We start from the raw sequence: 279,555 nt of genomic DNA, 5'->3' as shown, positions 1-279,555 counted from the left end.
CGCAGTCAAATCGAATGCCATGACTTATTAGAGTGTAATAATCCAGGTCAGTCAGTCTTTCAGCTACACCATAGGATCAGGCATATATATGCATCGGTCCAAGTTGCCATACCTCGTTAGCACAACAAGATGAACACCGGATTCATAGAAGTAGTTAATTCAATGGTGACAATATATAAGAGAAAGTTACATATAAGGACATAGTACGGGAAGAAAGAATTAGTTCATACAAAGCGAGATATGAAGCGATTTTAATCTCATAGTTTAAGAGAAGAAAGAAAGTGTATACACCTACACCATTGTAATCGATTCTGAGTCATATCACCCAGAGTCTTCAACCATTGATTACGATAGTCACGCGGATCCCAACCAAGTAGTCTGCATCTACCAACATCACACAGACTAGTGTAATAATCCAGAAGGACATTTTGAAAGATATTGAAACTATTATGATCAGGTCTATATATTTGTGAAGAATGATTTGAAGTATTTTTCATCGCTGTCTAATGTCAGTTGGAGAAACACTTGAAAACCTGGAAAGCGGTGGATACATGTTCTGAGGTAATTTGGGATGTTTTTTGGTTGTACATTCCCTCTGTCCTATATGAGGTCTAATTTAAGATCTTCAAGTGATATCTTATCTTGTGTAGAGATAGTATTGCGTTGTTATTTTTACTTGTTTTCATTAAGAGGCTTGAAATTTAAATTTTAGATTTCTTAATAAGTAACTTTCGGTATTCTCAATGTAATGTATTAATTTCTGGACATATGTAATAATAGGAAATCAATAAGAAACATACATCACTTTGACAAATGTTCCACTATTTTGAATTAAATTTCATTAAATGATAAATGAAACATGGACTGCTAGTTTAGTGTATTGTATAAAAAATGTCTAATTTCATAGGGGAATGATTGATTGAACAAATACTATTGAGAGTTTATCCGAGTAATATAGTACACTTTATTGTGTATCGACGTGAATAAAGATGTGCAATTGACGTTTATCCGATTTCTGTAAATGTTAAGTTACTGTAATAGAAAATTCTTTTCCATGTTAATTTTATTCACAAGTTTGTGTCTTTTAAATCATGACTCATATGTGTTACCTGTGACAACGTAAATAAATCATCTGTAAATTACCATTATTATTATTTTATATAATGGTTTATACATAAAGAATATATGTGATGTGTTCAGTTGTAAAATATTCATGTGATCACTGGTGACTGCTTTCAAGATGTAATTCCTGAAGTTCTAATGAGAAGTCGTGATCAGTAGTGGAGTTCAACCATATGGCGTGTGAGACAGTTAATCACCTCGAGCAGTGAACGAGAGTTGAGCAATATCGTAGACTGATTGAAATTAAACATTACCACAGGTGAATGCCGACTTAGTGATCTAGAGGTTAGGCGTCTGAGCGCGTGACTGAAGGCCATGTGTTCGATTCCCAGATAAGTGGTCGTGGATACTCATTAATGAGTGGTCCGGTACTAGGACAAAACGGCCATCGAGTGATTGCACGTTTCCGTTGGTTGCCTAGATAAGATCAGTTTGTGATTTGAACCATAAAAAATTCGTTTACACAAAATTAAGGTCTAGTACTCACATTAAACTTAGTGTTAATGCGTAGAATCGTACGCATTGCATGAGTATTATGTATAGTAGATACAATCCAATTATACTAATTATGGATTATTTTGAAGTTATCCATGTGAATTAATTTCTTCATTTCGAGAAAAAGAATTATAACATTTAAAATGAGGTCTGCAATAGTATAAAGCTTACGTTATTCAGACGAGTACTATTTATTGGTAATTCACTATTTTGTATATTAAAACTGCGCCTTAACATATGGTAGTAGACGATATAATCTTTATAGAAAGCTTTATTATATATATGTATATATGAATAGAACTGTAGTCCTAATTGCGTGGTCATATGATCACTGATAATTAGCGGCTTATTAACTGAGTTCTTATAATTTTCACAGGAAACCATAACTTGTAAAATTAAACATTCAAGTATTAGGTAAGTTACTTGACTGTTACATATTGATGCTTAATCATAAACTGAACTACTACAGTATTGATTTGGTCTAAGTGGGTACTAATTTGAAATCTCACATTAAGATAGATATCTAGTTTCCATTAATATTCAAGTTAATGTATATAAACTGATAAACAATATCTATAAGCAAAGATGGATAGTGGCTAGCAGTGGAATCCAGGACGCACGTTTCGTCCTGTCTGGGACTCGTCAGCTGGACGTACCTGCATCTCAGAGTTGATGTTCACTCTGGGACTCGAACTCAGTACCGTTCGCTTCATCAATGGGAAGATTCAAGTAAAATAATACCAATTGATAAACAAGATCGTATATAAAACATTCAAGGACCATCATATATCATCTATGCTATACTTCTCAAATTAAATTTATTTGAAACTTCAAGATCGATTAATATTATTCTTCACTTCTGCATGTCTTTCTTTTTATTCTTCTTCTTCTTCTTCATCTTTTCATTTCATCATACTTAATGATCCAAAATTCATGTTGATCATTTTACTCGTATTCTACACAAATAGTATTTTAATAATTTTTTAAAAATTCTTTTCACTCTCACTCATCATCATTCACGTGTTTATTATTTTGTGTAATTATTCTAGAAAAAGTAATGTATGTTAACATTTGATGAAAATAAATTGAAAATTTATCAATAATTCACACTTGATCCTGGATCTTGTGATCTCTTCTTTTCAATTCATTCATTAATACTATTGATGACAGACAGTGAATTAGTGAGTATTTCAATTCAATTAAGCATTAAAGTTAATCTTCTTATTTTTTTTTACAATTCAACTGACATCAATAGTGGATTGTTACGTTTCTTTCTTTCTTTGTAGAAAATATGGTTGTTTTTCTTTTCTGGAAAAATGAAAGAAAAAACAACATGATTCCTTTAATGTAATAGATTTTCTGTTGAATAGTTTATTAGAAAACAAACAAATAGGAATTCTGTAATGAGTTGTTGTCTAGGTCAAATTCTTTAAGAAGAATTCCATGGTCGTCTTTGGTGTAAATATGAATGTATCTATCAGGTTATTAGATATTATTATCTTATTGCGTATAATTAGTAGTATCATATAATTAAGAGTAATGAATCTATTCTTGATAGTTCCGGTTCCTTCGTCCGGATGGTTAGTGCTTCAGCTTTGGCGAAAAATACTGACCCTATAAATAGTTGAAAAAGATTGGTTTATACTGGCACTATGACCAGTTTTTACTAAATGGGCCAATATCGAGGTGTTCATTTTCTTCATCAAACCTTTGTTTAGCCACGCTGGTAAGTGTTCAGGAGCAGAAAAATGTAAATTCCTAGAACGTCGATCAATATAACTCGCTTGACAGGAGACGTCGAACTAATAAATACAAAATGAAGTGGTCATTCCAGGTAATTCATCTTTTAGCCTCGGTGTCATCATTGGGCACTTAGAAAACACTATCGCAGTTCTCCGGCGTTAGGAGATTTTTGCATTATCCTGAGTAATCTCTGAGTTAATATTTCACTAGCTGCATCCCCTCGGAACAGTAGGTGCATGAACTGGGATTTCTTCATCACCGTTTGTATTTCGTCTGATTTCACCTTCGTGATCGTATATTTAATCATATATTTATTCTGATCATGGATCTTAAATATTCACCTAACATATATGCAGATTCAAGTCAACATTCTATATGAGTTATACCAACATTATTCTCTTATGTTTGACAATCCTAAATTCACATGCATTGACTTTAAACGATCTACTTTCCCTAAACCTGACCATTTTTCGGATTATTAATTTGGATTTACAATTGTAGAACCTGAACAGAATTTATCGGAAAGAATATTCTTCGTTCAATATATTAGTCTTTTAATATGATGGGGATACTTAAGCGATTAAAACAATTAATAATTAATACACATTCGCTGAAAAATCCCCATTATATTCAAAACATAATTATATGAACGAAGAATATTCTTTCCAATCAATTTCTCATCAGGTTCTACAATTATCTCATATCCAAATCAATAATCTATAAAATTGGCCAGATTTAAGGCAGAGTAGGTCAGTTATAATTGTAATATGTGAATCAACAGTTGTTGTTTGCTATATAAAATCAAATCAAATCGTTCATGTTGGGGTTGACTAATACGAAGTGTTAACTTGAATCAGTTTATAAGTGAAATGAAATTGTGCTGTAAATCATCAGAATAAATATGGTCAACATGGGGTGAGGGAGGAAATAATGGGATAAAAATCAGAAATTACGTAATATGTAGAATAATATGAATTAGGTAAGATATAGTAGATAGGGGTGGATGCTGAATGAATTTCTCAAAAAGGTTGTCAAGTTTAATAATAATAATAACAATGATAAAGATAATAATAAGTTTGGGACATAAAAATGAACATTAATCAAATTAATTCACCGTATTATAAGATTGATTATTAACTAGTTGACCCCGAAGTTGGCCAGGGTAAAAGGAGCGGTTAAACCTGTTTCTTTTGGATGCAAAGCTCAGGCTTTTTGATACAAATAGCAACTGCTTCAGCCGTCTGCAAGATTCTCAATCTGACGGAATCAGGTTGACTACAGTTAGCACGATATATTATTGTGAAAGATTGCTCCATATTGGCTATATGCCTCGTTTGGATTAAATAGCCTTAAACTTGGCCAATTTTATAGATTATTAATTTGAATATGAGATAATTGTAGAACCTGATGAGAGATTCATTGAAAAGAATATTCTTCGTTCATCTAATTCCGTTTTATGACATACATAATATGCATTTAACATGTTGATTTCAAAGTATTTGCTGAAGATAAGAATCAATAGAAATGACTGCTGAATACTTCTTGACCAACACTAATTCTTTAAATAATTTTTCAGCCTTAGAAAGTGTATTAAAATGTTAATAAAAAACTAAGGTGACTTATGTCTAAACATTTTAATTTGTATGTCTATGAGAATGTAAATATGATGTTAAATTTCCCATTTAATTGTGTGTAATTATGTGAGAAGATGCATTCATACTTCTAAGAAGTCCCTAATAGTTATTCATTTCTTTTTGGTTTCTACTGTTTATCTAAGATAAATGCATAATGTATTCCAAAATAAACTTGACAATTCCCACAAATCTCCCATAGTAAAAACAAAAATTGTTTAAATAATAAGACTTAAAAAATGCATGTACAATAGTCTGAGTAATAATTATTAAATTATTTTTCTTGACTTTAATCTTGTTACTTGAAAAGTTCATTAAAAGCTGAAAATATCCTTAAGATTCCTATCGACCAATCAATAGTTTTTGTAAGCTTTACACAAAATTCTAAAATTTAGCTAATAATAATTTTTTTTTCTTCTGATTGGTTAAACAAGAAAATTATTTTTTTTTTTAATTAATTATATTTCCTTGACATCCATGGTCATCAAAAAATACCCATTTCTTGATTTTTATTATTTGTATCCTTAATTAATTATTTGAATTTCTGTCTCCGTAATGAATAATTTCAATAAACTTAATATTTCTGGTATCTATATTAGCTACTTCAGTAAACGACAGTTTCAAAAAAAAACTTTACTTCAATATTAAACTGTATATCTATGTATTGTTATAGGATTCTTTTTTTCTTCTGAATGTTCCAAATATTTAAGCAAAGTATACTTAGTTTTCATTGTTTTGTGTACTATAAAGGGTCTTAAGAAAATAGATTAGCCAAAAACAGTATCTTTAGAGAAAATAATAGTATATGGGAAAGGGTGGAATGTGAAATAGACAGAGGTATGTTTTAAAATTGATACAGTATTCACTATCATCATCAATACATTTTTTGTCGAACTGATTGTGAAAATTCAACGGACGTATATTTTTGGTCGTTCTTTTTTCTCCAACCATGAATGAATCAAAATCTAAAGTTTAAAAAACTTATATCTTACTGACCAATAACTTTAAGTGTTGATTTACTCCTCAGTCAATTGTGATAACAGTAAATATCATGGATACCATCAGATTTTTATAGATTTCATTTATACACATCACTAATAAGTTCAGTTATCAAGAAATATTTTTTAAAAGAGCTCTGTCGCTTAACTCCAGTCTGTTAACAAGAAATTCATAAATTAATTGGAATGAGAAGTACAGAATTCATCGATGAAACCAGGAGTCTATTATGATACGAGGTTTTACACGATATTTGAATTTGCGTCAAAAGTTTACAATCCTTTCGTATTTCTCTGAAGGAGAGGCTGAATAGGACTGAAGTTAGGAGCTTCTATGTCAATTTATATCGCTTTAGGACTGCTAAAATTGCAGAAATGTTTTAAATTCATTCAAAGAGATAGACACTTCGTTTTTGAATCATGGAAAAAACTGTTGAAACCTTTGTTATGACTTTATTTTATATCCTCAGTGGTCTGTGTTTAATATTCAAGGAGAGAGAGATAGTTGTCCTGACCTAGTTTACGGCCTTGACATGATAGGTCACTTAAAACAACCTTGAGAATAATAACATGTCGGTTCGGTTAGGGACTGAACACGCTTGTGGACAGAGACGAATCTATCCTACCAATGACCTGATAGGTCGGCAAGCGGAGAGGGTAGGCGATTAAGCTTGAATTTTATATCTGATTTATTTCCAGATTCAACTAAATTTAAAAAGGTACATAAATAAACAGATGGATAGCAGGACCACAACTTACAAGGAAGGATAGGAATACAATTACATCCAAACCAGAGTATTAGAGTAGAAAAAAATGTAATACAGGGGTCACGTTCAAATTACAATGGTTTTGAAGTAGGAACGAGTATGACAGTAACATGTAGATTGAACGAAAGCCTATAATTCACAGAATAAATCAGATATAAAACTACACGTAAGTACTGTACGGGTTTCGAATTCAACGAGACAATGTCTCGAAAAGTAGGTTACATTGTTTGTCTTTGCTTCTCTATTTCTCTCTTCACATAATCTATCATGTTTACAAACTCAATAATCAATTGATTTTCCTCATTTCAATGATACTTTGCACTATTTTTTTGTAGTTTAACAGCTGTGATGCTACATCACGTTTCTTTGTGTAAGAAACGATCAATCAATCAATTCATTAACTAATCAAACCACTGAAATGAACCGATGTGATCCATCTGATCATACAGTAACAAATTAAAAATAGATTTTTTCTAGCCAATAAACTTTGTGGGAGTTTCGTTCTCTGAGCTGAATGGTTTGGTCGTAGAGCTTTCATCGTTATTCTGAACGACACCATCAGCACAAACGTCAGGTAGAAGTGAAGTGTTCGAAGTTCTCCACATATATACAACATAAAGAACAATCATTTATTTTGAAATTTCTAATTGCTATTTCAAGCTTGTTATTAACAGATTAATAGTTAATATAGTCAACTTAAATGACTTAAAGTGACAAATAGTAGTTACCTTCATTAAGATAGTGATTGTATCAATGCGAAGGTGCTGTTGATAAATTAGCTGGCTGAATTGTACGATAAGGTCAATGGGAGGTTTTTGTCATCTTATTTCACTTATTTTAAATGATTGATTTGATTTGATCAAGATGCATCGAAATAACCTGAGTTATATGCAGTAGACATATACATGCATGAAATAGTAAAAACTAGATGATATAGGGAAAGTATCGAGAAAATCAGCCTGACGTCATTTAATTGTTGAGTTAAAACGTCCAGAGGGTTTTACTGTCATTTATTTTATCTTGCTATACTAGTTTTTTATATACCTTAAAGGAGTTCAGTAACTTCCCATTTGATTTGTTTCAATCCTGACAATGGAAGTATCTTAAACCCTACAGTTAATTACTTTACAGAATATAACCCGTAAATATGACTTCAATTTGAAGTAGATTCTGTTCTATTTGAAGTCAGATTGTTAAAAATAAATGTGGTTAATTGAAGTTCCCGAATAATTTATGTAAATATATGTGTGCTGAAGTACTGTGAAATTTATTTTCGTGTTAAAGTTAGTACCATATTTCTAAAATTGTATTGGTCACTTTAATTGTCTCGTTTCATTTTAAAGCCTAATAATGAGTTTTTATTTGGTACAGAGCAATGAACGTTATTTAAGAAAAATACAGAGAAGTTGGAAATATTTGGTGACACTTTCGTCCTAATATGTGACTCATCAGTAATATGTTCTCTAGATTGCATAATGTGATAAAATACTGAAACTTGTAGTCTCACAATGAGTTTGTTACTATTTGAATTCCTTTGGTTTATGGCTTTAATTAGTTCGCAATTATGGGGGAACATCATCCAGTAACACATTCACTCAGTGCCATATTCATTACAAGTAACATGAAAGACTAAGTGACAAAAAAGATAAACTGATCATTATTCACATAATAAGCTACTCCAACAGCGAAGAATATCGAAGAAACAAAGAGTCTGCTCTTTTCTTCTTTGTCCATATAAATACTAATTGGCTGTCAAGCTCTACAACACATTTATGTTCTTATCGATATCTATGGACACATGCTAGGCTTGGGAAATGTTGGAGTCTTGGACAAAGGCAATAAAAGAAAGACCTGAGAATGTCCAAAAGCTTGTCGCTCAGGGCAACCAGCATACAATAAAATTATGAACATCTATAAGGTCACGAATGAAGCCAAAGGAGACACCGACTATACAAGTGTCAAAAACAAGCAGTCACTTTTAGAGTCAACAGAGAAAGATGATTGTGACTTGTAGGGAAATTCTTATAGCTCAGTTCCATTTGACGTTTGTGCAGATAATTTTTTAAGAAGGCATTTTCAATAAAATTACCCTATTGAGCTACAAATCTTTAGCATCATCTCATATGTACGTTCACTTTGCGTTTAGGTTCTAAACAGTTGATGTTTTCATAAACTGAGTCCTTATTAACTTACAATTTTCTCTATCACTGGAAACTGTTGACGTGTTTGTCGATTAATTTAGCGGATAAATTTAGATTTTCACATCTAAATCATGAAGATAAATTTCAACTGAAACTTGAATGTGTTATGACATTCAGTTTTCCACGTCTACACGAATGAGATGTTAATTTGCTTTAGACGAATATCTACACTAGATTCACTCCCAGTGTCTATTCTACAGGACTTCAGCAGAGCTAAGATCAAGAGCATGTGATTAGCCTGACTAAAACGTAAGTATTTTTCCATACTATAAACCGATAACAATCCGTCAACAATCACAGTAATAATAAGGTGAAGAGGATATATAACTCATCTAGTACCCGTCAAACCATCTACTAATTTGACTTAGCAAACAACCAATGATTATCATCCTCGCCCATACATCAGAATGTAATCAGCCCGGTTATGAAAGAGAATTTGGTAGGTTTCATTCATAAATGTCAAAACTCTTGAACAATCCAAATGCAAGTACAATATGTATGACATGCTTATCTGTGATTCGTTCTCATAAAGATTGATTCTTATCACATTTCCCATTATTGTCAGAGTTGAATAAATTGTTACATGATTTATTATCGAGAGATTTTCTTTCATTGGGTCTAGTGTTGAATTATTCTAGAATTATATTTTGCTTCAAGAGCCAAATCATCTTTTGAAATGTACCATATCCTTTAGATACACAATGAAAATGATATTATAACATCTATATATTTCAGATTATTAGATCTGATGTTGAATTCATTAGACAACTATTACTAAGGAAATACATTAGTAGTTAGTAATTGAATAATTTCATCAAGTCAAAATGTTCAATTTTACTTTTTATTTCATTCTTATAACCAATTGATAACATATTATTACATTTTAACAACATTTTATTGATATCACGAACCGACCGAAATTAGACAACTATAGAAAACCTGGAAATGCTAACCGGTCGTTTCGTCCTAAAATAGAACTCTCGAACAATGTCCTTTCACATCCTCGAAGCCGGGGACCGAACTCAGGACCTTCGGTCTTGTTTGGGAACTCCTAACCTCTAAACCATTAAGATAATGTCTAGCAGTATTCATATCTAGTTTTAATCAATCCGCGATGACGTTTTAATGAAATAAATAAAAACTAAATGAGGATCGAAATTTAGGAAAAGACAAAATTTTATCCGTAATTTCATAATTCACATCACGGACAGTTATTTAAGGTTAGTATGGAATTCCTCAGCAATACGTATCCGTGAAACTACTGGTGATTGGAATTAAGAGTATTAACTATTTGATCCAGACTCATTGATCTAAAGTTTAAGTGCTCACTGCAAGAACTGGTTGTCCTAGTTTCGCTCATCAGCGGGTCAGTGGATGCCTACTGCTGAGGAGTGTTATAGTAGGGCGAAGCAGTTGATTGGTGCTTCTTGATTTTCACTGTGTTTTTTAGAACTATAGAAATCAACAATCCACACAAAGCTCCCAAACTTATGACAATTATATGTTCATAAGTAACTAATTTTGTAAGGCAGTTCTTAGAGTTCTAGTTAGAAGCCATGACTAGGGGAGTTCAACTATGTCAAGTATACTGAAGTTACTCACAACTGCCGTTAGAAGATAGTTTGGCAATCGATTAAAGTTAAACGTATAAATTGGCTTATAGGTTAAACATATTCTGAGACACCTGAAGGTTATGGGTTCAATCCTCAGTGGAGTTTCACATTACTGTATAATAGTCCCAGGTTGAGATGAACTAATTGTCTAGCGCTTGCTAATTTTTCAGTGGTTGCTTAAATAATTCCAATTTACGATGTTAACGATGTCAACTTAACAATCTTCATTAATCTTTCTATAATAATAAAAACAATCAATTTGTAATCTTTTCTGACTACTTTGTAACTTTGTTCATAAAAATGGAAAGTTCAAATTAATACTTCGTAATATCAACAAAGTATACCCATTTCATTTACTCTTTATTTATCATGTGACTTCACTAAAACCTACTATAATAATAATTTGAAATAACTAAAGGTTAATGCAATATACCAGCAATGGTTCTTTGATCGTTTTTCATTAAAACTGTTTTACGATAAAAATTCTCTTTCAGACGACTTATTAGTAGTCACAAGCAGACAGATGTAAAATTTATAGTAATTTATATATTAGTTACAAGAATTGTGTCTTGATAAAAAAATTGACCAACATATTATCATGAGTCAATTGAAGCTAGACCAACATCGAGAAACTGGAAGCACTAGACGGCCGTTTTGTCCTATTATGGGACTCCTCGGCAGTGCGCATCCACCATCCCGTCTCATGAGATTACAACCCAGGATTTGTCGGTGTTGTGCCCCAACGCTTAACGTCTGCACCACTGAGTTGGCATCCAGTGGTGTCAAAGTCTAACTTCAACTAATCCACGAAATCGAGCAACACATCCACCATTGCCTTCAATGAGTTACTATCTCACAAATCCACTGGTCACTACTTCTCACTAATAATTTTAAACATAAAGGATTAAATTTACCTACTTGTAAATAAATCAAAAATTCATTTATAGATTTTATACCTTTTTATTGTGAATTCTTTGTATGTATCAGTACATGTTAATATAAGAGATGGAGAATTTTCAGTCTCAGTTACATACAACATGTTGCATTCTTTCTTGTTATAAATAAGCCTGTTCATCAATGTAACAATTAAACTATTCAGTTCAAAATACTTATCGTTTGTACCTGAGACATAGATTTTCTAGTTTTACATGACTATTTTTTTCCAATATAAATTTCATGGGCACGTCTTAATGTTACCACGCTTCTTATTGGATAATATAAACTTTGTGAAAATCATTGGAAAACATCTTTAAAATCTGGCGTACGTGAACGTCTACTGTTGGGCGTGTAAATACAAGGGAAAGTATGTTAACCATTGTAATGTTCAAGTTACCATTTTACTGTGTTTTTATACGTTGTTTTATTAAAGCATGTACGTAAAGGATACTGTCAATAGATTTTGTTTGTTGGTTAAAACAGATAAGAAAATTTATAACACTATTTGAAAAGTTAGAAAATGTGGTGGCCTAAAAATTTGTACGAGTGTTGCGACGGTGAAAACTAACAGATTTTCTTGTTTAGTATATTTGGGGCCTATGAGATTAAACCGAAAGGCAGAGAGAAGAGCTGTTTTGATGTAGTCGGAGTATTGGTTAGCTCTCTTAGACTGCATATCCAGTAGTAATGACCATCGACTAACGAATGACATGTTAAATGTTAGCTAACGAACGAGATTAACACTAAAGGACTATTGATTCAGAATGCAGCTTTACATTATCGCCGGCCCAATAGTCAGAATAGAGCACAACTAAGGAAGCAGATAGCTTCTAATCATACAGTTCGAATTTGTGAACCACTCATACAAAAATATAGAGAAAAATCCTAAGAAATTGCAATAGAGACACAACCATGTCACTTGACTGTGTGATAATTCCGTAATAAATTAGGAATAATTTAACAAAGGAAAAAGACACAACAATAATTTGTGTGTCAAACAAAAGCTTAAAGGTAGAGAAATACAAGAAAATGGACTTCTGAGTATTCAATAATTTACCAACAATAATATACACCATTCCGAATGATAATTTTTGCTTAATATATTTTTTCGCCACCATCTACATTTAACTCGACATAACAACAAGGCAATCTGCACATTGTGAAAAAGCAGTACCACATGATTCACTCACTTCGGGAGTTCGGTTTAGACCTTTTTATAATAAAAAGGCCGAGTTTTAGAAATATTCATCATCAGTAATGATTTAAATAATTATTGTGATGAACGGCTGATTCTCTCTGTTATAAGACTCCTCAGATCCTGCGACCTGCAAGCGAAGCCAGGAACGTCAGTTTGACGATTAAACAATCAACCTCTAGATAGTAAACTGATGTAGGTCAGACATCAACACCTTTGGATGTTTGTTTGATGATCTAGAAGTCAATTGTTTGTACTCAAAACCGAAATTCTTTGATCCGATTTCCCGTTTCGGGGTTGTGGATTCAGAAGTTCTCATACTAGGGTGAAGATGCTTCCAGGTTCTCCTAAGTTTTAAACGGCTTTCTAGCTAATAACAGTTCAAGATTTAAAAACTATGGAAATTCCATGATCTCCACAAAATCTCATACTGATAATTACTAGAATATTCAGATCATAAAGTATGCCATACGGTTTCGTTTTACAACGTAAACAAATATCCTGGACTTATGTTCACAATTACTGGGACACAGTGAGAGTATTTATGCAAACCAGCTTTTAGCATTTTCCGTATAGGAAACCTAAACGACATTGTTAGAGTCATGATCACCAGGTATGAAAATATCATAGAGCGACATGGACTGGAAAAGAAGAACGACTGCTATGGTAAGTCCATCAGAAGTAGTCAAGTCGGAAGTCAGTAGATGGCAATCGGAAGTGACTTGAACTACGAGTGCATTTCATTGGTTATGAAATTGATTGATTTCATAAGGTGTGGAGTTTTATATATTTAAATGAGTATTTTCGCTTTTTATTCGGTAGCTCAACATAACTTCTCGTTCAAGCAGTCAGGTGGGGGTTAGCGTGTAGGACCTCGTGTATCAGTAACAGGTTCAGGATCCCCAACGCCATCATAACAACGGTTTGCAAAATTGTGTGCACTCAAAAAAATGACTATAGATGGCATTATATTCCTGCGCAAACGCATACACAAAACTGCATGAGTCCCACCGGATCACACTACATGGAGCTAGACCAATCATATTAGCATTCAGAAGGTCAGTGGAAGACATGAGAATTAGGAGAGGAGCTGAAATAACATCAGATCACCACCCGGTGGTGGCCAAGATAAAATTGAAGCTAAAGAAGCACTAGGCAACTAGAGAAACCGGAACAAAAAATTTAGTACGGCTTTTATTTGAGTTACTAACAAACCCAACGAATTCAAGATAACTCTCAACAACAGGTTCAAAGGCCTACAAGATCTACACAAGGGAGAAAAAACCACTATGAAGAACAATTGGAAAGGGAGCAAAGAAGTACTCACTTCAACATGTCAGGTGCTAAGTCGCAAGAAGCATCATCATAAGGAGTGGGTCTCTATCGAAACGCTGGACAGGATTGAAGATTCTTTATATGACAGCATTATATTTTCTATTCAGCATCTGAAGTGTAAACACTTTACTATGAAAAAGAGATGAACAAAAGACAAAATTCTTTAACATTTGTTTTCTCAAATGTTAAAAATCATTTGTGTAACGTAATAGGTAAAGTAAACTCAATGTGTTGTTTTACATTTGTCGACTTCATTCACATTTTTTAGAGATTCTGTTCCTTTAACTGATTAAGATGGCAGTCATGGTTCATCACGAAAAAAACCATCTATCAAGATAAGCTACTTTTTAAAGAAAAAGGAAGTAAATGAGAGTTTTTATCAGCTATATACTAGATACTCGAACGTGGAGAGTTAATTGTTATAAATAACTGATGTCGAAATCAACTCTTTTCATCCTTATTTTTTTAAAACGTTTGTTGCTTCAATGAGACAGTACACCAATTAAAGTTAAATAATTGGATCAGCCTAAGTAAATAGTAAAGCTACGAATGATATAGCGTAATATACTGTAATTTCTTGAGCGATCTGTTTACATTCAAGTGAATACTACAAATCAAAGTATTATAGAGTTATGTATGTACTATTTGACTTGTGAGAAATACAAACTGATCAACAACGTTTTCAACGACATCAAGTTTACAATGGAACAGGAGTCAAACAACCAACTAGCATTCTTGGATATATTGATCACTAGAACCGATACAGGAAAACTGGAGACTCAAGTATATAGGAAACCGACCCATACAGATCAAATCCTCAATTACAACAGCAACAACCCAAGAGCTCACAAAATCAACTGCGTACACACATTGTTCAAGAGGGCGAGGACACACTTCAGCACACTGGCAGCACGAAGAAATGAAGAGAAATACCTAAAGGATGTATTTCAGAAGAACGGCTACCCCATCAACTTCATCAAAAAATACCAACCGCACGCAGCATTAGAACCCAAGTCAAGCACAAAAATCAACAAAAGGATCACCCTACCATATATACAAGGAATATCAGAAACCGCGACGAGACTGCTGAAAACCTTCGGAATAGGTGTGGCACACAAACCGACAAAATCACTACAATCAATCTTATGCAAACCAAAAGATGAAATAACAAAGCAAAACAAATCAAACATCATCTACAAGATAAATTGTGCCAACTGCGAAAAACACTACATCGGACAAAGTGGACGCCCCCTTCACCTTCGCCTACATGAACATCAATTAGCAGTCAAACGCCTTGATATCTCTTCACATATATCAATACACGTGGATAACCACGGACATTCATTCGATTGGGAAAATGTAGAAATCTTAGACAGAGGAAACTCCAAAAACACCAGAGAATGTTTAGAAGCTTGGCACTCGGGTCAATCAGCAATCAACAAACATATTGAAATCAATCCAATTTATCAACCAATCAGGAAAATCATGCATAAATATAGGAACAAAAATCAAACCAATGGGAGACACAACCAAAACAAAGAAGTAAACAATGATAAATTTAAGGTCAACAAGAATCAATCAACATCGAGGTGCACAGAACAAGCTGTGAAACACATGTGGAGAAATTCGAACACTTCACTTCTATCTGAAGTTTGTGCTGATGATGTCGTTCAGAAGAACGATGAAAGCTCCACGACCAAACCATCCAGCTCAGAGAACAAAACTCCACCAAAATACGTTATATCTTTCATTACTCTTCTATGTCTTGTTTTATACTGCTTATTACTAGGGTTAGTAGTTTGAAAATACTAGACATTTTCTACGTGTTGTTTCTTCGTTAAAATTGACTTCTGATTATACCCATTAATCTTCCGATTTATTTATACGTATTCATTTTATTAGTTAATGTTGGTTTCTATATTCTTTGCATTCTCGCCTATTTTATTAGTGTACCTTATTGTCTGAAACATTTATTTTGGTTCTTTCAAATCGATATGTGGTATCAACTGAAATTTTCATGAATTACCGATATTCACTCTTAACATAATCATTTTTTGTTGTTTGACTTATAGACATACTTTACTGTTGTATTTTTAACCTTCAACTCGATAACTAATCCATAATGATTCTGGATTTTTCAGTTGTTAACATTCATATCTCTACCCTGAAAAGTAAATTATTTTTGGATAGACCTTACCTGTCATTTTGGTTTTGAGATTTTTTGTGTATAACTATATTACTAAGATAGAGACTTGTCAATAATTGTATGAAGCTGAGTGTAAGTTATTTATCAAATAATCTATGAAATTTTCCCACACTCTATTAATTTATGATGTTTATAATATCCTTTTCAATTTCCATTTTAGTACTGTTAACTGAAAATGTCTTTCACAACTTGTAAGTGAATACCTATGTGTGACTAATATCTTGAACTGCGAATATATTATATACGGACTATCATGCACTGTTAGATGTGGTACCAGTCCGTAAAATGATCAATTGTATGACTGAGTCATTCTGATAGGTGTAGATTAATCGGTTGGAGTCAGCTTGATTGTCATAATCAGTGCCTTGGTTGACATGACTCAGAATAGGTTACTATGGTTCAGATGAACTGAATATTTGTCTCAAAACACTTATAACTCTTATTTAGCGGAACAATTACTTCTTCTTTCCAAATCATATTATCTATAACTAATATTTTCTATTACTCTTGACCTTACATTTAATTCTACTAATATTTGTCTGATTAATTTTATCTCGCTGTGCTGATATGGTGTGACAAACTGCCCAAACCTGCCTGTTGAATCCCAATCATCACTCTCAGCCCCCACGATATGAATCATATATTTCAAACATACTGGGTTTATATACAAACTAAACAGATCACATCGTACCATAAAATAGAAAATAACATTCGTACAAGATCCAGCCAAAAGTGTCTGTGAACGTGGAAGACTGTAATTAATTGACTGGGCATAACTTGAGAATGGTAAATCGTATAATAATAATCTATGAGTCAAAATAAAGCTTATAATAAGATAAACATGAATATGCATAGTTTAGTTGCTTAACAATTATACAATAAAAATATATGTATTGTATTGGTCCATAAATAGTTCTCAACAGTTACCATTCATAATTCTCGTCGGGATATAACAGTTCTGTAAATTATTTTAGATAAAAATGGATATTATTTCCTGATTAGCTAGTTGTCCATTAGGAAAAATGGCTAATTGCATCAATAATTCAGTTTATATAATCAATTGTCATTTAACCACATTATTCATATCAATTGAGGTGATAAGTTGCACAATGTATATTATTCATAAAATAGCACTTCTATTATGGTATACACAACATTTTATTGCCATGTTATAACAAATATTTTCATGTTACGGCATTGATGCGTCAGTATTTACGCTTTTATATAGTTGATTTCGTCTATACGATAAATCATTTTAATCTGTGTTATCCACGGTTTTAATGAATGAAATAATAATATAGAGACCACTAAATTTGTAGTTTCACATCACAGACTGATTATCGTTAGACAGTTACCAAATGCCAAGAGATATTTAGCATCTGATTCATTCTAGTACAGGACTCTGGAGTAATACACATTTACTTGGTCAAGACTCCTCAGTTATTCATACATCTTGACCTTACATATTGTCAGATGAGAACTGAAACATACATTTATCGAGTGACCATCTGTTAGCTAACTATAATTCCATGGTTGAATATCATGAAACTTTACAAATAATAATAGCTATTTTGACAATAACTGCTTTTGTGTGTTCTATATTGACAGTTAGATATACTTTTTGTAAAAAAGATCAATTGTATTGTTTGACAATCTGATTTTAGTGATTCATTGATGATCATCTCTTATTTGTTTCTTATACAAAAGATCATATCTTGTACATAATGAATTGCAACACTTCTTTCCATATCAAGATTTTTCCAAGATAAAATTGGCGACATATCCTATTCATATAGAGTTTGATAAGTTAATAATTATGAGCGTTGATGATAATTGGTTTCAATTATTACCTCTTTTGGTACTAATCAACATATGCTCACTAGTGACTGGCTTGAAAAGGTATTTCCTGGAGTTCTAGTGAGAAGCAGCGACCAGGGGATTTGTGAGATAGTAACTCATTGAAGGCAATGGTGGATGTGTTGCTCGATTTCGTAGATTAGTTGAAGTTAGACATTGACACCGTTGGATGCTGACTCAATGGTGTAGAGATCAAGTATTTGCACGCGAGACCGACAAATCCTGGGTTGTAATCTCATGAGACGGGATGGCGGATGCGCACTGCCGAGGAGTCCCGCAATCGGACAAAACGGCCGTCTAGTGCTTCCGGTTTTTCGATGTTGGTCTAGCTTCATTTGACACATGATCTCAACTATTAAAATTATTATAATATCCATTAAAACCCCTTCTGTTATTACCGATATGACTACTCCCTATCTCTAATTCAGCCTTTCTATGAGAGTAAATTCAATTATAAACTAAAAAGTTACAACAAATATTTTCATGTTTATTAATATTTGCCAGAATGAAACAAAAATTAGAAATTTTATTCTTTGTAAATCATGTAGAAAATAACGTGTTTTTGTTTTTGTTGTTGTTGTTGCCATTCCATCTTATTTCTACATCAAATTATTTCTCATATAATTAACATTTATTAATGAGTTTACAAAATTAAATTCTATACACCAATCAAACATACGCATTTATGTACTGCACTATGTAAAGGGGGTATTTATTACACACATAGAATAGAGAAAAGATAGAGTAATTTATAATCATTAATTTCTTTATTTTTTTCTTAATGCACAGAACAAAAACAAATGATGGCAGTAAATTGAGTTTATATATTGTTGGTAGGAAGTGACATGAACTAGAACTAATGATGAGTAACAGAAAAGAAATAGGTATTATTTTATAAGGAAACAATTTTTCCTGGTTTATATTGAAGTATTTTGTTAATATGGAGATTAATTACACGTAAGTTAACTTTGATATTCATTCTCTTTTGTAATCAACAATATGGTAATAAAAAATATCAACACCTTTTTTAGTTTGGATCAAATGTAGTTTAAAAATAATTCAATTTGAAATTTCATCAGTCTTAGTTGGTATTTGTGCATCCTGTGCGGAATACTATTGAAAATATTATAATACTGACCAAATAGAATTGGTGAAACTAATTTTCTTCATTGGCTAACACAAACGCGAAGAGCCATTGAAAATTAGATAACAATGGATAACTAAAAAATTTGATTTAATAACCCCTTCCCATATCTTACCTACAATCGAACACACTATCATGATGTTATGGTTTGATTGACATATCTCTAGACATTCGAGTTGTACGACAAATTATTAACGATTGGAAGGTATCTTTCTGATACGAGACCTCAACAGCTGATTGCCAAAACACTTCAACACTATTTATCTTCGAAAGGATTGTAGAAAGGAGACAGGAATTCAGAAACACTTTGATATTCCAAAAAATCGAGGCTTTAATACAACAACTGTGACCCTGGAACATAATATAAATACCAACCTCAAAGTGAAAGGGACCAATCAGATAAAAATCAATAGGGTAATATTGATTGGATAAAAGATTACTAAGAGTTTTTGATTCATTAAAATTACTAATTGCTAAAATACTGGAAGAGAACACTAGATAATTTGAGATCTTCATAGGAAATGGTCTCAAATTATAGCTGACACAATCAATAAAAATAGTTTGTAATTGAATTTTAGTGAATTTAGTGGAACACAAGATTGATTCATAGTTTTGATGCTTTCATTTTTAACTAATAACAAATTTACGCTTAATTTTATTTAAGTAGATTTTTGAGATTTTTTAAAAATTTAAATACAATCTGAAGTGTACAAAACATTAGATCCTGGGTTTGGATCTCGCCAAACGGGATCGTGGATACGTACTGCTGAGGAGTCTCATACTATAATGAAACAGTCGTCCAGTGCTTACATGGTCGCCTAGCTTGGATTGACTAACGAATTCAATTATTAAATTACAACAGTAACCAATGGTTTAAGTTTAATCATTACATATCTGTATCAAGTCGGTACAGTCAACATATTTGAAATATAATTGAAAAATTATTAATGCACTTATTCCATATTGAACTGACGATCGATACGAACTCATGGTACTAAAGTTGTTATGTATTATATATTGTATGTTAAATAAGAACTGAAATATACTAACTAATGAAATTCACCTCAATCATATAACGTCACAGTTATAAACAAATGAATCGTAACTGTCATCACGTGCAATACCGTTACGTAATAAAGGTGTACAGTACAACAGTGTAGATTTCCAGATTAGTAGTAAATCGGTTTTTGTTTCTAAGTATATTTCATAGTTTTAAATTTCACCTCATTAAATTCATTGAAGGTTATAAATATGAATTGGTCTACCCCTTCGAAATACAGTAATGAACAAAATCAGTCAGATTTATTTATTGAAAATAATACAGATTACTTTCCTTGCTATACTTTATCAAATATGAAGTTTCTTGAAAAAATAGTTTACCCGTTTCAAAGTGAAGTTGTTCAGAATGAATCAAAAATGTTTTTACATAATCAAAAACAACATAATATAAATTCAACAAGTCAAGAGTATGAAATGCTGGATCAATTATGCAGTGTTGAAAACTATCAGGACTACTACATTGAGAAATATCCTCATTATTATTCATTAACATCTACATCTCTATCGGAATCAATAAATTCTCAATCAATAAACAAAGGACGCGTATCATTTGCAGATAAGCTCTATGGCTCTTGTTCTTTATGTATTATTAATAATAATAATAGTAATCTTGGTAATGAAAATAATAATTACACAAAACTTCAGGATGATTATACAGATCTAAAAGCTATACCTACTTGTTTGAAATACTATCACTCTACTTCAAATTACCAACAATATTCTATACAAAATTATCTCTGTGATCAAACCACTAATGAAATGTATAAATATAAGCAAATTCCAGATTATTTCAATTCTGACAAATGTGATAATTCTAAAGATGTAAAACAGATAAGTATGGAGTTAAATGAGGAAGGAATTAGTGTGGTTGGAACAAAGACTTTAATATGTCAATGGAAATCATGTCGCTTGGTAAGCGATTATGTGATTCGATTAATTTTCGCTAGGTTTCTTATAGGAATTTATTTTTGTCTAGTGATTTTGTTCAACACTGAAATTTAAACGTTTATTGAATCAGATTTCTTCAAGAAAATTCGTGGCAATTACTGCTTTTCGAGAGACAACCACTGAAAACCAGGAATATTTGAATAAAATTTTCATCCTTGTATGAGACTCAACAGCAGTCCTCACCCATAACCCTATCTGTAACTGGAACTGTAATATTCAGTTCGGTGATAGATTCGTGTCACTGAAGTCGTTGAGTAATTTCCAACCGATATCACGAAATGACTCAAATTAAAACCATAAGATACCAACTAAATGGTATAAATAAAAAAAGAAACTGTTGTAAAAAGATATTGGCACTGTGTTAGATCATTTGTTAGGGTCGTTGATAGGTCACGTTAAAATATCTTTTTTTGAATGTAATAGTTGTCTAGTTCTCGCTTATTTACAGTTTAATCCAATCAGTGATGTCAGAGATCTTAAAAGTCGACCAGTTTCCATGGAAACCCTTATGATAGCAAGGATTTGTTCTTATCTATAAGTGGACTGATGCTTGTCCAATTAACCGGTTAGATAGTGCTCCGAAAGCTAAAAGCGATGTGGAATACATTTTTGTTCAAATCAAATTATGTAGTGATTCAAATCTTTTACTGTTTTCTGGATTTAATGATGTATTATTGACTGATTTATGAATTATGAAAGTTAGGCTAATTAACTCAGCTTAGCGAAATGATTGATCTCAGTTGGTATATTGGCTCCTTAAATGAGTACTGTAATACAACCTATATTTTTATTAATTTTATAGTTGAGTTCATGAGTCAATTAAAGCTAGACCACCATGGAAAACCTGGAAGCGTTGGAAGGCCGTATGAGACTCCACGATCCAGACCGAGGAATCCGAACCTAAAACCTACCGGTCTCGCACGCGAACGCTTACACTCTAGACCACTGAGCCGGCATCCAATGGTGTTAATGTCTAAGTTCAACCAATCCACAAAATTGCGCCACTGGAATCGTGGATGAGCACGGCTGAGGAGTCCCATACTAAAACGAAATGGCCGTCCAGTGCTTACAGGTTTTTCATGGTTGTCTAGCTTTAAGTGACTCATGAACTCAACTATAAAATCACTAAAGTCTCCACAAAACTGACTCCTGATATTATTATATTTTTATTATAAGTACGAAAATCTATATGCTTTCAAAATGTACTGTTAAAACTCAACTCTCTTCGTTTTTTCACGCTATTTTAATCAAATATATCAACTCTATCGAATAGACATTTACCGATCATAAATCATTTGTAAATCATATTGAATCATCACACGTTACTTCACATATATCGAATAAAGAATATTACTGTTATTGGGAAGGTTGTCGACGTCAATTGAAACCATTCAATGCGCGTTACAAATTAATTGTTCATCTACGTATTCATAGCGGTGATCGACCAAATAAGTGCACGGTAAGTCAGATTACTATATTTCATCTGATTATTATTCTACCTAATAATATAACTTACGTTTACAGATGCAGGTCTTTTTATACAACATGATTGTTTTAAGTGATATTCTGATGTTTCCAGAACTGAGTATTTTAATTATTTATATTGCAACCAAATATTTGACATCATCTTGCAGTAGAGTTTAGGAGCATATTATGTTCTATGTGAAGCTCTAAACCGTATATATCTGTGTTTCACTGTTTTGACATTCAGATTTAGACAGCATTCTATTATATGTCTCTTCAAACATTACAGTTATCAGTATGGGGCTGTGAAGATTTTCGAATTTCATTTAAATCCCGAAACGATTTATGTTAGCAGCCACTGAGAACCTAGAAGCATTGAATGGATGTTTCGTCCTAATATGGAACTCCTAAGTAGTGCACAAAGTTATGGATGCGCTCTGTTGAAAAGCTCCACCATAATATTGTTTGTATAACAATTTTCAGTCATTCAAAACTGATATGATCATACTCTATGAGCTTTTTAAGTTAATTATTGGCTGTCTAGATTAAGACCAGATTATCACGTTTAACTGTTATCCACTAAATCAATAATAACATTTATTCAAAACAATATTTATCCATAAATAATTGATATTCATTATGAGATTGAAACTCAATACCGATTGCTTGTAGTTCAAGCCTAAGCATGAACATAGAGATGAAGGTGCATCAAGCTGATGAGTTTAAAAAATGAAGTGAAACACTAGACCTAAGTTCCACTGCAAAAAAATAAATAAGATAATAAAAACGTGTGACTAAAGACAATATTGAAGCCTCTGCTCAGGGGTCACATATTCAGGTCAGAGACTAATAGAAAGCAGCATTAACATTTGATAGCTCAAAAATACAAATCCATATAAAGAATATCTTTGTCTAAATTTTATAAATTTGATTTGATTTATTATATTTTTATCTACCTTTAAAGTACCCTGGTTGTGTCAAAGCGTTTTCTCGTCTGGAAAATTTAAAAATTCATATACGTTCACATACTGGTGAAAGACCATTTATTTGTCAACAAGACGGTTGTGATCGTACATTTTCAAATAGTTCCGATAGAGCGAAACATCAACGTACACATATACACACTGTAAGTTTATATTTATAAATTCTCTAATGAGAAATGTTAATTTTATTAGTAATGTCAAGCACCAATTAAATGAGTTATCCGGTCATATACAGCGCAAAACTTCAAAAAAACAATTATTGGTTAGTATTGCAACATTATATTGCTACAGTACGAAGAAATGATCAAGGAAAATGTTAGATTTTCAAAAGTAGTAACCGTATGGGTAGTAGTCGTAGTAGTAGATATTTTATTACAGTAAACACAAGAATGATATCTTATTAATGAAAGAGTTCTAAGAAAACATTATTCTTGTCTATTTAAACCGTACGCCTTAGTACTCAAGCTTATTTCTAGCGTAGGATGTTTGGTGAAGATAGTCAAATTTCATGGTTTATTTCAATGATTGACTGTAGCCAAACAATCATTGAAAACCATAAAATACTGAACATTTGTTTCATCCTGGTGTAAAACTCTATGGTTGCGTGCACTAACGAATCCCTTCATGGATAGAACTCGGGGTCTTTAGATACTGACTTGGGGTCATATTCACCAGATTACTGAATGGTTTGAGTAATTTAACAATATTGTGTGACTATCATTCAATCCCATCTTTGGGTTGCTTATATATTCCTGACATTTTCGAAATTCACTAGTCGCGGCTTTCCATTAGAGCATCAGGAATGAGGCACTTATTGATCACTGACTTAAGATAATAAGTGCACTATATCATGACATAACTGAAATTGGACGGTAACTGAAAGTTTTAAAAGTAACAAGCTTGTCAGGAGGCCTGTTGCTCTATGGTTCGATACTAGGTAATGTTATGTATGCTCATTGTTGGCACATCCTATACTGAAATAAAATTTCTTTTCAACGCCTATTTTCTTCCAATGATTGTCTAGCCATAATCAATTGATGACGTAAATTATAAAATACTTTTGAGTGATACTAATAAGATTGCCTAAATAAACTATAGTTTATAGAAATAAATCATTGCAAAGCAATACAATTGGTGAATATTTAAAAGAACAATGAGTCTTAGTATTTTTATAGTTTACTTTTTCCTATTGAAAAAAAGCTGAAATAAATAAAGCTTTAAATGTTAATTATGTAAGTCAATCCATTCAACTTATATTAACATAGAATGAGAAGATAACTAGCCGTAGACAAATCATCACAAGTGAGAATGTTTGTTATAAGTTATATTGTGATTAATTTATTCCTATTAATGTACACCTTATGTCAAATACTTTTTCTTTTCTCTCTATCCATTCACATATAATGGTATTTTGTTTTATTTTGTGAAAAAAAGTTGACGCCGCTTTTGATTGTTTCATTAACAAAGAAAAAAAACAGAAAATATTAATAATAATAATAATAATAGTAATAATCATTATAATTATACATGATTTCATTTGTATCATTAATCATAATTGACTCTATTTAATGATGAACACATGTTCAGGTTGATTTATTTGTTTATATTATTATTATTACTATTATTATTATTATTAATCAAAAGGAATATAATAAATAATGACATTTTTAATTAAAACATTAATTACAAAATATGATTGTTATATTATAGTTGTATAGGATACAAATAGAAGATATTTTGAATGATTTTCTAGAGAATACACCTTCATTCAGTGATGGGACTTGTTAAAATAACTTGTCTAAATAGCAGCAATACTGTCCACAATCGAACTCGAACTTAGTAACCGTCTACAATAATTATTTGAAACATAATATATAACATCCAAATTCACTTGGTATTGTTTTACTTGTATCTTCCCATCGGTGTCTAGGACTGCAATTGATTAGTCCCAAATAAGACGGAATGCGCGTCAAACTGGATTCCACTGCTAGCCACTATCCATCTTTGAGTAATATATAACGATAGAAATTGATAAATTCAATCTTGATTCACAATTTAAATATTTATTTCTACAAAGTCAGTTAATTCTATTGTGAAAATAAAGTTTCATTTTACATTCTTAATAATAAGATAAAACTGTTTATATTTTAGAGTAACAACGACAGTTTTCTTCTTTTTACTGAGAAATCATTGAAACAAAATTCTTTTTACAGGAAATATTATACTTTTCTTTCATCATTTCCATTCATTTCTGAAAGAATCCTCAACATACTGCACAGGTGTGCATTTCTTGTCTAATAACCGGTCTAAATTATTAATTGGTATCTACATATATCAAAAGGGTTTTTTGTGTGGATATTATAGTAATTTTAATAGTTGAGACCATGAGATCGTGGATGCCGGCTCAGTGATCTAGTGGTTAAGCGCTCGCGTGTGAGATTGTTAGGTCCTGGGTTGGAATCTCGCGAGGTGGGATCGTGGATGCGCACTGCTGAGGAGTCCCATACTAGGATGAAACGGCCGTTCAGTACTTCCATGGTGGTCCAGCTTTAATTGACTCATGATCTCAACTATTGAAATCTACATATATTATTATTATTATTATTAATACAAATGATCTTTATATTCAATTACCCGACCGCATTTTGTCATTTCTACTTGTTTATTGTTCACTAGAGAAGTGGTCTTGAGAATTAAGAAGTTAATCAAGCTATTAATGTATCTGATTACAGTTTCAACTAATTAGGAAGCGTTAAAGAGAGTGAAATCAGTGTTTTATTCTAATACTTATTTAACAAGTGAATAATATGTTATCTTCTCACTAATCAGGTACAATATTTAAATATGAATTCAAATAATTCCTTACATTAACACGAACTTATATCAGCAGGAATAACATCAAATATCAGGTACGAATGTGTTTTGAAATTGTTTGACAGTATTTGCTGATAATTCTACGATATGGTCAAAATTTAAACTTTCAGTCTTCATAGCAATTGCATTATCTTTAAAGTATTGCATTCTTATCCAGTGGTATATTTTTCTTACTTATACTTATTATCTATATAGCATAACCATCAATTAGTACCGTTGGCGATAACCATCCTATATTTGACTTAGTTGAACTCTACCAGTCATGACTAGTTAACAATAATTAAGTACATGAGTGTCATAAATCCACAAAAGGTTACTTTCATTAAAAAAGCTGGTTTATCAAGTAACTATGATGATAATCAAACGTTTTGTATTATTATTATTATTACTATTACGCAGAGTTTTCACAGTACACGGCTTTGATTTTAATTTTTACAAACTTTATTTTTCAACTGTATTAAGTAAAATTTGACATTCTTACCATTTCTTTTCGACCTAAGACTTTTGTAGTAAGTATATGTATAAGTTGAAAAGTAAGCGTGCGCGAGAGGGTGGACAAGTGGCGTAATAATAGGATGTTGATAAACTTCTCAGGCACACTCTGGGATTATCTATTGAAGAAATGTGTGTCTGACAAGTTTATTAACGTCCTAAAAGCTCTATATTCAAACACTTCAGGTAGAGTGAGGGCATACAACCACCTCTCTTCATTGTTCCATTTCAAGCAGTGGGGTTAGATAGGGTCACCCAATTTCATCGTTCTTCTTCGACTTTGCCATCGATAACATTCTGGAAACAGTTCTGACGGATGTAAATAATGGCAGTGTGGATCTGCTTCCTGGAGAAAGACTTCTCGACCTTGAGTATGCGGACGATAATGTCTTACTGTGCGATAATGCCCAAGGCATGCAATCCGCACTTAATCAGTTGGCAATCAGTGTCCGTAGGTATGGTATGTGCTTTGCACCTTCGAAGTGCAAAGTACTTCTACAGGACTGGCAGGATTCCAATCCTGTACTCACCCTGGATGGTGAGCAGATAGAAGTAGTCGAGAAGTTCGTGTATCTAGGTAGCTGCATAAGTGCTGGTGGTGGCGTGAGTGATGAGATCAATGCACGTATAGTGAAAACCAGAGCAATTCATGCAAATCCGGTACATTTTTGGCGCCTCCATGGTGCTAGTCTGACTGTAAAAGTTCGGATCTACAATGCGTCGGTGAGAGCAGTTTTGCTCTATGCTTGTGAAACCTGGCCTCTCCGAGTTGAGGATGTTAGACGACTCTCTGTGTTTGATCATCGTTGTATCCGAAGGATTGCTGAAATCCAGTGGTAGCACCATGTTGGTAATGCAGAGGTTCGGCATCGTGTGTTCGGGCCCAGTGACAATAATCCGATTGGTGTCACCATCTTGAAACACTGACTTCAGTGGCTTGGACATGTTCTACGAATGTCGTCCCAGAGAATTCCTCGTTGTGCATTATTTGCCGACTCTGGGACTGGTTGTAAAAGGCGGAGAAGTGGTCAGTGTATTACATGGTGTCGTGATATGAAAGAAAGCTGGAAAGGGCTGGCTTCTGTTGGTCCTTCTTGATTCTCTGGTTGAGGTCCGAGAGATGATGTAACACAGTGGCTATAGATGTTATCAGATATGGCTCAGAATAGAAGCTAGTGGTGATCCTGCTGTAACTTTCTTTTACCTTCTTCATAAAAAGTGGTTGTATCTTCCTTAACCGAAAGATTTCTTCGGGTTGTATTTTTCCGTTTCCCCATTATTCTTACCATTATTATTACACTACCATACACTAATCTGTGGTCGTTATTGTTAACATTTTTTCCTTATACGCACCTCAAATTCTTTTTCTCGTCCCATTCTCATTGTTATTGTGTGGCGCATATATATCTGGTTCCCCCTTGTGCCAATATTTATGTGTTCAAATAAATAAATAGTAAGTATATGTAATTTCTCACTTATGTATAAATATTCAAAACTGGAATCAATTAATCACGTTAGCCATATTTGATATAGCCTTAAGTCACACACTAGCATATCTGGTATATAGTTTGCAGTGGAATCCATGATGTGCCTTTCGTCCCGCTTGGGACTCATCAACCAGGTGTGTCCGAAATTGCAAACCCTTACTGACTTTCTAGACTCGGTAGTTCTGTGGGTAACGCGTTGGGCATTTGAAGAAAGTGGTAGTGTTCGAGTCCTACTCTCATCATATCAACAATAAGAAACAGTCAAACCCGACCGACGAGTCTCGATAAGGTCCTGGATGTTATTACTATTCAGTTATCTAATAAATCATAACTTTAAGCTATTTATGGTTGATGAAGAAATATTTAATAAAATGGTAATGAATTATGTTTCATTCGAAATTTTCTAGCATAATTATATATACAAAGAACTTAATATTTTGTTAGATTGGGCTACTTAGTTAAAGAAAATATAGAAGTATTTCTAGGATATCATAACTTTTTATTATTTCCGATTGTTAATTAAGCAGAATATGTTTATTTAAAAGTAGATTTTATATGATAACAATATGAGGCGATTTACCTAGTTCTTCACAACCAAATATATTTCCTAGTGTCAATACTTTATTTACATTTGATTGATCACTGGGTGATAATCGATGTCATGTATGTCAAGTCCTGTTAACTACCTCCAATCACCATCTTATTTCAATACTTTATATTTAAATATTATAGTAGAGAAAAATGAAAAGAGATAATATTATCAAACAACAGTACTTGTTAGAAGAAATCAACTTTAGCACTTGACTAGTAAACTTTACAAGTTGAACGATGACAGGACTGTGATCAATAAAATTCTGTAAGCTCTCAAGAATTTAAGCAAGATCCATGGAATGGTCTGAAAGCTCGCTTGACAATATTGATTAACACTTAATTGATTTAATGAAAATTTATTTAAAGACTAGAATAGTTTGAGATAATCAATAACTTTTTTCTACGAAAAAAATGTTACTCCTTAATTTTACGATTCAAATTAAATTAAAATCATAAAAGTATTGATATAACCCCTTGATCCTAAAGGTACTATAGACTGCTGAGAGACAGAAAAACATTTCTGGACATTTGTATCCCCTAGAGAAAACAATAATTTTCACAACAACAGAATTATCAATAAACGAGTATTCTAAGTATCTACAATAAGGAAATGCATAAGAGAAATTATACAAATGAAGTAATAAAGTCTTTTATGTATAATTTGACTAATTTATTATACATTTTTCTTGAGACATTAATTGTAAAGCTATGATCGGAGGCAGTCGACAGAAAACTCTAAAACTATGTCCTATGCTATTTGGCATTTTTCACCAAAGTGCTTCAGTAATCTCGAGGAAACTTATGCTCCTCGGCGGGTTTGATCCCTTGTCTCTCAGTCAGAGATGTAACCACTGAGCTATTGAAGGCATCGATTAACCTCCTGTAAGACGAAGATGTATTTATAGGTCAGATCATGTGATCTCAGTCAGACAACCAACAAAAAGCAGGAGGTACTCGACAACTGTTTATTCCTGGTTTGGGATTCCTCAACAGTACGCACCAAACTCAAGATCTTCAACTGAGTAACTAATCTAACGCCGAATATTAGACATGTTCAACTCCAGTCATTTCGCGATATTGAGTGATCATCTTTTATTGTTTGCGATGGATAACCATCTCAGACCCCACATGATTAAATGTATTGAAGTTGGACATCTTCACTACCGGATTCCGGCCCAATGATCTACAGGTTAAGCGCTCACATTGGGGGCTAAAGGTCCTAAATTCGGTTATAGTGAACGAGAACACAATTGAAGACAATAGAGTGCGTTCTAATGAAACATTACAGTATGTCTTAGTAAAATCTGAGAACCATACAATAAATTCTTCATTTGCAAAATGTCTCAGACTTTATTATCCCTTCATTTCCACACCAATCATTCTGTTCTCGTTCTCTTTTCTTCGATCTTCTTAATATTCTGCCACCACATCTTTCACTTCTGATTGATGATACACACTGCCTATATCTGTCGACATTAGTAACACACACCACACGATCATCAATGGCCGGGTCGTGGATGTGTACTGCTAATTAATCCATACCAGGACGAAGCAGTTGTCAAGTGCTTCCTGGTTCTTAATGTTTAACTAACTAAAATCAATACGCAAAATTCTATAATCACGATTAATAGCCTATAGTAAAAATAATTATTAATTTGACTATTCTGAATTAATTATTACTATGTTAGAGATGAATTATGAAGGACTGGTAGAAACGCAAATGAGTAAATCACAGTTTTGTAATCATCAATTGAACTGTACTAATAGTAGTAATAATACTGTTAAAAGTACTATTGAATTTCACAAGAAAAAATGTGATTATGATGAATATAAATGTTACATTTGTGTACAGTTTTACATAATTTCTATAAATGAAGGAATCATAAATGTCTTCATCATATGTGATGATGGCAATCAATGTAACTAGTAAAAAAACATGCTTATTTTCAATGGTACACAACGGTATTTCTTTCATACCAGCTGACTAATTGTGCCTATATCAATTAGTCACTTGTTACGAATCAATAATGTGTTGACTTTAGTCAACCACATTCCTATATGGTCACTAATCTGATTGATTTGACATAGTTTTGGATCTAGAGATGATGCATTAGATGTAGTTTATCTACTATTCTAACAATATTGACAACTTGATGGAGTTATTTTATCAGTGGACAAACATTTAATTTCTGTCAGAAATCAGTTTAGGACCACAAAGCTCATTAGTGAGGTATCTGATTATGATACCAATTGATAAAGTATCATCTCACACAAGAAGTATACGTTCTGTCAGGATTTTAGATATATCTTGTCGGGTAGTGTTAATTATTATGAAGCCTAGGTTTAAGAATTCGTACTGATCAGTTTTGTACATTTGATTATGTGTGAGCTTGTATCATGATCGAAAAAGGTATTAAGTGTTCGAACACGAAATGAGTTTGCTACTTAAATTTCATTAGAAATAATTCAGAAATAAAGTCGAAACTGCTCTGCTTTACCTAGTTGTCATAACAGTAATAAAGTTCTTATAAATAATATCATGTGGATCCGACTTCGTTATTAATTTTAACCCAGTGATAATAGTTGATGATAATTGTACAAGATCGTGATTTATTTGAACTTGAAAGTAACGACCAGTGGACTTTAACCCACTAGCTTCAAATGACTGAGTTTACCTCAAGAGACTAAGATTATGGTTTTTATCTAGTGTGAATTTGCGGACAAATACTACTGAGAATTATTTATCCTATAAAAGAAAGTAATCCTCAAGTTTACAAATTCTGTACTTGAGATAGATTCATAAAAATTATTGCCCTCATTATAAAAAGAACGTATGTGTATTGGGAGAAATAATCTTTTAATGACAGATAATTTCGTTTATAAGCACTTGCTATCAATGATTTTCATACAGAATAAATCAATCATATATTTGGTTGCTTTCTAATAATTTAACATCTGAATTACATTCGCTATTGTTCAATTTCCAAATAAAATTAGTGTCGTTGTTATAGCTTCTTCCATTGGACTTTTTGAATTGTGATCAACAGTGTAATCCAAGAGGTGTGTGTTGTCCTATTTGGGACTTGTTAATTAGAGGTACCTAAGTTCCAGTAATGTTACCACTAGAACGTGAACCCGGTACGTTTTACTTCTAATCCCAATTCAGTATCCACTAACCCTTTGAGTTTTGGTGGGTATTAACTTACACGACAGGTATGATATCTATTATTCTCAAGGGATGATTATATTCAGGACTGAATTTTAATCAGTCTCTTGGTGACATGTACACTTGGGCTTGACGCTTCGATACTGTTATTATTAAAGAATTTTACTGTATTTTAGTGAATAGGATCAAATCTAGTCTAAATACCAACAAAGAGAAAACGGAAGACTTTACAAATTTACCACATTTGCTTATCGGCTGAATATTTACAGCCAAATGGTCACTGCGTACTTTAATGCTAATCGAATCCTCTTGGTGGATTTGTAATTTAAGTGACTCGATATTGCATAAATTGTGTCTAGATGTAAGGTGGTTATAGGTAGTCTACAGGGAACCCTGCTTGGCCAACGGTTCATGTTCGTTTGTATCCGTCATTATAACACCTCTGGAACCTTATTAGAACTGATAATTTCTGTTGGACCAGAATCTTAATAATTATAGGAACACTTTACTAATAAGTATAAACTAAAACAAAACCTAAGTTTAAGATTTTCCTACCGACTACCTCCAATCACCTAATGACCAAAAGATTATACGGAATAATTAGTTGTATAAAGTGCTTATTAGCAACTTTTGCATTACATATATAAATAGATCTACACTACTTTCTACATTTTTATTGATTTACAGAAACCATATGCATGCAAAGTAATTGGTTGTACCAAACGGTATACAGACCCAAGTTCTTTACGAAAACATTCAAAATCGCATTCGATTTTTGAATTAAGTCAATCATCAAAAAATGATGTTAACACAGAATGTAAATTAAGCAAAAATGTAAAACTGAATTGTCCTAATCAGTTAAATATTCTCACACAAAATCAAAAAACTATCATTTCCCAGGGAGATATAAATTATCCACAAAGGTATTATCCAGAAAACAATACTGTTTCATATAATATTTATGGGTCATTTAATGATACAGTACCTTCTTATTGTATTCAAAATAACTTAAAGTTATCTAACAGGAATTGTACAAATATTCAATCTGATAACATGAGAAAAATAACTAATGATCTACCCTGTTCAAACATTTCATCCCATCAGTCTACTGTAAGTTATTGTTTATTGAATACTTCCTATTGTATTAAAATAAATACTGACATTGGTACACGTAACATTTTAATATTATGTGAACGCAAGAGATTCGAGATTTTTAAATTTCATAGTTTGCATTACGAACTGATTCTTGTTAGTAATCGTTGAAAATGAGGAAAGTACTGGCCAGCTTATTTGTCCTTGTTTGAGACTCCCCAGCAGTATATCACGAGTAAACGACTTTGAGAAGTGACAAACTAGGATAAAACAACTGTCTAAAGATTCAGCTGAATTCAGTTCATGATGCTGACTCTCTTATTTTACGGAGAAACTCATCACTAATTCTTATTACTGATTTAATGACTTCATGAGATCGTTGAGTTGATGTTGAACTGATGACTTAATTGGAGGAAAGGTTTTACTAGCAAAACTACTGAAAGATCATTAAAATAGCATCTAAACATTAGATTGGATAGTACTGTAAAGCGATCGAGGTTGCTAACCTGGGATGTTCCGGTTACAAGGCAGTCGTATCATTAAATTAGTTATGAGTAGCTATATTTAATGCTGTGTTGGATTACAAGATTCAGTTTCACCATTCGCATAATATATGTATGCTCTAATAAGTAAGTAACATCCGAAAACTTTCACGTGAACTCGAATTTGTGTAAATCAGTACTATTTTTTTCAGACTACTACTAGCTACCAAATATCAAAACATACAATTGCGAATAGCTTAAACTAATAGTAATATTTCAATTCGATTGATAGAATTCAGTCAGGATTAACTGCTAGAAAAAAGTGACATTCCTTATCATACCGTTATATATTATTTGTAAATACCTTGATATTACGGGAGGTCAGTCAAAAGACTAATAGGTAGGTTGTAATGTCTCAGACTATGAGGCTGGGTGACAGGTTCAAATTCTGCAATCAGTATCAGCTACCTCAAGATTGTAGGTATACCTTACAGAAGAGTGTCAACTAGTATAAAATTTATATCAGAGGTTTTTTTCCGGCTGCCTCCAACCACCTAATATTTAAATTAAACCTTTGATATTTAAGTTAGCAAATGCGAAAATCATTGAATCTTCTTAATAATCAATTTTCATTATTATTATTTAAACACATAAACATTGATACAAGGAGGCACCATATACATATGCGCTACATAAATCATTCAATTTATATAAGGGCTGGGATACTGCTCGGGTGCCCAAACCGAAGCAGGTAGTTTTCTTAGGGGGCCACAACCCGAACCTTTGACCTAAAGGTCTAACCTACAAGACAGCAAAGCAAAGTAAGAAGATGCAGTCCCATGGTAGCCGGTGATCAACGATTGGTTCATACACTATTTATCCCCTCAGGATCGTGGAGCTCGTGTGCACTATTGGTTTGGAATCAGGGATTTCCAACTCCCCTAGGTGGACTCACCGTGTCCACGAACGCGGTTAAAGAGCTGGACATTCGCTTTTCGTCCTCTAAATTTCATTAACAACACCTCGCCACGAGAAGGCAGTGAGTAGGAATTCATCGACTGCTTACTTAATAAATTCAGCATATAGTTATCTACATAGAACCAATCAACTTTGAATTTTGTGATTTACCATCTGACCGAAAATTCAGCAATGTATTTGAAAAAAAATTTGAAAATTTATGACAGTCGATAGAAGAGGTTGACAGAAATGAAAAGTATGGTAATAATTTCAAACGAATTAGGTAGTTAATAATAATGATGATCGAATATTATCAGGGATACAAAGGTGATAGACTATCAAGTTTCATTTTGGTTGGAAGGCTTACGGCGAACAGTTTTATTTGTTAGTAGTATTACTCAAAGACGTATGTCATTTAGAATATTAATGAAAACCAGGGAGAAGTGGATAGGAAGTAATTCAGAGTACGAGATCCCTCAGAGCTACTGAAGTATACACTCATTAGGAATGAAAATTAAGATCAAGTTTCATGTTGATCAACCTTTTGTTAGACAACTTAGTTGGCACTCAATATTACATATTTCCAAATTCAATCAAATGCTCGAAATAACATAGCAACCATACAACGCTATTGTTACATCTGTTTCACTTACAAGTCTACTGGAATCCAGTAATCATGGCTTCCCACTAAACATTAGATATTCACCTCATAAGTCCTGAACTCGATTCCTGGTAGCATTTCAACTCCTCAGGGTTGAAGAGTATCATAGTACGAAAAAACAGCTATCTTATGTGCCATTGCTATTAATATTAACCCAGCTGACGTCGATTCATGATGAAAATCAACTACAAACTAGCATCACTAATAATGTAAGTATCATTACAAAGGTTCGACTTGATAATTTCAAATAAATTGAGCGTTGGGTTGATTGTTATAAATAAATAATACATTTGTAATATCCCGATGAGTAAAAAAATCAGATAGATATACTCCAAGTAGGATGTTTGGTAAGGCCTTCTTTTCTATTGAGTGCAGTAGGATTAAGCATGATATGGAACGTTTCAGCTACTCTCCTTTCTTTGTAATTAGAAAAGCCTTTTTGTAATATTTTGATATTTTTGAAATCAATTTGATGGTCGTTGAAAATGGCGTGAACTGCTATTGCCGATTTAATTTGATGTCTATCCAGTTCTATGGGATTATTAGGAGGTTTCTTTGTGTACCCAGTATGTTCTTTGGCACGAGTCAAGATTATGAGAGATGACTCTCCAATATAGAAGGCATCACTAATTAAACTTGGACTAATTTTAATTTGGTTACTTATTCTCTGAAGAAGTCGCTTACACTAAGTCGCGAAACGTCAGAATTTTTCTACTCATTGGAATATTACAAATATATTATTTATTTATTACTAACAATGGTTCTTTTTGATAAAAGAATAATCATACATTGGTTATTCCTGACTTTCTCTGTGATATATATAAATGAGAAATGAGTCTGTGTATATGAACATATGTGTTTATTTTGATAACCCTCATATGTTGGTTAGAAAAGCCTCTGCTATCTATGAGCCGATATACAAGAGCATATGAGTACATATAGTGATTAACATGAGAAACGAAACGCACATTAATTATAAAAGATTTATTTTGGCTTTTGTTTTTTTTAAAAAAAGAACACTTTAACTTATTCATGTATGATAACTGACATGGATTTAATAACCTAAATTGTTTCATTGTTTTATTAATGTTATATACTTTGTGCGAATTTCTTTGAATCCATCCATTATTTTTATTCATGTATACCAATCTGTACAAGATTACGCTATTTATCATGAAGATAGTAATCTATATCAATTTAAGGTATACTCACACTTTTTATTTCACTTATCCAACGATAGAATCATTTCATTTCTAGTTAAACAGGTCACATCAACTATGGTTTATAGACGTTTATTTTCAATAATCTTACATGCTCAACTCTGCGTTCTCGCTTTCTAAAAAATAATACTTATTGTAATTTATTGACCACTAAGTAGTGACCAAAATCATGTTTATCTAAGCATTTAGCCTTCCATTCAAATTGCAACTGAACGCCTCAATATCACATACACTGCGCTGGAATGTTAGATAGTTAGAGGTGGGTGGCAGGAAATACTCGACATAGGTTTCATGTTAGTCGTCACTCGTCAGTAAGGTGTACCTCATACTATGAAGCTAAGTGGAGTGGGCTTGAATATTAAAGAGTGGAGATGCAGTTCCTTCAAGATTATAGTTTTGCCTTGTTGACGTTTGCCAACTAGCATGAAGGCTGAGTCAAGTAGGGTTTTGTACTAACTAACTTCTACTACCTAAAAAGTGAATGTATAACTTTACCAAATCACATTTTGTTATTCTTATCATTATTACAGTAAACCTGACATAAAATTTAGCCTATTTTTCGTTATGCACATGAAGTGAGTCTTTATTCATATACTTATGATAACCTTTCAACTTAACACATTTATTATGTGATCAACATTAAATCCATTATCTTCTATATAGAATATTGACGAATTTACTTTAAGTACCTTGTGTTAAGCATAGTTTCGCCTTTAACTATAGAGTCTTGAAATTGACATAATGGACTACGAATGGTAAGTTTAAACATTCATACTACTATTGAACACCTGGAATAAGTAAGAAACATACTTTTCCTTAGTTGATTAAAACACAAATCCGATCCAAATCTTTTTTTTCTACAAACTGATGCCGATTGTGGCAAAGAGGTGATTTGTTTTATATTGATCTTTGCAAACTGGATGATGCTTTAAAAGTCAGAATACCTCCTAGAAAACTTGGGACTATGGAACATGAACGCTATAGTAATTTCATCCTACCAAAGAATCTAAGAGATTTTTCGGCGAGACTAATTTAGCGACGACCTTTGAACGAATCTTAAATGACCTTGACAATTATTAGCCAATCAGAAGACAGTTAGTATAAAGTGAAAATATATTGTAAGTAATGAATTACAGTGGATATTCTTCTTTTACATGATTTAAAAACTTGTTAAGGTTTGATGAAGGTTCAGAGGCTCTGAATTCATAATGCATATTGTATAGAAACTCGTCCATAGGATTAGTGGTTAGGGTTGTAGCCTGTCAATAGACACCTCTTCTCTAAAATCCGATGTAAACCGATCGCATGTTAGCACCCTAATCTTAACCCAACCCTAATCTAACCCTAACCCTTATCTAGCCCTAAACCCTAATCTAACACTGACCCTAAACCCTAACCTTAACCTAACCCTAATCTAACCCCAAACCCTAACCTTAGCCCTAAACCTTAATCTAACCCTAACCCTAACCATAACCTTAAACCCTAACCTTAACCTAACCCTAAACCCTAATCTAACCCAAAACCCTAACCTTAGCCCTAAACCCTAATCTAACCCTAACCTTAAGCTAACCCTTAACCCTAATTTTAACCCCAAACCCTAACCCTATGGACGAGTTTCTATACAATACGCATTATGAATTCAGAACTTCTGAGCCTTTATCAAACCTCAACAAGTTTTTAAATCATGTAAAAGAAGAATATCCACTGTAATTCATTACTTTCTTGTAATATATTTTTACTTTATACTGTCTTCTGCTTGGCTAATAATTGAAATTGCTCAAACGCTTCTCATTGGCTCGTCCCTAAATTAGAGTTTCGCCGTCCCATCTGTTTTAACCTCTCATTAATCACCTCCTCTCTAAAATCCGCTGTGAACCGACCGTATGTTAGCATCGCGTGTTGAACTTGGCTCCGTGACCTTGACATTGCTCAAACGCTTCTGATTGACTTGTCGCTAAATTAGAGTCTCGCCGATTTTTCTTTTGATGCAACGATTGAAATTTTGTCGCAAATCTTTGCTGAGCAGTCATCCTTGTTTAATATTCGCTATCAATGTCTCAAGATGACAAGAGCAGGTGATGATGTCTGGGTTAAGCATGCGGGTTTAGTAAACCGTGAATGTGAGCGCTTCAAACTATCAGCAATGACAGAAGACCAGTTTAAGTGTCTCATGTTTGTGTGCAGCCTACAATCTCCCGAAGACGCCGATATTAGAACCAGAATTTTGAGTAAAATTGAACAATGTCCGAATATGACACTACAAGAAGTAACCACAGAGTGTCAGAGATTGGTAAACCTAAAGCATGACACCTCGATGGTCGAAAATAATGGCCAGTTGCCATACGTTCATGCTTTAAGCGGGAAGAACAGTTCTTGCTCAAGAAAGGTATCGCACACAGACAATCAGCCTTCATCTCCATGTTGGTCTAGTGTGGGTTGGCATTATAAGTTTCTGCCCATATAAGGAACATTGCTGTAGCAATTGTCATCGGAAGGGACATAAAGAAAACTACTGCAGAAAAGGAACCCATAAACGACATTCTTTGAAGCCCTACTCGAAGAAACACAGATATAGTGCTCCAACCAACAAGATATTGGTATCACATAACAGAGCACGAAGTTGCCACCAAAGAAAGTATGTGACCTTGAATATTAATAAACACCGTACCTGCCTTCAGCTGGACACAGCTTCTGATATTACTCTCATCAGCCCAGAAACATGGAGGAACATTGGGAGACCCATAGTCTTCCCAACAACACAGCTGGCACACAGTGCATCGGGGGGAAGTTGAATATTGTTGGAGAAGTGCCATGCACTGTTTCTAAAGGTACGTTAACAACAAATGCAACATTGTATCTTACTAAGAAGCCAGCACTACACTTAATGGGGTTGGACCTTATAGAAACACTTAGACTAGCAGATCAGTCTATCAACAGTATCTGCAGACGTGTAAATACAGACAACACCCCAGAATGGAATCAGAAAAACGCCATGATACATGAACACCAAAACGTGTTTAGAGAAGGATTGGGAGAATGTACGAAAGCCAAAGCACTGTTAACTCTAAAGCCTGCAGCTACTCCCGTTTTTCGACCTAGGAGACCCGTACCATATGCTGCTCTACCAGTGGCTGAACAAGAACTAGAACGACTTCAGAAACTAGGTGTCATTGAACCAGTGAATTTCTCAGAATGGGCCGCACCGATAGTAGTAGTAAAGAAGACTAGTGGTAGCGTTCGTTTATGTGCCGATTACTCAACCGGGTTGAATGAAGCCTTAGAAACTCATCAGTATCCATTACCCTTGCCTGAAGATCTTTTTGCTAAACTGAACGGAGGTAAGCTTTTTGCTAAGTTGGATTTATCAGAAGCTTATTTACAAATCCCTGTTGCTGACGAGTCTAAAAACCTGCTTACCATAAACACACACAAGGGTCTATTCCGGTATAGTCGATTACCCTTTGGAGTCAAGACGGCCCCATTCATATTTCAGCAAATAATGGATACTATGCTACAAGATGTTTCAGGTGCTGCAGCTTACCTAGATGATATAATAATTATGGGAGTAGATAGAGTAGACTTAGAAAAGAAGCTTGACCAGGTGCTGACGCGAATAGCCGAATATGGACTTCGACTTCGTCCAGAGAAATGTGACTTCTGTATGCAAAAAGTACGCTACCTTGGGTTTGTAATCGACAAAGATGGAAGAAGACCAGGTCCGGAAAATACCCAGGCAGTGGAAACTATGCCCAGACCGACGGATGTCCCCACACTACGATCCTTCTTGGGACTAGTTAGCCATTATGGAGCTTTTATTCCAAACCTTCATTAATTACGTGCCCCCCTGAATAACCTGGTGAAGAATGTAAAATGGAGTTGGTCTGCAACTTGCCAAGCCGCTTTCGATGAAATCAAGAAAGTGCTAGTCTCGGATCTGCTGCTCACCCATTACGATCCATCCTTACCCATTGTAGTGGCATCAGACGCATCAAACTACGGCATTGGAGCAGTTATTTCTCACATTATACCAGATAGATCCGAGAAAGCGATATCATATGCGGCTAGATCGTTAACGTCAGAAGAACGTAACTATAGTCAGATCGAGAAGGAAGCATTGTCGATTATCTTCGCTGTCAAGAAATTTCACAAGATGATATTTGGACGTCAGTTCACCCTATTAACTGACCATAAACCATTGCTAGCCATCTTTGGGTCGAAGAAAGGTATACCTGTATACACCGCAAACAGACTGCAACGTTGGGGAAACACACTTCTGGGTTACGACTTCAAGATCAAGTATCAGTCTACTACCGCCTTCGGTCAAGCTGACGCAATCTCAAGATTAATAGGCTCCCAATTGAAAACCCCAGAGGAGACTCTTGTAGCAAATATAAAAGCTGAGGAAGAAGTTCACCACGTATTGGATGATGCAATCGATGGACTCCCAGTAACCTTTGAAACTGTCAAGAAGATCACTGGAAGTGATGAGAAATTGAGCACAGTTCAATGCTATCTCTCGACCTAATGGCCAAACAATCGCCTTGACGGAGAACTTTTGCAATATTTTCGTCGACGGGACTCACTAATGGTTGTTGACTCGTGTATTATGTTCGGTGATCGAATTGTTATTCCGAAGTTATTGCGTCACAATGTTCTCAAGCATTTCCACAGTGGTCATCCGGGAATCGATAAAATGAAATCTTTGGCTCGTAGTTATGCTTATTGGCCGTCAATGGACAAAGATATCGAGAATAAATGCCGTAACTGTTCATCATGCATTCAAGCCGCTAAAAATCCTTTGAAATGCGAACCTCAGTATTGGCCTACGCCTGCAGGACCCTGGGTAAGACTTCACGCAGATTTTGCCGGTCCAATCCAAGGAAAAATGTTTCTAATTATCGTAGATGCATTTACTAAATGGCCGGAAGTATATACCATGCCAAATTGAACAACATCAGAAACAATCCACAAGTTGTCTACCCTGTTTAGCTGTTTCGAAGTACCAGAGACCTTAGTAACGGATAACGGCTCGCAATTCGCCGCAGAATCCTTTAAGCATTTCTGTTGCATAAATGGAATGACATATCTTCGTTCTCCGCCCTATCATCCGCAATCGAACGGACAAGCAGAACGCTTTGTGGACACATTTAAACGAGCGTTACTGAAAGGGGGAGGCAAAGGGACGACTGGGGAGATGTTTTAACATCCCACAGATCCACCTTTGAACCCGAATGGTCCAGACGGCAAGTCTCCTGCGGAAGCCATGTTCGGAAGGCGTATTCGAACCATCTTCAATGCCACGTTGCCATCCAAATTAGTGAATGAGTGCAGTCACGATCCAAGTATCCGGAACTTTAGTGTTGGCGACAAAGCTTACATTAAATCCTACATCGGGAAGAACTGATGGGAGCCGGGAGTTGTACAAAAATTGGGAAGAGTTCTGTACAGAGTTCGAGGAACTTTTGGGACATGTATACGACACACAAATCAAATCCATAAGGATAATAGAACGATGCAGACTCGAAGTAACCGTCCGACCTTCCCGTTAGATTTAATCTTAGATGCACCAATGCCACAAATGCCCAAGAACACTGAAAAGAAGCCTTGGACAGGGAAGACGACAAGAATAATGGGACGCCGCCGCAACCCAGTTGTCAAACTACAAGTAGACCTAAGAAAGAAATCTTATTCGGGGGAGGTGTTGAGTCGGTTTTCGGAGAACTTCAACGGAGCCTCCAGAGGCCCAAAAGGAGCCGAAGGGCCCTAACCAATCAGAGTATGATGGAACGTTCGAGAGTTCCAGCGTGGCGTGCTACCATTGGTCGGTAGCATAATATGACGTTAACGGATTGGCTGAAATATGATGTTGATTTAACAGACGCCAACATCTATAAATACCCTTGATTTTCTGTACTAGAACGAGCCTTGGGATAAAGTGTTTTCTCTCATACTTGTGTCTTTTTTCTGGAGTTCAAGTCGCTGTGTAATTCTAGCCTGCAGGTTACCAGAATAGCTTAGGAATCGTATATAGCGTTCAACCTACACGACTTATCAATAATGAGTTTTCTGAAGCTTTACTTCATACATAAATTGTATAATGTGTATATCTTTCGGTAGATTAACTTTTATCTTATAAAAAAATTCGATGGATTATGTAATCACTACATGTTACAAACTAGATTTTGTATTTTTGCATAGTGCTTTACTCAACCGTTCTGTAGAATTTTTGATTTATGAATGATCTATAAACTTAGCTTTATAAGATGAGGTGAGCGAATTTGTATGCATCGAACTGTCAAAATGAAAATTCTCTGCCCTGATATATTTGTCTTATTTCTTAAACGGGTATACAAAATTTTCCAAACTATGGGCTTATTCACTGATATGTGAAAATATCCAGCACAGTGTAAGCATGAATGAAATTGTAATTTACGCAACCAGTCCATGATAATTTCAATCCAACCGACATTCATCGACCAACATGTGTTAAGTAAATGGTGAAAATTCGGTAAGAAATAGTAAAAAGTATGAAAAATTATTTTAGTTGATTGCCACGAATACTTTACCAATGATCTTCGATGACTCTTAGAGAGACATAATGGAAGTCTAGTCCATTTTCAGCCAATCAGAATGCAAGCGATATAAATGAGTAATTTATTGCTTGGAAAAACCAAAAGTGGTTGTGATGATAATTTAGGGTTAATAGTTTAACTGAATATTAAAGACAAGGGTTAAATTTAAAGTTAAGAAGTATGGTAAGAGATTAGGTTTGGGATTATGTTTTAGAATTACAGTTCAGGTTCATTGTTGGAAGTCCGGGTTATGAGTCAGCGCTAAGATTAGGAATCTCGGTTAAGCGTTTAGGTAAAGAGTAATATTTAGAAATAAAATAGAATGCCATGTAATGATGTTTAAATGATAATGGGATCAGTTCTTTATTTCAAAATATCAAGAATATTCAAGCTACTCTTAAAAGTCCATAAATCCTAGTCCCTATTCTCTCATCTTTCTGTGTTAGTGATTAAACATAGGTTGAGTCTTGTATTTGGCTGTTAAATCAGATTAGTTTGTTAGTCAAGTGTTTTGTTATCCATCTACATAATACAGGACATTTTCTTTTTTTGTTCAATAATCCCATAGAAATACATCTCTATTTTAAAAAAATTCATTTTATATTTATTTATTGTATTATCTATCTATAGGTTGATGTAAATTCTCCATCACAATGGGATTCATATTTTGATCGGCTTAATTCATATAAAATTGATCATACATCTAAACTCAAATATCACTGGAATGACGATTCAACATACACTCACCACCACCACCATCATCATCATCATCACCAACACATTAAACAATACTGAACAAAATATTAATGGTTTCAATCCAAATTATCATTATAATTCATGGATGATCATTCAATTAAGAGAAAGACAAAAAGGAGTGTTTTTTCTTTTTTCAAGAATCAATATTCATAGAAAACAACAAATTTTTATTTATTAGTTTTCTGTAATATTTAATCTTTGAATATTGGATTATTAAATTATTATTATTTTTCAATATAACTGGGGTTTTGTCAATAAGAACGACAAAACAGAACAAGAAATGTCATTGTTTATTTTAATAATTTTATTGTACGTTGATGAGGTTCTTGTTTTATTAACTATTTACTATAATTGAGTTTTTATATTTTAATAAAGGATGCCGGCTCAGTGGTCTAGTGGTTAAGGGTTCGCTCACGAGGCTAATAGGTCCTGGGTTCGAATCTCGCGGGGTGGGATCTTGGATGCGCACTGCTGAGGAGTCCCTTACTAGGACGAAACGGCCGTCTAATGCCTTCAGGTTTTCCGTAATGTGGTCTAGCTTTAATTGACTCATTAATTCAAATATTAAATTATATATATATGTATAAATTTAATACAATGAGTGAAGTGATATATTATGATGAATTAAGGTATTTGACCATTATAATCTGGACGTGTTGCATGTTTACGCTCTGCTTCGCTTGTTTCGGTTTCAATGATTAGTTATTAGAGCTAGCCAGCGTGACTATATCCATTTTACCGACGATTTTAGGAAACTTGAAATAAGACCTTAAAGAGTTTTACCTAATTAATAACCAGTCAGAATGCGAATTCAAATCAGGTTAGTTTGGAGTATCCCGTTGTTAATATTCTGACTGAAATTCGATCAGTCTCGGTCAGGATACATTTATTGTGTGCAGATTTAACGTATATAGTCGTTATAACACACGCTAAGATGGAACAAGTGAGTGGATATCTGGAATCAGTAACTCTGTGGGTAACGAGTTGGTATTTTGAAGAGAAGTGTAGCGGTTTCGAGTCCTACAGTAAACATCAACTCTGGTGTCTAGGTCCATTCAGCTGATGAACTCCAAGCAGGACGAAACGCGCATCCTAGATTTCGTTGCTAGCCACATTCTATCTATTGTGTATCAATCAGAATGTAGGTGATACGATGGGATACGTTTTTATAGAATATATCAACATTTTTTAAATGATTAGTGAAACTATTATGATTTGAAATTGGTTTGTCAATTTTAAAATCACAGTATGTACGGCACAAGAGTTCAATTTTGTGACTAGAGCATTTAAATTATAGATCTATGATAAGGTTGTAGGTAGTCCTTTAGTTATAACCGAATAGCCTCAGCTTTATTAGTGTGAACGCCTGTTGTAGGGTTAACAAAGTAATACTTATGGGGGGGAGGGTAACGCGAGTTTTATAACCTGTAAGCACTCTGATCGTCAGAAAAGATCGACGTTCCCGATTAGATGTACTTTCTGTTGACAGGTATTAAGGTTGGAACCACTTCATTTCAAATGTAATAAAGATACTCATTTATATAGTTCTGTCCAAAATCCTGAAGACTTATTAGATCAGAGTAAATATTCCAATTTATTACTCCTTCCATAATTATACTTTCGATTATTAGCAACAGATTTATCGATTTCTGTAGAACTATCGGAACTTCCAAGTTGTAGACTAAAATTTGGGAACATTCACGAACATCTGTTTCGACAATATCGACACCATTTTAATTCCGATATACGAGTCAGGTTCGTTGAAGGGGTTGAAATAGCTACCAGTGCTACGGCTATTCAGTGGATAGCAAGTATTATATCGTCTCAATTTCGGTTACGAAAAAGCAAGGAAAATTCCATTCGCACTAATTTCTTTTGTTAACGAACATTACATCCCAAAACTGTGTTATCTTGAGAATCCATACATCGTCTTCTCGTCATTTCGTTTACATAATCACAATGTTAGTCCTAAATCATAACATCCTTGTTAAAACTCATAATTAAACGATATAAGATTAAAATATCCATTTTAAACATATCCCGTAACCTCGAAATCGCCACGTGGAATCCGATTTGTTTGTCAGTATAGTAGAGGCAGATTACTCTATACTTCATAAATAAAGTGTCGCTCAAAGTCGTGTATAGGGATTAGGTCTTAGATACTGAATTACATTTATTTTTCACAAAAAGATACTGTGACACTGAGATATGAGCTAGTAACTATGTTAGTTATGTTAAATTAAACGGTCAAAATGTTATATTGGTTTTTTATACATACGATTATGATATATGGCTTATAAGGTCAATTATGTACAGATTTCCACGAATTTCCAATTAGTTTCATTTATATTATTTGAGAAATGATTGAGACTTGATCAATGCATAGAGGTCATACGGACAGGTTATATTCACCAAACAAAGATAGTTCATTTGTAGCGCATATCTAAATATCACTTTGCCTGGCTATCTAAGGACTATAAAAGTCAGTCTAAAGACCAATCCTCGAATATCTAATTAATTCCGGTCACTTAGTTATACCGCAGTCCTCCTTCGAATTCATCCACATGGTCAGAATTGATTCAAAAACACAACTGAAAAACATGCACAACAGAGGCTCTACCTATCCACCAATCAAGTCTAACCAATGTGTATAAAACAGTATATTCAAACCCTCATTCCTTCAAAATCTTAACCTTGTTTACTATCCTCTCTAATCTTTTGTTTTCCCCTTTCCACTGTTTTGCGATTACTCCCTGAAACTACTGATTAGCAATTATTACAACTTGTAACTTTTCTATTCTAAATATTTATCATGGGAACAGTTATTTTCACAATGACGTTTTTCATTATCTGTTGGATTGTTTTATAACTTCATTTTAATACTTAGTTTTTGCAAACAGTTTATGGGACGATATCACTCTATTTTACTACAGACTACTATTTTTGGTGAATAGTTAACTGTGAATGTGATTGTATGGCTATAGTGAATGTAATCGTCTCCGAAATTTCCGACTTACACGGCGCAAATTTTAGGTTACATTTATACTACTAATTTTAAATTTCAATAGGTAAAAACAAAAATACAAAAACAACTCTACGCCAACGGATATATTCACATAAAAAATAAATGACAAAATGATTTAACGCATAATCGTTCGTTGACTTAATCAGAATAAAGATTACCCACTGGAAAGGAAGAAAATAGCCAGCGATAAATTAAAAGGGTGATAAGATTAATTTATTGTTAAGTTGTACTTCACTTGGATGATTCTTTTGGTGTTCCGATTTCCAGAATATAGCAAAACAGGTGTAATTATAATAAAAACAACGACAAAAGAGCAATCAGAAAAGAAGAGTGTAGGCTATTTATTCTTATTAATGGCATAACTGAGAATCATGAGAATTATAATAACAATAATGACAATAATAATAGTAGTGGTTTTATGATCTCTGGTATGTAAATATTTGCACAAATATTTTTAACTGCAATCGAAACGAGAACAGTGCGAACACTAATGAACAGGGAGGATGTGACTGACAATGGTAAAAACATTTAAAGCATTATTTGATGGTGATAAAAATATGAAGGACAGTCGACACGATTTAATCTTTTCATGGATCATGTTTTTTGTTTATTGATTCACATAAACAACAAGCAACAGATAAATACGTCATGTTAGATAAGAAACATTTTAGACAAAAAATTGATTCGTGGAATAAGCAAACAGCAATGATGCAAGCGCAAAAAGGTGTCTCACCGAAGTATATATATATATATATATATATATATATATATATATCTTACTGACCTATCTATCTGTCTAATAAGATAACACTCTATTCATGACACGGAATGCTAATTATTTTCTAGGCTAAAATGGAGCAGTAGGAAATAAAATGAATGGATAAACAAATAAATATTAATTGAAAGAAATCACAATCAGCTATATAGATTGTACTGTAAAATGACATTTTATAATAATACAAGGGAAGCAAATTGTTCTTTTTTCTGGAAAATACATAACTTTAATGGATCTATTCGACTAATGTAAACAGCGAAAAAAGAACCAAGATTAAGCATATTAATCTTATCAAGGATTTGAGGTATGTATGGGAGGGGAAGTGGACGTAGCACAAACGAGATGATAGTTTCAAATAAAAAAGGATGAAACAATAGGAGCAAATGAGTGTTTAAGCAATAAAATTCGATATTCAACTAAAGACTATGAATAGATTAGTTTAATAAAATAAATTCGGTCTGGAACCACTAAAAATAACTAGAAGAGACATAAAGAATGACGCCTATCTAATATCTATTCAACTACTTACACTCAAATAAGTTCTCTTCGTGTATATATTTATATGGCAGTGAGTAATAGAGGCGGTCGAGGATACAGTTTAGTAAAATAACGAAGACAAGAAAAACACAATAACACTAATGACAACGAGAACAATAATCAATCAAAAGGAACATAAGAGAAGAAACCGAAAGAAAAGATGCGTTGAAGCTAAAGTAATAATAATGGTAACCATAACAACAATAATAATAATAGTAACTGTTCATGATTTGACTACTGTGATGTGATCAATTTCCATCTTAAAAAAATCTTTCCGTGTGTTTCTGGCTTTAAATTAGCCGGAAAGTTTTAATTACGCATAAAAATAATCAATAAAGCCACAAGATTCATGTAGAGTAACATTGAAATCGATTTCTTCTCTGTATTATTTCTATTATCATCTGATTGTAGGTCATCTGGTTCCTCATCGAGAGAACTTTTCAAAATTGATAAATTGTCATTGTCATCACCCTGTTTTGCATCTGGAAAATCATAATTACACATAAAAACACTAATGAAACAAATAGAAAAAACAAAGGTGTAAAGGTTTATGCATATGGCATGTATTGTTATCATTAATCGTAAACCAAAATTGAAACCACGAATCGATCCAAGTTGAAGAACCAATGAAAATCTATAACAAATCGATAGCTGTTTCGTCTCAATATGAAACTCTTCAGCGGTGAGCATCCACGATCTCAAGCATGGGATTTGAACCCAGTACCATTCGCTTCAAATGCAACTGCGTTATCCCAGAGTGAACATCCAGCTAACGAGTCCCAAATAAGACGAAACGGACGTCCTGCACCCCACTGCTAGCCACTATCCATCTTTGCTTATAAAGTTAAAGAAATATCGAGACAGTTCGCACAGGATGCATATATGCCACCAAGAGAATTATTATTATTATTATTATTATTATTATTAATGGCCTTATTCAATATTATGTTTTGGTACAATATAGAATTCTCAGCACAGGGTATTTCAACAAGTTACTTACTGAACAACGAACAAAAAGGCAGTAGCAAATACAAAAAGAAATAAAAAAAAGTTTTTAAAAAAAACCAAAAAAAACTGTACAAACTTTTTAAAATTAAAGACATGTTAAGAATGTAAGTTATTGACTAGGTTAATTCTAACAACCTGTTCGTCACAGAGTATATTTGCTAGGTAAGGTATTATAGAACTTTTATACTTTTCCTTGTGTGGATGGATTTTAATGTAATTACGTCTCGTTCTACCAGAAGATATACAAGGAGAAAGATAAGAGTGAAGGGGATGGCTAGTATCTGATAAAATAACACCTGCCAGGAGTTTGCATGATCTTAAATGTCTATCCACAACCATATTAATTATGACCTCGAAAGATTCACCACACATCTTGCTAACTGCCTTCAGCACTCTTCGCAATACAGCAAAGTCTTTTCTCAAAATCCCAGGAAAGAATAATGGAGAACAGTAAAGAATAATAGGTAATATGCAAGAATTGACAAATTGTAAGAGTAAATGACGAGTAATTCCAAGAGCATGCAATCTCTTTATGTAGTAGGTCAGACGGAAAACCTTCTTCGATAACGATAAAACGTGGGAAGACCAAGACAGATCAGAGGAAAAGGTGACACCAAGACAATTGACCTTCGACGCTGAGTTTATCAAAGAGTCTCCGATGGTACAAGCACTATGGGATCTCAAAATAGTGTTTATATTCCGTTCATGTCTCATGCTAAAGTTAACAGCTTGACATTTAGACGGAATAATCGATTGCAGTCCTAAACATCAATGGGAAGATTCAAGTAAACAATTCTAAGTGATAAATAAATAGTATATTTGTAATATCCCAATGAGTAGAAAAATTAGATTTTCTGACGTTTCATGGCTTAGTGCAAGTCACTTCTTCAGAGAATAAATAACCAAATTAAAATTAATCCAAGTTTAAATAGTACAACGGTCAAGGTGATTCATAAGTGATATGTATGTAAATTAGTGTGTATGTATGTGTGTATTGTTTAAGGATGAAAAATTGTGTGACATTTATGGTGAGAAAGGATAGAGTTTAATTTGTAAGATGATGGTATGAATTGTAATTACGATCAGACTGAATGGCTAGGATAGATAGTCCATGTAGAATGTATGGTAAGGCCTTCTTTTCCAATGAGAGCAGTAGGATGGCGTGAGCTATTGCCGGTTTAATTTGAAGTTTATTCAATTCTACGAAATTGTTAGGAGGTTTCATTGTGTACCTAATATGTTCTTTGGATTTAGTCAAGATTTCTCGAGATGAATCTACAATATAGAAGGCATCACAAGTCGATACAACCTAATTTGCAGACGCAGTTTTGTGTAGACATGAAAGGGATTTTATCTTTTTAGCGAACTAAAGTATTTCGAAGTGTGTTCGTTGTTTTGTAATATACTTTAATTCTGTATTGTTTTAAGATTCTTTGGAGTTCTTCTGTTGTGCTATGACGGTATGGTAAAGCTGCAGTACCAATCCATGGAATTTCATTCGAATTATTATTATAACGCATTAAGCCGTCTTGTTTTAATATACTACTGATAATCTTCATAGGAAAATTATTAAATTGTAAGATACTAATTATATTCTTGTTCTTTTGTTTGTCTTCTTCTGATGTGATGATCTTGTTAGCTCTTCTAAAAAGATTTAAGGCTAGCAAGATCTTAGCACTGAAAGGATGTGCTGAATGGAAGTCAATATAGCGATTAGAGTGTGTATGCTTTCGGTAGATGGATAGATTTAGAATTCCATTTTGATTTCTTTTCACTAAGCAATCTAAGAATGGTAGCTCACTATGTTCATTTTCATTTTCCTTCGTGAATTTGATGGGAGATGAAAGTGTATTTATCCATTTTGGAAAAGATCTTAGATGAGTCTTTTTTATCACAACAAATGTATCATCTACATATCTAAGCCAAATTCGTGGAATAATGTCGTGTGTGAAGATATTGGATTCTATGTGTGCTCTATCCTTTCTCACCATAAATGTCACACAATTTTTCATCCTTAAACAATACACACATACATACACACTAATTTACATACATATCACTTATGAATCACCTTGACCGTTGTACTATTTAAACTTGGATTAATTTTAATTTGGTTATTTATTCTCTGAAGAAGTGACTTGCACTAAGCCATGAAACGTCAGAAAATCTAATTTTTCTACTCATTGGGATATTACAAATATACTATTTATTTATAACAATCTACCCAATGCTCAATTTGTTCGAAGTTTCACAGGTTGAAATCATGAGTCAATTGAAGCTAGACCCACCATGGAAAACCTGGAAGCACTGGACGGCCGAAATTATCAAATCAAACCTGGGTGATGATACCTATAAATTCTAAATGAATTCACAGTTTATATATGTTTGACCTATTATTTCACTGACTCAGACAATTATATCTATGATCAGACTGTTCTAAAAGTTTAGCACAAATACGTTATATTTTTCAGAATAACTTGATCTTCTCATTACACTATAGCCTTAATTAACTGAAGTATGGAGTGTTTTTTAAAACTTTTTTCGATGGCTATTTATATTATGTGATGTGTGGGAGAGGAAAATGAGTAGTTGTCTGTTTAGTCAGACTAGTAGATAGTCTTACATGTACTAGAAGTGTTATATATTCTCCTACGATTATTATTATTGGATTGTTTTCGGTTTTCGGTGTGGAAATATACTTACTTTTTAGTCAGGACAACCACGTGTTCTTGATCTAAGTTGTGTTGATGTCCTGTAGAATAGACACTGGGAGTGAATCTAGTGTAGATATTCGTCTAGGGTGAATTGAAGTCCCATTCGTGTACACAGGGAAAACCGAACGTTACAATATTATGCTTCTGAATAATCCTAATCCACTAAGATATACTCGTTTAAGTTTAGATCTCACTCTTGATACCACTAGTATGGTTTTGATAAGCAGTAACACATAATGAATGTGTAGAATACCGATTGATAAATAATCGTATTGGTATGATGTGGATGAGGGATAGTGGCTCACAAGACCAGATTATTGACACAAGACCCACCTCTCACCGAAAACGAACGGTCATCAAAGACAAGACGGTTGATCAGTAGAATAGGTTTTTCGATCAAGTAATATAATATGTTTATTGATAGAAAGATACTGTAAAATTTCAGTTCTGTAGGTCGCATATTCCCCAATGAGTTAAGAGGCCAGACTTTTATCTGGCAAATCAATAATTGAGATGACGTTCTGTAAAACTTATTATCTAACTAAAGTTAGGACTTTTGGTTAGCAAACCAAAGACTTAAATTTTCTGGGAATCGCCATCCTAAAGTTGATGTTAGTGAAGAGTCCCAAATAGGACAAAACACGCGTCCTAGATTCCACAGCTAGCCACTATCCATCTCTGTTATCTATCCCAAAAGAGACTGATACATTGCAGTACTAAACATCATTTGGAAGATTTAATCAATAAAAATGAATGTAAGATTTAAAAGGTTACGTCTAATGGGCGCGCAGATAATTGATGTACTTTAGTAAAAAACTGTTTTGAATGTGATAAGAAGTGAACTTCATTATGAAATATGTATATAGATATTGACTTACCCAATAATTCCTTCATGGGAATTTCACTCTTCTCAATTATTTCGTCATCATCGTCGTTAGTTTGAGGAATGGTAACTTTCGTTATTGATTCTGCTGCTTCATCTGAATCCATTGGAAGAACTCCTTTCGGTCTTATGTAACGACATGATAGAATACCACCGGCAACGTTTTCTGCATATTTACTATCAAATGTTAAACTTAAACGTTCTGCAGTATACATCTGTTTTGGTTGATGTTCTTGTTCAATCAGTTCTGATTGTACAAGTTGCTGAGGTCCAGTTGAACCTGGCCAAGTCGCTGGTATACTATCAGTTAATTGAAATGCTAAACTGACGATTTCATCAATTTCCTAATTGTTTAACAAAGTATGTATAGAGTCTAATTTGAAGCAGGTTGATATAAACTGAAGCATATTTTCAAATAATGATTATTTTAGTTGAGTGTTGATAGGGATTGGTTTAATTTATAAACTCTATTCAACAAAGATCGGAGTTATAATTGTACCAGTGGATGATAAAATAGTAATGAAGTGCCTACACTAGGAACTGGAAATCATTGATTCACTAACTGGTAGGCTCGTAGATGGTCAATGATGAGAAACCCAAAAGCAGAACAAAAAACACAAAAGTGCCCCAGGATTTCCAATAGTACTCTAACTGAGATCAGTTAGCAAATTTTTATTTTGCTGAGAAAAAATTATGACAATATTCTTTGTTCAATAGTCGACGGTTGCTGTTTCCTATTAGGCGATTTCATTATGTATATCGGTATCCCCCAATAAAAGCATACTTCAACTGAGCCGAGCATCAAAAGTATGATTTATTAATGTAATGAAGATGTCAATGTTACTTCAATTTTTCAATTTTTATGACACAGTTTTATACGTTTAAGTGTAGGAAATAAAAATGTCTAGCAGTCTCTCTAGAAACTCCGCCTGGAGTCCCTCCGGGGTCTACTGCCGGTCCCAAACCCGGATAAAAGAAGAGGGTCCTGCATGGGGTTAGCGACCCCATTTTGTAGAAAACTAACTTGCTAAAAAAACGCTAACCAGAAAAAATTATTCAAACCTTTTAAACTCTGCCCTGGGAATCAGAAGGTCTTCATTTAGAAGAATTTTGACGCCTCATGATGAAAGCCGAATTCCTTCGGAAGTTACGAGGCCGATGCCCCTTCTGACAACCAGAGCGACCATTTATTTAGGTACATGGAATGTTCGTACAATGTGAGACACCGGGAGAGCCTTCCAAATTGCTGCAGAAATGAGAAGATACAACCTAGAGGTACTTGGGATCAGTGAAACACATTGGACACAAGTTGGACAACAACGACTAGCTTCAGGAAAGCTTCTGTTATACTCCGGCCATGAAGAAGAAAATGCACCACATACACAAGGAGTTGCATTGATGCTGTCCAAACAAGCACAAAATGCGCTTATAGGATGGGAATCTCATGGACCAAGGATCATCAAAGCCTCGTTCAAAACAAAGAAAGAGGGCATTTCAATGAACATCATCCAATGCTATGCGCCTACCAACGACTATAGTGAAGACGCTACAGATCGATTCTACAATAGGCTGCAGTCAATCGTCAAGAAGTGCCCAACAAAGGACCTGACCATTCTGATGGGAGATTTCAACGCCAGGGTTGGAACGGACAACACTGGATATGAAGAAATCATGGTACGACACGTACTGGGAGAAAGAAACGAAAATGGTGAGAGATTTGCAAACCTATATGCCTTCAATAAACTGGTCATAGGCGGCACTATATTCCCCACATAAACTCATTCACAAAATCACATGGACTTCACCGGATCACTCTACACAAAACCTAATCGACCATATCTGCATCAACAAAAAGTTCAGGAGGTCTATACAGGACGTGAGAACCAAGAGAGGAGCTGATACAGCAGTAGATTATCACTTTCTGGTCGCCAAGATGAAATTGAAACTCAAGAAGTTCTGGACAACGGGGCGGACAATATCACAAAAGTTCAATACGGCTTTTCCTCAGGATACTGACAAACTCAACAAATTCAAGATAGTCCTCAGCAACAAGTTTCAGGCCTTTCATGATCTACTCAATGGAGAAGGAACTACTGTGGAGAGCAACTGGAAGGGGATCAAAGAGGCAATCACTTCAACATGTCATGAGGTCCTGGTTCACAAGAAGCACCATCACAAGGAATGGATCACTGTTGATACACTGGATAAGATTCAAGAAAGAAGGAACAAGAAGGCAGCAATCAATACCAGCCGAACAAGAGCAGAAAAAGTCAAGGCACAAGCTGAATACACAGAAGTAAACAATTAGGTGAAGAGGAGCTTCATAACCGACAAACGTAAATATGTAGAAGATTTAGCAACAACGGCGGAAAAGGCTGCAAGAGAAGGAAACATGAGACAACTGTATGACACGACAGAGAAACTCTCTGGAAATCGCCGAAAACCAGAACGACCAGTGAAAAGCAAGGAAGGCGAGGTAATCACCAACATTGAAGAGCAACAAAACAGGTGGGTAGAACACTTCAAAGAACTCTTGAATCGACCAGCACCACTGAACCCATCCAACATCGAAGCAGCACCCACGGACCTCCCAACCAATGTTGGCCCACCAACAATTGAAGAAATCAGCATGGCCATCAGACAAATCAAGAGTGGCAAAGCAGCAGGACCAGACAACAATCCAGCAGAGGCACTAAAAGCAGACGTGGCGGCAACTGCAAGGATACTCCACATTCTCTTCAATAAGATTTGGGATGAGAAACAAGTACCAAAAGACTGGAAAGAAGGACTCCTGATCAAAATACCGAAGAAAGACGATCTCAGCAAGTGTGATAACTACATGGGCATCACTCTTCTCTTAATACCGGGAAAAGTCTTCAACAGGGTATTGTTAAACAGGATGAAGGACTGCGTAGACGCCCAACTTCGTGACCAACAGGCAAGATTCCGTAAGGATAGATCGCGTACAGACCAAATCGCAACTCTACGGATCATTGTGGAACAATCAATTGAATGGAATTCATCACTCTACATCAACTTCATTGACTACGAAAAAGCATTTGCTAGTGTGGACGGAACAGCACCATGTTAGCTTCTTCGATACTACGGCGTGTCTCAGAAGATAGTCAATATCATCTGAAGGGAAGCACGGGATACAATGGACATCTAGGATGCAGTTAGACGATCTAGACTTCGCAGATGATCTGACCCTTCTATCCCAAACGCAACAACAAATGCAGGAGAAGACGACCAGTATAGCAGCAACCTCAGCAGAAGTAGGTCTCAATATACACAAAGGGAAAAGCAGGATTCTCCGATACAACACAGTATGCACCAATCCAATCACAATTGACGGAGACCGTTTGGAAGATGTAAAAACCTTTACGTATTTGGGCAGCATCATTGATGAACAGGGCGGATCTGATGCAGATGTGAAAGTGCGGATCGGCAAAACAAGAGCAGCATATTTACAACTGAGGAACATCTGGAACTCAAAACAACTGTCTACCAACCAACACCAAAATCAGAATTTTCAATGCAAATGTCAAGACAGTTCTACTGTATGGGACAGAAACCTGGAGAACTACGAAAGCCATCATCCAGAAGATACAAATGTTTATTAACAGTTGTCTACGCAAAATACTTCGGATCCGTTGGCCGGACACTATTAGCAACAACCTACTGTGGGAAAGAACAGACCGAATTCCAGTGGAGGAAGAAATTAGGAAGAAGAGCTGGGAGTGGATAGGTCACACATTGAGGAAAGCACCCGACTGTGTCACAAGACAAGCCCTCACATGGAATCCTCAAGGCCAAAGGAAAAGGGGAAGACCAAACAACACATTACGCCGGGAAACGGAGATAGACATGAGAAAAATGAACAAGAATTGGATGGAATTAGAAAAGCAGACCCAGGACAGAGTGGGTTGGAGAATGCTGGTCGGCGGCCTATGCTCCATTAGGAGTAACAGGCGTAAGTAAGTAAGTCTCTCTAGAGAATAAAGAAGAAATCAAAGTATTAACGACCTATTTCAAAGATTTTTGAATCGAGAGACTAACAAGACTAGGAGATCGCAACTATTTAGTCCTTCAAGTTACATTATGGGAAGTTTACATTTCAGTTGTTTAAGATTTCCCTAAAACAAAAAATGTGGTGTAAAGGTTAGAATAAAGGGTTTAACCAACTCATTGACGTTACTCATCTGAATGCATGAAAATTAATTGCTTTTTTAACAAGAAATTTAGTCCAGAGATCCAAGAATAATATGATAGAAAGGAAGTACAAGGAGATAGTTGCATGCGTTCAAACGGGTCGTGGAAAATTGTGAAATGGCAAACAATTTAAATTTGAATATTTTGTAAACATATCAATTTGTCGAACAGTATAAAAGTTTAAATAATCTACACATGATGTTGAAAAATCGCCATTTCAATCCTCACCACTTAGCAGCCCTATCTTTTTGGTGTGTGCCCTCATTGGAGTAAACCACATCTATCTTTTCTACCCTTATGTCTCTGCATACCTTTGAACAAAGTGACAAAAGCTTATAAAATTATTCACATGAATTTGCTTGGAGTTTTGTTATTATTGGTAGATAATAAATAAATGATAAATAATAATTCTACGCTTAATACCTCTAAAGAGAAAACTTCATCTCTGAACACTATGATTTTTCTGTAATCCATTTCCTGACTACAGCAACATTAAAAAGATGTTCATTGTCATTAATACAGTATTCTACAAGGAATCTACGATGGGACCACCAATTAAATTAGTCAAAATACAAACTATCGCTAAAAAATGAGATCCTGTAGTAGGCCATCTGTAATTCCGTCTTAAAAATCGAGCATAAAATCATTCTGATTGATCAGTTTCATTTATTCCAAGGCTTTCAGTATGGTTTAGTTCTATCTTGATCAGTTACAAAATAAAAAAATTACTTCGTTACTAGTTTCTTCTGACTGAACACCAAATTAAAAGTAGCTAGAGGACCGATATGAATTAAGGGTTAGACAGTTGTTTATCGGTCACTGATATATTAGATCACTGATTATACAGGTAGTAATGGCGAAATAATCAATAGTTGGATTAGACAATACAGCTGCTCTTATAATAATGAAACCATCACATGCGTTCCAAAATAATGCAAGAATCTATACTTTTTAGAAATATAACACTTTGATAAGTTATAACACAATAAAGAAATATTACTGTACTAACTTTTCCTTCCAATGACTTTGTATTCCCATCAGTTTCATGTTCATTTTCTTCATCTTTTGGATTGGAATGTACAATCGTAATAACTTTATCTGGATTATTATCAGTATTCAATGGAATGTAAACCCATTGTAAGCGATCTTTAGAATGTGCTGGATATCCTTGACAATGTACATTAATCTGACCGTTTTCCAATTTTGTTGGAGTAAGTATTTTCAAAACTATAATTAAAAATATTTGTATATTGACAATGAAAAATAATTTTTAGTAATATGAGGTTTTGTATAGAATGCGGAATATCTATATTTTAAATCACGAACTGATCTTAACTGGAAATTAGGTAATAACACTGTTGGACCCCAGTTCAATGTTCTAGAGGTCATTTGTTTGAACTCTCGACAGAAAGTCCTGGGGTTTGACTCCTGGATATGTGGTCATGGATTTGCACTGCCAAGGAGTCTCAGACTAGGAAGAAAAGGTCACCCAGTGCTTCCAGGTTCTCAGTGGTGGTCTAGGTAAAAAAAAGTTCGTCATTGAAACTTTGAAAAATAATTATCTAAAAGTAGCGTTAAAATTTGTAGTGATTATATATTGAGTAATTATGACCAATATTGTGTGCACAGAGTCGCCTTCTAAGAAATTCAAAGTACTTAGCCCCTTTGATAAATTTAGATAGTGTATTACGAAGACGAAGATTATCAGAACTATGTGATGTATCAGTGCAACACATTTCGAACAATCTGATCACACATATACTTGTTAAAATCATTCATATATAAAGATAACAGGTCAACTAGACTAGAAATGGAGGCTAAGAGGATAAAAGGATAATAAAGAGAATAATATGAAAAATTGAATAATAAGCTTATATTACCAGGGTAGGTTAAAGGTGAGAACAAAATGTTTTTGGATACATAAAGGGGAAGTGGATTTTCGCACTGTCAAAGCTTATATAAACATTAGTATACGCCCTTTTTCACTCTTGTACAACACCACAAAAGCCGTGTTAAGATCAATTTAATGACCTGTTTCAACTGTATTTGGTAGTAGATAAGGATAGATATTTGTAATCTCATATTGGGTCATTTGATTTTCTTAGTTTTTGCAACCATTTACATGTTCAGACACGGTAATTTGGAGATGACGATAAATCTTTCCTATGTCAAACCTTAATCAATCAGCGATGTTGCGCGACAATCTTCCATTATCTTCGGTGGGTAACTGCCTCACACCCAACACGGTTGAACTCCACTAGTGACGGCCTCTCACTAGAACTCCACAATCCCAAACTGAAAATTTATAATATCAGTAAAGTTTCACGAAACATTTAATTAAAAGTGTAGAAACTTTTAACTTGACAAAGTTCTTCATCATAGTGAAACCTATTTGATTATTTTAAAGAACAAAACGATACTTAAAACCGTACTCTCCTTCTTATCATATTGTAAAATTAAAAAATGTGGCCTTGATGAACAATTTAATTTATTAGGTAGGGCTTGTATCTAATCGATAAAATGTGGATTCGCATAATTAGATTTTAAGAAAAATATATTGCTTTTCCATTGTAGCTTTGAATCTCAACGACTGGAAATTCACTTTTTTATCCGTTGAAAAAATCAATGGTTATTTCAGCTTAATAACACGGTGGATACAATTTTTTATGTGAAACACAAGTGGATATTAGCACTGAAGTATATATACATATATTATAGATCCCACTCCTGGTCATTATCCAACTTTAATGCTTCCGCTTTTTTCAAACTTCGTTTTTATCAAGACTTGTCAATCTTATATGAATGTAATTGAAATAATGATTATGGATCTCCGGTTGCATTTAACAATTTACAACAGCACTATATTAAATAAACAAAATCTCTACTTGAAATGTCCTGTACTCTCCTACAGAGATGAAGTTTGATGCCTGACTAGTTGATTTTTCTTCACTGAAACCTCAAATTATTATATGATTGAGTACAGTAGTTTAACAGCTTATCAGTGCTTCCTGGTTCTCAACTGAGGTCAATATATGACAAATACTACCTACATATTAATGCAAGCACTTACTATGATAAATAACTAACTAGTTCAATTATTTATTTCATTACTAACTACAAATCTACTGAATGTTCGGTTACAACTATTAATATAAATAACAGGAAAAGAAAACGATTTGTACTCATTGAACATGTTAGTGGTTAGTTGGATCTAGTAGTTTAGTTGATAATACATCAGTGTTTGAAGAGCAACGCTCCAGATTCAAATACAAGTGTGAATACCAACACTATAATGTAGGTTTATCGAAATGACGAATTTCAAATAGGATACAACACGTATCCCAGATTCCACTACCAGATAATAAATTAACTTTACCAAAACATGTGACTGTATGGTAATCTGCTCAGAATGTATACATGTTAATAGAGTTTGGTTAATTTTAATCTTTAATATCAATATATCTGGAAGAATACAATCCTTTACAAATTAGTAAACATTTTGTAATACTACACTTGCCAGATTTCAATGATATTTTAATGGTTGCATGTGTAACTTTAGAAAAATCATTCGTCATTACACTGCCAGTTTCCATTCGGTCAATATTCATTGCTGTCTGAATATTTTGTATTGCGCACATAAATTCACCAATAATTCCAGGTGAATTTTTTACTTTTAATTCTGACAACCAAACACCTGATGATGATGTTTCTTCAGGATTCTTTTGTTGTATAGTAATATGTTCAATAGTTTGTATTGCTTCAGTGATTTCTAACCATGGTGAATTTGAACTTGGTCGTTTATACCAAACAACTGATTGATGTAAATCACCCAAATTTGCAGTACAATCAAGGATGAGAGTTTTTCCAGGTTTATCAGAACTTTCAGGGGATTTGATCAAATTAATAACTGGGAAAAAGGAAATAAATAGGGAAAATGTTGAAGACTACATCTTTTTGTAAAATATAGGCTAATGCATTTAAAAAAATCAGTTCTCTTTAGGTGGATCAAACGTTTTAGTGAGTGCTGTAAAGAATTCAAAGAGATTGTATAACCTTAGCATATGTTGACTGACCGTATTGATAAAAAACATTGATCTTCTACTCACTATTCGGGTAATTTCTGACGAATTAAATTCGAGAACACAATGTGAGTGTGACGACGGACCACTGGGGTACTTGAGGAAGCTGTAAGAGGCACAGAAGGAGCCGAAGATATTTCATCCAATCACCTTTTGGAAGAATATCCCAGAATTCCTATGTGTAGCTTCCCGACTGGACAATGCTAATAACCCCCTGTATGAGGATTGAAAGACTGTAATGATGATTCCGTTCTTACTAAAAACTATAAATACCTGACAATTTTGTACTATAATTGGCACTGTCTGGGAATAACATTCCTTTCATTAGTCCTCTGTCTTCTCATTGCGACTTGGAAGGGTTCTGGCGTTCTAGTGCTCACGTCATACGCGGTATATCAAGAACAACCTTCTAGATATAACAGTGAGTATATGATTTTAACAAACCATATCAAGTTGAGAGATTTATATGAAGTAACATTAAAGCTTAGCTTCTGAAGATAATACAGAATGTTTTACATAATGAGATCAGTTTATTGCTAGGGATGAGAAGTAATTTGAAGGGGGATAGGACTGATATATGTTAACTTTAGTTCGGACGTTTATCAGGAAAACTGTTTACCACCGCTTTCGTCTCAATAACTTAATTTATGTATGTATATTTCGAGCAGATTTAATTTATTCTAGTTGACCTGTACATCCGATGTTTATGTTTCGTTGTCACACCAAATAACTATCCCTCTTCAACTTAAATAGACAATCTTGAAATACTAATAATTGTGTGCAAGTACCGAATTTTTTGTACTGTTCAAAAATTTAATAGTCAATTAATGGAAATGAACAGTAATCTATTAAAGTTGATACATGCCACTTCTGAACTGTAATCACCGTGTAACACTGATGATAGGACATTCAGACTTATGCTGGAAGGGATTTTTTTCTTCATGCACCAAAACGCAAACAAAGGATTCACTTAGATTCCAATCGTACCGAATGCATCTTAAAGATATGCTTCTCTGACGAATGCCAAGTTTAGAAAGAAACCTAGGTTTAATGATTCTTGTCGATTATTTATAATCACTAAAATCGGTGGAACAGTTGAAAGATGAATGATATGCATCAAAGTACAATATTGTGCTAGACAGGAATATATTATACTCGGTAGAACAGATTTTTTAAAATCTACAAATATACATAGAATATGACCACATTTTCATCTTTATTTCAAGAATCTGTCAAATTGAACCTTAATCTTGCTGTGATGTGCAGCAAGTGAAAGTATGCTGTGATTAGCCATTGGTCGTGTATAGACAGATATTTAGCTGACTAACTATTCAATATGCTATTTCCTTTTCTGTCATTGATTTCTACTCGGGACTTACTAAGTGTAATGAATGAAGTATTGTTCAGTCTGTATCCTCTGGTTCCCTATTATTGGTCGTCAATCCTGCATCTGGTATGAAGTGATCCAGTCTGTGTATAACACATCGATTAGAGTATCTAATATAAACATAGCATAATCTCGGTGGTCAATCGTATGATAGTAGTATATCATGGAAAATGGAAATATTTTAATCCACCCATTATATCAGCTTATCAATTTTAAGCATCTCAGAGAATAATTATTGATAGATTTTTTCTTAGTTTTCACTTTGTTTTAAAATACATTAAAAGGTATTTTTATTCACGTATGGGGTTTCGCTCAAATCTTAATTAGTCCTCAAAAATCTGATCAGTTGGGCAATATAGCTTTACTTTGATTCATAGATCATTGAATAACAATTACAAGTCACAATTAATTGATTTTGGATGTGTATATTATCTAACATTAAGTACTTGAAATTTAATAAAGCACCATCAGAAACTATTGGAATCCGAATAAAGCAATCCCATTAGAGTTACGAAATACATAGGAAGTAGAATTGTGTTTATTACTGACTCCATGCGATAATGAAGGAAAATGTACTTTTGAATGTACAGACAATGACAATCAATTCCAAACAACATTTTAAATATAATGTTTTTTGTTCAATATAGTGTACACAGTGACGAGTTTTCTCATTTTGACTTAGTATAGGGGAGTTTATGGAGAATATGGAACTTTCATTCTTTTAATAACAAAATGATTTTAGCACGACAATCTTTGTAAACCTGGAAGCATTGAATGTTCTTTCTCAGTACTAGTATGAAACTTCTCAGCGGTGCCCATCCATGGGCCCGCAACCAGCATTCAAACACAGGACTCACGGACTTTCATGAGAACTCTTCACCTCTAGACCTCAGAATCACCAGCCAATACTGTATGTGTCTAGCTTCCATCAATTTACGGTATCACACAACCCTCACCCTATAGTTGGACGAAACAAGATTTTCAACAGTGCTCTAGCTAAGATCATTTCGTGATTAAAACTATAAAAATTTTAATTAGTTTAATGAACTTATTCATTAGTTACGTGGTTATGAGTCAGACTAAGTTTTAGAGCTAGTGATACTATCCGGCTGCCCAAACTGATGTTAAGTTACTTAGACTGGTAGTCACATTGCAAAATGATCAATAAAATTTGATCTGTATTAAAGGGGAGGACTAGACGAACATGTCATTGTTTGTTACTCAGTGATCAATCATTTATTTAACCACTCATTAAAAACAAGAGGAACATACCTTCTTTCATTTTCAAATTAAATGTTTGTTTATTGTTTGATGGTGAGTGCAAACATGTATATTTGCCAACTTTATTCAAATTAACTTTTGGTATAATTAATTTAATTGACAATTTTACATCGTCGTTTTCATCTTTTATAGTGTATGGTTGATCATCATTATCATCGTCTGATTTCATTTCATTCGTGATTTCAATTTTCTCACCAGATGGTAGCATCCAATCCAATTGTCCAGGACTAGCTGTACGACATGTGATTATAATTTTCTCACCGAATTCAACGATTTTCGAATTAGCATTAATTTCCAAATCTATCAGACGCATGAAATTAATAGAGAACAATAATTATGTAAAAATGTTGATGATAAATATTTGAAAATGATGAATAATTAAGGTACAGGAGCATACAAGTCAGTTTACCGATATTTTGAATTAAATAAATTTTGATTAGATCTGACATTTATGAGCCTAATTCACAGACAGTAATCGATAGAAATTGGTTTCAGTGAAGATAAAAGTCAGGAAGCGACTTCATCCTAGTATGCAACCCCTCAGCAGTACGTACCCACGGTTTCGCAAAAGAATGGATCCAAAACTTTTAGGTCTCGCTACGAGTCCCGAACCTTCAAACCATTTTCATGGTTTTTAAATCATGAACTGATCTTAGTTATATCACCTTTGAAAGCCTGGAAGTACTGGACAGTTGTATCATCCTAGCACGGGACTCCTCAACAACGTGTGTCTACAACCTCGCAGCCGAGAACATTATACAAGGCCTTCGATCTCACGCGAGAACGCTTAACCTCTAAACCACTGAGCCGGCATTCAACGGTGGTAATGTCTAACTCCAATCATTTCATAATTTCATGAAAGGCTCACCCATTGTCTGAGGTAGATAAGTGTCCCTTACTCAACACGGTTGGACTTCACTGGTTACGGCTTCTAATTAAAGAACTCCAAGAATTGTATCTAGAAGCTAATCACTAGTGCAGACATGATCATTATCACTATGGGGTTGTGGAAATAATAGACTTCAAAGACATTTGATTATATCAATTCAGATAGCAACAATTATAGTCACCCCTTATTGCCTCTTACAGTCTTAGTTCAAAATGAATTACAAACTGGTCATTTTTTGATATGATACATTCGTTTCAATATTTTCTTTTCTATTGTCTTTAAAGTGAATACTTTATTCTTTCTCTGAGTCTTCTGATATGAGATGTAGTAACCTGAACTGACACACACACATACACTTTCGTTTTAGTTCCTAAGTTTGGTTAAAACTGATTGAATATCGAGTTAAACTGATATAAATAATAGTAGTCATTCATTAAAAAAAACTTATAGTGTAACACATACCACTAACAGTCACAGTGACCTTATGCAATATTGCTGGTTTATTCATTAGCTCCGATATTGATGGCCTTATGAAACAAGCATAAACACCACCATGTTGTTTATTGACAGGATCAAATATTAACGATTCCATTGCATACCATAATGGTCCAGATTGTGCTTCTTGTGTTTTTAATGAACGACTACCATCTGGTAAACGACCACCATCAAATAACTTCCATTCTAAATTTTTTTGTGATGTATCATTTGGTCCAACCGATCCAGTACAGTTGATAACTACACGTTCACCTGGTGATATAAACACTTCTTCAGTTTGTACATGTACTTCTACAATAACAAAAAGAGAAAAAAGAGAAGTTACATTCAGAGGAAGTGTGGTATTTGCATAAACTTTGGTGGTGTTTTGTTCTAAGATCTGGATATTTCCATTATGGGGTTTGCGCCTGTCAATCTAGACGGCATCATTATGTAGAAGTAAGCGTTTCAGTTATTTTATTTCTATATGAAGTAGGCGATGATAACGTTGACCAAAATGTATGACGAAATCTTCACAATTAAACTATCAAGCTCAGATGAAATATCACCATCGAAATCGTCTACCTTATCTGTAAATCTCTATCATTCGTATTAATTAATTTATTTCATAGATTTGATTCCACCAATGTATATGTTCACAGTGATTTTTCCTTTGTCCACAGCTAAGATATAACAAAATGCATATCATATTTTTCTAAACAGAGATCTATTCCACTGATTAGTATGTCTAACATATTCTGACATACATATAATGTGATGATTTGAGTAACTTCATTGAAGAGTGAACATCCAAACCTTGCAGAAATTATGTAGTTTCTTGGAGCTGAAATTTACAACGTTGTGACATATACTACAGTTTTTCATAATGATTAATTTCGGTCATCCATTATTAAATCACAAATACTCAATTTAGCTACTCAGTTGTATGATTCGACCAATCGAAGTCAATAACGAGTTACTATTTATTAGAAATAACTTAACTAGTTTAGAATGTACAGATTTATGTTATTGCTATTGAGATTAAATTCATCTAAGCGATGTCAAGTGATCTGTTGTTATGTGAGGACTTGAAATGTTACGGTTAAAACTACAATCTACTCAACTGACGAGAATAACTTACAGATTCATAAAACATACGAGAACACTAACTACGAGCATTTGTTTAAAAAAACTTATTCAACTCCATGTATTTACATCCCAGTATGATGAGTGCAGAGAAAAAACCAACTAGTGCCTCCTATTTCTCTCAAATTTCAGATAATATCAAAGCATTCATTCGAGGGTTTCATAAGCTAACAGTTCAATTCTGAATGTCTAAAACGAGACACTACAAAATCTTACAGATAATACTTTAATTTATTACGTCATGTTTTTGCATGACACACAAGGCTAGACGTTTTTGACGATTAGTTACCCAACAAGTCATCACTGTTAATTTGTATTTATCAAAGCCGACAGAATTCAAATTTTACAAACATAATGATATTACTGTACATTTGATATTTTAATATTTAGATAAATAGAAATTCTACAACGTCTTCAATTATAAGGCGAACAAGTCAACATATATGCATTAAGAAAAACCATAACGGAAAATAACAGAGAATTAAGTTTCTTCTCAGGGTTGAAGTAGGAAACTTGCTCTCAGGTGTTATAATATTTATGAAAAAAGTTAATTGCTCATCTTAATCAACCTACCATCTTCTATCCATAAACGGACAGGTTCGGAAATTTTATCTCTGAAATCTTCTGCGTAAATAACTTCCGCCTGTTGTTTGGGAGTAAATTTAAAACAAACGACATGAAATAAAAAATAATTAATAACATAATAACACGTGACGTTCAATTACAAATCAGGTAAAAGAAAAACATTTACCAAGTGCTTAGAGACGATAATTATAATTTTATGGAGGGCTGGTTTACTAGTTGACGTGTTTAACTTTTAACTTACAAGTCACATTTTTAAGTCTTTCATCACTTACTTCGAATCAGCCAGTTGATGTAGGAGTGCCACTAACAATCAAAAAGAAGGAAGTAGCTCGAAAGCGAGTACACAAATGTATATTTGATAAAAGAGTAAAAATATAGCCGAGATTTAATCGCTTCTGATAAAAGATGAAATGAAAACGTCCATCGAATTTCTAAAACTTCTTTTTAAAAAAATTAAAAGACTCAAACAAAATGAGGAACTTCGAATATTAGAATATTCATTGATTAGCAATCTTCTCGAGTGATTAATTTTGACCAATTTTTTTAAAAGCATCACGATAATAAGTGTAAGAAAAAGTGTTATGCTTCATGTGACGTATGAACTACACAATATTTTACAGTGACGTAACATGACAATATGAAATGTTAGCGGGGACTAAAACAACATTTATCACCAACTATTCATGACTTTGTTCAGTGGCTGAGAAATCTTAATATCCTACTTCTAGCGTCAACATTTACATAAGTGAACACTCGTTTCCTTTTTTCAATTTTTTAAGCATACGAATAAACAGTATGTATCGTCACAGCATAATTGGTCCAGTTTGTATCGTAAGCATTCTAGTTCGAAATCGACTTTGCAACAGCTTCTTATCAAATATTTCGTGAAATAATCTATACTACTATTAAATAGTTCAATAAGTTCAGTTGAAATGATGGTGTTTAATGCATCTGAGTTCTATTCCCAGTAAATCTATGGATAAAGTATTGGAAAGAAGAATATGTGGTCGTTTAAATGAATCATACTCTTATCGGTTAGAATTTTTAACTTTCGAAATGTATTCAATGTAAGAAATAGATATATTATGAAAACAGTATGGAGTTTAATAAATTATGAAAGGAGACGTTCAAAAGCAACTTTGGTGTTTGACATTTCCAAGGTGACTTTGAAACAAAAAGTTCGAATGAATAAATCATAAACGAAGATTGTATGCACATAAATATTCTTATGTTCAAAGGGAAAAGGGTTTTTAACTCAAATATAAATGATGAATGATAAAGTGTCGAATGAACTTTTGTCAAAATTTATATCTAAATGTATTAAACAGTTTATAGATTGGTTATTAGGAAAAACTGAAATGTTGATTGAATCACAAATGTTCTGACCAAAATAAAGAAAGGGAAGTAATTTTTATGTTAGGCGGCTGAACGTATTGCATAGGTAAAGCTGTTTGATCTACATTTCGTACCAGTTGACACTCATCGTCAGTAAAGTCTACCTTAATGCCAAGGGAAATGATGTCCCTTACTCGATTCAAGAAGTGGTCACATTGTAACTTTATCAAAAGAATTTGATTATCACTAAGAAAAATAGACTAGCATGATACTAATCAACGCTCAGTGATCAATGAGCTGTAGTTTTTAATATTGGCAATGACAGTGTGTTTGTACGAGTATGGTATAGTCTGAATTTTTCAGTGTTACATACTGAGATGTTCAGTTCATTTAATGGACTTTATTGTAGGTCACTTAATAACTAGGGTAAAAAGATATTTAAACAGTGAAAAGTTTTTTGATGGATTTATTTTTAAAAGATTCAAAATTGTATTTACATTAAATAATCAGTACCATGAGCAAGTTCATTTATTTATCAAAATGTACGTGTATAATCAGTGAGAGTCGTGAAACGCAGTTTATACTTATGGGGGGAATTAGCTTAACTTAACAAATGATTCATTAGACTAATTTGAAATTAAAAGACGGATAAGAGACTAATGAGAAACCAAGTCACAAGCTAATCTTATCTATACAACATTTTAAACCTGGAAACACTGAAAGGCTGTTTCGTTCTATCACTGGCACTTTTCATCAGTGCACATCTAAGACCCCCATATCCAGGAGTCGAACCTAAGACATTTGGTCTGGCAAGCGAACACATGATCCGTCATTCAATAGTGTTAATGTCTAACTTCAATCAATTTGTAACTCCAATATTTATGGCTTCTCACTTGAAATCCATGAGTTGGATCTTGAAGCTGGTCATCAGTGAGCAAAGAATAGACGTCAGAAACACAAGTACAGGTGGTTAGATAATTGTTATTGTGAATGGTTTGATGTGATAATATGCAATAATAACAACTTTGTGAAATTAGCAAATCTTTTTAAGAAATATTCGATTGTAGTCAACTAAGACAGATGACATCACATTTAACTTAAAGATAAAAAACGGCAAAGAATAATTATGAAACCAAATGTAAAGGTAATTAAGGGCCTCGACAAATAAAGCGACCTTACATACTGTTGTGTTTGTACAAGTAGGTTTGATCCTATAGTTGATCATGAATGTTATGTTTAATATAGAGAGTGGGAACGGTCAACTATATGTTGCAGGAAAAAGTACGAATAACAATACATCAAATTATTTTTTACCATGAAAAATCACACCTTGAAGTTCATTATTCTCGTTCACTTCATAAATTGATTTCTTATTATTTTCATCATATAATGACCTCATTAAACAATCAATGGAAACAAGAAAACACTGGATACCTATTTCTTTCTAGTATAGGACTGCTAAACAGTGAGCATACGCGGAAGCACTGAAAATTAAACCCAAGAACTGCAAGTTCTTTAGATCACCGGATCCATATAATCAAAAGATTTACCCATCTAACTTCAGTCGATTTGCAATAATGTACGATCATCTTCCAATGCGATTGGTGTGCAACTGTCATACACTCGACATAATTAAGCTTCACTGTTCACAGGTACTTGAAACTAGTCACTAGTCAACACACGATTATCATTACTATGGGGAGATTTCGAGGGTTACAAAATACCATAGTTTATATTACAGAGTGATCTTAGCTTGACAACCAATTGATTTTTGTACTGACAAATCAAGGTGATCTGGATTCGACTCGAGCGTCAGTTACCTCAAGAGTTCATGTATATCTTGCTGACTAGAGCAGACTGGCATGAAACCTAGGTCCAGAGTTGCCAAAAATACATGTTGTTGTAAATAGGTTAAAGTGATAAAATGCAGTAATATATATATATATATATATATATATATATATATATATATATATATATATATATATATATATATACAAGGTCATTAATCTTCGTCCATTTCTTAAGTACTGTTGTTTTAGTCTGGAAAGATTTTAAGAGATGTGAAAAAATAATCATCTCATTCGGAAAATATAGAGGGAACAAATACAAGTTCGCAAATGTCGATGAAGTCAATACATTTAACGAATACAGTGAAACGTTTTTTAACACACACATACACATTAACCACTCGATAGTCGTATCAGATTTTCCTTAAAGTGTTAAAGAGAACATTAATTAGGTTTTTTCTTTTTTCCTTTTTAATTCACATGATTTATGTGTTAACGGCTGAAATACATTTATTTCCTGAGTATTTTGATATTTGGTTTTCAGTAGAATTTACGAGGTGCGTTTGACCCTACTTGTGATTTGTCAGCTGGATGGACCTATATCCTTCAGTGTTAACTTTCACACGGAGATTCTAACTCAGTAGCTTTCGGATCGAACATTGGGCTACTGAGTCTAGATATCCATTAACTTATTCAACAGCATGTGAAGATAGTTGTAATCATTTGTAATTGGACTGTAATTATTCAGTCTTTGCGAAGTAATTGTTGAGTCGGCTTTCGGAGAACTTCAACGGAGCCTCCAGTGGCCCAAAAGGAGCCGAAGAGTCCTAGCGAATTACAGCACGATGGAGCATTCTAGAATTCCAACGTGGCGTGCTACTATTGGCCAGTAGCATAATATGTCGCTAACGGATTGGCCGAAATATGATGTTGATTTAACAAACGTTAACATCTATAAATACCCATGTTTTCTGTACAAAAACGAACCTTGGAGTAAAGTATTTCTCTCATACTTTACGTCTTCTCTCTGGTGTTCAGGTCGCTGTGTAGTTCTAGCTTGCGGGTTACCAGAATAGCTTAGGAAACGATTATAGCGTTCAATCGACAAGACTTATCAATAATACTATATCAAGATAATCAATTCACTAACTGATATAAATGTCATTACTAACGATAACTACTAGCTACAAGTAAACAGAGATGGATGGTTGCTAGCAGTAGGATCCAGGATGTGCGTTCCGTCAGCTGGACGTACCTAAAAGCATTAGCTATATGTAGTATATAATAGATGTGAGCGAACTGCGGAACAGAAAAACTTATGATTGTTTCACAACACATACTCACTTGAAGTTCATAACGCCGGCCAGGTAGTAAATTTTCAATTTTATATAGTTTCACATGATTATTTTTATCACTTAATGTTTCAGTTGTTTTCATTGTAATTGGTACATAATTCACCTGTTTTATATAATCTGGATATTCATCCACTTCACCAATTACTCTTAATGTGAACTGAGTATTCAGTGTTTCTAAATTAAGACAGCTTGGCATTTGACTTGGTCTAACTTGTACTTGTAGTGAATAATACCGACCGGATGTAGGCGCTTTAAGATCAGTTTGACCTTAAGTGGAGTAAAAATAAAGCAAAATATGACAGGAATATACATAAATACTCTACTTCACTTAGTATTTGATATATTAGTATCAATCAAATATTAAATGATAGACAATATAGCATATGGTACAAATGTGCGTCATTTCAATTCCCCACACTTTGCATCAGTACAAATAGGAGGAGATATTTTAACAAAAGTGGTTGCTCTGTACAATCTTGAGTATTCAATGAATGTTTATTATCTGAGGTAGTTGTTCCATGATCTTCTGCCATGTTAAACTGATTCTGTCAGGGAGTAGTAAAACCGAAAGTATAAAGCTTGAAGTAAGAGGGCAACTTGGAGGTTTTGACTGTAAAGAGATGGAGGCAGAATGCATCTCAGACAGTTAACACGTCCAAGTTTACTACCTTCCCATGGACAAAATGGTCTAAAATAGTTCGGGTATAAAAATTGTACAGCCTCCTCGCCTTGTAGATCTATTGTAGCAGAAGAAAAAATCCAATAAGTGCAAAGCTAACTAAGAAAATACTCTAGAAAAGTTGAGTGAAACCAACCTAGAATAATTACTCATTAAATACTATCCAAGGTTAAAAAGACAATCAATACTGTTTTCATGTCTCACGAGAAGAAGGAAACATATTTTGATAGTATGTCCAATTGGCAAGTGTGTATTTCATGCACACCTGCATACCTTGAACGGAATACCTTCCGTACTGTGTTGTTCACTTTAGTCCATAAAACAAATGCTGAATTCCAGAAATAACAACACACTGAAGTTTTCATTGTGCTTTATAGACTCTTGGAAATGCTGAATTGATAAACTTGAAGAAGGATGTCACAAAACACAAAACAAGAAATCTGTCAATCTAAGGGCCTGAAACTAGCTATCAGCGCCAATATCAGACATATTATGGGTACACATCAGTAGATCGTAGTACAATTTTTTGTATTATATATAGACAGAAGAATGACAAGCTTCTACGTCACTTAGAGGCAGTAATTAGTCGTCATCTTTATCTTAATGTGAGTGAGATAAAACAAATTTTTATTTCACCTAACTCTTTGATATAAATCCATTTACTATTATACTTTGGCCTCAATTAAAGAAAATTGTTTGAAAAATTGGGAGGGTCTTTTGCTTTGTTTGTATAATCTATAAACACTTTCCATCATCCCTCCCAAGTTTTATGTGATCACAAAATAACACCTTTCATTGTTCTTTTAGATCAAACTTATATTTCTAAATTATGGTTATTGTTATAACTGCTTATATTATATTAACACTATTTAATAAAACGTATGACGCCCTTTCTTTACCGATTTAAACAACCAAATAATTGTATTTTCTCATATCATCCTTTATTACTGTTATTACGAATATTATTATCATCCTCACTGTTACAATTACGTCCCTATTATTTTGTAGTGTCAACTTCCAATTTAATTCCATTCGCCTACTTTAAGCCATGATCAGTGAAGTTCAATCGTATCGCATATAAGAAAGGTATCCAACGAAGACAGCGAAAGGTCACCGTGCAATATCGTGCATTGATTTAAATCAAGTATGTACACCGTTAGATCCTATCTCAGGGGTCTAGAGGTTAAGCGTTATCGTGCGATACCGAGAGTCTTGTGTTTGATTCCTGGTTGCGAGATCATGGAAGAACACCGTTTAGTAGTCTCATACTAGGACGAAATAGAAGTTCAGTGCTTCCAGGTTTCCAACGGCTATCTGACTTAGACCGACTCGTGATTCCCTTTCATATTTATAAATTGAAGCTGGGTAAATATTGTTGTGCTTGATAAATTGGATATATTGGTTCAAGGACAAATAATACATGAGAGGTGTTGATTTGTGCACGTCGTAGGTCAAGATTTTAGGGAGAAGTGCACTATTAGTTGGAAATCTAGGTTGTTTTGCTGAGCGACACTTGGTCAAATCAATATCATGAGTTTGTGCACAAATTTGATCCAGTTAACCAAGACCAGGTCTTTCCTACTCTCGGTTTCCCGACTCAAGTAGTCCGTTAAGTATGCATATAGAAAAGTTATAAATCAATGTGACACTCGAACAACCGCCCAACACAACAAACATACACCATATAACTATTCAAATATGTTTTAATTAATGAACTAAGAGCGATTTATACATGTTACGTGCAAAATTACATTTGTACAATATTTTATTTATACAAATCAATGAATATGTGAACGATTTAGCAGGCGAACATGGATTGGAACGAAGTCACTTTATCCTATAATATTTGTTGTTATTGTTGTAGAAAAGTTTATCAACGGGAACTAATTTCATTAAATATGACACTATAAGTTATTATAAGTATCACCAAGAGTAATAATAATAATAATAATAATAATAATAATAATAATAATACAACTAACCCATTCGACCTATTGAAAACTTAATGTCAGATGAAGTTCCCATTGTGATGGATTTCCCGTCTATGCCCTTAAATACCGGTGTTACTTTAAAAGTATAATCAATAGCCAATCCATTTTTTGTGATAGTTAGATCAGGTATATTTTTTAAATTAACTCTGTAAATTGTCCCATTATCTGAAATAGTAGAGTATAGGTTGAAGAAAAACATATCATAAAGACAATTTAGTTATTAATTTTGCATAGGACAGCTTATTTAACGTAAAAATGAGCAACGGAAATATTGGGCATAAGATATTGGGCAAAGATGGTAAATCATTTGACGGGTTAGGAATTTTCATCAACTGAAATGATTAAGACATATGTCATTTATAACTTACGATGATCCGTCTCGATGCCTAATGTTAGTCGATGTAGAAATAGAGTGAAAGAAAGCTAGGGGATGACCAAACCAAAACCTAGAGTCAGTCTCTGAAGTCGTCGATTGCTGGTCTAAGGCACGTAGACACCTAGAAACTATCTGGTTGAATTTAACTCGATAATCGTGATCAGTAGTTGGAGACATGGATTGGAATGGATCAGAATTCGGTCAAAGCGGTGCAGCGGCACTTATTTTTTGTTTTCCTGAAAATATTGAGTTCCAATATTTGTTCGTATAAATATTTAGATTCTATCTGCTCGAACCATATTCTTAATGTTTGGTTTTCTTAGTATAATTTCTACAACAGTTACTTAGACTCCTTTGATATTAATCTTATCAATTACATTATGCCGTGCCAATCTAGTACAAAACAATTTGAACTAATGCACATTTGTGCCAGATTGCATTTTGATTATGGTTGACTGAATTGCGTAACTTAGATACAGTAAAAAAACTGTGTTATTCTTTTTGTTCTACCCTGAAAACGGATTAGGTTAAATTTTAAAAAATCCGGTTTAAATGTTACCGAAAACACAGGTAAAGCATAGCCAAAAGCAACGCATATGTGCATAAATTCAAGTTGCCATACCACATCAGTACATCGAGATGAGATCACTAACACATGTCATATTTGTAGCGGTAGTAACAGTGGTGGTAAAAAGAACACTAGTGATAAGCAATACTACTAAACAAAAAAAGAACAAATTCGTGAAATGGAAAATATGCGATAACTTTGAGAAACTGAAGATCTAAGAGAAAACAAAGGGTGATTGTTAACAAACAGTAACTTTAGACATCTAATGATAACAAACAATTTGAGTTAAAATCAAATATTACTGGGTGTTTGTTACTTACGTTCCCTCAAGCTGTGCAAATATTACAATAAAGGTTCTTATCATTGGATTTGTTTGACTAACTAGCTAACTAATAAATAAATTGACAAGTATGAACTGATATATTTGTTATCACTAAAACGTTTTTTATACTTCCGGCACCTAATCACTTCTTAATTGCCAGAACTCTTCCATTATTCAATCTCGAACAAAAACAAGAAAGCGAGAAATATGAGATATGTTTTTCTCAACAAGTTACTTTATGTAAAGTATCAATGATATTTATAGGATTACGTGGTAATTTGATATTATGAAAGCATCTGAAAAACATATTAAAATTGTCCAATCTGTCATTCTTCAGAATTCTCTTGAAAGATGCTAAAGAACGTTGTCTGCTCGATGTATTGTCAGCTTCTGAAAACCTTTTCGATAATTTATCAAGGTCTCCTACCAAGTTTACATTTTATTATTATGCCAAAGTATCACAATATTCTATGCGAGACATTACACTGACTGGCATATATTTTTCATTCTCAATGTTTCAGTTAACTGTAATGCAATTAAGTTTAAACTTATACAATCTGACATGTAATACAAATGCTTTACAGAGTTTTAATGATAGATCTGGTCAAATATTTTTGTAAATAAAGTAAACAATAAATAAACAATGTTTAGAAAAGCTTTCTTTGCATTCGATTTTAAATACTTGCAACCAAAAATATTTAGTAGTTGTAATCACACACTGATATGAATTGGAGAACCATTAATAATCAGGTCGCATAAGGTGGTAGTTTCGTCCCAGTCCCATGTTCGAAATCTTGAAAGCTTACATAAGTAGGAAAGTAGAAATATCAGATCTTCTCTGAATAATATTTATCCATCCATTCAGTGATGTACATTTTCATGATATCACATAATTGTTGTCTTATTGTTATGGATAATATCGAGACTATTTGAATATTGCAGAATCTATTTTATTGTAATACATTTGACAAGTTAACAACTAATTTACTCATAATGATTTGATTGCCTTCTCTTAAATTTATTTTGATTATTCGATGTCGAATAATGCAATCTGACAAAAAAACGCCTTTCTATTCTATTAATCTTTACGATAATCCTGTGTGCATTGCAATACAATACAATTTTGAATACAATTTTAAAAAAGGGTATACAAGCAGTGATTACTATCATGTTATCATTATTATTATTTTATTGAATTATTTTAATCTCTAGTTATTTCAAAGAAAATAAAAAAATTTTTAAATGATGCATCATTGTGAAGTAATAATAAACAATAATTTGGATGGATACCTTGGTTTCACTCTTCAATTCCATGTTTACACTTAAATATTGGACATTAAGTTAGTCTATTGCGTACCTTTACTTTCATTACAGTGTTACCTTGGTAACCAATTAATAATAATATTAATTATAATGATAATAATAGTAATTATAATATGAATTATAGTAACTTGGACAATAGTAGACCATAGGACCGTGATAATCGAGAGAAAGAGGGGAGAGTTGTAATCTATGCACAGTAAATAAATATCATATATTTATTATATACTTCATAAATCTTTATATTTTGGATAATGCTTGACAATACTGTTTTGTGTTGTGTACTTTTTAATTTTTTCTAAATAATATTAATTAGAATTATATTTTATGTGAATATCTTGTATCTGGAGTTTAATTCTGAAATAAATTAGATTTTAACTGTTTGGAAGTTAATTAAACACAAATAAAAATATACATCGGTTCAGACTGTCATATTACATTAGCACAGATAGATGAAATTGTCAGGCAAAATCCCATAATAGTAGAAGTAGTGACAGTATCAATGGCGATAGAAAAGACTAGACATCAAAGATAAGGTCCAAGAAAATATAAATTAGTAAAATAAGAAAAATAAGAATTATGAAGAATTCAGAAGCATCGAATCTGGGAGAAAACAATAAATGTACTTACTTGCACAATTGTAAAAGATCTTGAAATATATCATTCAGAGTCTCTAAACACTGGTTATGATTATCATATGGACCTAAGCCAAGTAGTCTAGAGATGTTAGCATGACTCACTCCAACTATCATTAACTTCATGAACTGATGTCATTTTGTGGTTCGACAGTAACTAGCTTTTTTCTAACCTAATTCTACACCGGACAACATAGCCAATCAAGGTGGACTTTCACAACCACCCTAGTTAGTGAAGATTTACTACCTTATCAACTGAATTACCAACTTTACCTAGTACATTATCCATGCTCATTGTTTCGTCCCAAAATATACCAGCGATGCTTCGAAGACACCTAAGACAATCTTTTATTCTTAATGTCCATGTTTTGCAAGCGTAACACACATGACGCCAACCAGGTGATCTGAAAGTAACTATTAACATACCATCTTTATTTATACTTTGTAATTTGCATTTGTAATTCTCTAAAAATGTTCTCTCATATACTTACACAACTGCCAACATATTTGATTAAGTTTCTACATTCACCTATGTCTTGTATTTTTATTGAATGTTAGTTTGACAAATTAAACCAGTCTATGTTTTTAGAGTTACTTTTGAAATTCTCATGACATCAAATTTTACACAAGAATATACACCTCTTGTTTTCCAGTCAAAGAAATGTTTTTCCCGAGCAACCATAAGGAAACATATTGAGTGAGAAAAAGGGAATATTTCTCAAAACTAAGAAAAAGTACGCATATAAGCAAACAATATGTTTTTTAATTATATCTTTATCTAGTACACATCGATAATGTGATGATAAATGTACTAGTAGTTATGTAATCCGTTTCATTATTATCAATAATTCATAAACTACCTTGATCGGTTCTATAGGTTTCATATGTACGTATGAATATATTATTATATATTAGTATAAAAGCTGATAACTCGGCCTGTAGCTCTTGCGGGGTTACTGGAGGTCCCAGTCTTTCCACATTTCATTTACTTCAGGATACGTTTTTGGTAAATAGTTACTATTGTGAAACACCAACAATGCTATCAATTTGAACTGTAAATTTTCTCCATAATTTATTTCAAAGGTATATGTTCCAAATTGTAGATCAAAAGGCAGGTTTTTTAATTTTTAGAAATATGGGGGAATTTATGTCATAAAAAGTATTGATGAATTCACACTATCGATAGTGTTATGAATCACCAACTCAAAATGAAGGTTTTGCGATTATATGCTGGAGGCGGAGTTGTAGGTTTTGTTCTGTTGCTGAGGTATCTTGAATTGAGGTACAATATATCTAACAAACAATGATTCTTGTTATTTTTTCAAGGGGCCATCGGTTAATATCAGTCATTAATGAAAGAATCAGCTTTTAAATACATATTCTTCATTACTAGTTTGGATTTAAATTATCTCGTTGTTAAAAATTTCGATTGAATTTTGATAAGTCTTTATTCGCAGAAAAAATCACGTTCACTCAATGCCATTTCTAACCCAAAATTCATCTCTTCGATGCAAACTTATGAATAATAGCTATATCAAGGCAATCCACACAAGACGAATACCTATCCCGACAAAGACTGATCGAAATTCATTCAAGATTATCAAAAAGTACGCTTCAATTTTCTAACTTGAAAATTATTTATTTATAGCTGACAAAGGTTCTCCAATTGATTAATTATGAGGCATTAATATTGTATTGACATAAATGTACGTATTTCTTATCCTTTAACCAATTAAATGTTTGCCAACAAATAAAAAAAAACATGACTTACCGATTTCTTGTTGTGTAATTGGTAAATTAAATTCACTGCCCTGTTCACATGCTTTTGGAAGACCAGACAATTTAGTTTCATAATGATGAAGGAGATTACTGAAAATTATTGGCAGCCCAAACCATTCTATTAATTGATTTTCCGCATCAACTGTAATATCAGTAGGAATGTAAACTGAAGAAATAGGAAAAAAAGCAGATCAGTAGGATTCGACCACAAAATTAAGATAAGTAGACAAACTTGAAATTGGATGTTATTTAATCAGTAATTACTGTAAACAACTCAGTTCTATACGAAGATCAGTCGTTGTCCCAATAAAGCTCAGTATAAACGCTTCAGTATGTGACAATCAGTGCTAGCAATTAAATTTTGAGGGATAGAGTAAGTTTTTTCACCGTGTTAGCGAGTGTCAACTAGTAAAGAAACCTATTTTTAAGTTTTTGTTTGATTGTTTTCAATTTCACCTCATATCCAGATAAAAGTGTGAACTTCCATCCAGTATGATAATTATATTCTTTATTTTATTTGTGTGTGAATTTCATGTGTCTTTATAGTAACTCTGAGTACCTTTTCGTTTATAAGATGTTTATTAACTAATCATCAAGTGCATAAAATACACTATGTCAATAAGTGTGATTAGTTTAATGAGAAGGTGATTTAGAACGAATTGTTTTGGGTTTGTGTTTTGAGTTGTCAATACACCACCATACCAGTCCCTTATATTCTTACTTTACTTCGTAGGAATTATAGTAATTCCCATTTTCCAAGCATAAACAGTAGGGCCGCAGATATTATAGCTTCATGCTAGCAAGCATTCATAAGTAAGGGGTTTCTGTAGTCAATCGAATAACTAACGCTCCTTTAACGAAGTCTTAGGTGCTGGCTAGGACATTAATTCAAGAACTTCATAATGGTCTTTAATTTGATTCGAATGGCACAATTTAGTGCTCTAACTTGAATAAAATGATTCAATGCCTAATAAAATTCATCGTTTGTTAGTTAGCTGGTTTGAAACTAGAATGAGAATGTTTTCTCAATAGTGTACGGGATTTCAGGTACAATCCAATGAAAAGTAAACAATTTCCGATAAACACTTGTATTCGAAAAATTGATGGTGAGTAATCTAAGGCTCATCGTTGGTACAAACTATTTGTTACCCCTTGGATAAAGCTGATTATGTCTACTGGGGTTTCAGGTTGGTCTACCATACTCAGGAATTAAGGGACGATTCAATTATTTTAATATGAATTGATCTATTGCGGACTCGATAACAGCAACTGACACGCAACACTTAAATAATTAACTGGAAAAGCAAGAAGAACGAGAAGTATCGGAACAAATTGAGGTGGTACAACTATATATATGTAGTAACAAAAGTGTGACCAACTTTCAAGTATACAGAAAATTAGTGAACCAAAAATATCGATAGACAATTCGAGAAGGGGAATGATCATACATCATAAAATCAAACTAAAAGAGACATTTAGAGTCACCGTCACAAAAAGTAAGACTTTAATATTATTAACAAAGATTGAGTAATCTCGTGATTGCCTTAACGCTGTTTCATAAAGATATCATTACTATCTACAATTATTTATGATGTTCTAATAATTCCATACACGAACAATAAGATTATATTCCGTTTGATTGTATAAATGATTGTGAATGCTGAGTTCGATACGGTATGGTCATGATCATTTCTATTCCACAGAATAAACGATTTTAAACTTTGCGTCGTCCTTTACTAATATATGCTGAATTCTGCATTTATTTATTCACCTGCATCTATAAAGGTAAGAACATAGGCTGTTTGTCGAGGAACATTTCTCAACGCATAAGAGAGTCCCAGCTTGTATCGCTCAGTAAAACTCAACGCAACAAAATAAGGCTAATCAGTATATGCTTTCGTGGAGATAATTAAATGTAATCGATATCACGAATCAAGCTAAGCTATACATCCATTTAAAATCAGGAAGTATTAGATAGTTATTTCGTTTTAGTAGGAGACTCCTCAATAGCGAGCGACCGCAACCCTGTCAAAGATTGAACTAAGGATCTCGAGTCTCGCGAGTACGGCTGAGGAGTCCCGCACTAGGACGAAACAATTATTCAACCCTTTCTTGACTTCAATCGATATTCAGCTTAAGAGAGAAGAAATTGTGTTTTTTGAACATCATGTATACGTTAACATTCCGAATGCTCTACTTTGAGACGTATCATGTTGCACATGGAACTTAGATTTTTCTTCTTGTCTAATATCTGGGTATATTGAAGTGTTTTACAGAGAAGCACAGTAATGCTTACACCTACAGATATTTTGTTTCCCTTTGGTGTGCCTATTTGTGTATATGTGGAGATCAGTGTGATATATTATATTCACCTTTTTCAAGAATGTTCAGGGTACATAAAAAGCAAAAACGAACCGCTCTTCAAAAATCTATGACACATATATTCAATATCAGGTTGATAGAAAAGGATAGAGAACATTAGGAAAGCATTTGATGAAAAGAAAAATGAAAACGTCATACCAACCAAAAAATGAAAGGAATCACAATAAAGACAAAGAATTTGGTGCATAAACACTAAATGAATATAGATAAACAATATTTCAATACCAAAATAGTACATTTTCATTGTAAATATGATTCAAATAAGTGATTATGTGTTTATCGATGGGTCTATTAGATTAATTTGACTATTATCGGTTGACTAGTCCGTCATAATAAATGCAGATGGATGCCCAAAGAATGGATGAAAAGTTGCTTTAAATTGTAGTCGGAACTGAACTATGTCACTTGAAATCCACAATCACTGATTACAGTTATCACGCGAACCCCGACCAGTTAGTCTCCATCCATTAAAATGGTTCGGACCAACAGTCAGTGACATCGTAGACTGATGTCATTTTTTTGTTTAATCACCTTTAGATTTATAATGAATCACTCCTATACCAGTTAACATCCTCGGTCAACGCACATGGACGTTAGGCACTACAATCAATGAACATTCAAAATCTTATCAACTCATTTGATATCTTTGCGTATTATCCTATGATAAATTAAAGGATTGCTCATTCGGTTGCACCATTATCGACGAGTGGTGCTTTGAAGACACCCATTATCAAAAACTTGGAGTGAATGTATGACTTCCACTTTCGCAGACTGTTTCATGGTCATAAAGTAATACAGAAAAGAATATTGTGCTGTGTATTCGACGATGGCGACATCTCATTTAGGCAATATGTACCGCAAATTGGGAAAACTCAATCTTGCTTTCTGAATCTGTGGCATTGGCGTAATATTCTTTTATATATGTGGTATTTTTTACGGATCGATATTGTTCTGGGATGTCTTTAAAAACCATGAAACATGAGACAGTGATTTTATCTTAGCTCCAACCTCCTCAATTACGACTGAATACTGTCTGGAGTTGAGGCCAGAACATCCGAGTCTCATGATAAGTCCGGTATTTTCCATTCGTTGAGTTAAAATCCTACAATTCAGATATCCAGTAGTTGTAATTACTGTCTTAATTTGGTCGTGATTAAATACCATCATCATACGAGATTATTTTCCCATTATTAACTTGGATGACTTCATTTCTTTCACCGCTGAATGGAAAGCATAATCAGTCAGTCAGTCAGCTACAACGTAGGACCAGGCACATATGTGCATCGGTCCAGGTTGCCATACCGCATCAGCACAACAAGATGAACACCGGATTCACAGCAGTGGTTAGGTCAAAGGTGGTAATATATAAGAGAAAGATTGCATATAGAGATATAGTACAAGAAGAAAGAATTGGTTCGTAGAAGGAAAGATATGAAGTGATTTTAATCTCTTAGTTTAAGAGAAGACAGGGAGTGTATACACCGACGCGACTGTCTGAGCACAGTTGCAGCAGACGATCACCATTATCTGTTCGCTGTGCTGGAATGATAAAATATCCACCTAAATGCCTTTCTGTTTGGTTTAAGCTACCTATCTGAGCATTGAAGTCACCCCCTATGAGTACTATGTCTGAGCGTTTAGCTTTCTGAAGAAGTTTAGAAAGCTTTCTGTAAAATTCATCTTTCACATCATCTGAGCTGCAGTCAGTGGGAGCGTAGGCAAAAACGACGAAAAGGCAACGACGTGTATCCCTATCCTTCCGAGTTCTTACGGAGCCGTTTAGCCGAACAGCACATAAACGACTGTTGACGGGGATCCACTCTAACAGTGCTTGTTCCGCCCTCATGCTTAGTGCTATGCCTACTCCTGCCAGTCCACGAGAACTGGCCATCGGGTCACCAGATACACGTAGAGTGTATCTCGTTGGCTCTACGTTTTGCCGAGGTGAGGTCAAGTGAATGACCACACTGGGATCCTGTATGCGTGTTTCGGAGACACAGCACACATCAATGGTACGAGATTCTAGGGTTCTAGCCAAGGAAGCCTGCTGACCGATTTGACACAGAGTGCGTACGTTGAAGGCTCCAATGTGTAGTTTGGAGCGAGGTTTCAGTAGACCTGGGACAGGGTTTTGAGCACTAGAATCGTTGGCTATGGTGACACTTGAGGGGGAAGCCGAAAGAGGAAGTTTAGAGGTGAAAGTCGATGTAGGAGGAATAATAGGAATTGAAGAGGAAGGTTGATTATGAATACAGTGGTCTCGAGTGCTGTTAGAGGTATGAGGGCGGTTATCAATTCCCGGTTGCCCACACCGAGGAAGGGTTCTTCTGGAGGTACCTAAAAAGGAAATTGGATTAGAGGTGGTCTCAGTGACCTGAGAGCGTGACCGCAGTGCCCAAGGTACAACTGCTTGAGGCCGGTCGCGCACGGCCTTTTCGTGGGAGGTTTTTGACGCGTTAGCTCCGTTCTTCAAAGGGCCTTACCGCCGGAGACGGAAATCCGTGAGGTAAGGTGAGGTGTGCATTTTTAGGGTCGACCTTTTCTAACCCCACCCCTCCTTGTGGGAAGGCAGCATCGCTGTCATGCTGGTTGTCTGAAGGAAACACCTTATTGCTGTCACACCTCTGTACAGTCAGCAGTACGACTTCGCCTTCGGACCTTGGGTTTGTTGCTTTTAGTCTTACCGCTCTTCAACCGACCTTTCTGACGTGGTAGGACCTTGAGGAACGGTTGTTCCAGCCAGTATAGCTCGGTTGCTTCATCACGATAGGCAAGGCCGACCACCACGTCAAGGTAGCAACAACGGTCGGGCGCTGAATGGAAAGCATAATAGGTTTCAACATAACAACCACGCCTTTCTCGTCGGTTCATAAATTTTGTAGGATATGCATTCTGCATCAATATTTTTATTTAATAGTTTGTCTTCATCTTTAATGGTAACATTTATGCAAATATGGTCAATTTCTATTTAATCAACCCTTTACATAATGTGGTTTGAAATGGACTGGACAATAGTCATTGTAACTTCGATATTACTCTGTCCCTGTGGAGTTCCTATAGGTAAAGCGTTTGATTAAACCGTTTTCTATTTTCGAGTCAAAAGTAAATCTTAAAAAAAGTTGATTATTTTTCTCTCCTTCACATGAAAGACATGACATGTAAATGTTAGTCAGTGATGTTCTTAAAATACTAACCAAATGAACCATCAATTTATCAAAAAATAATCACCATAAATTGTTATTTTAACTTTCTCGGTTTATTTTAGTGATGATGTAATGATAGTGAATTTGCAGATTGTATTCATTACAGATTGGTCTCAGTTGAGATATCATTAGAAATCGGAGGGGGGAGTGGATTGCTGTTTTCGTTTTGATATGGAACTCCTCAGGAGTCAAAATTCACAACTAGGTCAGGGACCGAACATGGGAACTCCCAGTTTTGTACTAAACGCTATTCACTACTACCCAGTCATTAATGGTATCTTAATTGAGACGAATTTGTGATGAACACAACTTAAAATGAAATCAATCATCACTAAACTCCTACAATTTGGACAACAATAAACGTTTCAAAAATATTTAGCGAATAAGACAATGATTTTTCCCCAGATAATTAATAATTCACTAATCCATTAATTAATATAATAAATAATCAAGTGATCAAGGTGAATGATGAATCGTTCCGAGAATATTCAAATAAATATATTGCGCTAACATAATTATAACAAATCCATTGTACAAGTTAGTGTATTTCTCGATTCAGAAGCTCAGTGAATTAAACGTTGATGTTTACAAAGAAAAATACTGGATTCGAGTTTCAGTCTTGATAAGTCTTGTCGATTGAACGCTATAATCGTTTCCTAAGCTATTCTGGTAACCCGCAAGCTAGAACTACACAGCGACCTGAACACCAGAGAGAAGACGTAAAGTATGAGAGAAATACTTTACTCCAAGGTTCGTTTTTGTACAGAAAACATGGGTATTTATAGATGGTAACGTTTGTTAAATCAACATCATATTTCGGCCAATCCGTTAGCGACATATTATGCTACTGGCCAATAGTAGCACGCCACGCTGGAATTCTCGAACGTTGCATCATACTCTGATTGGTTAGGGCCCTTCGGCTCCTTTTGGGACTCTGGAGGCTCCGTTGAAGTTCTCCGAAAACCGACTCAACACCTCCCCCGAATAAGATTTCTTTCTTAGGTCTACTTGTAGTTTGACAACTGGGTTGCGGCGGCGTCCCATTATTCTTGTCGTCTTCCCTGTCCAAGGCTTCTTTTCAGTGTTCTTGGGCATTTGTGGCATTGGTGCATCTAAGATTAAATCTAACGGGAAGGTCGGACGGTTACTTCGAGTCTGCATCGTTCTATTATCCTTATGGATTTGATTTGTGTGTCGTATACATGTCCCAAAAGTTCCTCGAACTCTGTACAGAACTCTTCCCAATTTTTGTACAACTCCCGGCTCCCATCAGTTCTACCCGATGTAGGATTTAATGTAAGCTTTGTCGCCAACACTAAAGTTCCGGATACTTGGATCGTGACTGCACTCATTCACTAATTTGGATGGCAACGTGGCATTGAAGATGGTTCGAATACGCCTTCCGAACATGGCTTCCGCAGGAGACTTGCCGTCTGGACCATTCGGGTTCAAAGGTGGATCTGTGGGATGTTAAAACATCTCCCCAGTCGTCCCTTTGCCTCCCCCTTTCAGTAACGCTCGTTTAAATGTGTCCACAAAGCGTTCTGCTTGTCCGTTCGATTGCGGATGATAGGGCGGAGAACGAAGATATGTCATTCCATTTATGCAACAGAAATGCTTAAAGGATTCTGCGGCGAATTGCGAGCCGTTATCCGTTACTAAGGTCTCTGGTACTTCGAAACAGCTAAACAGGGTAGACAACTTGTGGATTGTTTCTGATGTTGTTCAATTTGGCATGGTATATACTTCCGGCCATTTAGTAAATGCATCTACGATAATTAGAAACATTTTTCCTTGGATTGGACCGGCAAAATCTGCGTGAAGTCTTACCCAGGGTCCTGCAGGCGTAGGCCAATACTGAGGTTCGCATTTCAAAGGATTTTTAGCGGCTTGAATGCATGATGAACAGTTACGGCATTTATTCTCGATATCTTTGTCCATTGACGGCCAATAAGCATAACTACGAGCCAAAGATTTCATTTTATCGATTCCCGGATGACCACTGTGGAAATGCTTGAGAACATTGTGACGCAATAACTTCGGAATAACAATTCGATCACCGAACATAATACACGAGTCAACAACCATTAGTGAGTCCCGTCGACGAAAATATTGCAAAAGTTCTCCGTCAAGGCGATTGTTTGGCCATTAGGTCGAGAGATAGCATTGAACTGTGCTCAATTTCTCATCACTTCCAGTGATCTTCTTGACAGTTTCAAAGGTTACTGGGAGTCCATCGATTGCATCATCCAATACGTGGTGAACTTCTTCCTCAGCTTTTATATTTGCTACAAGAGTCTCCTCTGGGGTTTTCAATTGGGAGCCTATTAATCTTGAGATTGCGTCAGCTTGACCGAAGGCGGTAGTAGACTGATACTTGATCTTGAAGTCGTAACCCAGAAGTGTGGTTGCCCATCGTTGGAATCGGTTAGCTTTATGAACAGGAACACCTTTCTTTGACCCCAAAACTGCAAGTAGTGGCTTATGGTCTGTTATTAGGGTAAAATGTCGACCATATATCATCTTATGGAACTTTTTCACTACAAAGATAATTGATAGGGCTTCTTTCTCAATCTGACTATAGTTCCTTTCGGTCGTTGTCAAAGATCTGGCAGCGTGAGAGATAGCTTTTCCGGACCCATTAGGGAAAATGTGAGAGATAACTGCGCCCACACCATAGTTAGAAGCATCTGAAGCAACGATTATCGGTAGCGAAGGATCATAATGTGTCAATAAGAGATTGGAAGTCAGGAGTTGCTTGATTTTCTCGAAAGACGCTTGGCAGTCTGCAGACCAATTCCATCTTGTATTCTTTTGTAGTAGGTTGTTTAGTGGAGCACGTAGACGATGGAGATCGGGGAGGAAGGTACCATAATGGTTGACCAATCCCAAGAATGATCGTAGGGTAGTAATATCCCTGAGTCTAGGCATTGTTTTCACAGCTTCAATGTTCTCTGGGTCTGGTCGTCTTCCGTCTTTATCTATTATGAACCCAAGGTACCGTACTTGCTGCATATAGAAGTCACACTTTTCCGCTCAAAGGCGAAAACCATAATCGGCTATGCGTTCTAGTACCTGGTCCAGTTTCTTCTGCAGGTCCATTTTGTCTACTGCCATAATTATGATGTCGTCTAAGTAAGCTGCTGCCCCTGGAATACCTTGTAACATGGTATCCATAATTTGCTGGAAAATAGAGGGGGCTGTCTTCACCCCCAAAAGGTAGTCGGTAGACGGACGCTTCCATCCGACTTCTTGACCACCACTATTGGTGCAGCCCAGTTCGAAAAGTTCACAGGCTCGAAAACACCCATTTGCTGAAGTCGTTGTAATTCTTGTTCAACTATTGGAAGAGCAGCATATGGTACGGGTCTTTTAGGTCGAAAAACGGGAGTAGCTTCAGGCTTCAGAGTTAGCACTGCTTTGACCTACGTACATTCCCCCAATCCTTCTTTAAACACGTTTTGGTGTCTTTTTAGCATGGAATTTTTCTGGCTCCACTCTGAGGTGTTGTCAGTTCTGATTTGTCTGCAGATACTGTTAATAGAATGGTCTGCTAGTTTAAGTGTTTCTATAAGATCTAACCCCATTAAGTCGAGTACTGGTTTCTTTGTAAGATATACTGTTGCGTTCGTTGTTACAGTACCTTCAGTGGAATCAATCAGAAAACCATTGAGAGGTAATACAAGACTTAATTAATTAAACATATCATAACTTTGTCCGATTACATCACAAGAATAAAATAACTGAATACTGCATAGGTGGTATAAACATTTCTGTGGAGAAAAAAACTTATTTGTGGCAGTTGTCAACATACCATCAGTTATTCCTTACCCTCCCTTCTTTACTATACAAAACAAACAACGATATATGGACACACATACACGCAAACGATAACTAATCAGGTTTTAAATGTTCACTTAATATACAATAAGCATGGGATAGAAACAGCAGAAACAATAGAACCTACAAATAAAGTTAAAAATAGACAAAACCAAATGAAAGCCATCACACTATTTTCGATAGTTGGGTTTAAAAAGAATATATATATATATATATATATATATATATATATATATATATATATATATATATATATATATATCACTCCTCTTTCTCTAATAATATATTGATCAGTGTTGTTGCTTTTTTAAACAAATGAGTACAAAACAAACAATAAATGATGAGCAGGTTAATGAATTCTTTTGTTGATCACCATTTATTTATTATATTATATTATATAATAATATAATATAATAGTCCAGTCCTATTGGTTCCGTTTGTTTTACTTCAGACATGTCAGAATTCCACTGGTCACAACTTTACACCAGGACTTAAGGAACTCATCTCAAAGAAAGTCAGTAGTAATGAGAGTATGACGTTCGAAAAGAAAGATATCCCTTGGAGATATTCATGACTGATGAATTTCAATTGAGAGACCTGTTAAAACTAAATTATGTAGAATATCGTCCTAGATTAGGACATTTGAACAGTGCAAAATACAACATCTTATTTGGGCTATTTTATTTGTAAAACTATTTTTATTACATAATCAAAGTTAATCATTTAAACCATAAGCAAACAATTGATTGTAAAAGTCCATTTGGTTTATAAGAAAACAAAAATAATATTACACACAACTGTAATAAACACCTTATTACAATCGAAATCATTCGTAGATACTAGGTGTTATATGAACGAATAAGTGTTAGTTAGTATTTTAATCACTGGGTAACAATCTAAAACAGAGTGATTTTTATTCTAATTATATGTAATAAGCGTAAAACACATATATATATGAATGTTCGAATAGTCATTGTGAATTCTCAATTTTAATTAAACACTATTTTTGCTATATATTCCATAAACAAGTTGGATACAGTTTGATAGAACATATACTGATTATATAATTCTTTTTTGTTCGTAATTCAGTTTATAAACAAACTAGATTTATTGATAAATGGTAATTAATAAAAATATGAATTGAAGTATGTCAAGGAAGTTATCATTAATTATTACTGAATTATATTACTGTACAGCCTATAATCTAAACACTTTGTTTAAAACAATATGACAGTCATAAATTTATGCCAATTGATGAGCTTTCCAATAAATAGTCAAACTGAAATCATGATAATTTCACATTGTAAGAACTGTAGATGAATCATTATTATTGTGTTCAAAATACTTCTTTTATTTTTTGGTAAAAATCATACTTGTAAAAGTTTAGAAATCAAGTCTCTCTATTGTTTCATTTATTGTTGAGTTCTTTGTGATTAAGAGAACATATTCTAATTGTTTAGAATAATATGGTGAGTGTAGAGCGTGATACAATATGGTGTCAAAATTACAAGTGAGAAACGAGGAATCACTGATAGATATGCAGTAATATTGTTTCTTAACTATTGGACAGCCCTCAATCATCACAACCTTGGTCGATTATTAACCAAACTAAGGCAGCCCATTATTCTCAGGACAAATGGTTGTTTAGATACATATATGAATACTCTAATAATTAGCCTCGAACTAGTGCAAAATGTTTTTACCTATCAACTGAATATTTCTGTATCCAATGTCAGTCTGTGAATAAATCTCTTCATAACTTGAACTAATCGCCAGCATCCACATTTGTATGCTTAATACTAGTGATAAGCTTCAAGATAGACCACAGAAGTTTCAATGAAATGAGTTATGACCGGTGGATAAATTGAAACTGTTTCAATTACTTATTGAAATAAAAAAAACACTGTTAAAATATCCTACTTAGTTTTGGAACTTACATGGATTCTTTAATGAAATCGATTGATTTGTAGTGGCTTCAGATTGTGTAGGATCCGCTGAACCAATTGACAATTGCATTTCTAAATTTATTTGTTTTTGATTACTTGGCAGTTTAATCCGAAATATTGTTTGTTTACTGGATACCCGGGATTTTAATGTTTCAATTTTTGGTTCAATAAATTCTAAAAGTAGATAAGTTGGTCTACAAGCAACATTGTCGGAGATCACCTAGTTGAAAGTATTATAAAGAGGAAATGAGTAAACCAGTATGAAAAGCTGATAACAAGGTATGATAGTGAATTAATGTGATTGATAACTGATTACCACAAATTATATTTTGTAATAAGGTTGGTAGAATACTAAACCGCTTGACTTTTATATTTATTTGTAGCTTGTATTCGTCAGTCGGGGTGCCAATGAAAATCAGTCACCCATGGGATTGGATGATCATCTCATCATGTTGGGAATCAGTTGAATTTGGAATTGAACGCTGACTCAATGGTTTTAGCGGTCAACTATTCACAATGAGGCTTATAGCACCACACTTTGGAGCCTATCGAGCTCGTAAACACGCATAGCTGACGAGCCCTTATTAGGAAGAAGCAGTTGTCCGGTCCAACCTGGTTTGTTAATATTATTCTCAAATGAGATCAGTCTGTGATGTTCACAAACTACAAATCAAACGACTCTTCACAAATCCCTTCCAAGCAAACTTCTGGTTTGTTTAAAATCAGGCACTGACCACGTAATGAACGAATATTCATTCTAATTTATGTAAAGTAGTCAATGAATTATCAAACTCCCTACGACATTTTTAATGCATCTAAGTTTCAAACGATCATAGCGTGTTTTTTTTGGAACAATAAATGTTAAGCAAATATGGACGGTGGCTAGCAGTGGAATCCAGGAAGCGCGTTTGTTCTATTTGGAACTCACACCAAGTGCCGTTCGTTTTATATGCCATCACGTTATCCACTTAGCCGCTAAGTCCTGATAACCACCTCCTGGACTCCACTGCTAGCCACCATCCATCATCACTATACATTTATAAGATGGTGGTTAAAGGTAGTTGACAGTAAACCCTAGACTTACGTTTTCTTGCATTTTGACACTCATCAGGAACTCATACTTATAATTTTAAAGAAACTGGTACTCCCTACGAATTTAATCCTATATCACTCAGCTTTATAGTCATTTATAGACGTTACCACTCATCAATTCTGGTCATGACTAGCCTCCTGTAAGAGTGAAACATTTAAATTTGGCTAATCACTGAGTAGTGACCAATGTCGACTTGACTGATAGAATTTCATCAGCATTAAAAAGAACATAATGTACATTGGTCATTTCTCAGTGATCAATCGATTGTAAGCACACGTTACTGCTGGCTAACACCCGTAACACTTGCATTTTAAATAAAATCAACATTGATTCCGTGAGTTTTTTATCTGTTCAAATTTATATCCATTGAATTTCATTTATACCAAGTTCAGTACAGATGATTCTTGCATTTATTTGTTTCACGTCACACTCTAAATATATAATAGCAAATGATATTACACGGTTGACAAAACCGAAGTGTAGATAAAGCGGAGTTCAAAGCTAAAACATGATGGCTGTGCAAGTCGGATACCTTAATCGCTGTGGCACCGAACATAGTTCACTGTACAACTTACTTACTTACTTACTTTACTTACGCCTGTTACTCCCAATGGAGCATAGGCCGCTGACCAGCATTCTCCAACCCACTCTGTCCTGGGCCTTCTTTTCTAGTTCCATCCAATTCTTGTTCATTTTTCTCATGTCTATCTCCGTTTCCCGGCGTAATGTGTTGTTTGGTCTTCCCCTTTTCCTTTGGCCTTGAGGATTCCATGTGAGGGCTTGTCTTGTGACACAGTCGGGTGCTTTCCTCAATGTGTGACCTATCGACTTCCAGCTCTTCTTTCCCTTTGTGCATATTGAGACCTACTTCTGCTGAGGTTGCTGCTATACTGGTCGTCTTCTCCTGCATTTGTTGTTGCGTTTGGGATAGAAGGGCCAGATCATCTGCGAAGTCTAGATCGTCTAACTGCATCCTAGATGTCCATTGTATCCCGTGCTTCCCTTCAGATGATATTGACTATCTTCTGAGACACGCCGTAGTATCGAAGAAGCTAACATGGTGCTGTTCCGTCCACACTAGCAAATGCTTTTTCGTAGTCAATGAAGTTGATGTAGAGTGATGAATTCCATTCAATTGATTGTTCCACAATGATCCGTAGAGTTGCGATTTGGTCTGTACGCGATCTATCCTTACGGAATCCTGCCTGTTGGTCACGAAGTTGGGCGTCTACGCAGTCCTTTATCCTGTTTAACAATACCCTGTTGAAGACTTTTCCCGGTATTAAGAGAAGAGTGATGCCCATGTAGTTATCACACTTGCTGAGATCGCCTTTCTTCGGTATTTTGATCAGGAGTCCTTCTTTCCAGTCTTTTGGTACTTGTTCCTCATCACAAATCTTATTGAAGAGAATGTGGAGTATCCTTGCAGTTGCCGCCACGTCTGCTTTTAGTGCCTCTGCTGGATTGTTGTCTGGTCCTGCTGCTTTGCCACTCTTGATTTGTCTGATGGCCATGCTGATTTCTTCAATTGTTGGTGGGCCAACATTGGTTGGGGGGTCCGTGGGTGCTGCTTCGATATTGGGTGGGTTCAGTGGAGCTGGTCGATGCATTTTCTTCTTCATGGCCGGAGTATAACAGAAGCTTTCCTGAAGCTAGTCGTTGTTGTCCAACTTGTGTCCAATGTGTTTCACTGATCCCAAGTACCTCTAGGTTGTATCTTCTCATTTCTGCAGCAATTTGGAAGGCTCTCCCGGTGTCTCACATTGTACGAACATTCCATGTACCTAAATAAATGGTCGCTCTGGTTGTCAGAAGGGGCATCGGCCTCGTAACTTCCGAATGAATTCGGCTTTCATCATGAGGCGTCAAAATTCTTCTAAACGAAGACCTTCTGACTCCCAGGGCAGAGTTTAAAAGGTTTGAATAATTTTTTCTGGTTAGCGTTTTTTTAGCGAGTTAGTTTTCTACGGGATGGGGTCGCTAACCCCATGCAGGATCTTCTTCTTTTACCCGGGCTTGGGGCCGGCAGTAGCCCCCGGAGGGACTCCAGGCGGAGTTTCACTGTACAACTGAATAATCACTAATCAGTGACAAACGTCATGTTTCGTCAAGATTGTACTTATCGCTTACTGATGAGTGTCGACTTGTAGAAAAGCCAAGTCAGGTAAGTTTTCTTACCAACTACACTCCTACTGCTAAATAAGTCGGCATAATTCTTGGAAAAAGTGAAGTTTGTTTTATGCTGTAATATATAGCATTTATAATTTGAAAATCGTACAATGTAAAAAGTAAATTTGCTGAAATGCGGTTCATTTGAGGATTTTTTTCATTTCATCATTATTTCTATCCCATTTGGATTTGAAAAATTACACCATAATTATGTACTAATTTTATAAACAGTATATATGGTTCAGATGTCTACCTTTTTATAGTTTAGAACCGTATTGCTGATTCATATTTTTCTGACCTAACATGCATAAGTATACACATAGGTGCGTTTGTACTTTATAGCTCATGGTTTGTAATATATTGCATTGATTGACTCCTGTTAGTATGCATAACATTTGATAAATAATTTGTTAGGTGAGATAAGAAAAAACACCCCAAACGTCAATTTAGCATTTCTAAGCAATTATCATCATCAGTGAGCTAAGTATTCTGGTGGTCAGTTACCGAATACAGTTACGATTGGGGTTTATGGAAAGCTTATGATTTCGAAGAATTGAGAAGTTTTTGTTAAGGATGAGACTGATAGAAGGTTTATAAGTACGACTTCTGACACATAACAAAACTGTAAAGTTAATAACCCACACTCCAAATAGAGAAGATGGAATTCTGAACAGAAGTCAAAAATTGAAATAGAACAACTCTATTTATATAACAATGCGTAGTGAGCTTGAGACTAAAAATGCTAACAACCAATAACAAATTGGTAAAGGTCGTTCTGGAAATATGAATTAGAAAAGTGTTATTGAGGTTATCCCTTATGGAAAGAACTAACTTTTATTAAAGAAAAAAATAAGATAACCTGTGAGCTTTTAGCAGCTGTTCACTTGGAAACTCATGTAACATGTACATACAACAACGTGCATCCTTCAGAACTGTAGTTGGAGTTAATGTTACTGTTGTGTTTTGTTATTGGGGTTCAGTACGGCCTACAATGTTACGAAATTAGAAACGAAAACGATTGAGGTTCTCTAATACGATCGGTGCTCTTGGGAACTGACAACAGTCAATTATGCTCAACACATCAAATTTTGACGGCTAAGATAAGAAAACGGAATTATAGGTAACTTGATATTATGGCAGAACGAGGAACTCAAATGAAACTGGTACAAAGTTGTTACCATAGTCGTAGAATATGACCGAGCACATAGCAATTTAGCGAACTAAAAAACATTACTACCAATCAGGGGGGCAAAGGTCATGCGGAAAATCGAATTGGCAAAAAATATGCGAGCGGTTATTGTTCAGGAAGAGATCTTGGCCTTTCTAATAAATTCTGACTATACTTGCGACGGCCCTAGCAGTTACATTATGAGGGTAAATTTGCAACTAATAGTCAAGGTTAAATATGGTGATTCAGTGATAAGTTTTGGTTAACCATGAAATTTAAGTAAATGAATTGTTATGGTTTGGTTTCAACAGTGTCTGATGTTGAACGATTAGAATTCTTCTCAGCAATGTTTATATTATTCAACCATTAATATTCAAGACTCGATTATGATCAGTTTTCAAAAATATATATCTTGAGAGGAGTTCCTCAAATTAGCCTTTTTGGTGTAAGTTTTATTATCGTACCAGTTAAACACAAGGCTATCTGTTTAGGTTCAGTTGCTTAGTGTACAATTCATTGACGTATAAAGTGAAGAGTGGTAAATTCAATTTTGAATGTGAACATCAACATTAGAATACAGGTACAGTCAACTGACAAGTCCGAAATAGGATGAAAGACGTGTTTTGGATTTCATTGATAGCCACAACTGAAGTATATTTTTAAAAAAATTGAACTCTGCTGCAATGTCTTTCAAGTTGTAATTTCAGATTGTATTGCTTGATAACTGCAACTCGATTGGAGCTAACGGCAGTAACATAATGTATCACATATTATCGCATTTAGTAACAACAAAAATAAAGAGTAATTATAGTTTTAAAAATAAATGAAATGTGAACAATTAGGGATATCAATAGCATTTGAGCAGTAATAATAATAATAATAATAATAATAATAATAATAATAACTGTAATGATGCACACTCACTTCTGAAGCAATATGAACGGCGACATCTAATTCAGTTTCTTGTGTCTCATAATTATGATGAATGCCTTCAACAGTTAGACTTAATCCAGCATCTAAGTTTGACAACACAAAAGACAAAAACAAAAACAAATGAAAATGCATGTGAAATAAAGTAGAAAAATGGTTTTGTAATGATTTATTTGCACAGATTAAGGATTATTTTCACTATGAACAAATGTGGTCATTAAAATCACTCCAAAAGACGAAGGAAGCAGTAGTTGGAATCTATATCATCTCCCTTTAATCCAATGTGCAATCATTGATGTGTTTTAAAATTTATTACCAACTGTTAATTATGTTGGTGATTTGCGTAGATCGTTGAGTTTTCGGTCTTAATACTAAGCACTAACTTTAGTTAGTTAACTAGTGGAAACCGGGAAAACCTGGACACCACTCTCGTCTTAAGTGAAATTCCTTAACAGTGTGCACGCATGAAACCCTGGTTGGTCAGCGAATAACCATTCTGAAAGGAAACATATTTTCTCTGAACATTCACGAATTAACTTACCATAAATTAAAAATTTCTCGCATCATTGTATATTTTGTGCTAATGTTTGTCCACTGAGATTAGGTATATGAAAATGGATGGCTCGAACATTCTTATTGCTATAAGCATAATGCTCAGCAGCCAATGTTTCGAGCTTCTATTTGGAATTGATAGTTGTTGTTAAGTTGTTTCAAATTACGGTGAAATATGTGTCCATGTATCGACTGTCGTTATAGCTGAGGTTATCCGCAACGTTTGAAGTACTAGCTGTATCTACTATTTTCAGTTATTTTTCCGTTCACTTAGAATATACTGATAATTTTAACTAAATATTTCATTTTCTAAGTCAAGAACTATCTGTTACCGTTCATGGTTAACATTATCAGTGCAAAGCAGCCAATAATTTAGTCGAAGTGAGAGCTTGACAGGTAATCTTTAGTAAATAGATCGGAAAATACGACCGAATTTGTGGGCCACAACACACTTACTGAACAATGAAAACATTGGTTTTAAAACTTAACCATCACCTTCAACGGTTCCGTAGTTTCTGACCAAAATTATATACATGAAAAGACCAACGAATACATCTATTTCATACTAAAATGGAAATTACTCTTCGACTATCAACTGGGATGAAATAAACAACCGACTCATGTTCTCAACTGTTGAAATTACTACAATCTACACAAAACCCCTTCTGATAATAAAATTGACAGATAATTCCCATTTAAACATTAAAATTAAAACACGAATTTCAGCGAAGGGATCTCTTTTCAACGAATTTATTATTAAGCTGTACAATCGTATATATATGAAAATTTTGTTTTTTTAAAAGTACTAATTCCGTGAGGAAATGTGAACACAATTAATAAAAAAGGTTATAATACTAGATTACGTAATATGAATAATAACAATAGATTTAGTGAATGTAACAAGGTGATTAAAATGTTTTTTGTCATAATAATTAAAGGTCATAGAGATGTAAATAATAATAAATAAGGTGATATGATGAGTATTTACGAATAAAACAATGAGAATATAAGACATAAGTAAAAGGGAGAATGCAGTAATAATAATAATAATAATAATAATAATAATAATAATAATAATAATAGGATAATCAAAATAATTAAGAATATGAATAGAAGTAGTCACGACAAGAATTCTAGCTATTCCGTTCCGAAGAAAAACTTTATACAAGTCTGGAATTTAAAGGTGATCGAACATCAGAAGTAATCAAAAATCGTCTAACAACAACGCAGCAAAACTGCGAATAACCTTCACTAGTAGAAACTTATTTTCTGTATCCATAAAAGATAAGCTTCCGCGTCTGGTCGCCTCCATGTGCATCTACCAGTTCACCTGCTCTTGTGGAGCAAGGTACATTGGCCGTAGCCAGCGCTCGCTTTCAACTCGGATACGGGAACATATCCCAGTTTGATTCTATAAGGGTGAAAGGAAAGCAGTTAGGAGTTCTATACTTGAACACCTGTTCGACCATAACCATTCTACAGATCCACAAATTGACTTTAAGGTTGCTTATATGGTTCGTTCAAATCTACCCAGATTTCTTCGTATCCCACTCTTACAAAATAGCCGAAGCTCTTACCACCCAGGAGCTTAAACCAGAACTATGCGTACAAAAGAAGTACGTCTTATCGTTATCATTACCTTGGCCTTAATTATTTTGATTATCCTATTATTATTATTATTATTATTATTATTATTATTATTATTATTACTGCATTCTCCCTTTTACTTATGTCTTATATTCTCATTGTTTTATTCGTAAATACTCATCATATCACCTTATTTATTATTATTTACATCTCTATGACCTTTAATTATTATGACAAAAACATTTTAATCACCTTGTTACATTCACTAAATCTATTGTTATTATTCATATTACGTAATCTAGTATTATAACCTTTTTTATTAATTGTGTTCACATTTCCTCACGGAATTAGTACTTTTAAAAAAACAAAATTTTCATATATATACGATTGTACAGCTTAATAATAAATTCGTTGAAAAGAGATCCCTTCGCTGAAATTCGTGTTTTGAAAATATTTAAATTTTGTGGAGACAACTGTTATTTGACCTACAATCGGTTTTAAAAATACAAACTACTTATGTAAACGTAGTAGTTATGTATCATAAAAAGTCAAAATTATTAAATCTAAATAAAACTTGTGCCTTCATTTATTTGCATAAATAAATTATTAACATTGATGAATTTGCCTTATTGCAAATTAATTAAGTCTAAAGGATGAAATGCATTTGAAAGAAGAATTATCTATTCAATTCCTAGCTTCGATCAGTAAAATTTCTTTGAATTTCTGTGTTTATAAATGGGTTCGTTGTTGAAGATTAGTTTTATCCTGAACTGACAAGCAAGGTTTAATAAGGGACCGAGTAGTGCCTAGGCTCCATTTAGCAACCTTATAATAACTTGTGTGAATTACTTTTCGGGCCCCCGGAGGGTCTTAGGTGCTAGATCTAGGCTTCATGCTAATTATCACTAGTCGGTAGGAGTAATAACAATCACGAGGAAACTGATATCCCCCTGGGATTCTAAAACACAGTCAGTGACAAAAGAAACTATGTAAACAGCCAGCTATTGTCAATCTTTTTTTCTCACAACAACATTTAAATTACAAAACCTAACGACTAATCAAGTGGGAAATTAATTTTATCCAACAAATGAGATGTTCACACGCAGTATCCGTCAAAAATTGATCTTAATCGATATAAAACTTAAAAGCAGAACATGGGGCAAGTTCTTAATCGTAAGAGAGGACTCTTTAGCAATGTTCACGTATAACTTTCCAGTGGGTTCAAACTCGGAACTTTCGGGCCATTCGACGAACGCTTGGTCAACATAGACATTGAATCGGCGTTCAAAAGCATAATTTCAACTTTAACTTGGGATATAATGCCACGGTTTTTCGATACTACTGATGAAAACGGTTTCATCGTGATATGTCTGAACTAAACCAGTCATAAATTTCATCAGAACTGTATTCAATCCCATGTGGGATTGCAGATATGCAATATTAAAGATTCACATATTAAGAAGAAACAGCTATACCATTCTCTCCGGTTTCCAATGTTACCTTGATTGAGAACAGTGTGTAACAAAATACTACAAACTAATACCCACGAAAATTCCCATTCAGCTAAATAGAATACTTGTACTTTAGAATTTGCCAAGATGGACACATAGTGAAAAAATGTGTGATACAAAGGTGAATACATTTTGGTATAGTCTAAACTACAGTTTCTTAATTTTTTCTCCACTTCAAAAAACTGCCTCTTTACCCCACATCTCTATTCTTGTTTTTGGACAAACACAATCTTAACTTTTTAGACATAGTAATCAATAAGTATTGCTTGTAACTTTTGTACGAGGGATGCGATGTGAACAAGTAACACCCTTTTATCATTTAGTTATACACACATATCTACGGTCTACAATAAGTTATAATTATATTAGAAATATGTGTATGTCTAGATTTTTCATTACTTAGGTAAATGAGTTTTAATGTTACCAAGGGAATCAGACTGCCGAAAAATGAAGTAATAACACCTTTACTTAGTTTGTTATTATTTATTAGTCCACTGATAACTAACTTTCAATTAATGGGATGGTGAAATGATAGCGGTAGAATAATAATAATCCCTCTATTCTTTAAATGAATGAATATTTTTAAGGGGAAAAAAGAATTAAAAATAAACAGAAATCAGCTGAAGATTATACATATATATGTTCTAGGTTTTAACCTATACTATGGTATATGAGGTTTAATGATATTCGCCTTTGTTGTCCATAACAATGTAGATGAATCTTTAAGTTAGTGTCTGAAAGTTAAACCCTTTAATTAATGAGCTCCCATTCCAGTGAAGAAGTAAACTAACCGTCTCTGTATCATAAGATGACATTAGTTCGAATATATATATATCAGGATTGTATTGAATCTAGTGTCGAAAAGAGGAAATTTGGAAAAAAAAGTTCGTTTAAACTTCTAATAAAATCATCTTCATCATGGTTTATATCCAGTTATTTATTTATTTGCTTACAAATAAATTCTAATACTTATTTTATACTGTCAACTAAGTGAGTTAATCCCCACCCTCCCCCCTAAATAAATGTCCTTGAAAATGGATACAAATCAAAGTAAACAAACAAATTATTGAAGCTTAAATGAAAAAATACTACCTCAACTTAGTAGTGTAATGAAATTTTGAATTAGATTTAGGACATTGTACATAAATAACAAGTTTAAATCATATAAATATTCAAATAAAGTACATTTAAATTTGTGATTATATGTGTAAGATATCATAATCGTTTGAATGTTGCGAATAAAATAACTTATATAATCGAAAAGGAAGAAATTCGTTATATCTTCAAGAAAAATTCGACTATCATTTAGTTTACCAACCAATATTGAATTCATTAGACCATTGGCAAGAATGATTAGAATTGAATTTTTATACAATAAATGGATTGTAGTTAACAGTGTCACATTGCGTTTTTAGCCTAGTGTATTTAATACTTATCCACTAAGCCACTGAGTCTAGATACTAACTACCTTATCAACAGTTATTTAAATAAGATCAGTTTGTGGTGTAAAATATGAAATTCAAGAGCTTCACAAACCAGCTCTGTACAGTCTGATTCATGATCTGTCTAATAAAATTTAATTAATTTGAATTTGGAGAAAAGCAACTTGGCAAAAATCAATACATTTCGAACAGCATAATCATCCTGATTTAAATGGTCGATCTGAGAAATATACGAGCTAGGCTAATTAAGTTCTTGACAAGAGTTACAATGACTCCAAGGATGATACAATGTCAAGATAACCATCAGCCGTATGTTTTGATTAAAATTTCAGGCGTATACAGGTGCTTTCCTTTTCCTTTACTTATTCATTATGTGAATGACCGCTAATTAACTGAACTGTAAAAATATTATCTGCGCAAACTATTTCAGTAAAAAGATTAAACAAAAATCCATACCAACCTTTAAGGCCATCTAGGGATGTTCTGAGCGATAGAAACATAAACATAACTAGTGTACTATTATAAATAAAGAGAATTTTGCAAGTATAATGTTGATACAAAAATTTTGTACGCTAATTTCTTCATAGCTTCAGTTAGCACATCGACTGAAGAAAGTTATATTTTGTCATATCAACTGGATCCTTAATAACAACTTCCTAAATTGAACAATTCATTTACCCCTAGCTGATAAAGTACATAAAATTAATTGATTAGATAATGGATAGGAAAAAATAATCACAAGTAAAATATCTCTCTGATAGCTATAAAAATATCTTCAGTCATAATCACAGTAGCGATTGAAAGAAAGTGAGCCAATCTCCATAGCTTTCTTCCAATCAACATAATCTACACACCAGGAAACATCGTTCATCAGGATAGACAATGGTGGTGAGACAATATCAACTTATCAATCCTACTAACTTCTTACAAACATGAAAATAATAATCAATAAACACAATACTAATCATATAACAAACCCTTAATATCTTCTTTAACTGTTTCACCAAGTGATCCAGAGGTAGCTAATTCAATACTAGAACCTGATTCAACATTATCCTCAACCCCAACAGATTTCATGTATAATTTATAAACATCCGATGTAGATGGATTGTTTAACTTAAATTGAATTATTTGACCATGAATTGTACGTGTACATGTAATAATGTCATTATTATCTGTACTACATTGTCCGTCTACGAAAATCGATCAACATAAAAGAACAGAAGATGTGAGATAATGAGATTTTGAACAACAACGAAAGACTGCTTGATATTTATTCAAAAAAGTCTATATGATTAGAAAGAGAATAAGTAAAATCAATTTTCTATAAGTAAATAGTTATTTGGATCTTGCGACTATTATTTTGGGCTGCAATGGATCAGTCCTTTTTTGATATGTGTGAATTGCTTAGATATTAATATCAATTCAAAAGCATTGTTAGCAGAGATAGATTGTGGCAAGCAGTGGGATCCAGAATGTGCATTTCGTCATACTTAGGCCTCGTCGGTTGAATATGCCTATATACCACATTTAGTATTCGTTTCGGGACTCTAACGTGGTACTGTTCGTCTCAAACTCTATCACGCTATTTACTTAGGTACTGAATCCAGATAGCCACTGGCTGGAATTTTAATTCGTTTGTATTGGTTGGTTGAATCTTTTCACTGAGCACACTCTTGTATAAGTATATATCTTATATACGTGTGTATTTATTAGATAGTTATTTTTAGTAATATTATTCTGGGTACCTTTTAATGTGAAAGAAGACGTCGCAGTTATTTACCTTACCTTTATGTTCCTTTTTATTCGTATAATATCGACTTTTCAAGATGGAGCTGAAAATAATTCATGTAGCCTAATGATACTCAATGTTATCCACAAGGTCTTACTATAGATTCAATTCTGAATAACAATACCATTTGGACATCTATACTAGGATGATATGAGTAAAGAGTCACCAAAAAGTTAGAACATGTATCCTGGATTTCACTTCTTATCTAAACAACTTATGAACTCCGTTTTATGTATTATTATTAATCATAATTATTCATATTTTAAACCGGAAGAAATACTTCTCTAAATTGTAATAATTGATAATTGAAATAATTAGAATCGTGATCAAAACATGTAATCAATTTAATACTTTACTTCAATAAAAATAATAGTAACGTATAATTATTTCAATAAATATTTCATAATTCCAATTAAATTTGTTTTCACATATACACATCTACAAATAGATTGTTACTATCTTATTTTTGTTCGAAGGATTATTAGAATACTAGCGGGCAATCCATCATTTAGCTTGATAAATATCCACTATATCACTGATGCTTAACTACATCAAATGACCAACTTTCTTGATTACATTGGTTATTTAGTTTTTGCTAGTTGCCTTGGGATTTGAATTCTTTTAATTTCACTTTATAGTAGATTATGATTCGAGAAGGATGATTGAAATCATGAAATAAAAATGACAAATAATATAATTAAAAATTCTGGACCTGAGGAAAGACAAAGAATGAATGTATTTACACCACTGCAATCAATTCCAAGCTATGTCACTCTACGTTCTCAATAACTGGTTACAATAATTGAGGAGACTCCACAATCAAGTGGTAATTAACACTTGCTGTAATGGATGCTGCTCACAAGGATGCTTGTAAGTAGTGTGTAACTGAGTGTGGTTTCGAAGTTGCGACAATTGTGAAGGCTTTCAGTGCATCAAAAGCACAGCGCTGGCAGAATATTTGGACACAAGACGAGAAGACAGAAAAAACCCAAAGATGCAAATGGACGACTGAAGGCTATGTATATGTATTATGTAAATACCTAGTAACTTCTCGCAATAATCATACCTGCCTTCTGTCTAATGTCATATTTCACACTGCTAACGTTGATCATTCGCCAAAAATTAATGACTTCATAGACTGATATTATATTCGAAATTATCAAGAGATTTTATCCTGATTAATACACAAAATTGTTTCATGATAAATACATTTCAACAAGTAAGATTAAGCACAAATTTCCTTTGAAATTTTCATTGAACAAATAATATGATCGATAATTTTCGAGTAGTTTTTTTTCTCACTAAAGTATCGAGATATTACAATTATATCTCAGAATACATCGTGTTGAATATTATCTTTTATTGAATTACAAATTAAAACGTTGTAGCAACTTATAAAGTTATGTAAATATATTTTATTTGACAGTAAAATACATAAAAATCAAAAGTTCGTAAAGGTTTTTCTATTCAAAGTTAATTTGCAAATGTACATTGACTGACACTAGCTAGGTTGACTCTTATTGAGATTACTGAATTCTGGTGTAAATGTTTAACCTTCATCAGGCTTTAATTGAAAGACCTATAATTCTTTGTCTCCATTTCAAGAACAATCTCTACTAAAATTAACATCTTTATGACAATTGTTCGTCCTCTGGTGACTAATATTTTATATGAGCTCTGAAAGTTTTATTGAGAAGACTGTTGACTAATTTAAGCAGTCAGACTATGTTTAGATTAAGGTAAGTATCAGTGATATTGTTTAAACTATCATTATGCAGGGTATCAGTTATATACATAAAATGAATGTTGTGGATGAACACAGTGTCTAAAGAATTCCAAATTACAGTAAAACATAAGAGACAAGTACCACAAAAGTTTATATATATATAAATTTACTATATCATTATCATAGTTTTGTACAAACCTTTAATTTGAACCCTGGCAACAACTTCATCTTCGGTCTCGCTGGAGGAACAACCAAAACGTTGTAAGGTTAATATCTTCAACTGATTATCGACATTATTTTCGTCTAATTGATGATAAGCTCTAATATCTAATAAATGTGAATCTCTTTGCCAAACCCATGCACGAACTGTATTCACCCCACTTGACGTAATAACTAAAATTAAAATTGTTAATAATAAATTAATTGACCGATTGGATTTGAAAAATATTTTTATTATATTATAGTTAACATTAAAAAGAATGATCTCAATTCAATGACCAAATGAAAATGAAGAAGCACTGAATAAATAAGTTTCGCTTTAATATGGGACTTCTCAAAGGTGGGCATTCATGACCCAAGGGTCTTTCGTCTAGAACACAAGCGTTTAGTCTCTGAAACTCCCAGTCAGTGTTTTATTCATTCAGCAGAAGAACACTGCAGGCTACGGTGTAAGTAAATTTCACCAAAGATTTCAAGTAAATGGGTTGAAGATTTTACTCAAATATCCTTTATGCGCAATGTAGTACAGCCCAATATACTGGATTAATAACACACGTATAGTGAAATTTAGAGTTCGAAGTTAATATCGCTAAAGCAAACTACACTTACTCAACAAATAAACGAAAAAAATTTACCAATAATGGTGGACATGCATGGTACATTTAATGGACATAATGAAAACATTGTGGATAATCTGCAGTAGAAATTGGTATTCTTAAAATTTTATCACCTATTTTGATGTGCGTTGTCTGATATTGAAACTAACTTTCTATACGCAAGCCCATAACCGACTTCCGAATGAGAAAACTACGAGTGAAAGAGGATGTTTACTGAACTTAAACGCTTCAGATGTATAAGCACAGCCTCCGCAAATCTACCTGTACTAATGTTCGATAATTACCAGAGTCAGTCATTGATTGAATACAGATACACAAAGGTAACATCTCAAGCCTGTAAGTAGTGATGTAGGTAATCCACATTTGTTTGAATCCCATGATGGAAGTAAAAGTTCTTTTCCAAGACTATAGATTCCGTTTAGCTGATGGTTGAAAAAATGGGATGAACTATAAACTTCGTATTTTCTGTTGACTGAATCGAATAATCTAACATCAGCACGAAGTACGAACGCATGTTAGTGTGTTTCGGGTGAGTAGGAGAGTGAAAAGTACGATAACATTATGAGAAAAATTACTCATCCACAACTTACTCAATGCCCGAAAAACATCTTTAATCACAGATGATTTTGTAGCTGATAAAGCTTTTGGCATACTCCATGTAACTGAGATCACGCTATTATCGACAGAATCTGGCCAAACATCTTGTAGTTCATATTTATAAACAGGTATAGACCATAGATCGGAACCAACATTAATGCCTAGAAACGCTTGTACACTTGTCTCTTCTATATTCTAGAAAACAAAAACAAAAAATTGGTACACATAATCCACTTATGTTTATTGTAATTAGTCTTATGATTTGAATTATATTTATTATATATCACAAAGTCCCACTGTTTCACAAATGACTAGGTCACACAAAACATATATATATATATATATATATATATATATATATATATATATATATATATATATATATATATATATATATTACTCATTCATTCTTATCATTCAGCAGCATTAAAACCGACAAATCATACACTTCTTAAGATTATTTCAACTTTCGTCAACCTTTCGTTCAACCTCTATTATATAACTTCACTATCAAAATCTTTTAAAGAAAACATATTAGCAATAATGATTCTTACTGCATTTGTTCTACTTCCTGCTTGTCCACCTTCTACAAATACCACACCAACTTGTACATCTTTTAACAGACTGTAACCAGTAATATTGAATTTGAAGTAACTTTCATGTTCATTCTCTGGTAATTCAATGAATCCTACATGTGATTCAATTGTTTGTTCAGCAAATGTTGTCGTGTAATTTGTTTGAAATATAAAATCTGCAATTTTGTTTTTGAAAAACAAGTAAAGTAAAAAAAAGGAGAAATAGAATATCAAATTATTTATCTAGTAATTTCAGCAAATAGTACGCGTATGTCTGTGTTTAAATTAAATGATTTCTGAAGGAGTAAATCAAGAAGTTAAGAATGATTGTGAATGTAACGGAATTTATTAGATGACTGTAGGTAGTCGGCACGATACCCCTACTTGACCTAGGTTTGGTGCTAATATGACCGTATCGACAATGTGTACCTGCAATCTTGAGGGAAATGGTACTCCTTGTGATAATATTTGCAACCTGTGAAATTACCACACAGAAGCGAAAGCAAAGATTGATCGCCCAAATTATTCACAATTGATTGCCTGTTGGCGTAGTGTTCAATGTCATGGTCGTCTACTCCTTTCAATACTGATAAAATCCAGTCGATTACATGCAAGACCAAAGCTTCCTATCTGCTATTTTCGACCATCTGATATAAAAATATATTGCATGCAATTTTACACAGACTTTGTCGACACAATACGTACCGATACCATACATACCACTAATACAAATAGCTGCTGATTTACATTTTGAGTAGATGTAAGTATAAGGTTGTAGAGATTTTCGAGTTTCTCTGAAATCATGAACCTATCAATGTTAAACCACTATTGAAAAATCCAGTACGGAGTTACTCAGCAGTGCACATCCACCACCACAAACAAAAAAATCAATCCCAGGACATTTAGTCTCATGTGCGAACGCATAACCCTAGCATCGATCGGTCTTTCATTTCAATGAAACGCAACAACCTCCTCAACCCTATACTTAATATATCGTGTTCTCACTATTAATGAGCTTTGAGGGGAAATTTCCATAGTTCCCGTGTGAATCTGTGATCAGTGAAGCTATTCCGTGTCAGGTGTAAGACAGGTACCACCGGAGACAATGGGAGATGGTCGCGAAATATAGTGAGCTGATTGAAGTTAGACATCAACGCCGTTGGATGCTAGCTTAGTGGTCTAGAGGTTAAACGTTCTCGTACACGACTGAAGGTCCTCGTTTTGACTCCTAGCCGCGTTTCCACTGATGCACACTACCGAGTAGTCCCATACTAGGAGTGAACGGAAGTCCAGTGGCTTCAAGTTATTAAATGGTGGTCTAACATTGATGGGTAGTTGTTGAAAAGATATTTCAGCAAAAACTTTTCAATGTTTAAGACTAAAGAATCTAAGAAACGAAACGAAGTAAAAATGTCTATCAAGAAATATCATTTTTGGACAAGTCTTTATTGCCTTGGACTGTTTTGTTTTTAAAAAATAAATCTTCATTAGACATATTGATCCAATTATTTACAGAGTTTAGTTTCTCTTATGAACAGGTGTCTGCCTCACTTAGTCTAGATGGTATATGCATTGGATAGGTACAATGGAGTGAACAAAGAGCTAAATGGGAACCGTCCTAATGTATATGTGCTTATGTATGTATGTATAGGAATACAAAGAGTAGATATGGCAAAATAAGACATAATGTAGAAAACTAGAGATTATAACATACAATCAGATGATGCATCTATGTATCTGAATGAATAATTTTTCATGTATCAAAAGCAATTATTATAATTTAATGTTATGTCCAGAATACATTCTAAGATTTCATGACATGTACTGTAATGAATATATATACATATATACTTTAGCTATTATGATGATTACTACTATGACTTTAATTACTAATATTAGTCAGTAGTAGTATTGTCATAACTAACATCAGATAACTTAATTACAAGTAAGTATAGTTTTGATAACTAAAAGAAAATAGATTATTTGCGCAAAGCATATGGTTATTACTGATTATCATCAATATATATTCATCTTCACTCAACTGGTTTTGACTTTTAAAGAGGAGAGAGTAGAAAACTTGCAAAATTGGATGAGTTATTGAGTCGAGACATTTGGTTTATTTATCAGCATTCATGAAGATGACTATATCAGAGATGAGGAAACAGAATGTTATTAACAGTCTATATATATATATATATATATATATATATATATATATATATATATATATACACTAGCACTTTGACATGGTGGTCAAGACTCGATACTTTGATAACTCGATCGAGCTATGTTAGTTTGAAAACTCATTTCTTTAAAACCTACCATCCCAAATAGGTTGACTGGCTAGTGACCGGACTGAAAACAGTGGGTGAATGTTGGAACGTGAATTTTCGATGCCAGCTGTTCTGTGGTGGAACGGCTGAAAGGTGATTTGCTTAGACAATCGGCATATTTAACGCTCAGTAGAAATACAATCATGTAGAGCTCAAATCGTCTACAATTATAACGAAAATCTATTGTAACCATAGAGGAAAAATAATAGTGTTAGACGTATCAAATGCCTGATTTTGTGTCTGTTGATTATTTATAGCAAGCAAATTAACACTAACCCTGGATTCATACCATAAACCTTTAATTCCGAAACGAATCCTAACTTGGTTGTGCAAAATCTTACGGATTAAATAATCATACGGGTTTGTTTGACCTTTATTAATTTTCATATAAAAATGCCTTGACAAGTATATGTGTGACCAGATTGTTCGAAATGTATAGTGCAAATACATCACATTTTTCAGATCAACTCCGTCTTCTCATTGTTCTATCGAAATCATACGGGTGCCTATTTTATGTTTGAACAAAATTCACTCATAAATATAGTTGCAGAGCGCTTGTACATTATAGCTGATACCGGTTTTCGATGAAAATTATGACTCTAATTCTAACTAGGTACAATGTGGGAACCATTACAAATCTGTTTGGACCCTTAAAGGGTTTGAGAAGATGGACAGTCTATATTAAATTTCGGTGTTTTTTTAGGGTTAACTATCATTGTAACCTGTAGACGACATCAATAGACTTACTAATTGTGCAAAATCTGGTTATTTTTTCAGCATCATCACTATCTTTCCCATAAACTATTAATATACAAAAGCTGTTTTGTGATTCGCTAAAAAATTACTGGAACTTCGTCGTGGTCGTTTTAAGTTTGTCCCTCTCGCTTAAATATCACCGCACAATAAATACAAGTATCACATAAGCATTAAATAAAACATTTAACTGATTTTAATGAGAACTATTAATTTAAAAATACATTTTCTTACCTTCATCGAAATCTGTTGGTTTAAGATTTGTAGATAGCGAGAAAAGTTGTGATTTCTTATTGTCGGTAGCTTGGCAACTACACTGGTACTGACTGTAATATTGATGAGCTGGAAATACATTTGAAAAGAAAAACTCGAAACAATTACTAGTAAATCTCAATCTTTCAAGTTAATTCAGAATAATCTCATGAAAAAGTTTGAGAAAATAATAAAACGATACTTAAATCCACAAAACATAATATTTAAAAAACCTTGATTTAAGTGGTTTGTGATGACTGATTTCATTTATGTTGCATTCCCCACAGATTGTTGTTAGTTAGGGTAACATGACAAATCAAGGAGCATTTCGACACATCTGTCTTGTACTGAAAAGTAATCAAACGTGTCGAAAATGAAATAGTTATCATCAATGGAATTCGATTTTCATTGCAAATTGTCTGAAGTTAGAATTATACCACTAGACGTCGACGCAATGGTTAAGAACTAGCTATGATACATGAAGATCCTGTGTTCGACCATTGGCAACGTCATAGAAGCACTTTGCAGTAGAAGTCCCATACTAGGAGGAAACATCTGCCCAATGCTTCTTGATTTTCAGTAGTACCCCAACTAAGGTCAACCTATGAAGAATGGAACCTATAGTAATAATAATAGGTGAGTTGCTAAGACAAGAATTATCTATATCTAATTTTTTTTACAAACATTAACGCAACAGTCATTATCATCATCTCGATATGCATGATGTGTACTGAGACGATTCTGTATCATTTTATACCCTGCTAATACAAATTTTTGTTGAAAATACCCGGATGACAGATTTGGATACCAATTTTTAATGAGCGTATGTAACAATAAGATAATAATAGTAATATACCAACTGGTAATTTGAAAAACTTCAGTACAGAAATTACAAAACGCTATGAAGTTTAATCTTCCACACACAAACACATTCCCACATAAATCAAGGATAAAACAAGTGGAAATAAAAAAAAGTGGATACATTCGGAGGTGTGTGTATCTGTGTCTATATATGTCGGGACGAAGGGAGTGGTTTAGTTTTTGTACGACAACTCAATAAGTATACACAGAAAAAAGAAACTGAAATGAATACAAAAAATATGTCTTGTATGACAGATTCTCCAGAATTATTCTTGTTTCCCAGCAAAACAAACGAGTACTTGGAAGAGCAACTGAATTGGTAGATAATTCTAATTCAATAATGATATGAGCGATAAACAACGTATGAATAAATCACATCATTATCTTAGTAAACGAACCCGTGAACATTTGATCAATAACACTTAATATTCATAGATATTGATAAAGAATAGTTTCCTTCTGTTTAAGATTGGTATTTTCTTATTGTTTTTAATGTTAAGTATTGTAAACCAGAGCAGATTGTCTCGATAATGTCACCAAATTACACGTATTTAAGCAAACTTGGATAGTGGTTGGTAGTACGGAACAGAACAAGCGTTTCAACCGATTTGAAATCTTAACTGGTTGTTACACTTCAGTATTGATATTCAAACGGTGACTTAAACCCAATACCTTCCGTTTCAAATCCTAAAGCATTATCCATTGAGCTACTGAGTTCAGATAAATATTAGTTTGGAAAACAGGTATAAATTTTATTTTTAGGGTTTCTGTTTTCTTGGTTGTCGATTTTGAAAAAAACCAGTGGCTATCTGAACCTAATAACCAAGTTAAAAACACGTTGTGTATGCTTGAGAAGAAAAGTAATGGTTTCGAAACTTAGTCTGAAAATCAGCATGAGGATGCAGGTAGATATAAATATGTATCCTGAAATCCCACGCTAGCCAATATTCAACTTTATCGGGAATAACTTTCGCCTTAAAATTCCTTTACTTTTCCAAGGTGGTGCACAAGACCTATAACTTAATTCAGATGCAAGGTTTAGTAAGTGTTATGTCAGCCTTTGAACTGCATAATTTCATTTTTCCACAACAGTTGAATGACAATATCTAAGTGTGATTTCAGTAAACGATATCTTGGAATAAGAAAATGGATCATTTACATTATCATATAAATTATGATTTTATTGACACGATTCAACTGCTCCCTACCTAGTCATTGTTCAGTCTGACAGGCTAGGGCAACTAAACATATCGGTTCATGGCCAAATAATGAGTGAGAGATGATGATGAGAGCAAGCTACTGGGTAAGATTTGGCTTAAATTGAAAAAAATGACAGATATACGCCATTAGTTGAAAATATGGCCTGGTTTTCTGAGGGAAATATATTACATCTTTTTTTCTTTTATAAATGAGTTGTGCATATATTTTAAAATTGATTATCAAATAAAATACTTGATTTTTCTACTCAAATAGCTGATTTGAGGACACCTAAATGAAGTATATACATCAGTGACAGACTTGGACAATGACAGAACATAACACATTCTCTGAAAGCCGCGACTTAGTATGAACTAACAAAAAACGAAAGTAAAGGATGGATAGGAGCGGCCTCAATTGATTAATATTAATAATTATTTCCGTTTCAAAATAGAAATAACATTACCGATGGTTTTTTTAAAAAAGTCAAACAGAATAAAGAAATTGAAAATGAAGACAAAACAAATGAAAATGCAAAAGTCAAGTGAGGATGAGAAATTAATTGTAATTAGGTAAGAATGAAAGGGGATACGTAGTTTGATTGGTAGAGGTTTTCGGAGTTTGGTTTATTTCGTGGGTTGTACAAGACTTATCTAAGTTGCGGTAAGGTTGGGAATCAGAGAATACTAGAAGGCAGTTTCTTTCTGGATTGAGACTCTCTAGCAGCGCAAACTCATAATACTATAAGAATCAGAGTTTAGGACCCTCAGGTTTTTCAGAGAATGCTCCCTGGTGGGATCGAGGTTAAACGCGGCTAAAGAGACTTTTATAGCCCATGTTTGACTTGAATCAAATTATATATTTCACACTTTATTTCATATATGTTCGTCGACTTAAACTCGTGTGTAATAACGTGAACTCGAAATGCTAAAAATACAAAATTTATGGAATATACATAGATTCAAAGTATCTATATATGGCCAGACAAACGACGAATACAGTAGGAAAAATATGGAAATTTGACTTTGGCCACGATCACTGAACTAAAAAAAATGCAGACTACGAGGTCAAACAATAGTGTATACGATACATAAACAGATACATACTAACACATGTGCACACGGAATCTGGAAAAAGAAACAACCTATACGGGTGAATAATTACGCTCACGAATATATGTTCAATAAACTTACAATGATATTTTAGGAAATGTAGTTGAACAAAGGATCACAAAATACTTAATAGGATTACAATGACTTATTTTCTTAGTCGGACTGAAATAGTTCGCTTAGAGAGTTGCGGAAAGAATTCCTACAACTCCCATACTGGGATAAAACAATTGCCCAGTGTCCCTCAAATTTCAGTGGTATCCAAACGAGACCAATCTGTGACGAATACGACATTTGTGCTGGCTATCACTGAACATTAAGAGAATAAACAAAAACACTGACAACAAATTACTCATAATATGAAGTTGATTTTGTATAAGAAGAATGACGGAATAAATTTAGTCCGACCAATAACCATTCATAAAGCGATAATTGGTACAGTCTAATGCAATGAGCTTGACTCCAGTCTACTTCGATGGATCATGTTTGCTGATGTAGGAGTGCCGGTTAAAAGAAAGCAAAAGGTGATCAAAATTAAGACGTGGCATCGATTTATCAAATGATTGAATATTACTTTGAGCCAATTTAGACGGTCCAAACTAATTGTTTGGAGTTATTGGAATTATCAAGATACATGCGAAAATATTTAGTGAAATGGCTCAAAAATCGAATACAATAGTTCAGATGCATTTACTTTCATTATTTGTCACTAAATCTAGGGTTTTAAAATTATCTTATATTCTATTACTCCAAAAATTCCTTTTTATTTTCGAATTATATTAACTCTGTTTATTATTTTCTATTACCAGTAAAACTGTTCATACCTCTATACTAGTCTGAAATCTATCTTGATAATTTGATTTTTATTGTACTAAATAGTAATGTACATTCATGCCAGTATATCATACTGTTTGTGACCGACTGACTGAATAACTAGTAGAATATAAACAGTATAAACTAACTTCCACTTTGGTATGTTAAATAGTTTAAATTTATAAAAGGAAGTACCGAGGGAGAAAATAAATGACAGCAAAAGTACACAAATATTGATTAAACAATGGCAATTTTATCTTAGTTTCTGTCAAAACGCTTACTATTTTAAGCTTATTCTAATCAAATTTCTAGATTATTCACACATTGCAAAGCTGCCCAGTAATCATAATCCATACAGATATCTATGAATCCTACAACACTTTGTTTTTTACATACTCTGTGAAACAGGAATTGAATTTCATCTGATAATTAACAGAGATAACCTATATATGACTTGAAAGGATTTCGCATCATGAACTCATGTTACTTGAAGAATTCATGCTAAATTAAAGAACAATGGACGGTTGTGTGATTCTTGTTTAAAGTACCTAAAGCAGTGGGAACTTAACGCCATAAATAACATCAAACCGGCATTGTAATGAACACAGTACAGTTTAGTTATCCTCATTTTCTTACTTTAGCCAACTTGTGATGTAGCACACAATATTCATCCAATGTTCACTCTATAAATTAATACCTTATTACTATTCTTTTGTTGGTCGATCTCATAAGCCAAGGTAAAAAATAATGAAATCCATGTTGAAGCTAATCATTAACAAGTACAAAGTGTATTATGTATTTGTTTGGCTTTTGTGAAAAGTGTTTATCAACTCAAGGTCATCGCTGTCGCCAACTGATATATTGACGTATTCAGTGCTGATTCTAAACACTGAATAGCTTGAATCATTGTATACAACAATTTATTATATGTAGAGATTGTAGGATACTCATAATTTAAATCACAAACTGATCTTAGTTAGATGATCATTGGAAACCGAAAAGCACTATATGACCATTTTTTCCTAGTACTGGACTCCTCAGCAGTGTTAATACACGAGGACTCGTCCGGGAATCGAAGTCGGTCTGGCGCGCGGACACTTAACCTTTAGTTCACTGAGACGCGATCCAAAAGCGTTAATATTTAACCTAAATCAATCTGTTATACTGAACAATTCTCATTCGTTGTTTTGGATGGATACGCTGCCCACACCCAACACAGCTGAACTCCACTACTGGTCAGGGCTTTTCGTTAGAACTCACCAGTGAGCACATTATTATTATTGGTAGTATAATGTTATTTTCGGAACAGAAAATCAAACGAAAGTAACTTCTTTCGTGAATAATAAAATAAGACTATTGGATTAATTACGTTTGCAGCTAGGTAAGGCAACGTCAATTTAATATTAATATTAAGAATGTCTAAACTTATAAGATTCATTCATTTATTTATTGTGAATTCTATCACATCTATAGATGCATAGAAGCATACATAGATGTATGTATCTAGGAGATATTAATTGAATATATATTTAACATGGCGTAATGAAATGAATATATTCACTTAAAATATGAATAATATTTATTCGTGTTAAATTTGATAAAAGCATCATTTTATCCAAACAGAACAGGGAATTTTCGTGTCAAACACTTACAATATAGCCTTTTATATGTTATATATGTATTATTATTATTAGCTAAGTAAGTAGTAAAGACCTTCCAGAAAATAAAAAGATAGTTTTTTTATCAACCATATGTTAACATTATGATCAGGATTAGGATGAATTACAATTTGACGTGATTAAATTCGAATAATGGACTTATTCATATTGTAATAATAATACTAATAATATTTATAATAAGGGGCTACCAAGTGTAAATTAATTGAATATGGTACTCCTTCAAATGAAATTCAATAAATCCAGTTATTATTTATTTCAGAATGATGTACGTTCTCTTATGTGATGATAATTATTCACTCAGTTTTGACATTTGTCTAGTATGAAACGTGTTGTTAAGTGGACATTTTTCTAGCTGTTAATAAAAATCACACAGCAGAAAATTTTTATACAAAGAGTGATATTTTCTTATAAAACATATTCTTCATAGTCATAGATCATCAATTGGTTTATCTTCTTCGGTTTTCTTGATCATTTGTGGACTAGAGGCAAACGTTTCTGATCACGACATAGTGGTTGGAGGAAGTCGACAGGAAACCCTGGACCTAGGTTTCATGCTACTTGACACTCATCAGCAAGGTGTACCTGTAATCTTGAGGGAACTGATGCTCCCTGAAGTATTCGACCCCATGTCACCCACGGTTTCCTGTTGACTACCACCAGCCACCATCTTATCTCAACACAGTGCACGCAATGTTGAGTCACTTAGACTGGTGGCCACATTACGACTTGGTCGATAAGATTCGATCTGCACTAAGGATATGACATACATGACATGGATCACCACCCAGCGACCAATCAATTGCAAAAGTTTCAGATCACAGTAGTGTAAATTAATTGTGTTTCATTGACTCATCACGATTACTCTTGTACACCTGAAGTCTTTTGTATCGTAACGTTGAGGTTTTCGAAGTATGTTTTAAACAGTAGATTATAACAAATAAAACTGTAATGTGTGCCTAAACCTGCACTTCTATACTCGATAAGTCTAATTACAATATGTATACAACTGTATTCTATAATAGTTTAAGTAAATTCTTTGAACTAAAATAGTTTAATGATGAAAATATCCATTTCAACTATACACATCTTCAGATAGAAACGATTAGTGATCAAGCTACTAACAAAACTTTATTTCATACGGAACAACCAAATTAAGAGATATTGACGAGGAATCTCAATTCCATCAATCATATCACTATTATGAATATAAATCAATTTATCAGGGTGCCTTATCTGTCAAGAATCAATCCAAACTGTACACTATCGTGTTATTGGACTAGAGTTTTAAAAAGATGATTCAAGGTTATTTTATTTTCAACGGGAAAATTTAATCAACTTACTTGATCTTGACTTGTAGTGCTATTTGTCACTAGTTTAGAACAAACAGAAAAATATTTAAATTATTGGTTTCATTCTATCTACTAATGTATTGATCCGTATTCGTTGATAATAATAATGATAATGATTATTATGGCATACTTACGAGTGACATAAGCCCTAAAGAACGTTATCTTCAAGAATTAGTCTTTATCATGGCATGACATAAACTAGAAAATCATGAAGCACAGAGAGCTCTGTAATGATATTTTATTATACAGTGAGCCGCTACAGCAGTGCACAACCAAACTAACTTAGATTAAATTGAGACTAAGAGCTTGAATTCTTATTGATGAGCATGATGTCACCAGAAAAGTGAGTTGAAATTCTATGTTTCACAAACTGGTCAATCCAATCGATTTGCACTATAGCAAGGCCAACTTTATTCAGTGTAAATCGTAATATCGTTCTTATTCTGACCATATTCAGTCAATCAGTCAGTCATGGATAACATAGAACACAGCACAAGTGTGTATTGGTCCACGTACTCACAGCATATCAGTAGAGATAGACAGGATTATCAAGACAAATGCCAGAGATGTAGAAATAGTATTAGTGTCGGTGATAGTATAAAACATTAGATGTAGATAACATGGTTTGATAAGAAAGATTGAATCCATGAAAAAAGGAGTAGAAGATAATTTTAAAAGATAAATAATGAATGTATCTGAACAACTGCTGTCAATTTTGAAACATCCCACCCAAAGTCTCTAACCATTGGTTACCATAAACGCGCAGACCCCAAACAGGTAATGCCAACCTAACAACACTACTCAATCCAACAGTCAACAGTGTTATAAAATGACATTAAATTTTGATTCGACCACTTATAGCTTTCTTCGAACACACTTGTATGCCTGTTAACAACAAGTGCTCAGTTCATGGATCTTTATGGAGCAATTTGAAAATCTCAACTAAAACTTTATCTCGTTTAATAATAGTAGTTGAATTTTATATTAATGAAATGCGCGCTGTTTAGGAGAATAAATTTAAAAACAAATATGGGCACTTTCAAACTGTTCCCCAAGTGTTAATTCAAAAGGTAAAAAAAAATTCAAATCATTTCTGTAAATGACAAGTAAGTAAACAAATAAATAGGAGAGTTGAATTTCCGGGTTAAATAAACAATCAGTCAGGAGTTTGCTTTTTGTTTATCATCCTCATGAATGAAAAAAGATTAAACAGAAACAAGGGAAAATAAACAAGTAAATAAATAAACAACATAACACTTTAAACAAAACCTCACTATCGATAGCAATAAATAATTTCTGATGAGAGAAAAAGTGCTGAAGTTATCAACAACGTTTTCTATGTTCACCATGTATGTCGTACTGATTTCAGTTAAATTTCCGTTCATTTAGATGTGTGAGGTTAACTATCCTATTTTGATTGTTCAATATCCGCTCAGTTAGTGAGTGAGTATTGCATATGAGAGGATTTTATCTTAATTATGTAAAGCTATATTCATATTATCTTCTATAAACATGCTACTATAAAGCTTTGCCACCTTGCCGGATGAAAAATGCAAATAAAGTGGAGGCTGGAGTTTAAGATGAAATCCACAGTTATAATTATCCTCTTATATGCAACAATTGCTGATTAAATGAGAGGAAAATTACCTGAAAATCAGATGCGCCACAGATTTATGGGGAAGTATCCTATTTCTTCATTTAACTCATGTGTGGTGCATATTCAAGTGTAAAATTTATATTAAAGATTTCAATTTTTCTTCAACCACTTACTCATAATTCATAAATTTGTGTTTTTATTCAGTCATATTCAGCTGAACGCTATAATGAATATTAATATAAAATCTTTGCTGAAAAAAGCACACTCTAATATCCAGAATTTACTCAGCAATGACCAGAACGGCTGGGTACAACACAAGTATTTTACATTGGAGATGTTGTGAATAATCCCAGTTAAAACAAAACAAGTGAGCATTGAGAAAAAATATTTTAAAATGAGATAAAAATGAAAAAAAATTGATGTAGATTCATATTGATGAAATTCGGCAAGTTTGTATTCTTTTTTCTTTGAACTGATAATTGATACTAGTGAATACAATTCATAATATGAAGATGAATTTCAAACGCATGTTCAGATACTGTACATCAATTAATCAGAGTAAATGTTGAAAGAAAAATATCAGAAGGGGTTTTTGTGGATACTATAGTGATTTCAGTAGTTGAGATCATGAGTCAGATCATAAGCTAGCCCACCATGGAAAACTTGGAAGCACTGGCAGGCCGTCTCGTTCTAGTATGGGACTCCTCAGCAGTGCGCATCCACGATCCTGGCCTCATGAGATTCCAGCCCAGCACCTCCACATTGTAGCTATTTCATGCGAGAAATATATTCCTACAATAATTTTGAATTACATCATTTCAAACAAGTTAAAGTCATCTATCTATTTATTATATATAGGATTGTTGTCTGTATCCACTTTATTGTGCTTGTAAATCGGTATGTGCTCTGTAATTACAGAATGTAGTATTATTTATTATATGAATAGACATGTGGAGAGGATGGAGTGAACAATACAATTGTGAAAATGTGCAAATTTTACATGTAACGTCAATACTAGGAAAAAAAAACAATTATTACTAGTCATTCAGTTATCATTATTTAGACTGAATTCGTATGGTGTCCATGAATTAGTTCAACTGATAATGAAGACTGTGAACATCACATCTCTCTATAAATCATTGCAACTATACCAAAGAAATTAAGTCAACATGTGCGTTTATTTATTGCGTGATTGTATTTTTCTGATATGTGTCAATCAATAATAAGAAAATATCATTATAGTTGACTGCCCATAAATTCACAGTATATTATTTCTTACGTAGAATGAATAAACAATAAGAGCTGAATTAGTATGAAATGTTGTAGAGATTATCGAACTTACTGAAGTACTCGAGAGTTTAAGGATTCGAATGTGCGAGAATAAAGGTTTTAGGTTCGACTCCCAGATGCAGGGTCACGCATGAGTACTTCTGAAAAGATTCATATTAGGGAGAAACAGATGTACAGTGCTTCCCGGTTTTCAATAGTGACCCAGCTAAGATCAGCTGATGACTTAAAAGCTGTGAAAATAAACTTTATCATTATTCGGTATCAGACGAGTGGTTCATAGCATAAAAATCTATAAATATGGTAGTTCACCTGAGGTTATTACGTGATTTCGACCGTGAAATTTCTAGTCTCTATAAATCCCCCATAGTAAAAGCTAATTCGTTTATAAATATGTGCTTTCTTTAATGTTTAATATTCCCTTCAATTTGTACATAGACATGGTTTTCTTCATCAAATTATTAAACAGAAATATATTAGTATTTTGAAAACAATTATATAAATTTGCATGAAAACAATAGGAATTACGTCACATACATAACATGGTAACTAACTGTGATATATTCATAACATGCATATAATTTAAGTAGAAAATACAACATTAGACCGAATGCTATATTCGTTTTTTCAGTACATAATTAACTGTTTCATCCATAAATATGGAAAATATTTCAGTTGAGATAGATAATTCAACGTAGGGTATATATACATATATACAGACCCAAGAGAGAGATAGACTGTATGTTTAGAATAATAACAATACTGATAATGACAATAATAATACACAACATGTTACTGGAGAAATAGTAATGTCACAAAACTAGAACCAACTTTTTGTTATACTCTCTTACTGAACTGATTGCAAATGATGGTTGATAGTTTTCCGTTCTTCAAACTAACGACTGTAATTGATCACCCTTTGTTGTCAAAAGTTCTGGGATATTTCAATGATGGCTAGAGGTGGAATCGAAAGCAGGCATTTCCTCCTGTTCTCGATTCGTCATTTAGATATACCAACATATCTGATGAACGATTTATTTGCCATCTGGACTCAATAGTTCACTAGATAACATGTTGTTGTTTGAAGCGAAAAGTATCATTTTTTGAGTGTCGGTATAGACATCAACAGTGAGATGAAGGTGTACATTCAGCTGACGTGTCCCAAACAGACGATTACAATCCTTTTTACAATTCAGCTTTATTTAATAAGATTGTCAGGTAGTAAACTATTAAGTCATTCTCTCACTTGATTGGATATATATGAAAGTAGCAATTTAATTTACATTATAATCATGTAAATATATAAGGAAATTTGGAATTGTTTGAAATGTGAATATGAATCGTGTGAGAAATGTGGTGAAGATTATAGTCAGAGGAGATATGTTGTATTAGTTAACAGATTTGACTTGAATAATCTAGTGACCACCTTCCTTAATGTCTGGGAAAGGATCTGAAAACGTTCTATCATACTTGTACCAAAATGTCCAGAGTTACTTATCGTATACCTTTAAATTCCCAATATTATGTTCGATGGGGTCCCCGTGCCTTTAGGAGAGGTTATAGGGATTACTGATAGCAATCCCAGTCTATGAATTCGAAAAAGTGTCTTACACATTTATCTCTTTCTTAGCCGGATGAGACTTAAGAAATAATTCTATTAAATCTTCAAGACCTATATTTGTGTGCTCTTTTTCACTTCATTCAGTTGATTCGTTGAAGGAGCTCAGAAACAAATATCGAGCAAGAAGTTAGAGTTATTTTCAATCCTAATCCCTGGAAATTTCTAAAAATATAATTTCCTTTCAATAACTGTCTACTATAACAAAAACACTGTAACGAACGTTGACAACTAACTCCATTGTATTTTTAACATATTACTTACCTGTTCTATGAAAAAAAATTTCACATGACTCACAAGTACAAACTAAATCTCTAATACTTTGACTGACGTCGAAATTTTACTAATGTCAATTAAAATATACAATACTACTCTCCAATATTTAAGCGCTGGTCACAGTGATCAAAAACACACTGACATACATGGAGTTATTACACAAAAACCACTATGCTGCATTACGGTAAAAGTACGATACCAGGACGAGGTCAAAGCAAGCGTACCGAATGGTTTTAGCTGATATTTAGTCAATAAAAAATAGCTTTTTTAAATGCATAGTTTGTGAAAAGATTTCACATAATTCATGAGTTTGCTGAAGTCTTCTGCAGGTTACTCTGTCAATAAATTGGGAAAAACAAAGACATAGATATCCGTTCCCTCGAATTCTTATAAGGGTATAAATACAATCTTAACATTGTTTGTGACAAGAGTTAGGATCAGGAATTAAAGGTGAAAGTTTAGGCAATAAGACGACACCAGCTATAATGCCAAAATGCTCTGTAGCCATAATGACGGATAAATTTAGCGCAAAATTGAAAGAAGCACTGGTCTAAATTTGATTAATCCCTTCACGAAGTATAGTACCACCGAGTTAAGGTTTGTTTTAAGATTAAGGGTTAGTATTTTGGGATTGCCGAATTTAATAAAATCTTGAACCGGCCACCACTAAGAACCTGAAAATATGTATTACAATTAAATAATGACGATTTACTAGTTTTATCTAGTGTATATGGAAATAATTGACCATTTGATGTGTTTAACACTATATATTTTTTCTCAATGATGACAAAAATAAATAACTTTTGGTGTCATTTTCAACATTCTGAACACTATACATAGGTATCTCTACCGAAATATATAAAAGCATTAATTTTTGAAGTTTGCGCAAAACCCCTTAAGCCCTTTTTTTCAGCTTCTGCCTATACCATCACATTTACTGAAATATCAATCAAAATTAAAACAAAAATATATATTGACAATTTACAGTTATTGATTTAATTGGGACTATTCTGATGATGGATTTGTTTTGGGCGAATAGGAAAACACTGTTCAAGGTTAATGTAGGTGGAAGTCAATTATGCAATGTAATTCGTATAACTATGAGAGTTGGAAAAACCAATCAGAAAGGAATTTAAAAGTGAGTCTAATCAAGTTTAGCAAAAAAATGAGCTTTTTAGTTAGAAAAGAAAACTAATCAATTAGTCAATTTAAGACCGAACGTATTTAAAATTATCATCTGATCTTTTAGTATAATTCGGAGTAGATGAGAGATAGTATGTGCTTGGTTTTTCAAATGGGATTGTTTAAAAAATGGTCAAATGTAAACTAATAATATAAGTGAACTGTTGGAATATTGGAGATTAAATCGTGCATCAATGTACATGTATCATTAACTACTTGATGTGCGGTTGTATCCTTAATATCTTCAATAGTTTGTGAAAACTTGCCACTTCGCATTTTTGTGTACTTGTCCAGTATTACATTCATTCCACAGTTTTCATGAACAATATATAGTGAATAAAACAAAAACTTACTTAACTATGATACAGTGCTATGGAATAAAAGATACTTTTCTATGAAATAAGCAACTATCAGTATGTTAGAAGTCCCTGGAAAATGAGTCTTAAAGACAATAGATCGAACCCACGTTTGAGACAGAAGTAAACTCATTATATTCTGTGAAACTATAAATTCAACAAATTACACAACTTCGTATACTAACAAAAAATGTTATTTATTTGAGCTCATGAAAAAAAATCCCGTCAGAGTTGATTACCCAAATTTTGCAAACATTCTATCCCGCTTAATTTCACACACACATGAACTAGCTTTTTTTTCAATTTAAGTACATTTTAAGGACTAACACACTTCCGTTCGGAAATATAAACGATAAATACATGTAATGATATTAATATTAACATCATAATAATATGTGTTATTAAAACTGTATCCTCGATTAATAATTAAAATGCAACGGATCGCCTAACCGACCGAAAAGATGTATGATTTTAGAAAAACCGAATGACACAATTGGTAGTTGTAAGGCCATTTTTTTCATCGCATTATTTATACAATAATTAGCTATTGACAAGGATAGGATACGTGTCCGTGAATTTGTAGCACTTTTTTCATCGCACTGCACTATTCCGTCCATTTAGTAAAAGAATACTACATATAAGATTATAATGATTGCTGATTATCCTATTTCATGCTCGAAATTGCTTTTATTTTACTGTCTGGGAAGTTGGAATGCGTTACATTAACTTATTCGCAGAAGACATATGAAGATAACGTAATATGAATAACATGAAGTCTCTAGTGGAAATTGCACATATATATAGCAATGACAAACCAAATGAATAGAAAAACGCTCGAAAATGTAAGATATCTCACTTTTATTAAACGTTAAAAAGGGATAGTTATCCTCATATATATACATTGGTGCGATTTATTAAAAATAATTTGTTTACTTTTTCAATGGCATTTGTTATAGAATTTCATCAATGTCGAAGACAAGTACACATGGAATCGCTGTTTTTTTTCTTCGTAAGCGACTTCACTGAGATATAGATGCATAACTAATTACACTAATAGATTGGTCCGGCAACCGGTTTGTAACCATTTGGTCAAACATCAATGGTTTACATTTTAAGTTTAGATGCTAGGTGTTTGACAGTAGCCGGCAGGATACCCAACCTTATCTAGGTTTCGTGTTAGTCAGCACACTTACAATCTTAATAGAACTAATCATTTCTATGGTATTCGAACACGTATCACTTAATTTCATAGTCGTTTATGCTAATGCTGCACTATATATTCTGTTTTCATTTTAATGAATAAATAAGCATATTATTGATCGAGAAAGAAATGTTGAAGTAGAACTTTTTTTTCAAGACAAAACAAAACGAAATGTGTGTATATCGTTCGCTCATTATTTCTGAATAAATTAACCATGCATCAAAATATTCCTTTAAAGCAAATAGCATTGAAAGAGCATCATTTTAATCAATGTTTTCTAAATATTATGTGATATCGAAGTTAAGTGTTTGTGAATAATAATGAAAAGATTGTGAATCTGTAGATTTAGCTACTACTGATACAATTTGAGATACTACTGTGTAATTCAAAAAAAAGAGAACACACTAATTAGTTTTACCTGGGATTAAATGATTTTCAAGTTGATGAGAATTAATTTTAAATCAAAACATTCTTTCATACACTGAACTGTAATATATTTATTAGATTCATTCTATAGAGACTTATTGACACATAAATTAGTCAGTCATTCAGTCCGTTAGTCATAACCAACACAGAACTTAGCACATATGCATATCGGTTAAAATTATTGTACAACATCAGTACAGCCAAATGAGGATATCCTGACTAGTTTCAGAACGGTAGATGTATTGACAGTACCACTGATTGTATAAAAGATCAGATATAGACAAAATGATTGGAGAGGAACGAATGAACTCATGGAATAAGATAGTTCTGAAACTCAGAATGCAAGAGAAAGCAAAGAGTTAGTACTTTCACAACATTGTGCTTGATTCTGAATCTTATCATTCAAGATCTCCAACCATTAGCCACAATAATTGCGTGGAGTTCAACAAGATAGTCGGGATCTACCCACACTGAACATTTCGACAGTCAGTAGCTCCATGAATTGAAGCATGTCGTTGTTTGATCAACCAGTCTCCAAAACCTGCCGAGGTAGGCGGGGGTTGAGCTTATGTGAGCTTACGTGTCCCAACCATCTCAGTCAATGAGAATTCACTAACTGATCAATCGACACATCATACCTGGTACACTACCGCTAACGTCAACATGTAACATATAATGTAAGTCGAAAATGGTAAAAGTATTCAATTTAATTATCCCAAAAAACTTGAGAAGCTATGAAATTTTTCTAATTACATATCACTGCATTTATCTTTAGAAGACTGGTCCAGCATTCAATAGTTTAAATATATACACACAATACTGAACAACCGTTTTTAAGCACCGTTAATTTGTAACGGGTTTACATTCGATATGACTGAATCTCACACGGGTAATGTCTTCTCTCACTACTTCTAGAACTCTGGAATTTACCTCTCGAAGTTAGTCATCAGTGAGCACATTACTATTATTATTATTGAAAGAATCTTTGTGAAGATTTCTGAACATTATGGTTTACATCACAAAGTGATCTTAGTTAAACAACCAATCAGGAGTAAGACTAATCAGTAGTGCGTATCCACGCATCGCACACAATCTTCAGATGATCTGTATAGATCAACTGAACTTCAAAATATACAAAACATACATACATATTTTCCGTGACTTCCGATTGGTCTTCTTGGTGAGGTTGTATCTTCTCAGTTGAATGTTTCAGTCATGAAGCTTTTACTGTCTTTTCGGACAACATCATCAGTGTAAACTTCAAATGTAAGTGAGCTGTTAAGTGTTTTTTTAGTGATATTATCCAGTTAGACAAGGAAGGATTCACAATAACCAACCGGATGAAGGAATGCGATTCCATTAAAACCATTTCACCTGAGCTAGAAATCGTCTCCACTATCTATCTCAAAAGACTTTCCAAATATAGTAAAAAATAACCATTCATTGAACTGGTTACATCCGTCCTTTCATGTACTTTTATTCAAGATTTTTCAAATAATTCCCACCGTTATTATCAATCTACCATTTAATTTCAAACTGAGAACATTACGCACACAACACAACTCTGGGATGCAGATACATCCAGATGATAAGTCCAAAATAGAACGAAATCCACATCCCGCATTCCACTGCTAACCACCATCCATCTCTGCTTGTAATTATTGGCACAGTTTATTATTATTATCACTATTATTATTATTATTATTATTATTATTATCTCCTTTATTCAATATTATATTTTTGGTACAATATAGAATTCTCAGTGCAAAGTATTTCAACAAGTTTCCGTTTCTTTCTTCTTGGTCGGTCCCGGCGATAAATATCGAGTGATCGCCAGTTAGATGTTAGCACTTCAGTGACTGAACATCTGAATAATGTGCATTCTTTTCGTTATATATTGCCAGCAACCACATTGTCTCTTATTGAGTTTTTTGTAACTTTGACAACGAAAGGTTGTACACTTTTCAGAAACGCAGCAGGATAGGTTATGCGATTAATAAACATAATGATATATTAAAACAAACAAAAATCTATAACTTGTTGAAATATCTAGATGGCAGGAACAGGTAGCCCAGATGCTCAAGCAGGCCGCAATGATTCATTCATTTTGTTATGTATATCTTTACAAGAACAATGCTTTTCCTCTATGCTGTTAGACACATAGACAAACTCCTAACAGATTTTGTGTAACTGCTTATTTGACAATTTCTTATCATTATTATTACCCTATTCATTCATTTTATTCATTTACGTGTATACTTTAAATTCTGATTAACCACTACAGTCAAAATGTCTAAACATTTCTATTTGTAAATGTAAGCACTGGTGAGAAATTATCGGAAACATGCAACTTTCTCACATTTTACATGTATGTAAATAAATTTGAATGCATTGAAATAAAGTGAGTATATTTAGTGGAATTGAATGATTTCATCCTGTTTTGTAACCACCAATCAGCTGACTATATCTGGATGCTGGTTTTAATGTCTTTACTGAGATTTAAACTTTATATTATTCACTTCAAATGCGTTAAACACTAAGCTACTGTGTTCAGCTGGGTAGTGACTTATTTAACGATTATTAGAGTATTAGAAAGGGTTTGTAATTTTCTGTTGTTAATACTCAAGACTGTGATAGGTGAGACCCTGTTATCATTTGTACATCTTGAGAGAATTAATTTGACTTAATGTGACAGCATATTTCTTTTGCTATTTTTGATAATTTGGCTTGAAGTGTACTCCAGAATGAAATTTGTAATGTCTATAAAGACCATCCTTCATGTCATAACGATGAATTGAACTATTCAGTGATTTGATCATAGGTACCAAACTTGTAGAAAATTTTTTTTAGCAGAAGGCATCAGGTAAATATTATGAAATCTGATAAGCTGAATAATAAAAACCATGTTCTAGTCATTTGAAATTTACTGAAGCTACACTGCATCAACCTTAATTTATGTATTCCAGAAAAACCAGTTGGTTTCATTGTGACAGCATTTTTCTTGACAATTGTTTAGTTTAAAATTTTATGAATCTTCTTTCCCCTGATAGTATTACACCTAAATGATTAAATAAGATTTGAACATACTCGTGAAAGCATTATCAAATATCTTTTTACCCTCACTTTAGAATTGCGTAACAAGAATTAACTATCCTTAACAAAGAAAATCTTCCCGTTACCTAAATATTTGTTTTAATGAATAGATTATCACCATTGAAACTGAAGCGCTAATTAACTTATCAACACGTAACTATATGTTATAACAAGAACGTTAGTCAACTACTCATGAAGAACTTGAAATCCGGCACATATGTGCATCAGTTCCAGTTGCTACACCGCACCAGCATGTCGAGACAAATGTCATAGTTGTAGTAGTAGTAGTAATAATAATAATAATAGTACCAGTGTAGAACTTATCAATAATAGATAGTATAATTAGATAATAATCAATTCACCAAATAAAAAAAACATGAAACATTCATAAAAGATCAAAGCTTTTTAGGATTTTTATAAAAAAATAATTGACCAAACCATGTTTTTAAAACGATGAGAAACTTACTTCTTGGCATGGTGACGACTAATTTCTCAGCGTTAGATTGTATTATTTTTAATTCTGCCATAATTTCGCTGAACTCTGTATTGATTATGCCTTGATTTGTTAACTGTATTTTCTGATTATTATTATCATTATCATTATTTGATGATGACGATGTTGATAAACGAAACAGATTAAGATATTCACATCGTATAATATGACCATTCATAGGACATGATGATGTATCACTACTTCTGGATCGACGATAACTATCATCGGCATCAAGTAAAACATTTGATGCTGAATTACATGATTGTGCGATACAACTAATTTGTAACATAGTTTTATCAACCATAATTGTTTTATCGTCTTCTTTCGATGGAATTATTTGAATTTTAGGATAATGGACTGTGTAAAAAAATACAAATATACAGCAAATATATAAAATATACAGATAAATAACAAACAGTAAGTTTAAAGATGTAACTTGTGATTGTGTTCCAACAAAAACATTGAACCTGTAAACACTGGGGTCAATCCTCATGGGATTACTTAAGTAGTATCCGTTCGTGGTCCAAAATCACTAGAAAATAGTTAAATGAGATATTATAAAACATTACATTTGTTTAATAATAATTACCAGTGTTCATAACATGTTAGTAATGTGTGACTTGGAACAAAACAAAAGATAAAGACATTTGTCAACCATTCCTATAAACTTGAAGGAATTAATGCTCTCAGTAGGATTTAAACCATCATCACCCAGACTCACACTTTGAGATATTAACAGTAATCTGTCCTAGAAATCGATAGAATTCTATCATCACCCATTACAACATTAAATATATACATAATATTGGACTTCTCAACGGTAATCATTTACTACAGCACCAGGTATGAAGAGAAAACACACTAACGAGTCATGACACCTTAACCATTTGATCGCTAGGTTATTATCTTATGATAATGAACCAAATAGTATATTTTTAAAGATAATATTCAATTTTTCTGAAATCTAATCTTAATTACTTTAGAGCATTTATTGTTATAACACATTAAAAGTTTCTAACATAATGACAGATATGAAAGAAAAACTATATAACATCAACAATTGAAGCAACAAACTCGTTCAGTAGTTCAATGTTAAACAAAAAAAGTCATTTATAAAAATGGTAGAAAACAAAGTGACAATTAAATATCTTTTTTAATTATGAAAGTGTGAAATAATATTGGAAACAAACAAACACTTGAATGAAGAATAGAAAGTGAACTCAAACAAAACAAAAACAAAGTTTACACTCTTTAAAAATATTAGTTAAAAGATATATTTCTATTCATTTGAGTATAACGATTCAGTTATATTTATTGAACACCTAATTGTATCATCAATTCAGAATATTTATACAGCACATATAGTTTATAGCGAGTTTAGGATACTGAAGAACCTGGATAGGGGTGTAGCTGTTTCAAACGAGTAATGAATTTTATTTGTAGTTAATGTCAGCTACCCTTTACACGTTGAACCAATGAGGACTTAGTAAACAGTAAATCTTTATCTTTATTCTCAGTGTGTTCATACAAGTGGATAATTCCCATTCAATGTGTTATTAATATCTGTATGATTTGAGAGGTTGATCCACTTTTATCAAGCTTCTTCTGACCATGTAATTTTGCCTTCATATTAGGCAAGCATATGTCAAGTGATAGTACCAGCCTGTTGTTTAACACTCACATTTGTATCAAATACAAAACATATATTTTGTAGGATTAAATTAGTTAGTTAAAAATACAGTTTACACTTGTATACTACTAGCAAGAATGTTTTATGGTTATTCTACATATTATATACATTATAACATGATCCGTCCAGCAGATATGCTAAATCGGCTACGAAGGTTTTTGCAGATTTTTCAGAACACAGGCAATTCATGAAATGTTGAAAGTTGTTTGTAGAGATTATACTATAAGGATCATATGTAAAAGACCAGAAGAACTATCGACTTTGTCTTAATGTATTCACTGAACGTATGGGATCACATGTGCTTTCCAATCATTAGTTCGTTGTCCAGGTGATATCTGATGAACTGAAGTCGCGCAAAGCCAACTGCGAACACAACCACATGGAAATTAAAAAGACAAGAGACTAACTCTTAAGGACTTCTAGTGACGTTTTGAGCGGTGAAAACAAACATGAGATGAGCTTATTAACAAGAAATAGATATGTGCCTTAACTTTTATAAAATGGTACTTTTATGACCTCAGTCCACATATTTATTGCACAGAACAGTATACTTCTCCTTACTTGAACAGCAAACATATAAATTTGAAGTCCAATTATACTGTTGACATAAAAACAAAATTTATCATACTTCTAACTAATTACCACCTCAGAATGAATATTATGTCCCAAATATCGGTTATAGCCAAATCGTGAAAATTTCGAAATGACCAGTGGAATTCAATAATCTCGAGTATGAGACAGATACCCACCCTAAGTAATGAAAGATCATTGTGCAGTGTCAAGGAGTACATTTAATTCAGAAATATACATCATTCGATACCAGTTCAATGGTCGAGAAGTTAAGCGCTCATTTCGAGATTGAAGTTCCTTGGTCATAGGTGTGCACTTCTGAAGAGTACCATACTTGGAAGAAACAGCTATCTTATCCTTCATAGTTCTCAACAGTTGTTTAATTAGTATTATTAATTGATGTAAACTACAAATAATTGTCATATGTGTTTAACTAGGTGAATTTTTTTTAATCAACAATCAAATATTATGTTTATTCACAGTCAATTATTTTATTACTAACAATGTGTCTACATACCAAACTACACAAAATCCACATAATTTACATTAATAGATTCATAAATAAATGTTCACCTTGGGAAACTTGAAAATCACATAAACAATACCAAATATAATTGTCGTCTAAAACATAAATATTCTCGTAAAATATCTACATTATAAAGACTCTTTAGATAAATATAAGTAGTATATGATTAATATATGTGATTTATCACTACAGTAAATTGTTCATTTCGTTATACAATTATGAATGTTATCTGTACGTACACATACACACACACACTGAGAGAGAGACGTATTTAGTAGTAGTAGAGTGAATAATTTTTTTTAAAAAACTATTCTTACTTATCAACATGTTAATTAATTAAACAGGATAACACAATTATATGTTTGTTCTGTTTACTGTATTCTGAAATAACACTAATGTATATCCGTCTACATAGTTCACATTTATGAATAAAATGTAAACAGTGATTAACTGATTCATTGTATCATCGAAATAATGAACGTATCATCATTACACTTTTTATACAATTTAAAACATATAATACAGAACTGGAAGTGAACTTCCATGTGATGTTATATACACATATTATATGATATGAAAATATTTATTGAATCTCCATATTGAGAAGTTTAATTTGGGTTGCATTTTCAACTGTCGAAAATTAAATAGCTAAACGATTAAGACGTATATGAAATATAAAACAACTCTTTGTATGAAACTTTCTTCAAGTAGACTATAATTATGCAAATGCTAGTAACTAGTTTTAAAATAATTTTACAAAATTTCAATTAGAAGTTACTGCTGTAAGAGTAGTGAGAAAGTCATTATCACAAGGGTATAAGGCACGTTGTATAGTGAACTGATGGAATTCTAAAATTTAAATCCTCGAAATTCAATTCAGATTGCTCTGGAATCATCAGATGTGAAGGTCCTATGATTCAGATTCAGTTAGAGTCATGGGTGGCGGAGTTTACTGTTAAAGGGTCTTATAGTAGAACGAAACGGCTGTTCAGTGTGACTTGGGATTTGTAACTTCATTCCAACATACCATGAGTAGATGACTAAGAACACCTCACACAGTACTCAAATATTTATCCAGTCTGAAACTCTCCTGTACTATTTTAGCTTTCTGTTCGAATATTATTAATAATATCATAACCAATAGTTATTAACAATAACAATATTACCACTTTATATGTAAGTTTGTTATAATAATTATAATAAAAGTCAATTTCAATTCACTGAAGTGATGTTAATCCAACTGCACTGCATAAGTTGCCTAACATCAATTTTTTTTTTAAAGTAAACAAACAGACTTGCATTTAATGATAGACAGATAGATAAGTAGCTAGAAAGTAGAGAAAATGTAGGCATTAGGCAGAGACGACAGGTGGAAATAAGAACTTTTTATAAATAAAATGATGGTATTGCTAAAAGCAATTTACAAAAAATTAAATCGAGTCTTAAAAAGCTTAAAAAGATTTTAAATCATTTGAATACTTACAATCAAAAAAGGTATGAGAAAAACATATTTGTGGATATTTTGATGTAAAGAATGATCCATGAATAAAAATCGTTATTTATATTATCATATCTCATTTCACTCACTGATGCGTCGAATATTCACTGAACAACTTATTGAGTGGTTTTTTAAAAAGTTCATTATAAGCAAACTGAACTGAAACAAAGACTGATTGTAAGAAAAGATGGATAGTAGCGTCCTTGATTCCACTGCTAGCCACTATCCATCATTGCTTATAAAGCTTGTGAATTAAGGTAATATCGTGGCGATCCGCACAGGATGCACATGTTCCAACAAGGGACTGATCAACTGCAGTCCCAAACAACAATCGCAAGATACAAACAAACAACATCATGTGAACTCAAAGGCTGATTGTTATCTAGAATCTGTACATGAAAGGTGAACACTTGAAACGTTTAATATGGTAATTTTCATCATGTGGTGGCCGAATAAATGTATCCTTCCAATTTTGAGCATTCTGAGCACTAAATGTATTTATTTCCATCTTACATTTTTTATAGTGAAAAATGGAAATCATTCGTGGTTGAATTTCGTGCAAATAACTTGAAAATACTGATAAAATTGCTTCCTCAATTCCGATTGGCCCGCTCTCCAAAAATACTTCTACCAATATTATTTACGCAGACGGATTTTCAAAATAGGCTGTTATTAATATTACAATTTTCAATAAATCAATTTGAAGAGAGTATATTATTCATGGAAATACAGCACATTAAACTTAGAATTCATAAAATTGATATGAATTCATCCCTGCTTGATATGACTGAATCATTCGTCTCATTAAAATCACTTGGATAGATGTATATAAAAATAATAATTATTAATTCTATTGTTGTGTGAAAGAATCTAGTATACTGATTGTTGGAGGGAAGAGATTTTATAGGTTTTAAAGTTGTATTCAACACAGATTGACCTTATTTGAGATGCCATTAAAATCAGGCAGCATTAGCTTCATACTTTTGGTTAAGTGTTTGCTGCTGGATATGAATCCCATATTTTCGATTCATAGAGGAATTCTTAATGCACGGTACCAAAGAGTCCTGTATTAGGATAAAACAGACGTCTTGAACTCTCTGGCTTCTTGTAGCACTCGCACTGACATTAATTTGTGGTAGGTACAATCTATTGTGGTCATTGATTTATTCGTTTTGATTGCATGATAAACAAACTATGACAATTTTTTCCTGAGTGTCGTTCTTTGTTTAGTTCACGAAAGAGAGACAGGGGGTATCATTCAATTCATGTGAGCCGCCCTCACTTCAAGCCCTAAATTTCGTTGTATTTATGTCTTTTATACGAAATGTCGGGCTGTGCTACACCGAACAAGCTCATGACAGGCAATTCAGTAATAAATCTGGATGCTTGAAATGCAATCTTTAACTATTATTACAGTCCAACAGAAAACACTTACTCACTGAATGAACAAAAACATAGCTGAAAGTATTAAATATAACATACCGTCTCGATACAGGAAACGTTGTGGATAAACTCCGTTCTCGGTTAACAACATATATCAAATCTCTCCACATGAAGAATCTATGAATCCATTTATAAACCAGTTATCAATTATTGTTGGTATATGATTATGAGAACTTGGTTACTAATGGGACAAGAGAACATGTCTACACAAGTCCTAGCAGATGACTGACAAAATGTACAAAATAAAAATGCAAGTTTCATCACGTTCTCATTTATTCCACAACAGTTCTAAGCCTATTTCACATTATACAAAAACAATAGTTTCACTGACCACTAATTTACACAGGTTGTAAAAAACTAAATAATAACCGATATATATATATATATATATATAATTATTCATCAATGTTACCAACTAAGGACACAGTAGAAGCCGATGGTCAAAATTAACATGAAGATAACACACAGTAAATCGGTGTCATAACAGAAACAATATTTTTTAAAAATAGCGCGAAGTAAATGCGTACCAATACATAATACATGCATACAGAGAGAAAAATGTACACGATTAACTCGGAAGTCTATGTTATATATATATATATATATATATATATATATATATATATCAAACTGTGAACTTAAGGTCACATGTGAAATTATACTTAATATTTTTGGAATGAATCAACAAATAATCATCTTCATTACTCTCAGTGAAAGTAACATGTATTTGATTGTATACATCGTAGACTGATCTTCGTTAAATAATCACAGGAATTTGGGAAGCCTTGGATAGTTGTTTTTCTCACATTGTATCGCTAGTTATATATAGTTATACTATTTAAACTTGGATTAATTTTAATTTGGTTATTTGTTCTCTGAAGAAGTGACTTACACTAAGTCACGAAACGTCAGAAAGTCCAAATTTCTACTCATTGGGATATTACAAATATATTATTTTTATTTATAACACATTACAATAAATACACTTGAAACGAAGTATCCCATATTTAGTACACTTGTTTATAGTAGCTTTTAAATCTCTATCTGGCAAATTAGAGAATATTAAATTTATTTAAAATTATTAAAAAAATAAAGTGTTTCTTACTTACTCTATCCAAAGTAAAATTAAAACATACACATGTGAAACATAATAAGTCATAATTATAGTATAATACTAACAAAGTGGTTAAACACATGCACATATAAAAAAACACTTACATGGTAATCCATAAACATGTAACTTGTAAAGACCTTTTACATTCACCGTAACATAATCAAATGTGTAGCTTTCTAAATCTGTAGTTGGACAATTATATTCTTTAAAATTGGCACCATCATTACCAGAACTAGCTGTCGATGTACAATCATTTTGAAGATTAATTATTTTCGTCAATGATTCCATACCACTGAAATGTAATGCTGTGAAAATAAAGAAATAAAAATAAGCGAGAAAATGGTACAGAAATACAATTTTCGATGTGAACAATGTAAAATAAAGTAAGCTAACCGATGAGAATTAAGTGTATTCTCATTGTAGAAACAAACCACGTTTTTTTATTAGTTCATGACCATTAAATTTTGACGATTCACACGATTACTGTTGTGAAAAATAAGATTGAATAATTCCGCAGTAACAATTTATCGATAGGATTGTTTTGTGCAAAGAACCAAACAAACAAAACAACGTGGTAAATGTTTAGTAAACAATAATCAAAGGAGACCATAGTAAAACCGGAAAAAAACATGGGTTTATATAACAACTGGTTTCACATGATAGACAAATAAAAAATAATAAATGCACGATGATCAATGATCAGACTTAATAATACAAGAAGCCAACCAAGTTTATAGTGTTGTCTAGCCTTTGTAAGTGAACCACATTTTAGTAAGTATAATTCACCGGAAACTAACTGACCGGAGTGTGTGTAGGTTAGAAATAAGAAACAAAATAGTTAAGTTCATCAGCGTTGTTAAATACATTGATTGGTTTTTACATGAAAAATGATCTGAATACTGTTAGAATGGATGAGTGGCTATCTTGCAGTCATAAATATACAAGATAATTATTAAGAATTGTATCAATAAGTAGACGTGTATATAGACCTCTTATTAGTTGGCATCTGTTAACATATATATATATATATATATATATATATATATATAAAGCTGGAATTTATCGCTATGACAATCAAACCTGGATTACAGTGTAACAGTCTGAGATCCTACCACTGATGTAATCGCGTTACATTTGTCATTATTTAGTAATGATGTAATGCATATAATTTATGTTAGGTGAAGGTAGTTGGCAGAAAACCGTATGGAAATGATTCCCCTTACTGAACCCATATTGGAGCCGCAACCTGTAGCGTCTCAAACTGTGGGACTAACTGACCCAGATTCATGTCATAGAGAGATCACCAATTCTATAGGGTTTCACGATATTAAGCGACCATCTTCCGTTGTCTTCAGTTGTTGTTCTCCTCACATTCGATACAGTTGAATTCTACTAGTTACGGCTTCTGCTTAGAACTTTGGAAATTTTCCCTCGAAGCTAGTCACTGAAAAGCACGTAATAACTATCATTATGAATGTTTCAGAGATCGTTGAATATTATAAAGATCACGGAAGAACTGTACAGCTTTCTCATCCTAGTACCTGACTCCTCAGCGGTAGTCATCCACGATTCGTGAACTCATCAATCTTCGCAACATTCATACCCGATAACTATATATATATATGTCAAGTTTAACTCCACTATCTGTTAAAATGTTCTACTTTCCCAACTTTAAAATGTGGAAAAATTAAACGATATGACACAGATAATATTATATGACATTAAATTAGCCTACTGACATGACATATACATTTTTTTATTGTAATGAACTAAATTTGTAACAATACATGAATACAATTTTGTAATAACAGATGAAAAGTACATTGTTTCAGAGAAGAGAACAATTCCGTCTTACATAAACTAATAGTAGTAGCCTTAGTCCTGGTTAAATTTTTGAACAACAAAAAAAGGACACACCATAAATTTAAGTATCTATTTTTATGTGAACATAATATTTATGGTTGGGTTTGTTTGTTCATTTATTTGACAAGAATAAAAATGTCAGTTTTCTACTTTGAGGACCAAAACAAAAACTTATTCATTAAAAAAGAGAAAAGAAACACGTATGATAATAACCGGATGTTGTTTCGTTTTTCTTCCTTGTTTGTCAATGGTCACTGATGTTAACCAGCAACAGTTTAACTTAATTTAAAGTGAATAATTTTTATATACATGCTGAAAACTTCACATTACTGTTATTACTGCACTAGAATTAGGTAAAAGTTATTAAATCGATCGTTATCAATACAACTGTGATAATATTATGATAATATGTATTTGTGATCATAGTGATAATACAGAGATAAATCTACTAAGATGAATATATGGAGAATGGTCAGTTGAGATTTTTAACAAGAATAATTGAAGAAAAATCGTTTACAAATGAAATATTGCGCGTTGAATAAGCTAATGACTATTTGGATTCAATATCAAAATGGATAACGTGTTAAATGTATTGATGCTAAAGGGACGAGATTCGAGTGTCGATGTGAATATCAACGTTGGGCATGTAAGTATATATAACTGAGACAAAAAAAAGAAGAGTGAAACACGCATCCTGAATTACACTGACAGCCATAATCCAACTTTATTAAGACTATGAATTCTAGTTTATTATTTTAATATTGTTTCAAAGTTGAAATATCTATTCATGTTTATCACTGAACTCCGCCTGTAGCTCTTCTAGAGTTACTGCCGGTCCCAATAGTATTGAGCGTTTTCTTCGATTAGATATTTGAACGTTCAATATTTTCATGGAAAACAAAGACAATATTAATTTAGTAAGACAAACGGAACTTTATGGATTTTCTTAAAGCTGATACAATAGTTTTCTCATATGAGTTTCATACATCTGTTGTCCTTAAGAGCTACATAATTCTCTCATTCATTCTAGTTTTCTACTCGTAAGTTCAATGCTTAGGCTATTTTACTTACGGTTATACTACTATTACTTTGAATAGTTAGTTATTCATCCTGATTCGTGTGATAAAATGGGTCGAGACTCATGTTGGTTAGAGTTGACAATATTGTCTATTTGTATATTATTCGTAGGTATATTGTTTAAATTATGATCTAAGCTGAAGTACGTTTGTAAAAGTGACAAAGAAATTACAAAATTTTAAATAATTTTTGCTATTGTTAGAAGCATGCATCATTCCAAATGATGTACATCGAAGGTCAATTACTTTCTTTGTTGATAAACGTAGTACAGTTGAGATAAACGTTTCCATGTAAAATCACAGATATATATATATATTGTAATACGGTATATATTAGGCAATATGCTGATTTTATGCCTTATCAACTGACAAGAATTCAGCACAAATCTATTCTTGAGTATACTACTTTAAAATTGAGCTTATATTAAACTGAATATATTGACATCATGTTATCAAGTCAATCTGTCTTACAATACGCGTAGTAAACTTCTTAATATCAGTAGTTTAACTTAATGAACCAACTGAAACTAGATGAACCATTAAGAATCAATGAACACTGGACGACTGTTTTATTGTGAACATCCATCATACCGTCAGGGAGCGAAATATGAATCAATCGGATCTCATGGTGACGTTTTACAACCAAACCTTAGAGGTTGATGAAGTAACACTGTCCATGCGATTTGTATGAGGACAAAATAGTGGTAGGATTCCCTCCCTTCTTTATATCCAGCTAAAATCAATCGACTATGTCAACTATAGTTAAAAACTTAAATTTTTCATTATTTTTACAAATTAATGAAGTAGTTCTTTTGATTTTTTTCCCATCTCCTCTTTGTCTTTACATTCCGTATCATAATTTACATGTGACAAACAAAATAAATAAACCTTGAAGTTAGTTAGTTCACTTGTTCGGCTGAGGTCAACACTATTTCATTTTATAATAATAGAATGTTGTAAGAGAGAAATTTGTACAAGTATATTTCACATACACTAATCAAACAACCGATACAAAATTTAGTAGTATTGTGAATATGATATATGTAGTGCTAATCGTTAAATTATTTCCAATCTGAAATCAAACTGGAGGGTGTGACATGCAAAAATCTTACAAAATAAATAAATGAACAAACAGGTGTATTTAATAAGTATATAAAGATTTTGTGTACACATTCTTAAACCACGCCTATTGAAGACCATTTATATGAGATAATATTATGGTTGAAACATTTGAAAGAACAAAACAAAAGATTTACAAATTCTATGGAAGATCATAATATAGGTGATTTAAAGTTTATACTAAAACATTCGACTACCGGTCAATACATAGAAAATGTCTAGTATATCAACGTTCCACGGTCTTTTAATTCAGATACCCATGTACACATCACCTAAACGTTTACCCAACCTGGTGTGAGAGTGAGAAGACTAAGAATGAATTGACAGTCGTAGTTAGAAAATTGAATAAATTATATTTAAATCATGGGTATACATATATACAATGTGTACTTCCGATCCATACAAGAAAATGTAAACTAAGATGTTATGAAAGTGCCAACAGTGTACCTTATTATCTCTCACCTACAACTTGGTCCTGAAACATGTGAGTACAGCCACGAGATGTGTATGGTTTCGCTCAGTCTATAATAGGACCTACACAAATATGTATCATTCAGTATTACCAAATCACACATTATCATAGCAAAAAAGGAAACTAGCAGAAGATATAGCCCTATTGATTGGATTCGAAAAGTAACTTGATGCAAAATGTTGAGGAAGATAAATAATGCAGCCTAACTGAGCTACTGTAACTGATTTTCGTGTCATGTTACCCAACATGTCCAACCATAGAGATTACAACTATTACACAAATTTTATTATCGCAAGTATTACATCCATGAATATTAGAGCAATAGTTAACAAGTGATTTCATGAATTTATACCATTTCAATTATCTGATTTCCTCTAGCATCACAATGTATAAGCATCATCTCAAAGATATGATAGCTCGATGTGAACCTACTTCACACAAAGATAATTTACAGTGGTTTATCAGCTAAAATTAGCTAATGAGTAGCATATTCAACGAATCTTGTCTCATCATCCTATAAAATGTAGAGGATTGGATAGATATTACTAGTTTTCATACAAAAAGATAGGTAATAGCTCAATTAACATAAATCTATTCTTGATAAATAAATAATTCTAAATTGAATCGATTCTTTTATATTTATTCTTATGTTCCAAATTGAAGAAGTATGGACTGAAGAACTCGTAGACGATGCTTGTAGATTGATATATAAGCTCATCGTAAACTCCATTGTTTTCATTACCATGTCTTTTCATCGTTGAATTCATGAACTTATTATAGCTAGACCATTATTGGAAACCTGAAATCAATCGACGGCCGTTTCTTCAAAAGATGGCAATCCTCAGTAGTGGCTATCCACGAAACCGCACGCAGGAATCGGACCCAAGACTTTCGGTTTCGTGCGCAAACGCTTAATTCCTGTACAACTGAGCTGACATCCAGCGGCGTTAATGCTGAATTTCAACCAATCCATGATCTTGCGTAACCCTTCATCTATTGCCTGTAGTGGATAACCGTCTCACACCAGACATGTATTGAGCTCCACTGGTTATGGCTTCTCACTATAACTCCATGAGTTATAACTTAAAGTTAGTCCTTGTTATTTGGATTCTATAGGATACATATTATCTCTTCCCAATTTTTGTTCTAATTTAGAATGAGTCAAGTGAATTATTGTGGCCAGGGTATACTAGATAGTAAGAGAACATAAAACTTTGGATCTATGAAACATAGATAATGTGTGAATGTTATCCAATTATTTTAAGACAGGTGTCTTTGAAACATTTCTTATGAATGATGAGATCAACGAATCCGTAATGCTGAATTGAAATATAAAGTTCAGACTAAACCAAGAACAAAAATATTTATATATTTTGTTGTTCTTTCGTTGTTCAAATTTACCAGTCGACCAAGCTGTATTAATTATAACTTGGAATAAAACTAGGGATGGATGGGTGAAGTATATAAGTGATGTTATTCCATGAATCAATCGACTGTCGATCATATTCAAGGTTTGTAGATGTAGACTTCTTACTTAAACGTATAAAATAGTGTATATACATGGACGTGCAAAACAGATCACATAAATAAACTTTCGTTAACTCTTTACCTCCATCTATAAAATTCGATTAGCGCTAAGAAAATCCAGAAAAATAAGAAATTACTCAATACTCAGTGATTAATCAATTCTACTCGTTGGTTCCTCCTAAAACTTGAACTTCGTGTAATTCTAAACTAGTTTATTATCCAATTTCATTCATTCTTTAAGAAATTTATTGACGATACTTAGATTTTTAATGCAGCTAATGATATTATATCTCTCTTGTATTGTTACGCATTATATCAGTAAGCTAACTGGTGAAATCACGTAGTCATTAACAGCTCACTGACTAGAAAATTAGTGTTTTACGTGAATTACATACTTAATCGATTTTCTGTGATAAGTCAATTGTTCTAAATGAAATAATTCCTGAATTAGTAGTCGATAAATGAGACCAGTGTAGGATAAGGAAGATGGTGCTAACTTTCCACCTACTAACCAATATATCAAATAGATAACTCTGCTGCATTATAGTGATATTCTTTGTTGTCGAACTGCTAAGGCGATCAAGGGATTACTTGATTTGTGAAAATAATACTCAAGTCTTACTAATAATAGTAATCACGAATGCTTTTTTACCCACTCAAATTTTCGCATAAGCTTCGCTCTTTCCCATTTTGATCCCACTACTTTCAGTGCGATAATTTTCTGTACACCTGAAGATCATGATGTCGTCATTATACATACTAAGCTGAAGTACTATTTCAAGTTGTTCTATATGAATATTAAGTTTTTCCTCACACTTCATTTTCTTCTTGTGTTAGCGGTTAGTTTTTTAAATGTTGTGTATCAACTACCGTTATCAACTCAGGAATAGAACTGTTCGTACCAAGAATAGTTCACTAGTTCCTTAATTCCTAAGTATCGTAGGCCGACTGGAAACTGAATATTCTAGTCGTATTTATCAGATATCAAAATAATATGAAAGTGAAAATTCTTTCCAGTTTGATAGTTGACTATGAAAGGAGATAATAATATGAAAAAGAACTTAAGATTAATCTTGAACTGTTTGTCTATTATGTGCCCAAAAGTTAAAAATCAGATGGAATTGATTTTTCTCCATTCAATGTAGTTACCTACAGTGGAATAGTAGCAAACACACTTGATTCGAGACGATTATGGCAAAAAAACGTTGACACTGGTTACAATTGATTTGAAATAATTCATGGAATAATAGCTCTTGACTTTCTGTTAAGAAATGAACTTAAAATAAATTACAATAAAAGAAAATTGAAATAAGAAGTTTTAAAAATAATCTAAACAGGTGCAGTTATCGATTATTAATGTGTTTACTTTTCAGGGTGAAGGAAACTGTGCCGGAAAGTTAAAATTTCTAGCTTATGCAACAGACTTCATATAGTCGTCTACAAGTATCAAATGGCATAGCTACGAATATGATTGGAGGTAAATACCTTGAATACTTTTCATCCTATGTTTATATCAGCTGTAATTGTATACAATCATTATACATTCACGACACCACATCAGACCATATCTGCTACGTTGATATAATTGTCAGCCTAGCCTATCCTGATGACATATCCGAACTGTATTGACTAGAACACTTAGCTTTTTGTCCTACCATCCCAGGGGGGTCACTTGGGGAATAGTAAGTTTTAAAGTACCAAACTAGGGTCTAAGGGCCGCGTCTTACTGTCTGTTGCAACGGGTTGTGACGAAAATAAGGTGTTTCCTTCAGACAGTGTCTCTTATGATTCAACCTTCCCATTAGAGAAAGAGTAGGTTAGGAGAGGTCAACATCAAAAATACCCACCGTTGTCATACCCTCCAAGTTTTCACTACCAATGTTAAAGACTTTAAAGCATGGAGCTAATGAATCAACAAATATTTGAAAAAATCCTTTTGTGATCAGCCTCAAACAGTTGTCCCTTGATCTGTGTGAGCACGTTTTCATGTCTTCGAAACCACACCTTATCCCGTTATTATTTCGGGACCATCAGAAAGAAATACCCTTGCACTGTGTGAGCAACCGCGAAGTGACATCTGTTCACACACTTTTAACAGAACTCAAGATTGCCTTGTTATCATTAAAACCTTGTTAATACTAAATAATGATACTAAAATATTGTTTTAAATAAAACACATTTCACTTACTATACTCGTGTGGCAAATCATCTTGTTTTGATGTTACAAAGTGTACACTCGTTACTGAATATGTTTTTCCAAAGTAAATTGTAACATTACGATCATCAGTAGCTACTAGTGCAGAACTTTCTGTCACATTACTTTCATCATTCAAATGCCATAATAATCCACTACATGATTCCATAGATTCCACAGGAACTAGATGATCGACATATGGCTTAAACAATGTAATATCATCTAAACGATTAAAAAAAGATTACAAAAAGATGAATGGTGTAAGTGAAATGTAATTATCTGTTAAGTGTTCAATTTACGAACCGAGATAAGGACTAAGTATACAACTAGATGCAATAAAGCATAAAAGGTGATCCCACAAAAATTAAAATATTCTAGACTCAATTGCATGAAATCAAGAATAAATTTGGGAGGCGGGAATTAAAAAGCTGCTCAACTCACGGTTATTGAATTAACCGCATAGTTTTGAATGAACTTTACACTAATATTCATATATATTTAGAATTAAAGTAAAAAAAAACATGTATACAGGCATCTTATCAATCATCAAACTGAAGTGAATTATATCATTCACCTATTTACTACATGTATAAGTGAAACTAGGACGTTTTAGATAAGTTGATAAACTGAAACCTGGTGCTACCGACTTTGATTTGGACAGTCAAACAATAATAGTATCAGTAAAAATAATAGCATTATTTAACGTTAGAAATTTTTTCACAGTGAAGCAATTATTGAGATGAATTTTGTAACACCGTGTCAAATTTCGCTTCCATGTACATTTCAATTGTAAATAATTTTAAAAATGTTTTGTATGTTTTTATTTTAATTTTCATTATCTGCTCGTTATTTTTTAATCATGAAAGTTTGCCATCAGGTTAACTGACTTAACTATGTTTCCCACGAATTGTATATTGAGTGCATGCATTACATCGTAATCGTTTCTCTTTACTTAAAGAGTAGAGAGGGTGGATGATAGATTAATAACCTTAGTGCTTTCATTCGAGTTCATGGTATAGATCAATTTTAATTTATTTGATATGACGGGACGACGGTCGCAAATATAGAAGAGGAGACAGGTAGATAAACAATGACCACCCAGTTAAAATAGTGGCGACGCGAATTTACCAACTTCAATATAAGTATATGGTTGAATTACATTTAACATTCATCATTACGTAATATAAACAAGATTCATACATAAAAGTGTGACCCAAATTGTACAAAGTACACGAATATGTACATGGTTATTGAGTTGCATTATACTTGAAGTGAACAGAATCGAATGTTCCTGGAGAAATAATTAGTCTTGTTATGCAGTAAAACCATCGTTTAATGTTGTCACTTTTCAAATGGTCATTTAGCCTAACGTCAATACACGATGTAGAATATCGCTCGAAACATTACGTTGGTCGCTGATTATCGATCATTTTGATTATTTTTCTCGAACAAGTGATAATCATTTAATACCAGAAGAGATTTTTGTGGATATTATAGTAATTTTAATGGTCAGGATCATGCGTCAATTAAAGCTAGACCACCATGGAAAACTTGAAAGCACTGAACGGCCATTTCGTTCTATTGTGGGACTCCTCAGCAGTGCGCATTCACGATTCCAATCCAGGACCTGTCAGTGTCGCGCGCGAGCTCTTAACCACTAGACCACTGAGCCGGCATCCAACGGTGTTAATGTCCAACTTCAACTAATCCACGAAATTGAGCGACACTTCCACGATTGTCATCAGTGAGTTATTATCTGACAACAGACCCGGTTGAACCCCATCGGTCACTGCTTATCACTAATAATCGTTTGTCCTGCACTTTGAATTAGTTTCAATTATAAAATGTTAAGATTAAATGATCTTAGAACTGTATAAAATCCTACCCATTCTCAACAGCCCAATAGCAACAGAGATAACAATGAAGAGTGAGATAATTACTACTTATGTTATTAAATTTGAGAAATATGTAGTCAGTCAAATGAATATAGAAAATGAGATTATGAAGACTGTATTTTATGAACTTCACAATACATAAATGGTCGAGGCTATGATTTGTGAACGATCTTATAGAGATAATAAAGTGCTCTTGAGAAACTTCAACCATTTTACAGGGTGAAAATAGAGTCATACAATTGTGTAAATTAGAATCGGGAGTTAAATATAGAAGTTAGGGTTGACAAATAATACTAGGATGTTCATCACGAACTGGCATCAACTATAATGTCTAAACGTTATTTACCTGTGTGAATGAATGAATTTCGTGACAAAAATCGAAATTCGCTACCTTATATCTGTTTGCTTCATTCACAAATTATAGTACCACCTATTAATCGTATCCCCTTCAAAAACTTCCTATTTGTGACAATACATTCGTCTTATATTTATTTCCACTGTTGGATAACATCCTTGGTAGTTCTCAGACTCCTGAATATCTAGTCGTCTTGTTGTTTCACATGTGATTATTTATCCACACGTTGTACCCAAGTCAACTACTCATGTACATTTTGCCTTTCGATAACAGATCTAGAGTTTTTAACTAATGATTTCTGATATCGTAAGGACACAAGAATGTTGATGATATACAATTCATCAAAACTCACTATGTTTTGATTGGAATGATGAAATATCTTGCTTGATCTGGCAGTTAAACTACGTTTTCATTCTCCCAAAAACGATTCTATATTCAAGTAGATAAGTATTGGGTTGGTTTAACATATAGAATATTCGACTATCCAGTTAATTTCTTCAAGTTTTCAGAGTTATATCTCTCTAAAATTAAGAAGCTAGTCAACTAACTAGTAAAGATATTCTAATTTGCTCTTCTGAACTTCCATTCATTTATTGATTGGCTGACTCGTGTATGTATGAAACTTCAAACAGAAAAATAATCAAAATCTTAATTCTACGTTGCGCTTAGTCGTAATATATCCAAAGTTCCACAAATGTAATCTGTCCAGCACTTTTACGCACCTTTCTATTTATTAAGTAGATAAGTACTGTTAAAGTGTAGTTTCCATCCAAGTTCATTTCAAGCAATAACGTTGACATAGAATAGACGGGATGTGGCTAGCAGTGGACTTGTTGGCTGCATGTACCTGCATCTTGAAATTAATGTCCACACTCTGGGGTCCGAACCGAAATTTCAATTAAGATATCAGTAATAGGATAATAATCTAATACATTATCAGTTAGGTTAACTTTACGATATCTGTATTCTTACATCCACTTTGTTGGGCTGTTACATTGATATATTCATTGTAGACAGTTACAGATAACTCTAAACTGTTAAAATGAAATCACCAGTGAAAAACTTCACTCTTACAACATACTGAATTCACTAACTAAATGAACGATAGAATAACCAGCAGTGCTTGATACATACAACACAGTTACTGGAAAATATTTTATCTCAACAAAATTATTACGCACAACAAGCTGACTTTACTGCTGTTCAACTGTATTTTGTCATTTTTTTCCAGCTTATTGATTTGTTTTGTAACTGGCACATTTAACAATACAGTTATCATAACATTGTAATGCGTAAATGAATGTGACGGTTTTCGAAAATTTTGACAAGTACCAAATTAATTTTGTCTAGAACAAGGTGTACATAGAACGAATTTAGAATGAAGGTCACCTGTCAGATGTACGTATATATAGTACTTGAATATCTATACACATTTATCACTTTCTCAAGAACCTACTTAAGAACATGATAAGGAAAGTAGTACTCGTGTGACATTACTGATTAATTAAGAAACGCAGAATTCAGTTAAATAATGAGAGCATGTAGTAATAAGGATAATAATTGCTTGTGTATGTGTGTGTGTTTGTGATTTGTATGAATAAATACAGACATTTTTTCTCAAGCAATAATTTTACTCCATCCACACTCCATAATTAAACCACAGAAACTAATCAATACACTTCACCAGTTGTGTAATCTCTGTATACATTTGTTTATATAATGATCAGACGTAAAGAGAGAGATAGAAAGAATCTATGGCATTGTAGTGTATACAAATATCACACTGTTTGTAATGTAAAACTGTATGATAAGGTTAGTGTATATATAACTGGATTTATGTTCAGACTCTAACATTGAAATGTGTGGGGTAAAACTGTTGAAAAGCATATTAACAAATGGTCATGACCTTATATTTAATTAATTAAACTTGAATATGTTGTGTAGATCACGAACTGCGATCAGGTTAAACATCTACTGAAAACTATAGAGCAACGAACAGCTGTTTTGGCTCATAACATAAGTCTATTAAGCAGTGTTCACCTACGTTCCTGTTACACCTCACTTGACGAATCCGTTACATTTCAACAACTGAATTGTTTCACTTATCTAATTTTAGTTAAATTGTGATACTGAGCAACTATCATTCTATTAGCATGGGCGAAATTCGCTTCATGACAGAAACAGATGAATCCCACTCGATTATAACTTTTTGGTAAAATTCTAGGAAATATTTCTGAAGTCAGTAACGTGTGTGCATATGAAAATTATTAACAGAAGACATGGATAGAATTTGTTCCGATTGGTTGACTGTATAAATGAAAGATCGTTGTGGTTTCAAATCCACAATTTTTTGAGTTTCCTTATATCACCTGCATTTATTAAAAACACATTTATTTTACGCAGTAACTTATGAATAATTTAAATCAATCATTAACCTTACTGTTGACCATGCATATATGAATAAGAAATATAACCGGAAATTACATTCCTAGACGACTGATATATACACCGTTTACGTCAACCAAAGCATTTAGTGTTTAATTATCTTTTGAATCGCATGCACGTTATTTCCCTGTTATTACTTTTTTGATTTCCATAAATCAGTGATCATAAAAATTTGTGTAGAGAAATCTAAGCCCTCATTAGCATACAAATGCAGTCTCTTTATTGGCTTGGATATCTACCGATGAAACAAATGACCTCTTCAACGGATGTTACATTTTTTAATCAGCTCATTCTTCTGAAGATTACGCTTAATTCCAAAAATATGGACAGCGTAGAACCTAGTATAATTGTGAGTACGTTCAAGTTTTTTACTGCTTGTCTTACATTTATACAGTGAGAGAGATGTAAGGTGGTGGTGGGAGGTAGACATAGGTTTTATGCTATCTGGCACTCATCAGGATGGTGTACCTGTAGTCTTGACGACTTCATTGCGGGTCGAATACAGAAACTTTTGAACTAGCGTTGAGCGTTGACCGATCACATCACAAACCAATTGTCCAGTACTTCCTAATTCTGAAGAATTGTTCATTAACTATAAAACTCAACAATTTTCACAAAACCCCCAAACTGGAGAATAAAAAGTATCCAAAAAAATATTATCAAACTCAATAACATTAGGAACATAAAGACTGGACACAAATGCGACCATTCACATTATTTTTCAGTCTATGACAGTTTAATACCTAGGTTATTGGTGACTAAATTGTAAACCATATGCACTAACAGGTTGGTTGTATCACTTTGAAAAAATGCAAGACCTACATTGATTTCTCTAATTACTATTCCATAATAATAATAATAATAACAATAATAATAATAATAATAATAACAATAACAACAACAACAACAACAACAACAATAATAATAATAATAATAATAATAATGGCAGGAGTGAATACTTTTCCTAGGCATTTATGTGTGTCGATAAATATGCGCCGGTTGTGTTATCTGTCCCATTTGCTTCCACACTAAAAATCGATAATTAAAACTTATTGTTCCCTAAAATAAGAAACCATATAGAGGAAAATGTCAACTAGTCAATGCGCTTCAGGTTTTTTATCATCTAAAAACCAAAATATAACAATTTCGACTTGTTCCTCTACATTGAATAGCACCAAATTTATTATTCATTCATTTATAAAGGTTAAATGAGGAAAGAAACTGGTTGTAATGAAAATAATAGATTAAAAGACATTAAAGAAATGCAAAATCACAAGCAGATTTTGTCATCAGGCTTTAAGCAAATTCTCATGATTATTGTTGGAATATAACCTAAAATTTATGGGAGTATTCAATGAGCTTTGTTTATTTTTTTAAAAGGGAGACAAATCCCTAGTAGGATGCTGTCATATTGTAACATTTCACGAGCAAAACGTTCAATGGTCGGTTTGTTGACGGAAAACAATTTAACAATACATGTTGGTGTTTGCAGCAATGATAGAATCATGGCTATTGCATGCAATGATATGAGAAAAATCAAAACACATTGGTTGGTTTATTTTGCAACTAGTCGGAGCTAGAGGGAGAATTGGAGAGATGTTACAAGATAGTTCGAAATCGAGAATGAGTCATTTAGGTTTCTTGTGATAATTTGAAATACCGTGTATGTAACGCATTCGAAACCTTAAGATGTCAACTAGTTTCGATTGTCAAACTGTCTTAACCTCTCGCTCGTGTTATTTCTGATTGTTGTCGACTGATTTCATGATTAACTGTAAATGCACTCTGTGTGCTTACTGAGTCGCCAGACCACTTTTCTTTCGTTCTTTTCTCTTTCAGATAATCTCACATACTGTTCCCCACACTCCTCCGGTACACAAGCCACCTTTACGTTAAGCGCAAACCTACCAAAGACTGAACATTACACGTATAACTAGTGGTAGGAGTAAATTTGCCATACTGCTCAAAACGTTTAAAATGAAAGAGGAAAATTACTTTCTGTCACCATTAAATAAAAATGGTGTTAAATTTGAGAAATGCTAGAATTTTTCTCTGTAGACTATTTATAGCAGGCAAATCGGTACTACCTATAAATCGTAACCCTAAATCCTTAATTCTGAAACAAACCCTAACTTTGTGGTACAACATCTTATGAACGAACTAAGCAGATGGTGCCACTTTTATTTTGGGGACAAAACTCATTAATCGCTATGGCTGAAGAGCACTTTTACGTTATGGTGGATACCAGTTCGAAATGAAAACCGTAACCTAAGCTCGAATTAATGTGGGGATCTTTAAAAATCGGCTTAGGTCTTTACGAAGAGGGGTTGGACAATATGTATCCATTAGGATGAGTTAATATGTCAGATTTATGGGTACGGTAACCTACACAAGACATTAATAGACTTATTATTCGTGTAAAATATATTTATACTTTCCAACATTACTGTTTTCTTTTCCATAAACAATTCATGTATGAAAGCTGTTTCGTGATTGCCGAAGAACTTCCTGGAAATTCGTCACCATTGTTTCAAACTCGTACCTGAAGTATGTTTTTACCCAAGATTATGTATAAACTCAAATATTTTTACTAATGTGCTTTTGTTGTTAAGTTTTAATGGAATCATTATCGTTCGCTTTCAATTCTTGTTCTGATTTGAGTGAAGTATGTTATCCAAAGGATAGTAGACAGTAGACAAAAATAACAGTTGAAAATGTAAACCGCTGAATGCCAGTGACCAATCACTGATCTGAAACTTAAACACACAATTAAATCCACTGCTTCTTAGTTTATTTAAGTCAAAGATAATTTAGTTATGTAAACTATAAAAATATATGTTCCATTTAACCGGATTATCTAATTGTTCGCTATGAAATAATAATAATATTAAAAATAATAATAATAATAGTAAACCATCTGTAACCTGTTGGTCAACTGTGAACCAACTGAATTCAACTTCAAAATGCTCGGGTTAAGTAGATCAGCAGTTTGATTGGTCTTCATATAAAAAATAGGGCTAACAATTTAGTAATTTAAATCAACTGATAAGAACTTGAGCGCGAAATGTCACTGATTACTCAATGGCTAATTAATTAGAACAAATCAATCCCATAGAATGTTAGTTGTAGTACATTTAGCCTAGTAGTAACGTGTTTGTTATAGAGACACTTAATTGACAAATACCAACTGTAACTAAGGACTTCCGTTTGATCTTATCCGATATCTTAACGTTTTAAAAAATGCACCATGATTTCAACTCACTTAGCCTAGTAGTGACCATTTTATACCATTCTCGATTAACATTGAGAACAAGGCAAAATGATATTGTTTTCTCTTACAAAATCAATTAAGGTAATTAAAACATAATTGTTGTGTTGTATTATTTGTTATTTTTACTAATAACTTTATAATTTAATTCCGTAGACTCAATGAAATATCGGTAGAAAGTTGTTAGCTGAACAAAAAAGTTCAACAATTGCATGTTCAGTGCACAAATTCACACCACAATGTATTGATTGGTTCATTGTAAACCAACCAGTGCTGGCGGACAAATTAGGTGAAAACTGGAAGTTTCTCGTGCAAATTTTATTATAAACTTTCGCGTTTGTATAATGCTGTTTTAATCCATCGGAATTTATCTTATTTCCAAGTAAATGAGTACTGAAAAAAAGAACGTACGAACAAAAGAAGGACGAAGCCCAGAGTGAATTATGTTGTATGATTTTATACGCCCGTTTAGAGGGTGACCAATTAACCATCTAAGCACTGATTTAGATACCTAAAATAATATAATTCATATATTGGATACACATTTTGTCGAGAAATGGTAACTTTTTCAATCTACTAATGTTCACAACAAAGGTGGCAAAAAATCAAACTACGAAACTAACGAGTTCTTCAAAATTACAGATACAGAAGGAAGATGGTAGTAGTATTAGTAGTTACTATGGCAACAGTAATATTTCTAGTTGACTGGAAATAAGTACTTGATTGTGTACGTACGTGTGTTTGTAACGCATATTTTTAAAGATGGTAAAGAAGAAGAGAAGAGGAACACATCTGGGTGGACAAGCATTCGAGGCGAGAACAGTATATAATTAACTATAATCATTGATTAGTTTAACAGGAATAAACTTTTTCATTTTATTCTTGTATTAGATAACCTTGTGATAAATGAGACGGAAACTATGAAATTACATGAAAAAACATCTAAATAGAATTTATTTACTTATAAATAACTAATCTGTGATTTATTCAAAAAATAAGACCTAATACACAAGCTTTCAACGGAACTGTTTTTCTCCATGCTGAGAATTAGTGTTTTATAATCATTGGTCGAAAAGTGAGTTATTTTAAGTGGACGCTTTGATATACATACTAATTATATAATAAGTATGTACGCTTCAGAGAGTAGGCTGGACTTCCAATATAATGGTCATTAATTTAATATAGCCAATATAGATCAATAAATTATCTTTCAGTGTTTTACTTGTGGGTTTATTAGTATTGAAAAGTAGTATCACATGCTCATTGTTATCTGCTATGCAGTATTTTCAACCATGTCCAAAAAATGGGTCAATATATTCTAGCAAATGTTATCGTTTAGTGTGTACCATTCAAAGCAATTTTTTTAAAAACATGAAACAGATGAGTATGAGAAATAAAATCGGATACGAACCAGTAACCATTATCGAGGTTTCGTAGTTTGTTTTTGTATACAACTCAACTACCCATGTAGAATGGGTAAGTCCGAGGTTAACTTCCATGGTATATTGAGGATGTGTACATGTTAAAACACATAATATATACACACAGAGAGATGGACGGAGAAAGGAATAGTTGGTAACCACGCTGGGTATAATGATCTGTTTGAAAAATAACCCAGATTACAATTAAATTTTCTCATACAGAGATTACAATGAATCCAAATTTTATCAACGAACATGATTTGTAATTTCAATTAGGATGTTCAGCTTACCAAAGCAAACTGATCTGTATTATAACCGAATGGCTCAGTACAAATGCAATCGGTTTCACCAAATGATTTATCAGCTAACTTTTCACGTTGAGGTAAACTATGGCTTCTAAGTATTTATAATTTAGTTGTAAATATTGAGAGCGAGACTATTTTGCGTTTAATGATTTCATTCTATTACTATTGAGTAAATAGTATTACGTGTAAAAATGATGACAAGTTAAAAAAGAACCGTACTGATCAAGAATACTCAACAAATAATAACACACATGAAGTATTCCAATATCTATTTGTTTAAATGCAGAATACATCTGAGTAACCATTAAGTAAAACGGGTTTTCCAAAACAGAAAAAATATTTTAAGCTACAATTGGAAGGGATTGTTTTGGAATAGTTTTTTCAACCACCTATGAACTGAAAATTGACTAGAATGTTAAATGAAATAACTGCGAAGCTAAAACCTTCAATTATTCATGTTAAAATATTTACAATATCCTGTATCTTAATAAATGTTTCATCAACATGAAGTATTGTTATTAGTGTTAATGTTTTATGAGTTAGAACTAATGATTATTTCTACTTCTTTGATATTCATTGTGTTAATTTCATCCTGACGTGCTAATACTTGGTGTGACAAATTGACTTAACTCATATCTTTGCCAGTTTCTACATATGACTGACTGATTGACTGAATTAATTAGTGCTGATACAATACATACAATCGCTTTACTAGTCTATTTGGTTGTTTTTTTTTATTCACGATATTGCATGAAATTCACTCTGTCACTAATCACAGACGCAAAACGTATATGAGAGAGTGAGAGAAAGAGAGAAATAAACAAATGTTTTCATACACATAAAAATTTTGAAACCTAAATGTTAATAACGCTAATGTTAATTAACTTTAAATATCACCGTGAAAGTATGTACCACTCTGAAATATTCATAAGAAAGTTCATTATATATGAGTTATGTTTTTCTTTTTTTTTCGTTACCTATGCCCTGACATTTGTACAATCACTTGATATAAAAATTAATGAAATTTAATAGTTAACTCTGTATGATTAAAAGAGAAAAGAAATTAACTGAACTTGTTCTATCCTGTATAAGTTTAGATGAAGTTTTTTCACAGGATATTGATTATTATAATACATTATTTATATGTAGAACACTTTCTAGGCTTACAGATGTAAATGAATAATGAATGTAATATAAATTACTCAAAATGACATTCTATATGAAGTACATAATGGAATGAATTAATTTCTTGTTGAAACTTATCTAAATAAATGACTAATTAAAATCTACTTTTAAACAAATAAGAATATATATATATATTTACATGAGGAATATCTATGTAACTCTTATAGAAATAAAATCATATAGTTTGAATATGTATAATATTGTGTATTTTGTTTCATTTCAATGATAAAGTTGAATATTTCGATAAAATTACTTTACATCAGAAACATAAATAAACAAATATATCCTAGATTCTACCGTTATAACCAAATATCAAAAATATACTGATGACGTAAGTTTAGAGGCTAATTGATGGAAACCTGCTCAAAACGTAAATATTGCAACAGGCGTTGATCGGTTGTATTCCAGAAAGTTATAAACTCTTATTTATATATAAAATGTTTAGAATGATACAGGAGCTTTGTAGAAAATACATTGGATCAATCTGTTAAACATTTCAATGATAACATAAGATGAACACCAAAAACGACAGCAAAATCAGATCTAAAACTTCCTGGTGGTGCTGCTGAGCAACAGTGGGCAACTTGGACGGTCGACAGAGATCAGACTGATCCATCACTTTGCAGCAAACAAGATTAACTGGGTTCTATTCTTCGAGGCTCTCTAAAATCTTGCGGGATGCCCTATGTGTATGTTCATGTATATAAATTGCATGAGCTTCGGCTTGTGTAATTTATGTACGAAGGTGTATTGAAAGAGTATACATGTGTGTTAGCTCAAGGGACGTAAGTTGAAAAATATCTGTTCTATGATCTACTCAATAAAGAAGGAACTACTGTGGGAAGCAACTGGAAGGGGATCAAAGGAGCAATCAATTCAACATACCATGAGGTTCTGGGCCACAAAAAGCGGATCGCTGTTGATACACTGGATAAGATTCAAGAAAAAAGGAACAAGAGGGCAACAACCAATACCATCCGAACAAGAGCAGAAAAAGTCAAGGCACAAGCTGAATACACAGAAGTAAACAATTAGGTGAAGAGGAGCTTCATAACCGACAAACGTAAATATGTAGAAGATTTAGCAACAACGGCGGAAAAGGCTGCAAGAGAAGGAAACATGAGACAACTGTATGACATGACAAAGAAACTCTCTGGAAATCGCCGAAAACCAGAACGACCAGTGAAAAGCAAGGAAGGCGAGGTAATCACCAACATTGAAGAGCAACAAAACAGGTGGGTAGAACACTTCAAAGAACTCTTGAGTCGACCAGCACCACTGAACCCATCCAACATCGAAGCAGCACCCACGGACCTCCCAACCAATGTTGGCCCACCAACAATTGAAGAAATCAGCATGGCCATCAGACAAATCAAGAGTGGCAAAGCAGCAGGACCAGACAACAATCCAGCAGAGGCACTAAAAGCAGACGTAGCGGCAACTGCAAGGATACTCCACATTCTCTTCAATAAGATTTGTGATGGGGAACAAGTACCAAAAGACTGGAAAGAAGGACTCCTGATCAAAATACCGAAGAAAGGCGATCTCAGCAAGTGTGATAACTACAGGGGCATCACTCTTCTCTTAATACCGGGAAAAGTCTTCAACAGGGTATTGTTAAACAGGATGAAGGACTGCGTAGACGCCCAACTTCGTGACCAACAGGCAGGATTCCGTAAGGATAGATCGCGTACAGACCAAATCGCAACTCTACGGATCATTGTGGAACAATCAATTGAATGGAATTCATCACTCTACATCAACTTCATTGACTACGAAAAGGTACTTGATAGCGTGGACAGAACAACACTATGGAAACTTCTTCGACACTACGGCGTGCCTCAGAAGATAGTCAATATCATACAGAATTCATATGATGGATTACGCTACAAAATCGTGCATGGAGGACAGTTGACAAAGTCGTTCGAAGTAAAAACCGGTGTTAGGCAAGGTTGCTTACTCTCACCCTTTCTCTTTCTCCTGGTGATCGACCGGATCATGAAGACGTCAACATCTGAAGGGAAGCACGGGATACAGTGGACATTCAGGGTGCAGTTGGATGATCTAGACTTCTCAGATAATCTGGCCCTCCTATCGCAATCGCAACAACAAATGCAGGAGAAGACGACCAGTGTAGCAGCAGCCTCAGCAGCAGTAGGTCTCAACATACACAAGAGAGAAGCAAGATTCTCCAATACAACACAGCATGCACCAATCCAATCACAATTGACGGAGACCGTTTGGAAGATGTAAAAACCTTTACATATCTAGGCAGCATCATTGATGAACATGGTGGGTCTGATGCAAATGTGAAAGCGCGGATCGGTAAAGCAAGAGCAGCATATTTACAACTGAAGAACATCTGGAACTCAAAACAACTGTCAACCAACATCAAGGTCAGGATTTTTAATACAAATGTCAAAACAGTTCTACTGTATGGGACAGAAACCTGGAGAACTACGAAAACCATCATCCAGAAGATACAAGTGTTTATTAACAGTTGTCTACGCAAAATACTTCGGATCCGTTGGACGGACACTATTAGCAACAACCTACTGTGAGAGAGAACAAACCAGATCCCAGAGGAGGAAGAAATCAGGAAGAAGCGCTGGAAGTGGATAGGACACACATTGAGGAAAGCACCCGACTGCGTCACAAGACAAGCCCTCACATGGAATCCTCAAGGCCAAAGTAAAAGAGGAAGACCAAAGAACACATTACGCCGAGAAATGGAGATAGACATGAGAAAAATGAACAAGAATTGGATGGAACTAGAAAAGAAGGCCCAGGACAGAGTGGGTTGGAGAGTGCTGGTCGGCGGCCTATGCTCCATTGGGAGTAACAGGCGTAAGTAAGTAAGTAAGTATGTCTAATAAAATCAGCAGCTTAATTCTTCAGGTCGAAGACATAACAAAAACATGTGGTAGCAAATACGAGGGAGAGGTAACCACCAACTTCCCGTGAAGTGTTATGCCTATGTGTATGTCATAAAGTGCAAGGGTGAAATCCTTTGCACCAGTGATATGCAAATAATGCGAAAAAGACATTCAGTTATAGCAAATACGTTTGAAAGGAGCAGTGACCATCTACCTTTCCAAGTGGGCGAATATACCTATATGTATGCTATGGGATGCATGAATGAAAACTTGTGTGTTATCGGTGTGCATGTAACGTATATTTGCTCACAGCGCAAGTATACCGAAGTGTATGCCAAAGGATACATGAATGAAAACTTGTGTTACGGGTAATCAGATAGACTATACTTGCTCCTTGTGCGACGATCGCGAGCCAAGACCTTGGGGTAACGATGTACCCACAAAATTACATCTATGTAGTAGGTTTCTAAGCCATGAGAACTGAAATCATTTCCAGAAAAGCCGACCTTAGTAATAATTCGTAAAAACATTTCCCCACAGACAGCCAGCTATCAAAGAATAACTAGACACTGAAGACCGTTGAATAGTTATTTCAAACATTCGATAGACTGAAATGGAAAAACTGTCCGGTTTTATTTGACCACTAATTTTATTTAACTCCTATCAGCTGACAATATTCATAATTGAATTCCAAAACGTTAATCAATCCAAGAGCCGTCATTTGAATATATAATTAAAATTTGATAACACAAACATAGAGTTTTGAACTGATAGAAAAGATTTGTTGCTCATGTTTATGAACTCGGTAGTTTTGAATTTTCCCAAATTTTTGTAGTTTCATTGTGAAAAATCCCAGTACCACACGCTGAATATCATTCATAACGCCTTAAAAATATGTTATAACTTAATTTATTAGTCACAATCAATGTAGAACATGACATATATCACAAAATAAGACAACGTGCTGGATGATTATTCGTTAAGAGAAATTACAAAATGTTCACATAATACGTACACATAGCTTCCGACCAACCATTTTCGTACATTCAGCTATCCAAACTATCTCATCTAGTCATCAAGTGTTCTACCTACGCCATGCTTTCGGTGTACTGAACCTCTTCACTCCGTCTGATGACTGCGACAACTTATGGGGCATATTCCGCCAAATACTGCTTACCAGCCATCTCAAGAGTAGTGTTCACTACAATTTGTGCATCAGTTCAAGTTGTCACACTATATCAGTAAAACGAATAAAACTATGGAGACAAATCTCACAGTAGTAGAAGTAGTTACAGTAGCATTGGTAGTAGGAAAGATTAAGTGCAAACAATATTATAACAGAAAAAGAGAAAATTAATCAGACACACAATGCCGGAAAAATTTATCAAAATAGTCAGTCGAAGTGTTGATGCATGTGTCCAGAAGACATTTAATAGCAATCCAGTTCATTAAGCTCTCACTTCACCAACGATTGAAGAAATCAGGATGGTAATCAGACAAACTAAATTCAGGAAAGCAGCAGAATCTGACAATATACCAACTGAAGCACTAAACTCAGACATAGATGTAACTGAGAGCGTGCTCCACGTTTTATTCAGGAAGATTAGGGAGGAAGAACAAGTGCCGACAGACTGAAAAGTAGGGTACCTAATCAAGATATCGAAATAATAAGATCTGAGAAATGTGAGAACTACAAAGGCATCACACAACTGTCAGTACCAGGAAACCTTTTCAACAGAATATTACTGAGGTGGATGAAAGATTCAGTGAACGCACAACTTCGAAACCAACAAACAGGATTCCGTAAGCATCGGTAGTGTACATACCATTGTTGAACAATCAATTAAATGGAACTCTTCACTATACATCAACTTACTTGATTATGAGAAAACATTTGACAGCGCAGATAGATGGACCTCATAAAAAATTCTTCGATAACATGGCGTACCTGAGAAAATCGTCAACACCATACGGAATCTACACAACGGACTACAATGCAATGTCGTGCATGGAGAACAGCTGACAAACACATTCCAAGTGAGCACCGAAGTCAGACAAAACTGCCTACTCTCCCCCTTGCTCTTTCTTCCGGTGGTTGACGGGATTACGAAGACCTCTATATCTGGTGGGAAGCACGGAATACAATGGACAGCTTAGATGCAACTAGGTGATTTGGACTTCTCAGATGAAACACCCCTTCTACCCCATACCCACCAACAAATGCAGGCCAAAACAACGAGTGTAGTAGAAGCCTCTACAGCAGTAGGCGTCAACATACGCAAAGGAAGAAAATAAGATCCTCAAATACAACACGAAGAACACCAACCCAATCACACTTGATAGGGAAGCTCTGGAACAGGCGGAAACGTTCACGTATATGCACAACATCATCGATGAATGTGGAGGATCTGGTTCTGACGTAAAGGAGAGGATTGGAAAAGCAAGGTCAGCATTCCTACAATTAAAGGACATATGACACTCAGAACAACTGACAACCAAAATCAAAGTCACAATCTTCAATACAAACGTCACGACAGTTCTACTGTATGGAGCTGAAACTTGAAGAACTAACATGATCATCATCAAAAAAGTACAAGTATTTATAAACAATTGTCTGCTCAACATCCATCGGCCGGATACCATCAGCAACAGCCTACTGTGGGAGAGGACAAACCAGCTTCCAGCTGAAGAGGAAATCAAGAAAAAACGTTGGGAGTGGATAGGACATACGTTGAGGAAATCAACAAACTACATCATGAGGCAAACTCCAAGTTGGAACCTTGAAGGGAAACGGAAAGGAGGAAGACGAAAACCACACTGCACCGAAAATTGGAAGCAGACATGCAAAGAATGAATAACAAATGGAAAGAACTGCTCAGGATAGAGTTGAATGGAGAGTGCTGGTGGACAACCCATGTTCCTCCAAGAGGGGTAACAGGTGTAAGTAAATAAGTAAGTTCATTAAAACAAAAGAAGTAAACACTTGAAAAGAGATCTTAAACTTCAATTTCTTTTAAAAACACAGTGTTAAAGGTTGCCCAACCTGGACGTTTACAATGAAACACCTTCACTCAGTGAAAACAATACCACTAAAAATATATTTACACGAACTGTGAATTTTTCCTATTATTTCGGTAATAAGGTCTAGCAGAGCTCAATCAAGCATTTCAGTTTAAACTAAAATGTCTACCAGTGAAAAAAATTGAAAGTTATTTTCTCTTCATCAAACATAACCAATGATACATTTTAACATAACATAATACAAACGCTAAGAGTAATAAGTTTTCTTTCAAAAAAAAAAATTCTAGGGAAGTATTTGTTCTTAATAATGCATAATTTCATAGCAATGTTTCATGGAACAGATCAAGCGCTTTTATTCAGAAACCGTATTTAGTATAGAGCTATCTGATCGATTCCTGAACAATTTACAGCACTCAACTAATTAAAACTAAGTATGAATGTAAGTAAAGCTTAATATGCGGCTTCTCAAAATCAGTCAGTCAGTCAACTACAACGTAGGATCAGGCACATATATGCATCGGTCAAGTTGCCATACCTCATTAACACAACAAGATGGACACCGGATTCATAAAAGTAGTTAATTCAGAGGTGGTAATATATAAAAGAAAGATTGCAATAAGGATATAGTACAGGAAGAAAGAATTAGTTCGTAGAAAGAAAGATATAAAGTGATTTTAACCTCATCGTTTAAAGAAAGGTAAAGAGTGTATACACCTACACCACTGTGATCGATTCTGAGCCATGTCACCAAGAGTCTCCAACCATTGATTGCGATAGTCACGTGGACCCCAACCAAGTAGTCTGCATCTCCCAACATGGCTCAGACTAGAAGTTAATGTCTTCACGCACTGATGCCATGTTTTGGTTTGGCCACCCCTAACTTTCTTCCAACCATCCCGAACACCGGTTAGCATTGCACGTCGTGGTAATCGGTTTTCGGGCATACGTAACACGTGGCCCAACCATCTCAGTCGACGAAGATTCACAACCTCACCAACTGATTTACCATCATTACCCAATACCCTGCGTCGAACCTCACTATTACTTACCCGGTGATCCCAGCAGACGTCAGCAACATTTCTAAGGCATCTGTGGTCAAATATTAGTAGCTTACGGGTGTCTTCTACACTTAAAGGCCATGTTTCGTTGCGGTAAAGTAAAACAGAATGGACTGCCGCGCAGTATACTCGTCCTTTTATTGATAGACGGATATCTCGCCTTCACCAAAGGTGACGTAAATTGGCAAAAGCGAAACGAGCTTCTCGAATCCGTGCTGAGATTTCATCAGACACTCACCCATTAGGGCTGATCAGACTTCCAAGATAAGTGAAGTTGTCAACGCGTTCGACTACTTCACTCCCTATCCTTAGTTCAGGTGTTGACGCAGACCAGTCCTAAAGCAGCAGCTTGCATTTAGAGGGAGAAAAGCGCATTCCAAACATTATGGCATTGTTGCTTAGTGCTACCAGAAGACTCTGCGTTTTAACAGCGTCTTCACCAAACAAGACTATGTTATCTGTGTATTCTAAGTCGATAAGTGGACCTCCTGGAAGGAGATCAATACCCCAGAATTCAGTCGACGAGAATGTTATTTCCATCAATAAGTCTATGATGAAGTTAAACAAAAATGGAGGAATTGGACAGCCTTGACGGACACCACTTGAGGTTGCGAAAGCAGATGACAGTTCGCCATAAGCTCTACCTCGACTGGTAGTGTTCGAGTAAAGAGCCTTCACAAGGTTTATTTACTTCTGAGGTACGCCTTTCAATGACAGACACTGCCACAGAATCTCGCGGTCTACCGAGTCAAATGCTGCTTTTAAGTCAAGAAAGACCACCATTGTCGGACGCCGATAAGTATGCCTATGTTCTAAAACCTGACGAATGGTGAATATGTGGTCGATGCAGCCACGACCAGGTCTGAAGCCAGCTTGATCCTCTCGTGTTTGCAGTTCACGAGTCTTAGTTAGGCGTCTGATAATTATCGAGGCTAGTATTTTAGATACTATATTAGTTAAACTAATCCCTCTATGGTTGTCACAAGATGATTTTGACCCTTTCTTATTTGTTGGGACGATAAGTGATTGTGACCAGTCAGATAGAATAACGTCTAAGTCCCAGATCTTAGCTAAAATACTAGTCAACCTAATCGCCAAAACTGGACCATCATCCTTAAAAACCTCTGGCGCCAATCCATCTAGACCAGCTGCCTTTCCTCGTTTCAGATTAACTATAGCCTTTTGAACTTCTGCTAGAGTTGGAGGACCTACTTCAATGTTCCATTCACACTGTCTGGGAATGGAGGGTCTTTGTAGAGTAGCTGAAGGCCAGCTGAACTGTTCTCTGAAATGTTCCACCCATCGTTCTCAACGTCTGGACTGGGAGCAGATAAGTGTCGTCTTTTTCTGAAACAGTCTGACTTACACTTGACTTAATAATTCCAGTTTCTTTTATTAGTCTGTAGAACTGTCTTGTGTTCCCTACAGCCGCCGCCTTTTCCATCTCTTTTGCTTTCGTTGCCCACCATTGCTCACGGTCGTTCCTTAGACTTTTGCTTAACCTAGATCTGATTTCTTTACGCTCTTCATCGTGTTCTGAACCTGATGGGATGAGTTTACGAGAATCCATCAGTGCAATAGATCTTGAAGAAATCCATTGGTTCTTTGTAACCCTGTGGTTTAAATCACTGGTAGATGTCACTGCTGTTTCCACAGCTGGTTGTATAGCTTTCCAGGCAACATCTGGGTCAGCCTCGTTTTCAGAACTACCTAAGTGTGACCTCAGTTGTTCCTGGAACCTACTTTTGGTTTTCTCTCTACTCAATTCAATTCTAATGGTCTTTTTAATGTGGCTTTTTTGCGTCCAGTGAGGCGCAAGCCGATGCGTGTCCACATTAGGGCGTGGTCGGAGTTCAAGCAGGTACTCCAGAATGAGCGACAATCTTCTACCGACCCTCTCCAACGATGACTGATGGCAATATGGTCTATTTGAGTCCATCGTTGGTTTGGTGTAGGGGGTCGCCATGTTAGACGATGTCTCTCCTTATGCTTAAAATTTGTGTTTGCTAAGAATAAACGATTGTCTGAGCACAGTTGCAGCAGACGATCACCATTATCTGTTCGTTGTGCCGGAATACTAAAATACTCACCCAAATGCTTTTCTGTTTGGTTTAAACTACCTATCTGGGCATTAAAGTCACCTGCTACAAGTACTATGTCTGAACGTTTAGCTTTCTGAAGAAGCTCAGTCGGTGGGAGCGTAGGCAGAAACGACAAAAAGGCAACGACGTGTGTCCCTGTCCTTCCGAGTTCTTACGGAGCCGTTTAGCCGAACAGCACATAAACGACTGTTAACGGGGATCCACTCTAACAGTGCTTGTTCCGCCCTCATGCTTGGTGCTATCCCTACTCCTGCCAGTCCACGAGAGCTGGCCATCGGGTCACCAGATACACGTAGAGTGTATCTCGTTGGCTCTCCGTTTTGCCGAGGTGAGGTCAAGTGAATGACCACACTGGGATCCTGTATGTGTGTTTCAGAGACACAGTATACATCAATGGTACGAGATTCTAGGGTTCTAGCCAAGGAAGCCTGTTGATCGATTTGACATAGAGTGCGTACGTTGAAGGCTCCAATGTGTAGTTTGGAGCGAGGTTTCAGTAGACCTGGGACAGGGTTTTGAGCACTAGAATCGTTGGCTATGGTGACACTTGAGGGGGAAGCCGAAAAAGGAAGTCTAGAGGTGAAAGTCGATGTAGGAGGAATAATAGGAAGTGAAGACGGAAGTTGATTATGAATACAGTGGTCTTGAGTGCTGTTAGAGGTAAGAGGGCGGTTATCACTTCCCGGTTGCCCACACTGTGAAAGGGTTCTTCTGGAGGTACCTAAAAAGGAAATTGGATTAGAAGTGGTCTTAGTGACCTGGGAGCGTGACCGCAGTGCCCAAGGTACAACTGCTTGAGGTCGGTCACACACGAGCTTTTTATGGGTAATTTTTGTGTTAGCTCTGTACTTGTTGAAACCTTACCTCCGGAGACGGATATCCGTGGGATAAGGCGAGGTGTGCATTTTTAGGGTCGACCTTTTCTAACCCCACCCCTCCTTGTGGGAAGGCAGCATCGCTGTCATGCTAGTTGTCTGAAGGAAACACCTAACTGCTGTCACACCTCTGTACAGTCAGCAGTACGACTTCGCCTTCGGACCTTGGGTTTGTTGCTTTTAGTCTTACCGCTCTTCAACCGACCTTTCTGACGTGGTAGGACCTTGAGGAACAGTTGTTCCAGTCAGTATAGCTCGGTTGCTTCATCACGATAGGCAAGCCCGACCACCATGTCAAGATAGCAACAACGGTCGGGGCTTCTCAAAATATCCGCATTCATATAGTAATGGGATACATAGGTGGAATAAAACTACGAGAATTTAACATGTGTGAACAAAATGATAGTAACTAAGTTCCTGAGACAAACACCCAAACTAGATTAATGTTTTAAAATTTAACAATAAAACTAAGCAAAATGTAGTACGATACAAGTACAACCATATGCAGTGCAACTTACCAAGATTATTCTTCATGTTACGTTTTTCATCGAATGGAGTACCGCGTATGATCAAATCATAAATCCTAGTCCATCCCTCTTTGTCTGACTGAAAACTCCATAGCAAGCTATTGCCAACAAAACCGGCCCGTGAATTGTCATATTCGCTACAAGCAGGTATGCACAGAGTAGACGTTTGTTGATATGTACAATTGTACAAAGATCCAAATAAACTTGTTGTGTTTTTATCGAATCCATAACCAACGCTTATAGTTTGTTTAAGATTTTCAGGTTGATCAGCTGTTACAAACACGAAATTTCGAAACTTATTGTCATCGTTCAAATGGTCAGTACAAATAAAAACTAATATATAAGTTTTATCACCTGATTGTAAAACAATAAAATCTCTAAATACTCCATAAGCTTCAATTATGTCATATCAATAGTGGCAGCTCTTCAGATAATAATCAGTAGAAATACATATTTCTATGAAGAAAAACACAAAGTAATGAATGTTTAGTGTTTCTTACATATTAAAAAAGCTTGATCAAATGGGAGAATAAATTTGTAATATTTAAGTTATTCATACTACCAATCAAACTATCTGAAGTAAACTAGCTACAGTGCAAATAACTGTTCATAATGTGCCTTTGATAGATGTTTGTTGATAGGTTTTGTGGTTGAAAGTTCATCTGTTGGTTGAAATTAAATGCTTGAAGTCTGTAATTTTTTACATGGAACAAACATATTGCTAAGTGCTAGTTGTGATCTAAAAGCATAGAAGTAATCTAAATAAACTAGACGTTTTCAAATGAATATACGCTACATACTTTTTCGTTACACTAAATACTAATGCTGACTTTAAGCTCCTTTTTGTGTTATTTGTACTATCCAAGAAAGCTAGTTTATAACTTGTGAGAAAAGCGAACCACATAAAAAACACATCATGCTACTTTTCAGTAATTTAGAGATATTTAAGGCAGAAAAAATGTTTGTATATAAAGTTTTAAAACACCAATCAAATGAATTTTGTGCTTGATTACATTTGTCCTTCAGATAAATGTCCCACTTTCATTTGAAGTCAAAGATATCAGGTGTGACAGAACATAGGCTGAAGATAACTTATTTACCTACGCACAAAACTGGATACAAACACTTTTCTACTAAAAAATTCAAATACTAGAAACTGACAAATTTAATCAAGTATTTCATTCCAACAAATGCTCATCAAATAAAAATTACAGAATTTTCAAGTTTATAATACTTTCAGAAGCATACTTTGATGAGAGTACTGACGATCTCACCTAAAACAGCTCAACGATTCGGAGTTTTGCAGTAAACCAGGTTAATTACCTAAAAGTCAATTTTACATCAATTTAAGAAGAGTCCACGTATTTTCGAAATATCTTAGGTGTAAGCAATCACGTCGTAAACAATTTTTCAGAAACTTTGTTTATAAGGCTACTAGAGTGAACGACTTTGCAAGAACTCAATTATGAAAACACATTAATCTAATTTCAGTGAAAATCCAGCAGAGCTGTTTAAACAGTTCATTAGATATTGTGCTACTTGATACTAAAATTAAGTTATTAATATGATTTCTCATGAGAAGGATTGCTTTAACTCTAACTTTCATATATAAACAGTTTACCGGTTAAACGTATCTCAAGTTAGTAAACTTGTTTTATCCACTGTCTAGATCCACAAGGCATTTTATGATCAATTAGGTCTAAATAACGAACCTGTTCAGCAACTACACCACGCAATGATCCAAAGACCAAGAAAAGTATGTAAAAATAGTTTTAAACACCTTAGTCCATTTTTGGTATATTTTTGTGGGCTGTGAGTTAGCATTATCTTGCTGCTTACCAAATGATGACTTTAAGATTCAGACATCGTTTTTATTTCTCCTAACTAAAGTGGATCATTTGAGAGGATGTTATCTGTTTAAAAATCATGACCAACTAGTTTACGATTAAAGTTTTGTAGTTTGTATTGAGAAGAAATAGGACCTTAAATCGAAAGAGATTGAGTTAGTAAGTACTAGTGAAACATTGGAAGGGATATTGGATTTTCTTTATACTACAAATCTTGAGGACTATATGGATCATCACACGGGCTTCATGCATAACCAGAGAAGACTACTTTCGAGAAGCGTTTAGTTGTACAAAGATATGTGAAAACGTATAACACCTATCAAATGAGGTGAAATACAAAGTAGGCCTTTCACTTAATTCCATCTGAATAGAAATAAAAGACGAATCAACACATTCAAATACCGTATCTACAAAAAATCGTAAGTAGGTTTTACGTTGTAAATGAAACACAAAATTCTTTTACCACACACTACGTATACGACCTCGCGTTTATTATTTGAAATAAAACTCAAGAGGTGCTGATGATAATACACTGTCATAATTACGTATATATTTGAAAAAGTGAGAGTGGTTTACCAGAACTAAGTAAAAATGATGGGGTAGTAATTTGGATGCTTAACGTCCATATTCTTATTATTCACCTTCAGACAGGATGTCCCCAGGGAACTATGACGTTATCAGACATCAAGTACAACTTATCTATAACTCACTTCCGTCTTATTCAGTCAGTCAGTCAACTACAACGTAGGATCAGGCACATATATGCATCGGTCAAGTTGCCATACCTCATTAACACAACAAGATGGACACCGGATTCATAAAAGTAGTTAATTCAGAGGTGGTAATATATAAAAGAAAGATTGCAATGAGGATATAGTACAGGAAGAAAGAATTAGTTCGTAGAAAGAAAGATATAAAGTGATTTTAACCTCATCGTTTAAAGAAAGGTAAAGAGTGTATACACCTACACCACTGTGATCGATTCTGAGCCATGTCACCAAGAGTCTCCAACCATTGATTGCGATAGTCACGTGGACCCCAACCAAGTAGTCTGCATCTCCCAACATGGCTCAGACTAGAAGTTAATGTCTTCACGCACTGATGCCATGTTTTGGTTTGGCCACCCCTAACTTTCTTCCAACCATCCCGAACACCGGTTAGCATTGCACGTCGTGGTAATCGGTTTTCGGGCATACGTAACACGTGGCCCAACCATCTCAGTCGACGAAGATTCACAACCTCACCAACTGATTTACCATCATTACCCAATACCCTGCGTCGAACCTCACTATTACTTACCCGGTGATCCCAGCAGACGTCAGCAACATTTCTAAGGCATCTGTGGTCAAATATTAGTAGCTTACGGGTGTCTTCTACACTTAAAGGCCATGTTTCGTTGCGGTAAAGTAAAACAGAATGGACTGCCGCGCAGTATACTCGTCCTTTTATTGATAGACGGATATCTCGCCTTCACCAAAGGTGACGTAAATTGGCAAAAGCGAAACGAGCTTCTCGAATCCGTGCTGAGATTTCATCAGACACTCACCCATTAGGGCTGATCAGACTTCCAAGATAAGTGAAGTTGTCAACGCGTTCGACTACTTCACTCCCTATCCTTAGTTCAGGTGTTGACGCAGACCAGTCCTAAAGCAGCAGCTTGCATTTAGAGGGAGAAAAGCGCATTCCAAACATTATGGCATTGTTGCTTAGTGCTACCAGAAGACTCTGCGTTTTAACAGCGTCTTCACCAAACAAGACTATGTTATCTGTGTATTCTAAGTCGATAAGTGGACCTCCTGGAAGGAGATCAATACCCCAGAATTCAGTCGACGAGAATGTTATTTCCATCAATAAGTCTATGATGAAGTTAAACAAAAATGGAGGAATTGGACAGCCTTGACGGACACCACTTGAGGTTGCGAAAGCAGATGACAGTTCGCCATAAGCTCTACCTCGACTGGTAGTGTTCGAGTAAAGAGCCTTCACAAGGTTTATTTACTTCTGAGGTACGCCTTTCAATGACAGACACTGCCACAGAATCTCGCGGTCTACCGAGTCAAATGCTGCTTTTAAGTCAAGAAAGACCACCATTGTCGGACGCCGATAAGTATGCCTATGTTCTAAAACCTGACGAATGGTGAATATGTGGTCGATGCAGCCACGACCAGGTCTGAAGCCAGCTTGATCCTCTCGTGTTTGCAGTTCACGAGTCTTAGTTAGGCGTCTGATAATTATCGAGGCTAGTATTTTAGATACTATATTAGTTAAACTAATCCCTCTATGGTTGTCACAAGATGATTTTGACCCTTTCTTATTTGTTGGGACGATAAGTGATTGTGACCAGTCAGATAGAATAACGTCTAAGTCCCAGATCTTAGCTAAAATACTAGTCAACCTAATCGCCAAAACTGGACCATCATCCTTAAAAACCTCTGGCGCCAATCCATCTAGACCAGCTGCCTTTCCTCGTTTCAGATTAACTATAGCCTTTTGAACTTCTGCTAGAGTTGGAGGACCTACTTCAATGTTCCATTCACACTGTCTGGGAATGGAGGGTCTTTGTAGAGTAGCTGAAGGCCAGCTGAACTGTTCTCTGAAATGTTCCACCCATCGTTCTCAACGTCTGGACTGGGAGCAGATAAGTGTCGTCTTTTTCTGAAACAGTCTGACTTACACTTGACTTAATAATTCCAGTTTCTTTTATTAGTCTGTAGAACTGTCTTGTGTTCCCTACAGCCGCCGCCTTTTCCATCTCTTTTGCTTTCGTTGCCCACCATTGCTCACGGTCGTTCCTTAGACTTTTGCTTAACCTAGATCTGATTTCTTTACGCTCTTCATCGTGTTCTGAACCTGATGGGATGAGTTTACGAGAATCCATCAGTGCAATGGGTGGTTTGGTCGCGGAGCCTTCGTCGTTCTTCTGAACGACTACAGCAGAATCCTAACGTATATATATACATATATATATATATATATATTTAAGATTCCAAGTACAAATCCATTACAGAGAAAGAAATAATTACTATGGCTCCAAGTAAACATCAAACCGTTTCATTTTCTGCCTAAAAAGAATAGTAGCCCAATCTCCGTATTTTGAGAAGACTTTGGGTTTTCACGAAAGTCCAATGGTCTACCACAAAATTTCCCCAGATTTTGAGGGTTTTGTGACACTTCTCCAAAATTTTTGAAGGCAGATTTCCCTCATTCCCCCCAAAACGGGTAAAATGTTCCCAAAATTAGGAGATCGGAAGAACTTAGATTTACCCGTACTGTAGTTATTAATTGATAATAAAGTCAATGAAAGCCTTATGACTTACAAGTGATCTCCACTGAACTGACTTGATATAATCCGCGAAGATCAACGATCAGATAAACCTTTTGATTTAACTGAGCATGGAAAAGCCCATGTGTGTTTTTATCGTTATCAAACAGGTCTTGTGATTGTCTTGCAGCGAGTATCTTCGTCAAAAGCCTATGGTCATGTGCTTTTATATCAACCAGGTCAGTTGATGATAAATAAGATAGCGTGTTGGAAACAGAAGTAAATAGAAGCAGGAAAAACTGTAAGAAGTACATGCCCAACGACCTTAACTCCAATCAAAATCGTTCCAGCGTCTGTAACGTTACAACATTAACTAATAAAAACAAAATCGGTCTACTTTTGTGTAGTGATCTAAAGATAACGCCAATGCACAGTTATTATCTTTATTTATTTTCCAGCTGAAAATGTCCATAAAAACGTTGATATGAATTTCTGCTTCTCTTTTTTAGATAATGTCCCTCATAGAGTTGTCTTAAAATTATAGATGAAAGTTCCTAGTCCTCAGTCCTCAGCAATAAAAATAGTTGATCAGTAGACCTATACTAATCCTTCCAGCTTGTTTGCCAGCAAAGATCCTCTCCGTGAAGTTGTTCACTGATGGAGCTGATACCACTCGATAACAAAAACAGAATCACATTCTGCATTTATTTGACCGTGGTTTTTTATTCTTCTTATTATTACTTTAGAAATGATTACACAGGTAAGGTAAGATGCATAAAACATCTACGTCAAAGCACTCGAATGTTCAATTTAGTGTCTACAACGTTTGGAAAACCATTTTGTAAAACTTGGCTTAAAGCATTTAAAATGAATTGACTCGTATTTACAAAGAAGTTTCTTTAAAAAGCTTTTTGTGAATTTCCGGATGCTACAACTAATTTCCCTCTCAATGGATATAATGAAGCATCAAAAGAGTGGTAGATTTTTTCACAACGTTTGCACTCTGTTTATTATCAATTAAAAACTATGTTTTCAGTCTCAAACAAAGTACTACTTGTAGTGACTCACGTTTATCACGAGAACACGACTGGTTTAATAAAAACAATTATTATTATGACCAACTGTACCAGTGTTTGTTTTAATGTGCTTTTGTTTAACTGTGCTAATTATAGCCATTTTGTGCTTCCATTACCTTCCATCATTGTTCCGCGGTTTTTGGTACTGTTCGTACGTACTCCTGTCTTCTGCTTCCACTTGTACCATTCCTTGGCACGATCTCGGTATTCGTTCAATACCACGAGATCGCCAACGAAATAAATCTGGTTACGTTCAACCTCCGCCTTCTGATTTACCTGGCACGTGTTTCTTGGTAGCGGTGTTCATAGTCAACCTCGACTCGACGCCACGCTACAATTGGTGATCCCAAAGTTTGGAACACGCCTCAACCTCGGGTCAAATCTTCCAAAGAAGCCAACTTAGTGAGTCTATTATTTATCTATCCACGTCTGTCGTATATTTTCATATTAATTTTTAATATATAATATACACGACATGACGGATAGCGACAAGAATACTATTAATGTTATAGACTCAGACGTACAGGTCATTCACTTTCGACCTGTATCATTTATCCCCCACGACCCTGAGGTCTGGTTTGCTGCATTAGAGTCTCAGTTCGAGACTCGTCGCATCACGAGCCAAAGGCGAAAATACGCCTACGCTCTCGAATCATTACCCGGGGACCATTTAGTAGCTGTTCATGAGGTTGTCCTCAATTCTAACGTGCCTAATGTTTATGACCGCCTCAAAGAGGCAATTCTCCGACATTTCCTCCCATCGAGGGAGGAACGATTGAGGACATTGTTAGCACGTCACCCCCTGGGTGATGCTAAACCAAGGCATCACCTCACGCGCCTGCAATCTCTTGCAGGACCAACAGCATCTGACTCAGAGATAGTTAAGGAATTATGGCTCGAGTCACTACCAGCCCATATCCAACCTACTGTGACGGCACTGCTCGAGGACTCACCGCTTAACCAGGTAGCCCTCATAGCAGACAAAATTTTGGCGAGGATTAGTAATAGAGACACCTATGTAGTTGCTTCGACGGCACGTCCTAAAGTAGACATGGACGCCGGTCATTCCTCAGCTCATGGTGACAGGGACGGGTGTATTCACACACGTCTTAGTTTTCGAGACCGTTGTAACGTACCCCAACCCTACGTCCCCCGAGCTCGCTCAAGTTCTCGCAAACCCGTCACCACTCGCCCAAAAAGGGCATCTTCCAGGCCACGCCGAAAGGCGGCTGCGGAAGCGAGTGACAGTTGGTGCTGGTTCCATAGGTCCTTCGGGTCTGGCGCCCGCCGTTGTCGAGCACCATGCTCCTACAAGGCGGGAAACGCCAGCGCCGGCGAGTAAAAGCGGCCGTACTCGCCGGCCCTTCTCCCCAGGTTGGTCGCCTATTCTATGTGCACGATTATCGCACAAACGCTAGGTTCCTAGTAGACACTGGGGCTCAAGTCTCTGTCGTACCACGAGGTAGCAGCAAGTCACAAGCCACAGTGCTTCGACTACGCGCTGCGAATGGCTCAGTCATTCCTACCTACGGTACACGACAACTCGCGGTCAACCTGGGCAGCCGACGACGGTATCTGTGGACGTTCATCATTGCTGATGTTCCCACAGCCATACTAGGTATCGATTTTCTACAGCACTATGAATCGCTTGTCGATTCACGTAGGCTGCAGCTAATCGATACTTCGTCGAACAGCAAATTCATGGGCTGTAAAGCCCACATGAACGCGTACTGAATCCTCGGCACTTTTTACTCGCGTGACGATAAATTCCACGCTTTATTCGAGAAATTCCCCGTACTCACTAAACCACTCGAGGAGCTTCCATCGGTGACCAATCGTGTGGTACACCACATAGTCACCCGCGGACCGCCAGTCACGGCACGACCTCGCCGACTGGCACCGGACAAATTAGCTTTTGCTGAACGTGAGTTTGACAATTTACTAGCTACTGGTATTATTCGTCCTTCTCACAGTCCATGGGCCTCTCCTCTACACATGGTGCGCAAAAAAGATGGGGTTAGTTGGAGACCATGCGGCGACTACCGAGCTCTAAACGTAGTTACGCGCTTTGATAGCTACCCCATCCCCCACATACACGACGTCACGGCATCGCTCAAGGGCACGACTATCTTTTCTAAGATCGATCTGGTACGAGCATATCATCAGATCCCAGTCGCTCTTGAAGATATCGAAAAGACCGCTATCACGACTCCTTTCGGTTTGTTTGAGTTCCTACGAATGCCATTTGGATTACGGAATGCTGCTCAAACTTTTCGAAGGTTTATCGATAGCACTGTACGAGACCTCGATTTTGTTCACGTCTATATTGATGACCTGCTAATCGCATCATCAAACGTAGATGAACATTATCAACATCTTACGCTATTATTCCAACGCCTTTCGGATAACGGAATAGTAGTTAACCCAGACAAATGCGAGTTAGGTAAACGAGAAATAATATTTCTGGGTCATGTTACCAAGCAAGAGGGTATTCTACCTTGTGAGGACAAAGTGCAAGCAATAAAGGAGTACAACGTGCCATCCTCACTCAAGGAACTGAAGGTATTTCTCGGTTTGGTTAACTTCTACCGTCGTTTCATCCCACACGCGACAGAACGGTTACGACCACTAACCGACTTACTACGCGGCAACCCATGCAGATTAGAAATGAACGATTCTGCACGTACTGCATTCACTGAAATCAAAACGGCTCTTGCACAAACCACTCTTCTCGCCCATCCCGATCCATCAGCCACGCTTAGTATAGCGGTTGATGCATCCGATGTTGCTATAGGAGCAGTCATGCAACAAAACATCTCCGGTAGTTGGCAACCTCTTGAGTTTTTCTCACGACGCCTTACTACCACGGAGACGAGATATGGCGCTTTTGGTCGCGAGCTGCTAGCAGCCTACTGCGCCATCAAACATTTTCGGCACGCAGTAGAAGGACGTCGATTCATCTTATTCACCGACCATAAGCCCTTAACGTGTGCTTTGCATACCAAGTCTGACCGCTACTCACCACGAGAGTGCAGACATTCGGACTATATCTCCCAGTTCACGACAGACCTTCGTCACATCCAAGGCAAGTCGAACTGTGTTCCCGATGCTCTATCACGAATCCAAATGAATCCAGTTACCCTGCCGGTGCTCGATCTTCCTGCTATGGCCGCTGCCCAAGCAAACGATCCCAGCTGTACAAAAGCACCACACTCTACGTCCCTTCAGTATCAGGAAGTACCTCTAGCCACGACTTCTGGCACCATTCTATGTGATACTTCTACCGGTCTTCCTCGACCCATCGTACCCTCTGCTTATCGCCGTCTCGTATTCGATGCCCTGCATGGATTATCTCACCCAGGTATCGCAGCTACATTACGCCTCATCGCTGCACGATACGTCTGGCCGGCCATGAACAAAGATGTTCGTATGTGGGCTAAGCAATGCTTACAATGCCAACGATCAAAAGTGCACAGGCACGTAGCCGCCCCCCTCGGCACGTTCGCTACGCCTGATGCTCGCTTCGATCACGTTCACTTAGACATTGTAGGACCACTGCCACCATCGCACGGGTATGATCACATACTCACGTGCATCGACCGCTTCACCAGATGGCCCGAAGCTATACCCATCACGTCTATCACGGCGGAGAAAGTTGCTCACCGCTTCGTAGAACGATGGATAGCTCTATACGGTTGTCCCTCGACTGTCACGACTGACCGAGGACAACAATTTGAGTCTGCACTATTCTCCTCACTTACTCGGCTGCTTGGTACGGAACGCATACGCACTACCGCCTACCATCCAGCTTCAAACGGTTTAGTGGAAAGGTTTCACCGTCAACTTGAAAGTGCTCTTCGAGCACACGAAAACGACGACTGGTACGAAATCTTACCGCTCGTTCTTTTAGGTATCAGAACGAGTTTAAAGGCAGATATCCAATGTTCCGCCGCTGAACTGGTATACGGCATGACATTGCGTCTGCCCGGAGAATTCTTCACACCGTGGAGCAGACATGATTTCGCTAAATCAGACTACGTCCAACGACTGTCTGCATTTATGCGAACGCTGTCTCCGGTGTCAACTCGAATACTACATCGACAGGTCGCTCTCCCTCGAGAGTTATCTACCTGTCCACATGTTTTCATACGAGTACATTCGGTACGCAAACCTTGGCAACAACCTTACGAGGGCCCTTTTCGCGTGATCGCTCGTCACGAAAAGACCTTCAAGGTTGATCGACACGGCCGCGTCGAGATCGTCAGCATTGATCGTCTCAAACCAGCACACGTCGATGACAGTGCCCTATCTGATAACCTGAGATTCAATGATAGACCTAGCAAACCTAGCGGGATCCTCAAACCATCTTCAGGTCCCACGCTAGATACATCTGAGACCTCATTCTCACGTCCCAGTCAACAGCACGCGTCATCTGCACCGTCTACGGATGAGACGACAGTCTCACGTCCAGATCAGCAGACCACGCCGCCCTTGACTTCGGATGAGATTGCAGGCTCACGCGACGCGAACGAGACTGCCGTCTCACGTTCCGGTCTCCGAGTACGGTTGCCCGTACACTTCCGCGAATAGTCGCGCAGTCAACAACCGATACGGTGTAGGATTATTCCTATACTACACGCATGCTACACTCTTCTCTTTTTGATTTTCTTTTTGTTTCCTGAGCCCACGCCTTCGACCATCTCCGTTTGGTTCCGTCGACTCCAGTCAACTTTGGCGAAAGCTGGCCTGATCACCCACGCTCTTGTCAACGTACTCAGTCGATATATTGGTTTCGAATGCTTGGCATACGCTTGTTCTCGAACTTGGTCGTTACGGTCGCTTCTGGTCTTTTGGCTCAACGTGGTTTCGTCCTTCGTCTGCAGCGTTTCTGGTCCGCTTTCTCTACGAACAAAATCTTCAGATTCTGGATACAAACCACTCTGGTGTAGCATGCTAACTCAAGCAATAAATACAACACATCGCTCCTGGTACCGTTCTCCGAAAACGACCTACGTTGGCAACTCGACGATCAACGATCGCTTTCCTGTTCGCCAATTCTTCCGTCCTACAATCGGTCGTCGGCCGATCAGTCCCACGATTTAAACCGCTATTTATCGAAAGTGTAAACCCTTTCTAGCGGGGGGCTCCTGTAGTGACTCACGTTTATCACGAGAACACGACTGGTTTAATAAAAACAATTATTATTATGACCAACTGTACCAGTGTTTGTTTTAATGTGCTTTTGTTTAACTGTGCTAATTATAGCCATTTTGTGCTTCCATTACCTTCCATCATTGTTCCGCGGTTTTTGGTACTGTTCGTACGTACTCCTGTCTTCTGCTTCCACTTGTACCATTCCTTGGCACGATCTCGGTATTCGTTCAATACCACGAGATCGCCAACGAAATAAATCTGGTTACGTTCAACCTCCGCCTTCTGATTTACCTGGCACGTGTTTCTTGGTAGCGGTGTTCATAGTCAACCTCGACTCGACGCCACGCTACTTACTTTTAAAAACACATTGGAACTTGATAACTAGTTGTGAAAAACACATAGGGCATCTGTAAAAACAAAGCTATTCCACGGTGCTCTATGTTTCACGTGCTGTTGGAAAACACTAATTCTACAAGCACCAGTTTACAAGCTTATCGGGTAGTAACGAAATATGGACCGTGGGTGAGGCATCGAGGCAACATTTTAAATGAATATAGTATAGAGTATTGGTTGCCAATCAGAGAATGAGTATCAAGAAGGGCATAATAAAATGTAGCTGATTACCGGAGTAGGCGGAAAAGTCAAAGAATGTGATATTTTGAGAAAAGGCAATGTGTGATAAAATAAAAGGAGTGTTAAGTTAACACAGTGGACATGAGCGTAGAAAGCTGATAAAAATTAGACAAGAAGGAAACTACACTAACTTCATGTTGATGTTATTTTGTGCTATCCTAATCGGTTGATGGGGACATTATGCGTTACTCTCCAGATTTCGGAATATGTACCGGTCTCTAAAAATAATGTGAATATTTTGAGCAATAGCGTTCGTATGTCCGTTCCTGATATTTTATGAGGAATCAATGGGATGTCATCGGCACCAGAACTCTCATTCGGCTTAAGGGTTTTGAAGGCGAAATCATGGGAGGCAGCCTGAGTAAATGATGGCTGAACTAGAAGTGTTTTTTTTGTATTTGCTACTGCCTTTTTGTTCGTTGTTCAGTAAGTAACTTGTTGAAATACCCTGTGCTGAGAATTCTATATTGTACCAAAATATAATATTGAACAAAGCCCTTAATAATAATAATAATAATAATATATGCATCCAACTAGTACTTTACATGCATGAATGTGTACAATAAGCCACATCCAATCAGATAGTTTGCTGAGGATATCACCGCTATAGATTTCCACTCTCATATTTTCAGATGAATATACAAGACAACCACCAGCCCTTTTAGAGAATCTATCACAGAGGAAGAACTCATAGGTGTCTATTTGGAGATATGAGCCTGTAACATCGGAGGACAACCGACTTCCCGTTATCAAAGCAAATATAGGGTTATTTACCAGTAACAGGGTGCGTAGCTGAATCATTTTATTTCGTACAGATTGAGCATTGATCAACATAAGTGACAGATACGGTGAGTATTTGTCTAGTAGAAGGGTGTGATAAAGACCTTGTGGATTATCTGTTTTACCATGAGGAGAAGAGGAAGAAGTAGGAGTACCGCCTCCATATCATATTCGTTAAGTTTATCATCAATATGGCTAGTAAGAGTGTAGAGGTAAAGAAATCGCCAAAATAATTAGTCCTGTATGTCTTGGACATTTTATGCTGAGTGCATTAGTTTTATTCAACTCACCTAGCTGAAGGCGTTCAGTCACGCATCCACACCAGATCACAATTGGGTACGCCGTGCCACACATTCTCTAGAACCGCCAGACAGCTTAGATTGATCACTTCCCGATATTTCGAAATTCTATCAAATATATCTTCCAATCTTTTCGCTTCTGACTTCTAATTTAACTGGATTAGCACATTTTGATTATAAAAGGTGTAGATGGTTAAGGCGTTGTCAAACTTCGAATACTTGTGGCATCTTTAGGAGAAAAGTATTCGAAGTATACTTTTGCAAACAAAGTATGTTTATGGCGTTATTATGAAGTGAGACAAAAACCACCTGCACCTTCAAACCTATTGTCTGTTTCTGGATTCTTAACAGCAAGATTCAGGGTGGCATAGACTTTGTCGAATTTCTAATGATCAAGATATGCCTTAGAACGTGATTAGGGTTCTTCTTCTGCATGCCTCCAACTAAATGGAAGACTTCTGTGTTGAATCCATCAGTCCTTGTCCTAGTCTTGTCTTATGAACCTCACCTTAATCAAGTCTAATAACTTCCGGTTCAAAAGAAAAGTAATCACAACGTTGTTATGGTAAAGCTAATTACGACCATATTCAACCGAACCGATAGACCAATCTGTCCTTATTTCTAGATCAGTTTGGGTACTATCATGTCGACTTATTTTTCAGTCCGTAGGCTATGTTGAAGTTACTTATTATCCGTTAATATTCAGAAACGCGGTAATCCTCATCAATGGCAGTTTCATAAATTTGTCAGCACTATACATTCTGTTTGGTCGGGTCGTTCACTGTCAGACTAAAACAATGAAAACAGGAACTTAGTCTTATTATTCAATTCAAGCTGAGTGTATTCCAGCAGCCCGCTGTCCTCAAGTTCATCTAGAAAGCAAACTGAGAGCAACTCTAAAAATATAGTTGTGAAACCCTCGAGAAGAAATTTTAAAAAATTATTTACGACCTGTAGGGGGCTGATACTATGTCGATCCCATATAGGTTATTCTAGCCTCTGAACAGGTCAATGAGTGTACGAAATATATGTATTCACACTTCATTCTCGCAAATGAATCTTTTTAATTTCATTATTCACTAGCGTGAGTTACGTCAATGATTAAATACGAGGTTATCCAAGATGTATATTTCGAAAGCAGTCCGCAAACGATCAGATTGGAGTCAGATACCTGGTCACTAAATACTGTAGTGTCAGTTATTATTTCAAGCCCATATACCTTATTCTAGTTTTCGGACAAACCAATCTATTCATTCTACGTGAGTCATATGTTGACCTTGTTAGTTATTCGCTTACCAGTCTTCATTATTTTTATATGAGCGCATATGTGTGTGCACTTCCCATCCCATTCATCACATGTCTGTAGCTTATTTTTGTCTGCCTATAAATATTGATTAACGCCTGACTAAAAATGAGTTGGCTTACCGGCCATCTCTACTCTGCGTCGCTTCTCTTCCTTCTATTCCATTCATCTCATATACAAAATATATGTATTCAAAATCCCATTCTCGTTATTTGACTCATTTAATTCCGTTATTGGCTAACGTGATTTAAGTCGACGATTATATACGAGAATAGGCGATAACAAACATTCGTACGATCTAAATAGGAGTCAGGTCCACGGGCCACTAAAATACCTAGAAAAAGGTCTCATCCTCTATATAATATGGATTATGTTTTTCAGAATGAAATATTTTTAAGAATAGAACATTTCGACTGTAATGTAGAAATGGAAAACATACTGGCAGTGCCCAATGCAAGGCTGTAGGTCTCTGAAAATCTATTTCTGAAAAGCAGAGTTTTATAGTGTTCAATATCATAGTAATAAGGGAAGATATAACCAATCCTTTAATAAATTTCATCACGTCTGTTTCGTGTAGAACCCAGTCATTCTGTTAGCCGTTCACCAAAACCTTGTTTCAATTCTGTAAGTTTACTGAATCCCCACGGCTAGCTCCAAAACATTTCAAACTATGTAGAACATCTGTCGAGTAATATTAAAAAATGAAGTGCGCTGTTGGAGTCTGACGAGAACTCTCTGATCTATTACTAATAACTAAAAATATCCCGTTCCCTCTGTCATACTGAAGTATTGGACCATTTCAGAGAAAAAACTACGTCTTTCTACTTCTAGCAGACAACAACAATAAAAAATCTGGTAGGTACAGTAAGGTTAAACCACCGTGTGGTAGGTCTAGTCATCCCGATCATCGGCTTGGCGGCGGAAAGATTACTTCATCCATACGATGTTTTCCGCTAAGAAATCCAAAGGTAACGTTTGAATATCACTTGACTTCCACGTCCTACTCTTGTGCAATAAATATTTACTCACTTTTACGACTTTTGCGGAACCTACAGTTTGTGCAATTTTTCCTTGATTAAATCCCATACTACCATTTAGTCTGTTGAATAACACCTTTACTTAATCTATAACTTCAAGGAGTGGTCATATTGCTAATTACTTACTCGACTATTTACTACGCCTGTTTCTCCTCATAGAGGAGCATAGATAACCCATCAGCATTCCCTATCCAAGTCTATTCTGGTTAATCCCTCTCAGTCGATTCTCCTTACTATTCATTCTTTGCATGTCTGCTTCCAATTTTCGGTGCAGTGTGGTTTTCGTCTTCCTCCTTTCCGTTTCCCTTCAAGGTTCCAACTTGGAGTTTGCCTCATGATGTAGTTTGTTGATTTCCTCAACGTATGTCCTATCCACTCCCAACGTTTTTTCTTGATTTCCTCTTCAGCTGGAAGCTGGTTTGTCCTCTCCCACAGTAGGCTGTTGCTGATGGTATCCGGCCGATGGATGTTGAGCAGACAATTGTTTATAAATACTTGTACTTTTTTGATGATGATCATGTTAGTTCTTCAAGTTTCAGCTCCATACAGTAGAACTGTCGTGACGTTTGTATTGAAGATTGTGACTTTGATTTTGGTTGTCAGTTGTTCTGAGTGTCATATGTCCTTTAATTGTAGGAATGCTGACCTTGCTTTTCCAATCCTCTCCTTTACGTCAGAACCAGATCCTCCACATTCATCGATGATGTTGTGCATATACGTGAACGTTTCCGCCTGTTCCAGAGCTTCCCTATCAAGTGTGATTGGGTTGGTGTTCTTCGTGTTGTATTTGAGGATCTTATTTTCTTCCTTTGCGTATGTTGACGCCTACTGCTGTAGAGGCTTCTACTACACTCGTTGTTTTGGCCTGCATTTGTTGGTGGGTATGGGGTAGAAGGGGTGTTTCATCTGAGAAGTCCAAATCACCTAGTTGCATCTAAGCTGTCCATTGTATTCCGTGCTTCCCACCAGATATAGAGGTCTTCGTAATCCCGTCAACCACCGGAAGAAAGAGCAAGGGGGAGAGTAGGCAGTTTTGTCTGACTTCGGTGCTCACTTGGAATGTGTTTGTCAGCTGTTCTCCATGCACGACATTGCATTGTAGTCCGTTGTGTAGATTCCGTATGGTGTTGACGATTTTCTCAGGTACGCCATGTTATCGAAGAATTTTTTATGAGGTCCATCTATCTGCGCTGTCAAATGTTTTCTCATAATCAAGTAAGTTGATGTATAGTGAAGAGTTCCATTTAATTGATTGTTCAACAATGGTATGTACACTACCGATGCTTACGGAATCCAACAATAAGTCGAAAGTGGCTGCATCTAGCGACGGAATAATAAGGAAGCCGAAAAAGACGCCTAAGCACGGATCTCTGCATTAAAACAATAAAACCAAATCTATAGTAGGGTTATTTGGGCCTTACCCAGATTATCACAGATGATAAAATTGGCAAGCAAAATGTTAAAAGAATGAGATAGTGGCAACGTATCCCACTTGAGAGAAAGATCACAATAACTATGACTGTCATTCAAAATCGCTGCCCAATATTTTGATGTAATTTTCGAAGTGGCTGTGTCCACTGTCGCTGTGATACTACAGTACCTATGGAGTGTTGCTTGTTCATGTAAAACCCGTGTTCACGGTGTGTATACTCACATTGTGTAAGAAATAAATGACAGAATTAATGGAAGAGAATCATAATATCCGGTCGGGAGCTGCCATATCAAACGTGATTATAATATACAAATCATTAAACACAGGCCCAATCAATCTCGGGACTACTGGAGCCATAACCGGAGTTCATACAACAATCGAATAATGTACTGTTGCTAATACCCCAGTAGCGATAAGAAGCAGTGTGTGAGAGTTAAGAAGGAAAGTGGCGTAAGCACAGCTCTAAAAAGCCAAAACGTTGGGACTAAAACAGCAATAAAACTCCCTGATTTTATTGAATGTCCCGGCGTCGGAGGGTTGCTTACTAGGAAGTAGAGCAGCCTTTTATAAAGAATAATGGAATGGATACAGTTCCATCCAAAGTGTACAGCATGTATGAGGGATTAAAGGTAGCGAAACGTAAACCTCCAAACTTCTCACATCATGAGACAGTTGTACAACCGGTCGGGACCAAGAAACACCACTCTCAATTATTTTCCTCAATTCCATGAAAGCACTTGGCATGATATCTCATAAAACACTGATAGCGAATATGAACTTCACTAAACAACACTTATTTTGGCTTCCAAATAACCTAGGGTGCAAGATATTTTGCACTAACATACACACGGTTAATGGGATCTGGAAGGAGTCGGTATCAGGTTAATTCCTGCTCCTGAACTTTACTAACGATTTAGATTAAGTTAACTCGGAGGCACTAACTATATAGTCTTATGGTGCTTGTATAAAATGTCAAATGCTATTAATAGTGCTGAGGATTCCAGTACCCATTGTCTTTTCCTCTCTGTAAGTACTGGTCCATTCACAGTTATTGGGGTACTTTTTGACAGATCCAGAGGTTTCTATGACACTAAATGCATGCGTTACTTTTAATTATTCTAGTATGCAATTAGTTGGGACTCAATAGATTAAGCTATCACAGTATATAAAAAATTCAGGGTTTTCAAATATTTCTTAAAATCAGATGCCCGACACTCTTATTCTAATTAATGAATGATAAAGAAGATACAAAATCACTTATCTGAGAACGTTCATGTGGTGAATAATCACTACATTTACTGTACAATTAAATAACTTATGCTGTGTTTAAACCGATCATAATAACACAATGCAACTCCATACTGCGCACTTCTAATATGAGTTCTTGATTGTTTCTTGTAGGAGTTCTAGACTTAGTGTGATTAGCACTACTTTGTTATATTGTTTCACATTCATATGCTACCAGTATTATTCGATTATATTAGGAAAAAATTGATAAGTCGATGATTCTCTGAAATACAACACAAACAAACTTCACAGAGATTTGTAGAGATACACTGATGCAGACTGGATCACGCTTAACCCAGTTACACAATTCACTATCACCATTTGAGAACCAGATCGCAGACTAGATAATAGCTCACTGAACACAAAAACTGATAGACCATACAGAGTCGAGTTATGATAAAATTAAAATAGAAATTAATAATATAAAAGGATTATTGGGATTAAACAGGGCCACATCACATAACTTTACCAATTGTCTGTTTGTATTCGTTTACCGGCCACACATTAAAACAATAGCGGATTGACAGATTAATTAAAACATCCACTTCTTTTCTATGATAACAAATATATGTTAGATACTGAGACGAATAGAAACAATTAACTTCTCGGACAACAAGCTGAGCAGCCCAATATTTCAATCAGTAACACACTGACTGATACAGCTAAAACAGAAATTTGCCAAACAAGTGTTGTACTGAGCAGTTCCCTGAATTGGGATGTACGGTCAATTTATGTCTTGGAAATCAGATACAACGAAGCTACAAAATTATTTGTCACAGTAATAGGCACTTCCAATAAACTGAAAACATACTTCATCCCAACAACTAATACTCAAGTCAATCATTTCTACATAGTTCAGCCAGTATGAAAATCGTCATAATCAAAGTCCAAGAAAAACAAAATCGATACCAACCAAGGAGTACTGAAGTAATTATACAAAATCGTTTAAGCATAGTCGTAATTAAGTTTCAGCATTGAACTTGTCGTGTATTGAAGATATATGATATGCGAAAAATAGACGGTTGGGAAACTAGTTCATGAATCATTCATTGGGAAAAATTTATCTCACCCAATCGATATACGTCTTAAGTAAAGATCCACCGTAACGATCTACACTGGTACCATTCATAGCTCAACCCATTGTATAGACAAAAATGATCTACTATCCACTACTTTTGATCATATAAATCCTATCAACTGACCATCACAAGAAGCACTTATGACTCAACCAATATAGTACAGATATCGTGACATCTCATCAAACTCTGTATTTCCTTTTCAATTAGTTCAACGAAGCTGTGGAAACTGAAACATGTTTATCGTCCGAATTGCTAATATTTGGACTTGTTCTTTCCTTACTATATGTCTATAATAAATACATATAGGAATTCTCCACGTTTTCATGCAGATGATATTGAATTTCCTAACCACTATTCATATACATACAAGAAGCCTTTTATCCATAAAATAGCTATGTCCCTGATCCTGCTGCCAAATACTTGAAATCGAAAACCACGGAAGTTCTTACAACGCAAAGTCAAGACACAGAAGATGGATACAAATGAAGATTTATTATTCCTCCAAAAAGTACCCCATATAACCATAATATTCATTCATCTATACATTGATTTGCGCACCTACTCGATAATTAATTATTAAATATCACATGCATGAAAAGTGCATAGAATTATTACAAAAACACATACTGAGTGCGATGCTGAGCAGAGTTCAAATTAATTTAATACAAAAATACCATACTGAAGAAACACCACATTGAAAATAAAATCAATGTTATGGCAAGAAAACCACTACTCTTTAAATAAAACGAGTACCCTTATCAAGCAGTCATCACAGTGGATAAAAAATAGGCATGATATTGAACAGCAATCACACTGAATGAAAAAAAAGTATGTAACTTTGTTTTTCTATTACGAAAGCTAACTAAAGGCTTATCTTCCTTCCCACTCTTATTATCCGATTTTGACAGTCATGTGGATGTTTTTTTGGCAAATAAGATGCAGTACAAGCAAGTTTCTATGTATGGCCTTTCATTACATTTTTCTACACATAATCTTCCACCGACTTTGCAGCGGTTTCGATTTGCATAATTTACTTGAAGAAACCAACAACAGCGTTATGTCTACGGACAGAACCCTGTATTTTCTAATACGATTCGCCTAGAACATACCCCTCATCTGTTTGTGTCTGTATCAAGCTGTAACATTTGAGTATCATTGTAATTCGATCAAAGATCTGGTGACCTGTTCAAGTACATTTTCTTATGATATTTCTAACGATGATAAATCACAAAATACGGTTTAGATAAGGATGTGTATGTACTTATTATGTACGTGTCTGTCTACCTTCTTGTATTATAAACATTGCTTATATAATCTGAGTTAGGTCTAACTTTTAGTGCGTATTCAAATGAAACGTTTTATCTATACCTATATCCTTTGTCTACTGTTTAAATTTATGTTTGAAATTTACGTATACGAAGCGCTACTCCTACTCCATTTCTTATTTCCCGTTTTCATAAGTTTGTATACTAAGTTAATGAGAATCTATATTTTATTAGCATTATCATTAAACGGAATCAAGCAGCACCTATGAGTTCATCAATGTTTACCCTCAAAAACATCTTCACAACTAAAATAGTACAAGCTGTTCCAACAGTTAATTTCAACATTTAAATGAGTTATTGAGAGCAGATTTAAATATGACAGTTGATTAGCATTGAACAATTGAACCATGATGAAAATGTTAAAGTAACAGAATAGGATATATTCGAATGTAAATTAAATATGTAAGAATAAGTTTATATTCAGTCCAACTATGACTAATTATGAATATTTTTGGTTGGGATATAAGAAAATCCAGAAAATGTTTCATCTATACCATGAAGATTTCGTGATCGCATTACAGAACATATAACGGAATCTGAAATTTCATAACGAACATTATTATTGATAATGTTATTAAAATAATTAAGTTTATTTAAGTTTTCCACTTAATAAGTGATCACATGGCAGATGTCAAATATACAATAAAGAACCTTCATTAGAGAAATTATATTACTGAAAGGAACAATTTTGCGTTTCATTATCTTCTTTTCATGAATTAACCAGTCAAACTGAATAGAAGTGATTATTGATTATTTTATAGTATTCATTTTTATGCTTGGTAAATTTACAGCTAGTTGGTCACTGATTATTGAACAATTTTAAGTTTGTCTAGTCCGTTTAGCACTGATCGAATCACATAGATCAGATTGCAATGTGGCCACTAGTCTTAGGGATATGTTATTGTGTGCACTATGTTGAGAGACAAGGTGTTTGAGAGTAGTCAGTAAGGAACCATGGACCTAGATGACAGTTGTTAGTAAGGAATATCTGTAATCTTGAGAGGATTGATGCTCCATTTGTTATTCAAATAGCTCAATGGTAACATCTTAAAGTATGAAGCCTCGTAACGCTAATTCAAGGCCACCAGGAAGTATCAATTTCCTCAAAGCTGTAAGTAAGCCTCACTGATGAGCACCCACTAGTACTCAATCCAGGTACGGAGTTTCTCGCCGACTACCTTCAGTTGTTAAACATTGTTGACTAGTTATTTATCACTCAATCATAGCTACACTATTTTAGTTGAACATGTTGTAATATAAAAGACAACTTAAGTTTCTTAGTACAAAATCATTTATTGAATCAACTCATCGGGGGTTATCTCAATTCTGAATTCTAACTGGTTGAGACTTAGTGATTGACAAATTATATCAAAAGAACAATATTTTCAATGATGCTTAAAAAATAAGAATAAAGAAACCTTTGGAGAATGAATAAACTAGATGAATGAACGTACAATGAACTCAAAGTAAGTTAAACAATAAATACAACTGAGATTCTACTATCAATTCTCAATTCACATGCTATCATCTTTAGTGCAAAAAATAAATGGAAACTTGATTATACTAATCTACAATATCTGTAATCAGTTTCCAGGCATGATATCTAAAGTCTCCAACTACATGTACTGAGCAAAGTAGGAATGGATTTAAAAAGGCTAAAATACACGATTAAAAAAATATTATCAACAACCCAGAGAAAATGACCAATGTTAATTTGATCTATGTAAAGAGGAATAGGTTTTTGAATTGAAAACTATAAGGCATCTAAAGTTAACAGGAAGATCCACTTATATTGATCGATTCGAGATGTAACAGTATGTGAATGTTAAAAATCAATCCTACATCTTCAATTATTTCTATTTGTTCACTTATAACTAACTGACTTATATTTCACCTCAGAATGAATTAGCATTAGTTAAGCTTTCTTCATACAAAAAGGCACTAAATTATACTTATACGAGTTGAAATCAAACGTATAAAAATTTCACTCACTTGGTACAGCGGAATTGACAAATTCCGGTGAAATATTTCGTGTATCGGTTGATGAGGTTACCGATGGCAGAAATGGTGCAGTTAATTTGCGCTCTAGTAGTTTTATCCAATCAATATCTTTGAAAAATCGATGCTTACTAATTTCTTCAAAATCATTTTCACTTCCAAGTCGACTAATTTTATCTTTTTGAAGTAACTGTGTGTTAGACCAAAAATCGTAGTTGGAAATTATTTATTTTCCAAACAAAAAATAAGTCAGTCAGTAACAACGTAGAAATTCGTACGTACGTACATCAGTTCGAGTTGCCACACCACCTTAGCACAGAGATGCAGTTGTCAATTCAAATCCCGTAGTGGTAGAGGTAACAAGAGTATAAGCAGTAATCGGGAAGATTAGGGTTTAGAGATGTTATTTACAGAGTATAATCCAGTGAAATAAATTTGGGAAGAGGAAAAAAGGGACATGAAGAATTCAGAACAATTGTATTAAATCATGCAATGTAAAAACAACTACAAGTTTATCAGTAAAGCTATAATACTACAAAACAAAGTTATACATAGTTATTTGGTTTAAGGTAATCAGAACGAAACAACGAATATGGGTTTCATCCCACTTAGGATTTGTCAGTACAATGTATCATCAGTCTTGCAGGAACTGAGATTCACTGATAAGTTCGAACCTCTGTCAGATAACTTCACAGTCTGAGATCTTATCACTGAGCTATTGAGAAAGTGACGTATCTCCTGTTAGATTAAGATATTTACAAATGATTATTCACTGAGTAGTGACTAATTTTAGGTTTGTCTAGTCCGTTGATGTTGACTGAATTCCACCAATCATATCATGATGTGGCCCATTGGTTTGAGTGATTCAACATCGTCTGCACGGTGTTTGGGATGTTAGCTAGTTATACATTCATCTGCCAATCATAATTATCATCACATAAAGTACTCTATTTTAGCACCATGAACCGAACAAAATTTTATATGGCTTTGAGTTCCGTATGTTTCTGAACAATTCATCATTCCTTTCATAGATTTTAGTTAAAATTTAGTTTATGCAAAGACCGATATTAACAATTTATAGCATATAACTTTAAATATTCTGTTAACAAGAATTGATTATTTCACTGACTAAAATGATGCATCCATCTAGAATACCAACTAGTAGAATCGAGATGTTTAGTATTGTATTTTGCCCGTTTCTGTGTAGTGACTATATTCTTAAGTAATGTAACCCGTTTATGAAGTATATACTCTTGTTTTCAGTTGAATGTTTAGTCATTTAACCACTAAGCTTCTATACTCTATAGTGATTTAGAGAGCTGAACACGAAAGCTTTTAAGCGCCAAGGTCTATAGTATCTTATTAGTAAACAACGGAAGAGAAGACTGAGAAATAACCATCTCATCTGCTGTAAGTATACTGAGAACTGATCACATATATTAGTTTGACTGATAGTATTTGAAATGGTCTACAGTTGAACTGTGAGCACATCTTACACAAACATCATATCACATTACAGGTACGCACAAATCCCTGTGATTTTTACACTTAAAGACGGAAGATTTAGGAGGACTTTTAAATTTTATAGTGTCTAAACACTGCCGTTTTTCAACATATCAGTGAAAACAAACATGGGTCCACTAACTAACTAACTTCAATAGCTGGGTTCCATTAAGCAAAAAGAGGAATCTTATTCACTCTATGTTACCGAATACGTAGGATCTGTGGCACTGAATGCGTCGACGAAGAACTTGCGTTCCTCATGAAAACATTGGTTGACAAAAGCTATCCAGGCCACTTCGTAGGGAACAACATGAAAGAATATCTGAACAAGAAATCCAAAGGTTCTTTTTTAAAGAAATATCTTCATATGAATCTGTTGTACTTAAGAAGCAGCTGTCAAAAGCCATAAAAAGAATCTCCTATGCCGTAAAGCCGAGACTAACATTCACGGGTGGAAATTTATTTTTGGTATCCGTAAAGAATAAGCTCCCTCGTCTGGTTGCCCCTATGTGTATTTACTAATTCACCTGTTCTTGTGGAGTAATGTTCACAAACAGTAGTCAATGCAGGTTTTGAACTCATATACGAGAACATGTTATAGCAAGGTTCTACAAGAGTGAGAGAAAAGCAGTTAAGAGTTCTCCATTACAATCACTCTATCGATCCAAAGGTTGATGCTTAGGTTGGTTATCCATTCAAATTCTTCAATATTTCTTCTTATTCAACACCTTAAAAAAGCAGAAGCTTCTCCAATTTATAAAATGAAGCTACAACTGTAAGTACGAAAGAAGTACGTCATTTTTCTCTTTACTATCACCATAAAATATTATTATTTGATTTTACTTAGTATTTGAAAATATCCTCATCTCCCTTTAATTATTCCTCATTCAAGATTCACTGGATCGAACACACGACGACTCTATGGCTTACCCAAAGTCCACAAGACTAGACTTCCTCTTCACCCAGTTTTAGATATGTGTAATTCGCCATATCATAAAACTGCGAAGTGGTTAGTTTGAATCCTAGATCCTTACAAAAACTGGTCGTCAACAGAAGCGTTTAAGACACTTTCGATTTCATTTCTAAGGTTGAACATACGAACTTATATTAAAAACGATTATATCTCTAAACGTTGCTTCCTTGCCTACGAATGTACCATTAACTGAGACTATTGACTTTGTGTGCCAACAACTACTTGAAAAACATATCAATATTTGAATCCTCGAGGTTAGCCTCAAAAAATTACTTCTGAAATGCATAATGAATGTCCATTTTGTCTTTAATAACACATATCACAGACAAATTGATGGATTAGCGATGGGTTTACCGCTAGGTCCCATACTTCCTGTTTTTTTTCTTGCGAAACTAGAAAACGGACCTCTTAATTAGGTTAGCAATAAGCTTAAATGCTATTGTCGTTACACTGATGATACTTTGATTATCATCGATCAGAACTTTTAGAGCTATTTAACAATAAGCATTCAGCAATCAAAGTTACGTGTGAAGAGGAACTTGATAATAAACTACATTTGCTTGACATTTTGTTAAACAGAAAAGAAGTGATTCATTTAGTATGTATGTAGGAAAAGTTCCTTAGCAAGCCAGTACACACATTTCTTGAGTTTTGTACCCTTTTATTATAAGAGAAACTTAGACAAATGTCTTGCAAATAGAGCAAGGAAGATATGCTCAGTCGATACTTTAAACAAACAATTATAGCTTATACATAATATGTTGATTGAAATGGATTATCCAAAAGGTTTCCTGAAGAAGCACTTGCATGCAACAAACAGGAAAATAGAGACATCAACGGCTGGTAAGAAACCTCTCTTCCTGAAGCGGCAATCCAACGTAGATATAGCTTTTGATAATGCAATGAGAAGACGAAGTTATATAGCTGCTGATGTGTTGCGAGGATAGACTGACTAGAGTAGTTAAAAGAAAGTTTAATGCAGCTAACCTATGTGATTCCTCAACTAAAGGATAATTTAATTTGTTCTGCCACATTTATGTGTATCTATGAATTCATCTGCTCCTATAGAGAAAGCTATATTGGGTGGCCTACCAGACAACTGAGCTAAAGAGTTAGTGAACACCTCCCTTCGTGATTAAGGAGGGGTACCGTTAAAACAATACTTAGCTCCGTTCTATCACACTTGATGGATAGCGGTTATGTATTAGACAGAATTAGATCATTTAAAGTTATTTATCGTATTCCTACTAGTTTTCCTTATGGGGTTCAGTTCGCCTCTTACACATAGCAAAAGCTATAGGAATCCGAGCTAGCAATCCAAGTCTCTATGTTCATAAAAAATTTGTAACTTCTTTATCCCGACAAGAATCATGAGTATAACTATGTGAATCTATGAACTGACTAATACTATACATATATTCTTATTGTATAAGTTGATAAAGCGATGGCGTTTGAAGTGAATGGTACTGGGTTCGAGTCCCAGAGTGAACATCAATTCTGAGATACAGGTACATCCAGCTGACGAGTCCCAAATAAGACGAAACGCGCGTCCTGGATTCCCCTGCTAGCCACTATCCATCTTTGCTTGTGATTTTATTTGTTATTATTTTCCATACTCTTTGGTCGTTTATTTTTCTTCAACCTCTCTCACTTTTTTTTCTCATATACACGCTTCACTGTCCAATTATTTAAACACTTTTAATTATGTTATCTTATAATTTTATGAATGTTACTTCAGTGTCTATATTTTTCTAATCATTGACCTATTTCCCATTATAAAACATGGATTCAAGCCTTTATTATTCTTATCACAACTAGTACACTTATCATCACACTACCAATTTATATCTTTCATTTATTTATGTAATCTTTTCCACTGTTATCATTGGTTCAATTATTTCGTATATGCACATAAATATTACTGTATATTAGAGTAAAGCCTGATAAGGATCCAATCGAAAAAAATATATGGGAATTTTTCAAACTATTCTTTATATCAACAGTTGAGATTACGAGTCAATTGAAGCTAGACCACCATGAAAAACCTGAAAGCACTGGACGGTCCCTTCTGATACTTATCAACGTATCCTCACTAGTGACTGGCTTCAAGAGGTATATCCTGGAGTTTTAGTGAGAAGCAGTGACCAGTGGAGTTCAGCCGGGTCAGTTGTGAGATAGAAACTGTCTGATGACAATGGTGGATGTGTCGCTCAATTTTCAGGATTAGTTGAGGCTAGATATTAACACCGTTGAATGCCGGCTCAGTGGTCTAGTCTTTTTTAAGCGCCTGGCGCGAGACTAGTAGGTCCTGGGTTCGAGTCCCGCGAGTCGGGGTCGTGGATGCGCATTGGTGAGAACTCCCACAATAGGACGAAATGGCCGTCGAGTGCTTCCAGGTTTTATGGTGGTCTAGCTTCAATTGACTCATGATCTCAACTGCTGAAATTACTACAATCTTCACAAAATCCCTACTGATACTATTCCTTATATCCTCATGATTTTATTCGTGATTATTTTTCATATCACTTCATTTCATTCAACCTTTCTATTACATTCAGTTATCGTAGCATAAAATATTTTAATTATCTTACCCCATTCACATCTTTATCCACTGTTAACTCATTAACTTTACAAGTCTGTTTATTTCCACACAAAGTCTTTTATTGAGATTATGTACACTACATAATCTAAAATTATAACCTTTCTATTACACCGTCATTATTCACAGTTTTAATACTTAGAATTATATATATATATATAATTTTTTGCTCCGTCTGTAGCCTTTATATGATTACTGCCGTGGTGTATGCTACTCATGTCGACATAAGCAGCATATAACGCTAGTCAGGATTAGAATGTCTGGCAGCAGAAAGTCGGGAAGATCGAGGGAGAAAGAATGGAAACAGAAAGCAATTGGTGTGGAGATGAAGGAACAATGAAGTCTGAGACAGTTTTGCAAATGAAGTATTTACTGTATAGTTCTTAGATCTTACTAAGACACTGTGTAATTTTGTATTAAAATAGATTAGATAGTCCCCACTTGGCATCTCGTTCGCTACACTCCTAGACCAAAGCCCGAATAAAGAAGGAGGGTTAAACATGGGGTTAGCAACCCTATTCTGTAGAAAAGAACACTACTAAAAAAACCCAACCAGTAAAAAGTAATTTTAACCATTTAGACTGTGCACTGGGAGCTGTAGGGTCTTCATCCAGAAGAGTTATGGCATCTCATAGTGAAACCCGAAACTCTTCGGCATTCACGAGGCCGATTACCCTTCTGACAGCCAGAACAGCAATTAACATAAATGCATAGGATGCTTAGACAATGTAGGGAACAGGAAGTACGATTCAAATAGTGTCACAAAAAACAGTTATCGTTTCTGCGTCACCATAAAATAAAATGATCGTTATAACGTCAGTTATCCGTGCAAAATTTCTATTTCGAGCTATTCACGTTGATTGTAAGTGAACTACTAGAATGATCAACAAATCAGTGGATATCAGCAGAGTACACACATTTACACACTGTCTCCACAATATGTACAGCTGCAGAAAAGATTTAAGGCAAAGTGATATTATTTTTATACTTTTAGGGATAAAAAAGTGTTTCCTTGCATCATAACTTCCTTAAAAGTAATTAACCACCATAAAATTTAATGTGTAATTTTGAATTATTACCTAGTTCAAAAGTACCTGTAGTGTTTGCACGAAATGATAATTTATCTTGAAATAATCGAGGTGTTTATTCTAGGTATAGTACATCACGTTCACGTTCATTCATAGTGTTCGCTTTTCTTTGTGCAGTTTATTCAATCGTAGTTACTAGAGTACGTCTCAGACAGAACTGGAAATTTCTGTTACGTAATCTACAATACATATTATTGCACATTTTGGTAACCGCTACTTATATCCCACCATAAAGTAAGAAATAAATTTTGTATTTTCAGTATAAAAGATTTGTGAATATCGTTAAATGTTAACAAGATCACGAAATGACCTAAGATGAACAATCATTGAAAGCCGTTAGGCAATAGACAGCTGTTTCGCCCCAGTACAGAACTCAGAGATGTTAAGCCACGACCTCACGACTGGGATCCAAGTATATCGGGTGCGAGGAAGGAACTAACCAAATCCAATATCGTGTATCGACTAATGTTACACATATTAACTACTGAATGCCAACCTAGTGGTTTAAAGGGTATGGGCACTCTGTGAGACCTTAAAGTCTTGAGTTCAATCCGCGTTAGTGTCGTGGATGTACACTATTGATTAATCTCATACTGAGACTAAACAACTGTCTAGTGTCTCCTGTTTCCCAATAATTAGTGATCTGAATAACATTTCGATTTTTTTTAGATTAAACAAGGGATAACTTGCAATTTAAATATGTGCAAATTTGAAGTTTGAAAAATTACATATTATTATTATTTAATAATAATAATGCAACAACAAGTAGGAAAATTTAAAAAGTAAACTTACACGAAATAAAATATTTTCAGTTGATGAACTAAGTGTATTACGTGTTCTTAAAGGTCTTTCCAATATATATCGGTACATATGTGCACGATTTTCTGAATAGAACGGAGGTAGACCATGTAACATTTCATAAATAACACACCCTAAACACCACCAATCAACTGCAAAATCATATGGCTGTTTACGCAAAATTTCTGGTGCCAAATACTATTTTAAAAATGTAACAATGGAATGGAGAGAATTACTTCAACATATATGCAGCAGTTATATCTTAAAGAAAACAAACTTTGTGGACGAAACGAAGATGACGGTTTTCAATTATAGTGAGAAAAAAATCATTTAAGAAGTTAAATGACCTTTTACTAGGTTTGGGATATGTTAAGTGTATGAGGATTGTAAATGTTCAAAAAATGGGTAACAGACAAACAGACGGATAGACAGAAAGACAAACAGAGAAATAGATCTTAATTTTCTACTTTCTCTTTCATTCTTTTCTTGCTTCCCTTCTGTCTTCTCCATGGAACTTTTACCCCAAGTGGTTTCTTTGTTTTTATGATCCTCCTGATTACATTTCATCTCACTTTCAACATGTTTTTATCACATTGAAACTTCCCTTCCCAATTAGAATTTTCTTACCTATCTTCGTTCAGATAATGGTGTTTTAACAAAATTATTACTAGTTCCCTTGATAAGAAGAACTTTTTATTATCACCATCATTATAATAATTATTATTTTGAAAAATAAATATATATTCACTAGTGTACAGCTTTAAAAAGGAATTCGGCGAGGAGGGAACTCTTTAATGAACCAAGATATAACCAATAGTGACATCTATGTTAAGTGGTTGCGGGTGGTCGGCGGAAAACCCTGGTTCGAATACACCTCTAAGATTCCAGATATACCTTTCAGGCCAGCTGGGGCTGGCCTGAAACCTGGGTTCATAGTTCCCTTCAAAGACAAGGTTGTGTGGCGACTACCCTCAACCCTTTAAGTTGAAGTCAAGTCACTTAGATTAACCGATACATTGCAACTTTATCGCTAGAATTTGATCAGCGCCAAATAACAAAAAACAATAAATTGGTCACTAATCAGTGCTTAATTTGTTTAAGCAATATCTGTTTCGGGGAACAAAAGAATTTAAATGACTTAATTAGACTAGATATTATTTTGTTGAGGGTTTGGTGAAGTGGTGGTCCAAAAAACATTAGTATTTATACGCATAGTACAACATGTAATTTAAATTAAAGCGAGAAACCATAACCAAAAATACAAATTAATATTAAACCATGGCTACGAAACAAAACCACTCTTAAAAATACAATCGGATGGTGAGATATTCTAGATGTTAGCGGGACATAGACTGGATTAAAGCATGCTCAATGCACGATTGCTTTGGTGCACGCTGATTGACTAATTCTATCCAATCAGCGTCAGTCAATACTGAGTGAACGCTCGAGAAATCTTCTCATGTGAAAAAACTATAAATATACTAACGCTTTCCCTATTGCGCTTGCTTGCTTCTTACTTCCATCTAACCTTGTTACTCGGAATATAATCTCTTTCCTGTCCAACCGTGTTCTGATTTGGGGACTTGTCGAGTGATTTGGTATCCAAGATTACTAAGCAATAGGAATAGCTGGGTTATAGCCGTAAGAAATAGATTATAACACTAGAGTAGGTCAAATCACCATCAAAATAGAAATACACACATAAATACGTGACATTTGGATATAATGAAAGAGAGGAATACTACGCATCAGAACCAGACAATCCTACCAATACAAATAACTAACAGTCTCATATAAAGTATAGTGAAACTACAGTTCTAATAAATGAAACTAAACTAAATACAAATGAATGAGATACGACTACTTTGTTCCAATAAACCTATTACATTTACCACGTAGGCGTTTTGATACTACTCAGTAGTATAACACAAACCGCAGAAGTAAAGCTGGAAGAACCCCAAACTATGAATGTGGAACTCTTGTTCCTTTTCATGATATGTTGTCAGTTGAAATATTGAGTTTGAAGTATTTTTAGTTATTTGCCTTGTATTTTGTTTTATCTCACTTAGCCATGTACTTTCAAATAAATTCTGACTTCATCTCACCGAGAAAACGTAACTTTGATGGTTAAGTTTATCTACCAGGTAGAGAGCTCAGTACGTTTTGCGAGAACTGGGAAATTCTAGTTAACATCAAGATGGACGTGACTAATTCGAATTATTAACCTCTTGAGTTGCTCTATTGCTTATTATTCAGTATAATTTGAAAATAAGGTTTCTTCCAAAATATGAACAAACACATATAAACTAGTTTACCATACTATTTGGAACATGTTATAACGGTGTATCCGTTCAAATAAAAACAAATCTCAACAAGCAAGTAAGTGGGAGCTCTAGAAATTAACGGAAATACATATGAAGGACATGAGAAGATAAATTTAAGTACAGAGAAGGCAAACAACCATAGTTCCTGTAATTTACGTCCATTGTCGATGTAGTAAAATCGTTGTGACCTAGATTTATGAACCTACGATATTTGAACACTAATGATTTTTTCATAAAGTTATCTTAGTTTGAATTACCCCTACTCTGCTGACCGAAATGGATAAAGCGAAATTCTCACCAGCTAATTAATATTTGAAAAGCGAATTATTCGACTTTCAACTTCACGTTCCATTAATAAATAAAATCTTAAAAAATTTTAGTTTATGTATATAAACTTACCTCAGGAGTGCCACAAAATGTTAGCGTAGTAGACTGACTGGCAGAATTTTGTTTACATAACCCAAAATCTGTAAGGATTGCATATCCCTTAAATATGAAATTTTATAAAATGATTATTCATTAGATAAAATCAAACTAGGAAGTTAATGATAAAAAGGGTTGTTAGTTTTCAATGAAGTATGGATTTTGAGCATAGAAAAACATGATTTAACGTCGACTAATACAAGAAGAGGTTAGTAGATGGTAATTCAATTGATTGTTAAGTTTCGTATGTTAGTTGAACGGGAAAATAATATTTAAAACCATAAATATCAAATTATGTATAGGCTATAAGGGATGAACTTGCATTCTTTAACAGCGAAGTAATTTGGCTTACATAAGTTCTAATCTCATTATAGATTTTAAATTCCTTAAACTTCAGAATTTGTTGATGATAAACTTGAAGATCAAGGTACATCTATATATGGGTTTCTTATGCTAAATTTCTTTTAAGTTTAAATCTTCTAGTCAAAACTGGTCTAAATCATTCCTAATCCTTAATATATGAAATGAAACATCCGATCCTCTTAAGCAATTTTATTATTTCGGATGTCTTTTTTAAGATTGACAAGATCATTAACCTACCAATTGGTGATTATACTGTAATGAACGAAAACTCAGGTGCGGAAAACCAATCTACTGTTACGCGACGGCTTTGTAAAATATGAAAATCATGCATTAGATACATCATTTGTACATCCTCATTGAGTTGTTCCGTATATATTTTATTATTTCTCTAATTCTGTTGTTATTTTTATTCCTATCCGATTTCCTTTCTGTTATCTTCAATTGAATTTTCTGCTACCAGACATTCCACTTCCGATAGAGTCTACATACTACTTATATCTGTCAGTGTAGGTAGCATACATCACAATACTATTCACTAGTTTGCTTTATATCACTCTACGACAGTGAAATATGGTTTAAAAGTTAAGGGACAAAAGTATGTTGTTGGTGGTTGATCATAGATTTATTAAAATCATTGTCGGTGTGTTTGAACCGTCATTGAGTAGTGGTAAGGTTGGGTTTAAGGAATTAATTAAAGATAGTAAATTTGTTAACAATGTTGTAATCCTTTTTCGATTGAAATGCTTCAAAAGAGTATTACATACCCCAACTCATCATCTACGTTGAAGCCGTATCCTGATCAGCAAACGGATAAAGTATTAATATCTATTAACTCAGCCTACATCTTTTAAGAAAATCTTGAGACTCTTTCAACTGTCAACTCCTAATGTTACAGAGAATCATAACCTCTGTGTGTAAAGTAGAACAGTTAAAATGACGAACAACATAACTAATGAATCTTTATTTTAAAATCGAATACTTTTACAAAAAACTAATGTTTGTGTAGAAGAATTGTGAAATCTGTTGTATTTTCTAGTTTAAAACCTCGAACAGCCAATATTTTTACAACCACTTCAAACTAGGAAGCAATAGACATCTGTTTCAACCTCATGTGGAACTTTCCCCAGAGAGCATCCGTGAACTCACTAAGGATGGGATCCGGTAATTCCAGGCCTCAGCCCGATAGAATCAACCGAAGTTAGAGGTGCAAATCGTTAGATACCAAATTAGTGATCAGAAAGTCATGGGTTTGATCCTTGGTGAAGTTATTGATGAGTACTGATATTGAGTCCCAAATTAGGATGACACAACGATCCGTTAATACCTGATGGTTAATTTTTATCTAAATAAAATTATCTTGTTCTGTAAAACTTTATGATCAATTTTGTACGCAATTGGATTGAATTGAAAAAATACAATAATTTATATAAACAAACACTGAAGTATAAAGCGGTGATTGCGATGATGTTCATACAAGTCGAGAAATACTCGAGTCATAACATTTTATTTAGATAATTATGTCTTAGTTATATTTGCATAAATCAATCTGTATAATTATCTACCAGTTGAGCTAATAATAAAACAAACGGTTGATATGCAGTTGGAAAGATTATCATGAGAAGTGGTCGGCAAAAGAACTTTTAAAATGACTGTGTTAACAAAAAGGGAGTGAAATATTCATTTAAGAAAGCTGGGAGACACACGAATTCTACTTACCTTACTATCAAGAAGTATATTTTCAGGTTTTAAATCACTTTTAAATAAGCAAAAAAGTGTAAAATAGTTTTCTTTGATATAACTCAATAAAAAAACAATAATGTTTATCAATGAAGTCATACATTTATCAAATGAGTATAGTTCTTATGCACAGTTAGATAAGAGAATATTGACATAGTCACCAACATTTTTCCTCCTATTGATCAACAATATTAAACACAATGGATATAAGCAAATGTTAGTCACCAGAAAGACCTCATGCTGATGGTTGGTTTTTGTTGTTTAAACAAAATCCCAATCCTACAAAAGTGAGGTTATCCAACCTTTTTTTCAATGTTCAATAAGTATGTGGTACAAATTCAAGTTGTCAAAAAGTACCCAGAAATTCAGGGAATTTTTTTGCTCATTTCGTGATTAGGTGTTGGAAATTTCATTTCAAGCTTTGAACTGTGTTCATCATCCTAGCATTTCGGTATGTGCTACACGGATGTGTTCATAACAGACAGATGAAGAGAACCTTAGACAGTTGAAATGAAATTCCTAATGAAATTTGTACTCTTATATGTGGCTCTCACCGACCAAATCAACGGGGAAATGCCCGAGAACGCTTGATACTATACATTAATTGTGCGTTGAAAGTGGGTGAATAACCTCAAACTCCTTCAACCTTGTTCCTATTTTGTAATTAATCTGTTTATACCATCAATCACAGAGTAGTGGTAAACAACCCTTTAGTTTATATTATTTTTTGATTGAACAATAATACGTAGTTAAGATATTGATTACAATTTTAAAGCAGTTCACTCAGTTTCGATCATAATAAAATATTATCAAAAACATTAACACGGGATTTATAAATTGCATCATGGACTGACTTGAGTTTGACAACTGCTGAAAACCAATTACAACTAGATAACTGTTTTGCTTTAGTATAGAACTCTTTAGTCCAGTGCATCTACAGCCCTATTGGGGGGTGGATCGAGGATATGGAGTTTAATTGGTTATTTATTATGTTAATAGATAAATGACCAAAAGAAACCACTTGAAATCTTTGAAAATACCAAAATTAATGTTGAAAATTAACTTAAAACAAATCATAAAACTCCTTATTTATCTTTCAACTGTTAATAAAGCTTAACTATGGGAGACGCAGTAATTCTGACTAATTCGACGAGGGAGAATATAATTTTTTCCACAATATTGCTCTACGTAAAGAAATACTAGGATGTGGAAAGATTTTGAGGGCCAACTTTTACATCATGTTGTTATTAAATGGGACTTATGACAAATAAACCCCACCCGTAGCTCTTCTAGAGTTACTGCTGATCACAAGCCCAGGTGAAGAAGGAGGGTTGAGCGTGGGATGAAACTAAAGCTAAAGAAACACTGGACAATTGGGGAAACAGCATTGCAAAGGTTCAATACAGCCTTCCTACGAGATACTAACAAACTCAACAGACTCAAGACAAATCTCAACAACAGGTTCCGAGACTTACAGGATCTACTAGAAGAAGAAGACAATACTATGGAGGACAACTGGAAAAGGATCAAAGAAGGACTAATCTCAATGTGTCAGGAGGTTTTGGGTAGCAAGAAGCATCATCATAAGGAATGGATATTTATCGAAACCCTGGGCAGGATTCAAGAAAGGAAGAAAAAGAAGACAGCGATTAACAACAGCCGAACACGAGCAGAGAAAGTCACAACACAAGCTGAATACACAGAAACAAACAAGCAAGTTATGAGAAGCATGAGAGCCGACAAGCAGAAATACGTGGAAGATCTAGTGGCGACAGTGGAAAAAGCTGCAAGATAGGTAAATATGAAACAACTATATGACACAACAAAGAAACTAGCAGAAGAATATAGTAAACCAGAGAAACCAGTCAAAGACAAAAGCAAGACAATCACTAAGATTCAAGAGCAGAGGAAAAGATCGACAGAACACTTCGAGGAACTCTTGAATAGGCCAGCCCCACTGAACCTATCGGACATCGAAGACTACAGAAGTAGGCGTCAACATACGCAAAGGAAGAAAATAAGATCCTCAAATACAACACGAAGAACACCAACCCAATCACACTTGATAGGGAAGCTCTGGAACAGGCGGAAACGTTCACGTATATGCACAACATCATCGATGAATGTGGAGGATCTGGTTCTGACGTAAAGGAGAGGATTGGAAAAGCAAGGTCAGCATTCCTACAATTAAAGGACATATGACACTCAGAACAACTGACAACCAAAATCAAAGTCACAATCTTCAATACAAACGTCACGACAGTTCTACTGTATGGAGCTGAAACTTGAAGAACTAACATGATCATCATCAAAAAAGTACAAGTATTTATAAACAATTGTCTGCTCAACATCCATCGGCCGGATACCATCAGCAACAGCCTACTGTGGGAGAGGACAAACCAGCTTCCAGCTGAAGAGGAAATCAAGAAAAAACGTTGGGAGTGGATAGGACATACGTTGAGGAAATCAACAAACTACATCATGAGGCAAACTCCAAGTTGGAACCTTGAAGGGAAACGGAAAGGAGGAAGACGAAAACCACACTGCACCGAAAATTGGAAGCAGACATGCAAAGAATGTATAACAACTGGAAAGAACTGCTCAGGATAAAGTTGAATGGAGAGTGCTGGTGGACAGCCTATGTTCCTCCAAGAGGGGTAACAGGCGTAAGTTAGTAAGTATGTTACAAATATAGTTTGTATTGTTTTTAAATGGTTAGAAATAAAATGAAAATATTGTAAACTTTAAGGGTCATGTTTGTTCTCACCCTTCAGCATCGTGATGAGAAATTTGCAAGTTTTGGTACGATAAATCTTCAACTCACAGATAACTCCTAGCAAATCTCTTCTTTTCATGTGTCAAATAAATCTCTTTAAACACTGATAAGTTACATATTAATGGAAAGTGTAATGGAGTCGTATTCATAATTGTGTGTGTAGGTTTTTTGGAAATTTCAAGTGACAGAACAATACAAACAACTTCATAACATGAAAAAATAACAAAATAAATGGAAGGAGTGATTTCGATCAGTTGTTTACATTAAATACATAATTTGTAATAGATAAATTCAAAGTATGTTTCAATTATATTATGTGTACGTCATCCACCATACTACACTATTAATACCATAAATTATATAACAGAATTCAATGACGCTGTTGACGTTGTCATATTGTCATTGTGCCTGAGCATAGCTAAATTTCATGACACAGATTACAGCTGTACGGCTACAAATATAACTGAAATTCCTGTCAACTTTCAACTCATATACTACATAGTTTACAAGCATTGTACTATAAATTATTATTATATATAGTTGTATATTTGATTTCTTCAAGTATAATAAACCCGTTCAAATTTTAGTCATTCATTTATGGTATTCCTGGTTATCGAATTAGAATACTGTACACAGCACAAAAGTAAATTGTATTTGGTTCAGATGATAATTTGATCCGTTAGTACTAATAGTAATTAGTTATATGATAAAATGAATATAACCTACCGATAAATTATATTCTCTGAATGTAAATAACCTAAAGCAGAAGCAATTTGTGCTGCATAAAATCGGGTTCGTGTTTCAGTAAATACTCGTTCACGTTGAATATGATAAAATAACTATTAAAAACATGTAAAAAAAAGACAATATTTTAGTTTAAGTAGGGAGTAGATTTCTGTTAGAATATTAACCTATGAACACTTTTGTTTTCATTAAAGTAACTTGGTAATTAAATCTAGATATGTACATTTTTTTACTTTTAAGCATGACTATTTGTGTAACCTTTTATTTCCCACTCTCATTCTTTTGTTTTGACTGAGATCGATGATTAAAGCCAAGAAATTAGTTTTTAATGTGTTGATGCTTAGCTGTAAAATCTTATTTAAATATACCTAGTATTTATATTATTTATTAACTTTAAGCCTTTAAATTATTACAATGAATGATTTGAATTATCTTGCTGTCAATATTCAAGACTGAATCTTGATGAGTCTTAGTTGGTATGTGGATATGCTGAACGAACTGCCTTCATATATCCATTTTTCAGAAGCTTCATACAGTAGATGGATTTTGGCTAACAGCAGAACTGATGATGTGCGTTTATTCTCACTTAGAACTTACCAACTGGATGTACTTGAATCTTGACGTTAATGTTTGCACTACAAACTTCTTTGATTAACATCAAACACCCAATATCTACATTTCTCAGTTTAACTCAGTAAAAGAACTGCAGATAAAACATTATCATTTATTCAACATTTGACCAATAATTAGTAACGTGGTATATTTTCAGACAAAAGTAGTATTATTAAAGCATTATTACACGTCACTGTAGTCTCAGTAATCCATAAGAGAGAAAGATATAATTATGTTGATCAGAATTCACCCAATGTTCCTTTCAATTTACTCATCTTTTTGGCTATCCAATACATGTAATATTTGTATTTGTGATTACACGACATGAGAATGATATTACAGAAAATATAATTGGTTATGTAAATGAAATCCTCTTTTTTACGTTTGCAAATCGGGAAGCAGTCTTAGAAACCAAAATATGTAAATACGAGCTAAATTTAAATGTAAAAATATATCTTGAAGACTGCTTTGAAGTAAGTTTATGTTCAGTGACCCAACTGAAATATTGTTAAGTAATTAAAAGTGCAACATTTTAAAAGATAACTGAATAAAAGAATGCAAAAAAACATAGACAGAAGTAAAAATCATCAAAATAAAACCTGACCGTAATAGGCATCGGTACAATTCACCACTCTTCATATCAGCGCAACCCAAGAAAAACACTGAGGAGATTAAAAGAAAACTACAATAATCATACCTGTGTCACCACTAAAGAAAACATACAAAATGTGATAAATCGTGAACAAACAAAACAAGGAATGGAAAGTGTGGGACAACAATAAGCTTAAGTTTTAAAGCAGGACAAAGAGTGGACACATTTCTATGAACCTTGATCAGTGTTGGTACCTACATCTATAGTTTATTTTGCAAATCCAAATTGGAACGTTGGCAGATTTCAATATTGCTTAGTTCGACAGGCAGTAGCTTAACGAGCTAATCTCATATCATAGTTTGTCCACCACTCACATTTCGGTAACCTGGGTCCATTCTGACCAGTATTAAGGTTGGCTAGGGTTGGATATGTGTAACATATCCCCCAACTACTTTAGTCAACGATTGTTGATAGCCCCATCAATCGGTTCAAAATGAACGTTTCATCAGACTATTTCAAGGGGTACCCACCAATTCGGGGTCTTCTGGGATAGTTTTTTGAGCATCATCACGTTTCGTTTAAGGCTACTCATATACATCACTTCTGTTTTAAAACAGTTTGAATATTATCTCAAGCTACTATACCGCGAGCATCTTCTTTATGAGTCTCATTTTGTACCAGAGAAAGACCGAATTAAAGAAATGTACTCCAGAATAGACAATGGCCTTCTCTCAAACTAACGGTGACTCGCTTTATGCTTGATACTGGTGCTTCCTAAGAGCAAACAGTTGTCCAAATTTAGTCAAAATAATTAGTTGCCATCATTTTTCAAACTTTATTGTTTTTTAAATGGATTTAATAATTGGAAAGTATATTATTAACTTATGATCCCGAAGAATTATTCTAATAGCATTAAAGAATTCGTTACAAAATGCCCACAATAAACAAACCATAATATACAATCATCCAACAACAGGAAAACACAACGATGTAGTGTTTGTTGCACGCAAAAAATAATGTATTAGTTTGCCTCTCTCAAAATTCTAAACATAAGAGAAAAAGAGTAAAATACTGTTGTCATTTCTATTCGACATAATGTTGAAAGTTATAAATAACTGAAACAGTGTATAATGTATAGTGTATATTCACAGTACAAGTTGAAAATAAATAAACCAATCGAACTTAATTATTAACTTAGTCTTAATTAAACAACGATTATCATATTTGCATGCATCAGTATTAGGTAATTAAATAATATACATGTATAGTTAGATAATTCATGACTACATTATTAGTTTTTTGAAATATACACGCGAATGAAGATTAAACCTATGTTTAAAATGAAGGCAATCATTATCAGATTGTATTTACATTAATAGTGATAACAATAACAATAATAATAATAATAATAATAATAATAATAATAATAATAATAATAATGTACTTACCTCCCCACCATTGATATAATCCAATACAAAGTATAATTTAGTTGTACTTTGAAATGAAAGGTGTAGTTTACACAGAAATGGATGATTTAAACTTTTAACCAATACATTACGTTCAGACATGACATTATCAACTTCTTTACGCTGTTTAACTGCATCTTTTTTAAGTACTTTTATTGCTAATGCTTGATTTGTTTTACGTGTAACAGCTAAATAAACCTTTAAATATATTTGTTTGTTTTTTCAAACAAAAGAAGATTTATTCAAAAAATTAGACATAGATATATGAAAATGCCAAATATAGTTTTGATATCATAGTTTTGATGAATATATTATAATAAAAAGTAGTTATTTTTAATCAGTTGAACGATGGACAAGTATAGATATTTAAATAAATACAAGTTAATCCATCAAAAACTCTAAGTAACGTACTGAAAAGATAAAATACTGTAATAACTTGTAGCCTTGGGCATGGGGTTAGCGACCCCATCCCGTAGAAAACTAACTCGCTAAAAAAACACTAACCAGAAAAAATTATTCGAACCTTTTAAACTCTTCCCTGGGAATCAGAAGGTCTTCATTTAGAAGAACTATGACGCCTCATGATAAAAGCCGAGTTCCTTCGGAAGTGACGAGGCCGATGCCCCTTCTGACAACCAAAGCAACCACTTATTTAGGTACATGGAATACTCGTACAATGTGGGAGACCGGGAGAGCCTTCCAAATTGCTGCAGAAATGAGAAGATACAACCTAGAGGTGCTTCGCATCAGTGAAACACATTGGACGCACGTTGGACAACAACGACTAGCTTCAGGAGAGCTTCTGTTATACTCCAGCCATGAAGAAAATGCTCCATATACATAAGGAGTTGCATTGATGCTGTCCAAACAAGCACAAAAGGCACTTATAAGATGGGAATCTCATGAACCAAGGATCATCAAAGCCTCCTTCGAAACAAAGAAAGAGGGCATTTCAATGAATATCATCCAATGCTATGCACCTATCAACGACTACAGTGAAGACGTTGAAGATCAATTCTACGATAGGCTGCATTCAATCATCGAGAAGTGCCCAACAAGGGACCTGACCATTCTGATGGGAGATTTAAATGCCAAGGTTGGAATGAACAACACAGGATATGAAGACATCATGGGACGACATGGCCTAGGAGAAAGGAACGAAAATGGCGGGAGATTTGCAAACCTATATGCCTTCAATAAACTGGTCGTAGGCGGCACTATATTCCCACATAAACGCATACACAAAGCCATATGATCTTCACTGGGTCACACTACACAGAACCAAATCGACCATATCTGCATCAATAAAAAGTTCAGGAAAACAATGGAGGATGTGAGAACCAAGAGAAAGGCTGATACAGCATTAGATTATCACTTTCTGGTCGCCAAGATGAAATTGAAACTCAAGAAGTACTGGACAACCGGGCGGACAACATTACAAAAGTTTAATACGACCTTTCCTCTGGGATACTGACAAACTCAACAAATTCAAGGTGGCCCTCAGCAATAGGTTCCAGACCTTTCACGATCTATTCAGTAGGGAGGGAACTACTGTAGAAAGCAACTGAAAGGGGATCAAAGAGGCAATCACTTCAACATGTCATGAGGTTCTGGGCCACATGAAGTACCATCACAAGGAATGGATCACTGTTGATACACTGGATAAGATTCAAGAAAAAAGAAACAAGAGGGCAACAACCAATACCATCCGAACAAGAGCAGAAAAAGTCAAGGCACAAGCTGAATACACAGAAGTAAACAATTAGGTGAAGAGGAGCTTCATAACCGACAAACGTAAATATGTAGAAGATTTAGCAACAACGGCGGAAAAGGCTGCAAGAGAAGGAAACATGAGACAACTGTATGACATGACAAAGAAACTCTCTGGAAATCGCCGAAAACCAGAACGACCAGTGAAAAGCAAGGAAGGCGAGGTAATCACCAACATTGAAGAGCAACAAAACAGGTAGGTAGAACACTTCAAAGAACTCTTGAATCGACCAGCACCACTGAACCCATCCATCATCGAAGCAGCACCCACGGACCTCCCAACCAATGTTGGCCCACCAACAATTGAAGAAATCAGCATGGCCATCAGACAAATCAAGAGTGGCAAAGCAGCAGGACCAGACAACAATCCAGCAGAGGCACTAAAAGCAGACGTAGCGGCAACTGCAAGGATACTCCACATTCTCTTCAATAAGATTTGTGATGGGGAACAAGTACCAAAAGACTGGAAAGGACTCCTGACCAAAATACCGAAGGCGATCTCAGCAAGTGTGATAACTACAGGGGCATCACTCTTCTCTTAATACCGGGAAAAGTCTTCAACAGGGTATTGTTAAACAGGATGAAGGACTGCGTAGACGCCCAACTTCGTGACCAACAGGCAGGATTCCGTAAGGATAGATCGCGTACAGACCAAATCGCAACTCTACGGATCATTGTGGAACAATCAATTGAATGGAATTCATCACTCTACATCAACTTCATTGACTACGAAAAGGTACTTGATAGCGTGGACAGAACAACACTATGGAAACTTCTTCGACACTACGGCGTGCCTCAGAAGATAGTCAATATCATACAGAATTCATATGATGGATTACGCTACAAAATCGTGCATGGAGGACAGTTGACAAAGTCGTTCGAAGTAAAAACCGGTGTTAGGCAAGGTTGCTTACTCTCACCCTTTCTCTTTCTCCTGGTGATCGACCGGATCATGAAGACGTCAACATCTGAAGGGAAGCACGGGATACAGTGGACATTCAGGGTGCAGTTGGATGATCTAGACTTCGCAGATAATCTGGCCCTCCTATCGCAATCGCAACAACAAATGCAGGAGAAGACGACCAGTGTAGCAGCAGCCTCAGCAGCAGTAGGTCTCAACATACACAAGAGAGAAGCAAGATTCTCCAATACAACACAGCATGCACCAATCCAATCACAATTGACGGAGACCGTTTGGAAGATGTAAAAACCTTTACATATCTAGGCAGCATCATTGATGAACATGGTGGGTCTGATGCAGATGTGAAAGCGCGGATCGGTAAAGCAAGAGCAGCATATTTACAACTGAAGAACATCTGGAACTCAAAACAACTGTCAACCAACATCAAGGTCAGGATTTTTAATACAAATGTCAAAACAGTTCTACTGTATGGGACAGAAACCTGGAGAACTACGAAAACCATCATCCAGAAGATACAAGTGTTTATTAACAGTTGTCTACGCAAAATACTTCGGATCCGTTGGACGGACACTATTAGCAACAACCTACTGTGAGAGAGAACAAACCAGATCCCAGAGGAGGAAGAAATCAGGAAGAAGCGCTGGAAGTGGATGGGACACACATTGAGGAAAGCACCCGACTGCGTCACAAGACAAGCCCTCACATGGAATCCTCAAGGCCAAAGTAAAAGAGGAAGACCAAAGAACACATTACGCCGAGAAATGGAGATAGACATGAGAAAAATGAACAAGAATTGGATGGAACTAGAAAAGAAGGCCCAGGACAGAGTGGGTTGGAGAGTGCTGGTCGGCGGCCTATGCTCCATTAGGAGTAACAGGCGTAAGTAAGCAAGTCGTGCCTTATTAATATATAACGTAGGGGTACCACCAAATAGAGTACAGTGACGTAACGACCGGACCAATGACGCATAAAACCCGTACAAGCAGTCTACAGTCCTTACCGGTTCTACTTCCTGCCCAGCCCTGCCTTTGAGTCTAGAACACAGATCTCGGCCTTCGCGATATGAATCACGTATTTAAAACATACTGAGTTTATATAAAAACTAAAATAGAAAACAACACTTGTACAAGATCTAGCCACAAGTGGCTGTAATTAATAGACTGGGCGTAATTCGAGAACAGTAAATCGTAAAATAATAGTCTGTAGGTGAAAATAAAGCATATAATAATAATAATATGAATATTGACAATCTAGTCACCTGACAATTATACAGTAAGAATACATGTGTAATATTAGTCCATACGTAGATCCCAACAGTTACAAACATTATTCTAGACGGTATATAACAAATAAAGCCAGAACGAACATGGATGTTGAATAATATGAATTCATTGTATTTCGTGGTTTCTCATCAGCTGCTTGCAACCAAATATGTGTTTACATTTACATTGAGGTAGGGTATAGTGTGAAATAATTGACATAAGTGAATGAAAAGAATTGGAATGGCAAGGGTTATCAATTGTTATGAACGGGGAATTAAGAAGCCTAGACAATTACGAAAGCTATTTTCTTGGGACGTTATTGCATTTCATTCAAACCCTGTAAAACACTTATATTTATTTTTGTCCCTATCTTATTCTACATAACACGAGCTTTCGTTCTATGTACCATTCACTAGCATACCCTTTTTTGTCCCAAAAATATTGTAATTTAAACATTATATTTTGCACTATATTTTCTACCCTAATTCCCTGTTTCGGGCATAACTGTATTTTTCCAAATTATCGTACGTCGTGGTCAAGATATGCACTTATTTATTCATGTACATTTTTGTAGTAATCCGAATTCAGAGAATCCAGAGTTTAGTGTTCCAAACTGTCTTGTCTTCTTCCACTTACGTGCTTGCCAACCAATCAGGATTTAGAATAGTTCTCTCTACCCCGATCGAACTCACGCGTATTAGACTCAAGGTTAAGCCACTCAGCCTAACGCGTCAAGGTCATAGTTTAGTCTAGGCAGATCAAGGTGAAGTCATAACAAGTATCACGGGGTAAAAGCGATTCAAGGTCACAACATCAATAATAACTAATTATATATATATATATATATATATGATGTAGTAATTAAGTGAGGTTCAGAAACATTGTGTGTGATAATTTTAGAGGTAATGAAGGGTTTGTACAAGATTTCTGGTAAGATGACCCAAAAATTGAATCACCAAGGTAGTAATAGGTTTATTACTGTATCTTTTTGAATATATGGATCAGATCTGAGTTTTTTTATCGCAATTACTTCAGCAAACCGAAGAGAACCTGTATTTCTTTACCTGCTAATAATTTCGAAAGCTTGATGAATGTCAATGGTATGCCCACTGCCAAGATATTGCACTGCTGAGAGCCCTTGACCCTCGCAGTCTCAATTTCTTTGGAACATGCTTGGAAATGAGAATATGTACTCTTCTCTCGGTTCTTTCAATGTATGTGCTTTGGTACGTACATGTAAATTGGTAAATTCACTTGGAGCTACTGAGAAAAGAGGACATCTAAATTTTAGTCTGTTTGAGCGAGCTGTTCGTTTCCCATAGTATCGTCAGTTTTGCTGACGGGCAAGTCACCTTTAACGCGGAATTTATCCTGTGATTAATGACTCCAATGATTTCATCCCGTTCGAAACGCAAGTATAAGAAGCAGGGTTTTTTACTGTATCGTGTTTAGCCCAAGGGTTGGTTTGGGAAAATTTCTGAATGAACTTAGCCGGATATTCATTTTCACGTGGGTAATTTTTAATGAGAGCAATTTCATCTTCCAAGCATTCCTTTGAGCAAAGTTTGCGTGCGCGGTCAACAAAGGTTCATGCAATACCCTTTTCTTAACTCACTGGACAGAAACTGTTGTAACTGAGATAAACTCCACTCCAGGTATTTTCGCGATGAATGTGTCTTTTTAATGTGCCATCTGAAGTTCGGCTGAGTCCAATATCTAAGAAATATAATTTACCTTATACTTCGTGTTTCATATCCTTGTGTGCCTTGTTAAACAGATTGAGTAGGTTCATGATTGTTGCAGAAGAGAAATGTGCCATCAATATATCTATAGTAGGGTGTAGTTCCATGGATTGTATGCTTGAGCTTCCTCTGTTTCAGGTTTCCCATAAATATATTGGCCAGAATTGAACCCAAAGGGCTACCCATGGCCACTCCATCAATTTGGCAGTACAACACATTGTTAAATCGAGATTGTTTGTTTTTGGTACACAGAAACATGAGCTGTTTGAATTCGCAGATTGATGAAGGTAGAAGTTCAGGATATTCACATATGATATTTGCTGTTTCTTCCAAAAGGATGTTTGTGAAGAGTGATGAGAAATCAAACGAGACCATGAATTTGTCGGGAGCATTTAGGCTATCAAGCTTTTGTACACATTTAAAAATATCCTTCACACTGTAGGGCGCTAACTTCTTACGGATCGGTTCTAAGCACCTCTAAAATTATCATACACAATGTATATATAATTAGTTATTATTGATAATCCTTGCCATTCCAATTCTTTTCATTCACTTATGTCAATTATTTCACACTATACCCTACCTCAATGTAAATGTAAACACATATTTGGTTGCAAGCAGCTGATGAGAAACCACGAAATACAATGAATTCATATTATTCAACATCCATGTTCGTTCTTGCTTTATTTAAATTCAATAAGGGAACTAATTGCATTTATTGAATAATCTATACATTTAAACCATATTGCTAATATTACTTTTTTATTTGTATTGGTTATTCTCATCTTTCCACTGATGTTCAGAATCGCAATTGATCACTGTCCTAGGGTATATTTTTATTCAGTTTAGATTGTCTTGATATTGCATTAAGTCACAAGTATTGTTAGCAGGGATTGATAATGGCTGGCAGTCTTATGTAAATTGTTGGATTTTTAACTTACATTATGAAGTGACTTTTCTAAAAGCTTTATTCAACCTAGGAAGTACTGGACGGCTATTTTGTTCTAATATGGAGTTCCCAAGGAGTGAGAACATGAAATCCAACGGGAACAGGTCGCAGCAAAGCAAATGCAAATAAATTATTTCTTCGTGAATTATATTTTCCATGCTTAATGTTTTCTACTACTACTTCTACTAAACAAATGTTTGTCTTTATAATTTCGCCCTGCTGTGCTGAATTTGTGTAACAGCTTGAACTTAAGCTAATATTTTATAGGTTTTGCGTTTCTTTCGACCGAACAACCAACTGACTAAATGAACAGCATTATGATTCATATCTGCCATTTAATTCATTGAAGAACATCGACCATGATTAACGTTCCTACAACTTGACCATCTTCACAGATTATGGTTTTTTTAATTTTGTTTATTGTTTTGTTTTATTTTGCAACTAGTTCTAAGATATAAATGAAGATGCTTCCTATTCCAGATTGCTATATGTATTCCTGCAAGATAAAATGCTTTAACTATCCAGATGGAGTGAAATCTGTTATCATGAATTATCATTATTGTTTATCGACATACTTGAAAATAATGCATACTGAAGCAATATCATTGAAATTGATAGCCTTAATGAATCTAATAATGAACAGAGTTTAAAAGCATTGATGTACGATATTCAATATTAACAACAACTGACAATGGTAACAATAGCATACATCAGAGGTCATTATCATAATGCCTGCCGTGATGGCGTTAGCCACATAATCGAACACAAGAGAAATAAGCAGTGTTTGTTGACGAGTGTAAAACATGAGACGCTAGTCTACAGGTAGAAATATATGACACACGGGTGTTATCTTATCGCGCACACAAAACTACTGATTACCGATGGATATAGTTACCAGATAGAGTGTAGTGTAGCGTAAATGTAACTTTAGTTAAACAAGTTATATTTGGTGCTTTACTTTTGAGTAACTAATTTAATCAAAACAGAACGTAGAGAAGTTAAATTCTATGCAAACTGACTCATCCAAGATGAATAACAAAAAAATCATTTATTTCAGGTATTTATATCATACCTTTCCGAAATTTCCTTCACCAATAGTTTTCACAATTTCGAAGTCATCCAATGATGCTCTTTACGATAAGAAACATTTGTTAAAAAACCTACTTTTTGTCTTCTGTTGGCCCAAGATCAATTAAATCCTATAAACGGTAGAATAAAAGTGAATCAAACATTATATATTCATAGAGAAAGAACTCATTACTTACTGTGTCATGAGATGACGTTAAATTAGATAGTTTTTTGTCTTTATGAAGATCAAGAAATAGTCGTACATCTTCGCTTTTGATGAAAGAAAAGTAAGTTAATTTAATAGAGGAATATAAATACTTTATCTTACTTCTTAATCAACAACTCAGTGGATACAAGTTTCTTAACAAATTTATACAAACCTTTACGTCGATTTGTAAAGATGCCTAGCAGGTTATTTCCTGGCAATTGTAACCCTGTACAATCTTCTGATTCCCTCAACTTTACGCGTTAATGATTTTTTTCAAAGGTAAAAAGTTACTCACTTTCGTATAGATTGCATGAAATTCTGTATAATGACGGGTTACAGACCATTCTTGATTGTTTGCTTTCAAATGTATAATAAATTTCTGAAAAGTGAAATGAGATATTAAAGATTATTAACTATTTGTACCAAGTTAACTAATGATTGCTTCGTATCTAATTGATCCATTCGCAGAAAGAAACTCAAGCGGATGAATTAGAAAATAAGGTTAGACTGTTGCTCGTATTTAAAAAATACAAACACGTCAGTATATTTACAAGTTATTTATCAGGCAATGTCTATAGACTTAGATGACCGATTGTTATACGAAAGCAGTAAATACCCCAAAGAAATGACTTTAAATTATTCACTTGTTTACCAGGTGACACAAACTTACCAAATCTTTCATCAACAGTCATTAGTTGAATTACTAAAATTTTTACTACAGATAGTCAGCCACAACAAAATTATAATTTTTATTCCCCTACTAACTATCCGATGAATAAATGATGAACAGCATTGCCATAAATAATCAATAATAAAATATTTTAGGTCTGACTCGTAAAGCGAATTTTGTTAAGTCTCGTTCTCAATAAGACTTAAAATGACGTTCATCTCAGTGAGATGGTGGAAGGCAATTCTAAATTTAAATTAATGCCCCCCGAATACAAATAGTAACCCAGACAAGATTCAGATAAGTGTAATCAAAATTAAGGCTCAATCTCTCCGCTTTCAACAGAAGCTTTATATCGGCCGAATACGTTAACATGATTGTGGCATTTAACTTCGTCAGTTAATAAGTCCAAACCTTATTCCTCTCAATGAAAGCTATCATTTTGCGCTTGAATTGTTGTAACCGTACTACCACCAGCCAACAATTTCCATTATGATCGTCACATTTAAAATTTGTAGTCCTTTTTTGATGGCAAATCAGCGTACCGCCAAATTCTCAAAGGGTTCACCATTTTACCGAAGATCTTTTCAAAATACATATGCGATTGGGTTTAGTCAAGCGAAGCTGCTGAATATATATATATATATATAGGGATCTTGACACTCTACCCCCTAAATGTCCGGGTACGACCAAGGGTGAGGAGAGTCCGCTATTACTCTCGAAATGCTTCCACATGGCCACGCGTATACAGCCACTGCCAGCGAAGTCCTACTCACCGCCTTCTCGAGATGGGAGTGTTGTTTACGAAAAGACAAAATGCGCCTTAACAGAGTTGGTGGACATGGAGAGTCCACCTAGGGAAGTTGGAGATGGTGCATAAAGGTTCCGGTATCCCATGGGAACAAATGGTGTGTGAACCAATTATTGTCACCGGTTATCACGGGACTACATCTCCTGACGCTGCTCTACGGCCTTGTGGATCAGACCTTTAGGTCGAAGGCCTCGGGTGTGGCCCCCCACGAAACTCACCTGCTTCAATCTGAGCACTCGTGCAGTGTCATATCACACACACAAATCAAATGACTTGTGTGACTCATGTGTATTCACACCCCTTTTTACTAATATTTATGTGTTCAATAAATAAATAATACTCTGCCATTCAGAAGTATGGTTAATTACATTAATATATATTTTTAGGGTAAAAAGTAAACGCGTTTCAGTACCTCAAACCTTAAAATCCGCAATATAATGTTTGATAACTTATTATTTTACTCGGTGACGCAGTATGTTACTGAAACTGCGTGGATATGGTTGGGTTTACAACACATAACTGCCAACTTCTGTAAATTATCAGCTCTTAGAACTGTTAGCTTGCCACATATTTGATTTTATAATCACTAAAGCCTTTAAGTTGTTTCACACTATACTAATTACCTATGAATGCTGAAGAACATATATGTGGTCAGAAATCTAATTCCTCTTACGTCATCTCCCTAGTTGTCCTGCACACTTGTGTAGGATATACCAAACTTCTACATCTGTGAACAATCTACACCAAAAAGTACCGGAACAATTCTTGCTCTGCGTAATGGTACACTAGCTTACATTTGTTTTGCACTAGAATGATTGGTTCGAGTTTAAAGATTGGAGCTGTTTACCTTTCAATTCTAACAGAATAAGGTCAGTTTTGTAATGGACAATTAGGAAAACTGACTGTAATGCCACACTAAAATGAGCACTTTAAAGTCTCTACACTTCCCCATGATACCAAAACAAACTAAAAGTGAGTGTTAAGGCATAAAAAATAAAGAATAATTAAAACATTAGCAGATACGTAGCTAGCAGATATCGATCAAACGTCCGATGTAAAAAAAAACCCAAGATAATAAGGAAAGGATCAGTACCAAAGGTTTTAATAAAATAAAAGGTCAAAGCAAAAGTTATTTCATCATCCCTGATATTTTTAACGAATGTGGTATTGATACAAAACACAGTTTGGATAGCAAAAATGTTGCAAAGCATCATGGAAATCATCGTGTGAGAAATAGTGAAATGACGTACATAGTTTTAAGTAAGGAGTGCAATTTGTTGTTTGAAATTACCTACAGTTGCCTTTTTCCGTGAACAACCAATCCATAGACTCGACTTTTTCCTCTTTCTTCAAACAATGGCACTGTCTTGACTAATACAGTACATTTTGAAAATATTTGAATATCTTTATTTAGTCAACTAGTAATACTGAAAGTTTTTTCACTAGTAAATATGATAAAGTAGTAAACAATCAGTAACTAAGGTAACCATACAAGACCACTAGCTACTTTGGTATATTTTACTGGCTGAAGAATAAATAAAAGAGAAACTAAGCGGTATTTTGTCAAGAAATGATGTTTGCTCATTGAACCAATCCTATTTTAAAGACTTCTTGGAATACTTAGCTTCTCGGCAAAAGCCGTTCGAAGTCTAGAATCTGGTGGTTACAAGTTTGTGGTGATATAAGATGAGATAGATATACGCTGTCTCTCCATTTAACTACTCAGACTCTATTCATATCTAAGTTATTCATTCACCCTTCATTCGTATCTCTCTTAATAACTTGAATAGCCTGGCATTCTTTTTTAAACTCCTCCTTAAACTAATGAAATTCTTTGTAATCAAGCATAAATGTTTGATTGAATTCAGTCACTTGCATTTTGTAATCTTCACAACACATCACATTGTTTTGTTTATTTCCAATATCTTCAACAGCTCGTATACCCAATAGGCATTAAACTTACCGTGTTTCGCTTTTCATGAATTAATGTAGAGTGGTCGGAAATCCCAACAACAGAAACTGACATGATAACCAAAATGTGCGGTGTTTTCACTACCTTGAAGGTCAACAAGATTGGATGGCTGGTATAAACTAGCAATTTTTTACTCTTGAGTCTTCATTTTATGGAGCGCTTCTAAAAGAAGAAATAGAGTACCTCAAATGCGAATTTGTCGTCATGCAGTTCGAAGACTGTCAAGTCCTCTTTTGTCGTATTATAAGAAGAATAGACTTATACAGCTAATCTCTTGTCAAGTGAAATCTCTGAGACCCTAAGAACCGAATTATATCCAGTTTTTGGAAAGCCTACGAAGCGTTTGTATAATATAGTAATTGTTTTGTAAATACCTAATCTCAGAAATCTAAAATTCATTTAATACGTTGAAGTGAATTCACCGTGTTCTCTATCATCATCCTTGATCCAGTGACAAGTGAAGTTTGTGCTAGTTAGATCTTGAAATAAACTCTTGCATAATACACTCCATATCACTATGTCGTAACATTTTACCCTTCCAAAAGCTCTTTGATGGCCCGTCGATCTGACTTCATTTAGATCGTACGAATGTTTGTTATCACTGTAAATCACCAGCGTAGATGATCTATGTCGAAATGATTGGAGGCCGACTCGAGTTAGACGTGAATAGTGTGACGAACCAACTAACGTCGAAGTCACACCTCGTGGTCAGCACCTTACGTGGACTACCCCCATTGACGTAACAAGGTACTATAGATGCTTTGAAGACTGTACAACACAAAGGACGTTATTACAGAAATATATTAGTTAAGGTAGATACAGGCGAAAGTAAGACCACTGCTGCATGGGCCAGTCCATGGCATACGATTAACTAATGCGCGTTGGTTGTGCATGACCTTGGCAGGGAGCGACGATCTGTTCGACATTCAGTGATCCAACTGTCGGATGATTTGGCTAGGGCTCAGTGACATTTCACTGGCCCTACAATACTCCCCCACCAGATTCAGCGGCCGTTTGAATCGGTACCAAACATGTTGGGAGCAGTCGCGCGCCGGAGAGTGCCAGACGAATATTATAAATCCTCCAGGTACTGCTTATCTGTAAAAGAAATGGAAAGGAGGCGGCAGAAACTGGTCGCGAAACAGCGAGTCATAATATGTTATTAGGACGTTGGTTAAACGTAAAGCGATTAACCATAGAAATAATGAAAAGAACAAAACGTTTTATTGTTCTATCAAGTCGCGCTGAAATATATAGCCTTGACAAGTAATTCAGTTCCTCCGATGACAAACGTTAAGTCTGCCGCAAGAGTAATGATGCTATAGCGATAGTAGGATAAGTGTATTATCAATCGATATCCATATTTGTACTGTCATTAGTTTAAAGTTGTAAGTCGGACAGTGTCGTTGACAGTTATTAATTAGTGTCAAATTCTAGTTATATCTATATCTAACAGACTAACCGTAAGTACAGAAGTATAACAGTGAAGAGTGGTCGTGATTTCGTTGTGCGAAGCTATTGACCAACTTGTAGTCACAGTTTGAAAAGTCGATGACTGCTGTTACAGTCAGTAAGGGTTGAAGGCTACAAATCGACAGCAAAAGGTGGCACGATGAAGTCTCTAAAAGATGATAAACGGTGAATGCTGCGTGTTTGTTCGGTTAGTGAACAGAAGAATATCGAAAAGAACATAAGAAACCAAGAGTGTCACTCTGGACTCATGTCAATGATACCCGTGAAAAACGCTGTCAGTGTTGGGATAGAGGCGACAATATCGTTTTCAGTTTGCAGGAGATTCGCTCGACTGCATAAACTGATGATTCGCGCGAATGATATTGTCGTCAGACCACCAATTGAACTGGACAGGTTGTAAATCGTCGAGTAGTTGAACAGCCGATTGATGTACCGGAATCATCTGTTAAACAACAGCCACGAGGAAACAATACTTCATACAATGAAGTACGACATCGAAGTAGAACAACTACAATAGTTCAGATGTGTTACAATGTCAAGTCTAAATAACATCGTTCTTACGTATACTGACAGTTGCACTGAACGTTCGCTTAGGTATGATTAGCGTAACAGTTGGATGTGTGAATAAAAACATATACGAAAACTATGGTTGGGTTCGTGGAGAATTTTCGAGGACGTTTAGATATTTTCCAAACCCGTATCGCATGTAAATAAACCGAAAATAGAATTAAAATGACTGCTGTGTAATAAGGAAATCGAGCCATGATTTACCGTGTGAATTATTAGCAAATACAAGGGGTATAATAAACATTAATTAAAATGGTAACCACCAATGTAACTAAGGTTTAGAGGGTCCAGGTAACGTGGCCATTTCGTAAAAGGATGATACAAAGAGCTTATTACCTAGCATTAAGTGACATATTAAGTACGACAACATGTGTACTTGGGGTATGGACTAAGCGTGCTCGTGTACATGCAATATGTTTTACCACAGTATGTCGACTAACGAGTCATAAATGTACATGATTTCGACCAAAACTTGACGGCAGTGACAGAATATATGACTAGTTTACGTGAAAGCAACTACGAAATGTTATCACGCATCATAAATATAGTACGAAATAATCTAATGAAATTATGAAACTCGCCTGGGTTACTCTTGCCTCTCAGTAATGAAGATATGAAGTAGGCAGTAGTTTGAATCTGAATTATGTACGAGGTACTGTTGATTAAATTTTTCGATTAACACAGCATTGTAGACTGACGAACAGTCTAAACGAGATCTAAGATCGCAGGAAATTTATAGTTCAAACTCACCGTAAATTTATAGCATTCGTATCCTCTGTTTGGCCATGGAACTCAGCAATTGGAAATTAGGCAGGCAGTGGTAAAAAAAGCAGAACATTCTAGTGGATAGTGGTTAAGCAGAAAGATGAATTTATAGTCGATAGTTAATCTTGTCTTATTTATACCAGTGGATAAGGTACAAAGAGACATGCGTTCGTGTTGCCTTGTGGCTATACTCACGAGTGGTTGATATTTTAACAGACATATTACACAGGAGCATTTACATGCTCCTAATGCTTGTTAAAGAACCACGATAGCCGATTATAATCGTAGTTGATTGGTTAGTTCTGTCGATTGAACGAATTATCTAGGTTTAAATGCTAATCAACATTGACATGAAGCAACGAAAGTTCACAGTAACAGATTAACATAGGCGATGATAAAAATGAAAAAGAATAAGTATAGAATACAATAATAAAGATTATAGCGATAGGTTGCGTTATTCGAAGTCTTGCTCACCAGTGTAGATCATCAACGTAGATGATCTATGTCGAAATGATTGGAGGCCGACTCGAGTTAGACGTGAATAGTGTGACGAACCAACTAACGTCGAAGTCACACCTCGTGGTCAGCACCTTACGTGGACTACCCCCATTGACGTAACAAGGTACTATAGATGCTTTGAAGACTGTACAACACAAAGGACGTTATTACAGAAATATATTAGTTAAGGTAGATACAGGCGAAAGTAAGACCACTGCTGCATGGGCCAGTCCATGGCATACGATTAACTAATGCGCGTTGGTTGTGCATGACCTTGGCAGGGAGCGACGATCTGTTCGACATTCAGTGATCCAACTGTCGGATGATTTGGCTAGGGCTCAGTGACATTTCACTGGCCCTACATCACCTATCCTCGTATACAATCATCGACTTAAATCACGTTAGTCAATAACGGAATTCAGATAAGTCAATTAACGAGAATGGCCTTCGAATACATATATTTTGCATGTAAAGTGAATATAATAGAACAAAGCAAAATGCCGCGCAGTGGAGATGGCTGGTAAGCCAACTCATTTTTAGCCAGGCGTTACTCAATATTTATAGGCAGACAAAATAAACTACAGACATGTGATGAGACATGGGATATGAAGTGTACACATGTATACGCTCATATAAAAACAGTCAAGACTGATAAGCAAATAATTAACAAGGTCAAAATATGACTCAAGTAGAATGAATAGATTGGGCTGTCCGAAATTTAGAATAAAGTATGTGGGCTTAACACAATAACTGACATTACAGCTCTTAGTTTACTTTAAAATGGTAGCTAGCTGATTGTATGCAATGTTCTTGTTATGATTGAAAAAGTATTATCAAGTAAGACATAAATATCATAAGATTAATGGGCATGAAAGCCTTGTAGTGACTCACATTCATCACGAGAACACGACTGGTTTAATAAAAACAGTTATTCTTATAACCAACTGTACCAGTGTTTGTTTTAATATGCTTTTGTTTGACTGTGCTAATGACAGCTATTTTGCGCTTCCATTCCTTTACTTACACTTTGATTGTAACTTCGCGCGAATTCGGTTACGTTCTGTAACCAAACTTCTATCCTGGCACGATCTCGGTATCCTTTCGATGCTACGAGATCGCCAGCGAATATATCTCGATTTGGTCCATTAACTGTCTTCTGATATTTGGCTTCTCGGGGATTTTATGGATTTATTTAGTTACGTTCAACCTTCGCCTTCTGATTAACTTGGCACGTGTTACTTGGTAGCGGTGTTCATAGTTAATCTCAACTCGACGCCACGCTACAGCCTTATTGACCGGTCGGGTGGTTCTGAAACCCTATAGCGGTAAATAAATTCCCAAAATAAATAGTCCTCCAAGTCTTCGACATTTGGTGCTGACCGCATAAATTTTAATGGACTCACCTTACTGAAGATGCTTAGCCACGAATCCACACCAGATCGCGATTGGATACACCTTGCTACGCATCCCTCGCAACTGCTGGCCAGCTTAGATTAAACACTCCTAAACATGTCAACAACTTCTATTTATACCTTCAAATTTATTCATCCCTGACTTTTGATTTGACTTGGTCGGTACTCTTCGATTATACAGCTGTTATGAACAACAGAATTATCAAATCCTGAATATCTGTGTTATTACTTGGCAATGTTCAATGGTTGTCAAATTTTGAACGACAGTGTCCCTTGAATTCTGTGTATCTAGGATCCAGATAATGGACATTACTTGCCCTTAGTTTATTTGTTTCCTCTTGTTCAACATGTATCATAATGCATATGGAAGCATCTCTCTAAAGTAGAGGGATGTTAGACTATTCTGCAGCATTCCACTGTCAGCTTAATAACACAAGTTTTGTCGAATCGTCCATCAAAATAAAGATGCCCTTGTTCCATATGATCTGTCATTGAACATTAAATGATTGAGGACGAAAAGAGAGGGATGGTGGATTATATATATCAATCAATCAGTGGTTTGGCTGTTATTGCTTTACAACTCCTTTTTATCTGTTCTGTTAAATATACACAACATATTACGAGATAACCTGTCTGCCATGTTACAGCAGAGCGCGTTGAGAGAAATTTACATGATGTAAATCTAATGTGAGCTTGCGTATGTCGAGAAATCACACCATCTTCATCTAACCATGGTAGAAGGAAACTATTAACTAGACAGAATAAGTAAGAGCATTGTAACGATAATGGTACATCTGCTAAGATTTCCTTAGCCGACTTGCAGCCTACTTTGGGACTCTGATGGGTTCAACTACATATCTGAAGGATCTGTGATGGAAAGAACGAGTCCCCTTAGTAACCTAAGATGGAGTTAATTTGATACTAATGGTTTCTTTATTTCAAATCTAATTAGTATTCCAGGTACGTAGAATTCTTATTTGCTAACAATATTTAGAATACAATTAATAGGATGTAGCTGTAACTGTGTGGCCAATGTTTTTATATTTTCCAAAATAGTCCGAAACTACCCCAGCTTTTATGGAGTTGTCTTTCAATAGTGACGATCTAAGTTCATCTCACAAGGTCTGTTCACCACACTTTTTCTTCCAATTTAATCACAAAAGCAAGCGTTCGGCACATTCACTTCACTAATACATCTTGCTTCATGCCTGTTCTGGACTAAATTATAGATGTTTTCGGTTCTCTTGATATCGAGATTCACTTTCATCGGTACCCGAATAGGTGTTTGATATCCAATGCTTTTATGATAGAGGTTATGAACCAGTCACTTTCCACACATATAATAGGTGGCGTTCAATGACTTTGATCCAGCCAGTCAGCTACGATAGTTCTGGAACATTTAGTAATTATCACTGGTTCATATCTATCAAATGAGAGTGAATGAGCTTATAAATAGGCAACATATTTACTGTGACTGGCTACCGAGACACCACTGGATATTCATATGTCTGACTATATTCAGCTAATAATAAGAGGAGTAGAAGAACGAAGTAAAGATTACGAGCGAAAGCGGAATATAAATAAATGGAAGATAATTACGATTATGTAGATAATAAATACAGAGAAAAAATAAGTGGAAATGTGTGGTGTTCGTATAAAGTAACGATTGTTTTGTATTTGATTTCTGGTTGATTTCGAATTTTTAGATACAGAGCGTTCGTTTGTGCTCACCTAGTTCTATTCTGCTTTAAATCGCACTATTTCAAAAATTCCTATTTAATACAAGGATTCGAATACTTCTAATCATCATAAGATGTCGCATGGAGTGAAGTGTAATCAAGTTAGTGAGCGAGATATGGTCTTGCCCCACATATTTTCAAAAGTGTAGTATATCGGCAAGCTTTGGTGATTCTTAAAATAACCCCAATGAGTATTAGCCTATTGTTACCTATCAGAAAATAGTTGTGGTAGATGAATATTTTAAGGCAAAAGCAATGGTAATGTAAAACAACACATATTTTAAAGGAATACTGTATTAAATGAAGTTTCCCCACGATAAATAAAAATGTGACTAAATATAATATTACCAGCTATTGATTTATAGATCTGTCCATTGCCTACCCTAAGAAACACGAATGGACCAGTACTAGAGTCAGAGATAAAACTGTATAAACTTGAAGTTATTGTATTGTAACTCCAGTTGATAGCTCAGTAATCTACAAAATAACCATTATGAATTACAACACAATTTTAGGTTCCTCCATCATTTGATTAAAAGAAATAACAGTATGTTAATTCGTTAGCATGAATACATAACAGATGTCTTCTTGAACCGGTGCAAAGACTCAAGTAGTTCTCTAGGAGTCTTTAAACTGTCCCTGGTTGGTGTTTCGCCGTTGAGATAGACGCTGTGAATTTATGTTATATACAATCTGCATAAAAATGATTGAGAATCCGATATGCCTAACACCATAATTATTACTGTATGATGACAAAAAGAATTCCTCTTTGTAATTTTAAACGTTTTATGTACTATACAGCAAGTTATGTTATGTGACTTTTAATAAGCCAAAGAGTGACAGTACTTACAGGATACGATGAATTCACTGCTTTCTCTTAAAATACATACAAGTTGGTTAGTTTATATACTTCAAAAGGACCAACGTAATTTTCAGTTTAGAAAACAAATTGTAAACCAATAACGAATAGGATCAAGGTCTCGTTTGTACATGCATTTTAAGACTCTATTTACATGATATTATTGACAAGAAATGAAGAGTCAGTCGATATTTTTTTTAAGGTTTCCGAGTTATACTTCTAAAGGTTTTAAAATATATTGGTGTTTAGAGAATTTGATCCAAGTACGACTGGTATTGACCGAATAACAAAAGATAGAATTTGTCTTTCAGAGTGATGGAGTCAATACATATACAAAAAAGATTAAACTCTGCTAGATGCTTACTAGAACTATTCTGAATAGCCAAAAGGTTAAACAAGATTGAAAAAACCAGACCAAGGTCATTGATCATATATCTACTATCTAGTTATTACGACTGATCAAAAACGCACATTGGGCGTTAACGTAGTTTATTTAGCCAAAACAGGCTCCTACATAATATGGCTTATATTTTCATGGTTTCCCTAGTCAGACGATAGTATTATGTAAATAAATCAAACAATAGATCGTATTATCAGCAAATTATCTGTATTGGTGGCCAATAAGGTCGTGTCGCACTTTAAATTTCTATTTCTAAAGATTGCTCATCTTGGTTTTTTTCAGTACTCTTGATCAACTTAACCAGTAGGCTTCGCGGCATTACAACACATGACCTAAATTGAATAAATTGAGTGTAGGCACAAATTTTCATATTTTGCTAAACTGACTTGTGCTAGGTCGATAAACTGAGGACCTACACCGGTTACCAAACACTATAGGACTCCAACTCATAACATTGCTCCACTCCCTAAGGGTTGAACCTCTGAATTAAATGTTTCAAAAGGAGGAGGTATCCCCTGAGAGAACTGCCTATCTCTGTTTCAGGGGCTTGGGGATAACTCAATTATTAAAAAAAGTTTTATTGTGATTATACAGGTACATGGATAGTAGTATATTTATAAACACATGTTTATCCAATTCATCCTAATTTTATGAAAACTAATAAAATGCTGACGCTTGTTTCATTGATACGGATGATAATGATGATTGACAGTGCTCAATCATCAATCAGTCACCAGCTTCATCAAGTCCCTTTGAAAAAAATAAAACACAATAGGATCAATGATTGTTGAATTTTCTTCACAAATGTATTGACATAAATAAAATACAGAAAATAGTTGTAATAGAATAGTATTAATTCATCTTGATTTCATGGTTTGCTCTAGGTTTTTTCCAACTGTATTCATATTTGAAGATAACATTCTATTAAATGACAAACATTGGTGACTGAAAAAATCGAAGTGACAATAAGTATCAGTACTATATCTACAGCAGTAACTATCCAGAATTCGGAACTTCATTAAAATGGATTGTTTAATGACTACAGATTTGAAGAGTTTCCATAAGCTTAGGAACCGAATGAAGGAAAATTATACACCAGTGAAATGATGTATAGTTAGGTACGATTTTAGTCAGAATTATGAATTTGCATTGGCAATTACCAATGTTAGATATTCAATACTATGTAATACGTAATTGAGGAGACAGTTGGGGGGAGCTAGTGGGAAACAACAAAATAGAAATAAACTTATATTATTCTCCCTAAACCGTTGCTATCGTGTTATTCAAACTAATGAAACTAGCTATGATCATGAATTGTATATAAATAATCTGAATAATTTAAAACACTTGTTAATAATTATCTGTACACACTGAATATCAGCTGATTAAACAATGATTATTTAAAGTCGTGTACAAACTTGATTAAAAGTGATATCTGTCTTTAAATATTCGGAAATTATACTCGGGTTTCAAAAGCTAAATGTATCTTTATAAAGATTTGGTGTTCTTGCGAATTTTCACGTGATTAACAGTAAGAGTATTCCAGTACTGTTCATACCAATATTATATATCAACAATATAATATGCGAAGATTTCATAACACTTGCCAAATACAACCACTTTATAAATGTGTACTAAGAATTTATGGATTTGCAATATTGCAACTAATTACTGACTTATTTTAGCCCAAGATCTTTTTTTTCGATAGCATATCATAGAGTGATGAGTGCACTTATATATTTAACTAAAATTATGTCATTTTTTATTTAACTGATGAAATCTCAAGCTTTTATCAAATTCTATAGTGGTTTTCTTAATCATATCATGATAATTTTGTTTCAAGCATTCGAAGAACTCATGCACGATGCTTTTCTTCATTAATTTTAAATACAAAGTACAGTAAAAATATTTATAATAATAATATGCATCCTGCTTTTGATTGGTGTTACATACTCCTTATATCTATAAACATAAGTAGCATACACCATATATATATATATGAAATAATTACTTACCTGATTAAACTTTTTAAACTCTACTAGTTCATTAAATATAACTTCTAAAATAATACGTGATGTCATTTTGTCTGTTGATAATTTCTGTGATACACCTAAAATATCACCGCATTCACGAATATAATATTCTAGGTCGTCCTCGTTACCTAAGCATTATGAAAACCAGTAGAGATTGAAATGAGCATAATAATAATAATAATTATTATATATATATATATATATATATATATATATATATATGACAATTTACTTAACTAAGTAAATTAGATATAAATTATAAACAGATGGATGACGGCTATGGGCAGGATCCAGGATGTGTGTTTTACCCCATTTGCGACTCATCAGCTAGATATATTTGCATCTCAGATTTGGTGTCTAATCCGGGACTCAAACATCATAATAGTCGCTTATGAAAGATGATAAAAAACAACGTAAACTATTTAGAACAATCAATACCTTTAAATGAAACCGTCTGTCAAAGATACAGAGGTAGTCTTAATAGGTCTGGAATATTTACGCCGATAAAATAACAGATTTGTTTTCGCATTAGTTGAGAAAAAAACTCGAAAGCAACTTTTTTTCTGTTAATGGATACAAAATTAATAGTGATTTCCTTTTTTGCATTATGGTCGCAAATATAAAAATATTACATATGTCTTGATTATACACAACTTGGTTTTTAAACGACGTTAAAAAAACTTTGTAATACCCTTGTTGTCAATGAAACTTCCTTGCACTTAAGGCTTATCTCATGTGATTCCAAGAAATTCGGATGAAATCACTCTATAGTAGAATCATCATTAAGTTTACCAATAGGCAACCACTAAAATAAAGTTGATTTCAGTTTAATATTTCATAGATTGTTGTATGAAAACCGACCTTACACAAAATAGTGATTTAATTATTAAACCATTTTGAGTAAATTTTGTCAATAAAGGTGTTGTTGTTGCTGACTTATGTACTTTTTTTAATCTGTAAAAATTATTTATAAACTTACATTTATTTGTTACCTGGGCTAAACGTGCTTTGGGTGTAGAAAATTGTTCGTCTAAGTCAAATAATTCTAATGGTGGTGGACCAGGTTCACGAAAGTTAGGAGGAAATACCTAATACATATGAAAGTGCAAGACGAATTTATTCAGTTTATAATCGGAATCGAGACAAATTTTAAAAAAGTAGGCCTAGGATAATTTTATTTCAGTAGATTTATGGATATTGTTGAGTTTTATAGTTAACACTATGGGCTGACGTTATTTACATAAAGACTAAAGACCGGCAACAACTGAAAACTTGATTGTCTTAGTATGAGACTACTTGTCAGCAAGTCTCTATGACCCCACCGAGGTATGAGCAGTTAGCCATCAGAGGCATTGAAAAATGTTTTGTGTTATCTCGGAATGACTTTAGTGACAAGTGTAAACTATTGAATGCCAGTTCAGTAGTCTAAAGGCTAATTGTTAGTCTCATGGACTAAATACCGTGGGTCCAAATACATGTGTGGTCGTGGATATGCAATAGTGAATAATCCCAGACAGATACAGAGATATGGAGCTCCTTCCGACAAGGTTGAAAAACTTAGTAGCTTAACAAGAGAAAAAAATAAAGTTTATTGAGTAGAATTACCAATACATTGTTATTTCCCCAGACCACAACAGAATTATCCAAGTTTATGTTGAATGAATGTATGAAATACACAACTCAAAGACCTGTGCACTCCATGGTACGCACAGTGGCATAGATGTAGTAAAGACTGCTACTAGACCAGAGTTCAGTAGTTCAAGGAAATTAATAACAGTCGATACCTCCAGTCGACCACTCCATTTAGGGTTATAATCTAGGGACCCTCATTTTGATATCCTGCTCAAATGCTTGCAGGCCACGTGTTACGTATGCCCGAACACCGATTACCACGACGTGCAATGCTAACTGGTGTTCGGGATGGTCGGAAGAAAGTTAGGGGCGGCCAAACCAAAACGTGGAATCAGTGCTTGAAGTCACTAACTTCTAGTCTGAGCCATGTTGGGAGATGCAGACTACTTTGTTGGGGTCCGTGTGACTATCGTAACCAATTGTTGGAGACTGTGGGTGGAATGGCTCAGAATCGATCACAATGGCGTCGGTGTATACACTCTCTGTCTTCCCTTAAACTAAGAGATTAAAATCGCTTCATATCTTTCTTCCTATGAACTAATTCTTTCTTCCTGTACTATATCCTTATTGCAATCTTTCTTTTATATATTACCACCTCTGAATTAACTACTTTTATGAATCCGGTGTCCATCTTGTTGTGTCAATGAGGTATAGCAATTTGAACCGATGCACATATGTGCTTGGTCCTACGTTATAGATGACTGACTGAGCTTGCATCTTCCTAACATGACAGAGAGTTATCTGTTGACAACATAATACTCTCAGTCTCATGCCACAAATATATATCATGTTGACCCTCGTTCTTCAACTTGTAAGTTACGGCTTATGGGCATCGTTCTGGTATTGCGCCTAACGTGCCTTGCAAACCTGTACACCTAAAAGAATATGCACGCTATTTTTATCCACGTTTTGGATACGAAGAGTGTACAGACTTTTGAAAAGGAAAGAGTTAGCTAGTAAACGTTATGTGCATACGCAAAGTACACAGTACAGGTAAAGATCTCGATTACCATAAGGACACGTTATCTACTTATACGCAGTGCACAGATCAAAGACTCAGATATCCCATGATTTACAAAACAGCACAACTGCAGTCCACCTTTCTGCCTTGACATGACACGCCAATAATATCACTAAATTGTTTAATAAACTCTTCCGTAGTCCAATTATATGGCGGGATGAAGGATTATTCACATCCCCATCGACCACACACATTATCCCATGAAGCACGTCCGCACTACTTCCTAGGCACCAAACAAAGATTTGTGTTGGATTCTGTCTAAGTGGACAGCCTCATACTGCGACGAAACAACTATCCAGTACAGTCTGGTTCTCAGCAGTTGATTAACCTAGGTTTTTTCGTGATGTAAACTAGAGAGACACGTTCTTATAAAAACGCTTAAAAATATTCTACTGGATGACTTAAATGAAAACAAAATTCGTCGTCGGTAGCTTTAAAATTATAGGGCTTTTGTCATCAAGTTTTTAAAACAACTACATTTGGATTATTTAGTGAAAAAAACGCCAAAATGGCTTTTTTAGGCAAAAATACCAACAAGTAGTGAGTTAATACCACCAAAGGTGACCTTAAAACATTGCATGTGATTGACTGATACGTTTAAAGCCTGATAGGGTTTTTCTGTTTAAGTTCAGTTGTCCTTTAAATCATAGAAATATGTGAAATAAAATGATTAAACATTGGTGATGGCATGTATATTCACGCCTAGATTCATGGTAAACTTTAAATTACCATAAAAAAGACTACTAGATTGCTGATCACTGAAAGATACTCGAGCACTATTAAACTCAAAAATGTTAACTCAGAGTAATAAATTCTATGGGGCTATTTGACTAGTTTTTGTGTGTGTAAAAGAAATTTTATTTGTCGAATATCTGAAAAATTTGTTTTAGAACTTGATTTTATTTAATAAGCTGACTAAACAAAATTCATTAAAAGCTAGGGGGGGAGACTAAATTGTTCCTATTTTCGAGAACTACACCTGACAACATAAACACTACATATTTTGTAGAACTTAGCCTTAAATCATCTGGTCTTGTAGTCCTTACTTCAATGTAGAACTCGTCCTGTGAAATTCAGTAGTTGAATTCTCTTAACATTCATTTACTTTTGACTATCTGCCTCGTATTTATTCCTACTAGAATATTTTGTTGGTTCTAAGTATTTCTATTTATTTGTACGAATTGAAAAAAACTAAGTTTTTAAACATAACTACCAAGAAAGAGAAAGTTGATCGACAGTCTTAAACACTTAAATATATGAAAAGTAAGTTTTAGATTTCAAACAACAAATGCATGGAAATCGAAGAATCGTAGCTTCTGGATTGTATTGTAGTAGCTTTGCAATAGTACCAAGACCATCGGTGATATTTGAAATCTCGTAGAATTTTCTCAGCGAGTTTGTGGCTTTTACATATATCAAGTTAACAATCAGTAGTTTGGTAAACCTTTATTTTATATTAGAATCAAGGGTAGTTATTGTTAGTCGTACATTTTTACTTTATCGATACAATTATGAATATAGGTTTCTTATAAGATTATTTTAACCAGATCTTACTGAATGGAATGAAGCTAGACACCAGATAGGTTGAAATGTTTTGTCTCAAATTGGGATTCATATATGTAAACAAACATCATAAACCAAATTTCTCCACCCACAGAACAAAATATAAAGAGTGGTGTTTTAAAGATACATGACTTACTGCAGGTTGCACTGGAGGTAAAGGAGTTTCAAACTGAGGTGAAATTAAACTTAAGGGTTCGTGCTTCACACGGAGTTTTTCATAAGCCCTTTAAAGATGAAAAACGATTAGGAATGTGCATAATTGCTTAAAATAACTGGTTATTACAAAGATAAAAGGATTTCATCTCTAAATGTTGTACTTACCGTATTCAATTTTATAGATACAGCTTTTGGATCAAGAAATAATATCTGTGTGTAAATAAGTCTTTTGTTTCAAAATATAACCACGTAAAGTAACTACTTGTAGCCCAAACGACTGATGTTATGTGGAAATCTGTTTCATTTCATCGGCTTAACATGATAAAATCACATTTTTTCCAATCTTTTGGTTACATAATGTTGAAACACACCCAGTGTGTGAGACTGGTGTAATCTAAGAATTCATCTTGTTATAAATATTTGCAAGATCTTTGAACAAACATAAAATGATGTCAACATAAATTTTCTGCAAGTTTAAATTTGTAGACTTGAAAACTTACTGAATAGCTTTCGGAACGAGTCTTGTGTCCATACAAAACAAACCTTGATCAAAGTAATTTTTGACATTCTGTGGAAGTTCATCACTTTCTTGTAAACAAGACATTAGATTACTCGATAGGCTTATAATATCAGGGACTTGGTAGTATGTTTCAATTTCTGGTTCTTCGGAATCTATGGAGTTTAGCGTGACGGATTCTTCTGTAAGGTATTTGAATAAAAACTCGAATATTTTAAAATTGTCTTCTTTGTTTATATATGGGTCAGAGAACATGGCTGCGCTCCCAACAACAGCTAAAGTCCCACCGTTAGGTGACTAAGAAATAAGTTTTGAAGCAGACACTCACGAGGGATTTGTAAACGGCACAAACGGGTCTATTAAGTGGAAACGCAACACTTCCAGTTGACAGTAGAGCAACTGCAGGTTTGGCAACATTGAGAGAAGCTCCATAAGGATATAAGAATTGTAACGCCTGTTTATGTGATAAGTCCATTTGCGTAGCTGATATGGACATTTTTTCCAAGACTTCCGCTATTCCTCTATATGGTCAATAAAAATATGTTTAAAAATACCTATTCAGTACTCCATTCGGGATCAATGCTTCTTTAGGATGATAATATTTAAAATATGACGTTCGCAGGACGGTATCTGCTATTAAAGATTTCACCAATCAGCTTACCACTGTTAACCATGACCCCAAACTGCTCCAATAAGAAGTTTATGTTTGTAGTATATTTTGCCTCACCGTTCTCACCCATAAGAACAAGCAAAGATCCACCAGTCTCAAGATATTTTTTAATAGAATTAAACTCTGCAGCACTAAACTTTTCTGTAGGTCCAGATATTACGAACAACTTGACAATGCTAAGACGTTCGTTTGTAATGTCATCTTTATTTCTACAAGACAATAGTTATGAAAAAACAAGGCAAACTACTTACACAACAACCTTCCAAGAGGATTTGAGGTACTTAGCAATTTCTGTAAAATGTTGACTCAGAGTAAAGGCTTCCTTTTTAGTTTGATTGAATGCAACTGTATTCTCCTCAATCTTCATTTGTGTTGCCTCGGGCATCTTAAAATCTTTGAAACTGCACCATTTTGTTGCTAGGGTAAAAAGTGATTAGTTCGGTATTCAATCCAATGTCCAATGCTTTTGTTATGAGTATATATAAAATTGACCGATTTGTTTGCACTTACTTCATGTTGCTTTAATACGGTTCCATCTATTTGACAGCGTCATATGGGTATTGGTCTAGCCACTCAACTGCATTCATTCGAGCCAATGTGGTAGCTTCCTCTGGATTTGTATATTCTGTAATTCGAGTGAGTTTATCTTAGAGCAGAAAGTGTTCTGGATACCAGAAGTCATTGCATTACCAGTCAGGAGTTTGGTTGGTTGTAATGTAAAGATAATATAATGGTGATTCAAGTGCTAAGAAAAGACAACTGTTTCAAGAATAATTAAATAATCTACTCCATTGGTAATGTGTAAGAAGACGGAGTTAAAAGGGTAAGAAAGAATCGGGGAGAGATGGGAAGTAGTTGCCGGTGTTTTAGTAGTGATAATTTCAGTAATTTATGAGATATACATTAGAAACAACTGGTTCGAGGAGAGGATGATAATCCACGCGTGGGTACGTGCGTATCTGGATATTTACTCTTTGAAGTGCAATCGTCAGAGGGTTGCCTTGAGGAGCATGGTAATGGTGTTCTGGCTATATGCTCGTGTTTGGATGGCTCAGTATACTTAATGTGTTGCATGCCTTTAACAGATCACCTTTTGTTTTCCTGTAGCTCGTAAGAATGATTCCGAATGCTGGAGTTTGTCCTCATTAGATTTATGTTTCAGCCCTATCACCCACTTAGTTGCCCGTCTCTGTACTCGGCCTAATGGATTCATGTCTCTTTTGAAGAGAAATGGCGCAAAGAATTTGTGGACTTGAAATTGTGGTCGTGTTAGGAACAACTCTAGGGTGATTGCGCTAAGTTCTCTAGGTGATTTCGGAGCCAAAATAAAATTGGGTCGATGAAACCCGCCTTTGCAACCTTCTCTGTGAGAAGTATATGAAGTACAGTGTCAAAGGCTTTTATGAAGTCGAGGGATATTACATGGATCGATATTTTATGGTCCCAGCAGTTCGTTTACCTCACCCATGCTGTGAAGTCATCGGACGCACATGACCTACGTTTCCTAAACCTGTCTTGAACTTCATAGAGGATGTTGTTTTCATTTATGTATTCTATCACACATAAATGGCCAGTCCTTGGATTAGCTTCGACAACATTGAAAGCGATGCGACTGGCCTGTAACAGGCTTGGTATTTTCATCTCCCCCTCTGAAGATTGAAGAGAGTGGCCTACTTCCATTCTCTTGGGAGTCTGTGAGAATCTAACGAGCGTCTGGGCAGGTCACACACCGGCATGCTTGTGGCTTCTGCACACTTTTTCAGGATCGTAAGCTGGATACTGTCCTATTCTAATGAATCCTGGGCATTGTGTTTTACTACATTCAGTAATAGCGGACTACCGAATTAAACGATTTACGAAGTTTGCACTGAAGATCTCTCACACCTCTAAGTGAGTGAGGTCTTTGTCATTTGACCCTTTTATAGTACATATCCCTTGTTCGATGGGCTTTCTTCTGATCATGAATCTGAAGAGATATTTGGGGTTGGCTCGCATTTTGTTTACCAGATGGCCTGAAGACATCCACTGTTGCTTAGGAATCTGGTTTTACTTCCTTTTCCCAATCCTGAGTGCTGGGACCAGATCCTTTCAAGAAGAACTCCCACTTGCGCCATACTTTTCGCTTGACCTGTAGAAGTATTCCATGCCTATTTTAACCCAGGATGTTCGCTTTCCGACTGTATGCTTACTCTGAAGCACATTTTGTCCAGCTGCATTCTAGATGATTTCCCTCACTACCTGCCAGTGGTTATCTGCTGTTAGCCTCCGCCACGTTCGTGTCTATAGACAGTGTCGAAAATGCCCCTTCATCATTGTTTAGTCTGGTCTGGTGTACATTATGTGCGAAAAATCCTCGTCTTTCCAAAGTATTTCATTCGACACCAAGCTAAGCATGTCTGTGCAGCAGCTACTTCTTCCTGTTGGTACGTGGACATAGACATTTTGTGCCTGTGGGTACCTCTTGTTCTACAGACAGAAAAAACCAGACTATTAGTGAATAGGTCTTTATTTAGATCGTGGGCGGTCCAATGGAGCTCGAGGGTATCTTTACAAACACACAAAGCACCTCAACGTTCAATATTAGATCATAGGAAATATAATGCCCATACAAAATAAGGAAGTGAACGAGTTATGTTCTAACATTTATTTGGATGTTTGTTGTCAACTTTTAGCCAATCAATCTAAGTTGTTACAGACAGTCATCCTCAACTAGAAGCTGAACATTTGCCAGTAAATAATCCAGGTTTGGGGTTTTCCATCTCTGTCCTCTCTTGTAACCCCAGCCACATGTTCACTCAGTTCTGAGCCTCTGATAGCTGTAACAAAACGCTAATGGAGCCACCCCGTGACGGTCACATCCTGTCTATCGAGATCCACAGATGGGGTGTTGAAGTCTCCAGCTAATAGTATTTGTTCAACCCCCAGATATGGTGACTTCAGTATCCCACGGATTATCTCGTCTTCTGGGGTGTTATAATCTGTGGGAAAGCCATTATGTTTCTCCAAACAAGTACTCCATCTCGTTAACGTTGAATTAACACCAGTATGATTCTGTCAACTCATTTAATTCGGTACTGTGTTGTGTTATGCCATTGAAGTGGCCACTCCAATTCCTGTTTTGTTTAGCCCGTCGTCTCTGGAATTGTCATGCCCTATGAGCTTACTTCGTCCATGATGTCGGACAATAGCCATGTTCCAGTGAGGACTATGACCTTCAGGTCTAAGTGAATGAACGTGTTCCTAATTTCTCCTAATTTACCACCTAGTCCTCTTACATTGTTATGGAGGCACTCGATGGTTTGTCTTACCGCCTGGTGCTCCTCAACAGTAGTTTTTAAGCAGATTATTGTTTAAAGCATATTGGCCAGTTCCGCGCTGACTGGATGCTGTAAGTTTTTTACCTGTGTGGTATATTCCATTAGCGAGACGGTGATCTCTGTGTTCAGTATGATGGGTTGCTGATGAATGTCAACCGACACTAATGTCAGTTTGTTTGGAACATTCTGATGTTGCCTTGCTGATCTAAATCGACCTTCATAACATCTTACTTGATTGAAAATATCGTTTTTCGAGCCATATCGGGCCCAAAAGACCTCATATGGGTTGTCTCAGTTTCCGAAGTTCACAGCCACTCTTGTACATTGCGTTTGTAGGATTCACATGAACTACCATTCATAAGCTCACACACTCCATGAACCGGGGGTATTTTCTGGCTTCCTGTGATTATTCGAGCCCGCGCGAACCTGTAGTGGCATTGGACAATAGCCACACAATCCACAAAGCTGTGAACACGAGACTACTCAGAAAATAGATATTCAATATTTAACGCGGAGAAATACCTAACAATGGAGAAGGAGCGAACAATGAATTGAATGGACTGGAGTTGATCGAGTGGCATGGCTCGGCCATGCAGGCGTGGTCTCTGCTGAATGTTACCTTATATCTTCTATTCATATTAAATATATTGTTCTTTCTCTAGCCTAATCTTGTTCTACATCATGTATTGGTAATTGATGCGATACAGTGAGTTGGTGTAGTCGATGGTGTGACTTCCACGTAAGATCTTATAGATTAGGCAGTTATATCATGACAAATCTACAAATTTAGGATTAGGTCTATTATTAGAGCAGTACTAATATCATAGTAGACCATAGTTCTACATTGGTGAGCCCGACTAGAGAAACGCAACCTATAATTGTTAATCTTGTTTCCATTCTAAATTTCTTGATCTATTTTGTATTTATGTTAACTCAATATTCTAACAGTCCTGATTAATGCTCACATGTATTATCGTAATGTTATATTGATTAGTTCTCATGACATACTAGCTCAGTCGATAATAAAAACTGGTCGTCTATATTAACTAATTAGCTTTGATGGTTCGTTAACAAGCTTTAATAGCATTTACATGCTTCAGCGACATAGACTTGTTTAAGCATCAAGCTCTAGCAAATATGACCTGTAAATAACGCAAATATACATTGACTAACAATGCAGCAAGGACTAAATAGTTACCTGGATCTAATATTCAGTGTTCCTTATCTTATCACCTCATCCTGTTTTAAACTATGCACTATCCTGTAATATCTTTTCTTCCGACCACTGCCTGCCTAATTTCAAATTTTCGAGTTCCATTGCCAAACAACAAGGATGACACTTCTCTAAAAACATACGGTGAGTTTCAGCCATAAGTTTTCTGCAATCATAAGGTCATTTTAGATGGCTCGTTCAATGGTGACCGCACAATTATCTGGATTCATTCGGTTGTTCTGATCCGAGCGAGTGGCAAAAACGTCAACAACATCAAGCACCCTGGAATTAATTGCCATACTGCATGTTTTATTCTGGATACTTTTGGATCATTACTACTCCTCACGAATGGCGTTATATATGTCGTCCACTGAATAATCTAATTTTCAAAAATAACCCAGGCGAGTTCAACTATTTTACTTAATGATTTTTTTACTTAACATGTATATGTTTTCCGGTTCCTTTTGCTATATATTTGTAAGTGTCCCTAGGCTAAATGCAGTAACTTCTTATGGAATGTTTATAACGCATCATATTCCTGCCTGAAGTTTCACAAGCAGTCTAAACTTTAAAATTATTTTCTGGTCATGTTCATTATTTTTAAATCGTCATATACGTCAACAACCTGCATGTTAACCTGGCCCATACATACGTTACATTATATCTCCATGTCTTCTAAATCTAGAAATCATCTGGATCGCCTTTAACATTTATCAATAAACCCTCATAGTCGTTGTTGCTAATCGTATTTGGGTTTGTGGATTGGTTTATCATATTAGCAGCCTAAAATGCGAACATAGTTTAGATAATAAGATTAAAAATTTAGGTACTATCAACTGCACTAGTAAAATAACTAAATCCCCAGGTAGCTGTTGGCTAAACAAACGTTTAAAATCAAAACTCCGTAGCCTACTAGAATTAACACTAAACGAATATTTCTAAATTGAAATTTATAATTAAATTAGGCGTCTCGGATTCTTTAACGTTATAAATTTCTGATAGTTTCGAATCACCTAAAGCAACAATACCTATTTTTCCACTGACTAATCCTCAATCAACACTATAACTAGTTAAATTTAATAGTTTCAGGATATCGTCATAACGCATTGTCATAACTTGACAATCATGTAATATGACTGATAAAATTAATGAAACTATTAACGAAATCGGTCAACAAATTGACTTATAATTACCATTAAATGGTGTTGTTTTCTTGGTATCTTCATCCATCACAGATGATTACAGTATGTTTCTCTCTCAGTTGTTCATTCAGTAAATATCTCAAAACCTTGTCAGTCTAATTGATGGTTTAGCGACACAATCATGCATGCAAATAATCAGTATAAGCAGTCGAGCAAATCTCCTGCAAACTGAAAACATCAATGTCGAATTTACCCCAACACTGACTAAGGTTCAAGCCATTATCATAGACATGAGTTGGGAGTGTACTCCCCCTGGTTACAACTTATGTTCTCTCTGATAATCACATGAGCATCACTCACTATTAATCATCTTGTAAAAACTTATTTAGCTAAATACATCTTGCAGAACCACACCACTTCGTAATATGACACAGGCCTAACTGATTTTAATAACTTATAACCACTATATCTCAATTAAATCGTATTCCGCCTTATGATAAACTGCATACTTGCAACTAACCTGTATGCCCAATCAGCCAGCAAGTATAAATATAAATAAATAGTCTGCTGCAGATCAGAACATTGAGTCTAGAGCATGTCTCTTACGAATACACTCATGTTTAACGATTTGTTCCTAGCTATCTGTCCGAAGCTCATATAATTATCACTCATGTATTTAAATTTTATTTTGATAACCATTCATGTGTATTAGTAGTATTACTAAATTCTATCACGGTCAAGTAAAAATGAGGTTGAGAAAATCTCCCCGTAACTAAATAAACTGTATCAAACTAACTGGAACACTAGTTGGAATTCTTCTCCACGGTATACTTTTGTTCCTTCAGTTAGCCTACTAATACAGATGCAATTGGAATTCAACTCATATGGACAACTTACCGGGATAATCGTTATTTGATTTCATAATTTAAACCAAAACTAATACCAATATTAACATTTCTACAATATTCATCACTTTATTTCTAAACACAAAATACTTACTACCTATACGTTAAGTTATTAACCAACGGCTATTAACACGCATCGTTTTATTATTATTATTGTAACCCCATTTTTTATAGCTCAAATAATCTTCACCCAAATTTTCATTTCAAGCATGTTAAGCATGAAGGCAGATATTTTAAAATTATTACATGTATTTCCCGACCAGATGCTGCCGCTTTCTTTTTGATTTATCTTTCAGCTTACCAATACCCGGAGGATTCTTATTGTCCTTGGTAACTTCCGGCGCGCCCATCCAATTTGGTATCGAACCAACATCACGTTGATTCTGGTGGGAGAGTAGTGTAGTGGCATTGGACAATAGCCACACAATCCACAAAGCTGTGAACACGAGACTACTCAGAAAATAGATATTCAATATTTAACGCGGAGAAATACCTAACAATGGAGAAGGCGCGAACAATGAATTGAATGGACTGGAGAGTTGATCGAGTGGCATGGCTCGGCCATGCAGGCGTGGTCTCTGCTGAATGTTACCTTATATCTTCTATTCATATTAAATATATTGTTCTTTCTCTAGCCTAATCTTGTTCTACATCATGTATTGGTAATTGATGCGATACAGTGAGTTGGTGTAGTCGATGGTGTGACTTCCACGTAAGATCTTATAGATTAGGCAGTTATATCATGACAAATCTACAAATTTAGGATTAGGTCTATTATTAGAGCAGTACTAATATCATAGTAGACCATAGTTCTACATTGGTAAGCCCGACTAGAGAAACGCAACCTATAATTGTTAATCTTGTTTCCATTCTAAATTTCTTGATCTATTTTGTATTTATGTTAACTCAATATTCTAACAGTCCTGATTAATGCTCACATGTATTATCGTAATGTTATATTGATTAGTTCTCATGACATACTAGCTCAGTCGATAATAAAAACTGGTCGTCTATATTAACTAATTAGCTTTGATGGTTCGTTAACAAGCTTTAATAGCATTTACATGCTTCAGCGACATAGACTTGTTTAAGCATCAAGCTCTAGCAAATATGACCTGTAAATAACGCAAATATACATTGACTAACAATGCAGCAAGGACTAAATAGTTACCTGGATCTAATATTCAGTGTTCCTTATCTTATCACCTCATCCTGTTTTAAACTATGCACTATCCTGTAATATCTTTTCTTCCGACCACTGCCTGCCTAATTTCAAATTTTCGAGTTCCATTGCCAAACAACAAGGATGACACTTCTCTAAAAACATACGGTGAGTTTCAGCCATAAGTTTTCTGCAATCATAAGGTCATTTTAGATGGCTCGTTCAATGGTGACCGCACAATTATCTGGATTCATTCGGTTGTTCTGATCCGAGCGAGTGGCAAAAACGTCAACAACATCAAGCACCCTGGAATTAATTGCCATACTGCATGTTTTATTCTGGATACTTTTGGATCATTACTACTCCTCACGAATGGCGTTATATATGTCGTCCACTGAATAATCTAATTTTCAAAAATAACCCAGGCGAGTTCAACTATTTTACTTAATGATTTTTTACTTAACATGTATATGTTTTCCGGTTCCTTTTGCTATATATTTGTAAGTGTCCCTAGGCTAAATGCAGTAACTTCTTATGGAATGTTTATAACGCATCATATTCCTGCCTGAAGTTTCACAAGCAGTCTAAACTTTAAAATTATTTTCTGGTCATGTTCATTATTTTTAAATCGTCATATACGTCAACAACCTGCATGTTAACCTGGCCCATACATACGTTACATTATATCTCCATGTCTTCTAAATTTAGAAATCATCTGGATCGCCTTTAACATTTATCAATAAAACCCTCATAGTCGTTGTTGCTAATCGTATTTGGGTTTGTGGATTGGTTTATCATATTAGCAGCCTAAAATGCGAACATAGTTTAGATAATAAGATTAAAAATTTAGGTACTATCAACTGCACTAGTAAAATAACTAAATCCCCAGGTAGCTGTTGGCTAAACAAACGTTTAAAATCAAAACTCCGTAGCCTACTAGAATTAACACTAAACGAATATTTCTAAATTGAAATTTATAATTAAATTAGGCGTCTCGGATTCTTTAACGTTATAAATTTCTGATAGTTTCGAATCACCTAAAGCAACAATACCTATTTTTCCACTGACTAATCCTCAATCAACACTATAACTAGTTAAATTTAATAGTTTCAGGATATCGTCATAACGCATTGTCATAACTTGACAATCATGTAATATGACTGATAAAATTAATGAAACTATTAACGAAATCGGTCAACAAATTGACTTATAATTACCATTAAATGGTGTTGTTTTCTTGGTATCTTCATCCATCACAGATGATTACAGTATGTTTCTCTCTCAGTTGTTCATTCAGTAAATATCTCAAAACCTTGTCAGTCTAATTGATGGTTTAGCGACACAATCATGCATGCAAATAATCAGTATAAGCAGTCGAGCAAATCTCCTGCAAACTGAAAACATCAATGTCGAATTTACCCCAACACTGACTAAGGTTCAAGCCATTATCATAGACATGAGTTGGGAGTGTACTCCCCCTGGTTACAACTTATGTTCTCTCTGATAATCACATGAGCATCACTCACTATTAATCATCTTGTAAAAACTTATTTAGCTAAATACATCTTGCAGAACCACACCACTTCGTAATATGACACAGGCCTAACTGATTTTAATAACTTATAACCACTATATCTCAATTAAATCGTATTCCGCCTTATGATAAACTGCATACTTGCAACTAACCTGTATGCCCAATCAGCCAGCAAGTATAAATATAAATAAATAGTCTGCTGCAGATCAGAACATTGAGTCTAGAGCATGTCTCTTACGAATACACTCATGTTTAACGATTTGTTCCTAGCTATCTGTCCGAAGCTCATATAATTATCACTCATGTATTTAAATTTTATTTTGATAACCATTCATGTGTATTAGTAGTATTACTAAATTCTATCACGGTCAAGTAAAAATGAGGTTGAGAAAATCTCCCCGTAACTAAATAAACTGTATCAAACTAACTGGAACACTAGTTGGAATTCTTCTCCACGGTATACTTTTGTTCCTTCAGTTAGCCTACTAATACAGATGCAATTGGAATTCAACTCATATGGACAACTTACCGGGATAATCGTTATTTGATTTCATAATTTAAACCAAAACTAATACCAATATTAACATTTCTACAATATTCATCACTTTATTTCTAAACACAAAATACTTACTACCTATACGTTAAGTTATTAACCAACGGCTATTAACACGCATCGTTTTATTATTATTATTGTAACCCCATTTTTTATAGCTCAAATAATCTTCACCCAAATTTTCATTTCAAGCATGTTAAGCATGAAGGCAGATATTTTAAAATTATTACATGTATTTCCCGACCAGATGCTGCCGCTTTCTTTTTGATTTATCTTTCAGCTTACCAATACCCGGAGGATTCTTATTGTCCTTGGTAACTTCCGGCGCGCCCATCCAATTTGGTATCGAACCAACATCACGTTGATTCTGGTGGGAGAGTAGTGTAGTGGCATTGGACAATAGCCACACAATCCACAAAGCTGTGAACACGAGACTACTCAGAAAATAGATATTCAATATTTAACGCGGAGAAATACCTAACAATGGAGAAGGAGCGAACAATGAATTGAATGGACTGGAGTTGATCGAGTGGCATGGCTCGGCCATGCAGGCGTGGTCTCTGCTGAATGTTACCTTATATCTTCTATTCATATTAAATATATTGTTCTTTCTCTAGCCTAATCTTGTTCTACATCATGTATTGGTAATTGATGCGATACAGTGAGTTGGTGTAGTCGATGGTGTGACTTCCACGTAAGATCTTATAGATTAGGCAGTTATATCATGACAAATCTACAAATTTAGGATTAGGTCTATTATTAGAGCAGTACTAATATCATAGTAGACCATAGTTCTACTAACCTTCAATATCTTAACATTTTTCACGTGGTTTTATTTTGTTTTCCTATTGGTTATTCCCCCAAATTTAACAACATTTATTAGCGAAAAATACTTCATTTCTGATATGGTTTCTATTAATTTAATACCTCATCTTGGGACTCATCGTTATACACTAAGTCCGCTAGTTTCCATGCTGTATACCTCTTTCCGTTTATTAACGTTGATATATTAGCTCTGAACATTTACTGCATTTGATCCGACCGTGTATTTATATCTAATAAGTTAACTTATAACAGTGGCTGTCCACTTGATGTAAACCTTATATTTACATGACTTCAACTTATGTCCAGGACATCTAAAAAACATATAATCTCTTCTGATGTCTAAGGCACTTGCAAAAGATCTAAATCCGTCGCTAAAGCGAATAATGTGATGTTTCATAGACACACTGCATCCTACTCTGATCTTCCTACAGCTACACTGGACTTGCACCACGTACTTGGGTATGACATGTCACTAACTTGCATCTCGCCTTTAGATATAAAGAAGATCCGCCACGAACTCTCTGGAGGCCCGCTTGAATATCTGGGCTACCTGTTTCTGCCATCTAATTATTTCAACTAGTCATCTGTTTTTCACTTGTTTTAACTTATCATTATGTCCATTAATCGCATAACCTATTCAGGCGCTTTTATGGAAAGCCTACGACCTTTCGCTGCACAAGTTACAAAAAAGTACTATAAAAGACATCGTGGTGGTTGGCAATATGCGTTAAAGAGAATGAACATTAATCGTATGTCGATTCCCGAGCTGCTAAATTCTAACTGCCGATCACTAATCAACAATTCAAGAATCTTGGTAAAATGACTCACAGGATGACTGCCTGGTATCACTAGGTGATCTTAAAATTTATCGTCAGGATCGATCAAACAATAGAAAGAGGTGTGGTGGCCGTGTAGCTACGTTTGTAAACATAAACTGGTGTCGATCTTCGTTTGTATGTTTTAAGTTTTCAAATGACTTTACCGACTGTCTAACACTAAGATGTCGTCCAAAACATCTGAATAAATACAAATATGTTTATGTTACCAAGATCTACGTGACTCCAGACTGCACATCATCTGCGCTATCCGTTTTCGCTGATGAATTCATTGAGTTCGCTGTTACTGCCTTCAGTGATTCACTTTCAGTTGTATGTGATGATTTCAATTCATTTGACTGTAGCTTCCTTACGTCACTAGGTCACCAAAACGTAGTAAATTTTCCTACTCCTTTGGATGCTCATTTAGACTTCGTTTTCATTAATGATGTGGGTATATATGCGACTCGTAAACGTGCTCCATTGTCTAGCTCGGATCACTGTATAATCCGCGTTCTACCTAAAGTATATGGAAAGCATGGGAAGAGTACACTGTAGCGGTAAATAAATCCCCAAAATAAATAGCACTAAGTTTTCGACATTGGATGCTGACCATATGTTTTAGTGGACTCACCTAGCTGAAGGCGCTCGGTCAGGCATCCGCACCAGATCACGTGTGGTAACGCCGTGCTCAACATCAACCGCAATCGCTAGCCAGATTAGATCAGAGAATTCCGGTATATTGGTCATCGCCAAATATACTCTTCCGATCTCCTCGACTCTGTCTTTTGATTTCTCTTGGTGGGAACGAAATATATTAGAAGGTGTTACTGGTAAAAGCGTTGTCAAACACTGAATACCTGTGACATCATCATTGGTGAACCCGACGTGATCTGGTACACCTAATTGCAACTGTGAGTCTGTTCCTTTTTGGGATTTTTATATATCATTGCCTTATTTTTTATTTTTTTTTTAAACATTGTGATTTTTTTTTCGTGTTTTTTCTTGGATATATATATTTTTTCCCCTCGTTCATTATCGTACTTCATACTTCATCATGACTGAACAGACACCTAAAGTACTCAAGCTTAAGACTTTGTCCCCACCTTCGTTTCAACTGATGCCTTTCTGGCCCGACAACATCGAAGCCTGGTTTTGCTACGCAGAAGCCGACTTCCACGAGCACGGCGTGATCGACACACGTGCACAATTCCTCGCAGTAGTCAAGGCATTACCGCGCGAATTCAACAGGTACGTAACACCTAGTATGTTTACTAGTGATGTTTCCGATCCTTACGAAATCTTAAAACGCTCGGTTCTTAAACGAGGAGATCTAACCGATCGACAAAGGTTAGATCAACTCTTCAATAACATCGACCTGCAACACGGTTCTGCGACAGACATGTTGCAACGGATGAGAGAGGTAATAGGCCTAAGAACTTTCGACGAAGGTCTATTCAAACAACTCTTCTTGTCAAAACTTCCCCAACAGGTGCAAGCAGTTCTGGTCTCGTTCCAGAACAACGGCTTAGACGAGCTAGCTGCATCTGCCGACCGCATTCTAGAAATTACGAAACCTTCTACTACCGAGGTATTTTCAGTCAAAGAAAAGCCTCACACGACTCAGAATGATATAACCGACTTATGTCACACACTCACGCGTTATCTTAGTCTTCGTACCGACCGTAAGAGATCGCGCACACCACGTAGAAGCATTTCTCGTAAGCATTCTGTCTCTAGACCACGAGAGACAGATAACCCCGACTGGTGCTGGTATCATAACCAGTATGGGAAGCTTTCCAGAAATTGCAGAAAACCCTGCAATTTTCCCAACACGAAACCGACTGATTCGAAAAACAATTCGGGAAACTTCCAGGCCGGCACGCGTTAACGGCAACCGTAGCCGGCGAACAAAGCCGTCTGTTATTCGTCACAGATGTGACAACGAGAGTTCGCTACCTCGTCGACACTGGCGCAGAAGTTAGCGTCCTCCCAGCAAATCCTAACGACCGACTGCACGAATCGACCCTAAACTTACAGGCGGCAAACGGAAAACCTATCGCTACGTATGGCAAAAGGTACGTTTACCTTAACGTGGGTTTACGCAAACCCATCCACTGGATTTTCGTTGTTGCAGATGTTTCTATACCAATCATTGGTATGGACCTTCTACAACACCACAATCTGATCATCAATACGCGCAAACGGAGGCTAGTAGACGGGAACACTAATTTGTCCGTTTGCGTAACTTCTTTTACTGGTTGTAGAGTATCCCCAGTCACAGTTAAACATATGATAGACCCACTCTATCAACCACTACTCGATAAGTACCCTGGGATACAACAAACTCAACCGAAACTACCGTGTGTAACCAGCAACGTTACACATCACATCACGACTACAGGACCACCTGTATTCTCTAAAGCACGACGACTAGCTCCTGAAAAGCTAAGGTTAGCGAAAAACGAATTCGATCACATGATGGACTTAGGAATCATACGAACGTCAAGTAGCCCATATGCATCTCCGTTGCACATGGTCCCTAAAAAGGACAGCAACGATTGGCGTCCAACTGGTGACTATCGGCGATTGAACGCGAAAACCATTCCCGATCGTTACCCGTTGCCTCACATTCACGATTTGACAGCTACCTTGAAAGGTACAACTGTCTTTTCGAAAATCGACTTGGTTAAAGCGTATAACCAAATCCCTATGGCTACTGACGACATACCGAAAACAGCTATCATAACTCCTTTCGGACTCTATGAATTTTTGCGAATGCCTTTCGGTCTAAGGAATGCTGCTCAAACATTCCAAAGATTCATAGACGACGTTTCTCGAGGTCTCAACTTCGTACATGCGTATGTTGATGACTGTCTAATCGCAAGTCCGGACAGAGAAACACATCTCAAGCATCTGGATCTTGTTTTCGAACGACTTCAAAAACATGGCATTACTGTAAACGTTCAGAAATGCCAATTCGGAACCGACTCGTTAGACTTTCTGGGACACACTATCGATGCTCAAGGCATTCGACCTCTTAGGACCAAAGTGGCGGCCATTCTGGATTACCCAGAACCGACCACCGTCAAGCAATTACGCACGTTTAACGGCCTCGTAAGTTTCTATAGACGTTTCATACCGAAATGCGCATTACTTATGAAACCTCTGACCGACCAACTTCGTGGAAATGCGAAATCCATTAACTTGGACGACACCGCACGAAAAGCATTCTCCACAGTTAAGGAACTGATTGCTAAAGCAACAATGCTCGCACATCAGGACACCGAAGCACCCATTAGTATCGCAGTAGACGCATCCGACTCAGCAATCGGAGGAGTCTTACAACAATGGGTTAACAACTCCTGGCAACCCTTGGCATTTTTCTCTAGAAGGTTGCTAGACACCGAATCGAGGTACAGCACATTCGGTAGGGAACTCCTAGCTATGTATTGTGCTGTACGGCATTTCCAACACTACATCGAAGGTCGTGAATTCACTCTTTTCACGGACCATAAACCGCTCACTTTCTCGTTAAGCTCTCCTTCTGACAAGTACTCTCCCCGTGAGTCTCGACAACTGGACTACATTTCGCAGTTTACTTCAGATATTCAACACATCTCTGGAGCAAACAATGTAGTTGCAGACGCTTTATCTCGCATAACTTCCTTGAACAGTTTCCAAGGAATCGACCTTCTTAAACTCGCTGAGCTTCAAAAAGAAGACAGTGATCTTCAGCACGAGTTATCGTCTACAACACTTAAACTACGCATCAAACAGATGGGAACAGGTAAGGAAACTCTACTTTGTGACACATCTACAGGTAGGGATCGCCCAATCGTGCCGAAACATTATCGACGCAATGTCTTCAACACATTGCACAAACTTTCGCATCCAGGTGTTCGTGCAACCATCAAGCTTATAGCAGAACGGTTTTGCTGACCTGGAATGAATAAAGACGTGAGGGAGTGGGCACGCTCCTGTGTAAGCTGCCAAAAATCTAAGGTTATCAGACACAATAAATGTCTCTTAGGCTCGTTTAAAACTCCCGATGCTCGTTTCGACCATGTTCATTTGGATTTGGTAGGACCTTTACCAGATTCAAATGGATACTCTTATCTCTTAACCTGCGTAGACCGTTTCACTCGATGGCCAGAAGCAGTACCTATTAAGGACATCACTGCTGAAACAGTGGCCCGCACCTTCGTCGAACGATGGGTAGCAAACTTCGGTTGCCCTTCAACCATCACTACAGACCGCGGACGTCAGTTTGAATCCGATCTTTTCCGTCGTCTGACCACACTTTTAGGAATCACTCGCTTCCGAACGACCGCCTACCATCCACAAGCAAACGGGTTGGTAGAACGTTTTCACCGACAACTGAAAGCTTCGCTATCAGCAGCAAACGTTTCACAGTGGACCGACGCTCTTCCACTCGTCTTACTAGGTATTCGCAATGCAGTGAAAGCTGACATTGGATACACTGCGTCTCAACTCGTTTATGGAACGACACTTCGACTTCCAGGAGAATTCGTGGATCCTTCATCCTCTTCAATGAACACGGATCTAACCTCTTACACGAACAGGCTTACAAACGCAATGCGTTCAGTTAAACCTGCTTCCACTCGACCACAATCAACCGATGTTTTTGTTCAACCTGACTTACGATATAGTACACACGTTTTCGTTCGTCGAGACTCGCATCGACGACCATTTGAATCAGCATACGAAGGACCCTTCAAAGTTCTTCAACATGAATCTAAGTACTATATAGTCGATAAGAACGGAACCAACGATAGCATCAGCATTGATCGCTTAAAAGCAGCGTATTTAGAAGGAAATCCTATCTACGTGGATTTTCCTTCGGTACAATCGAACGACACGACTCCGACACTTATAATACCTCATCCGACAACCAACACACACGAAGATACTTCGACAGTATCCGAAAATAAACTTAAAACGACGCGTTCTGGAAGAAGGGTGAGATTTCCAGAACATTTAAACGACTATTGCACGTAAGGCACTTCTCGACATTTTATATTATTTTTAAAAAAAAACAATTCTAATATGCTTATATATTTTTATTTCTATTTAAAAAAAACAAAACAAAAAAACAATTTTTTTAACGCTATTACGTGTTCATGAGTTTATTTTCCATTTTTTTTCTCTGACATTGTGCTTTTACACACATACGAGTGTATTTCGACATGCACTTACATTTTATTTTTTCTTTTCCAGGACGGCTGGAAAAGAACGATGACGTTTATGAGGATCCGAAATTTTCATTGTACATTTTCTTTTTTTACTATGTTGAACCTCCGTCCCATATAGTAAGGAAAGACGACCAGACGCTGCTAAATTTAGTAAGCTATCAGAAGAGTGTTTACCAACGACAAACTCGTTGGGTTTAAACTTCTGGCTGGCCACGTCTTAGGGTCGTCACTGCCCCACTAGGGGGGGAGTGATCTGTAGCGGTAAATAAATCCCCAAAATAAATAGCACTAAGTTTTCGACATTGGATGCTGACCATATGTTTTAGTGGACTCACCTAGCTGAAGGCGCTCGGTCAGGCATCCGCACCAGATCACGTGTGGTAACGCCGTGCTCAACATCAACCGCAATCGCTAGCCAGATTAGATCAGAGAATTCCGGTATATTGGTCATCGCCAAATATACTCTTCCGATCTCCTCGACTCTGTCTTTTGATTTCTCTTGGTGGGAACGAAATATATTAGGTGTTACTGGTAGAAGCGTTGTCAAACACTGAATACCTGTGACATCATCAACACTTTTACATCAAACCAAGAAAGTCAAATATAGGAATTACTCAGACGAAAATATCCGAAATCTGAAAAACATGTTTCATACGACTAACTGGGAATTATTTACAGATGACTCACTGGAAATCACTACTGATGTTATCACTTGTTACCTTAAATTCTGTTTTGATATTTGTTGTCTCACTGAAACCATTTTTGTAAGTTTTGATCGACTTACATCTTCACAACTAAAACGACTACGGAGGGTGAAAGAAAGAATGTACAAGGATAAAAACTCTAAAGAAGTTCGTAGGTCAAATGGTCTGATGAACCTAGAGATTAGGCGTCTCAACTCTATATTTACTCAAAAACTCTTGTCTTGCAAAAACTCTCCAAGTATGTGGAAACTTCAAAGAACTTACAGGTGACAGACAGTTTAGGAGCGATAACCGACTCGATGTTTGTGACTTAAATAAGTCTTTTGTACGGCAGTCATCTGATGCGATGCTTCCTTTATCCACAGGTTTAAATAATAGCTGTGGTCCTAGTTTCACTGAAACTGATGTCCGAAGATGTCTCCAGTCACTTAATTCATCTCGATGTTTGGGACCTGATGGTATCCCAAACATCCTTTTCAAAAAGTGTGCCGACTTCCTATGTTATCCGTTCACAACTATCTTTGACAGATCCTTCTCATCTAATCTCATACCGAAAATGTGGAGAAAGATGAAGATAATTCCTGTACTCAAGAAGGTATATGGTGATAAGAATGTAAAATTTAGACCTATTGCAATAACTTCACCCTTCCTCAAAACAGTGGAAAAATTATTAATATTTCCATTTCCGCCTGCGATAAAAGAGCATATTGATCCATATCAGTTTGCTTACAGATGCAAAAGAAGCACCTTAGATGTTGTTGCTGTTCTGCATCACAATATCGTGTTCAACTCGGAAAAGGGTAAGTAGTATTGTCGATGTGCTTTTCTGGACTATACTTCAGCTTTTGATTCTATACCAAGACAACGTTTACTTAACAAGTTAATCAGCGTCAACACTGACAGCTGGATAACCAACTGGCTATGTTCCTACCTCTCTGGAAGGGAACAGTACACTGTATTTGGAGGAAAGTGTTCAGAGTCTCTACTGTCTCATGAAGGTGTACCACAAGGAGCTGTTCTTTCACCTCTTCTATTCTCTTTTTTTCTGCATGATCTGCCATCTTTCACCGAAAACACTTTTGTGAAATATGTGGATGATCTCACTGTATGTATGCCTATCTCTTCCTCCTTACATCCTATAGAAATGAATGGGTTTATGTCTTGTATTGATTATTGGTCTGTTGGTAATGGTCTCATACTTAATCCGTCTAAATGTCAAGCTGTTAACTTTAGTATGAGACATGAACGGAATCTAAACACCATTTTGAGATCACATAATGCTTGTACCATTGGAGACTTTGATAAACACAGTGTCGAAGGTCAATTATCTTGGTGTCACCTTTTCCTCTGATCTCTCTTGGTCTTCCCACGTTTTGTTGTTATCGAAGAAGGTTTTCCGTCTGACTTACTACATAAAGAGATTGCATGCTCTTAGGATTATTCGTCACTTATTCTTACAATTTGTCGATTCTTGCATATTACCTATTATTCTTTACTCTTACTTCTTCCTCTTCGCCTCATGACGAGACAGAAAATCCACTAGGTTCACATCACACCCTTCTACTAAGCAAATACCCACCATATCTGTCGCTTACGTTAATCAATGCTCAATCTGTACAAAATAAAATTATTCGGCCACACACCCTGTTACTGTTAAATAACCCTATAGTTGTTTTGATAACGGGAAGTCGGTTGTCCTCCGATGTTACAGGCTCATATCTCCAAATAGACACCTATGAGTTCTTCCTCTGTGATAGATTCTCTAAAAGGGCTGGAGGTTGTCTTGTATATTCATCTGAAAATATGAGAGTGGAAATCTATAGCGGTGATATCCTCAGCAAACTACCTGATTGGATGTGGCTTATTGTACACATTCATGCATGTAAAGTACTAGTTGGATGTATATATTGAGCTAATAACACTCCTAGTTCAACCATCATTTACTCAGGCTACCTCACTTGATTTCGCCTGCAAAATTGTTTGTGGTGGTTTCAACCTTTCCACCATCAACTGAAAGACACATTCCGGCCCATTGTGCTTTGAAAACGTACTTAGGTCCCTAGACATACACAGTTAGTAGAAACATGTTTACCTGCCTACACGAAACCATAATATTCTGAACTTGATATTCCGTCATAATGACACAACAACATCAGTGGTGGTTGGCGGAAAGTCTCACGACAGCGGTCATAAATTAGTCCTCTGCACGTTTCCGATTCTTGCCAAGTGCAACAAATTAAAAACATTAAATACGCGTTTCCAATATAGAGACTACGCATCCTCTGACTGAGAAACCTTTCGATTTCTAGTAAAGCACTCTGACTGAAACAGTCTTGTTACTAGTAATAAGCTCTTCGAAACATTGAAAATATCCAATACTATCACAAAATTTGCACTAAACGCTGCTACCCCCCTTTTAGAACGGTTATTACCTATATCAACCAAAAGACTATGTTTAAGCTTCGAAAACTAAAAAGGATGGACTATATATCAAAAGACTGCAGTTCCCTGCATCAAATATACTCTGTACTTGAAGAACTGCAAAGTTCACACAACAAACATATAGAGTCAGAGGAACATACTTTGCTCACTACTGCATCTGAAGCCCAAAACGTATGTCGTCCCCTTGAAAAATGCATAAGAAAGAACTCAGATCACAACAACAGCTCCATACTGCACGATGGTGTGACGTATTATAATCAAATCATCATATGTGAACTGTTGAGCGAATGATTTTCTGACAGTGGAAATACATTTTATGCCCCAGATATTAACAGCAGGTTCATCAGCAAAAATTATCTTAGTAACATTAACTTTGATCTTAGGAGTACACACACCGCCATCTAAACCCTTAAACCGAATGAGAGTTCTGGTGCTGATGACATCCTATCAATCCCTTACAAAGTGTCGGGACCGGACATACGAACGCAATTACTCAAAATATTCACATTATCTTTAGAGGCAGGTTCATATTCCGAAACCTGGGAGGTAACGTATGTTGTCCTCAAACACGAATTAGGACCGAGAAACCTGGTCGAAAACTACAGACCTATAAATATCACCCCAGTTATGTCATGCATAATGGAAAGTGATACAAATCATCTACTGACCACCTACTTGAGGAAGATCGAATAGATCTATCACAACACGGCTTCATTAAAACACGTTCCTGCAGCACATGGCTGGTTGATTTCTCTTAGGAGATCACTAACCTACGTGACCAAAATAAATTAGTGGTTATATTATATCGCGATATTGACAAAGCTTCTGATAAGGTACCACATAAACTCCTAATCAACAGGCTTCAGTCATTTGAAGTTACAAACCTCCTAGTGCAATTGATTAAGTCCTTCCCCACAAGCACATACCAAATACCAAGATTAACTCTACAACATCTACACCTCGATTAATCACCAGTGGTGTTGTGCAGTGTAGTGTCTTGTGTCCATTGTTTTTTACGGTCTACACCAGCAATGTATGCAGGCGTTTTAACACAGGTAAGACCTACCTGTTGTTAACCTTAAGTTTGGCTAGTTATCACTTAATTTATTCGCCCATCGAAATATAACTCATTCACTTATGTACTGTATTTAACCAATGACGTTCGACTGGTTCGATCAGCCTGGCGTCCTTATTGGCCCTTTTCTTCTCTAGCCCGTCCAGTTGAGTCCAGAACACAAATAATAGCTTCCGCTATGCGAATCATTTATTTCAGACATACTTTATATATCAGCCAAGGCGACTGCATCGCGCCATAAAATAAGAAATAACATTTATACAAGTTCAGACCAAAACGTGACTGTGAACATGAGAGACAGTAATTAATAATCTGAGTATAATTTAAGAACAGTAAATCGTATAATGATAACTTATAGGTCAAAATGAAGCTTATAATAAGAGAAATGATTTGTAACTGCCTGATAAGCTTGTAAAATGGTACTTATAGAAATAGTGTTTTCCAACAGGATGTGAAAGACAGAACATCGTGTGAAGCATAATCTTTATCGAAAAATAAGCTTTAATGAGTCTGATCCCACAAATTGAGAGAGTCTAGAGCAGGTGTCTCACGGATCCACTCACAACGGACTACCACAAGCTCCCTGTCCAGAATTCGCATGATTATCAATCTCTACGTACTAAAAGAACTTTTGGTAAACATTTATATGTATTAGTGGTTTTATCAAGTCGCACGTCGGTTAAGCAATAACGAGATCAGGAAAGTCTTACTTACTTACTTACTTACTTACACCTGTTACTCCTCGTGAAGGAGCATAGGTCGCTCACCAGCATTCTCCATCCAACCCTGTCCTGGGCAATCCTTTCCAGCTCCTTCCAGTTGTAATTCATCCTTTTCATATCTGCTTCTATTATCCGACGTAATGTGTTCTTTGGCCTTCCTCTTTTCCGCTTCCCTTCAGGATTCCAAGTTAGAGCTTGCCTCGTGATGCAGTTTGACGATTTGCGTAATGTATGTCCTATCCATTTCCATCGTCTTTTCCTAATTTCCTCTTCAGCTGGAAGTTGGTTTGTTCTCTCCCACACAAGGCTATTGCTGATGGTATCCGGCCAATGGATGTTGAGTATCTTGCGTAGACAGCTATTTATAAATACTTGTACTTTCTTGATTGTGGTTGTTGTAGTTCTCCAAGTTTCAGCTCCATACAGTAGAATTGCCTTGACGTTCGTATTGAAGATTCTCACTTTGATATTGGTTGAAAGTTGTTTTGAGTTCCATATGTTCTTCAATTGTAGGAATGCGGCCCTTGCTTTGCCAATCCTCGCCTTTACGTCTGCATCTGAACCTCCATGTCTATCGACGATGCTTCCCAGATATGTGAAGGATTCTACATCTTCCAGAGTTTCGCCATCAAGGGTGATTGGATTGCTGTTCTCCGCTTTGAATTTGAGGACCTTGGTTTTCCCTTTGTGTATGCTGAGGCCTACTGATGCAGAGACTGCTGCTACATTGGCTGTCTTTATCTGAATCTGTTCACGTGTACGTGATAGGAGGGCTAGGTCATCTGCGAAGTCCAGATCGTCTAATTGGTTCTGAGCTGTCCATTGTATTCCGTGTTTTCCTTCAGATGTCGAGGTCTTCATAATCCAGGAAAGTCTAACCGTAACTAAATAAACCGTATTGAGCTTAACAAACCAACTGGAACACTAGTTAGAACTCTTTCTCTCCGAGGTTATACTTTTGTTCCTCCCGTTAGCCTATCAAAGCTAGTGCAGTTGGAAATCAACCCATACGGACAGCATACCAACATGAACATTACCTGACTTTCTAATTCAAACCAAAACAGTACTAACACCAAATTTTCTACAATATTGATCGTTACCGTTTGTATGAGCACAAAGTACTTATACTGCTCACAAATTAAGCTGTTAACCAACGGTTATTACCATGCATCTTAATGTGACCTGTTAAAATATCTCTATACTAAATAATTCTTCATTGTTGTCATCCCACTTTACTTGACGTCTAAACAACGTTCATGTGGATTTTCATTTTAAGCGTGTTAAGCATTAAACCAAACATATCGGTATTATTACACATAGTTCTCGATCACTTGTTGCTGCGTTCTATTTGATTTATCTTCCAGCTTATCAGTACCCAGAGGATTTTTATTGTCTTTTGATAACCTCTGGTGCGCTACAATCCCGTTCGAATTTCCATCGAGCCAACGTCACCTTGATTCTGGTAGGAGAGTAGTGTTATGGTCTTAGTTCCTATCCGCACGAACATTGAAGCCTAGCATATAACTACTGAGAATATTTACATCCAACATATAACACTAAGGAAAGGTAAAAAATGGTGAACTCGGGAACAGTCATTCGTTATCGCATGGGTCCTTCTTGAGGATGTGGTTATTATGTATTATTTATCACTATTCACATCTTCTTATCATTCTTTTCAGCCCCCACATATGAAACGGGTGACTTTATCCTGCTCCATCGTCAATGCCTCAGATGTGCCAGAAGGATATGACGTTGCGGTTTATGGGGGCTCTCAACTTTACGTGGACTTATTATCGACCATTAATAGCACGTCGCAACTCAGCCCTTTTGAAGCGCGCCAACTCATATGGACAATGCGAGTTTTACAAATATTATTTACATTCATATGTGGGAAGTGTTATTGCCCATAATTCTTTGAACAATTAACTTTATAACATGCCATCCTAACTGAATAACATACTACAATGAAGACTGTATAGTCTGTACCAGTTTGATCTTGCTTGTAAACTAGCATGCTTCATGTAACATACTGTTATTTGAGAAAAAATAATATTATATATTACTCTATTCCCAGCCCAAATGTGTTCCTCGGACGTGTTAACTATAATATTGTTAATTATAACCATGGGACGAGCTAGTGTGGAGAATGACACGACCTCTACGTAAGATTTTATAGACTAGGTAGTCACATCATGAAAAATCTACAATTTTGGCGAAAGGTCGATTATTACAGTAGTACTAACACCAAACCAGATTATAATTCTACAAATCAGTAAAAATACTCTCAACAAGATGGGATCAGATATTCATCCACAAGGATTTTGGCAACCTTTTCAAGCAGACAGTCAGAGGATAACAGTCATACACTGAACCAAGCCGTGATCTTGAGTTTAGTCAAACACGGCCTTATTTTCAATAGTCCGGCAACATACAACAGTAAGATTAAGTAACAAAATATAAGTATTTAGTAAAGGCCACACAATAAAAGCTTGGAAGAGGAAGAGTAGAGAACAAAGAGTGTGGTTAACAGAGACCTAGATGGAAATGAAATAAAAGACAGGGAGAAAGAATAAATGAATAGCAATACTGCCGAATAAAATGCTTTGGGGAGATTTTCACAGTACTCTTTCTGCTGCAAAAGCTTCTCACCTTCATTTTGCTTCCCGGTTGCTCTTAAATAAACGTTTTTCTGCTCTCCAGTCATGAACATTTTCTCACAATAACGTTAGTGTCAAACTATCCTTACAGAAGACAACTTTTCATTTTCAGGTTGACGGCGGCATACAGTGCAGCAACCGAGACAGCTGGGGCCATAGAACACGTGAAACTTGTGTCAGTTTGAAACATCGTGGCACCAAACCATCTACTACATTTTGGTCTTTTTTGCATCGAGGTACATACAACTGTCAGGGATTTATCTATTCTTTAAGGGTACCAACGAAACCAGATTGCCTGGATATCAAGTTGGGGCGGGTCAGCCTAGGGATATGTAAAATAGTCCGATTCAATGCAGACTGCGTAAGTTAGGTGGTTAGATAATTAGAACTAATTCCAGTCAATAAAAAACTATTAACAGAACAGAATTAGTGAGCTCATTATGTCGACTAAAATCGAACATCTGAAGGATCGTAGGTACCACTATCAAAACTTGACTCGATAATTTTAAACAAACTAAGCATCAGGTAAATTATTATAAATAGAAGTAATATATTTGTAAGAAATTAGTAGAGTTATTTTTTCTACTAATCAGGATATTACAAATATATTAATTTTATTTAAGTTTCAGTTGGTTTAACTAAGTTCTACACTGAAGAATAATTACAAGAGCATAAGAAACGTCCCACGTCTGCAGCCTCAATGTTAGTAAAGAAAGTAAAAAATTATATGAAAGAAATGAAAGTCTGATACAACAAGACCTCTCAGATAGGTCAATCACCCTCACGGATTAGGGAAGACGGTTAAAAAGGATTTGAAAGAAGAAATGGATCATTATCTGAAACATATCGTCTAATCGGCAAACTACTACTAGTTACGGTTTAAGGGGCCACACAGTTATCAGACGACTGTGGATAGCGTGAGAAAGTACTAAACGGAACTTATACGCTTTGTCAAAACATTGAAAACTACAGTCACATCATATGTGACGCTATTCATAAATAAATAGTTAAACGGTGGTTAAGATGGTTTCAGGAAATGCTTATTCCTCACAATGAATCTTGTAGAAAGACATGAGTGAATACAGTCACTCGATAATGGGAAATTATAAAATGTTAACTACTTTATAAAAACGTGCACGTCGTGCTGACCTTGATTTTATTCACTCGTATTTTGGTCGTCGTCAAAGTTTCCGCATATACATAGAATTGTTCTACCTAGATAACTACAACTACATTAACCCTTACAACCTCATAGTGGACTAGTTGTCATAGCAAATCGTGGCTCTTTGACCAAATGTCGCTGCCTATCTGTTGCATTCATGGGATTGAATAGTTGACGAACTAAGACGGAGTTCCACCAATTTAGATCCATACATGTCCACCATGGATTATGCAGCCTTAGCGTTGTACAAGTTGGAAAATTGAGTGTGTCGCTAGGCCATATTCGAAACGTGACCCAAATCCCTTGGGAAAATGACAAAAGACAGCTACCTGCCCAACTCAGGTCTCATGTATCTTGCCACGTATAATGTGGATTGAGAAGTCAAACCTCGTTAAAATACCTTACTGGAATCTGAGATAATTTATGTATGATGTGTAGAATACGAAGAAATGATTTGGACCCTTATACACACTTTCGCTTCCTCCTAATGGATTGAAGATAACTAAGAGGACATAAAAGATTATTCCAAAAGCCATGGAAGAACATAATCGATTTGATATAAACGCTTCTTCATCGAGAAATCAGCTATTGAAGCCTACAAGGGGTGACTTCCTGACATTCAATCGACTCTTTTTGAAAGACGATTTGATGTCAGTTAAAGCTTGCAACAAATGGATAACACATACCGCAGTCGATCTGTCTACAATGCGAAAACGTAAATCAGAAATATTATCTTGTGAACTAAGGTTGTGTACACTCCCAAGTCCTATGGCATACGAAAGATGCTCGAAGCCTAACTCACATTGGCTTTGTATGTTCTGCTGTATAAATAAAAAGTTACTAATTTAGGAGGCTATGAGCCTATTGGCTTTGGCCTGCAAGAAAAACAATGGATGTAGCGCTGATCACACGAGCACTGACGGTGAAGAATGTGTCAGTGTAGTAAGTGCTGCTACCGGACCCACTAAACACCTGACTGTGATTGACGGGAAATTGAAATCTCCATCAATATTAACGAGGAGTGAAGTGCCGCTAGATACTGACATCGGCAATCATACGCCTCTAGTCGAAATTGAAGACCCGGATAAGACTGTCACCGTTCCAAATAGTTCCGGTGTGGCTGTCCCGAGTGGTGACAAATGGACTTCAGTACGAAGAAAAAGAAATGAGAAGAAAAAAGCTGTGGGCAAAACACAGCTGGTCAGCAAGTCATTGGAAGAGAGGGTATCAGAAGCAAAAACTCCACTGCGTGACTGGACAGATCTCTCTGAGAGATCAGCCATTTTTCATAAGTTGAGAGTCTTCCGACAAAGAACCAAAGGCTAGATTTGAACACGATCTCAATCATATTAAATCCTCAATAAGTAAACTACTCCCAGATACAGTTTCAGGAGTTACTATTTACAAGCTTTATAGAACAGGAAAAAAGATGGATTCTGAAAGTCCTCAGAAAAACTGCCTCTTGAAGGTTACATTCACCACGGTTGAAGAAAGGAACCTAATTCTAGGTAATTCACGTAAACTGATTGGATCCGGAATATACGTCCATGAGGACCTCAGCCTGGCTGATCGTATTAAGAGGCGAGCTGCAGAAGTGGAAATAAATGAGCGTGACCAAAACGGTGAAAGAAACCTCGTTCTTAGGGGTTTTCAAATTGTAAAAGTTCGGAGCAAAACGATCACAAAGCCACTCTGGGTGGTAAGGGAAAGTTCTCCACAGACTTAAAGGTATGCTACACAAATGCTCGCAGCCTACTAAATAAAATGGCGGAGCTCAATTCAGTGGTTGATAAAGAAAAGCCGGGCGTTATTGCTATCTCGGAAATATTAGATAATGAAATTCAGTTGACTGGTTTTTTAACCAGTAGGGCTGATAGATTAAACCGTAGGGAGGGGTGAGGTTATTCTGTTCACGAAAAGTACCCTAACCATAAGATTAGCTGAGACAGTAGCACAGGGACATATGAACTGGTGAGATGTAAGTTGAAATGTTGACGGCATGATATTGAATTAGTTGTAGTATATCGCAGTCCAGAATGTGTAGCAGATGATTTTCTTCTAAGTAAACTTAAGTCCTGGCGTAACAAGGGTAAAGGCTTTGGAGTAAGCGACTTTAATGCATCATATATAAACTGGGTTAACTTACAAGTAGGGTCATCGATAACGTCGTTCGATTGCAAACCGTTAGAAACCTCGATTGAATTAGCTTTATTCCAACACATTAGAAATCCTGCACATTATGACTTAAGAAACTCTTCTTCTCTTTTAGATTTAGTCTTCACACACAGTGATGACGTTGGTCATATGACTTTCCTCCCACCACTAGGGAGAAGTGACCATGCAGTCATATTATTCAAATTCATGGCTGAGATTGCCTGTCAAACAGTTGCGCCGGCCCGTCCTAACATATGGAAGGCAGACATGGAGGCAATCAACTCCGCAGAATCGGCTGAAAACTGGGAAATTGGTTCTAAGGCATCAGTACAAGAGGCATGGACTCTATACAGGCAGTTATACAATCGGGTAACTCAACCATACCCTGGACAGTCCCAAAGAAGAAGAAGCACGGCCATCCCTGTATAGGCCAGGATATTCGACGTTTACTAAGACAAAAGAAGAAATGTTGGGATGTCGCTATCCGCCTTGGCACAACAGGTACAACAGAACGCTACAGATCGGTAAGAAACAAATGTATAACAAAACTTCGGGAAGCTCAAAGAAAATATGGAATGCAGTTGGCAAAATCTGCACTCAAGCAGCCCAAGAGAATATTCTCGTGCATAAACTACAGAACAAGGATGCATCATTGGATTCCCAACCTAATTAAAATAGGAGGTGAATCCGAAATGATAGAGGAAGATCAGGAATAAGCGGAGGCTGTGGTTGACTATTTTGGGACAGTTTTCACTCAGGAACCACCTCTAGAGAAAGAACCAGACCAAAATAAACAGTCGACAAACCACCTGCTTACCGTGGACTTCGATCAAGACGATGTGCTTAAGGCTCCTAGTACTTTAAACATGGAAAAGTCAACAGGACCAGATGAACTACACCCCAAAATATCGAGACATATTGCACAATATATCGCGGCCTCACTGACTGTGATATTCAACATGTCACTTGATCAAGGAGTGCTACCTATGAACTGGAAGGACGCGATTGTCACTTCCATACACAAAACAGGTCCACGACAAGTTCCATCGAATTACAGACTTGTAAGCCTCACCAGTGTTGTGGTTGAAATAATGGAAAGAATAGTCAAACGGACCAAAATGGTATTTATGGAAACCAGTAACTTGCTAAACATGGAACAACATGGTTTTAGAAAGGGTCTATCTTGTACAACGAACCTCCTTATAGCTAGGGAGGTCTGTATAAATGCGCTAGACAACGAAAACTCAGTGAATGCTGTCTACATAGATTTCAGTAAGGTTTTTGACAAGGTGCCACCTAATAGTTTGCTATTAAAGTTGAAAAACCTTGGTATTGCCGGACTTCTTTTAAAATGGATTAAGGATTTCCTAGTAGGTCGTAGACAGAAAGTAAGAATAAGTTCCAAGTGCTCCATCTGGAGACCAGTACTTAGTGGGGTACCTCAATGTTCCGTCCTAGGTCCTTTACTTTTTATAATGTACGTTAATGATCTTACAAGTATAGTACAGTCTCCAATGTTATTGTACGCTGACGATGTAAAAATCTGGCGAGTAATAACTAAAGATAAAGACGCATGTGCTCTTCAGGCAGACTTAACATGATAAACTGGTCTAAGGAGTGGCTGATGCCTATCAACGTGGAAAAGTGTGTCTACGTGCACTTTGGGGATTCAATGGTTAATAGTTACAACATAGGGGATGTGCCATTACCCGTAGACCGGTCTCCTAAGGATCTAGGGGTGACAGTGAATCATGATTTCAAGACGACGGTCCATTGCCGGGAGGTCTCGAACCCCCTGGGGTTTAAAACGGACATTCACTAAGTTAGACACTACCATGTTCCCCACAGTATACACATCATCAGTGAGGACTAAGCTTGAGAACTGCGTTCAGGCTGCCAGCCCCTGTCTGAAAGGTGACTCGGACATACTAGAAAAAGTACAGAGGGCAGCTACCCGTGCAATTCCGGAACTCCGGGGTTTATCACACAAAGAGAGGCTTGAAAAGCTGGACCTCTTTACTTTGTCTTATCGCAGACTAAGCGGAGATCTAATTTTGATGTACAGAATACTGAGAAATCGTTTCGGACCTAACTAATTCCCTCTTTTTCTTCCCAATAGATCAGAACATCTCAGGGGACATAGCGGGCGAGTAGAAAAGGCAAGAACGAACAAAATACCCGCGACATACAGGTTTACAGACCGAGTTATCAATACTTGGAACCTGCTGCCCGAAGTAGTGGTGTCCACACCTTCAATTGACTCTTTCAAGAGAAGACTGGACACTCACAGAAGCATACTAGAAAATGAATAACATAGGCAATAGGCCTTCTGTCCTTACTAAACAAATCTGAATCTGAATCTGAAGGTTGGTGCCCTACCAGGTAGATAACAACAAAACTAAGCTACTTAATGCCACTTAGAATCACTATCACTCAAATCGCAAATTGGCGTTTGACCTGCTGGACAGTTTCCACTCCACTGTTTATGCTCTGACTCAAGGTCAACCATAGACTTATATATCGGAACTTTTGTTTTAGTAACCTCCTGGCTGTGTTGGCCCGCTGTGTTTGTCGTTTTGTCGCTACTCATCTCCTCAAGAGACATTTGTTATAGTCATTATGGGAGAGGGTGGGAAAGAAATTAAAGGACTGAGTTTCGCCGAAAATTTTCTGCTTAGCGGTGCTGCTGCAGTTATCGCGAAGACCGCAGCTGCTCCGATAGAGCGAGTTAAACTACTCGTTCAAAATCAAGATGAGATGATCAAGCAAGGGCGCTTAGATAAACCGTACACTGGTGTTATAGACTGTACTGTACGAACATTCCGGCAAGAAGGTACTAGTTAGTCTTTCATGACTATTATTTTAGGCATACTACCCTTCTGGCGTGGAAATTTACCTAATTGCTTGAGGTACTTCCCTACCCAAGCTCTGAACTTTGCATTTAAGGACAAAGTGAAGTCAGCGTTTAAGCAAAATAAAGATGATCCATACGTGGTTGCTTTCTACAAAAACGTGGTCAGTGGTGGTGCAGCAGGTGCTCTGTCCTTAGTGTTCGTTTATTCTTTGGACTACGCTCGAACTCGTCTGGCCAATGACAATAAATCTGCCAAAAAGGGTGGGACTCGTGAATTCAATGGTTTGGTTGATGTCTATGCGTAAGATGAATCATATAACTTATATTTTCCCCTAGTAAAACGTTCAAGTCAGATGGTATCGCTGGTCTCTACCGTGGCTTCGTTATCTCGTGCGTCGGTATAATTGTATACAGAGGATTCTACTTTGGATTGTATGATACTTTGAAACCGATATTCCTTGGGCCGGATGCAGGTGTGGCAATTAGTTTCTGCCTCGGTTATGGCGTGACTGTCACTTCTGGATTGATATCCTATCCGATTGATACTATCCGTCGGCGTATGATGATGACTTCAGGTTAGTAATAAGTAGTTGTCACATTATTTTTCTTTAGGCCAAGCTGTCAAATACAAAAGCTCAATTCACTGTGCATCTGAAATACTGAAAAATGAAGGACCAATGTCTCTCATGAAGGGTGCCGGTGCAAACATACTCCGAGGTGTCGCCGGCGCTGGTGTGTTGGCTGGATTCGACAAATTTAAAGAACTATATGCCGATTTCAGATTACCGAAAAAACCATCTCCTTAAGTGTTGCAATTAGCAATGAATTGTAAAGTTAGCATGTAATTTAGTTTCCGAAGATTACTAGCAAATCAATTTTCGTTGTTGATATAAATATTTACTTGAAGTTTGTTGCTTTTCATTTAAATGTCCCTAATCAGCACGCTTAACAGCTAGTCTACTGCTTACATTACTCATATCACAGACTGTCTAGATTACCTTGGCTAAGTCGCATGTGTGCGGTATATTGATCCACTGAAAGTATTTTGATAAAAAGTGTCAGTACGTTCAGGTCACTCGTTGTAACCGGTAACTAGTTTGCTACTTCTGGCTTTGTTTTTTTAATGATAAGTGCCAGTTGTTTTAGTAGATTTTTAATTTGCATCCGTTAATTAACACGTCTGTTATTTAGCTCTTACAGTAATAGATTACAAGGTTAAAGGTCCTACTTCCAGATGTTAATTTTCCTTCCTTTTGGGTGTAAGGCCAAAATTATCTTACCAAGTCGTATTAAATACTAGAAGTCAAAGTATTGCTACAGTACGATAGTTATAGGTCTTTTTTTTTCTCTTCCCAAATTTATTTCACTGTATTATACTCTTTAAATAACATCTCCAAACTAATTTTCCCGATTACTGCTTATACTCTCATTACCTCTACCGCTACGGGATTTGAATCGACCACTACATCTGTGTGCTAATGTGGTGTGGCAACTCGAACTGATGTACGTACGTACGAAGTTCTACGTTGTTCCTGATTGACTTAAGCTGTACATTCGTATATACAGGTATATGGGAAATGTATGTCTATAGGAGGATAGAAAAAATTTTGCATCACCAAAATGGATTCGAGAATAAATAACAAATGAGGTTACGTACTAATCAAGGGGTAAGGAAGAAAATCGTTAATGGGTCAGATAATATGAAGAAAAGCGACAAACACAAAGGTCATAATAATGGACTGAATAATACTCAAGAAAACTTGTATAAGGTAATAATAACAGATTAGAGTTTAAAATGCAAAATAGTAATTTTAAGAAATTCGATAGTAATCAAATAAAAGTGCAGGGGAAAAAACAAAACAGAAACATACCTATTAAGGCCAAGGAAGGATGAGAGGTTGGACAAGTCGTTTCTGCACGCAAGGTTTGGGCTTGAGCTCGTGAGTTGCCAATGCCTCAGCAATGCATAGAATATTGATTTGGTCCAATTCCTTTGACTCTGTAGATCAGTTTAAAAGAAGAATAATTGGGAGCGGTGTGTCCGAAATTGATTAAGTGCTCCTGTATAGAACTAGTGATCGTCTTACATTCTCCTATTACAAGCCAAGCCGGATAATGTTTTTAGATCCGTTTGGAAAGTGGTCGCTTTGTTCGGCGTTTATAACGAGCCCCACATGAGCACGTAAATTTATAAATACACATTGATGTGGCCCAAAGCGAAAGCTTATTTTTAACACATCCAGGAATGATAGGCCGGCTTGAGAAAACAATTCGGAGCTTGGCTGTGTAGAAAGTTTCATTCAATGACTTTGAAATCCGTTCATTTAAGATTTCAGCAGCCGTGTCTCCTTCAAATTCCATATTAATTAACAGGGTTTTCTTTTGTACTGTCGATACTTTCCCCGACATTTAGGTGGGTAGTTTAGTATTCCGACATAGCGAACAGATAATGGTGGTCGTCTGCTGCAACTATGCTCAGACAATCGTTTATTCTTAGCAAACACAAATTTTAAGCATAAGGAGAGACATCGTCTAACATGGCGACCCCCTACACCAAACCAACGATGGACTCAAATAGACCATATTGCCATCAGTCATCGTTGGAGAGGGTCGGTAGAAGATTGTCGCTCATTCTGGAGTACCTGCTTGAACTCCGACCACGCCCTAATGTGGACACGCATCGGCTTGCGCCTCACTGGACGCAAAAAAGCCACATTAAAAAGACCATTAGAGTTGAATTGAGTAGAGAGAAAACCAAAAGTAGGTTCCAGGAACAACTGAGGTCACACTTAGGTAGTTCTGAAAACGAGGCTGACCCAGATGTTGCCTGGAAAGCTATACAAGCAGCTGTGGAAACAGCAGTGACATCTACCAGTGATTTAAACCACAGGGTTACAAAGAACCAGTGGATTTCTTCAAGATCTATTGCACTGATGGATTCTCGCAAACTCGTCCCATCAGGTTCAGAACACGATGAAGAGCGTAAAGAAATCAGATCTAGGTTAAGCAAAAGTCTAAGGAACGACCGTGAGCAGTGGTGGGCAACGAAAACAAAAGAGATGGAAAAGGCGGCGACTATAGGGAACACAAGACAGCTTTACAGACTAATAAAAGAAAATGGAACTAATAAGTCAAGTGTAAGTGAGATTATTTCGGAAAAAGACGACACTCTCATCTGCTCCCAGTCCAGACGTTTAGAACGATGGGTGGAACATTTTAGGGAACAGTTCAGCTGGCCTTCAGCGACTCTACAACTACCCTCCATTCCCAGACAGTGTGAATGGAACATTGAAGTAGGTCCTCCAACTCTAGCAGAAGTTCAAAAGGCTATAGTTAATCTGAAACGAGGAAAGGCAGCTGGTCTAGATGGATTGGCGCCAGAGGTTTTTAAGGATGATGGTCCAGTTTTGGCGATTAGGTTGACTAGTATTTTAGCTAAGATCTGGGACTTAGACGTTATTCTATCTGACTGGTCACAATCACTTATCGTCCCAACATATAAGAAAGGGTCAAAATCATCTTGTGACAACCATAGAGGGATTAGTTTAACTAATATAGTATCTAAAATACTAGCCTCGATAATTATCAGACGCCTAACTAAGACTCGTGAACTGCAAACACGAGAGGATCAAGCTGGCTTCAAACCTGGTCGTGGCTGCATCGACCACATAATCACCATTCGTCAGGTTTTAGAACATAGGCATACTTATCGGCGTCCGACAATGGTGGTCTTTCTTGACTTAAAAGCAGCATTTGACTCGGTAGACCGCGAGATTCTGTGGCAGTGTCTGTCATTGAAAGGCGTACCTCAGAAGTACATAAACCTTGTGAAGGCTCTTTACTCGAACACTACCAGTCGAGTCAGAGCTTATGGCGAACTGTCATCTGCTTTCGCAACCTCAAGTGGTGTCCGTCAAGGCTGTCCAATTCCTCCATTTTTGTTTAACTTCATCATAGACCTACTGATGAAAATAACATTCTCGTCGACTGAATTCTCGGGTATTGATCTCCTTTCAGGAGGTCCACTTATCGACTTAGAATACGCAGATGATATATTCCTGTTTGGTGAAGACGCTGTTAAAACGCAGAGTCTTCTGGTAGCACTAAGCAACAATGCCAGAATGTTTGGAATGCGCTTCTCTCCCTCTAAATGCAAGTTGTTGCTTCAGGACTGGTCTGCGTCAACACCTGAACTAAGGATAGGGAGTGAAGTAGTCAAACGCGTTGACAACTTCACTTATCTTGGAAGTCTGATCAGCCCTAATGGGTTGGTGTCTGACGAAATCTCAGCACGGATTCGAAGAGCTCGCTTGGCTTTTGCCAACTTATGTCACCTATGACGAAGGCGAGATATCCGTCTATCAATAAAAGGACGAGTATACTGCGCGGCAGTTCGTTCTGTTTTAATTTACGGCAACGAAACATGGCCTTTAAGAGTAGAAGACACCCGTAAGCTACTAATATTTGACCACAAATGCCTTAAAAATATTGCTGGCGTCTGCTGGGATCACCGGGTAAGCAATAGTGAGGTTAGACACAGGGTATTAGGTAGTGATGGTAAATCAGTTGATGAGGTTGTGGATCTTCATAGACTGAGATGGTTGGGCCACGTGTTACGTATGCCCGAACACCGATTACCACGTCGTGCAATGCTAACGGGTGTTAGAGATGGTTGGAAGAGAATTAGGGGTGGCCAAACCAAAACGTGGCATCAGTGGTTGAAGACACTAACCTCTATTCTGAGCCATGTTGGTAGATGCAGACTACTTGGTTGGGGTCCACGTGACTATCGTAACCGATGGTTGGAGACTCTTGGTGACATGGCTCAGAATCGATCACAATGGCGTCGGTGCATACACTCTCTATCTTGCCTTAAACTAAGAGATTAAAATCGCGTCATGTCTTTCTTCCTGTACTATATCCTTATTGTAATCTTGCTTTTATATATTACCACCTCTGAATTAACTACTTTTATGAATCCGGTGTTCATCTTGCTGTGCTAATGTGGCATGGAAACTTGGACCGATGCATATATGTGCCTGGTCCTATTTTGTAGCTGACTGACTGACTGTCGATACTTTCTCATGATGAATTCTAGGTGTTAAGTTACTATCGACAAATCTAGTTATAGGTTTCCTAACTGGTTCACTGGCGCTTTCCCACGCTTGACACTTAGCATTTTTGCTCAATGTGGAGTTTCTGTTAAAATGAATGTAAACTGGGTTGATTCAGCGCATGCCAAGTCGTTTATTAAACCATGTATAAAGTGAGACCAAGTCATGAAACCTTATGGTCTGACCAAAAGATTCCTAGTGCTGGAGTGATAGTGCTTCGCGTTGTCCAGCAAAACGTAAATTTCCTGCTTGGTTGTTTTGTAGTATTACGTTAATGCGATCATTATTACTGGTTCTTAATTTGTTGGCTTCATGTTATACTACCGAATCCACTTCCAGTGTCCACATCTTATATGATCTTAAATTTATAGGTAGTATTTATCTGAATAATCTAGATAGTCTAGAATTGTCGATATTTGCATCCACGTTTGAAAATACTCGAATGAATACAATAACGGAAAGAAATGGTAAGTGATCAAAAAAGGATTTCTTGAATTGCCATGGTTCTAGGCAAGTCTGACGTAAATTTAAATGTGGGAACAGGGATGTGGGTATGTGTAACACAGTTTGAATATTCAAAGCTTAATTAATCCCTAAATGTCCCGCAGTCTCTCAGCCACAAGGGATGTCTGAGGTTGGCAATATCAGTGATTATAGACTGCGAAACCTTAATCAGTTGCAGGTGTCTTGAACGGTGGTGCATTGAGATGACTGTTTGGATTGGTTGAGTCATTCGAGGGATTGTATTAGTAATACATGGGTATCAGTATGACAGAAACCCTTCACTGTTGTTCAATCGTAGCAGTTCCTCACTGATGGTAATTCGTATGAAAAGTTATCTTTCCAACTTAGTTATACATCCTGAAATACAAATCCACCACGTAATTTCGGTTACAGTGCGAATTTGTGTACATGTATATAAGTGGGATGATCTGAAAATAAGCACACGGTATTTGTTACCAATCACAACAAATATAGTGATACTTTTTGCAGTGATAGTGTATACAATATCCAAAGCCATTTATTGTATTGCTTCCTACTTTTCCAGTGAGGTTTACGCTCATCTTTTACATGTAAGTGAATATTCAGGAATTTAGGCCGAAACCCTGGTCCCTAAATTCTATAGCTGCAGATGACCTACTTCATATGTTCAAATATTTGTCGTGGTTTTACCGAGGTAAGTCTCAATCCAACATGGGAAATTTTTGCATCATGTTATCCTGTAGTTCGTGTCAACTTATATACTCTTGATAGATTAACATTAGGTAGCTTAAAATCGAGGGCTAATTATAGAGATCTGTAGAAAGATGTACTTCACATTGCGAACCAACCAGATGAATTTTAACAGGAAATAATTCGAAGCAGATAAACATGTACAAATTCATTTGAAAGATGGACGAAAATAGGTTAGTAAGAATGATATAAAATGCCAATAAGTTGTGTTTTTATTGCACACTACACTCATTATCCTATTCTACATGTTCTCAACTGGTAACCTGTTGTTTCGCTGTAAATATCTTATTTTTTATTCACTCATATGTTTAAATATGTATTAGGTTAAAACCCATTAATAATTTAATTGGGAACAGTATTATTTGTAAATATTAGTGTTGATTTCTATAACGTGGCCTACTTTCCCTTATGATCATTTTCTTTATTATTTCTTCGACATTAAATGCTTCATTTAGATACCTTACTTAACGCTTCGTATGCAATTTCGTTTATGACTTTATTCACTGGATTAGTAGTAGTACCAAAATATATGTTTTCAATTATTAAGCAGAATTAATTAACATAGTGCAGGTGATTGATCATTATATCATCCTAGTCCGAAATCAGCTGGCAATCAAATACAAAAGAACCATTAGTTCGTAGAACTCAATGAACACAAACGAATTCAGCGGCCAATCAAGTACAAAATTATTATTTCGTAAAAATACCACATCCGCCACAGCTTAAATGAGAATCCGAATTTCTGTAATTAGTTGTACTTCTCCTTAGGTCCATTGTGTGTCTATCCGACTGTGTATTGGATATAGACTCTGTATGATCTGGAATATGCTGATTAGTATTAGAATTAACAACCAAAATCGGAACAGACTCACCTGCTTCCTGGAATTGTATCTGATCGACACGTCGGTTGTGTACTGATATCTAGAACTGGAACCATAGATTTTCCAACACTATCCTCCCCCACGAAATAATGTTACATCTTCATATTCCCAAGTTACGAATAATGTGCCTTTACTTAGAACAGATTTAGAAGTGACTTCACGGTAAGGATAAACAACAATCGATATGCGATCATCCAATCTGTAATTAGGTTTGAATCCAGTTAAAACTTGTGCTTCACATTGACCAAGTTTTCCATCAGAAACAAATACATTATGAGGACAAATTACATTTGATATGATAACATCATGATCTGGTTCTTCTCAAATATTTTCTTCAGATTTATTAAGAATCTCATTAGAGAATGATCGATCATTAGAAAAATCAGCATCTATCAAAATTGCATCAGATTTCGGATCATGATTTGATTCATTCGACATATCTTCTTCATTTTTATAGGAAAATTCACCAGGCATATGTGAATCATTAGGACAACCGATATCTGGTAAACTAATATGAGAAATTTGATAAGCTGATGTATTGGAAACTTTCTGTCTCAAAATTATTCTGAGTCTCATTTGATGCATTTTGCTGCTCCAAATATTTTCTGAATATGAGCCCCTGAGGCTTTCTCGACAAATATCACGTGAAGTATAAGTTTGTTTTGTCTGGAGTTCAGTTCCAGAGTGGTTCAAGGCTTCATTTAACTCTGGACTGACATATGACTCTATAGTGGTTTTCGAAACCGTGGATAAAGGTAAATGATCATTAGAAACACTCAACTTAATAGGATCGGAATCACAAAGTTTTGCATTACTTGCAGCGAAATGAACAGTAGTTTTACAAACTGATTGAATGTGTCCGATTTTACCACATTTAAAGCATTTAGCATTGCGAAATACGCATGAATTACGTGAATGAAATTTACCACAGGACAAACATTTACCAAACTTTTGCTGACCTTGAAAAGAACACCTTGACGCTTGCATAACCTCTCTTTACAGATTAGGTATGTTGATACCTGCAATCAATCAGGCTGGTGCACATGAAGTTGGTGACCGAAAATTGCACTTGGCAGCTTGTTTCTGCGATTGAAGGATAAATTCTCTAACATTTTGATTATTCTGATTTTATGAAATTTCCCTTCTTCACGACATTAGAAATTTGTGCACTTTACATGACTTAACGGCAGTTATTTGAGAGTTTCGTAATATAGTGAAATAGGCTTATCTGGGAATGCTAAAATTTTCAGTAAGCTGTGGGTTTCTTTTCCGATGAATCTAAGGAAATGAACCACAATGTGAACACCCTCTTTGGTCATAGTTCAGATTTCGAACATGCCTATATAATTTTCAAAAGTATCAAAAATTGGATGTATGACCAATTGTACCATCACAGGCTCCATCAAGACGCCAATGTGATGAATATAAATATTTGAATTATTATACGAATTAGGAGTCCCCGAAACAACACAATTTAAATCACGTAGAACAAGGTGAACACAAACGAATGTATTGTATTTGGAATTCAAAATCGGGCCCACACTAAGTAAAAAAAGAATCATTAGTTCATACAAACATCACAGGTAGACATCAAAAGAATGAATAGCACCTGGCAACAATTGGAAGGATAACCCAGCACAGTGTGCTGGCGATTCCTGATAGTGGGCCTATGCTCCACGAGGGGTAACAGGCGTAAGCAAGTATTTAGTGATTTAGCATGTAGTAATCTTCTCCCCTACTTTGTTTATTTCTTCATCTAATTTCAGTTTGGCAGAAATTATTTCCGAACCAGTCGATTTTTTTGTTCGTAAAAACCTTTACAAATAAATGGTTAATTTCTTTAAACTGACTTGTTAAATATGGCTCATCGATTTGATGAAGTATAGTAACTAGGCGAAAGCACTTATTAGCAGTGATTTTCCTTAATTCAGATAGTTTAACGCAACTGATCAGTTGGCATAATCTTACGAACTCCGATATAACTGATTTTCTTTAAGTTTCATATTAACTAGTTTTGTTAGTTACTTTCAAATTGTCTCTATTTTAAGGCCACATAATATCTATCGTTGAGGAAATCGTTTATATGAACAATTGTACTTTTCCTTGTATCAATTATCTAGTTACGTTAAAGTACATTCAAATCTCAGCTGCTTTTTTTGATCGATAGATTATCAACAGTACAAATTTTTAAATCTTGTACTATAATTCAATTCGGAAACTGATCATATGAAAGCCATAGTTACGTTAAAAAATAAACCCAATTTGATCATAAGTTATTGCTTTACATCAGGCAATCTATGTACATACCAGCTGTTTGAAAGTAATACATAATAAATGTAAAGGTGGGTATCTAGGATAGAATGAAATCATATCCTCTCTTATCTACTGACTCAGTTTACATATTATATATTATTTAACAATGAAATCGAACCAGAAATGGGACAAATATGCTCCGAATGGGTTGAATTGTAGTAACGTTTCTGATGTTATTGTTTAGTGAACGAGAACACAGGTGGGTGTTATGTCCCGATGAGAATAATGAATGGTAACTTTTGGAATCTATTTCTGGACTAATTCTATACATATATTTTCATTGCATAATTGTTAAGTGACTAAACCATTCATATTCGTGTCCCTCTTATTATAAGGTTTATTTTGACCTATGAGCTATTCTTATACGATTTATCATTCTTGAGTTATGCTCAGTCTATCAATTACTATCTCCCACATTCACAACCACTTTTGGCTAAATCTTGTATAAATGTTATTTTCTGTTTTATAGTACGATGTGGTGTCTTTGGTTTGTATATAAACATAATATGTTTGAAATACATGATTCATATCGCTGAGGCTAAGATTTGTGTTCTGTACTCAACAGGCAGGGCTAGGGAGGAAGAAGGACCGATAAAGACTCCAGACTTCTCGTACGGTTTTATGCGTCATTGAACCGGTCGATAAATCACTGTTCTCTAATTGGTAGTATCATTACATTATATATTAATAGGGCACAAAACCACATGTTATAATAGTGGGGACAATCCAATGTATTTGAATACAAAATTACAGAACATCTTAGTAAAATCTGAGAACCATGTAGTAAATACTTCATTTGCGAAATGTCAATCAATCGTCTCAGACTCCATTGTTCTTTCGTTTCCATAGCATTCCTTTTCCGTGAATTCATCTGACCAATAGTATATGTAATTCTTAAATGTATTATAAAAGAAGATTACGGTGACTAATATGTTTGCTCTGAGAAACCGGTATTTCAATGTGGGGAAGATTGAAGAACTTTACTAGTCATAATCTCACCCAAAGTTCGAGAACCAACTGTAATCTAGAGAGTAAATTATTGATTTACAATTTTATTGTTTAGAATTATCATAACATAAAAACTGAAAACTTTAAGTCTGATTTTGTACGAGTTCTTCGGGTGAGTATTGGTGCGGAGTTTCAAACTGAAATGAGACAACCATTCGGCGCTCACCAATTTTTACTGGCTAAAACTTATATTTTTTCTTCTATTCCATTGTTAATTCAATATATTCATTAAAGATTGATCCAAGTACACTAAATAAAAGTAAATTATTTTTCCTACTAACCAGTTTTATAAATAAGTTTGAAATAAAATTTTTTTCAAATTAATTAAACGAAATTATTTAGATTATTTTAATTAATTAATTTTAATTTGTACATTCTTTTTGGTTTATTCAATTTAATGTTAAATATTAAGTGATAATATTCCGTTTAAAATTTTTAAAAATGTAAATTAACTAATCAAGATAAAAATCATAACTAAATTCTAAAAAAAAGTATGGTTTGAATGAACTTTAAAAATTAATCAATAATTTTGTCTATTATATGTTATTCATAACAGTTTCAAAAATGACGACTATCTATCCTTTATAGAATGTAAGACATAGTTCCAAATATGTGTGTTATTTATAGATTTTTTTGATTTTACTTTTATTTTTGGCTCAAGATTACTACTGTCCGGTTAGACGAATTTAGTAAAGGATGTTAAGGTTTTGTCTTTGTACTTCATTGAAATTTCCAATAATCAAACACCTGGCAAAACTACAATATTACTAAGATTTATCATTTCATTACCGATATCAATCAGACTATTACTAAATTGCAATGATTTGAGTTATTTTAATGGAGATCCGATTTGTAATTTGAAATATGGTCAAGGGAATATTTGGAAAAACATAATCACCATCATCTCCCATTCACACTTATGGTTAGAGAAAATGAAAATTGAAAAACAGCAAAGTACGCTTCCGTTTCATCGATAGAGTTTGATCAACACTTAGAGACTAGATAAATGTGACATTGGTCACGACTCACTAATCAATCAACTATAAACATCCCAAATATTCCTAGTTAGTCGCCTCCCTAACAGCTCAGTGGTAAAGTCTGAAATTGAAGCTGGGCAATGTGTTTGAATCTCACAAAGAGCACCAGTTTCCTCAAGCTCACAGGCACATTTCACAGACAAATACAGACTAACACGAAACCTAGGTCAAGTATAATTCCCTACTGACTACCTTCAACCATCCAACTGTTTCATTTCTGGCGGAGACACTTCTACAGACACTTTCTACAGTTTAAAGAAAGTCTTATAATCAAAATTTCAAATCATTTGATTAGAAAACAATATTTTCAAAACACTTCCGTCGATGACATGATCAGATACCCATGAAGCTTTACAAAAATGTTATAAGATCTTGTAGTTAAAGTGGGAAAATGTTTGCGATTGACCCATGATATATACATTATCTCATGATCCAATCTAAATTAAGATAGCCAAAGATTAACGTTTGTAATATCCTTCTTTATTATTCTTCTGAATAAAATTACAAACATCCTGCTTATATATATATCGATATGTTCTACTATATATCTAAGTTGGTACACTGCATCACCACTGGATTTAAAAAAAGATGAAGCGTGGATGCATCTGTCACACTAAGAGCAGTTCTAAGTCATGTCACCCAACATTCCCAACTACTTTTTACAATAATCACACGGACCCCAGTCAGTTATTCATCACATACCTCGTGACTCAGACTAATCTTTAATCCCTTGTTGGCCTAATGATAAATCTTTTGTTGGCCACTCCTAATTCTTTTGCAACCGACACAATTTCACTATAACGAAATTTGATATGCAGTACAACAATCATGTCTGTTGTCAAAGTCTACTGAGTTAAAAATAATCATTCTCTTCTGATAATGATTAGATCTCGTTACTCAAACATACATAAATTTGGAAATTGTCTGACTAATGTGTGTTAAAACCCTGTTTATTTGTTTCTCTATTTATAAGTGTGTATGTGGATGCCTGTTTCTTACATGTGAGTGAACATGAGACAATGAAAAACTTTTACTCTCAACTTGATTATTATAACACCCTTATTCCTGTTTAAAACAGCATCTCTGAAACTGATCAAAACGTGTAGAGGGAATATGATGTCAAATACGCTTGAATAAACTAAGTCATCTGTAATGTAAGGCAATTAGTCCTTATGATAAATTACATCTCTAATGTACTATCATTCAGATTAAGTAAGGTTTCATTCAAGAAATTCTATTGTTACCCTGTGGATTTCCGGAACAATCAATCACAGCTATGGATATTAGAAAAAGTAGTTGGAGCTAACATGGCTTTTTGCAATGTCCACTCAAATCATAATAAAAGACGTGACCAATGGAGTTTAACCATATTGTGTATGGGACATTGCTGAGGAGTTCCACTCAAAAACGAAATAGTTATCTACTGATCGTTAGATTCATTGGTTGTCTAGTTAAATTCGATTTGTGATGTAAGCTACGTTGGTTTTACTATTCTATATGATATTCAGTGGATAAGTAGTTCAGTCTCTTTTAACTTAAATAACTTTCTATCCAACTTGTAAGTTTTTAATCTATTGATAGACTACCGCATTATACAAATTGTCAAACTAATTAACTATATTTTCATCTCATTTTGTGTTTATTTAACTAAATGACGTTAAAAAGAATCCCCAATTGTAGGCCATTTTTACTGCCTAAATAGATATTACTTCACTTTTAGGCCGATACTTTCAACATTTATGTTCTTTTTTACAATTTCTAATGTTATCTGGTAGAGTGATAGTATCTTATAGTAAATAGTGACAGTTGTTTCAATTGTACAGTACATTGGTAATGTTTCTACTAGAAGCACTGAATGAGATGAGTCTAGTATATTAGATGAGTGCTTTGATAAGATGTATAATATCTAAATGAGGTCCATTTCCCTGATTATTTACCAAACAATAACAGTTGGATTTTTAAAATGTGGTTATATGTGCTAAATCTCATGTTTGTGCAGATTTTTGGAGAATAATATGTATATTAGTATATTTCATTGAGTTCACGCACTGCTAAAGAGTCCTACACTAAGACAAAAGAGCTATTCACTGCTTTCAGGTTTTCAGTGGTTTTCTAACTTAAATAGGTTCGTAATCTCAATAAAATTCAACAGTATTCAGAACTCTCATCTGATGTAAGTATATTATAAACGTACTTCAGGTTATTTTTTGGAATTTTATACATTTTCGCCGACGCTAAACTTATAGGTATATTGTTTATATGTTCAGAAATTGATAATTAGTTGTATTCAGAGACTTTAGTTGCCAAATCAGTTAAATCACACATTGTGTACTTAACACGAATACAGTTACTAGAAATAATTTTTTTTATACGAATTATCAATAAATAAGTAACATTATCCAAGTGACTTGAATAATATTTCTGTATTTTGTTCCTTGTAAATTTTATTGTTATGATTATGATAACAGTTTTTACAGCCTAGGTGTAAAAATCAATCAAATCTCCGAATCTTTTATCGATCCAATTTTGTCCGACAAATATTAGCCATTCAACAACCAATAGGGAAGCTGACGTTTTACCACATTTAAAATTACCTTAATTTTTATTGGCCAATCAGAAAGAATAATGTTCATATTTGGTACTACGTTTTGAAGTACATTAGATCCGGTTTTTTCGAACCATGAGGCAGTTTATTAAAGTGCGATTGGTTTATTCCAAATATGTACGTAGACAAAAATCATTCCTTACTTATTGATTTATATTTATTTTCACGTCTGGGGTGATACAGATCTTACTGATGATATTCAACAGCTGTCATTCTATATAATGTATTCGCCAAAATTATAATTAAGTACTATTTGATTCTAACTCAGTGATCTCAGTGTTTGTTGTATTCTCACCAAAACCTGGAGGTTCGACTTTTTTGCCAACTCTGATCTCTCAATGAATCAGCCTACAGTACATCTTTACTGTTATTGTCTCTTATTCTGGCCATGAACAACATGTAAACAAGGATGTTGTGGTGTATTCGATAAGATCAACAGTACACATGAACTAACTGTTAACCTTCTGATGCTACTTTGATTGGGCGAAAGTTTTTTTTAAATCAGCTATTTTTGAGATGTTGTCTATATGAATATCGGTATCTCCGACGGCTGGGATCTGTTGTACACCCGACGGAAGTTGGCAGAGCCACAGTTGATAAAATAGGTTTCTGTCTACTTTCCTGTCCCCTGACAGACTTTTAATATAGTTTGTTAGCTGCGAAGGAGTCCTATCCCCCATTTGCACCTGATTAAGCAGCTGGTCAACAGTTTGTTGGTCGGCTAAATAGATAGATTTAACTACGGCTTGCTTTAATACATCATATGGCCTTTCGGGATCCGGTTTAGATAAAACATCGTACGCTATCTGCAACTTCGTCTGGAAGGAGCGTGCTAGTGTGGCTGAATTGGTCTCGTTGCACACTAAAAAGGTTAGCCAAAAAATAATTTTTAAGTCTGATAAACCAAATTGTGGGTCGCTGACTTTAAAAGCCGGAACAAAAAGATTAAGGGACTTTACGGATGGCGTTTGGGTAGACTTAATGTAGGATTCTCCGAAGACATGTTTGTAAAAAATAAATAGTACACTAGTAAAAAACGTAAATGTCAAAAAGAGGAATGAACCGACAACAACAATGATAATAACAGATGATACAATGTTATAGCATAGAACAGATTAAATTGCATCAGTGTAACAACTGTTTGTCGTTATTTATTTATTCATAATTATTATTGCTAAATCACGTCCAATAATGATAATGTACGTGTAGTTATAATCCAAAACAAACAGCCTGAATTGAGACAAAGTATGTCGGATTTTTCGAAATTAGATCATATGGTCGAAAATTGCGAGTACAGAGGCGGATTCAGAGTCAAACCAATTAATAAGATTCAATCATATATATATATATATATATATATATATATATATATATATATATATATATATATATATGATGAGTATTCGCGAATAAAACAATGAGAATATAAGACATAAGTAAAGGGGGAATGCAGTAATAATAATAATGATAATAATAATAATAATAGTAATAGGATAATCAAAATAATTAAGGCCAAGGTAATGATAACGATAAGACGTACTTCTTTTGTACGCATAGTTCTGGTTTAAGCTCCTGGGTGGTAAGAGCTTCGGCTATTTTTAAGAGTTGGATACGAAGAAATCTGGGTAGATTTGAACGAACCATATAAACAACCTTAAAGTCAATTTGTGGATCTGTAGAATGGTTATAGTCGATTAGGTGTTCAAGTATAGAACTCCTAACTGCTTTCCTTTCACCCTTATAGAATCAAACTGGGATATGTTCCCGTATCCGAGTTGAAAGCGAGCGCTGGCTACGGCCAATGTATCTTGCTCCACAAGAGCAGGTGAACTGGTAGATGCACATGGAGGCGACCAGACGCGGAAGCTTGTCTTTTATGGACACAGAAATTAAGTTCCTACTCGTGAAGGTTATTCGAAATTTAGCTGCATTAAATGTTCTTCTAATAGTTGTTGTTAGACGATTTTTGATTACTTCTGATGTTCGATCACCTTTAAATTCCAGACTTATATAAAGGTTTTTCTTCGTAACGGAGCAACTAGGTTTCTTGTCACAACTACTTCTATTCATATTCTTTTCTATGAACCGTTCTGGGTATCCATTTTCCGTCAGGGTTTTCTTGAGAAATTCAAGTTCTTCGTTAATGCATTCCTTACTGCATATCTGACGTATTCGATAACATAAAGAGTGGATAAGGTTTCCCTTTCTACTTAACGGAACCCAGCTATAGAAGTTGGTTAGCTGTTCATTTCATGTTTGTTTTCTAAAGATGGATCTTTTTAATGAACCATTACTCCTTCTCATCAGACGTACATCGAGAAAAGGAATTGATTGATCCAGTTCCCTTTCTAACGTGAAGTCTATAGAAGGGTGGCATGAGTTAAAGGTTTGTAAAATATCCTCTAAATCAATATTATTGTCACAAACGATAAACGTGTCGTCCATATATCTGACGTATAGGTGGAATTGATTGATTATTGAGCTTAGTTGGTCGTTTTCTAGTTTTGCCATGAAACAATCTGCTAAAATCGGACCCAATGGAGACCCCATTGCGATCCCATCCCTCTGCCTATATACTTCATTATTGAAACTAAACTGGACATTAAAGGTACAGCGTAACAACAGTTCTTCCAAGTGTTCAGTCGGCAAACCTAGATCTATGTTGTTGGAATCAATATACTCACATATATAACATATCGTTTCGGTTAAAGGTACGCTAGTGAACAAAGAGTTAACGTCAAGCGATAACATGTGTTTTCCGGAAGTATTAACGTCCTTAATACGATCAATAAATTGAAAAGTATCATGAATAGAAAATTTAGATACTTGCCTTCTAACCGGTTCCAATATTTCCGCTAGCCATTTCGCAATTCTGTGGTATGGTGAAT

At 35.2% G+C, this 279,555-nt stretch overlaps 6 protein-coding genes across 10 annotated transcripts; 2 read left to right on the top strand and 4 right to left on the bottom strand.

The window, feature by feature from the left end:
* The first annotated feature begins 18,904 nt into the window (after positions 1–18,904).
* MS3_00001082 (uncharacterized protein) lies at positions 18,905–44,289 on the top strand. The gene is made up of 6 exons (XM_051208593.1): positions 18,905–19,053; positions 20,483–21,211; positions 22,521–22,706; positions 23,676–23,837; positions 32,992–33,414; positions 43,919–44,289. The coding sequence occupies exons 2-6, from the start codon at positions 20,492–20,494 to the stop codon at positions 44,081–44,083; spliced, it is 1,656 nt and encodes a 551-aa protein (XP_051070446.1). The 5' UTR covers positions 18,905–19,053; positions 20,483–20,491; the 3' UTR covers positions 44,084–44,289.
* Positions 44,290–47,138: 2,849 nt separating this feature from the next.
* On the bottom strand, positions 47,139–170,292 carry MS3_00010303 (uncharacterized protein). The gene is made up of 22 exons (XM_051218665.1): positions 170,003–170,292; positions 164,830–165,108; positions 143,500–143,727; positions 135,359–135,559; positions 128,387–128,770; positions 109,859–109,966; positions 106,518–106,714; positions 105,957–106,158; positions 104,729–104,923; positions 101,990–102,205; positions 95,915–96,006; positions 90,552–90,780; positions 79,182–79,355; positions 74,181–74,354; positions 71,509–71,786; positions 67,028–67,097; positions 65,297–65,620; positions 63,937–64,245; positions 60,716–61,105; positions 58,208–58,425; positions 52,982–53,330; positions 47,139–48,863 (listed from the first exon to the last, which is right to left on the bottom strand). The coding sequence occupies exons 1-22, from the start codon at positions 170,259–170,261 to the stop codon at positions 48,691–48,693; spliced, it is 5,049 nt and encodes a 1,682-aa protein (XP_051070445.1). The 5' UTR covers positions 170,262–170,292; the 3' UTR covers positions 47,139–48,690.
* Positions 170,293–185,501: 15,209 nt separating this feature from the next.
* SGK1 (Serine/threonine-protein kinase Sgk1) lies at positions 185,502–217,351 on the bottom strand. Of its 2 annotated transcripts, XM_051210451.1 has the most exons (13): positions 216,711–217,351; positions 213,565–213,648; positions 213,390–213,520; positions 213,259–213,331; positions 213,158–213,192; positions 213,066–213,123; positions 205,331–205,546; positions 202,661–202,773; positions 199,138–199,174; positions 197,035–197,121; positions 194,306–194,509; positions 187,345–187,540; positions 185,502–185,888 (listed from the first exon to the last, which is right to left on the bottom strand). In XM_051210451.1, the coding sequence occupies exons 1-13, from the start codon at positions 216,771–216,773 to the stop codon at positions 185,788–185,790; spliced, it is 1,398 nt and encodes a 465-aa protein (XP_051070443.1). In that variant the 5' UTR covers positions 216,774–217,351; the 3' UTR covers positions 185,502–185,787. The 2 variants fall into 2 exon arrangements, with proteins under 2 accessions (XP_051070443.1, XP_051070444.1); XM_051210452.1 differs by having other exon boundaries at positions 213,066–213,192; positions 216,711–216,789.
* Positions 217,352–224,906: 7,555 nt separating this feature from the next.
* Positions 224,907–232,596, bottom strand: IFT52_1 (Intraflagellar transport protein 52). 2 transcript variants are annotated; one of them, XM_051210450.1, is made up of 10 exons: positions 232,276–232,596; positions 232,016–232,233; positions 231,909–231,984; positions 231,683–231,875; positions 231,338–231,651; positions 231,003–231,303; positions 230,818–230,905; positions 227,445–227,553; positions 226,448–226,593; positions 224,907–225,182 (listed from the first exon to the last, which is right to left on the bottom strand). In XM_051210450.1, the coding sequence occupies exons 1-6, from the start codon at positions 232,407–232,409 to the stop codon at positions 231,240–231,242; spliced, it is 999 nt and encodes a 332-aa protein (XP_051070442.1). In that variant the 5' UTR covers positions 232,410–232,596; the 3' UTR covers positions 224,907–225,182; positions 226,448–226,593; positions 227,445–227,553; positions 230,818–230,905; positions 231,003–231,239. The 2 variants fall into 2 exon arrangements, with proteins under 2 accessions (XP_051070442.1, XP_051070441.1); XM_051210449.1 differs by lacking the exon at positions 231,003–231,303.
* Positions 232,597–262,008: 29,412 nt separating this feature from the next.
* Positions 262,009–265,457, top strand: PET9 (ADP/ATP carrier protein; the record flags this gene model as incomplete). Of its 3 annotated transcripts, XM_051210445.1 has the most annotated exons (5): positions 262,009–262,455; positions 262,489–262,777; positions 262,813–263,051; positions 263,089–263,382; positions 263,417–265,457. In XM_051210445.1, the coding sequence occupies exons 1-4, from the start codon at positions 262,242–262,244 to the stop codon at positions 263,280–263,282; spliced, it is 936 nt and encodes a 311-aa protein (XP_051070439.1). In that variant the 5' UTR covers positions 262,009–262,241. The 3 variants fall into 3 exon arrangements, with proteins under 3 accessions (XP_051070439.1, XP_035585601.1, XP_051070440.1); XM_035729716.2 differs by lacking the exon at positions 263,417–265,457 and having other exon boundaries at positions 262,009–262,461; positions 263,089–263,282; XM_051210446.1 differs by lacking the exon at positions 263,417–265,457 and having other exon boundaries at positions 262,009–263,382.
* A 4,280-nt stretch (positions 265,458–269,737) lies between these two features.
* Positions 269,738–271,785, bottom strand: MS3_00001081 (uncharacterized protein). Its single transcript, XM_051208592.1, has one exon. The coding sequence runs from the start codon at positions 270,689–270,691 to the stop codon at positions 270,026–270,028; it is 666 nt and encodes a 221-aa protein (XP_051070438.1). The 5' UTR covers positions 270,692–271,785; the 3' UTR covers positions 269,738–270,025.
* Between the last annotated feature and the right edge of the window lie 7,770 nt (positions 271,786–279,555).

Source organism: Schistosoma haematobium, chromosome ZW (genome assembly GCF_000699445.3).
Source record: "Schistosoma haematobium chromosome ZW, whole genome shotgun sequence".
NCBI classification, from domain to species: domain Eukaryota; kingdom Metazoa; phylum Platyhelminthes; class Trematoda; order Strigeidida; family Schistosomatidae; genus Schistosoma; species Schistosoma haematobium.
The sequence above is the reverse complement of the archived record's forward strand: the minus strand, read 5'-3'. Positions and strand labels throughout refer to the sequence as shown.

Excerpts from the sequence above, each read along its gene's own strand:
- MS3_00001082 (XM_051208593.1), top strand. The coding sequence starts at position 20,492 with ATGAATTGGTCTACCCCTTCGAAATACAGTAATGAACAAAATCAGTCA. Across the intron at positions 21,212-22,520 it reads AATGGAAATCATGTCGCTTG|ACATTTACCGATCATAAATC; the intron begins GTAAGCGATTAT and ends TCTATCGAATAG. Across the intron at positions 22,707-23,675 it reads ATCGACCAAATAAGTGCACG|TACCCTGGTTGTGTCAAAGC; the intron begins GTAAGTCAGATT and ends CTACCTTTAAAG.
- MS3_00010303 (XM_051218665.1), bottom strand. The coding sequence starts at position 170,261 with ATGTACTTCTTACAGTTTTTCCTGCTTCTATTTACTTCTGTTTCCAAC. Across the intron at positions 106,159-106,517 it reads CAGGAAGTAGAACAAATGCA|AATATAGAAGAGACAAGTGT; the intron begins GTAAGAATCATT and ends TTTGTTTTCTAG. Across the intron at positions 58,426-60,715 it reads TAAAATATCATTGAAATCTG|TTTTGAAAATACTTACTCCA; the intron begins GCAAGTGTAGTA and ends TTTTAATTATAG.
- SGK1 (XM_051210451.1), bottom strand. The coding sequence starts at position 216,773 with ATGTCAGTTTCTGTTGTTGGGATTTCCGACCACTCTACATTAATTCAT. Across the intron at positions 205,547-213,065 it reads GTGAAGGAAATTTCGGAAAG|GTTTATTTAGCTGTTACACG; the intron begins GTATGATATAAA and ends ATATATTTAAAG. Across the intron at positions 187,541-194,305 it reads CTGAAAATATTTTATTTCGT|TTACTTCAAAAAGATAAAAT; the intron begins GTAAGTTTACTT and ends TCTAACACACAG.
- IFT52_1 (XM_051210449.1), bottom strand. The coding sequence starts at position 232,409 with ATGCCCGAGGCAACACAAATGAAGATTGAGGAGAATACAGTTGCATTC. Across the intron at positions 230,906-231,337 it reads CTCGTTCCGAAAGCTATTCA|GGCTTATGAAAAACTCCGTG; the intron begins GTAAGTTTTCAA and ends TCATCTTTAAAG. Across the intron at positions 226,594-227,444 it reads AGCCCAGGTAACAAATAAAT|GTAACGAGGACGACCTAGAA; the intron begins GTAAGTTTATAA and ends CATAATGCTTAG.
- MS3_00001081 (XM_051208592.1), bottom strand. The coding sequence starts at position 270,691 with ATGCAAGCGTCAAGGTGTTCTTTTCAAGGTCAGCAAAAGTTTGGTAAA.